The following is a 284,182-nucleotide window of genomic DNA, read 5'->3' as shown; positions in this document are numbered from 1 at the left end:
CTCCCTGAATCTGTGTGGCCCCTTTGACATGGCGGTGTTTCTCTCTACTTTCATCTGTCACAAAGCCTTCCCTTAGAAAGGCTAACTCACATGATGATATTGCATTTGGTAAACCCACTGAAAAAGGAGGCAACTTGCCCATGACCCAACAAAGTATGTAACAAGGTGGAACTGGGACTCTCATTTCCACTATGTTGCCATTGGCCTAACAGCAAACAAAAAAGTATCAGTTTCTTACCACCTTGAGGTGTCACTGCTATTATCTCAGCCTCGCTTTCTTTCTGAAAAGCTAGTTTTTCTCTATCCACAGCTTTGGAGTTGCTGATATGCTGCTGAATGACACTGTGTTGCTGTCATCACCAAAGATCTCTCTGAAGCTCAAAAGCAATAGCTTTGAAATGTATTTTTCTTGATGTAGCCTCACATTCCTGGATACTACACAGCCTGCCATGATCAGAAAAGCTTTGCATCTCTTTCTTACACAGGCAGTGCACATTCCCCTACTACAAATGCTCCCAAAAGGGTGATTTAAGGGAATGACGGAAGTGAAATTATATAAGTACCAAGTGCACCTCATTTGGTGCGAGTGCCCTGACTGCATTTACTTACTGTGTTTACTTGAATAGAAGATGACCCTGATTATAAGATGACCCCAATAATTAGATTTTATATATATATGGAAAATATATAAATTTGTTATAAAATGTTCAGGCATAGGAGCTAATTATTGGAGGTGTGCCTTGAATTTGTCCTCCTCCCACTGCTACAACAGGGAAAATAAATGGGGAGGTTAGGTAGCCCTTTTGCTCTCTGCTTCTCCCCAACTTTTTCCCCTGGCAGCCCCTCCCTCTTCTCCTTACTGTCAGACCCTTTTTTCCCTGAACACATAGAAATGAGGAGCAAATCTGAAAACAGTAACTTTGAAATTAGACATGACATATAACATATAACAATTTGCGTATAGTACCCATACACTTAGTTCATTCTGAATTCTGATGCGTGTTCTTTTTTGGTTTTTAACTGCTGCAAGTTTTAGCACAGGTACTCCATAAGTACACTTTTAAGCACCGCTTGAACTTTTGTGTCCTGAGCCAAATCAGTTCCAAATTCTCTCAACTGAGCAGGGATCAATAGTTCAAGTCAGTGATAGCACCACACAAGCAAGTATTCTTCCTCCCAGATTCTTCAACCTAAACTCATAGCAGACATCTTACATCCAGGCCCCAACCTGGAGACCTTGGAGTTCAGTATTTTATTTATTTTTATTTTTTGGAGGTTTCATGCTAAATTAGCCAAATCAGTTCCAAATTCTATCAACCAAGCAGAGCTCACTCATTGCTTTCAGACTCTCCCTCTAGCTTGCTCCGATGGCCTTTTGGCTAGGGGCAAGTGAGGCTAGGGGATATCTGAACTCCAAGGCAGGCCTCACAGGCTTGCACACAGGATGCCTGCCATGGATTTGGGGGGGGGGGGGGGGGGGGGGCGGGTATATGTATATACTTCTACCAACCTGTCTTATGACCACTGTGGTTCACTTGAGAGCCCAAAACACACTTCTAGTTACACCACTCTTATTCCCATTATAAAATCTGCACCACACTTCTGCACCCACATCAGTCCAAGGCCAAGAGGCTCATGATTTGCTGTATAGTTCATTGGGGGGGAGCCCCACCAGAGTCAGTGTTTCAAGCCATGGTGACCCCACAGCTCAGCACTGCTCAGTATGTGTGTGCACTCCAGATACCCCCAACAAAGGAGCCATGTGCTAATTAGCCCTCGCTCAGGATTGGAGCCGGGTGTTGTCACAAGTCCTGGGATTTTCCAAAAATGTATATAAAGATGAGGCAGGGGACAACCTGGCCCAGGGTCACCTCATAGAGGGCAGGGCCACACTAATCATATGCACCAGGCTGGAGAGAGGGGGTGACAGAAGGATTCTGGGTTAACTGTTTGAGGTCCTGTTTGATGATGTTTGCCAGGCATTTAAGGCTGCTAAAGAAACAGAAATCACTGGAAAAGGGAAAGGAAGGTGGAGCTCAGCTATAGGGGTAAAGAGGAAAAGTATGCAACGTAGTGGCTCACTATGACTTAAAAAAAAGAGTTGGTAGTGAGGAGGACTGTACTTGTATAGTAGTACCTATTGTCTTATTCAGATTTCATAGACATTAGGGCTGGAAGGGACCTTGCAGGATCACTGGGTCCAGCCCCCTGCCCAAAGGACAGGCAGTCAGCAGGGGTCAAATGATCCCAGCAAGATAGGCATCTAAGTGTTTCTTAAAGGAATCTGGAGTAGATGCTTGCACCACCTCTGGGGGGAGTCTCTTCCAGGCCCTGGGGACTTGGACAGTAAAGAAGTTTTTCCTTATGTCCAACCTAAAACGGTCTTCCAAGAATTTGTGACCGTTGGACCTAGTCTTCCCATGGGGTACCCTGGTGAACAGATGTTCTCCCAGTTCCTGGTGCACACCCCTTATATACTTATAGGCTGACACCAAGTCACCCCTCAGTCTACACTTTTCCAGGCTGCAGAGTCCCATATCTCTCAGCCTCTCCTCATAAGGCCTGTTCTCTTGTCCTCTAATAATTCATGTGGTTCTCCTCTGGACTTTCTCAAGCTTCTCCACATCCTTTCACATCTAAAACTATTGTATTATTATGAACCATTATGAACAAAAATTATGACATGGAAAATTTAACTGGGTGAACAAGTTGAAACTAACAACTAAACGAATGGCTCCAGACCTCAGAATCACATACAGGGAAGTTCCTAATGCAGCAGAGGAAAATCTCACAATTGAAGATGATTAAAACTACCAGATTCTCAAAGGCTGGATTTGCTCTTCTTTACAGATGTATACAAATTTACTTGCCTCTTCACATTTTGCTTAGTGACACTTTCTGGCTTTGATACTAAAGTATCTATTCCAGTTAGACTGCATGCTGCCGAATAAGTCAGACTTCATCAAACAATCCATTTGTTTCTGCATTTGAATGCAATGAAACTCAGTGGTGTGAGCAACAGGGAAGAGGTGAGGAAGCTTCCCTGACGTTTTGTTAAGGTGAACTGGCAAACACGATAGCTCCACTGGCCGACTTAGTCCATTATTTTCAACAAAAATAAATCTCTTTAAAAATCATGTCTATGATGCTACCTTAAATTATACCCAGCCAGAGCATGCAGGCAGTAGAAGCAGCTGCAGCATAGCTGTGGTCAGCTTGCAGTTCAAATGAAGTAGATAACTTCTGGCTTCAATACCAAAGTAACTCCCTGCAGTGGGTAGGAGGGGATAACCTGGGGCTGTTAGGGCCAGCCATCTCTCATGTACTTCTTGGACCCAGAACTGTGCAAAGTCCTTTCACATGCTGGTAGCACTAAAACCAAAGTGGTTCTTTTCTTGTCCCCTCAAAAACTGTAGGAGGAGCCAGCCAGAGAGACTCCAGAGAGTAAAAGCAGCTGTAGAAAGAGCCAAAGCAGGGACCCTTGGCCTTCAGAGAAATTTTACCAGTTTAGAATGGACTTTCTTTGCCCTTGGCTGGCTCATACCCATTGTCTCTATTTCAGGCCTTATCTATACTTACTTCACGGTGGTAAAAGCATAAAGCAGCCGCTACCATGGCACAAATCCACATGCTTTGGGCAGCTCTGCATGGCTCCGCTGTAGCAGCTGTGCCACCAGAGCACCAGCTGCTAAAGGGACTGCTACAGCTGGCAGAAAGCGCAGGAATGTCTGCATGTGCCTTATTCTGCTTAGCAGGGAGTTGTGGAGGCTGAGTGCACGGTTGCTGTTAAGGATTTGCTGCAGAACTTCAATTTGGCCAATCTGGGATTCGCTCTGCAAGTGGTACACCACTTGGAGCAGCGAGGATGAGCGCTGCATGTGCCACAGATCCCAGAGCAGCCAGAACAGCACGCTGTGTAGCACAAACCTGGAGCAGCTGGACTATATCACATGTCCAGGATCTCTACCACGTGGCACTCCTAGCAGCTGCTCTGGGACAACACAACACATAGCACCTACTTCAGCTGGTTGAGGACCAATGCTGCATGCACACAGCGTGTGTACAGCCTGGCTGCCTGAATATCACCTAGTTGCGTCCAAATGGGCATGGATGTTTGGTTCCCCAGGAACAACTAGCAGCTGTGTACCTTGTTTTGCCGGTAGCTGTCCCCAAGTAATGCCTGTGCCATATACATGGTGGCACACAGAAAGTTACCCCTCAGTAAGTTACTCTGGCCTTACCTGAGGTCCTCCCGGGGCTGCAGCAGTGGCGATCCTGCCATGCAGAGCGTGTCTGGCAGTAGAGTGTGGCTCTGGCCAGCCAGGCTCCAGCTTTGGGTAATGCATGCTGCCACCACGTGCGCAGCTCTGCTTTTTCTTCTCCATGGCTTTTTTGGCCCCTGGATATCCAGGGGTCAAAATAACTCCTCTGTGCTGCTTCCTTGTACTACAGAGAACAACAGAACATGCAGTATGTGGCACTGCAGATGTGTCTGCGGTACCATGTACTGCATGGCCGTGCTTGTCTGGACACGGTCCCTGTGTCCCAGAGCACCCAGGGTGGGCACCACGTGATGCATTTCCCAGCTGGGACAAGTGCAGTGTACAGTGTGAGTCCCAGGCCTGTGCTTGAGACTGGTCCAGGTCAATTCAGACCAACAGCATGCACCACTGAGGCCAGATCTAGCCCAGAGCCCACATGTTTGACACCCCTGGTCTACATGATAAGTAGTTACTGCCTGAAGAATTTACTACCCTGTTGGAACAGTGCCTAAGACAATGCTCCTTTCTTGGTTGGTCTGTGGGCATTACCCTAGTAAGAGAGTTATTACATAGCACATTCCAGCCATAATAAATTAAAGAATTATATACTGCCATTGTGTGTGGCTTTGCCTGAATGCTACTCGAGGCAGTGCATTGGATCAAATAAGGGAGAAAGAATTTTAGTGAATGTGACTTGCTACTTTGGGAAATTATCTTTACAAGATTAAAAATCTTTAATTTGGGGTTAAAAATAAATGTGCTTAATTTGATTAGTGCACCATCTAGTGGCCTAAAAAGTGTCTGATGTGGAAATTAACTGGATACTATTCTCTCCTACAGTACTGTTATTAGAACATTATGTCCTAATGCTGCTTCTTTTAACAGACACACACACACATACACACGCACGCGCATGCGTGCGCACACACTTATTTGCACATATTACATAAAATTCTGCTCTCGGTTACACTCATGCAATCTGACTGAGGAATTACATGAGTATAACCCAGGGCGCATTTGGCCCAATTATTGTTGTCCTAAAATTAACTTAAATGTAAAATGAAAATGAAAGAGATTGAAATTTGAGTTGGTAAGTGAGGTACGGAAATGTTACAAATTTCACCAGATCATTAAGTGAACGTGGCCACTGGGCATAGATAGGGAAGGAGAGATGGTTATTACTGCTGTTCAGTACCTCTATCCTGTGATCACGGTCTAAGCACAAACAATTAGCTTTGCTGAGGAAGATTCAGACGTTTTACATCTCTGATTAAAGCATGAGGCTATAGAATGTGGAAGCATTGGCTAATACTTAGAAAGGAAAAAAACAAATGGTTTTGCTGCAGTACCTTCAATGTAACCAAATTTTGCTAGCAGTAGAAATCCCTCCAAGAGCTCCTAATTTTCTCCTTGCATCCATTTAGAGATGGTGCTGAAGGGAAGATTGTGTCTTTCCACCCACTAACAAAAAGAATGAATGAAATTGCACAGATGAACTCCTGTTTCATTCTGAAATTTGCTCCTCTCAAACTAAGATGATTCATTTTTCTTTTATTAACATAGGCTGAAACTAAGTCTCAAACATTAATGTACGCTGAGTAATTTTTTCTTTTTTGCTGAACAAGTAGAGTGACTAAAATTGATTTAATTGCAATAGCAGTGAAACTAGGCAACAAACTGAACCAGAGTTGCACATTTGGTATTTAAAGTGGGATTTGTTTTGAATTAATAGCTGGGATTTATTAATTACTGTAATTAATGCTTTTGCAACAGAGTACATTAATATGTAGATACATCTGATTGCTTTACAGTAACATTAATCAAGAGACTCTGAGTATCTAAATACCTTTTACACAAAAGCCTCATCACTTACTGTGGCTCACACAGGCAAAACAAGTAGATTATTTAAAATGCAGTCACTTTTCCATCTTACCAGCTTTGCTTATCTACTCATAACTTGTTCCCTTGCTTCTGGTTCCCATCCGCACCTTCTTCCTTGTTACTTGCCATGCCTGGAAGGAAGGACCTCTGCAGTGTTATGCTGCATCCATTTAAATCCATGCTTAAAAAACAGACTCTTGTTTAACAATCTGCCTTGACTGTAAGGAAGTGGGCATGGCAGGACACTGTTGGTGCCTGCCACTTAAAGGGTCGAGCCAAGCAGCCAGCAGGTACTTAATTGCGGGCACCCATTTTAGATCCATGGCTGCCTATATAAACAGGGCAGTTTGCTGCTGGCAGGGCAGGGAGTAACATTACCTGGCTGCAAGGCTGCTTGGAACATCCTGGAGGTAAGGGAAGGAACTGTAGGGGATCGTTTGGAGGCTCCTGGTCCTGGGCATGACCTAAAACTGCACTCTGCTGGGAGTGGGTGGCCTGGTGGGGCTCTCAGTGGTGCAGGAGCCCCCAGGAAATGCCAGGCCAGTTATCACCCCGATGAAAGGCAAGTAGGGGTGTCTTAACCCCAACCTTAACCTTTGGGTAGGCCATATTATATAAGAGCAGGGTAGGCCAGGTAAGCTTCTGGAGGTGTCTGAGCCTGCTGGGAGAGTGACCCTGCAGGGCCAGGCATGCTTCCAGGAGCACCTGATCTCTAAGTGCAGGCAGGAGGCGAAAACCCGAGGCACTCAACTGGTCCATGCAGGGGCCAGGACCTGAGGGTCAAAAGGACCAGGGGCCCACCGCGAGGGATGGCCATAAAAAGCACAGAAGCTCGTGGTCCTGACTGGCCTGAGACGGGGCCAGGGCTTATGGAAGCCGAAGGTCCCCATGATTGGGGGCCACAGCTAATGGGCAAAGGGGACGGTGAGCCAACTGCCTGAGATGCTATCTGCGAGGCTTGGGCCGTGGTGTAGGGGTGGAACAGCGCTGCGGACAGCCCCCCCCAAAATCGGGGTGTAAAATGGGCACCCTCCCACTTTATTTAACAACCTAATTATATTCCATCAAGGCTTGGCGGGGGAGTCACCCAGCTAGCCAGATTACTAGTGCTGTGCTGCCCAACCTTACAGCAGCACGGGCCAGTAAGTGATACAGGATTAGTCTGCACACTGGCTGGAAACGATGCGCTGGGTTCTCTGGCATGCAGGGCCACATTACTTGGCCTTTGGAGCTCCCCAAATCCAGAGGTTTGGCAGCAGGAGAGTGAGTTAATGCCAACAGCACTCCCCCACTTCCAAATTTCCAGACCTTTGATGAATCCCACAGGGTGGATGACGTGGCTCTGAGGGGCAGATCTAGCCCACAGGCCAGGGGATCAGCATCCCTGTACTAGTGGACATGCTGCTTACTCCTTTATGTAGTCACAACAGTCAAGATTGCAGATGCTACCAAGCACAGTGCTTGCTGTGTATACATGCAACATGTATTGCAATGTGTCACCAAAAAAGAGCTGCCTCCAAGATGGAAAGCAACAAACAGCAAGGGGAGAAAAAGACATTGTGAGCAAAGCTCTAATCTTTGAAACTGCCATTGATTTATTAATGGTCTTCTAGACCATGTCTTCTGATGCTAAATCACAACCACTCTGGACTACTTAAGACATGAGAAAAACCAATTTTCCAAGAGACCCCCCCCTAAAATTCACTAAGACACAGCAAGCCATGTACTAGCATAAATATTTCATAATTATAAATAATGAGATACAGATATGTCCTTTGAGGATCTGTGGTTGATAGTAGTAAATTGCTTCTAATTTATTCAGCTAAAGCAACTTACATTTACCAATGATGAAGGGTCCATAAAAGGTTTAACTTGTCACTAAGCTGGTGCAAGAGGACTATGAATGAGCTGCTTGTAGAAAAGTATTTTCAGAATGACATTAATGTAAGTTTTATGGAAGATAACCAAAATGAACATACGCTTGTTTATATCCCTCCCAACTAAACAGTTGGTCCAATAAAAGCTAACGTCCACAACAATCCTTGCCTTGCCTTTTTCCTGGACCATCACAGCTACCAACATCACTCCAACACTACCACAATCACAAAATAACAAACCTTTGAGCTATAGCTTCTAGAGAAAACTTCTTTGCAATTCTAATGTATGTAAGTACAGACTGGAATGTTGGATTTAAGTCGTCTTATCACATGAGCTTAATCTAGAAATGCCCAAATACTCTTAGGAAACATAGAAGTATTTGAAGAAGGAATCAGCAGAAAACGCAGACAACCCTGTGCCTACAAGAGGAGGTAACTTGTTCTTTTGTTACACAAGATGACACTTGTTAAGTACATCTTCTGGCTAATAATTCTATACAAATCATGGTATTCCATTTCTCTATCTTAAATTCGAAGACCCTGATCCTGAAACATGACCCACCTGAACAGCCTAGTGTGCTCATGCAAATCCCACTGTAAGCAACTTACTTTATATCCAATCCTGCAAACAGACTGACTTAAAATGTGCTTCACTTTGTTTTGTTTTTAAATATTGGGCATGAGTAACCATCAGTAGTTATTTATGATACTTTCCATATTCAGGTTCCAGCTATGATTAGTGCTGATGGCAAGAGAGAGCCTTTAGATTTTCATATTAAAATTTCAAATGGTTACAGAGCATGAGTTAATGCTGAAATGCATCGCATTTAGAAATATAGGCTACTGATTCTGTGACAAATGCAATGTCACATCATAATTCTGAGTCTGCTTTTAATGCCGTAATCGCAAAGGATATGAAATCCAGATGTTATACTTGACCAATACAATTACTAGCTTATTTCCATGTAGGAGTCCTTCTGAAATAGCTTGTTGAAGTACCAACTGTGGCAATTCTGAGAGCGGTTCCCTTCAAAGATAAAACCATGATTTATGCTTCAGTATCACCATCTGAAGATTTCAAAGAACTTTGGTGGTGTTTTAAGTATTAGCATTCTTAACAGTCAAGTGTTGTATTACTACTGATATTTCAAAGATGGGGGAGGAACTAAGGTATGAACAAGTTATTCAACCTCTTCTGCAACAAATCTTTGGTAAACAGGGGTGGGGACACAAAGAATTTCTTGGCCGATACTGATGGCAGTTTACTAACCAGCCACATAGGCCGATACCGATCTGATAGCTGATTTACAGGAATGCAGCCTGGCAGCATGGAGAGTAGGCTCAGTCCAGTAAGGCTGTGGGGAGTGAGGGGAGTGTGGGGGGCAGATTGAGGCCCCCACAGTAAGAGAGGGAGTGGGGCAGGGGCAAGCATTACCTAGCCAGGGCAGTGAATGCAACCCTAGGAGTGGGATGGAGCCACAGGCTTTTTGTCGGGGGGTGTTGCTGTTGAGAGCAGGGAGCAGCTCCCCACACACCCAGGGGAGGCATGGGGGACACATCCCCAAGAATTTATGCACAGGGTGAGGGCAGACTGCTCACTGAGGGCTTGGGGCCTCGAGCTGTGCCAACCTTCTCCCTGCAGGGGGGTAGTGTGGCTACAGGGAACTTTGGGGTGGCTATAGCCCACCCTGTAGCCACCCCTCCTAGTGCTGCCTGTCCCAGCCTAGCTCCTGCCCCACAGGGAAGAGGCTGGTGCAGCCCCTGGCCCTGAGTCTGCAGTCTGCCCTCGCCCCATGCTTTAATCCATGCCCCCCATGCTTCCCCTGGGGGCGTACGCTCCCAGCAGGTAGCCACCCCCTGGAGAAGCTACCCATGGCTCCATCCCACTCCCGGGGTCACATTCATCGCCCTGGCTAAGTACCACCTGCCCTGCCCCACTCCCTCTTTCCCTCCCAGTAGGGACTTCGATCTACCCGCCCCCCATGCCCCTTCCCTCCCTCATACCCCTTCTCCCCCATAGGCTGCTCTCCAAGCTGCCGGGCTGCATTCCTGGCTGCATGCATGCACACAGCATTTATTGGTGACATTATCAGCTACACTAGCCACAAAAAGCTAATTGCTGATAATGTTCATTTTCCTTTGATCAGTGCTGATCTGATATGCCATGGATGTGTCAGTGCACCTCTAGTGGTAAACTGGGAATTGAATCGCAACCTCCTGATGCTTAGCTGTCAGACCTACCTTTCAAGGAAGCGCTCATTGGCAAAACTTTGCTATTTCATGCATTTTTTGCCAATACAGAAGTCTACATTGGTGCTTTTGAAAGTTTGACTTTATGGAGAAAAAAAAAAAAAGAAAAAGCTAAGTCTAGTCATCTTTGTACTTCAGGGAGATGTACCAATATAAATAGGTCGGATACAAACACTGAAATTAAGGGATCAGACTGAATGCAAAATAGAAGATTCCGTGTTCAGGTTCCAGCTGTCTCTTGCTAATGGCAGGAGATATAACTTAGATTTTCATGCTAAAATTTTAAATGGTTATGCAGCATAAATTACTGCTAAAATATATTGTTTATTTAGAGAGATGTTATAAGTAACAAGTAGACAGACTACAGTCAGATGATACAGTCAGGTGTTTTGTTGGAGGTGTATGTGCATGTATGGGGAGATGTTGGGAGGGGGGGGAGCAGCAGTCCTCTATCTGTAATCATTCTCTTATGGACAGCACCTCTGTTTTCAGCTTGTGTGTATTATCGTGACACAGCATTTAATACCACTCCAAAGCAACATCAAAGGCCATATTTTCAAACAAAAGTACATCAAGTGTACCCACATTTGTGCACCTAGATGCTTGTATTTTTGCATATAGGGGTTTGGGGTTTTCTTTTTGTTTTTTTTGACAGGTAGAACCAGCTACATTTATGGGGTCTTTTTTTTTTCTTTTTCAAATTCACTCCGCCGAACTGCTTTCAAATGTCTAAAAATGGCTCCCATTTCCTACTATAGGCATATCAAACTGCACAATTACAGAGTTAAAAGGTTAGGACTATGTAAAAGCTGCTCTTTGGCTTGCGTGAAGTGATTTTTGTCAATCACAATCCAGTTCCTATCAAACAAAAATGTGTATCACCAAATCCAATCCACAAATTCAATCTCACAACTGTCAGTAAGAGGAGTTGAAGGGTTGAAGATTTTACTCTCTCATTGCTGAAATGATCAACTCCAGATAAGGTCTGGAACTTCTTGTCATTATGTACAGTGTATGTTCCATGCATACATCACTTTATTCAAGTATCAAATTCTTATAAATGAATTTTATGACATTCCCCACTCGCATATTACTAAGACCTGGCATGTAGCCATTCTTGGTTTCAGCATCTCATGTTTGATCGTTATTTCCTTGCTGCCTTAATCCTTTCATATGTTTTAAAATTTATCCATAGGCTTTTGTGGGGGCACTGCCAACTGCTCTCAAGCTCTTGCAACTCCAAAGTAATTATAACTTTAATTCAATACCTTTCTAGTACTTATTTCCTGTCAATGCTTCAACCATATGCACTCTAAATGCAATGAAAAGATTTTATTTTCCCCAAGGAAGCACTGTAAGTTACGTATTTCATGTTTACAAAGCAGCTTTTGTTCAATGAGAGGCACTCTTTTAATATGGATGAACCTCTACTACAAATCCACTTAAGCAAAGTGGTACTTTGAGAATCCTGGCTGAGAACCTTTGTTTGCACCACTGCATATAAAACAAGGGATACTGAATGAATTGAAACCCATTAATAGCCATCTATAATGGTACCACTGGGGTGCAACTTGAACCAAATCCTAACTGGCAAAAAGGCTCCTACATATAGACAATATGTAAGTCTAAATCAACATCTTCCATTTGACTTAGTGGAAGCACTTCCAAACTCTCAAATCTCAGTAAGCTCAATATACTAGAAAAGCTCACAGTAATAAAACCTAACTGAAATACAGGAAACCCTCACTATGCGCAGGTTTGGCCTTCACCGTTTCAAATTTTCATGAATGCCAAACCCACCTCTTAAGTACACTTATAGGAGTTCCTTGGGAGCTCCATGCTTGTCACCACCAGAGCAGCCGTGCCCCACCCCCAGCCGCCAGGGGCACTGAGTTCATTAACACAGATGGTGTTCATGAACACAGTGCTTTATTCATGGAATTCACCATTCATGGGGGATATGAGAATGTATCCCCCACGAATGGCGAGGGTCACCTGTACTGGCAGCATAAGCTGCAGTAAATCTATCCAGTTTAAATTAAACAAGAAATGGAAGTGTAAGCAAGCTTGAAAGTCAGGCAATGTTTTCTCAATTGTTTCTGTCTATACACACCTGCTTAAAGTGTTACTACTAATAGCATTTATTGTTTTTTTGATGAGATTCTTTTGAAGTCCAATGCTATAGCCTGATTCATCTTTTTAAAAGTGCTCTCACTAACTTTCCATCCATGCATCATCTGAGAAAAGTTTATTGGGATAATATACATTTAAGATTTACAAGCTACTAAAATTAGGCAAAAAATGTATTTAGGGTACTTGAATTCAATTTCAAAAGACAGCTGAGCAAAATGTGGTTCTATTGAAGAAGGTAATTAAAAAACAAACAAAAAGTAGCATTTTAGTCCATGCTTCATACTGCTCAAGTCTGCATTCAAAGAATCTAATTAGCACTAAACTTACTGCATGCTCATTGAACAAGTTGAAAGCTTATTGTGTTATATGGTACATTTTATGATGCACTTTAAAAACGTTTTAAATAACTTGAGTATTGCCAAGCAGTTCTGTAATTGCAAGAATCTGTATCCATTTCATTGTTTATTGTAGGATGCAAAATTGTTTTTCAAAAATAACCCACCTTTCAAAATATTTGTACACATGGATTCCTATGTGTATGAAACTAATCCACGTTTTATAAATCACAGTTCATCCTACAGTCTTGTTGGCTTATTACTGTATTTAGAAAACTAGATTCCAATAGAGATTTTGGTGCATGCAGGTGACTAGTTCCACTGGCCCTTTTTTTTTTTCCCTAAACCAGCAGGCATTTATTTACTTTGCTAAGGTACAGTGAAGAATAGTTTTACTTGCATTTTTGAATGACTGTTTAAAATAAATTGACGTGTGCTATTTTAGGGACACCAAAAATGTATTGTTAAAACAGGTAAATATTAATCGCATTAATGTCAGTATGTAATATACACTAGAAAATAATTATTCAAGTAAAAATCCTGTTTAAATAGAAAGTAGTATCATATGCACAGAAATAAAGGGCTTTTCCATCAGTATACAAATACTGGTTAGTTCATATAAATTAGAACCTACCTCTAAGCTAGCACTGTAGTTTCAGTTAGCCTGCATATTCTATTTCCTTCTGACTGACAGTCATTGAAATCAAGCCTGCAGATCCACTTTCCTTGCTAAACCCACAAAACAAAAAATGGAAGTGATCAGACACATCCCTCTATTGCAAAGCACTTTACTAGACTACATAGTTTCGAAGGAAAAGGGGTTTTTCTTGGTTTGCATTTCTTTTCCCTTCCCACCTTTGCAGTCTATTGGTACTCCTATATTAAAGAACACCCCTAAACATAACCCCAGTTCACTTTCAAGCACTGTCATTGCACAGCCCAGGAGCACCACTACTTCTGCTATCTAGTAACTTTATTCCAACTGTGCAGTTTGTCCAAAATATCGCTGCAGAGAACCCTTACCTGAGAGAAAGGGCCAACATATACAGTGCACTTTTTTCAGAAATGCTCCTTATACGTGTTACTTTGCCTAGATTATAATAGATCTTTATTTTTTGTGTTTCTAGTTGAAATTTACATATTCAAGAGGAAGTATTTTCCTGCAAACAAAGCATCCTCACTTTTCTGTTGGTGGGTAGGGTTGGGTGGAAGTCAGCAGTACTTGAGAGGTAAATACAACCAAACTCTCTCATAGTGACACCATGTGGGCAAACTGTTCAGTAATTTTTAAGTGGTATTAAGCATGTTCCCTGAGACTTTAGAAATATAGACCTAAGTTTCTTAGCTTGGAAGTTAGGTGTGCCTTTTCATAGAATGGTAGGGATAGAAGAAGGGAGCTTGGGAAGTTGTCTAGTTCAACTCAATACAGGATCATTCCCAAATAAAACCATCCCAACCAAGTAAGCATCTAGCCTGCTCTTAAGACTTCCAAGAATGATCTCTGTCCATAGACTGTTCCAATGTTTACCCACACTTTGTGAGAGTTTCCTTGCAGCAGTTTAAAGGCCATTGCTCCTTCTCCTGTCCCCCTTCAGCACTGGGAATATTCTACTGTTTCCTGATAACAACCCTTCAGGAATTTTAAGACAGCCTTTTCTTACATTTATGTGTTTCAATTGCAATGAACAGCTACTGGTTTCCCTTTATTTCCCCCTTAGTGTGGGTCATCCAGGGCAAGGGATGGCTCTCATTTGCAGAATGCTCCCACCAACACGAACTTTTACTAAAAATAAAGAATAGTAATAAGATGGAGTAGAGCTTCAATTATGTTCCTTTCTGATTAAAAATAAATTTTATTCTGTTTCAATAGCTTGGCATTTCTCTCCGAGCCAAGACCAGTGGCCTGATGTAGCTATCTATCATTCAGTCTAGCAGCAGGAACCAAATCTTGCAGAAACCAATGTTTTGGTTAGATTGCTTTATATACATCAATATTTTTAATATAAAAAGGAACACTTTTATTATAATACAAGTTTAAGTATGCAAATAAGGCCAAGAGTAGAGCACAATGAGAATTTTAATAGGTAAGTATTTGTGAAGCCAAAATAGTATGCTTCAGGCTGATACAATGCATTTTAATGCTTTTTACAAAAAGGTATTTTAGAGTGATCAGAAACATTCAGAAGTACTTATTGTCAAACAAACAAACAAAAAAACCAAGATCAATCCACAGGCTCACTTGGATTGATACTCGGGGAATTCTTCTGTCTCGGATGAAGAGGCTTGCACTGAACACCTAAAACACAATAGGATAAAATGAGTTACAGTGCAATGCAAGTTTTTCATTATTTAGTACTGCACAAGATATCGTCAGAAAACCTTTGCTCACCACTACTCAATCTGCCGGTAATTCCAGCAATTTTTGGTAAGTTTCATCATTTGATATCTTGTTCATAAGTTGCATCTCTCTCTCTCTCTTACCCCTCCCCCCGAACAGAAGATATATTAAATTATATGCTATATTATTATGCTATAAATATACTACAGTATTCACTTATTTCTCTGTATAAGCTCTAAGGTGCAGCCAACACAGGTCCCATGTGCATTGAGTACTTCTAAAGTTTGCATCTTTTTAAGTCAATAAAAACAACTCTGCCACTGCTTAGAAAAAGGCAACATCATCTTTAGTATATATATTTACAAGTTTTGTTGCCAACCCCCTACAGAAACAACCCCCCCAAACAAAAACCAAACATTCTGATCTAGTTTAGTCTTTGAAGTTGTACTTCAAGATAAACAAACAAACAAACAAACAAACATCACACACAGGATTTCCACAATTTTAGCACTCACCTCTGAGGATTTCCACTGCCAGAGAGCTGCTCTCTCTTGGAGGTATCACCTCAAATCCATTGGAAAAAGCTGTAAAAAAACCAAAAAACAGACAAAATCAGAAGACTGGCTACAGAAAGCTGCTGAATGTGTCTAGGTTCACTACTGGTTCTAGGAATTCATGATCATTAGAACACATGCAATTAACCAGAGAAAGAGAACTGACTTATGTCCTAATAACCACATGCAATGTAATGGAATCATCTTAACTTTGAAGCTTCCTAAATGCCATTTAATTTACAGAACCAAGTCTGCACCTTGCTTACAAAGTTTTGGTGATCCATAATCCACAGACATGTTCTCAATTCAGTATAGCAAATGTGGTCTAAAGTATGTGGCTCAATGAGGTAGGCGGACCTTACCTTCAGGAGCTCCGTCTCATGAGCTGGTTATCCATGCTGTGTAGAAGTCTTACTCCTCTGATATACTCAAGTGCCCAGGCTAAAATAAACAGAAGTGACAGAGCACGTGTGTTACAAGAAGTGAATGCTTCAAGACATAAGTAACATGAACACGCAGGGAGAAGACTCAATTTCCAGACAAAGCTACCAGTCCTCTCTAGGATGCTTTAGCCAAATTAAAACAGCTCCCAGTGCCATTGTCGCTTTACTGTAACAAAGGCAACCAAGGTCTGCATACAACATGCAAGCCTCCACACCACGTGCGTTCAACGTACAAATAGCTGTAGTTCAGACAAGTGAGAAGCTTATCGTCAGTTATCGCATCTGACGGCACTTCCTATTTACAGGTATCATCATTTCAACAGCAGATAACTTCCTACATTTCAGTCATTTGAACGCACAGGTCATCAACTGCAAAAAACCCCAGTACTTCCCTATTTTCCATACCTAAAAAAACCCCCATAAATGGGACTGGCCCTCTTTAACCAACCCAGAAACTGTCTTGCATTGTATTGCTTAATAAAATAAAAACGTAAAAAGCCTACCTTGCAGCTCAAGTCACCATTCTGCCCTAAAAAAAGAGTGAAAAGAAACATTCATTAGTTTGCTCGCACTCTTGTGGGGCAGTAAGACGGGCAGAAGACATTTCTAAAGGCAGATTCAGGAAAAAAACCTCTCACCACCACCAATCTGCCAGTAATTCCAGCTAATTTAGGTTTTGTTCCATCATTACCCAGCCCAGAGCCAGACGAACCATCGCCCCTTTTCAGGACACGTGTTTGCTGCCGATTCCCGCGCTCCTCCCCCTCCCGGAGCCCGCGCTGCTCACCGGAGACGCAGCCGGGCCGCGCATGCGCACACCCGTTGCGGCCTGCACGCCGGGCGCTGCTCCGGCAGCAGTTGGGCTCCGCTCCGCTCCGCTCGGCGGCGGCCATCGACCTGCAAGGCAGCGGCACAGCAGCGAGGTCCTCGCTACCCGCCCCAGCTAGGTAGGATCCGCCTGGCCGCCCATGCAAGCTCTGATGAATATCGCACACTCCACACGCCGCCGACGGAAAAGAAGGAGCGGGTCTTGGTCGGTGGCTTTTAAAGGCTTGGAAGGTACCACCCTGACGGGGGGGAGGAGCGACTCACTGCGCTGGCGCGGTAGGACGCGACGTCTAACTGATGGTGTGGGGAATGGACTCTTCCGCTCGCCACGAGGGAGCTCGCTTGGGGTCCGCTTTGCGGCGGAGCGTCTACACGTGCGCTGCACTGCCAAGTGGACTCGTTAGCTCCTCAGTAAAGCCTGGCAGTACTATTAGGTCGAAGTAAATGAATTAATTCTGCAGTAGGGGCACACAAAGACTATCCCATGGTAGAGTCCTTGTGTGCACTTGCACATGCCTAGATGGGGGCTGGGGCTTGAGGGTGCCTGCTGCAGCACCCTGGTGCCCCAGCCACCGGCACTCACTTTGGGTCTTTGTCAGCGGGTGCTTGCAGATGTCAAAAAAAGCCCTGTGTTTTGCTTTAAACTCTGCACCGAGCCCCGTGCATGCCCAGAAAAGGCAGCGCGTGACCTCAACCTGGCTCTGCAGCATCTGTAGAGATTGGGTGCTTCCTTTCATAGGGCTTTTTTGGCCCTTTTAGCTAAGAGCAGGCTGAATCAACTTTAGCTAAAAGCATTAAAAAGCCCTGCTGAAGTGCCCGATCTTTACAGACCGAGCAGAGCCCAGTGGAAGGAAGGCACTGCTGCTGGTGAAGCACGTTTTTGGGTGTTTTTTTTTTACCAGCTGCCAAAACTGCCATGGCTTAATGGGTGCTGAGCACCTGCTAATTATTTTTGGTGGGTGCTTGAGCCCTGGAGCACCCATGCAATCAACTAGCCAGCCCCTCCGCATGTTGAGCCAGGGCAGAGCAACTCCACGCTGCCAGACTGACCCCCCTGACTCAATGTCCTACCATCTCAAGCGCATGTCTAAATGCTGCACCCAGGAGCAATTAGCTCCAGCACAAACAGTGCCAGAGTTTATTCAGGTGTATTAGTTGCATGTGTAGATGCATCTGCGGTTGAACAAAACAGGCAGTGGGCCTAGGAGCTGTTGAGCATTTTATGCCCTTCACTGGCATGCAGGTAACCACTGTTTAAGACGAGCAGCAGGGAAAAGAATGGGACCTGTGCTGTGTTGGGCAATACAGCAAATTATATTTGTATTTATTATGCACAGAAGTGGGGTATGCTCCATCTGCCTCTCTGAAAAACACCTGAAAGGATAACTTTGGGTGATCAAGGCTTCCAGTGGAGGTGAAAGGTTTTCCCTTTTCCTATCCAGGGAATGCCAATCTATTCTTGAATCACAAATAGCTCTGAAAGGGGCCTTATGAAGTCCTGTAGCCCAGCCCTCTGCTTAAGGGGAAGTAAAAGTGTCGTGCGATACCTTAAGGCCAGTTTAAGTTTAGATCACAAGACCATACTGTAAAGCAAGGGAGGCCAACATACATGAAGAGTGCCACAGTTACCAGAGAGAAGACAGGGAGGAGAAAGAAGAGCAGCAGATCAGGGAAGGGAAGGGAAGATTGGACTGGCGCTCCGAAAGATGCAGAGGCAATTTGTGGCATGCCTGCCAGAAAAGTTGGGCCTCACTCATTTTCCATCCCCACTGCAATCCCAAACGAAGCATGGTAACTGCATCCCTTTTTCTTTTTTAAACGTACCTGCTTGCTAGGGTCCTGAATATATAGGAGCCAGCCCTTTCTAAATACCCCCACCTGTGAACATCAGTAAATTAGGAGAGCAGCATAATTTTAAGTAGCTTTTGTTTGGAACACTTCCTGCTTATATAAATAGGAAAATACTTGCACTTTTATTTGTCTTGTCCTTGCATTACAATAACACATATCTTTGCTTTCCTTTTATTTTTGATCTTGGTTTTAAAGCCCAAAGGCCTCAGTTCTTGCAAATGGTTTTGGGCGGGGAGACTGCTGTGTAAGGCACAGGTTGTTGTGCCACAAACTCAAACATTACATATCTATTGCTTTTGTTCAGTCGAATGCAGTCACCTATACCACTCACTAAAAGTTATAATCTTTGAAAAACAGCATTTGTAGGGGCAGGGTGGTCCTACAAGAATTCAAACACTCCTTCCCTTTCCTTAGTGCAACTTCTGTAAACAAAAGCATCAAATTGGTTTCCAAATCTGACAGACTTTCAACCACCTGCATTCATTTTAATAGAATACACAAGTCACATTACACTTACTAACAAACTATTTCTCTCACATCAAATCACTATAAGATGTCCTTTTAGGTCTTTTTGGTCCTTTATTGTAGGGAAGCTACATTTTTTTTTCCTTTTTGCCTTTTGTGTCAGAGCTAGGACTGTCTAGCCTAAACGACTAAATAGAACTTTAAAAGGCTAGTGAATGGCCAACACTGCAGGAACCAAGAGAGTGAAAAAGCTGAACAAACAGAGAGGGAATTTTAGCAATGCTGCTTAAAACATGACCTTTGGTTAACTATTTAATATCACTGATGAATTAACATTGAGGAAAGGATATCTTTTAGACCCAAGACGTTTAGTTAAACTGCAAGGATTAAAAATATACACTGCATCACAAGCAAAAGGAGTCCCAGCAAAATCAGGGAAAACCACAGACAACACACCTCACTACCCCCCACCCAACCAAACACCCTTCCAACCCTCTTTACTTACCATAAAGAAGCAAAGATGGGCACACATCTATTTTCAAAAGTCTAATTTTTAACAGTACACTTTGATTTCACTTGCAATTAGGGCCGTGAAGGTCTTTGATAAGAGATTTAAGCAATAAATAGAAACCAGAGATGCCTCAATAGAGGGCCTAGACGTGAGCCATCTTTGCTTTGGTATAATGTACATCAGTTTTGAAGACCAGTGTAAATTAATTGGGAGCCAAAATAACTAGCAATACCAAGGCAGATGCATAGAGGAGGAGCTGTTACAGTGCTTTACCGGTAGGTGGTGCGAACAGCAAATAGTTGTTTGCTCAAGGCAAAAATGCTCTCTCAGGGAAGCTGCAATATGCAATGCTAACCCCCTATATCAAGGCTATTTTACTTGGGGGGGGTTCTAGGGTAATTCTGCACAGGACTTGAGCAAGCTGCACTGTTGCAGGGCTGTGCATTGTGTGCCATCCTTTTTCACAGTGCCATAAAGGTATCCCGTACCTGGGCCAGCAAGGACACAGCAGCATGATGATAATGGCTCCGGTTCCTCTAAGAGAGAGGGGTCATTGTCTGTGTTGGCTTCAAGTCTGGCAGAAGGCAGGGCAGGGTGGCACCTTGAAGACTAACTGGCTTAGAGAATAATAAGGCTTTTATAGACGAGAGAGGCTTTGCTTATGCCAGAAGATGCCCACGTTTAACTACTAATGCTGACTGAACTCTTCCGCTTCTAAACAGTTGCTGTATTGGTATTTTCCTTTTCCAACTGTTTTGAATTCCTTCTTCACCAGCCCTCTGTATGAATGATGTTCCAGAGAAGCTCACTGGCCAGGGACCTCATAAACAATATGCTACAGCTCACATTGCTCTGCATTGGCTCATCTGTAGTTCAAGGATCTGTCTCAGTACAACCCAAATAACCTAGCAAAAAGACACCATTTAAAGACACTTATCAGGCTGTTAGGGATGAGGTCTCAGCTGTATTATTATATATTGTTCTATTTGAAAAGCTTTCTGTGGGGAAACATGAATGGAAGCGCACATCAAAGCGACCCATTACAGTGATCAGATATTGCAATCATTTACTCTTGTTTTGAGCAGGATTTTTATGAGCCATGTTTACCAGACTGTACTCAATATTAAATACAAAACCAAGGGTAAGTGTCACAAAAGCAAGGGAACAGTTAAGGCTCAACGCCCAGTAAGTCACCAGACCAGCTAACCCTTTCGTATTCAGTTCTCGTAAGCCCATTTCATATATTGCTGTTTGTATGTGCAACAGTGTGACAGAGGAAGCTAACTGCAGGCTCCTTGCTTTTGGAAAGCCCCAAACCTATTTTAACATAGTATAAAAATAGAAAACAGAATAAAACAGTTGTTAAAAAAGAAAGGTGGGGAAGGAATGCCACTGACATTTTAGCTTAACAGGACCAACCAAGGAAATCGGGAACAATGCATCGCCAAATTTTGGCAGGCAGTATTTTTACCAACGTGTTCTGTTTACCAGAAGCTGATGTACTCAAAATACTCTTTTCCCAAAATTGTGGGCAGTCAAAATAAATGCCACAAACAAAAATCAGCTACACATTGATCAAAATTTACCTATTTAGAAAGGGGACAAGAGTTAAACAAGGTGAAAGTAACAAGTCAACCATGTGCACATCCACATGTACTATACAATAAGAACATTCAAAAATATTGACGAGACACTGATCCTCTATTTTTTTTCCTTTTCTCTTTCAATCATATATATATCTCTATATATATTTATATATTTAAACAGCACATATGAAAACACCACTATAGCTTTCACTGTAGCCAACAGGAGAATTTTCACAAATATAAAAATTAAATTTTTAAGTTTTTAAATTGTTAAATTTCTTCAAACATAATACAGCTATACTGAAAGAAAATCTTTAAAATTGTTTCAACATTTAAACTCCAAAATAACCCTCAGGAATTTGCACACGTCGGTCAAAGATCCAATTCTGCGGTCTTGAACTTGTCAATCTTCACTTAAAGTAAAAATGAATTATCACCAAATGAATGAAGCAGAATCCTTTTTGACATTAGTCTGGTGGTGCTGCTTTGACAGTATTTTCAAAAGTTATTTTTCTAGGATGTCTGGTTTAGATTTGCATTTAGCATTTTGGAGGGGTGGAAGTCAGCAATCCCTCTAAGCTTTACCCTTGCTGGCCATCTGCCCAGGAAGCATCATTGTTATTAGTTTATAAGAAAAAGGCAGGTGCTGGCACCAGCTCTAAGGGCCAGGCAATGGTGATTATTATGAAGTTCCCTGTTCTTTGGATGAACTGTGTAAAACATTTTCTTAAAAGATCCTGTGTTAAAAAAATTAAGAACAAAAAGGTTGTCTACAAAATCCAGAATTGTTTTGCCTCTTCTTTAAAGTCTGAAGCAAGGGGGAAAAATGTTTTAAAAGAATGTCTAAGGGCCTGCTAAAATAAATGTACTGAACAATGCCCTACACAACACAGGGCCACGACACACTGAAGACAAATGTGATTGCTTTAAGTGTCAAGTGTTATACAGGTTTTTACTTCTGTATAAAAAGAGAGAGGCTCCTGGAACCTTAATTACGGTGTCCCTGCCACAATGTTCAGCTTTTGGGCAATGGAAATCTTGCCATGTTGCAGAGTCAAAATCCTGAGTATCAGGATCTAAAAGAGCATCACGATTCAGTGTCTGACCCAGAACTACTCTCCCGGCTAATTTCAATCTGTAGGGATGGTAAATTATCCAATCGACTTTTCTTTTGGCGTGACTGTTCTTTTTCTTTGATCAGAGCACCCCACACCCGCTGGAGCTCTGAATCATCCTCCTCTGGAGATGCTGCTGAGTTTTCTGATTTATCTGGAGTCTTTTCTTGCGTCTTAGGTGCAGATCCTAAGCGGGTCCATAAGTTACCTAAAGGGGGGGGGGGGGGGAGATAAAAAATAATATAAACATGAGAAAAACATGAGAAGCACAGTCAAATGCCTTAAACATTAACTACTGTATAGCTGAAATACTCAAAATGTAGGGAATGTAACCTTAAAAGTTGGTTAAACACAGTTTTGGTGTGTTACTTCATACATTTTAAAGCAGGGACGGGCAATTATTTTGAGCGGAGGGCTGCTTACCCAGTTCTGGCAGGCTGTCAAGGGCTGCGTGGGGAGCCCCGCCCCTTGACAGGAGCCCCGCCCCCTGGTCACCATATTGGGACCAATGTCCCAGGGCCAGCACTGGTGGGGCCCAAAGCGGGGCGCAGGCTGGCAGGGGTCCATGGAGCCTGGCTGGGCTGCACCAGCAGGGAGGGGGGAGCTGGCCCAGCTCTACAGAGCCACTGCCAGCTGGGACCCCTGTACTTCTACTGCCCTGCTCTGGGCCCCACTGGCACTGGCCCTGGGACACCAGTGGGGGCCCTGTGCTCCCACTGGCTCCCTGCCCACTCACACCCAGTGCCCCCCAGCCCTGCGGTACAGGCAGGGGGCAGCACACAGCCCCGACCCCCTGCTTGCCAGCAGGGAAGAAGCTGGTGCTGAACATGGGGAAAAGTGGCCCTGCCCCTCACCTGGTGCCCCATGCTGCAGGCGCTTGCAGCCCGCACAGGGCTGTCCGGAGCAGGCACAGGCAGCCCCGCATGGGCTGCAAGCCGCTGTAGCGTGGGGCACCAGGCACAGGTGGGCCGCTTCCCCCCCGCTGCGCTCCTTCCCTGCCTGGGGTGTGTCGTGTCCGTGTTGTCCGCCCCCCACCCCTTACCTAAGCTTCCCCTGCCGGGGCAGCCACATGCTCCCAGCCCAGAAACCCCAGCTACGGCTTCCAGCTCAGGGGACAGGGCCAGGTGAGCCCTGCTGTTGTTGAAGCCCGCCTAGCTTCCCTTGGGTCCTACTGCCTTTGGTTCCTGTCATTTTTGACAGGAACCAAGGGCAGAGAAACATTAATTTTCCAAAATTTTTTAGGGGCTCCACAGGCTGGATAGAATGGCTTCACAGACTGGATCCGACCCGCGGGCCTTATTTTGCCTACCTCTGCTTTAAAGTATGGTTTTACTTTAAAAAACAAACAAACCTGCCTTCCTACTCCCACCTGTATGTGTTTTGAGAAACCTGTGCTTATTCTAATGACAGGCCAAAATCAGATACAAAGCTGCAAACAGTTGCTGACATAGCTGAGTTAAGTACAGCGGTTATGGGGTATCATCTGTCACTGAGCTGTGCTTGAAGAAGCCCTAATGTTGATGCACTTTACCTGCATAGTCTGTGTGCACATCAGAATGCTTTGCTGGTGTAATATTGCCAAAATCAGTATAGTGGTAGAGCCACTCCTAGTGCAGACCTCCTCTTACTGTAAGCACTGAGGTATCTGTGTAAAAGTACTTCCCATACACAAAAGAGAATAAACTATATCAAGTTAAAATCAGAAAGCCACATACCCTTAGCTACCACTGCACTGCCAAAAGAGGTTACAATTTTTTCCCTAATTCTTTGCTAAGTTGTCTAAACAGTCACTAATGAATTTCTAACTCCAGACAACAGAACATTCTTTAGGACTGTCATTTGAAGTTCTTTCTTGTCATACAGCATCTTAAACAGCTCTCATTTTTAGAGAGTCAGAAGTTGACATTTTTAGCCTTTACTACAGAACAGTCTTAACTTACAAATGGTGTGAATTAAGGTTTTTTAAAATGAAGCTTATGGACACACAAGATTATGAAGTATAGAATTTTATCCACAAAAAAATATAAAACCCCCAGAAAATTATTTTTGGTATCATTTGGTTATTAAACAATAGAGGCACATCACCTCCACATACAAACCCCTAAGGCAAAAAAAAAAAGGGGGGCGGGGGGGATATTTTCTCTGTGTGTAACTAACCTGATTTCTTCTCCCGGGTGTCCGAGTAGAGGCCTTTCACATCTTGCTTGGGGATCCCTAGCCGGCTATGCACATCTGATATTGGTTCTCGACGAGGCGTGCTGGTGCTGCTTGGGGGTTTGACTTCTGGAGAGTGTGGTCTCTTTCCCAGCCTCTGCCGGACATCTGGAAATTTATTTTACAATGATTAGAGTGAATAGTCCTGTTTTGCATTCATTTTCCCCTGCCAGGCTAATCCTCAGCTTCTTTATCTACTTGCAAAACTTGGAATTAAAAAAGCCCCTTTTGTTTCTCTTTTTTTTTAATCTCTTCATTCAATCCTGCACAACTCATTATCCTTTCAATTTTCTGAATTCTTGTATTAGATTTTCTCCAGGCTTCATTTTCTCCTATGACAGGTCTGCCACTTGGCACCTTTGCAAAGTATTTCCCTTTGGGATATTTACTGCTACGTGGCTGGAGTTGTCCCAAAACCAAAAGGAGTAACAGTAAGTCTATACAGGTTCCTGAGAGTTATCTTTGGTTTTGTTACAGTTCTTTTTTAAGAGCATAAAATAGCAAAGGAAGTAAAAAAAAAAAAAAAGAAGCTTTCCATCCAGCATAACACTAGGAATAGTTTGCCTTCTTCATTGTTTTGTACCTAAAAAGTAACCAGCATGCTTCCGAACTAAAATATTACTTCCTCTTCACTTTGGAAACCAAAATGGAAAATCAGAGTCCCAGTAAAACAGAAATTTAACCCGTAACGCAATACATTCATCTTATGTAAATTTAGAGGTCTGTGTGGTGTAGCTCCTTGGTTCTGCACTTTTTTTTTTGACAAAACTGAAAAAAAATACATGAACACAAATAAAACGGGAACACATGCAAGCAAATCTGGTGTTCTAAAGAATGTAGAAAAACAGAACAGAAAAAACAACTGGACTCTTTCTATAAATAGTCTGTCTGACTAAGAGAAGCTTCTGAGTGCCTTTAAGATTAGTAATTTTTGAGTTTTAGTGAGGAGGTACCATAATATTCTGCATTTTATTTAGCATTAAGTAGCCCAAAAGCATTTTAGTTTTTTGTATCATGCTGACCTCCATGAAGTACAAGACATTTTCACCTAGACAGACAGAAGCCCTGAATCAAGCAATGACACGTCCAAAAAAAAAAAAGAGAGATGCCCCTTCCCTAGTTCCCAAAATACCGGATCATCTTTTCATCATCATCATCATACACTGCTATCTTTCCTGTCTCCCTTTTTGTATAAATGAGCAATTTGTTCAAACAAGTGAAGAAATTAGCATAATACACTTACCTGAACAAGTTCTGAACAACTGAAACCAAATGAACTGCAATTTCATTACTGCAAACTGCCAAAGTCTGGGGGACTTAACTTTCTTTATAATAACGTGTGAAAAATACCAGAGAATAGCAAATCAACCTGCAGCTGTACTGAACGTCCACAAGTTTTAAAGTTATAAGCTTAAAGTGACTCAAAATATACAAACACATGTGAAATACTAAGTCATCCAGTGTATGCAATACAAGTCCCAAATTACCTGATTTTATAGTGCTGGCTGGCTGACGCTGCCCTGTGTTATTCTGACGTTTTTCCTCTAATAATAGTCTTACATCTGCAACTTTCTCCGAAGATCCTTTGCTACCAATCCGGTTTTTGACGTTACTGGATGCTATACTATCTGCTCTCATAGAGTTCCTAAATAAAAAAAGACAATGTATTTCTAAACAGAGCAAAGTCTTTTGACTGAAGCCCGATGCAATTGTGAGAGATTCCTCCTGTGTATAAATCACACTTTGAAAGTTAATAGCCAGATTTCTTTTACTCAGAAGCATGGGAAAAAAAACCAGGTTATTTAAAACTCCTGGCATCCAGAGTCAGTCTTAATTCTTCTTCAAGCAAATCAATCAGTTCGGAGCACTATACGTTGCATGCCCTGCCTTCATGGTTGATACTTGTAACAAACAGTTTGCAAAATGTTTCTGATTTTATTACAAAATATAAACATCCTTTTTCAGAACCACAATAGACATTGGGCCAGTGCTTTTCCTAAGGTTTACATTATCACAGATTGTTAATGGAGACTATAAGCAACGTGTGCAAGGGGCTGCCTGTAACATCTCCCAGAGGTATGATATTGTCAAAGAGAGACCTGCTACCATCTGTGGTAAAAGGTGGTACCAGTGCCATTTTGGCAGCTTTCTAATCGCTACAAAGTACACTGAAAGCTAAAAATGAGGTGAATGAGCTCAGTTAGTACTCACTTTGAAGAGTGACACAGCAAAGTTAACTAGTTATAGCAGTGTCTTGGGGGGTTAAATGCAGAGTAAATGAATAATCTCAAAACTATTAACCTGATTTAATTCGTAATATAATGGTTCCATGAGGATCAAAAGTATACTTCAATTTTTAAAAACTTTTTCCTTACTTACATTATAAATACTTTGCATTATAAATAGAAAAAAATGGATACCTAGTTTAGTCTTTACTAGCCAACTCCATTTGTTTTAGAAGCTTTCATTTTCAAGTTCCTATGCATTAACAAAATCCTGCGATGTGGCGTTAACAAAACTGCAAGTTTGAACAGCTTTCTGTTTTTCTTTTTTTAAGTTTTCATTAAATCACATCAGAGCTAAAGATGCTCTGTTGATGTTCCTTTTTCATTTAAGTCATGCCAGTTCTGTCGCTGAGATCATAAATGATCAGTCTTAAGTAGGGTGACCATAAGGCCCACAAACGGGGACAGTCCTGGCTTCTGTAGTCTGGTCACAGCCAGTTGGTCAAAAGTCCTGGGTCAGAGTCCAACACAGAGGTAGAGAAGTGTGGTATACTAGGCAGGTGGCTGGCAGGCACTGCTCGGTGTGGGAGCAAGGATGTGCCACATGAGGGAGGAGTGGAGCCTGCTCCAGTCCACCCACCTTGGTCCTGCCTGTTGCACCATGCCTCCCCACCTTCCTGCCAGACTCCAGCCCAGGACTTTTGTACCAAACAGCCTGGACCGGACTGGAAGCCAGGGACTCTTCTGAGACGCTCATTTGCCCAGGACATATGGTCACCCTAGTCTTAAGGGAAGTGTCAATTGCAAGATTTCCAGTAGTCATTACCCAGGGCTCAGGATTTCCAACATGTTGTATACTGCACATTGAAATGTCAAGTCACAAAGAATACTGTAAAAGGATCATGTCCTATGTAAAGTCAAAACAGAACACTGTAAATTGTGTTCTGGCAATGATCACATGTTACACTATGGATGCCCCCTCTGGAAATATAAAGTACAATTGGAATGACAAATACACAGGATGTTAATACTGTCATCCCAGTCCTGCAGACACTTGCACGCCCAAGTTTATTTTTATGCAGTCCCACTGAATGCACTGGTACAACCTACTTAGTGAATTAAATCATATGCATATATGTGCACAGGATCAGGATGAAATCCTTGTACATAATATAGGCTTTAAAAGTTAAAGTGTGACTTTCATACTTTGAAATAATGACTTGAGATCTCAGTTATTGTACACTAATTAGTTACAAGAATTTCAGTTGATCTCTGTGAACTTACTGAAGCTGTGATTAAGTCGCTGTAACCTACTGTAACTACTACTAATCCTAGTGTATAGACCCTAGAGGTCTTTGGCCAGGCTCATAATCTGCTCCATCTCCTTCTCTAAAACTTATAAAAAAAAAAGTAATGGTATTTGGGAAGGGAAAGTGCGTGCCTATAAAATGTGTTATGTCAAGAATCTTTAAAATAAGCATTATGACGTAAGGCACCCTTCTAAGTAATAAAGCATAAGAAATTATATTTTTACCTAATATTTTTCAATTGAGATTCCACCTCATCTGCGTACATCGTCATTTTCATGCTCTTTTTGGGAGAGGGAGTTGATATCATTTTCAGTTCAAGATCATAGTCCATTTCATCAGAATCAGAAGCACTCGCACTCGATCGCCTGGCTGCACTGCGATCTCGGGCTTGCTTGAATGCTTGTAGCTCATCCCGGTACTCTACTACAACTCTGTCATCTTCATCCATATCTTGATCCTCCTCCTCCTCCTCCTCTTCCTCCTCAATAGGTTCCTCAGGAACATTCACTAGGCCTGAAGTACAATATATTAATTTTGACATGCTTAAGTTTATTTTTTCCATCAAGTTATGAAAAAGTATGATCCAAAAAAAATAAATAAATCAGAAAATATAAAGGCAGAATGACAGAATGAGTGAGTACTTATGTAACGACAAGTCAATATAGAAAAATGAAAGAAATGAGAGCCATGATGTGAGTCAGCCTATAACGATCAGTGTCCCAGAAGGTCAATTAAGTAATGCATCTGGATTTTTAAAAAAAATCTAAATTGCGCAATCATCAATATAATATATTGTGATACTTGCTGGAGAAATAATCAATTTTCAGTTTCTTTGAGGGGTTATGGTGGTCACTGCTGGTGCCAGAGAACAAATGAAATGCCTTTCAGGTCTCTCAATATAATAGGTGCTGGTATTATCAGTATTCTAATTTTATGTCACAGATCCATTTTTCCTCTTAAGCTTAGTGAAAGACATCTGCTTTTCAAATAATCTATTTGTCTGACACTATCTCATTTATAGAATTAATCTATACAAATTAACTACTAATTCAAAATGTCAACTTGCCAAAACAGAAGACAAAAAAAAGACTGTTAATGGAATAGCTGCCAGAAGATAAGTACAATGATAATTATTTTACTTGAAAGCTATACTTTCATTGAAAGAAAATTATTTTAATGGTTAAATTATGTATGCTAATGCTTTCTTAACATGGTTTTGCATTTACATACAGTTTTTCACCTTAAAATGTCTCTGTTGCTTCTAGTTCTTACAATACTCTTGTAAAACAACCATCAGGTGAAGACTGAACAAAAAAACATTTAAGGCACTGAATTAAGATATGGGTCTGGGCCCTAGGTTAATCCCACACCTCTATGGTAACCTTTTGTGAACTGCTGAATTTCTGTACCTCAGTTCCTCATAAGTAAAATGGAAGTAATACTGACTGTCTCCTAGCATTATAAGATACTACAAAGCAGCACAAGAGCTAGATAACCCCACCTTTACAAACAGGAAAACAGAAGCACGGGGAGGTCACATATCAAACAAATCGTAGCAAAGTACAGGATTCAAATATTCTGACTCGTCTTTCTTTTCTAGCCACCTCCATCCACATAGCACATGGTAACTACAGCTCTCTCTTGAACTAATCTTCAGTCTGGTTGAGGTGAAGCAAATCACAAAAGTAAGGCCTATGTCATATATGCAAACCACCATGATTTACAACAAAAAAGGTTGATTAATATAAACCTTAGCATTTCCTTCCCCTCTCTGTTTATGGAGTTTCACAACAGCAGAAATCCTCAAAATCTATTTGAAGATATAATGTGCTATGTGTTCCATTAGTAACTAATAGATTACCTGAATGCCGGTGCTTGTAAGGAGGTGTCAAGCCAACATCATCCCCAATAAGTGTCCTTTTCTTTATTACATCACGGTGGATTCGACGCGAATGATACCTTCGTTTCCTAAAATTCATCAAAAGAAAGATGTTGCTGTCATGTAAAAGGCCAAAATGAGAGTGGGCCAAACTCAGCCAAGCCATAAAGCAACTGCATTTTCACTGTCTTCAATGGCAGTCAAAAACGTGTATTGAGGGGCTCCATTTTGTCCACAGCATGCACATTAGAATGCAAGTACAGACTAATTTTAAATTTTTTTAAGTCTTAAAAATGTAAAGTCACCTTTGCTTAAATACTACGCAATACTTTTTTCTCCCCAGTTTTCAGATCTTTAAGGGACAAATCCATAGCTGAAAAATCTTACTGGCATGATTAAATAGGTGTACGGTCCTAGTCCCTTTGCCCTGTACTCACCAAGAGTTGCTAAGAATTCCTTTCATGCCCCCATAATTGGGATTGCCATATTTCATGTAATATTGGCTTCTCCTTGCAGCTCCGAGTTCTTTTTTGTCATCTGAAAAAATGTACTGAAGTCAAAGGAATATTTTTCTTTTTGCAGACACATTGGTATTAAAATTAAGAAAGTCTAAGTCAAGGCAAGACAAATGCACAGAAAACGGATGTCTAAAATATTAATGACCTTCTAAAATGGCCAGTCTCCTTCCTTCAAATAAAATAACACTTAATCAACACAAAAAAGGCATACAGTCTTGCTGACGACTCCTTTGAAATAAAACTAGAGCAGTAAAAGACGCATTATTCAGCTGATTTCATTCCACACAGCCTTTGACTATCTATTAGCCGTCTGTTTGATTACGTATCAGTAAGAGTAGGAATATGGACACTATCTTAGAGATGACACTCACAGGGCTTTGTGAAAAAAAGACATATCCATATCAGGAAAAAAAGCAAGCAATTGAGTCTACTTTACTTGTAAACAATCTAACGCTTAACATAAAAAATAATAATAAATCTTTGTGAAGCTCATCATTTAGGCATGAAATAAATTGTAGAGGGTCTCTGAAGTGGGCCACTTACCTCTAGTAGCAAATCTCATGAACAGTTTATTTCCTTTAGCTAGTTTGTTGGCTGGACGAAGATCATTACGTAAGAGAGAATCTTCTTCTACCTGAGAGAGCGCATCCAGCTTTGGGGGGGCAGAAAAATGAAGACAGTTTTGGATACAAAGAATGAAGTCTTTACATACACATTTATTTCATTCAATAGTCAAAACTAACAAGCAATTACTATAAAAATGTATCGTCATCTTAAGAACCTCCCAGCATGCGTGAGCTTTGTTGTTTTACAATTCTTTTGCTGTTCTGAAGTCTCCATTTCACAATTTCTTTCATACTATACTCACAAGGTTGGATTTTCTGACTTCTTGTATGCCAGAGACATTCCTTCTCCTCAAAATCCACCTTTGCAAAGCCCTCCAGTGTTGATATCCTGACTGACAAGCTCTTCGGATTGTCACTTGCCTTCGTTGTTTTCCCCACAAAATTTTATTTAATTACAAAGATAATTGAATTACTAATTTATATTTACATATATGTTTACTCTCAACTGACACCAGAACATTTGAAGTACTTTGAATATTTGGCCAAAAATGCATCTCTTATGCTAATATTTTTTCTTCTTTTGTACTGACCTCAACATCACTTGGATTATCATCTTCAACCTCTCCCTCCTCAGTCTCATCATCTGAGCTTTCCTCTTGTTTGTCTAAGAAGAACAAATCAAAAAAATATATATTCTTCATTTTAGAACAGCAGATTTTGGCTTCCAGTTTGATTTCAGAAAACAAGAGGTTATTAGTCATTCCGTGAACCCTGGTGAGAAACATCTGCATACATTTTAAACAGATTATATGAATGCAAAACAACACTAAATAATCAGATAATTTTCTTTACGCTTGCACGTTAAATCCAGGCAAGTGGTTGAAACAGGATTACAAGTCTAATAGAAAATGAAAGAAGTCGTACTGCACTTCAGTTATGGACAGAGGTCACCGAGATCAGGATTTTTAAGAGCTTTTTGGGTGCTTAAACCACAAACATTAAAAAAAGAGAGTCCTGAATGCATTTATTTAGCTACTATATAAAATCAAAACAAAAACCCATAATCTAGAATTAATTACTTTAAAAATATCAAGAAAATCTTTTAAGCTAAGAAATTAAAGGTATTTAATTTCAAGAATCGGCCACTGTTTTGGGAATTTTATCTACATGATCACAGTCACTAGACAACAGCATCATCAGTTTTCCAGTTTAATGATTTGCAATGATAAAAAGGTTGTTTAGACTGTTATAAACTTTTCCAATTATTCCTCAAATAGGGCTTACTAGTTAGTGATATATCATTTAGCAATACCTCTCTCACATTCCCCAAAGTACTTTACAAATGTAGGTTAAACCTTCCAATAGCCATGTTGTTTCCGTACGGGCCTTTAGGGGCGCTTTGCCAAACAATGAACACTAACAACTTGCAGGGTGGAATACAGCAGCTTTTCAACAGCTCACAGGAACTACACAAAAGTTAATGGCAGAAAGTGGAGAATGCTGAATCAGAGAGAATTCAGATAGGCAACAAAACCCAATTATTCAAGTTGGAACATGGCCAGGTTAGCAGGGATGGCATCTGATCTCCTACAAAAAAGGGTTGTGGGATCATTACTCATTGCAAGAGGTTTTATAACAAAATGTATAACTGATTCTCATATTATCAATTTGAAAAAGGGATCTCTAAGCCAAAGCCTTTTTGCTTTTTATTTTTTATTTATCTTCACTCCTTACCTTGCATAAGTCCTTTTTTGGGCTAAAGTTTGAACCTCACCCAGTATTCTTGCTTTTCCAGATGAACAGGTACGTACAAAAGTGTAATAGTAACATAAAGTCCTCCTACATAATGATATGTGGAGACCTGATGTAATACCTACTTAGTAGCCATTATGATGAATGTGCAAGTATGGCTCTTCAATTTCAATTAATACGATCCCTTAATCTCTAAAAAGCTCCTAAAGCAGGTACTTTATGTTTTATAGCATCTAGGTATTTATTTTAAATTATCTGATGGTTATATGTTTAGGTTATGGTGGTTAACTACTTAAATTGCAGTTTCATGGTTTTTGGGAAACCATGAAATCCAGGTTTGTCCACAAAAATCAACAAAAATAAATAAAACAGATAAACGCAATTCTGGGTCCCCAGTGGGAGCTCACAGTCCTCCCTGGCAGGAGGGGAAAGTGTTAGCTGGCAGGATGGCATGAAGGGCAGCAGACAAGATGGAGGTAGCTGCCCTCCTGTCCATCCCCCCCGCCCCTGGGGCCTCTCCACCAATAAGCCCTGAGATGCCGGGCCACTGCAAAATGACTGTAGAAAAGAACTTTATGCCATGATCAATCCGTGAAAATTGGTAAGTCCCCCCATGATTTAGGTAGATCCCTAGTTATGGTATGTGCTACAACTACACCAAAAAGCTTTCAGTTCAATGAAATGAGACATTGTCCAGTTAGATGATCCAAAATGTAGCCAGAAGTCTTCAATACCTTGTACAAATTAGCTTTCTTAAAGAAAGGAAGATGCTAGGGATGCTACGAGGTTGCAGAGAAAACCTGCAGGTAATAATATATTTGGGAAGGCAACTGGAAGTTTAACAAAGTTCTGAAAACAGACTTTAACTGACGGGGCCTGCTCAGGCTTAAAACAGAGAAAAGGGAATTTGTTTGTACAACTCACTTAAGTGACACTGATAATAACCTTAACAGCAGAAGCGTTTCTCACTTTCATTAGTACTGTGTAATGCCACATCAAAATAAGTTATCACGTCAACCTAACAGTAAAGCAGTTGGGTGCAGTCATCAGGTAACTGAAGCCAGAGATTTCTGAACTGTCTGTGAGACTATAATGGCGTTATGATTAGATGGTAAAGCAGTGGTCGCATCTACACAAGATGCTACTGTGTATTTATTTAGTAAATAATAAATGTTCAGTAATCCGAGTTACTGTGCAGTAGCGCTGGCGAACGCTTTTTTTGTGACGCTGCTATACAGTAGCATCATGCTGCCATTTCTGCCAAGCAGCGTTACTGGAGTCAGCATCTTGTGTAGACACACCCAGAGTTTCCAGATTCAAAGTCAAGGTGTAGTTCTGCTTTGATTTATTACAACTAACCTTGCAGCATGCTGTTTCAGAAAAGAGAATATTGGCTAAATTCAGAGCTGGTATAAACAGCAGTGGAAGTTACACAATGATAAAGCAGCACCGTGGCCCAGAGATTGTAGAGGATGGTGGTGTTTCAAGGAAAAGAAACCAGCAGAAGAATTTAGGTCATAAAGCACCTTCTTACACCCATTTACTTTTCACTGCTATAATGCTCAACTTCTACTCCCTTTCTTGTAAATCACAAGAATTATTGTTCTGTAACTTGCACCACTATTTACCGCACCTCTGAGTCTGGACCCATCTTTAGAACGTTCTATTGATCAAATCATTGTTTTTGGTACATCTCCAACCCACCTTTTGGGAAGCAGCTCCTTCAAAAGGTTTCCAAGATGAAAGCCTTTTTTAAACTGGAAGAATACATTTACCTGAAACCATATGACAGAACCTTCTTCAGTAACTCAGATCACGCAACACCCACACAACAAAAATTTTAGTGTGGGTATTTAACAGCATGACCCCTATATTCTGTGCATCTACCTTTCTTGGGTTTTTCAGTTGTCTTCTCTTCACTGTTTTCTCGGTTTTTGATTTTTTCCTGATCAGGCATAGAGCTCATATTTATAAGAGCACGTGTTGCTGTTACTTCATCAAGCCAGACCACATTACCTACACAAAACAAACCAAAAAAAAAAAATCAAGTTAGCCGAAATGTTCCCCTCAGACTCTTATGATGACAACCTTTATCTTAAATGCGTGCATCTTCCCCACATAAAGAAAATTATTATTATAAAACTTTCATCACATTATAGGTAGTAGTGAAAAAAAACCAATCATAGACCTGAAGAATGCACTGCATTTGGAAGCTGGTCTAAGTGTATCTTAACTGTGCAGCTGCTCCAGTAAAAGGTATCACCCACAGCACACTTGCCTCTCATATACCTCTAAGACCATTATGGCTACAACACCACTCAATGCTACCAAATTTTTTCTTATTTGTTTCCATAAAGGTAAAACAAATGGCTTAGAACAACTAGTTAGCAGAGCACATACATTTAGTGTTACAAAGACTACGCTTTTTGACTGAACTAAAAGCATGCTAAAACGAATATCCACATGCATAATGTGTAGATGCACTGATAAATGGAGGAATCATTCGAGTGTTATGCATTTTGTAAACCTGTCAAGAAGCAAATAGGATCGAATCAAGAATACTGGCTCATAAAACTGTTTGTTAATTTGTTTTGAAGAGTGTTACTTTGCATCTGTATTTATAACTCTTTACATTATTGTAGGAAGTGATCCTGAGGCATAGTCTATAAAGTAAGTCTGAGTAATTCAAGATTTCATTATAGAATACTGATGTTTATTTTTTTTTTAAAAGAGAAGATATGTTGCTGGATTAATGATTTGAGTACGAGCAAAGGTCTGTTAAAGAAAATGCAATGCAAGATCAGTACCTATCAAGAAAATATCTGAAGGGAGAGAGAGAATTAAAATCTCAAGCAGTAAAACTGATTAAGCATTAAGCTGATGATAGAGCTGTATAAAAGATAAAGGAAAAAAGTGGGCAGGAGAAAGGCTATGTCAGAGATGCTTCTTAAAAAAATATGCAGAACAAAGACCAATCTCTTGAGATGGCTTCAGTCCAGATACAGCCACAAATATATTTTGTTATGCTTGCCATAAAGTGTCACACTACAGAACATGTTCATACTTGTTTAATATTAAGATGTTTGAATAGATGAGACTCAAACAGAAAGCATGCCGTCTTCTAAATGCGAAGATTAATCAACAAGAAAAGCCATGCGTGAATCAAATACCCAAATGTCTTGTCATCTTCAGTTAGTTAAAATCTACACTTCTATGTTTCTCACTTGGAAACACAGCACCTTACCTCCATACATTTCCAGTCTTTCCAGGTTTTGTTCCACTGTTGTGCTAACATATTTTGAAGACAGTGCTGCACTTTGTCATTTCCGCTAAGGTCAGCATTTTTATGTCATTTTTATATCGTAAATAGACACAAAAATATTTTATGCTGCTAGGCTAACTGTATGAGTCTCTTAAACGCAGCATCAGAACCAACAACCACTTAACTAAAATGAGTCTACATACTAAAAATGCAATTAATAGCAAACCCTCATCTTGGCACAAACACTCTGCAGCTTTAGCCTTCATTACTTATCTGATGATGTGCAAACCAGAACAAAATCCAGATCTCTAAACAGCTTTAATCTAAGCGAGTATGACTGTAAATACACACCACATGAAGCTCTATGGCGCAAATGGACATATTTCAACTTTGTAACTTTTAATTAAGACTTCAAACGTATTAATTTAAAAACAGCCATGCTCCACTAGTGTTTGATAAAGGTGAGTAAGTTTCCTTTCAAGCTAATTACTAAACTATACAGTGTTTTGATATTCACAGCATTTTATTAACTCTTTCATTTGAATGCTCCTTGAAACTAAGGCAGAAAGCCAGGGAAAGTCAGTGGCAGAGGAAGGATAAGAAATCTCTGAGCTCTGCAGCACCAAAAAGATTAAGATTTACTTTACTTACATGACGTGTCATCTAGCCATTCAATATGAGCAGGAGGATACTCTTTGAAATAAGCAAAGATGTCCTGGGTACTCATCTCATCTACCCCACAAATGTAGATTGTATCCAGTCTCACTTTAGGGATTGCTGAGACAGAAAAATCTTTACTCACTTCTGTTGAACAGGTATGATTAAAACATTTTAAACTAGCAAAGGTGATTTTATTAAAATCATGTTCAAGTCATGCTATTCTAAACGTATGAGCTTCCAACTTGGTTACAACTCCACAATATTTTTAACTTTTCTAGCTGAAAATAAAATTCAGATATGGAAAAATACAATGCCATTAAGAATACAAGAATGTATTGTTAAAGAAGTTCTACTGCTAAAAATAGTTTAAGATCTTAAACTTGAATGACAACCTCTATGATTTTTTTCCCCACCTGGTGTTAAAAGCAAGAGTAATTGTACTGGTGTTAATTTTACCTTAACTGAAAATTAAATAAAATATTTTTCTCGTGTTTTCAATTAGGAATATGAACAGTTAACTGATTAATCATTTAATTGATAACCCCAGTGATAACCAGTTATAGCTTACTGGTTATTGGTTAGCACAGGGCAGGGAACCATCTGGCAGGGAACTGAAGTGGCATGGTGCCCCAGCCAAAACCAGAAAGTGCTTAGGGAGGGAGAGGGAGCGGGGACTAGTACCTATAGCTAGGCTCCACAGACCCTGGGGCAGCTGCTTGCAGTCTCCCTGCCACCTGCTACTAGCAGTCTGGGCTCCAGGCAGGCTCCTCCTGCCCACTGCAGAGCCCAGGCTACTCACAGCAGGGAGGCTGCAAGTAATTGCACCAGGGTCCATGGAGCCCAGCTATTAGGCCTGTGTGAAGCAAAAGGTATTTGCTTCAGATTTGGACTTGGTGATTCAGAGGGACAGCGATTCGATTTGGTGATTTGAATCACTGTCCCGATTCAATTCAGCCGAATCCAGATTCAAAGATATTCAGCGCTGAATCTTATCCGGCCATAGACTATATAGGCAGGAAGTGCCAGTGGGAGCAGCTGGGGGAGCAGCTAGACGAGCCAAGGCTTGAGCTGGCAGCCCCAGGAGAAGTCGCGGCTTGTCCGGCTGCCCCCCTGGCTTTTCCCCCATAGGGGCGAGGCAGGCAGGGCTGGCAGACCCAGGAGAAGCTGCGGGGGCTGTGGTGAATGACTGGGGAGCTGGGGAATTGAACTGGAAACTGGGGGTATGATTGGGGGTTAGGGGTATGAACATGGGCTTCCCCCCAGTTCCCAGTTCAATTCCCCCAGCTTCCCCAATCATTCCCCCACCTCCCCAATCATTCTCCTCAGCCCCAGCAGCTTCTCCCAGGGCTGCCAGCACTGCCTGCCCCGCTCCAGTGTGGGGGAAGTCAGGGGGGCAGCCGGGGAAGAAATGGCTTGCCGGCAGCCCTGGGAAAAGCCATGGGGGCTGGGGGAATGATCAGGGAGCGGGGGAATCGAACCGGGGGGGGAACCCTGTTCAATCCCCCAGCCCCTGGTTTAATTCCCCAGCTCCCCAATCATTCTCCGCAGCTCCTGCAGCTTCTCCCGAGACTGCCAGCACTGCCTGCCTCACCCCAGTGGGGGCAGCTGTAAGAGCAGCCAGCTCAAGCCGGGGCTCATCCAGTTGCTCCCCCAGCTGCTCCCACCAGCACTGCGTAGTGCCTGCCTGTACAGTCTATGGCCGAATCTCTCCGAATCGATTCAGAGACTTCCGATTCAATTCAGAGAGATTAATGGGTCTCCCAATTTGATTCGGAGATTTGGGCGCCGAAGCAAGCCAAATCTCCTTTGAATTGAATCGGCTACTGAAGCTTTGCACAACCCTACTAGTTATTAGTTACTAGTCTCCCCTCTTCCTTCCCCCTTCTCCCTACTGATTAATCATGTAACTGCTGTAATTACAATGGGTTAAATGGATTTTTTTAAATTGGTATTTACATCTATATTTTCAATTTGCCTTCTATGTGTATTTGACAGTACTTTCTCTAGACCCTTTCTTTCCCTGTTACCTCTGGAGGGTCAGTGAGTTAGGCCCTGATCCTGCAAAGAGATATGCAAGGAAGGTGGCCTAAATCCTAACAACACGGAGCCCCAGGGATTTTATGCAACTACATGCAGACATTTGGATCCACTTGCACTAATGCCCTTGCATAACTGGGGACTTAGTTTATTTTTGCTTCCATGGGTACTTCACCGCAGCAACGAAGAAAAGAAACATTTCAAATAAAAACAGGAAAACATAGTTGTAACACCATGACAGATGATGTTCAACAGAGTTCAAAGAACTCTTCACCCATGTTTTGAAAACGACTGATTTGTTTAAGGTTTGGCATTTTTTTCATCAGTTATCCAAGAGCCAGACCTTTATGGAGCCTGTCATATAAATGGGTGTTGATGACTTCCTTGGACAGCTAATCTACATGCAATACTAGGCATACCTGCCAGAGCAGTAAATTAAAGCATCTGCTCAAAGTAATTCCATTTCTTCCAAAAATCGTCTATTCCATCACTTTATGATCATTTAAAAAATTATTTCAAATTAAAACTATATGAAAACTAAAGAAGTGTAAAATACAAGTTACTGTTCTTAGCAAAGCCCTTCTTTGTGCAGCATCTCTTATGGAGTGAGGTAGTATAGCTATTAAAACTAGAGAGTCCACTTTTCAACTCTTTGCTAAAGTCATGGCACTTTCTGTACCTTTCTTCATCATGTCTCGGTCCAATGCCACATTCCTTTGGGCAAGATTCACCTCAGCTCGAAAATGAAAACGCTTTGCTCTTTGCTCTTTTTTCTCAATTGCTTCCTGAAAAATACAAGAGAAATACGCAGTCAGAAAGGAAATGTGTGCATTGTTCTAAACAAGTTCAACAGCAAGATGAGATGCTTATAACACAAATCAAGGAAGTGATACTTGAAGATTTTATTAGTTATCAACAGGCCTTCTTGACTCAAAATACAACACAAAACAGATGCAGAAACAAAAGAATTTAAAGAACAACTGTGGTTCAATTATGGGTGCACAAAGTGATTTATTTTCTTGTGGGTCGAGCAATATAATAAGAATCATGATGCTTTGTCTGCCACTCACTCTGCAACTCTGCAAGTTTTTAAGCTCTATGATAACCATGTTTATCTATCAGCAAAATAGGTACACAAAGCCAAAGTTCATGAAGCCCTCTCTTAAAGCAAAGGTTTCTTCCATCTGGCTACGCTAAACTTCTATTTTAAGATTACTGGTTTGCTTTCATGGAAAAACAGAAACAAGTGAGATGATACAGATCACACAGAGCTCTCAGGCAATTGAAAAAAAATTGGCAACATATGGCTTTTGGGAATATTTTTTATGTTAGCACTTCTCCAATACTAACTGGAGAGCCAACAATAGAAATCTTGTTCTGGCTGGTAATCCAAGCTATTTCTGGGGAGCTCATTAGCATAGTATCTAAGCAGCAGGGATACAAAAGATCTTATACAATCTCTTAAGAGAAACATTAGTTTTCTTTCTTGGGACCGATTCAAATTAATAGGATATTAACAGGACATTTTAAGCAGCTTTCAATGGCATGAACTAAAATACAACTCAGTACGTTAGCAAATGCTTAAGCAAGAATTGCCCTGATTGATATAATTTCAGGATAGATTTGCCTTGAAAATCTCTGAAAACTGATTAAAAAGTCAAACTTTTCTCATTATACAGAATCACCTCTCTTTCCCCACAGTTATTAATGTTGCATATCATTAAGGAATATAACAAAGTAGGAAGATTTTTTTCCTTGATAATTTAACATTAAATGTCTAAATGAACTGCAAGCATCCAACGCAAAGAAGGTAGTGACTAGGAACTAGAAAAGTTTTTCAATCCTAAACACGAACTTCTGGGTTTTCCCACTGCAACACGAGACTATAACTCACGCATCAGCACTGCTGTTGCAGGGGTTCAAATTTTGCAGTGCTCTGAAGATATAAAGGCTTAAATGGTACTGGAGCACTACACAGATAAAAGGTGAAATGATGCATCATATGGAAGTGCCAGTGCTTTAAAATTATGTCACATAGCCAGGAGACCAGCTGCAAGTTTAAGCTGTAAATGGTCCACAAAATAATGCCCTTAGACAGCGCCAGCCAATGGAGCCCAGTATTCCTGCCAAACATTTGCTTTCCCTTGTCACTTGCACAATAAGAAAAATTCAGCTGACTTGATTCAAAGGGCATTGCGATGTGGAGTGGCACCACCGCAATTCCAATAAGAGTCTCCTTGTTTTTTGGCAAATGCAGAGAGCTTTTAGAAACAGTATTAGACATTCTTGGTGGAGTACAAAAGCTTTGCCCACAGCTAAATCTTTCACTATACAACCATAAAAAAAAGATGCCTGACTCAGGGTTTCCACAAAAAGCTTGTCTACTTTCTAGATTCTGTAAATTACAAATGCTGGAGTATAAAAGAGTCATTACAGCATGTGAAAAAGCTCTAGAATCTTATTGTCTTATCTCTGGCTGTTAAAAAGGGACTACGGGCCCCTGAAAGCCACCACCTTAGGAAGCATAGGAAAATGCTTCCTATTCAATTAAGTAATACAAAATTTTAAAAAGGGATCACACTTGACAATATTACCTTGGAGGTGACGTCTATTCCTGTAATGAAACTTCCAGCTTTGTTTTCGTATCTTCTGCTAGTGTCCTACAATAAAGCAAAATTACAACAAATGCTGGATGACGGCTAAACGCAGCAAGCTTGCTAAACTAATAAGATCTGACCTAGTAGTCAGCTCTGAAAGAAAAAACACATCCCTTTTTATTCTCCTGACTCCAAGCTAGTGCGGCATCAACCCACACAGGCACAATTCTCACCAGGGTCAATGGAGTTACAAGCAAACAGAACGGATCAAAAATCATTACACTTTTTTGCAAAGATTCACTCTATTTTAGCATCTTAGATATTTACTTTTAAAATATCTGCATTCACAAGGGTGGAATTCACTCTGCTACAGCAAGGAAGTGGAAGTGATTATGAAACATCTTTTCCGTCTCTAATTTCCATGATTTTTTTCCGCGGCATCTCAAGTACGGTTTCCACCCAATTCCAACCGCTCAAACGGGCTTCATGTAATCCGATTACATTAAAAAGGATACGTTTTCAGTACTTAGTTATCAAAGGGGAAAAAAAGTCATCACAAAGTCAACTTTTGCACTAAAACTAGCATTCATTCTCTTGCCACCGCTGCTTGAACCATGTTCCCCAAAACCTCAGCGTCAGTCACCGCCCCGCTTCTCTTCTGAACAAGCCTATTATGACCAAAGAAACCCATAAATGACACGGTGACCTGGAGGGGAAAAATAAAAAGGACTTTCATTCCTATCGGTTAGTAAAGCAGCATTCACAAAGCGCTGCGCTAACCCAGGGGTGGCAAGCCCTAGGGCATGCGGGCCACGAGGGACAAGGGCCGACCAGGGAGGGAGCAGGGAAGCCAGTGACAGGCAGGGCAGGGAGCAGAGCGCAGAGCCACAGATCAGGCAGCAAGCCCAGGGCAGGGAGCAGAGTGCAGATCAACAGGTAGGGCAGGAAGCAGAGTGCAGAGCAGCGGATCGGGCAGAGAACCCAGGGCAGGGAGCAGAGCAGCTGATTGGGCAGGAAGCCCAGGACAGGAAGCAGACAGCAGAGCAGCGGATCGGGCAGAGAGCAGAGCAGCTGATTGGGCGGGAAGCCCAGGGCAGGGAGCAGAGCGCAGAGCAGCTGATTGGGCAGGGGAAGGGGGTCAGTGACGCAGTGCCTCCCCCCGAGCACCGGCGACCCCGCCCCCCGGTCTCGAGGCGCGGACGAGTCCGCGGTGCCCCGGGAGGGGAGCGCAGCGCAGGCCGGAGCCCCCCGCCCCCCCCGCGGCCCGTACCGGGAGCAGCTCCCGCAGCGAGCGCCGCACGGGGATGGCCTCCAGCTCCCCCTCCTCCACCTCCATGGGCTCGGGCTCCGCGCCGCGCGCCTCCGCCTCCGCCTCCGCCGCCTTCACCGAGATCCGCAGGCCCCGCACGGCCGCCATCGCCCCGCCAGGCCCGCCCTCCGCTCACGGCCAGCGAGGCGCGCCGGCTAGAGCGTCGTCGCCGCCGGCCTCCAGGCACGCCGAGACGGGATTGGCGGACAGAGCGTCCCCCCGCCCCGCCACGAGCATAGAGGCGCGCGCTGTGGGGACAGAGCGTCCCCAGCGTCATAGAGGTCGGGGGATAGAGCGCCTCTGTAGGTCCTCCCGCCTGTGGTGCTCCCTGCGGCGGAGTGCAGGCGGCGCCTCGTTCCCGCCGCTCGGGCCCGTGTCTGCCCCCTCGCACTGACACGACTCAGGGCAGCGAGTCCAGGCTGCGCTCTAGTGTGGGGCGCCAACGCCTCGTTTCTTGGTGCTGCCCATTCCTCGCCGGCACCGAAGGCCGGAGCGGTTGAACCGAAGCACCTGCCGTTTCGAAGCCGAGTCCCGATTCTCGAACGACGATAAATCTCCGAATGTGCTCATCCCTTCCCCCCCCCGTGCGGTTGCGTGCGATGTGTCTTGCTGCATAGCTGGACTTTCCCCAACCTGCGCTAAAACTTCGGGAACTGAACCGAAGCCACGTGAAATCGATAAAACGACTCTCCTTGACTTCGACGGGCGTTCGATCGGGCCCCCGTCCAGACCCAAACCTGCTGAGCTCCCGCGTAGGAGACGCAGGTGCTTGAACACGCTCGAGGCCCCCCCAGTTTGTGCCTTGCACTCACGACCGTGCCGGGGAGCTCGACCTCGCACTCGCGACCATGCTGGGGAGCTCAACCTCGCACTCGCGACCATGCTGGGGGGCTCAACCTCGCACTCATGACCGTTCCGGGGAGCTCGATCTCGCACACACAACCATGCCAGGGAGTTCGACCTCGCACTCGCAACCGTGCTGGGGAGCTCAACTTCGCACTCGCGACCGTGCTGGGGGGCTCAACCTCGCACTCATGACCGTGCCGGGGAGCTCGATCTCTCACACACGACCATGCCAGGGAGTTCGACCTCGCACTCGCAGCCGTGCTGGGGAGCTCAACTTCGCACTCGCGACCATGCTGGGGGGCTCAACCTCGCACTCACGACCGTGCCGGGGAGCTCAATCTCAAACTCACGACCATGCCAGGGAGTTCGACCTTGCACTCACAACCGTGCTGGGGAGCTCAACCTCTCACTCGCAACCATGCTGGGGAGCTCGACCTTGCGTTCACAACCGTGCCGGGGAGCTCGATCTCGCACACACAACCATGCCAGGGAGTTCGACCTTGCACTCACAACCATGCTGGGGAGCTCAACCTCGCACTTGCAACTGTACTGGGGAGCTCGACCTCGCACTCACGACCATGCTGGGGAGCTCGACCTTGCACTCACGACCGTGCTGGGAAGCTCAACCTCACACTTGCAACCGTGCTGGGGAGATTGACCTCATACTCACGACCATGCTGGGGAGCTCGACCTCACACTCATGACCGTGCTGGGAAGCTCAACCTCGCACTTGCAACTGTGCTGGGGAGCTCGACCTCGCACTCACGACTGTGCTGGGGAGCTTGACCTCGCACTCATGACCATGCTGGGAAGCTCAGCCTCTCACTCACGACCGTGCTGGGGAGCTCAACCTTGCACTCGCAACCGTGCTGGGGAGCTCAGCGCTACGTGCTGCTGATTCAATGGTTCGGTCGTGCAGCTGCCGCCGAGATCGAATCGTGTTTTGCTCATGGCCTCAAGACCAGAAGGGTAGGAAAGCTGAGATCTTATTTTCCCTCCTCCTCCGTGAACTTTCACGCGCGTAACATTTCTGTTTCTTCTGACGCCCTGGAGATTTGTTTCTTCGGAAGCCCTTGCTCTTGCTCGTGTTGTGCGTTTTCATGCTTTCCGTGAGAGAGACCCACCGTGTCGGCCGACTGGCATGCGTGGAGTCTTTACAATTTATCCTGTGTGCATCGGGTTTGCAAACACGGCGTTCGTGCTTGCGTGTGGACTCCAGGCAGATTCTGCGTATGTGGTATCAGTACTGAATAAGTGACTGTAGGCCTTTGGAAAGGGAGGCTGCAATTTGTTTTTGTGTAAAGACTCCTGAGAAAGAACAGTTAAAAATATGAAGTCCAGAGCCGCTGGTAGCAAGATAGTTTATTTGACCACAGGAGAGCAGGAAGAAGTTTCTCATGGAGCTCATCAGCTCCATGATCTTCTGGCCTGAAAAGTGGCAGGGGTTCTTTATACCAGGGGCCTGTCTCTCCCTTTTCTGACTGTATTCCTGCTCTGTACATGGTCCGTTATCTCCCTCCGGGGAATTGTTACGCTCACTTCTGTTGTGTACTTGTTGGATGAGAGTCGCTGCTGAGCTCTGAATCACTGCTGTTTTGAGTTTTGATTCAGTTGTTCTTTGGCTTTTGCTTTAAATGAAAGGACCCCTATTTACATAATGGAAAGCTGCTGCATTCCCTGAGCTGGTTACAAGGCAGCGGCGTGACGGCATGCTGCTCCAGCCTGCAGAGTGAATAGAAATAAGCCACATGTTTCTGAACCGTGCCGAAACCTTGGGATCTTTTGCAAACCTCCTACCAGCCCGGGTCTAAACTGTTCCAAATTCACCAGGGTTTTGCAGCCGGGGTTTGGTTTGGATTTAGGGCACCTTTACCAGGAGTAGGCTAAGTCACACCTCTCTCCAACAACTGCCAGATACTTACTAGTATGTCACGTGTGTGTTCATTTGCTGGGGCGTGTTTAAGTGAATTGTTAGTGCATGAAACCTTGCTAAATGGCACTGAGTGGCTTCCCAGAATCTGGGATGTATTTGGTAGCCGTATTGGTGTGAGACAACCGAGTTGATCTAATAAAACTTATCCTTTCTGAACCAAGAGTTTTGCATTCCCAGACTCTGAACATTTTAACGAGGACTAAATTGAAAAAAAATTCTCCCATCTCTGTGTTTGTTACCTTTAAGGGTTTTGTTAAAGGGGAAACTAATAAAAACAACAACTGCTGCAAACCCAAAACTTGTCCTAAGAGGCTTTGACTTGTCTCCCTGCTTTTCTGTGTGCTCATGTGAGGAAGTGCTGGTGCTATAGTTTTTCACCAGAGGGAGCTCTTGCAATAAAATGTCTTTGCTACAGAATGAAAAGTAAAGTGTAATCTAAATGCCCAAAGCCTCAGGTATAGTGTCTGGATTAAGCTAAAAGCAGGGGGCAAAGGGAGCCATGGGGTAACAAAAGGAGTTTGAATGCACTTGATGGAAGGAGTCTTTTGGTAATGATCTGAATTGAGTTTCAGAGGTGAACAGTTTGGCTCTTGTGGCACAGAACATAAAGCTCCCGTGACTCCGTGACCAGAACAGGGACGTGTTAGTCACTGCAAGGCTGCTTTGTCGTCCTGCCTGGTCCTGATGACTCAGTGCAGGACCCTGGCATGGCTGCCCTTCAAATGCAGTGAATTGCACCAAGAATGAGCGCGGCTGCCGCTCAGACAGGCGTTTCTGCACTGGGAGGACAAACCAAAATGAAGTGGGCTGAAGGGTTTGGGAGCAGATATGGATCAGCTGCTACCTGGGCTGTACTCGTCCCACCCAAAGTAAGGCAACCTCTCTCAAAACTGAAAGAATGGCCGGCTCTCAGGAGGAAGGATGGTCTAGTGGGTAGGGACTTAGGCCACAAGAGAAGGCCCCGCTCTGTGACAGACTACTCATACCCACGCTACTCGGTACACCTGAGACAGTGAGCCTCAGCAGTGCAAGCTCATGGGTGGCTCTGTTTCCTCTTGGGAGTCGGTGCTGCGGCATGGGAGTGAGGACATGTGGCGTGGGTCACAGCAGTGCTCCTGGGTATGGCATTGGAGTAATATCCAAATGCCCTTGACCTCTCCACGTCTCATTTTCCACTGTGAAATGGGGATAAGAGCACTCCCCTACCTTCCATGGACGTTGTGATGGCGAGTATATTAAAGATTCAGCAATAGGGCAGCAGAAGTGCCTACAAGAGGTAGATGGATTTTTGGTTGTAGCCATGTTGGTCTAAGGACATAGGCAGGCAAGGTCCTTTGGGTAGATGTGATATCTTTTATTAGACCAGCTGAACAGCTGGGAAAAAAAGTTAGATTTACCTGTGACATGGCAAGAATTTGCATGTCAGCCTGTCCACGCAAACTTAACTTTCCAAGTTCGAGAGATGGAGACAGAAAGAGAGAGCTGAGGGAGAAATTAGATTAGACTGGCTACTCACTACTGCAGCTGTCTGTCACATTCAGGGGCGTCTGTGTCTAGGAAGATTTGTTGACCGCTGGTATGCAAAGGCAGCACATTTTTTATATATGCATTCCCTTATGGAAACTCCTCATAGAATTTATCAGAGCTAGAACAGAATCCTTTAGAAATGTAACACAGGTATCTAGAAATGCTTCTGGAAACCTCAGGAAATATCATAGGGCTCAACACGGTTTTTGACCCATGCCACAGAATTTTAAGGAAGGGCTAGGAGTCTTCCTTAAATTCGAGAAAGCTGAGAACTGTCTATTCAGCTCTATGGGACACTTCCCAAGGGTTTGTGGGGCTGCCCTGTCCATATTAGTTATAAATGCTTTAATTTTATGCCCTGGTCACTGAAGAGATGTCAGTTAGTGAAATGAATTGGAGAGGGAGAGGCCTGTTCACCACTGCCTCTTCTTTAGTCTTGGACATGGGAGAGGCAATGCTGAGAACCAGTGAAAAGCAAAAGCAAACACCCCACACTTCATACAACCAGGAGAGGAGGCCCCATACAGCAACTTGGCTTCCACACTGTGCTTCTGGACCTTGCCTGGGATCAAGGCCATGTCAACAGTTTTAAATCATGGCCTCTAGGCTTGACTCTCCCCAGGTTGGGGACAGGCTTTACTCTGGGGCTGGTCCTGGTGCTGCATGGGCTGGGTGCACAGCACCTTGTGAAATCTGCTGCTGGGTGTGATTCCCTGCAAAGTTCTTGGCCTCTGATCTGCTTCCCTTGAAGTCACCAGCCAAACTCCTCCAGGCTTCAAAGCAGATCAGCTCCTCTGCAGCGAGGATGGAACTTGCCTCAGGTCTCTGGGACCTGGCGACAGGGGAGTTCAGGCATACTTTGAAGCCTCAATCTCCACAGCGGTCACTGCAAGGAAAATGAAACTCCTTCTACTTGGAGGAACGTGTGATTTTTAATTTGAAAAGCAGGGTGCTTACTGTAACCAGTCGTGCTTACAGCTGCCATCCTCACACACACACACACACACACACACACACACAGGCGCATGCTTATAGAAAGGCACAGCCCCGATTTATGCGGGGTCCCACTCTTAGTTACCCACCAATATGTCCACACTGGAGTCACTGGCAACATTGCAGCTTATGTAATGTAATGACACTCAAGCTAACTTCAAATGAACTAGGTCAGGGATTGGGAGCAGTATAACTGTGGCAGCCCAGGGCTCAGCCCAGGCTCCAAAACCTATGGCAGAAGCTGAGGTTGATAGCCCTTGCTGGGGCGTTTATACACATGCAGCAGAGAGGCACTTCAATTAGCGCAGCTCCCAAGAGCTGTACTAATTACAAGTGCCTGAAGCGTCACATGTATCAGCGTCCTCACACTGAAAAATGGTGGCAGGGGGTGCTTGGAACTAAAACTGGTTGTTCAACATTTTCATTAATGATGTGGACATTGGAGTCAGAAGCGGACTGGCCAAGTTTGCCGATGATACCAAACTTTGGGGGAGTCACACCTGAGGACAGGCGGGTGATCCAGGCTGACCTTGACAGGCTCAGGAAATGGGCAGATGAGAACCTGATGGTGTTTAACACTGAAAAATGCAAGGTTCTCCACCTTGGGAAGAAAAACCTGCAACATCCTTATAAGCTCGGCAGTGCTACGCTGGCTAGCACTACGGATGAAAGGGACTTGGGGGTCATGATTGACCACAAGATGAACATGAGCCTGCAATGTGATGCTGCGGCTAGTAAAGCAAGCAAAACGCTGGCTTGCATCCGTAGATGCTTCTCAAGCAAATCCCAGGATGTCATTCTCCCATTGTACTCAGCCTTGGTGAGGCTGCAGCTGGAGTACTGCATCCAGTTTTGGGCTCCACATTTCAAAATGTGGAGAAGCTTGAGAGAGTCCAGAGAAGAGCCACGCGCATGATCAGAGGTCCGGAAAACGGACCTTATGATAACAGGCTGAGAGCTATGGGACTTCAGCCTGGAAAAGCGCAGGCTCAGGGGTGATCCGATGGCCACCTATAAATTTATCAGGGGTGTTCACCAGGATCTGGGGGAACGATTGTTCACCAGAGCGCCCCAAGGGATGCCAAGGTCGAACAGTTATAAACTCCTGCAAGACTGTTTCAGGCTGGACATAAGGGGCGCTCTGGTGAACAATCATTCCCCCAAATCCTGGTGAATACCCCTGATATACTTATAGGTGGCCATCGGATCACCCCTGGGCCTGTGCTTTTCCAGGCTTGGAGAGGGCTTGAGAGTGAGCGAGTGGCTCCATGTTTGGAGCTGTAAGTACCATGTGTGCACACAATGCCAGCAAGCATCAGTGCGGGTTGGACTGCCTGACACTGGCTGGCTTCTGAAGGAAGGTTTTATGAGCGCGCAGCTGTTCCATGCTGTATGCTGGAACACGGCACTTTCTTTTCTGGTTGTGAAACACACGGTTCAGCCTCCTGCTTTATGTCAAAGCTACACTCACATTCTCCCTGCAAAATATGGCCCAAGCACTCCAGTAAATGAGGACAAACTGACTGGTGCTGAGTGCGCCTACCCAAGGAACGCTGGCTGGGGCGCAGGGAACTCACAACACAATACCTGGTTTCTGTTTCTGGTTTGTGTCCCTGATCTCCAGTAATGCCAACTCTCATGAAATTATCATGAGAGTTGTGATTTCCAAGTAAAATTAAGTCTGACTCATGATCTCATGATAAAATTCTCAAATCTTGGGATGTTTTTTCTTTTGGCAAATCCAGGGGGCACATGCCTCCCCTGGGGGTGCACACAGCAGCGGGGACCCATGCCCCCCCACCTTTGGACAAGCTGCCCATGGCTCTGGTGTATGAACCGCCCTGGCCCTAGTGTCCCTTTCACCTTAGCCCCTGCCCCTACCCCACACCCTCCCTCACTGTGGGGGCTTCGATTTGCTCCCCCTGCCCCTTCCCCTCCACAGATTTACTTGCCAGGCACTGTCTGTGTATCTGTGTGTATGTGTGTCCGGAAAGTGCTAAATGCACAACAGTCCAGCAGATGTCATCCCAATCGTAACAACAGGTAGGATTTTTTAATATTTTTTTCAAAAGCATTATCAGTTGTAGTAATATAGTTTCTATATAAATCTCTGACCTATTAAAGGTTCAGTAAATGACTAATGGGATTTATAAACCAACAGTCAATATATCTATATTGGTTTATACTTCGAAAATAGCATCTCATGATTTACATACCAAATCTATTGATTTTTAAGAGTTTGTGTCTTGATTTTTGACACAGCGGGGTTGGCAATACTGGATGTCCACACAGGGGAGCTCCTCTGTGTTGTGCCTTCCCTCTCCTGCATAGAATAGGCAGGGTTGCCAGCCTTCAAGGCACTTCCCTCCCTTCCCAGGAGCAAACAGGGAGTTGTCCTAGGGAATGTCCACTTATAGGATGGAAAGAGCCAGCTTGGCAGACTGGTAAGGAGGGAGCAGACCACCAGAGGGTGGTGGTGGTGTCTGCAGACACTCTTGTTCTACCTCTGGCCCTGGCAAATCTCCAAGAAAGATAACTCAGCCTAGGTCTGTCTAATGTATTCTGCTAGCCATCAGCGAAGCCGTGAAGTTAGGGGGTGGTGCTCGCAACACAAAACTTATACAGCACAAAGCTTGGGGAGGAATGGAGTCAGCAGAGAAATCTGTGTGAGGGTCACATACCTCCTCTGCCTCCGCGGTGTATGGAACCAGAGTAGGGGGAGAGCCGGCCCTCCTGGGACTGTGGACAAGTTATTGAAGTTCTCTGCCTCGGTTTCCCATGTGCAACAACTGTGCTAACACTTTCCTACCTTGCAGAGCCAGTGTTAGGCTTCATGCATTGATGTTTGCTGCAGTTACCTTTGAATTTCTTGCTGTATTGGTTCTGTCTAAACTGATTATTAAAGTCTCTACACACATTTGCATGCTTATCAATTGAGAATCAAAGATTCTATCCCTAAAGAGATTTAAGCAAATGGAGAATAAGCTCTTGCTTTTGCCTCCATAAGGAATCTCTAGCACCTTTAAAGTTCAATTTAAGACAACCCTGCTGTGGTGTCTGATCTCTTCCAGTGGAATCAGTTTTTACAGGTGGAAAATCTTACCCTGGCAGGATAACTCTGAAGGGGTATGATTAGGAAATCATGTTTAAATTAATCTAAATCTCTGTCTTGCTGCAAGTCACTTGGATTAGAGCCTGGAGCCTGCCAAGGGATTAGCTCTGTTTCTAGCTGATGGCTCTAGAAATTACAGTTTAAGCAGCCCCCTTTGTTTTGCAAATTCAACCCTAGTCCAAATCTACTCAAACCAATAATGTTATATCAAAAGAAAAACAGACTGAATCCTGCTTCCATTGAAGTCAAGGGAGCTTTGCCCCTTTGCTTCAATAGGGAAAGGGTGGGTCTCAGTGATTGCATTGTACAGCCCTTTCAGAGCAGTTCAGGAGCTGATGTTCAGAGTGGTTTCATCTGGGGTTTTGCATGTATAGCTTCAGGGGCGATGCGTAGGGAGTGCACGCGGGTGCGGGTGCAAGTGCACCCCCTGCAAAAAGGCGCCGCCAAGGCGGCACCTGCAGGCAGTTGCCACTGCTGGTGCAGCTGTGCCCCCCCCAGCTGCCGGGGGCACACACCGTTCATGTATAGCTTTTATTTAAACCCAACTGCTAGACAGAAGTTGCTGTCTCTGAGCAGGTATGAACCCACAAGAAGTCATTCTGTAAAATGCATACATTCCCTCTCCCACTGGATGCCCCTGATTGGAGCAATTAACTTTCCTGGATTTAAGTTCATTATATTCTGATTGTTACCCCCTTTCACTGGGCTAGCTTCCATCCACCATGGGACAAGACCAATTACACACAGACAGTCACCGCAGAAGAGCTGATGTGTGATTGTTTCACCTCCCCCCTACCCTTCACCTTGTGATAAATTGGCCCTATGTCTATACCCTCACAAAAGAGTAAAACTGGGCCTTACATTAACAGTTATGTTCCTTGCAGTTATTCTCCCTGGCAAACACCAATAAACCTTGCTTTGTGTAGTGAAATAATTGTTCTTTCCCAGCGAAAGATCATTTCAGGTGATAGGATTTGTGGATTAGCCAAGGAAACAGTCTCTGAGGTCATTTGGTTCAGCAGCTGCCTGGCCCAACAGAATTGTTCACATAGGCCTCTTTATTGCCCTCTGTTCATCTCATTGGGCAGGTCACCAGTCCCCCCGGCCTTTGAGACATGTTCAGGCCTCTCCTTTCTGTAGCATTTGCACATTTATCACTTGCAGAGAAATGCCAGGGCCAAACAAAGCCATTTGTTGGACATAGAGGGATAGCGAGAATGATGGGCATCTTCCTGGGACAATGTGGCTCTTCAAGGACTTGCTTTCTTACCAAATAACTGTGATAGAAGAAAAGCAGCAACACAGTGACCTCCAGCTCAGCTAAAGGACCCTATGGAACAACAAGCCCTGAACCTAATCTCTTTGCAAACTACCTTCTGGTAACTGTGGGAGGGACACCAACCCATTGTGACCTCCTCCTTTGTTCACAAAGGATGGAATTCGCCCCTACTCAAAGAGACAACACAAGCCCCAGGCATCAGTAAATCCTGAGCTGGACCAAAATGGTGAATGGGCCTTGGAGCAGCCCCCTCTCTGACTGTGAATTTTAACCCCCAAACTGACTGTCCTGAAAGCTGAATGGATCCGTATGAAAAGCCAGAGCTGAGCCAGATGCCTCTGAATTCTGATTTGAATTTGGCCTGTAGACTTTAGGGGCAGAAAGATCTGGATGAGTCTAGGTGGAATAGAAGCATATTGCACTGTAGCTGCGGCTGTAGCTGATAGTCCCTGCCCTAAAGAGGTTAGTCTAAGGGCTCCAGGGTATCAGGGAAGGGGTCCATCTTTTCTTGAGAGAGTGGTGGATTGGACATAAGATAAAAGCTGGCAGCAGAGGAGATCTAGGTTCCTCCTGGTTGGTCAACCCAGGGTGAGCACGCTTAATCTGGGCTTGAGTCAGCAGCCAGCCTGTCATCCCTCTGAATGGGTGTTCTTCCACCCTTGGAGACTTCAGGTGGTTTTAGGCTGTGGAGAAATGTACCTTTTAACCTCTTTAAAAGGTGAGGGGAGCAGCTGTGGGCATCAGCTTATGCGAGGTGTAACTGTTATGTGCTCCTGTAGTGCTACTGGAGCATGAATGAATGAAACTAGGTTAAAGTTGCTGTGGTTTTGCTACTTGCATGCCTAAAGACCCATTCAGACATAGTCTTTACATTGCAACAGCTTAAACTGGTATAATTTGATATTATAGATCCATAGCTTGTAAGGCCGGAAGGGACCTCAGAAGATCATCGGGTCCAGCCCCCTGCACTAAGCAGGAAAGGTAACGGGGTCAGGTGACCCCAGCACGTTGACTGTCCAGTCTCCTCTTGAAGATTTCCAGGGTAAGTGATTGCACCACCACTGGAGGGAGCTTATTCCACAGTCTGGACATCCTGACTGTGAAGAAGTCTTTCCTTCCTAATGTTGAGCCTGAAACTGTCTTTCGGGAGTTTGTGGCCATTACTCCTGGGTTTTCTCCAAGCGTTCCCTGGTGAACAGTTGTTCACCAGAGCCCTTGATGTACTCCCCTAGTGTAGTGGTAAGATGCTACCAAGTCCCCTCTCAGCCTTTCATTTTCCAGGCTGAGGAGTCCCAGATCGCTCAGCCTTTCCTCGTATGGCTTGCCACGCAAGTCTCTGATCATACGGGTGGCCCTTCTCTGGACTCTCCTGAGCTTTTCCATATCCTTGTTGAAGTGCAGCACCCAGTACCAGGCACAGTACTCCAGCTGCGGTCTCACCAATGCCGAGTAGAGCGGAAGAATCACTTCCCTAGTTTTGCTGGAGATGCATCGATTCATGCACACCAGAGTATTATTTGCCCTGCTGGCTACAGCATTGCACTGCCAGCTTGTATTCATGCTGTGGTCCATTATTACCCCCAAGTCCTTCATTCATGGTGCTAGTCAGTTTGGTGCCACCAAGCCTGTAGGTGCGTAGGGGTATGTTCATCCCGAGGTGGAGCACTTTACATTTCTCAATGCTGAACTTCATCTGGTTCTGGTCCGCCCAACTTTCCAGCCTGTCTGTGTTCGCCTGTATCTGTAGCCTATCTTCAAGTATGACCACACTCCCCCATAACTTGGTGTCATCCGTGAACTTGGCAACTGAGTTCTTCACCCCCACATCCAAATCATTTATAAAGATGTTGAAAAGTACTGGACCAAGCACCGACCCCTGTAGGACACTGCTGCCCACTTCTTGCCAGGACAACACAGGACTCTCATTCATTAGGACGCTCTGGGTCCTACCCCGCAGCCAGCTTCCTACCCAACTAACTGTCTCGCAATTAAGCTCACAGTCTTCCAATTTTCTCATGAGATATCAGTGTGGTTGTCACCTCTGTCGGTACACGCAGAGACAAGACACCTTGAGGAGAACCACTGCGGATGGAGCTGGCTGAACTGAACCAGCTCCCGCACAGACAGGAGATGAGTAGATCTGCAGGCAACCAAACATAGAAAAGGCCCTGCCTGGTATGGAGACAAGCTGAGAAGAGCTTGTATAGAGCATCAGGCTGTGTCTGCTGTCGAGTGTGGCTTGGACGTGACGTGGAGGCAGCAGGGAGTGCTGCGTGTGAGCACGGCTGTTCTGAGAATCGAAACAAAAGGCTCTGGGGATCCTGTGTCTCCTCCAAGCTCAGAGGAAGTCTGAGATGAGAAGTATCATATGCCTGAATGGACAGTACATACCGCAGCACGAAGCCAAGGCATTCAGAGACGAGGGAGGTAATTAATCATGTGCTGATATTGTATCCCAGAAAGAAGGTGGATGGAGAGATCGGGGAATTATGGTTGGTTAAAAGGTTTGCGAATGATATGGGAAGTGCTGAGCGTGACGTACGGGGCTGCTGCCCCTGTGGCAGCCTGGCTTGCCGAATCTTCCTTTTCAAACACTCTATTCAGTGTTAAGGACCAAAGTCCTTTCCCACCCAGCCCAAGTTCAGAGCCTAGTGCCCAGCCTGGGTACTGAGGGTGAAAGAGAGGTGTGAGAGCTGCCCCAAGGGCAGCACCGGGACCCACAGACATAATGCCCCCTGTGCTGGGCCTGTACTGCTGCAGCTTTCCACCCATTAGCCCCCCTTAGTGCAGCAGCGTGCAAAACATTTAAGGCTCAGATATCCCATCAAAACCACCAGCACTAGTCAAAGCCCCTTGAAGAGGCACCGGTACTCCAGATGACTGGGACAGCTGTCAGACCCTCCAAAGAAGAAAAATAACTTTACACTAGGGCTAAATAGAAGGGAAAACTGAAATTTGGGGTCACCTGGATGCACAGAGGCAGTTGTAAATCTAGTGTGTCTGCAGTCATGACGTGGCTAGAAACACAACTTTGCAAATTAGCTCATGATTCAGCTGAATCTTCCTTACAAGAAAGAAAGAAAGAAAGGCGAAGGCGTGAAGCACTTGTTCACATTCTTTGTTCTGATATTGGTAGTAAGGCTTTTTACATTAATTTCAATGGGCCAAATCCTTACCTGATGTGAATCAACACAATTCCCCTGAAGTCGAGGTGCTAGCACATCAGCTGAGGGCAGGGCCAGGCATGGGCATGGGCGAAACCGAGGGGCCAAAAATGGTAATTTTTTCAATTATTATCATTATCTCCAGCAAAGGGAGGCCTGATACTAAAAGTTTGCCCGGGGCCACCAGGAGTCTAGGCACAGTGCTGGCCAAGGGCCTGGTCTGATGTCCTGCCTGCTCCATTGCCTCTATGCCTCTGTATTTTTTTTCTTTTTGTTAAATTAATAAAGGAAAAATAACAAGTGAAATGATTGCAACTGTGTAACAGAGCAGAGAGACAAAGTGCTCTCTGAGGTCATTGAAAAGTTACATCAAGGCAGAAATATTTGCCTATGTTCTTCAGGGATAATCTCATCAAGGTTTTGTTAGGCAGACTTAAAGTTTCTGTCTCAAGCCATATCCTGTATTGTTTCCAAATCTGCAGTGCTGCATACCTGCTCCAAACAGTAGGGAGATTTATAATGTCCAGGGCTTTTTGCAAACACTGGGCTGAAGCAAACAGCTTGATTTGATTTGAGAAATGTCTCAATCATAAAGACTGAAGTAGCGAATAGCCCTCAAAAGAGGGCTTAAGTGGATTTCAGTGCCCCCCCCCAACCTAATGCTGCATTTTGCTGGGGCAAACTTTACATGGAGCCTCTTAGTTTTAGGTTGAACATGTGGAAATTTCAAGCTTCTCATCTTCTCCGCACACTAGACTCAAGGGAGCGCTTGCTTGATGTCTGTTTTTTCCCAAGGGTGGGGGAAGATCCTACTCTCCCAGAACTGGGTCGAGCATGACACCCTGCCCCTCCAAAAGGGAACAGCCCCTATCCGCACTCTCAGCAGCCTGGTAGACTCTGAAAGTGCAAGGGACCATGCAACGGGGGCGGTTGTTTTGCTTTTTTTATAATTTTATTTATTTTTATTTTTTATTGCAATGGGGGCGGTTGTTTCTCCGGCATTCACAGTGTTGTGGGTGCAGATGCTATAACAGCGCTGAGCCGGCCTTACTGTTCTGTTTGCCTGGGTGAGTGCCACGGCTTCCTCACACCCTTGTGTTCCCACGGTATCTTTGAAGTCTCCCTGTCTTGTTTCCAGCCTGCCACAGCTCACCACTCTGCTATCTGGGAACTTCTCACAGTAGTAAGTTCACAAAGTCGCCGAGATAAAGAAAAAAAAAATCCAGAGTCTGTTTGTGACTTCCTGCTGCCTCCCCTGCTCCTCTCTGCGACTGCTGGGAGGAGTGGCTGCAGGGACTCCCTGGGGCGGGAGCTAGAAACAGGACCAGCTGGAGAGTTCACATTTAGGTCCCAACTTTACTAGAGCTTATGGTTCCTCCGAATGAGAATGGTGTCCAGGTTGTAGCTGTATTGGTCTAGAGGCAAAACAATCAGGACTCATGGTAGAGGTGATCTATTGCAACTAGATTTTTGCAAAAATCTAGATTTTTGCAAAAATCTAGTTGGTCTAATAAGAGATATTACCTCTACCATGAGTCCTGATTGCATTTTCAGAATGCAGGATGTCATTTGGCTTATTGACCTCAGCAAGAGTTGCAAGGACTCTGGCTTTGACCCTGAAGACCAGTTGTCCATGAGTCAGCAGCAAGTAGGGAATTTGAGGAGCTGATGCACTAATATTGTGTGGTCTATGGTCAGAGCTAGGGACTGGAATCCTTAAATCTTATGTTCTACTCCCCGTTGGTGTCACCGACTTACTGGGGTAATTCATTAAACCCATGAGGAACCAAAACAATATTTATCTATTTTAATGGGGTATAAGTACAATGAAGTGTACTGATCTGAAAATAGGCCTGATTTTCCTCCAGAGATCCCTGTATTTTTGGGGTCATGGAAGCAGCAAGACTTTTTTGTTACTGTTTTAGCTGTCTTTGCTGTGGCTGTGCACAGGGTAAAATTTAGCACAGGGTAAAACTTAGTATAGCCAGAAATACTTAAGAGTATGAAAAGGGAAAAGGTCTTCTTAAACATGTATGGTTTCAATTACCTATCAGTTGTGGCTGACTTGGCGGATTGTTAGTTGGCAGAAACATAGGACTTCCCAGATTTTCAGTCACAACTAGTATCTGTTTCTTTATTCCTTTTTTATTTTTTTTTTTACTATTTATTATTGGGCTGTGTTTTCTTCTGAGGGGGATTACTGGGTACCTCTTTGTCAGGGCAGGTGTGTGGGTGCTGTATAGCATGCTCAGGGTGCCGCTGATACACTTTGGTGAGCTGCTTTAGATCCCACTTCAGATCCTTTGCTCAAAAAGCCACTTTAGGTTCAGGGCTCAAATCTTTGCAGTGCTGTTTTCCGGGAATTAAACTTCACAGGATCAGGAAAAAGAAATCCTCAGGAAAAACAAATCCAGAAAGGTTTAGATCTTTCAAGCCCTGGCCAACAAGGTTAGTGCAAGCAGCTGGGGAGATGATGTGCAAGTACGACTCGGGACTGCTCCGATTCCTGGATCTACTGAAGCTCAATAGAAAGCAGAACATAGCTGGCTGCCTTCTGACCTGCCACCGGTCTGTCCTTTCCGCTCTTTCTCTCACCGCTGACATGCCCAGTACACCATGTCACCATAAGGGCTGGTGTGACGAGCCATCATACCAACACTGTGCTTGCTGGGGCAGCTCCATGTCTGGGGGATGTTTTCCGGGGGCTCAGAGCAGCATGGCAGAGCCTTGATGTGATGGAGCTGAGCCTTTGTTCTGTGGAGACCTGAACTTTGGATCCAATCCAGCACTGTGAAAAGGAGGGGGGGAATGGAGCTGCTTCCTATATCACTGCCTCACAGTGAAAGGCAAATACCCTTTTACTGCACAGAGTGATACAAAGAGAAGGCCATTGCTGAACTCAGCTTGCCATCCTTGGGCTTCTTATATCACAGTGGTAGCTTAGGTACAAGTCAGTGTAGTTCCTAGTAGCGCTGCCTGGTTCCAGCGTCACTGCTGATAAGTCACTAGCAGGACGTTTGATCCCAGAGCCGCTCCCTAGAGAATAAGGAGTGATTGCCAAAATCTGTGTCTGAGTGATAAGTTCCAGTCGCCTTGTGTTCTGGAGCTGTTTGGTCCAGCGCTGAGTTTTCCCACTGACTGCTGAATAAGACCGGTGTTTGGCTCCTGCTCTTGCACTGGCAGCAGCCTCAGCCCCTTTGCTGCTCCGAGCAGCTTTGATGGCACCCTGCAGACATTGTGAATGATGGCTGCTGATCACAGTCTAAAAGCCCTTATGTGGGGAAGTGGTTTCTGATCATTAACAGCTCTCCAATGGAGCTGACAACAGCATAGAGAGATCTGAGAGCTGGAAGCCAAAGCTGGTTGGTTTAACAGTGTGTGCAGTTAACCCCTGGACATCCTGCCAGAACAAGAACCCCTATTTTCTCATGAGTTAATGGCTTGGTTTATTCCTACTGACTTATTCAACTCACCTTGCCTTTCTCTGCAGTGCCCCCTCCCACTATCCTTTATATTTAAATTCCCTTCCATTTACAATCCTGCCTTTCTGCAAGTCCATTCAGAGCATCGTAAGTTGTCACCTAAGAAAGCTCATGCCTCTCTGAACCAGTTAGCCTTAAAGGTGCCACCCTGCCCTGGCTTCTTCATGACTTCAGACTAACACAGCTAACTCACTCAGCCTCTGAACTGCCAGCCTGCCCTTGCCTTCAGCCCTTGAAGTGTTTAAGTCAAGGGTAGATCTCTTGAAAAATGTACTGTAGCCTCAGTGCAGAAGTTATTTGGTGATGTGCTATGCTGTGCAGGAAGTCAACCTAGATGCTCTCCCTTCTGGCCTGAAAACCTATGGCCAACGTGGGCAACTTTGCTCAGTGCTATTAAATACCTGTGTAATGGACCAGCAATTCATGTAAATTTTGGGGCCTCAGGAGCTGAGCAAGTGAAAGTACTGAGTGTAGCCTCACAACACCGATATGACGTAGGAAAGCATCATTATCCCTATAGCTCATATGAGGCAAGGGAGGTAGAAAGGGGCTAGGTGACTCACCCGTACACACAGTAAGTCAGTGTCAAAGCCAAGATGAGCCCTCTGGCAGCTGTCCTTCCCTCGTCCTCTGTACAGAAAACCACAGCTCTGGATGGGTTTATGAGTATTTCCAAAATATGACAAAAAATACTCTGCTCTGCTCTCAAATCCAAATTAGAAGGAAGATAATATGAGAACTGAGCCAGAGAGCTTGCCAGACTTACAGGCCTAGAGGGAGTTGTATCAGATCAATGGAGCAAACATCAGGTATTCAAAGAGTTTTTGGGGGGTTCGTAAAACACGATGAAGTCATAACAACTGTGTGCGCTTAAGGGTAGAGTTATGTTGTATCTACACTCCTCAGCCTCCTTCCATGTGCAGCCTGCCCTCGCAGGGCCTCCATATCTGATGTGTCCAGCAAACAGAGCTCTGACAAGTACAGTTTTCAGGTCTTAATTGCCATGTCTTTCTTCCTCAGGGTCCCTCTGACTTATTCATGCACAGTAAATGTGTGCATGATTCTCTGCAAGCTGCGTTGGAGTTAAGGGCAGCGAAGAGGGCAATGGTGAGGTGAGGGAATAGAAGCCCCTGCCCTGCCCTGGAGAACACAGGAAAAGTTGCCTCTACATATCCCTTCACTTACGTCCCGTTAGAAGCCAGTCGTTGCCTTTCTGGTGGTGTTTCAGAAAGCCACATCTAGGCACAATGACCGTCCCCTGTGCTTTGAACCTGCTTTGGTGCAGCTTGCGAGGTGCTCCTTTTGGAGCACATGGTCACAGGACATTATTCTGCAATGGCTGCTTGTGCTTGAGACAATTTCATCCAGTTCAAGGCAGGCTTACTCTCACCTCCCAACTACCAAGGTTTTTACTCCCTTCTTGGGTCCTTTTCCATCTAAATCAGTGTGGCTGCTCTGTGGATTAGATAAAGGGTGAATTCACTCATCTGTTATATCAGCCCCTTATATATCCAAATCCCATTAATGGCACTATCGGGCTGGGATGGAGGAGCTGGGATGTTGCCCAGCATTTTTGTGACTTGAGGGATTAGCGTAATTCTGGAGATTACTTTTCACCCCTGCTTAAACTATAATGTTCAGCTCAGAGATGGCTGCAGATGATAGTCACAGTGTGTTTGGCTCACAGGATTAATTTCCCATACGTCTCTTCCCATGCCAGCCAGGAGAGAGCAAATTGACCCTCTTAGGAACTCCGCTAATATTTCTCGACTTCAAAAGCATTGAATTTTGTTGCTTTATAGAGATCTCTCACTAGGCCAGTTACATTGTGGTCAAGTATGTGCAAAATGTGACTAGTTGTAGGTGATAAAGAAGATGGTTTTATGTTAAAGCAGTGGACTAGGATGGGAATTCAGTCCCTGTACTTTCATAGCTCCACTGGGCAAACCATTTGCCTTCACTGTCTCAGGTCTCTGTGCGTCAGAAAGGGATAATATTCCCTTTCTTGGTTGTCATGCCTGTCTGTTGGGGTTTTTAAATCTTTAGGAGATGTTTGCTCTCTTGCTATATCCATATGCGTGGCCTGGCACAGATTTTGGATGTCATTACTGCAATACAAATGAAAAATGGCCTAAGCTGTCACTGCCCTGCTGAGAGACTCTGTGTGCGTCTGTGTGTGTGTGTGTTCACGCGCACGCGCGTATCAGTGCCTCATGTAAGTGCATTCACTTACATAATTTGCAGCTGGCTGATAATGGAACTGGGGGCGCTGTTGCTAGCAGGTCGGCTGTCATTCATGTCCCCTGTTACCTTGCAGCCTGAGATGACATAGCTCATGGTCATGCTAGGTAACACATTCTGTCTCCTGGTCTATAAGCTTCCCAGCATTTTCTTGATAAGGCATCTCAGTTTCACTGACCCCTTTATCTTAGCCCACTTAACCTCTTACTGCTCTTTTGATGAGCTGCAGATCTCAGCCTATGGTTCCCATCATATTGCCAGCACTGACACCACTGTCACCTTACTTTCACTCTGTTCCTTTTTCCTCCTCCCCACATGTCCTCTCTTATTGGGGAAGGCCCTATTATTTTATTCTAGCTATACAACACCTAACACAATGGAGGCCTGCTCCTTTATTGAGCTGGAGGCAGAAGTAAGTGGATTATGTTCCATGGCCTGTGATATGCAGGAGGTCAGACAAGAAGATATAATGGTCTCATCTGGCCTTAAAATTTATGACTCAATTAAATGGTCCCTGTCATCGTTGCTATAATACTCATAATTAATATGTCCAAGGAGCACATAAGACCTACAGGGCATGCATCTCTCTTAACAATCTCTCCCTCCTGTCTTGAGGAGGATCAGGAGTCACTTTACATAATGGAGATGAAAACACCCTCAGCAAAGGCTGTGAGGTGCAGATCTACCCTACCTTCTGCATGTTCCTATAGTGATTGTTACCTTGCACTTGCCTCACCCTGAGATATTTTTTTTTTACCTGGTGATCTGGCTTTGATTCATGCATCAGTGAGTTTCATAGTTTCATAGTAGTTAGGGGTCTGAATAGATCATCTAGTCTAACCTCCTGCCACTGGTTGGAGCACACGCTGGGATCACATGACCCCAGACAGGTATTCATCCAACCTCTTTTTGACTTCACCCAAGGTAGGAGCAAGGACCACTTCCCTAGGAAGTTGGTTCCAGATCCTAGCTACCCTGACAGTGAAATAGTGCCTCCTAATCTCCAACCTGAACCTGTTCTCTAGCAGCTTCTGGCCATTGTTCCTCGTCACCCAGGTGCTGCTGGGGAGAATAGGGCTCTTCCTATTTGCTGCTGATCTCCCCTAATGAGTTTGTAGGCAGCCACCAAATCCCCCCTCAGCCTCCGCTTGCTGAGGCTGAACAGGTTCAGGTCCATCAGCCTCTCCTCATAGGGCCTGCCTTTTTGCCCTCCAACCAAGTGGGTGGCCCTCCTCTGAACCCTCTCAAGGCAGGCCACATCGTTTTTAAAGTGCGGTGCCCAGAACTGGATGCAGTACTCCGGTTGAGGCCACACCAAGTCACATAGAGGGGGAGGATCACCTCTCTGGACCGGCTTGAGATACATCTTTGGATGCACAACAAGGTGTGGTTGGCTTTGCTGGCTGCGGTCTGGCATTGGTGGCTCATGTTCATCTTGGAGTCAATAATGACTCCAAGATCCCTTTCCGCCTCTGTGCTCACAAGGGGAGAGCTCCCCAGCTTGTATGCATGCTGTGGATTCCTTCTCCCCAGGTGCAGCACCCTGCATTTATCTACATTGAACCCCATCCTATTCTCATCTGCCCACTTTTGTAGTCTGTCTAAATCTAGTTGCAGCCTCTCTATTCCTTCGAGCGTGCCTACCTCTCCCCACATCTTGGTGTCATCGGCAAACTTGGACAACATGCTTTCCACCCCCTCGTCCAAGTCGCTGATGAAGATGTTGAACAGTGTAGGCCCCAGGACTGAGCCCTGGGGGACCCCACTGCTCACATCCCGCCAGGTCGAGTACGACCCCTCCACCATCACTCTCTGGGTGCGCCCCATCAGCCAATTTTTGACCCATCTAACTGTGTAGGCATCAATGCATCACAGTTGCTCAGTTTATTAATGAGAATGGGGTGAGAGACAGTGTCAAAGGCCTTCTTAAAGACCAGAAAGACTACGTCCATGGCGACAGTATCATCCAGGGATTCAGTTACCTGGAGTTAGAAACAGTTGACTGCTGAGTGAGTTACTTCCATCGGCCTTACCAGGAGCGTCAGAGGATTCTGCTCATTCAGTTTTTACTCTCAAAATCAGCTACCGTCTCTTGTGCAATTGAATTCTGTTCTGTTCTACACAGGTTCTTACACATCATGTGTTGTCAGTGTACCTGAGAGCCGGACAGCAGCACAATAAGTGATGTGGCCAACACCTGTGCCCCCCGGTGCTTGTTATCTCAGTCCCTGCCTAGGGCAAAGTATGTACAGCGGAGATTCTTGTTTTGGCAGGGTGCCTTCATCATCTTTGTGACACTTATCATTGTTTTAAATAAGCACCTATTTCTGTTGAAGAAGACAAAGATAGGGAAAAGGGCCTTGTATTTGGAGGGGAAGGCAGCAAAGCTTGGGATGCTGTTTCATTCCTGGGGGAGGTCATTTGCCATTCTCAGACCATCCCCAAACCCAGTTCAGTTCCAAGTAGGTCAAGTTTCCACAAGTTACTTCAATCAAATGATTCACCAGCCTTTGAAAATGCAAGACACCATATCCCGTGAATCCTAAGTACTATGTAGCCCCTCTGAGAGCTCGAGATTTTATTGAAAGCTTAAGATTTCCAGCTTTCAAACACTGGGCTAGGGGAGTGGTGGCTTGGTCCATTAGATCGGGGCTACCTTCAAAGTATGGAGCTGGATCTATATTTGGGTTTGAAAGTTTAGGGGCATCAAATATAGAACATGGACTCAAATCCACTGGTGAGTTCTGTCCAGCAGACAACAAAAACCTAAAGCCTCACTGCAGTTGATCTGCAAAACATCTCATACTCCCCATGTTGCTAAACTGGAAAAACTGATCCTTTCCTTTGCCCGTGCATTTGTACAGTTTTCCCCAACTGGCCTCTTAGAGCTTGGGGCATTTTTTGTAACTCCATCCTTATCCTGACTCAGCACATTGTGCGGCTTTGAGTCCCCCTTCACTGCTGCAGGCAGGCAGTGTTATTCTAACCCAGAGCAACTGCCGTGCTTTCTATAAAAACTTCTGCAAATTGATTTTTATATCAAATAAGCAATCTGCATTCAAATGAGAGATGGGGCTCAAGCCAGCACACTCAGACCACAGCCCCCTGAAGTTCGGAGCAGCACATTTCAGGGGTTGGTTCACCTTGGAAGGAGGAACTGTTTGAATTCTTACAGATTGGAGTCCCTCTCTTCTTTCCTCTGTGAAAAATCAGGGGGTGTTTGGACTCAGGGTTTTCGTTCAAGCAAATCTCAGTGAAAGATGAAGAGGACAATAATGACTTATCTTGAGCCTTTAACACAGTCAAGTTCATGTGAACTGTGGTGTCTCAGGGGAAAAGCAATGGAGACAACTTTATTGATTCCCTTGGGCTTTAGACTAGGCACATATATTTGTTGTAAGCATCTCCCCTCATTTCACTGCAGTGTAGGTATGGTCTATATATGGTAATCTAAGGCTCAGTCCTCACACAATATTCTTACTGCTGTGTGAGTTATTTACAGAATATTTCATCCCTGCTCCAAGCAACTCACAATGTGCCGACAGACAAGGAGGCAGATGTCTAAGGGATAGGGAGCAACAGTAGACAACTTACATGCTAGTTGCCTTTATCGGTCGAATTACAGTGATTTAAAAACATTGTGCCAAAGCGTTTGCAGAGAGTCCCAAATCTTGTGTGTTCCTTCCAGCAGCTCAAGCCTGGATTGAAATTCTTGGCCTCTTACCAGGTTTCTAAGCTCAAGTCTAGGAAATATGTGTCTCTGGTTCCCCTGCCTGCCTGTCCTTTTTTTCAGCTTGACCTTTAATAAGAGTGATAGGAAAGCCAAGCGGTCACCCGAAATGTCACTGACTCCATTAACTCTAATGCTGGGCCACGTCACACTGCGCACCCAATTCATTTTGATGTGATGAATGAGTTTGGTTCTCTCTGGGAGTGCCTGATCATTTGACATTTGAGAGTATGAAATGTCTTGTCTTACCAGTATATCTATAGCAGTCCAAAATCTACCGAACTCCAATGATGTCAGACTCCAGTGATGTCAGAGCCAACATCTGGTCTAGGACATTGCAGTTGACATAGAAATGCTATCTCAGAATAGCTTCCAGGCGGGGTTGGGGGAGAGGAGAATTGTAAAGGAAAACTTGTCTATCAGAAAGGCTATAAACTAATAATTAGATATGCTTGAGACACCATTAAGATTTAACAGAATGAAATAGATTCATATACTGATATAGACTTATACACTGTCATGACTTAAAGGTGGTTTGGTGGAGAAGTCTGCACATCTTCTGCGGCTCATGACTGGGTTGGGTGAGCACTTTGCAGGATTAGGAGATGTCGAGTTGCTTGCATCAGCACAAGTCCAGTGTTATGGGTCACTGGCTTGCTGGAGGTGCCGGGGTTTTGGCAGAGGAGTAAAAGCCAGGTATTGACCACTTATGGCTGTTCAAGGTTTTTTGGCACATTCAGTGAAAGTGAGGAGGTTGCCCTCTGTACCTTGGCCAAATGCCAAAGCAGCTAATTAAATCAGGCTTGCCTGAGTTCCCTTCACAGCTTCTATTGGGGATGGTATATTTAACTTCTTAAACAGTTTAATAATGTTGCTGCGCCTTGTTTAACAGCTATCATGTGCCACATATTAATGGTCTGATGATTAAAGTGAGACAGAGACAGACAGAAGTAAGCCCAAACAAAGAATAATTATGAGATAATGTGGCATGTCTTAGGAGATATTTTAAATGGTTCCCCAGAGCCAAAAGGCAACATTGTGGATGGGAAATGAATCTTGAAAGATATTTACCATGCAAAGAAAATAGCAATGGTCTGATGTTAGCTGTCTGAAGTGCTATGATGCCATGGTGATGAATGCAGGGTGAAAACCAGCATGGATTATTGATACATGGGTTGTGAGGGGATAGGGTGATGGGGTCAAGACAGAGCTGCTTCACGGATCGTATACACAATTAGTAACAAAGAGAACAGAAGAAACATTAAAACACACCCAAAGACAGAATCAGCCCAAGCTGTAATGTTCAAATTACAATTTCTCCAGTCTCCCTGAGGCATCTGGCTTGGAGTGATGGTTTGAGCCCATCACTACATAAAAGAAAGCATTATGAAACCCTCCCAGAATTGGCTGATAACCCAATCCTTTCTCCAGCCCCAAGCCAGGAAGTACCATCTGAACAACTTTGTAGACCGTATTGTGTAACACAAACAGTGTCTCATGAAAAATGGTCCTGAATCAATTGCTACCTTTCTAACCTTAGGTTTTCTATAGTTCCTTTCACACTAGTGCTTTGCTGATCACTCTTCTTTATACTGTATTATAGACATTATCTCTGTATGTTTTCACTTTTAGGAAGAGCCTCATTTGTTCTATCTGTCAGAGACACAAGAAAACCCGCCTTTCCTTGTTGGTATTAGTGGATTTTTTCCATTGGCAGCACCAGTGGGGATACACCCATTCCCCTCCCAAAGAAAGCAGACAGAGTGCAGGCACAGTGTACTTTGCTTTATAAGTGTCTATACTGTATTTCATTTGTGGGTAAGGTTATCCTCTGGCTTCCTCTCAGAGGGGTAGGCTATGATGATGATAATAATCAGTTATGTTATCCCAGAGGCCCCCACCTGAGATTTGGGTTTCATTCCCAGCTTGGAAGGACTTAAAATCTAAACAGATGAGCCAAAATAAGTATCGTTGCCCCTGCATTTGTTGTTGTTCTTTTTAAACAGACAGTGATCTGAGACTGAGATGAAGTGATTTGCCTGAGGTCGCACAGCAAGGTAGTGGCAGAGTCAACACAAGACAACACGAGGCCAGCCTCAGGCCAGTGTGTTAATTAAAAAGCTTCTCAGCTACAGAGCAGGGGCTTGTATGAGTTGCCCCTGGAGTATTTGTGTGAGATGGAACTGAGGAAATTTGGCCAAAATTAACACTTTGCTTGCTAGGTCTTCACCATATACATCCAAAATAAACCCTGATTATCACTAGGCTGAACACATGTCTCTGTGCTGAGGATCCAAGTCACGGTGGGAATCTTGGTACAGGGTCTGCTGCTGCAGAGACGCACAGAATCATCAAGCCATTAATAGCCCTCTCCTTTTCATACTACTCGTGTCTGTATTATGTGTAAATAATCTCTCTCCATCGTAAAGAGCACAATGTCCGACCTCCGCCTCATGTTACCGCATTTTATTTCCTCCTGTTGACACAACTGCTGTGGGTCATAATTCACTGGGGGTGTCATCACCCAACAACCTTGCTGGTTTGCTTTGTAGCCCTATTCCTGTTAGCTGCCCGGACAGATGGATCGCTGACCTTTCCAGAGCTCCAGGAAACTCTCCCCATGCTTTGCTTGCAGCTTCCTACTCCTAGAGTAGTTGCTCCGTGACAGATGTTAACTGGGTTGCATTGTGGCTGCCCATTAGCATCCATTTGCTAGCAGATTTTTGGAGTGGCAGAAAGGCTCTGCAACCAGGGTCGTCTGTTCTCCAGGCTGCCTCCCATGTAATACTCGCAGCAAAGCACATTTAGCTAGATCCCTTTCCCTTAAATGCCCACTTGCCAGAAACCCTGCAGCGCACTATATAAGAACGACTATTTCTATGGCTCCTACAAAACTTGAGAACAATGTTTTATATTTTTGAGCAGTCTCTCACTTTCAGCTATTAGTTAACTCTTTGAATATATACAAGCACAGAGCACTTCAAGGCTGCCAGGGCCGACCCCCTCCCCACTGAAGTATAGGATTGGTTTAGCCAACTTCATGCCAAACACAACCCCCATCCTACCCTGTGGACAGCATGCCAGAGTCACTAACAGAAAGTGATATGGAGGTATTATTATTATTGGTTCTATATCAAAGGTATTATAGGATTAGCATAAATTAGGGAAAATGAGAATAAACTAAGAGAATAAAAAATATATGTAACAAAATGATGTGTGAAGTTCCAGTTGGTTTCCCTGTTGTGCTGTTTAACTGTCCTCCTCTCCTTTCTTCTTCACCGGTACAGGACTTCGTCCTCTGAGATATTCCCACCAGCATTTGGGAAATGCTTAGCCAAAGGTCAGCAAACTGCTTAAACCAAAATTATTTATTGAAGCAGAGTATACACGTATAGAAAATGCTAACTCTGGACCAACTTTTCTTGCTCCTATAAGCTACATTGGGAGGGTTGTCTTTGTCCTGGTCTGGCAGGTGGTCTATGTAGGGCAGAGGTAGGCAACTCCCAGCATGGGGGCCAGAGTGTGGCACTTGGAGGCATTTTGCTTGGCACGCGTGCCTCAGGGCAGTTGGCAAAGAAAGGCCAAGGCTACGCTGCCTTGACAAGGATTGGGCACCTTGTGGCTTCCCCACCATCTGCCCCAGGCATGCCAGCATCTCACAAGTTGAGGTCACAGGTGTTGTCACCACTCTACCCAAAAAGGTTTCTGACCCTTGATGTAGGAGGATAAAAGGAAAAAAGTCTACTATTGTTGCAATTTAGTGGAACTGGTCCTTTAACTGAGGTGGTAGCACCACATGAGTCTACTGTTGAAGATCACAGATTTGAAAATTCCCTGGGCATGTCTGCATGTTCATTAATGCACCATAATTACAGCACATTAGGATAGTACCTGTAATTACAGATACAAACTTCATGCGCTGTGATTGGCGCTACTGCGCATTAGCACAGACAAATGGCTTTTATGTTGAGCTAGTGCGCAGTAGATTAATTCCACTGTACGTTAGCGCATTAGCTTGGTTTTTACCAGCCATGCTAATGCGCAGTAGAATTAGTCTACTGTGATGTTAGCATCTCGTGTAGACATGCCATCGATGACCCAAGTGCAAGACTGACCTACTTGGACAAAACATAAATGCTTGCTAGAGTGAAAGTTTCTGAGACGTAGCTCAAGTGCTTGGGAATAGCTCGTGGAAACCATATGTAAGTACTTTACTCTGACAAAGGGCTCTCCTGTTGTCTGCTCTTGGGCTTGAGTTCCACCTTCTGAAAGGCTGAGCACTCTTGACTGCCACTGAAAGCAGTGCTCAGCACCCTGCAAGTCAACCCCTCCCTCACCATGTCTCCACATCATCACTCGTGAACTTTGAAGGCTGGCTGATTTACTACTCCTGGGTCCAAAGCGTTTGTGCAAACCCATCTAATTGTGTTTGGTGGACCAGCTGTGTCTTGGAGCACAGGTGTCACGTGGGGACAGTTCTGCAGTGCAGATGCAGTCATGTGGGCCCAGCTCTGCAGTGAGCATAAGTAGCCAGACCTCTACTGGGTTTGGTAGATTTGTGCCAGGCTGCTCAGCTGTCTGTTAATGCACCAGCTAAGGCACTGCTTCTGCGTCTGCATGGACAATAAAATGAATAGAATCAGGGACCTGATGACAACAGGTCCAAAGGCCACTGTGCAAAAGGGAACTAGTGCCTTGTGTAGTCTAAATTCAGATGAGGCAACCAAGGGGATTCTCACCATGGACAGAGAAACAGACCTCACTGCTGGCTAAATGTAATTGCGTGTTGGCTTTGAAACTACCTCTAGGGTTTGATTGCTCTCCTAGTATCATAAGCAAGAAATAAATAACTTACGTTGATATATCTGTACTTTGATTTGCATTAATAATTATGTTCATCTCCAAAAATAGGGCTCTGAGTCTGAATTGATTTTCTTAATTGGAGACCCAAAGACTGAAGAAAAAACAATCACAAAGAGATTTTCTCTCTCTCTTTCCCTTTCTTCCCTCCTTATTTAAACAGCTGGTTCCTGGAAAGATAGTACTGTCCTTTAAACTCAATATTTGCCATAGAGTTGTATGGGTTTCCAGTGCCAAAGATTACACATAGGAATAACCCATTGGTTGTATAGTTATAACTATAGATTGCTATAACCAAAATACAATCCCAGTGCCCAGAATGCAGTAGTTGTATAATGTGAGACAGGTTAAGAGGCTTCTTTAGTAAAAAATGCTAAGCTTCAAGAAAAGAAGGGTAGTGCTATGTAGGAAGATCATAAAGGTTCTTTATGAAGTCTTAGTTGGAGATAATTAAACCAATGCATCCTGAGTATAACTTCAGGGAGGTCAAGTGAGCTACCCCATGGATTAATCTGGACCATCCATTTCTTTTTAATTTCCCCTCTAACATTCCTCTCTGGGTATTTCCACCATGCCCCTCCCAGTGCTCTTGCTCTGCTTCCCCATCCCTTCCCATTGTGAAGTGTCTATGTTCTGATTTAACTTATGGCCAGGTCTTTAAAGGTACTGAGGCTCCTATTTCCCTTGAGAATCAGTGGAAGCTACATGCCCAACTACCTCTCATGAACTGACTCCTAGCATAAGATCCTCAGGGCAGGGGCGATGCGATCCAGGCACAAACCTAGAGGAACTCCACAGGTAGGTCAGTAGTGCAGCTCCAGATTGACAGTGTTACAGCTGAGGTCAGAGGTTGCCCAGGTGTCTCTTAACTGTAATGCATCAGCAAAGCACCAGGCCTACAAGCTTATAGTGAGTGTTAGAGCTTAATTCATTCCACTAAGTTTAATTGAAAGTGCATGAGCAAATCCTGGCTGTGTTTCAGGAGAAGCTCTCCCTAACCATCAAGGAGTTAGGTTACAAACCTTGCATGTCTGATGCCAGCAGAAGACTTGATTGTGTTGCTAACTGCTAGTGGAGTCAGAGGCCTTATGTAAATGGACCATTTCAGGGGTGTAACATAAACCAGAGCTCTGAAAATGCTGAGAATTAAAATTCTCCAGTGAGAGCTGGAGACTCCATTTCCTGGACTGCACCGCACCAATCTGTGCCGGTGGGCAGCAAACCAAGAGGGAGTCTGTGTGTCTTTTCACACCCTGGGTTTAGATCCAAATCACCTTGGAAATGGTTTTGCGTGCTGCAGGAGAGGGAACGCGATGAAAAATCACAAGCTGTAGAAGTTGAGTGCTCAGAGCAAAGTGAACTGCACCTAAGGAAAGAAACAGGCAGATAGGACACAGGTCAGGATCCAAATGGCAGGAATTTTATATCCTGCCACAGGAATGCGTTGGAGGGTTTGTGAAGGATACTTGAGGAGCACAGCGAGCTGAGCATTATCAGACAGGAAAGTTACTATCATGTGTAGCCTTGATAAAGACCAGAAGAGCCCCTAAGAATGCCATAATGGAAGCTGGAGTGGTTTATGAAGTGCCTGGGGAATGCAGGGTGAGATAGCGGGGAGCCTAGCGGTGGTTAGGCAAAAGGCATAAGGAACAACACACTTAGGCTTAGCCACTTGGCATTTTCTGGTGCTCTAGATGCTCAGGAAAGGTGTTTCTTGGAGCTATGATAAAAACCTGGAAGCAGCATAAACACAGGAGGCAAAACTCTGGCCTCTTCTGTTTGAAGGTACTTGTGTCTTTAGGCACTTCTCTGAAAAGCCACGGCTTCACATGGCTTTATCCCTAGCAACTCTCATTGTTTCCAAGATCTGAGGCTCAAAGGGATTTCAGGATCTCATCCAAGGACCTAGAGGAAGCTCATGGGCAGTCAGGACTGAGTCCCTCTCCAGTACTGTTTTCTGTTTTCTGTGTTGTGGTAGCATCTGGAAGGAGTCGCTGTGCTAGGGGCTGTACATCCACAATGCAAAAAGCCCCTGCCCAAGAAATCCCACTGCCTTAACCACAAGACTGCTCTCTTCCACCAGGCCTTTCACAACTCATGCTGGTAGCAGCCAAGAGTCATTAGTAGTGTAGTTAGTGCCCGGAGACATCCCCATAGTTGGTTACCCAGTATCCCCTCAGGCCCATGGATCAAAAGCCTTCACAACACACCTGAGCGCTACCAGACTTTCAGTCACTTCTCAGTCTGGATCTCTTCCACTCCAGTCTCTGGATATCCAGCCATGTCATTCCTGGCCACTGGCCTGATTAAGCAGAGCCCCATGGAAAATAACAGCTAATAATAAACCACATTGCAAGATGAAGCAGGTGTTAAGTAGGAGACTGTGGTTAAGGAAGTGGTGCTGGTGAAGCAGCCATGCATTTTTCCACCTCTCTGGTAACAGAGCGCTTTGGGACAGGTGCTGACACCAAGTGTCCCTTCTCCAAGAGCACCAGCCCCGCAGCAGCCTCACGCCAGCTGGAGCTGTGCCAGGGTGTCAAGTTGCCTTATGCCGTGAACAGCTAGAACTTTGATCTGGAAAGAATTGGAGCCACCCGGGGAATGCTGTCAAACACGCGATCGGGTAGCATTTTGCTGAAAAGAGGGTGACTGGGCCCTGGCGTTATCTGAAATCAATATTGGCAAAACAACGTTTGCAGCCATGGTAGCGTTTGCTCCCTCTTAAATGTTACAGTACATGCCTTGGCATCCTAAAAGGGGCATGTAGGCCGCTATCTTCACTCGGTTCTTTTTAAGGCAAATACAGCAGGAGAGATATTGAAAAGCAGCGTGAGCTGGGAAGTGGAGAGAGGCACAGTGCTTAACTTTGACACACGTGTGCATACACACATGCACAGAATATGTGTGCTCTGTTCCTTTTCTGCCATGAGGATCTCAGCATCTTGATAATCCCCAGTGCCAAACATAGATGACACAGAAAAGTTGTCTGTCAGTTATTTTAAACAGCTGAAGCCCCTTGGCCAGGAGCCCGTATGAACTGAATATTATCTTCAGCTGTTTTCAAATAAGCTTTGCAGATTAGTACTAATGGCTTGTTTTTGGTATCCTTCAGGCAGGCTGTAAGAAGATAAGTGATACTTTAAAATTAACATTAATTACACTCTTTAAGTCTCTAAAATGTTGTAGCCTTACATGCCACCCCTTTGTGAAGTGTTATGCTGACAGTTATTGTTCATGTGCATTGAGGACATGTGCATTGAGGAGTCCCATAACCTGCCTGCTTCTAATGCTTCTGTAATATTAAGATCATGCAAAAGTCTTTCTGCACCTTAGGCAAACCTTTAAAGTCCCTGGTAAATAAATATTTGTGGATTAATTTATTCATAGTGTACTCTTGTTGACTCTCACATTTTTTCAAGGTCTGTGATCAAGAGGACTGCAAAGGATACATGATGAAAAGTTGGATTCTCCAACACATTTATGCTTGGTTACACACAAACATGTATGCTGCACACACATATTGTACACACACAATGCACACATAATACACAAGCACCCATAACACACACTGTGCATGCATCGCATACACATATAATGCATACACTGTTTACACATACCCATGTTGCACACAAAGGCATATTGTGTGCACACAAAGATGCAGCACATACTAAGGCATGAACACCTGGTACATAGACACATGCACACTGCTCTCCGATCCTCTCTGATCTTGTTATATGCATTGACAATTGATCAGCTTTGCTATTCCATTCTTTTTATTTTGCTATTTTGTTGTGATGTTACCAAGGTCCTTCCTTCCCCTCCAGGCTCCTCTGTGAGGAACCTGATGTTGAAATATGGCTTAATATTAAGATTAAAATCTTCCTTGCATTTTGAGTGGCAGATCTGCCAGGAGGGAAAGCAAACCGAAGGCAGGCAAATTGTGGGGGGGGGAGTCCAATATGGGAAAGGGGCAGGGGCAAGGAAGGATGAGAAATGAAGGAACGAGAAAGAAAAGGAGAGGAGGAGAGGACACTTAAAGAAGGACAGAGATGAAGGGAGAAGGGTCAGGCTGTGAGAACAAGAACAGACCTTTAATGCTGGTTTGACTTCACATGGCCACAGCATCACAGAACCCCCCTGCCTACACAGACAATGCAGAATGACTCCATCCAGTGTAGGCCAGATTTGCTGTCCCCCTTTTCACTAGTTTTACAAGAGTGCAACTCTATAGGCTTTGACGGGGTCACTCTTTAGGTGTGAGACAGGCTGCTCAGGCTGGTATCAGGTGGGGATATAAATCTACGACTCCCTGCAGAGAGGGAATTGCTGATTGAGGATGTGAGCACCAGGCTGGTATTTCTGAAGGGTGGGATGTGGAAACTCCGCTGAACAACACCAGTCTATTTTCCACAGTCCCCGATTATGACTCCACATTTACAAGTCACTCAGCAACACTGTCAGGGTAGATCAGATTGTGGACTTCGAGAGTACCCTCCCTGCTACCACAAAGGAAGAAACTGGCCTCATGAGCTTCCTCATGCACAAGACTCTGCATTGCCTTGGCAGTGGAGAGGGCCTTCAAGAGTAAGTGCAGGCAATCAAAAAGCCTGAGGCTGAACTGATTCAATTTTCATAAGTTAATCTAAGCTGCGCAGATTGAACTGATAAGTAAGTGAACAGGCATTCACTTTTGATTCAAAGTACAGCCCCATGCCTGCAGACCCTGGCAGGGAGGAGGGGAGGGCGCTAGAGCACACTTCCCTGTGCTGGAGCAGGCAGCTTGGGCCAAGGCTACCCCACCTACCCTGCAAGAGGAGTTAGCAGGGGAGGTACAAGGCATGCTGGGGGACTGTGATGTAACTTGAAGCTGGAGGGGATTTAGGACAGAAGTTCAATAACCTGATTTAATCTAAGTCAGGTTATTTCTGATACTGTATCCATCCAGGTTTATCTTAAATGGGTTTTGGCCATTTTGAAAGCAGTTTATGTGCACTGAACTTCTGTGGTGTTACAGATTTGAACTGGTTTCTGATCACTTATACCAGTTTATATGTAGTTTCTGCCCCTAGCCCAAGTGACCACAAACATACATTACATCTGCCTGTAGGCCCCTTTCCATTGCCAGAGAAGTGTCAAAGGGTCTAATGGAAGTGGAAATCAGGCCTAGGGAGTTCAGTGCCTTACCCCAGGGTGAATGAAAAGTCAATAGCAGAGGCAAGATGAAAATCCAGGAGTCCTGGCTGCTGCTAGCTGCTATAAACAAACACTTATCAGAATGAAAAGGAGTGACTCAACTAATAAAACAGCAGATAAACTGAAACAGGCATGATAATGGTACCCAGGGGAGGATAAATCTGCAGCCAAGAAAACTGAAGAGGAAACATACAGAGTTCAGGTATGTGCCTCAAGTCCAAGGTCAGTTTTAAATTAGGATCCCCAGCCCAATACTGATCAATTTACATGCAGTGACAAACTCAAAGGAGGGCACAGATGAGCAGACAGACTCAAAGAAGGGCACAGATGACCATAGATCTGCTAGCTTGCTGAAAATCTGGGTTTTTCACACCACACATGCAAGATCTCTGGGTTCTTGTTTGTCTTTGCCCATATAGATGAGTATCTTGCTGGTACTAGACTATTAGGACCACATAGGTTTGGAGTTGCTGCCTATTGAGAGCCCAGTGAAGGAAAGGACTGAAGAACAGACCGGGCTTTATGTGAATAGTCCCATTTGAGCCAAAAGAAGCATCATGTTGTTAATCTTGAGCCAACATTGCCACCAAAGTTAGGCATAGTTTTGCTATTCAGCTTTCCCTCCAGTGCCATGAACCTGCCAGCTTAACAGAGTGTTCTTACAAGCAGGGCTTTTCTGTCCCATACTTTGACATCCCCCGTCATTTTAGTGGCTTTCATATCTGTCAGCTGTAATACAACCTGCCTTGTTGGCAGCCTGAGGGGACTTCAGAGTCCTTTCGTTCCCTTCTCTTGCATGGAAGGATTATCTTTCTGGTATGCAAGTGACAAGGTGGGGATACCAATATGCCAGTGCTCCCGGCCCAGCAGAAGGAATGGCACTTGTGCTGCTCTGCAAGCTGCCCCTTTCTACCACAGGCTGCATTGAGCCTCTTGCAGGACATGGAGGTGGGCATAATGCCATGCTGGGCACAAATGCTTGGCAGGCAACTAAAATTGTCAAGATTCCTAGCCGATAATGTCCCGAGGATGAATATGCCCAGAGCTGATGTGGCAGGAGACCAGGCCAACTTTTAAGCAAATCTTCAGTGGGGCTGCTATTTGGATTGTGACAGCACTTCCATAGCTGAGTTGAAATCCCTCTCCAACCATGCTGGGTCACTGCTTGTACACACTGTTAGTAAGAAACAGTTCCCGCCCCAAAGACTTACCAGTTTAATTAGGTAAGACCGGGAGGGAAAGCACATGGTTATCTCCATTTTACTGAGAGAGAAGTGGAGGTTGAGGGAAGTGAAGGTGACTTGTCTGAAGATGGATGGAGAGTTGGTGTCAGGGCTGGCAATCTATTTCAGGTCTCTAATGGCCCAGACCAGTTTAACAGCTACCTCTGTTTCATTTTAGACTCAACTTGGCTTCCATTAAAAATAATAAGCGTGGCTTCAACTGCTATAGAAAATGGTATAAATGGGTCAGCCTACCCTGCATGTTATGGACTGCACAGTAACCAAGATCTGGTGTTGGTCGCTGTCAGTGTAAAAGAGTCCTTATACTACAAATGTGAGCCTTCTCCCTAAAGAAATGCCCTGATGCTGCTTCCGTTATAGCCCTTGGCAAGTCACCAGCTGATTTTAAAGAGGGGCAGAATCAGCCCCCAGCTGTCTTCCCAAAGCACATCACCTGGCAGCCAGCCAAAGCTGGTTAATTGTTTTCTTTTTTTAATCTGTTTCCCAGCACTGTACAGTGGAAAATAGCCAGCACCCTGGGGATGATCAGGGGCAAGAGAACATATGCACTGGATTCAGCAGAGCACAAAGAGAATCAAGTGTGTGGGGGGGGAGTGCCTGCGAGAGCTGCTTTTTTGAAGGAAAATCTGATTCACAGAGTTCCCCGGAGACACTCACATCTGGGACGACAAGGAGAGGAACAGCGATGTGTTTTGGAAAAGAAGGCACAAGGGTATTTTTAGCCTGGCCTATGCAGCACTGAAAGAGAGACATCAGCCTTGGGACATCGAAGCAACTGAAAAGCCTCTGTTACTGGGTAAGAGGAGCCGAGGCAGAAATGTCATGAGCACTGATGCACTCTGAAGGCTGGTAGTTTGTGAATTTATTGTCCTTGTGCCATAGTAACCACTTGCTGTTTATCATGTGATAGTCATGCCAGCACAGAGGGCTGCTTCAAGTCTGGTGCCTGCAAGGCACCTTTTGCACAGGGGTGGGCATCTCAAAGGAGAGAGGTCTTTCGTACCTGTCCTTGGAGGGACACAGTTAAACACATGCCCCAAAGAACCTATTCTTCTCCTCCTGCCTTCGATGGACTGCTTGGTCTTCCACGCTCAGTCCTGCACTGCTGTCTGAGTACTAAGGGTTTTGACCTGCTGCTGTCTCATCTGTGGGAGTCAGATCCCCTGTCCGTTATCGAGCAAAACGCTGGCTGACCCCAGTAAGCAAGAACATATGAGTGTGACAGCGGTGAAACAGAGGATCCCAGCCTTCCACACTGCCAATCCAGCACCTGTCACTAGGGCTAAATTCCCAACCACTTGCACAGCCCGGCTTGCACATCTCTGTGCCTCATGTAATACAGCCAGCAGGTGAAACCTGAGTTTCCTTGGCCCCACAGCTACATAGGAATTACCAGAGCACATTGAACCCAAGCTCCATCTTACGCAATGGCCTGCCTCAGACAGCAGCCAGAATCTGATGTTTCAGAGGAGAATGTAAAAACCCTGTAGTGAGCAAATATAGCAAAAAGGATCTCTGCCATAAGAGAGGAAGGATGGTGGTTAGTGCACTGACCTGGGGAGGAACTCAGATATTATGGTAATAGATGCCAAAGTAGTAGCTTATTGATATTTGGTCTCAAGCTAGCCTAAAGTTAGAGATTACTTTAAGCATGATGTGCCTTTGAAAATATTTGTTATCCCTAACAATGATAACTCTGATTATTCTTGTGCCTGGCTCTTTGCTAAGTCCTTATCTTCAGCAGCGTCTTATGATAGTGTCATAACTTGGTCCTCAAAATGCAGCATTGTGGCCTGTTGTGAGCAGCCTGTTGGGAGGGAGGAAGTAGTTCCTGGCAGTTACCACTCAGGGATTGGGAGGTGTCTTTTTTTTTTAATGTTATCTCAGGGACCCTTATTGCTGAAAGCAAAATGGAAAATGTTAGTCAGAGGGCAGGCCTTTTGATCTCTGGCACAAGGCACTTGTTACTGGGAAGATTCGACTGGAAATACAGAATATTTGCTGTGTTGCTAGGTATTTATTTCACTTCAGCACATTTACTCCAGGGACAATGCTGGTGTCCCTTCTGTCCCTCTTACCAGCTCCCAGGGCAGGCCTTATGAATTTGGGTTCTAAAAACACAGAAAAGACATTCTGGGACCAGTGTCTGGCCATTGTAGTGGGCTGTACTGGTTAGGGTTGATTCAGCACATTTCCACAATGAAAATATTTTTCATTAGTGTGTTTTATTTACGTGGACCAGGATGAGAAGGGAAAAACAAGCAAACAGGAAGGGGGTTTGGAGTAAGAGGGCTAACAAGCACCCACTCACATGGGCTTCTCATAATATTTTCTTGCTTACTGACACCCTAAATAGTCAATGCATCGTAGCGACCTGCTGAAACACAACCACCTCAATCTGTGACTCCGAGAAGAATAAGCTATCAAGGGGTATAAGGTGGAGGATGACATAGGAGTCGACCCTGTTGGCTTTGTCTTGGTTGACAATTCCCTTCTATGGAGCACATTGTGGGGGCTATTGGCTGACTGTGATGTCCCCTTCATGCGATCTGGAGGGAGAAAGTGGTGCATTTCCTGATGATACTTCATGGTGTGGGGGCTCTTCCCAGCTGAGTGGGAAAGGTCACCATGCTCATCATGGTGTCAGGTAATACGGACTCGCCATTATTTTAAAGAATGGAGAGCATTTATTTTAATGTGGTTAGAAAACTTTGCATTGCAGTGTTACCATGGGAGGTAAGTCATTCCAGCCGGACAAACTAGGCAAATGACTCCATGAGAAGAAAAGAGAGAAAAATGTGGAAAACAAGAGTTCAGTCAAGGTGAGGCCAGTTAGAGCATTTTCCTTTGATACCTTGCTGGAAGCAATCTGCCCACACACCAAAAAACCTCTGCCCTACAGAGAGATTCCAGGGAACACAGCGAGTGCCTCTCACTGCCGTATCGGTCAGAAAGTATAGTTTTGTGTATTATTTTTTAAATGAAAGGACGGCTCCTTTGCTGGGGTAAATCTCTGTGTCAGTGCTGGCTGAAGCAGCACGCTATCCATTTGTACCAGCTTCAGGACTGGCCTGAAATATTCATGCACATCTCAGGTTGGCAGGTTGAAGCCTCTGTTTCCTTGCTCAGTGATAGAGTTTTGCCTGTGGTTGAAACCCCCAAATTCCATTTCATGTGAAATTTTGGCATTTGAAAATGTGTTTCTGTTCCAGTTCGGAATGAAAGCAAACATTTTCTGGTGAAACGAAACTTCTGTTTCAGCTTCAGACTTTTTTTTCCTCTTGAAATTCTGAAATTTCATTTTGGAATTCCAAAATGTTGTTTCCTTTTTTATTTGGGGGGGGTGGTGGTGTTTTTTTCCATTTTTATATCATGTCATTATGCTTACATTATTTCATGCCAAATCAGTATCAGTAGTGCATATTAATACAATAGCTGAAATATTATATTGTCTTATTTTATTTGAAAAATTAAAGGCAGCGTCTACTTAGGAGTGATTGGGAACAAAAAAATCTCTTGTTTTCCAGCTCAAATTAGGTCTGGTTGTTTTGTAAAAGAGCAACCGTGATACATTTTACACCACAGATGGCATCACAAAATAATGCATACAATTAATAAAAATATTATAAAACATGGCAATCCACAAAACAAAATTTGAAACAACATTGAAGAATGATTTTAAATGCAAAGCATGGGTTGGTTTTTTTTTTCATTTCAAGATATATCCTGCAGGAGTTTTCATTGACACCATTTTTTTTTTTTAAATAATCCAAATATATTGGGATGGAAAAAAACAATCCCCCCTCCCAAAAAAAACAGCTCTACTTAGAACACACAACTGGGGCTGGATTCTAAAAATAACTTTGCTATTATTCCAGCATCTAAATAAGGCCTAGATTTGCAAATCGGCTCAGCTGCCAGCAGCTCCTGCAGTGACCCTTCAGGCTAGATTTTCAAAGGAGCTTATCACCCAGTGTGCATGCAAGGAACTGAGCTCTTTTGAAAATCTGGATCTGCTGGTGGGTGCTGAGCCTTTCTGAAAATCTTGGATTAGGTAGTAGCTTAATTGGAAAGCCTGAGCTACTTTTGACATGTGAAGCCTTTGAGCTTTTGGTTGATATATGGCATATCTTGCTGGCATTGGCACGGCAAAAATGGCTGTGGGTTATCTGTGGTTTTCCTGGGTCATCCTGAACTTATCTCTGCTTTCACCGTTACGTCAAACTTTCATAAATCAGTGTAGTTCTACTGTCTCCATTTGAGTTACTCCTTGTTTGCCCCAGTATGTGTGAGCGAAGGTGCATTCACCTAGGCCAAGGTATTGCAAACAATGCATGGTAAACAATATATGGCAAACAATATATGGAAGCCTAGGTCCAATAAAGGAGGATGTCTGGGGAGACCAAGACGTAAAAAAGCTTAGCACTTCTCTGCAGAGGGAAGAAGTAGATGAGTGTGTGTACTTACAGTGTGCTACTTGGCACTAATTCCCTATATGGACAGTCTTAGTGTGGTAAGACGGGGCAGGACAGCTTACTCCACTTTGGAAGTGTGCATTTACACACACCTCATCCTTGCTTCTTGCTTCCGGTGTAGACTAGGTTTGCACAGAGTCTGGGCAGCATCGCATTTGGTTAGATGGGTCTGTAGAGAAAGATTGCTTTTTAACCCTCGTGATTTGGTTGGAGGAGCTCCTCCACAGGAAGCTTCCGGCCTTTGTTCATTATTCCATTGCCTTGCCCTGTGTGTCAAAGGGGTAGACGAGAGGGGCTGCTGTGTTGTGTCTGTTTTTCAGACAAATAAGATCTCCGCCCTTCCTCCCCTGCTCCTGGCTTTCTCTCAAAGACCCGGTTGTCTCCTGGAGGCCAGGAGACTTTCAAAAGTGCCGTGTGAATTTTCATGTCCTGTCTATGTAAATGTAACTTGTTAGCAGTTGCGTGGACCCAACCCTTGAGCAGAGCAACTTGACTTGTTGGAGAGGAAACTAGTAGGGGGCTTGATGTCAATTAAAGAAGTAAAGAAGCCACGCTAGGAGAGTCTTCCAGTTGCTATTGACTTTACCATTAAAGGCAACATATGACTTGACCTGTGATGTATATTACTAGCCTGAGCACTGCAAAAAATGGCCAATTATGTACAATTTGCCGGGGAGGGAATTGGAGAAGAGTCAAATTCTGTTGCCTTGTGCTGGACAAAAATATACCACTAAAGCAAATGACCTATGCAGGAACTGCCCCAGGAAATTCTCAACGTATACCTTTCAGCTGACAGAAGGAAATTGGGCTTCACGGCCTTGAAGTTATAGCTTTCCAAATGGCAGCGCCTTGCAGCCACTCTTTCCGCTGTTTGGATAGGATCTTCCTCATGCCTGAGAAGTTTATTTGCTATTCCTCCTTACTTCCAAAGCACCTTAGCTTTTCAAAAAGGATATACAGTAGATGCCGCATTCATGCTGGGAGCATATTGAGTGTTTGCATCCTGCCTCATTGTTTTCATAACCGTCTCACTCATACTTCCACAATTGGGTTGGTTGCCAAGATGCGAAGCTAAAAATAGAAAATGTGATGGAAAGGGGCATACGTTACCCTATAGATTAATTATCAAGCCCAGTTTAGCCTGATTCTTGTTTGTCACATGGGCAGCAGGCCAGAGGCTCTGCTGATGTGTCCTGACAGAACTCCATTGATATCGGTGGAATTACACTCATTTATGGCATGTGAAGATCTAGCCCTTTGATATAACATTGTTCATTAACCGCATTATTTTCCTTTGGCAACATGGATAACATGATAATCTTGGTCACTGCTCCAGTCAAGCTATCATAGCTCCAGCCCTGACATTCATCAGAACAGCCTGGAATAGCCAAGCTATTTTAAATAACCTTTGCATTTCTTGACCCATCCTAAATTATGTGCCAAAATGAATTTAACCCAACTGAGATCTGTATACACTGAAAATGAGAGTGCTATTGAGTGTATAGCTGGAATGCTGCTCCTGGTGACAAGCCTAGGGGAAATTTTAATAGTTTAACAGTAATGATCAGCATTTATAAGACATCATAGTTTTGCACAGAGGTTTTTAGAAAACACAGTCAATGACCTTAATGTATATTCAAAGCCCCATCCTGCAGAGCCTTAAGCACCTGTATAATTTCTTGTCTGGTAAGTATTTTCATTGACTTCAATGGGCCAATTCAGTATGTACAGATATCACCTGTGTATGTCTTTTTAGAATCAGACATAGCAAGATAATAAAGGAGACAAAATGGTAGAAAATATCAGGATGGGATCCATACTGTGAAAATATTTGGGGAGCCCAAGGCTTGGAAGAATTTCAAGCATGTATTCAGAAGCCCCATGTTCTGAAATTTTAAGATGAAATAGAACGAGGAAGATATGGATAGCACAGCCAAAGACTAGGATAACCTTATACAATGGAAGTTGGTGTGTTTAACATAATGTTGCTTCACAGCATAACTCCCTTCCCATCTTCATCACTCCTCCTTCTTTCTTTTTCTTTAATACTTAGCGCAGTAATTTAGTGGTCAGGTTCAGAGTATATTCACCTTCTGTCCCCTCTCTATACCATCTACACAGTTGCCTGTTACTTTGAGGGTGTGACTGGAGCAGGGGTAGTCAACTTTTGGCATGTGGCTTGGGTAGCCGCTATGTGTGGCACATGGCAAACTGGGGGGGAGACGGACAGGACAGTAGTATATAAGACAGGGAACAGAAAGCAGAACAGCAGTGTGGGCAGGGAATGCAGGGCAGGGAGCAGAAAGCAGAGCAGCAGATTGGACAGAGGAAGGGGATCAAAGTGGCCCTCAGGGAAGGTGCAGGGGTAATTTGTTGCATACCTGCCAAAAAGATTGGGCCACACTGGACTAGAGAGCAGGAGGCAGGGCCATGCTGAGACATGCAGTGACCGCTAGCTCTTGAACTAGCCTGCTAGTGTGTTACTGGTTTCTGATCTGTGCCTGCCAGTGGATTTGGGAGTATCTGAAGTCCCAGGGTGAGAGCCTGGGATGGAGGATGCTCTCTGGGTGTAGCACCATACACGGTGTTTAGAATTACTGAGTCCTGCCTGCTCAATTGCTATGGTTTTTGGAACAATTGAGTTATTCTCAATCGATATGATTTGGAACTGATTTGGCTGATTTGACCTGGAACACGAACTATATTAATACAATTTTTTAAAAATCTGTGCTAGCTGAGAAAGACAGTAAATTCTTTGTGAAAGGAAGTATATATTTTTTTATCTTTGTTTCCTGCTGAAGACACTGTTAATGTTCCACAAATAATTAACAATATTAAGCTCTGATATATTGGACTTGCCACTTTCCTTTCCATTCTGTTCTGATCAACTGCAACCTTTTGCCCATCATTTGTTGTCTTGTTTTCCTTTCTGCTCCCTGTCTCCTACCTAAGACTTAATTAAAAATTACATCAGGACTCTCCCTTCTCTCAAGGCCATGTGTATGAACACTCCCACTGCATCTGTATTTGAGGATTACTCATGTAGAACCTTTTCTTTAACTGGAGTCCTTCCCAAGGCAGAGGCAACTCAAGTCCTGCAGGGCATTGGCTAGTCATATGATTTCAGAACCATTAGCCCTAAATTAAGCACATCCTGCATGGTTCACTTAGGATAATCTGGACTAAATTGGTTAATTCCACTCTAAATTACCTTGATTTAGAGCTAACAACAGGCTGCATGCCCACTTCCAAACACAATTTACTGTACACTCATGATCATATTTTACAGTACAGTGAATTTGAGACTGATTCATTTCAAATAAAGGAGCAGGAGATGTGGCACTTCATGGTATAGACTACAATGAAAGAAATATATTAATAGATTTTAAAGCCAGAGAGGCCATTAGATAATCTATATAGCACAGGGTCTAAAACTAAGAGCCACAGAATTTAATCCCTGCACTGGGCCCACAGGGGAGTTGAATGCAAGGCCTTTAGTTTGCAAGGTCAGGGTCATAACCCCGACCACTCAGTCACAAGCTGATGTCAACAGCTGGGCAATCTAGTGTGCTTGCGGTATTGTGTTTGGGATTGCAACAGGTAGGGCAAAGGCATGTACATCTCCTCTGACCTGGAGAGGAAGGTCAATTTACAGGTCATCCTCAAAACAAGCCATGTTCCTGGCAGTGGGGAATAGCTGGAAATGGAGTTGTCAGGAAAGCTGGCTTTGGGTGGAGGAAGTCCCTCCTCCAGGCCTCTTAGGGATAGCTGTGCTCAGGTAAAAAGATCTCACCTCCACACAAGTGCTTTCCCCTACTGTTGATCCTGCACATTCCTATGATCTGCCTAAGCCTCTCTCCCTGGGATAAGCAGAGCTGTAATGGGTTTCTGCCAAGACAGAATTTGGTCCATAATCTCTTTGTCCTGCTTGGCCCTCTTTCTCTGGTCACTGTTGGCAAGTAAGAGCCCTGCACCATCTCTTCCACTTTGAAAATGACCTGCTCAGTGAAATCCATGAGCAGCAGCAACTTTGTGATGCCTCTAGGGTGGCTTCTCCTCTGGACTCCCCCGGCTTTACAACGGCAGACGTTAGGGATGCTAAGCCTTGTTTACACCCGTCTATAAGAGAGGAATCAGGCCAGTTGGCTTTTTACCTACACCCGTTCCTTCCATGGGTTAAATTATCTTGCCTCCTCCTGCGTGCAGGTATAAATCAGGAATAACCCCATCTGTGATAAGCCCCTTTGTGTTTCAGTGGAAAACTTATCTGGGCAGGGGTTTAGTTTCTTCGCAATAGGAGCCCTGTTTGCTACGGATGCTAGAGTAAGAGCAGCTGCTGGACTCATGTAACTTCCCTTGAACTCTGACCACAGACTAATACTGCTATGAATCATACCCTTTAGCTGCCCAAAGCAGGTCTCAACTAATTACATGCAGGGAAAGCCTCTGGCATATTTTTGGGCTGTTAATAAACAACACAAATATATCGATAATCCCAATGAACGGCAAGATTTTGGAGCAACTTCTTTCCACTATTGTGCTGCATCAGTCTCGTGGCCTATTAGGACAGCATCAGTTCTGTTGTTAGCACTGCCTGACAATGCGACGTGTCCTCAATGAAGGGTTTTCCATTTTCTGTGCCACTTTCACTTTGGCTCTCCTGTCCAAGCCCCAGGAAAAGCCTGGACACTGCCATTGATGAAGGAAGGCTTCAATCACTAACTTAAGCTGCAGTAGACAGCCAGAGACCCTGGATATGACATACAAGCATTTGATGTTATGGCCAGTTAGTAAGGAGTGAATGAGCGGTGCTCCACGGCCTGTGGAATGGCAGTACTCCCTTCTGTATTGTATTACAACCAGGATAAATTGCAGTCTGGCTGTGCCTCCCTCTGCCCCCATGGGGTAGGGGGGAGGGGAGGTTGGTCTTTACATTGGTAGCAAAGGACGTGGTCTCTTGGCTGTTATGTTAAGATGAAATGAGTGGCACGTCTTTTATCAAACGGGCTGTGGGTTTGCACCCGAATCCTCCTTCTTGCATACAGATACCGTGTGCTGTCTGTAACTGAACTGATTATGGAAACTGAAACACTTGGCTGGGATGCAGGAGATCTGGGGCTAGTTTCTGACTCTTACAAACTTTGTATGGGTGCGTCTACATGAGATGCATTAATGTGCATTAGCCTAATTTAATGCACATTATGGCCGTGTCTACATGTGCACGCCCTTAATGCACATTAAAAATGGCAAAATTAGGCTAATTACGCCTAAATTTTATACCTGCAAATGCAGGTATCAGATTTAGGTGTGATTAGTTAAAGTGAATTAACACACGTGTAAACATGATCCAGCACTAGCTTTAGTGCCAGGTCTGCCCAGCCACTGGAGGCACATGGCAGGGCTGCAATGACTTAGCACTAACTTTAGTGCCAAGTACCTGCACGTGTAGACACCTGCCAAAAAACACTTAATGTACATTAGCTTAATGCGCATTAAATTTAGTTACACTTAAATGCATGTGTATGCATGAAAATCACATTGGGGAGGGGCGGAAATACTCAAAGGGCAATAATCCCCTTTGTCATGTCTGGAAATCTCATCCAGATTCTCTGTGCCTCAGTTTCTCACCTGCAAAAAGGGCAAAATAAGACTTCCCTTCTCCCACCTGTTGTCCATCTTATCTAGTTATACTTTGAGGGCACTTACACACATACAGGGAGCCTGCTCCAACACGTTGGAAATCCAGCGCATCAGAGCAAACTCGATTAATTGAGTCTGCTGGAGCACATAAATGGACGTGCTCTGGCAGCCTTGCGTGTCATGTGTATCAGCAGCGCAGCACGCCTCGGCACTGAGAAAATGGTGATGGTGCACTTTGACCTAAAACACGTTCACTGTGCTTTAGTTCAAAGCGCACTGCCACCATTTTGTCAGCACGAAGGTGCACTGTGCTACTGATACACGTGACGCACGGGTGCTTTAGCACAGCTTGCTAATTAAAAGTGCCCGGCACTGCGTTGGGAGCTCGTGTAAAAATGCCCTGAGCTGTTTGGTCTTCTACCATGTGTGTGGACAGGACCAAACACATCTGCCTATAGTTCTTTTTGGAGCTCCTCCAGCCAATAAATACTGAAAATAAGCTAGATTTTGTAAGTATAACCTAGGAACTGTCTATGTACCTCAACCATTATCTGGAAATTCTAGCCATCATACTTCTCATAATTCTTGGCTAGAGTACGTAATGTTCTGGCAGGAAAAGATAAGGGCAAGCCCCAGGAGGATGAAGCGATATCACTGAAAAGTACATATTTACAGAAGCCTCAGAGTTAGTCTCCTATTAATTATAATGATACCATTTGTAGAGCTTTCAAGTCTCACAAAGATGGTGACCTCATTGTTTTCATAATCTCTACCTGTTGTAAAATGCAGAGCCTCATGGTACTGTAAGTAGTTGCCTGTCATCATCTTCTCTGCCGTTGTGATAATTTGATCCTTATTTTAAAGCTAGGAAGGACTCAGCAGAAAAATCATGGAAGCCAGAATATCTGACTAGTTCTTGTATGCCTGGATACATTCCTAATAATTGCTTGGTATTGCAATATATGATTGCAGTCCACTCTACAAAAGAGGCTTTATGCTATTACTCAGTCTAGGTCTTTCTGGGGTTAGAATATCAAACTGAGTCTTGGAGATATTATTCTTTTGCGCCAAAACACAACAGATAAATCCAAATCCAGAAACTGGATACCTCCAAGTTTGGAGATGTTTGGAAATGGGGTCTTGGTTCAAGCCCCTCTCTGGCTCTGTAGTTAGATGAGACTGTGACACTGAGGTATATAAAACCCTTCATGCCACATGAATCTCCCCTAGGTAAAACGATTCTGACAACTACTTTTTGCAAAGTACATCATTCCATTTTGGAGACTTCTATTTTGTTTTGTAGTGAATTTAACGCATGTGAAAAGTGCCTGAGTGACAGCCTTGGAGACATGAGTCTGAGTACTCTATCTGCTATTGCTGGAGTAGCATGTTCCCCTGGTGATATTTTATACAAGGCTTTATGCCATGCCTAAGCTAGAAAGCAGTACTTTTTAACTATGCACTATAGCATAGCTGCCAAGTATGTGGGGGCACAGGTGCCCTGGCTCCCCTCGGGAAGAGGGTAGGGTAACCACCAGTCCCTAATTGGGCGGGACAGTCCCAAAATGGGAACATCAAGTCCCGGTTCCGGACTGCTTGACTCTGGGACAGCATTTGTCCCTGATTCCCAGTATTGTGTAGGGATCTGGGTTTTCTATTTGCTGCAGAAAAACACAGAAAACAGCAGGTTTCCCCTTGCAGACTGCAAGGGGCTGCAGGGAGCAGGATGCAGGAGGCACCACGTACCTGTGTGCAAGCACACACATGCATGTGGCCAGGAATACAGCCCCAGACAGTGGTGAAGACCAGCTCCCCCAGCTGCCTGCTGGTAAGTCCATGGGGGGAGGGGTGCAAACTGAGGCCCCCATGGTGAAGGAGGGAGTGGGGCAGGGGCTGGAGCTGGGGGCGCTGCCCAGCCAGGATGGTATATGGGGCCCAAGGATGCGGTGGGGAGCAAGACAGAGCCACAGCCCCCAGAGCCCAGGGGGTGGGGTGGGGGGTGCAGCTCCCTGCCACTGTACACACTCCTGGGGAGAGGGAAATGGGGGAGCATGTGCCCCCCAGATTTATGTGCAGGGTCGGGGTGGCATCCACTTCTGCCACCCTTGGGCACTGCTTGGTTCTGCTCCGGCCAGGACACTGTGGGTTGGCATCGTCTTAGCCCTCCCAGCAAAGATAAAAGTCAGTGCCTATGCAGTATAGAGAGCATGCTAGGACTTTGACCCACATAACTAGTTCAGTAAAATGTCTCTTCCTTTACGGGGATTGTTTTACCTACCTTTGAACTGCAGAACAGTCCTGAGAGCTGGAGGCAGTTGGAAGGAAGAAGAAAAAATTTTAAAAGCCAGCTGGCACTCAGGTCCTCTTCCATTTCAATCCCTTTCTGCTTCAGGGCTTTGGAAAAGGTCACATCCCAGTTTGACATGCTATTGAAGAAGCCTAGAGTAGGTACAACATTTTCTGGGGGGTCAGATGTTTTTCCTTAATGACCCGCACAGTTTTGAGTTTTTAGTGCTGCCCGTTTCTCAAGAAGAAAGTTAGTGTAGAGTTATCCACAAGTGCTTCCAAGCTGTACACAGGTAGGATGAAGGCTGCTTTATCTTAGAGCACGGCGTCCCATGGCCTTGTCTGCCTGATGAGGTTTATCTACATCACACATTATTTAGGTCTCTCCTACCTTTGCTAATACTCCTACCTTTGTTTGTGCTCCACTAGTGTTATATTTCTTGATGTCTCTTACCCTTACCTCAGAGTCAAGCCATTCACTTCACTTTACCACTTTGAAAGGTGTGTGGGAGATTTACTTAGTTAAATATGCCCTGATATTAGTCAATGATTATAAAATGCTTTGAGATCATTGGGTTACTTGCTCAAGTGATGAGGACAGAAAGGTAGGAAGGGAGCTAAACTGCAAAGGGTTTGGATCAGCTGTAGGATCATGGATATTAGAGAAGAAAAGAACTAGTCCCGTATCTCCACAAAAGCACAATTGTTTCCATCACTCTATTGTCTAGTGCTTCATCCATTCTAGTTTCAAATATCTGATGTGACAGCATTAGCCTTTTAAAGTTTAGTGCATCCCAACAGGATCAAATTATAGTGTGTCAGGATGACTGTGCGGGCACTGTTTTCTGAATAGGAACATCTTGGCCTCCTGTGTTATGTGTGGCAGTGATACTTGTGAAATAGTCTGTGCCCTTCTCTGGCTGAAGACTCTTCAGAAATGTGGAGGATACTGTGCATGCTGATAATGATCTGCCCAGCACTCAAAAATAAAGGACTTTCCACCAATCAGATTCAACAGGAAATGGCTCTGTCTGCACTGGAAATAACTGGAAGTGCTGGGCACAGAAACCTTAACCATCTATGGGAAATCACATCTCAAAGTAGAGCCAAAACTGGGGAATGTACATGTGTGCCCCGGTATTTCTTATCAGCAGTTCTGATGTGCAAATCATAGAAATCATAGAAAATTAGGGTTGGAAGGGACCTCAGGAGGTCATCTAGTCCAGGCCCCTGGTCAAAGCAGAACCAGCCCCAAATACATCATCCCAGCCAAAACTTTCTCTAGCTGGGTCTTGGAAACCTCCAAGGATGGAGCTTCCACCATCTCTCTGGGTAACCTATTCCAGTGTTTTACTACCCTCCTAGTGAGAAAATCCTTCCTAATATCCAACCTAAACTTCCCTTGCTGCAACTTGAGACCATTGCTCCTTGTTTTATCATCTGCCACCACTGAGAACAGTCCAGCTCCATCCTCTTTAACCCAGCTTCAGGTAGTTGAAGGCTGCTATTAAATCCCCCCTCAGTCTTCTCTTCTTTAGACTAAATAAGCCCAGTTCCCTCAGCCTCTCCTCAGAAGTCATGTGTCCCAGTCCCTGAACCATTTTTGTTGCCCTCCACTGGACTGGCTCCAATTTGTCCATATCTTTTCTGTAGTGGGGGGCAAAAAACTGAACACAGTACTCCAGTGCTGAATAGATGGAAATAATCACTTCCCTTGACCTACTGGCAACACTCTTACCAGTGCAGCCCAGTATGCCATTAGCCTTCTTGGCAACAAGGGCACACTGTTGGCTCATATTCAGGCTATTGTCCACTGTAACCCCCAGGTCCTTTTCTGCAGAGCTGCTGCCCAGCCAGTCAGCCCCCAGCCTGCACCAGTGCACGGGATTGTTCCGTCTTCACACTTGTCCTTGTTAAACCTCATTAGAGTCCTTTTGGTCCAATCCTCCAACTTGTCTAGGTCACTCTGAATCCTAGCTCTACCCTCCAGTGTATCTAGTGCTCCCCCCTGCTTGATCTCATCTGCAAAGTTGCTGAGGGTGCACTCTATGCCATCTTCCAGGTTATTAATGAAGACATTGAACAAAACCAGTCACAGGACCGACCCCTGGGGCACCCCACTTGATAGCGGCTGCCAACTAGACATGAAGCCATTGTTTGCTAGTCTTTGAGCCCAATGCTCCAGCCAGTTTTTTATCCACCTTACAGTCCATTCATCCAACCCATACTTCCTTAGCTTGCCTGGGAGAATGCTGCCGTATCAAAAACCTTGCTCAAATCAAGGTACACGACATCCACCCGTCTCCCTGCATCCACAGATGCTTAGGGTCTCCTAGCAGGTGCTGCTGCAAACGGTCATTGGGCCCAATTCTAACCCAATTAAAACCAATGGGAATTTTGCCACTGTGATACATTATGTTCAAACACTGTTATGAAGAATCCAGTGAGGCGGCATGAGGTTAAACATAATTTGCCCTAGTCTACACAGACTACGATCACATCAGCTCACTTGACTCCTCACAGTCATTCATGCGTGATGTACCAGTAATTGTCTTGTTAAAATCTGACAATGGTTATGCAGTTGGTGTTGCTTAGATCACTGACCCATGCTCCCTTGTTGCTCTTGTGTGCTGTCCTACCAGCCTGGATCACGAGCTTGTCATTGGAAGTTTCCAGGGCAGGGTATGTCTTTTGTCCTATGTTTGTACAGTACCTAGCACAACAGGATTCTGGTCCATGAGCTGCAGCAATACAAACACATATGGCAATCATAATAGAAGTGAAGGGAAACCTAAAGATATGGATGGAGTGGGATCTGCCCCTCTAACTACCAGTAGATCCCAATGGATCCGGGAGCAGGGTCAGAGGCGTACTCCCTGTTCCCCTTTGGCTGTGTCTTGCATGCACAGTGAGCTCTAAGCTCACTGCCTGGTTGGTCATCATGGGCTCCTTGTATGCCATGCCAGTTCCATGTATGCCATGAGCTTTGAGCTTACCAGATGATGGGTGTAGGGAGCTGGCTGGACTGGAGCCCTTGCTTTCATGTCGCTCTGGAGCTGAAGGGGTGAACGATACTGCTGTTCATCGTCCCCACCCTCCTCCTCCCCGCTGAATTTAGAATCAGGAGAAAGTAGGAGATGAGCAACAGTGGCAGCCCCACAGAAACAAGGGCTCCAGCCAGGCCCCATGCCAACAACTCACGTGTGGCACAGCCAAAGAGGGGTCCAACTGTGCCCTCCTATCCTCCAGATCCACCCCTGCTGACTACAGTGGGATTTGAGGGTCACTCAGCATTTCTGGGGCAGTGCACAGCACTTTGCAAGATGGGGTCTTGGTTTCTGACTTGTTTTAGTAAGAAAAAGGAGAAATAGAAAGGAGCCTGTGCATCGTCCTCCCCGTGTGGGGCTCCATGGCATAAATCATATATTTTTATATTTTACGAGGCTAGAGATTTCTCCAGGCTGCCGAGCATTTCTGGATTAAGGCAAGTGCAATGTGGCCTCCTGTAAATATTCTATTTCGAGGACAGTTTGCTGTGGGGGCACCATGGAATGCGTCTGCCTGCGGGACAAACTAACTTTAAACTTTCTATGTACATGGCAACCTGCTGTAAATAATGTATCCTGTGTGCACAGCCACTCCGCAGCCTGGGACAAATCCTGGCATGATTTCTGTCCTCAGGGCAGCGCTGACATGGGAGTCACCGTTTCTCTTCCACGGGCCCGATCTAAAGCTGCTGTAGTCAAGAAGGAGTCTTTTGACTAACTCCGATGGTTTTCAGTGTAGACGTGGCAATTCCCCTGCAAAGATGCTCATACCAGTGTAGCTTATTCCTGTGTGAGAGGGTACATACACCAAAATAAGGAACCTTAATACTGGCATAGCTGATCCTGATCCTGTTCCAGCTATTTGGTGCCTGAGTGCACTTTACAATCCAATTCATACCTTTCTCAAGTCCCTGACAGACCATTAGCTTATCTGCCTTTGTAAGGAGGGGTCATTAACCTTAAGATAAAACTCTCAAGAATGTACCAAGGAGGGAGAGGACCCACCTACTTTTTGCATTGTTTTTCAGCAAGATGGAATAGGATCACATTTAGATAGCTAAATCCACCTAGTACCTAATAAGTGAACTAGAATCCCTTCCACACTATGTTGCACTATGTTGTCATATGACAACACCAGTAAAATTGCACCACTCCTCACCCCCTGCTGCCTCAAGCCCTCATAGCGATATCACTAACACAATTTTTGTGTAGATATTCAACTTGCATTTTGGGATTTGCTAGAGATTGGTGGCTGGAAGTTATCCAAGCCTCTTCCCTTCTTCAAAGCATTGTGCGCCTATAAATCTCATTTTCTGGAATTTTGGAGGGGAAAGGAATCATGGTGTGCCACAGGTTGCTTGGGGCTGATACATTTAATTAGGTTCAAAAAAGAATTGGACAGAATCATGGAGGATAGATCCATCATTGGGCATTAAATGTGATCGGTAGAGGTGCAGCCTCAAAATTAGGATGTGCTAGTCCTTGGAATACTTGAAGCTGTAGGGAGAAGGGCAGGAGACAGGTGGGTCTGGACAGATTCTGCATAAATAGTCTTTCCCTTACCATCCCCGCTCTGCCACGCTGAGAGGCAGGACACTGGGATAGATGTACCCGGAGTCAGATCCAGCATGGCACTTTTTTTGTTCTTCAGGTTAAAAAAAAAAAATGCAGCACAGATTCATGCTGCATAAGAATACTCTGCACACCTGGTAATGTGATTACCATGACAGCCACCTCTTTCCTTCCTTCCTCTAAAACTATTTTAAAAAGGCAGTCTATATTTGGTTTAGAAGAATTACACAAATAGCTGCATTGTGTTACCATTTATCATGTTAAGTTTTGCACGATAGTGGCAACAACAAACTGTAAACTAATTACAAAATCACTTGTCCCAGAGTCCTGGGCTAACTCCAAGAACCTATCAAAGGCAATTCAACCCCATGGGGACCAGGTGATCCCCTTTCTGATAGAATTCACAGTGAAAGGTCTCAAACAACCAAAGCATTCATGAGCCAAATCCTCAATTGATGTAAATCAGTGGCAGGAAGGGATGCTTTAGAGCAGTGGTTCTCAACCTTTTTGGACTCACTGTAGCTCTCAGCTACACTGTACTCACTGTACAGCTCTCACTGTACTCGAGGCACCCCTCCTTACCTTTTGTGATTTGAGTAGCACCTGATTTCAAATTTTAATGTATGTATTGCAGTGCTTCCCTCTTTACACAGGGGCTGGACAGTAAGGGGGAGGGGATCTTCCAGGCAGGGACAAGCCTGAGCCTGGTTTACCTGCTCAGTTTATCTGTTTATCTCCTCATACCTCCTGACACCCATTTAAAGGATCTGGCAGCACCCCAGGGTGCCTTGGCATCTGGTTGAGAATCAGTACCTTAGAGGGAGATCTTCATCAGCTTTGATAGAGCTTTGATTAATTTAAAATGTATGGCAGTGGGAGGATCAGCCCCACCTCAGAGCCCTGGGATCCCACCTTCAGATTACACCCTTTCTAGATTCTGGGGATGCATTTCTCTTCTTTCATTAGTTTCCACTGCTGTAATTTCATGGATTGCACAGACTTATTCCAGATGTACAGATGGGTAAATGTTAGGCATGTTAAGCTAAATTGACTAGCAATTTAAAGTGGTATAACACCAAATGATTTTGTGTAGTCCCTGTTTGGTGCTTTAAACCCTGTTAGCCCATGGTTAAAATTAGAGGTGCACCAATAAAGATTTTTTGGGTCAATACCGATGGCCGATTATTAACCAGCTATATCCACCAATATTGATCCGACTGCCAATATGCAGCCTGGCAGCTTGGAGAGCAGCGTCTGGCTGGTAAGTTTGTTGAGGGGAGACGGAAGGAGCATGGAGATGGCAGATCGAGGCCCCTGCAGTGGGGGAGGGATTGGGACAGGGACAGGGGCAGGCACTGCCCAGCTGGGGCTGGGTAGAGCCACGAGAGGCTCATCTGTAGGTGCCTGCCACTTTAAGGGCCTGAGTCAGGCTGCCAGCAGGTGCCTGATTGGGCAGCCATTTTAAATCCCTGGCTGCCTTTATAACTGGATCAGTTCCTTCCTGGCAGGAGAGGCAGCAACAATATCACCTGGTTGCAAGGCTGCTGGTATCATCCTGGAGGTAAGGGAGGCACTGTAGGGGATGGCTTGGAGGCTCCTGGTCCTGGGCATGACTTAAAACTGCACCCTGCTGTGAGTGGGTGGCCTGGTGGGGCTCTCAGTGGCACAGGAGCCCCCAGGAAATGCCAAGCTAGTGATCACCCTGGTGAAAGGCGAGTAGGGGAGCCTTAACCCCAGCTCTGACCTTTGGGTGGTTGAAAATAACAGCAATTGCTAAGCACAATGACCTGCTGCTTCAGGTGGGGAGTGAGAGTCCCTGTGAGACCCTGGAGCACCAGTTGTGGTGTGCGCAAGGGAAATATCATCGAAGGAGGAGTAGAGGTCAGGTAAGCTTCTGGAAACGCCTGAGCCAGTTGGGGAGAGACCCTGCAGGGCCAGGCATGGCCCCAGGAGCACCTGAGCTGGGAATGGGAAACCCCACTCCAGAAACTGCAGGCAGGAGGTGAAGATCCTGCTGAGGGACTCGACTGGTCAGTGCTGGGGCCAGGACCTGAGGGTCAAAAGGGTCAGGGGTGCCCATGATGAGCGCAGAAGCTTGGGGTCCCAACTGGGCCTGAGATGGGCCAGGGCTTATGGAAGCCGAAGGTCCCCATGGTTGGGGGCCACAGCTAATGGGTGAAGGCGAGGGTTCAGCTGACTGTCTGAGATGCCATCTGTGAAGCTTGGGCTGTGGTGTAGGGATGAAACGGAGCTGCGGATAACCTCCCCCAATATTGGGGTACAACAATGATCAGCCTCCCACCTTAACAACTTTATTAATTGGCAATGAGGCATGACGGGCAAGACAAGTGGGCGGCATGCCCAGAAGCAGGTGGGGAGCTAGCTGCGGCCAGCCAGGGAACCCCACTTTGCCACACCCACCCATGCCCCTTCCCTCCCCTTCCCCTCCAACAGACTTACCATCCAGACGCTGCTCTTCAAGGTGCCGTGCTGGCTGCATGCATGCTGTAGCTGTGCGTATGCACACGGCATTTATCAGCGACATTACTGACCGCATCGGCCAAAAAAATCCGATTGCTGATAATGTCAATTTTCATTTTTATCGGTGCGGATGTGATATGGACCGGTGTATCGGTGCACCTCTAGTTAAAACAGTGGTGGGTGCAAGCAGTTTTTGCAGATATTTGTCTCAAAAATACACTAGTAATATGAGATAAGGGATGGATTTTTTTCACAGTATTAATCTAGAGCCTCTCATGGAAGTCAGCAAAGTTACTCCCAGGCTAGGGACAGAAATCACACACAAACCAGTTTAAGTGATCAGAAACTGGTTTAAACCTGTAACAGAACATAAGTTCAGTGCACATAAACCAGTTTCACAATGGCCGAAACTGGTTTAAGATAAACCTGGTTAAATATAGTATCAGACTTAACTGATTTGGGTCAAACCGGTTTATGCAACTTCTGTCCCAGACCCCTGTCATTGCACAGGGACCCCAGTATAATGGTTCTGGCCCTTTCTGTAATGGATAACTGGAGCAAAAATCTGGTCTACATTCAACCCATGAAGTCCACAGAGTGTCATTGCAGACTGGAAACAAAGGGAAATCAAAGTCCTTTGCCAACATAGCTTTGGCCCCAATCTTGCAAGCAACTGCCTGCAGGGATTCTGGAGCCAGTCTGCACTGTGGACCTGGTAGAATGAAGGCTTTGGATGTCTGACATCTGCTTTGGTTGCTCAGAAGCCATCCAGACTGTAACGCAGCAAAGACCGACTCAGGAGGTTGAAAGGAAGGAGCAGAGGAAGGCCCTATGTGGAACTTTGCCTGGTTCCAAAGAAGATAAAGGAGCATGATGTCACCGCACCGACGTAAATCTTATGAGAGAAAACAGATCTCAGTCGAAAGAGTGCTGTGACAAAGGCTGGAAGCCTCTTGTTTAACCCTTCCTTGTGCTGCCCCCTTCACAATATAAACACACCAGCAGATTTTTCCATTCCCAATTCTGTGCCTCTGAGGGAGAGCTGGAAGGAAATGCCACCCCAGCCCCCGAGCTTCCCTGGAGTGGAATTAAACTGTACAGGGGGCTTCAGAGTAAATTACCTTTAAAGCAAAGAGCCCAATTCCCCTCCCACTTGCAGCAAAATAAATTAGAAGTATCCTTAATGACATTCATGAAGTTAGGCTTGCATAAATCAAACTGCTATGTCCACGGCATTTTTAAACAATGCTCAGAGTGCTTTGCAAACGCTTACGGCCAGATCTGCAGCTGATGTACATCAGCATAATTCCACTGGATTTGACGGGTCTATCCCTATTTACACATTAAGGGCAAGACTAAACCAGTGTCTGAAATCTCCTCACAAATCACTGTTGTGCTTGGGTCTTGCACTCTACTTGATCTTTTGCCATCCTCGTTTGCCCCTGAAGTGGCTGTTTCAGCATACACTGCGATTGCACGATACCGTCATTAGCTATGTATCCGTAATATAAAACACAGCGTACAAATATTATGAAAGCCAATTGCTCTGCATGAAGTGGAACTAAAACGTGAACACACAGACCTCATAATAATCAACCCTCCACCCCAACAAATTCCAAAGTCAAGCTTAAATGTTAAAGGGAACATATGAATCACTTTCTTCTGGCCAGCTAGCACTGACTTAATATTTGTTTTAGCTCCATGTTACACTGTTGATTGAATAACAGCCTATTTTATCATACTTTACATGTGCTAGCAAATGACCCAAGAACATGTATGTCAATTGATAGCCTTTGGATTTAATATTTACTGACTGCCTTTACAGGGGTAGGAGTTAATTGATTGGATTAAGTTTAATTTGAATGATCTCATGGTCAGTGGGATGTGCCAAATTTTCACTCTCAGACCTCAAGGAGAATTTTTAAAGATTTATAGCAGCAAATAAAGCTATTTTTGTCTAACATTGTTTTACTCCAGCACAATGCTGATATCAGAGATTCCAAACACTCAAAAAAATATGGCAATGGATCAGTGCAGACCTGCCAAAATAGCTACATAGAGTTTTACAAAAACACACACACACGCGTTTACACACACACATGCACACAATCTGGCATCAAACTTTAATGTGAAATAACTCTTGGAACATTTAATAGATTAGGTAATAGAGTGTTCCTTTCCTGTCCCCCAATCAAGTGAGACAGATTTTTTTTTTTAAAAAGGATCTTTGCAGGACTCATGAGAGATTTGTGGTAGTGTTTATAGTGTGCGCTTAAAAATGATAGTCCAGTTGTTGAAGGTACTATAATAGCTGAAATAGAATATGTATCTATTTATGCAATATATTATCGGGGGGGAAATATATTTAAATCTGATGAACTCCTCTGTCAAACATTAGGAAAATGATTGTGCAACTGTTGCTTATACAAATTGTCCAGTTCTGGTTTCAAAAGGATTATCTCCTTGAGTGTTACTGGTTTGAGTAAAGATGATTCACAGACCTTAAGAAAACTTCATAATGCCTAAAGGTGAGCCATGGTTATAAAACACAGAGCTGAATTAAAAATTTCATATGCAGTGAAGTAAACACCTTCAGTGCTGATGTTCTGATTCTTGGAGTTGGCCGAATCTTAGTTCTGCTTGCAGACAGTCTTAGCATATTATTAGTACTTCCATCTGCAGTGATGGAAAGAAACTGAGGTCCTGACTCTATGAAGGGTTGAGCTGCGGGCTCTGAGCCATTTTAAATAACTTTTTCAGAAGGTGGATATAGGATTTGTGTTGGTCTAACTTACATATCATGGAGACTACTAGCAATAAACAACAAATAATAATAGTATCACCCCTCCAGGCATCAGTAATGAAGTGGTTTGTCTAGTTCCAGTCAGTAATGTTGGAGCAAGGCCACTGAAGCAGTGGGCTTGTACCAGTGTACCAGGGCTTGTACCAGTGTTAAAACCTTTGGCCGTTAAACCATTACTGGCTTGTAAACCTTTATTGCTGCTGCTGATGTGTACAAGACTGAAAAACCCCAGGCTTGATCCTCAGAGCCCAGGCTGAGTTTGCCGGGCTGGCATCTATTAAAAAAATATGTTTTATGAGTACACTGAACTCATTTGTTCTGGAAATCATTGAGAAAAAATAAGTTGGAGCACCCGCCCCTCACTTTTTTTGGAGTCACCCTTCAGAGCAAGGCCTCGCTTTAAGACAGACCATTTCCAAGGCTCCAGCTACACCGGGTATTTAAAACATATTTTGGAATGTAATATGATGTTATATCAGCACTTAGAAACTATATGGCAACATATTGCTTTAGAAATACAACGAGACCCTTATATAAAATATGAGAACCTTCTACAGCAATAATCTCACAGCCATTGTGGTCACTCTGAGCTGTAGTGCCTGGGGTTTTTTTATTGTAGAATAGTACATACATTTTCATGAGGGTGGATGAATGGATCAGAACAAAGTTCAGGGTAAATCGCTTCTTTCATGGCTCGCGGACCTGAGGCAAGATAGTTTTAAGGCTGTGATTAGAAGCCCAATTCTTAAACAGAGATCACTCCTTTCCAACAGTTTGATCCCCAACAGCGGCCTACAAAGCCATGTTTGAAACTGTTTTTAGCACACGATTCCAAAATGTGGTTAAACCCCTGATATAGATGGGGGGGGGGCTTTTTTATGTTTATGTTTTTATGAAGAAAAAGGTTGATTTCATTGCCCTGGACAGATTTCAAGAAGCTTCTCATTTGGACAGAAAAAAGGGTAGAGTGGGTTTTGTTTTAATGAGATAGATGGGTGCTACATGTCTTGGGAAGTTGTTATTCGTCTACAGGATTCTGTTTGGCTTCTTTTGTGCGGAAAAAAATAAGGAACTGACCCCAAATCTATGACTGGAAAGGTAGCATTTGGATCAGGCAAGAAGTGTGCTGGGCAGTTCTGTGCCATGGACTCTGAACGTGATATCTGGTGGTTGAGAGAGTAGCAGTGGGTACCTAAGTTGGCAGCCAGAGCGGGTGCCCTGGTTGCCCCTTTTGTGTTACGCTACTAGATCAGGCCCTAAGATTGTCCCTAAATTATTCTAGTTGAAAAAGTCTTTATTGCCAAACTTAAAAAGGAATCATAGCTACAACAAAACTCAAATTGGAGAGAGAGGAGTTTAATCTTCTAGGACTTAGAAGCTTTGGACAGCAATTCCTAGCGGGGGGCTGGACATCTAAATCCCTTAGGCAGCTTTGAAATGGCGTGTCTAAGCACTCTCCCCCTGGCCCTTAATTATGTCACTTGGTTTGCTTTTCTCATCTGTTAGTTGGTTTTAGATTACGTGTTTCATGATGGTTTTGTCATTGTTTGTGGAGGCTGCACTATTCCCAAGGCTGTGTCCAGCTGTGACAACTTGGGAAAGGGAGCTTTCAAACAAAACCAGAAAGATGATGGGCATAATTTTAAATGTCTAAACATGGAGAAAAGAACCCCTTGTCCTAAAAACAAGAGACAGCGAGACTGAAAAAATGGACTGTAATTCGCTGTGAGATCTTTCTCCCCACATCGGATGCATTTGAACGTGTGTTGTGCAATATCCCAAATGCATTGGCAAAGGGGCAGATTCATAAATATTATGCCTTTATAGTTATTATTTGCCTATGTCAGAAAGCACCAAACAAAGCTTATTTTCTTGGATCTGGCGTGTGCTGCTTAGGGTTGGTCCAAAATGTTGTGACAGAAAAATGAACTTTTGATTTAATTAATATTTTCTTGCGAGGAGTTTGCTTTCCTTTAATTTCCTTTTTCTTTTTGTTAGAAAAAGTGATACCTGCCTGAATTCGTTTGTTTTCAGTTGAAAATGTTTTTTGGGTTGTTTTTTTTTTTTTAAACAAATGTCTAAATATCTCATGGAAAACCATTTCTAACAAACCTCTGGTCTTGCTGCTATCCTCCAGTGGCATTTTGGTCCTATCCATATTAGAATTTGATCCATATATATGTCAGATTTTACCACATCTTTAACTCTCCCATGAAATATGAACCTTCATTTCTACCCAGGAGAACTTTTACAATCTTTGTAGGGTGAAGGGTGTTTGTGCCCGAAAGCTTGCAATTAGTGATTTTTTTATTGTCGTTGCAAAAATCCAGTTGGTCTAATAGCACCTCTACTGTGAGTCCTGATTGCTCTATCCATACATATGCACACTTTACACAATGCATAATTAACGTGTTGAATTCACTGTCGTAGGAGGAGGCAAATAGCATAGCCAGATTCAAAAAGGGAATAGATAAATTAATGGATGTTAGATCTGTATTATTGGCTATTGAACAAAATGGTTGGAGATGGTTCCTCTGGCATCTCTAAACCTATAATGGTGCATGCTAGAGAGGGTATTAAGTAGGACAGATCACTCTAGGGGTACCTGGGTCAGTGCTCTCCATCTATAACATCCACTTTTGCGTTTGCCCCTCTCGGATACAGGATACTAAGCTAGATGGAGCACCGCTCTGACCCAGTGTGGCACTTGTTATATTTTTCTGTTCTCAGGGCCAACCTCAGTGCTCAAACATCACATGTCAACCACCCCCACCAATATAAGAGTTTGGCTTTAAAAAAAATCACAACATTTTAAAATATGTTTTTGGATATTTGGGAGTAATGTGCATTTCCACTAATCATGAGGAATAAACAAAAGAGAGACCTGGGAGTACCACTTAATAACTCAATTCTAGTAGCTGGGAGCTTTAAGTAAAAGAGAAAATACCTTGCTTGCCCTTGTAGGAGCTGGCAACCCTGTCCTATGAGTCTAGTCTGTTTTTAAAGTGATCGATTGAGGGCTCTTTCACCTCAAATGTGCCCCAATGTATGTCTAATGCAACATTACACTGTGGTGTAAATCAGGGCAGAATTGGGCCTCATTTGCCCGCTCTTTCCAGGCACAGAAGCTTAGATCCACTGTTGCTGCTGCCTGTCAGGGAACAACTGTTGAGGGCCGACCGCTTTCCTACAGCAAGAAAGCAACTATTGTTTTGCATTTGTCTGTAGGGGCAGTTCAGAGCTATGAACTAGGCCCCGAGCCCTCCTCCTACCCCCAAGATCACCACCACCAGGAAACATTGAAAGAATTTTTTACTTTGCTTCCCACCAGCAAAGCAAGAAATCAAGTGATCCACCAGTGGTTAAATATTATCTCCAGTTTAAGTGAATGAGTAAACACCACATATTCCTAGCAACGGGCATGTGGGGCCTCAACCTCAACCACCAAGCAGAGCCCTCTTCTGGGAACCCCAGGTCAACTTAAGTACCCCCAGCCTAGAAGTACATAAGGGGGTGCACCAGGATCGGGGAGAACAGCTGTTCGCCAGGGCTGCCCAAGGGAGAGCAAGGTCTAGCGACCACAAACTTCTGAAAGGCTGCCTATAGGGTGGCCATTGAGGTACCTCCAGAATAGATGTCCCCACCATCATGAACGTCACGTGGCTGGGGGGCACCGCGAGCTCGGCGGTGGCAAGCAGGGAGCTCCGGCAGGCAGCCACAGCAGTGTCGGCAGCGGGGAGCTCCCGCATGGGCGATGGGTGCTTCCTGAGTCTGGAGGGGCACCCGATCGCCGACAGAGTGAAGGTCCCCCAGCAGTCGATCGCCGAGTGTGAAACCACCAGCGGGGAAAACGGATGTGCGCTTTCCGTTTCATAGCTGGCGCTCCCAGGGGGTGCACGGCCCATCTCAGTGGGTGTGTGTGCATGTGAACCTCCACGAACCTATAAATACAACTTCTGGCAGAGGCTAGGGGGGGCCTGGGAGGCTCTTGTCAGCTGAAACAAAGGCCGTTTTAGGGTCCAGCCCAGGGGTGCACCCAGGTGCTGTCCCCTTGCCTGTGGCTGCCCCGGGCAGCAATGAGCCACATTGCCTTGGGCAGCAGAGGGTGCGCCCAGCCCAGGGGCGCACCCGGGTGCTGTCCCCTTGCCCGCAGCTCCCTGGGCAGCAATGAGGCACATTGCCTTGTGCAGCAGAGGGTTTGTGCAGCCCAGGGGTGCACCCAGGTGCTGTCCCCTCGCCCGCAGCTCCCCGGGCAGCAATGATCCACGTTGCCTTGGGCAGCAGAGGGTGCGCCCAGCCCAGGGGTGCACCTGGGTGCTGTCCCCTCGCCCGCAGCTCCCCGGGCAGCAATGAGCCACATTGCCTTGGGCAGCAGAGGGTGCGCCCAGCCCAGGGGTGCACCCGGGTGCTGTCCCCTTGCCCGCAGCTCCCCGGGCAGCAATGATCTGCATTGCCTTTGGCAGCAGAGGGTTTGTGCAGCCCAGGGGTGCACCCTGGTGCTGTCCCCTCGCCCGCAGCTCCCCGGGCAGCAATGATCTGCGTTGCCTTGGGCAGCAGAGGGTGTGCCCAGCCCAGGGGTGCACCCGGGTGCTGTCCCCTTGCCCGCAGCTCCCTGGGCAGCAATGAGCCGCATTGCCTTGGGCAGCAGAGGGTTTGTGCAGCCCAGGGGTGCACCCTGGTGCTGTCCCCTCGCCCGCAGCTCCCCGGGCAGCAATGATCTGCATTGCCTTGGGCAGCAGAGGGTTTGTGCAGCCCAGGGGTGCACCCCGGTGCTGTCCCCTCGCCCGCAGCTTCTCAGGCAGCGGTGAGCCACGTTGCCTTGGGCAGAGAGGGTGCGCCCAGCCCAGGGGTGGGGGCCGGCTGGGCGCCGTCGCCTGGGCCGGCGTCTCCGCGCCTCCCCCGGCGCCCCGCGCCCACCCCCCGCCGCTGAAGCTGCCTCCCCGCCTCGGGGGCGCGGCCGCGCGGGGCTCGCTGGCTCGGGGGCCGCGGCCATGGAGGCGGCGGCGGCGGCGGCGGGCGCGGAGCTGGCGGAGCTGAGCGGCGCGGAGGCGCAGACCGTGTGCGAGGCGCTGGGGCGCTACGAGGACACGCTGCGCGGGGCGGTGCGGGACATCCACGCCGACATCCAGGCGTTCAAGCAGGGCGTGGAGCGGCAGGTGGCCGACGTGCTGCGCCTGGCCGGGCCGCTCGGGCGCTCCGTGGCCGAGCTGCAGCACGAGAACCGGCGGCTGCGGGCGCACGTGGAGCGCCTGGCGCGGCAGGTGGAGGCGCTCGGCCGCGGCGCGGGGCTGCCCGCGGACTGCGCGGCCCAGGGCGCGGGCGGCGGAGCCCCGCGCTTCTCCAGCCGCGCAGAGCTGGCCCTGGGCGGCCGCAGCCAGGTGAGCCGGCTCCCCCCGCTTCCCTCCTCCTCTTCCCTCCTTTCTTCCCCCTTCCTTTCTCCTCCTCCTCCTTCCTTCCTTCCCCGGGGAGATGTTTGGGACCCCCCCCCGGTGCCATCCTGCGGGGACACCGAGCTCCCGCTGGTTTCGGAGGGACAAAGCCGTCCGCTGCTTGGACACGCCACGGCGCGCCAGAGTTTGAGGCTCGGTCCAGGGCCAACATTACAACCCTGGCCGGGCTACGGCTCCGCCGTGGTCAAAGGGGTCAGCGATGTTTTTGGGCAGAGCGCTGATAAACGTCCCCACAACCTGGGTTTGGTGTGCCCGGGGCGGGCGGTGGGGGATCCTTGTTGAGGCAGCGCAGCCCTGGCCCCTTCCCTGGCATCCGCCCTGAGGTGCGCGTGCCAAGCAAAATGCCTTCGAGAGACCTTGCAGATCATCGGGTCCGGCCCCCCCCGCGCTAGGCAGGGAGACGACTGGGGTCAAGTGACCCCAGCGATGTGACTGTCCAGTCTCCTCTTGAAGATGTCCAGGGTAGGTGATTACACCACTTCTGGAGGGAGTTTATTGCACGGTCTGGACACCCTGACTGTGAAGGAGTTTTTCCTGGTATTAAGCCAGGAGTTTGTATCCATTGGTCTTCTGTTGGCAGCGAGTGTGAGCATTAGTGAGTAATACAGATAGCTGAAACCAACACCTGCGCCATCTGAAAGTACATCAAGTGAGTTTGCTTTGCTCCTTCCTGCAGCGAATGAATTAGAGCGTGTTCAGTAGTAGTTGTTACAAATGCAGCCCTTTTATGCTCGCAAGCCGTTTGCTGTAACAGGTTCGGCACACGTTAGCATTCATAAAACGGCCCTGACAAATCACCTTTAACCGGTAGGTTGTTCGTGTGTTTACTTTGACTCATCACCTTTCATGCCGTTGGGCTGGACACCCGGCACTGCGTTTGTGGTCTTAGCCCCTACTCCTGCGCACGTTTTTGTCTGCGTTCCCCTCCCTCATACACAAACCTTTCAAGCACCTGCCTACGCGCTCTGAACCCAGGCTTGCTTGTCCAGCTGGGTGTACGGGATAAATCCCAAATTGCACTTTTATCTCAGGCTGGAACCTGCCCACTTTGCAACAAGGATGCAGACAAGTTCATTCAAGAGCTGACAGTCCTCCAGTGCCCTGCCAGTGACTCCCTCACCCCGAGGGACAGACTTACAGTATTGATTTAGAGGACATCCTAGCGCGGGGGGATATACCTCCAGACACACATGGGAGAGTGCAGAGGATGGACTGAAGAGCTAGGTGAGCCCTGGGGATACTTGCACCTTTTCCCTGATTGTGCCCCCTGCATCCAACACAGGGTGTCAGCGTTGTTGCATCCGTGGTGTAGACACCACAGGTTGTATAAAAGCTTTTAAAGCTGCCTTGGGCTGCCTGAGGGTCTTTCTAGGCAGAGCAGATTCTTGAGCTGAGCTGACTAAGGTAGTGTTAAAGCAGCAGAGTAGTACAAAGTTGTCTAAAGTAGCAGTTCTTAAACTTTTTTGTACCAGGACCCATTTGTAAACATCAGTGGCCAGTCCTGACTCAGTGCCCCTCACTCCCGACCGACTGCCCCTCCACCCCCAGCCCCACAGTGTGTGGGGCAGGGGGTGGGTGTGTGGGGTAAGGGGGACCTCAAGCAGCCCCTCACAGGCTTGAACTCTGCCAGCCTGCAAGGGAGAAGCCATAGTTTCCCACATTTTCCTTCTTTAAAGGAGAAGCCATTTTTTAAAGTTTGTTCGCAACCCTTTCGTATATTCTTGCAACCCACTTTTGGGTCACGACCCACAGGTTGAGAAATGCTGGTCTAAAGGCAACTCCGAATCTGGTTCCAAGTGCAGATCAGCAGACAGTGCAGCCTAAGATCCTATAAATATGAAGAGGACCAGTGTTGAGAGCTTTTTAAATAGCATGTTTATAGGCAAGGGTCCGTATCGTTTCCTCTTGCAGAGAGAGCAGCGTGATCCGTAAAGCAATCTGGATTTATTAATCGTGGTATCAGATAATTTCACTTGAGTAACTCAAGCCAAGACTATTGTATGTGGCAGTTTTATTTGTTACATTCTTCTGAAGGCTCACCCAGGAAAGACTTGTTCATCCTTCCCTCTCCATACTGGAAAATTGGTGGAAGTTGAGCATTCAGACTGAAGTGGCACATTTGATGCCTTCACAAAATTGCAGGAAACCCTTATTTATCTGCTGCGGCTAGGTCCTGAAGTGTTTGATCTGTTTTTACTCAGTTGTAGCTCAGTAAGGATCTGTTGTTGAAGACAATGGGAATCTTTTTATTGGCTAAATAAGGCTTCAGCATTTCACCTACTCGTGTCTATACATAAGAATTGCACAGGGCACACTCCAGAGCCCACTGACATCAATGGGAACGTCTGCACTGAGTTCAGAGGTCTTTGGATTGGGATTATAGAGCAGAAGGAGGCCACCCAAATTCAGTCTTGCACTGTAGTGTCTAAAATTTGGAAGTCAAACCTGAAACATCACCAGTTTAAAATATTGAGGTTTACTTTGTTTTGGTTCTGGTTTTTGCACCCTTGCAGTACAGTCAGGTTATGTTTTCAAGTTTTTATCTGCAACCATGGGGGCTGGACATTTGTTTTATGAAACAGTGGCAACTGGTGTACTTTTAATCACGTGACTCCAGGACCTGGGGTTGCATGGAAAACTCCCAAGTATCACAAGACTTGCAGTAAAGTACAAGGGCTGGTAACATTGTGAATAAGAGGTGAATTCAGCTTCAAAAATCCCCAAAATTACACGTGGTAGGTAGGTAATAATTACAACACCCCATCCATTAGTAGGAGGGTGGGCGTGATATAAAAGTTTTCAGTAGAATAGATCCTGGATATGTTCAGGTATGCGGTTCCTAGGAGGCATTAAAATTCTGCATAGCATTGATGATTCAGTGGCGATAACTCCAACTCATTAATAGTGAAACTGATACCTGGTCAGCAATGCTGCTTGTCTCCGATTTACCCTTTATGTTAATGCATGATGGACAGATGAACAGAAAATAATTAACAGTATTTCCATGCATTTCTTTAACTGAAAACTCACTACTGTTATTCTGGGACATAAGTCCCAAAGGTGAAACACAGATCTCACTGAAGTCTATAGGAGTTGAAGGAGCCAGACAAAGTCATTGCGGAGCCTCTGACAAAACTCTTGCACAACTCATGGTGCTCTGGAGAAGTCCGTGAGGACTGGAAGAGGGCCAGTGTTGTGCTCACCCACAAGAAGGGCAGGACAAAGGACCCGGGTAACTATAGGCCAATCAGCCTAACTTCCATCCTAGGGAAAATCCTAGAAAAGTTCATAAGGAGTCTATCTGCGATAAGCTTGCAGAAGGTAAGATTCTGAATGACAGCCAGCATGGCTTTGTCGTGGTCAGGTCTTGCCTTACCAACCTCATCTCCTTCTGTGACCAGGTAACTCGCCACCTGGACACGAGAGCAGGTTGACATTGTATACCTAGACTTCCAAAAGGCCTTTGATCTAGTATCCCACGATGTCCTTGTGAGAAAATTGGAGGATTGGGGGCTTAACTCTGGGGCAGTCAGGATGGTGAGAAACTGGCTGCCAGGTAGGACCCAGAGAGTCGTAGTGAATGGATCTGTGTCATCCTGGCAAAAAGTGGGCAGCGGTGTCCCGTAGGGGTCAGTGCTCGGTCCAGTACTTTTCAACATCTTTATTAACGATTTGGATGTGGGGGTGAAGAGCTCGCTGGCCAAGTTCGTGGACAACACCAAGTTATGAGGAAGCGTGGTCACTCTTGAAGATAGGCTAGTTACAGGCGGACCTAGGCAGGCTAGCAAGTTGGGCAGATGGGAACCTGATGAAGTTCAATGTTGAGAAATGTAAAATGCTCCACCTCGGGACGAACAGACCCCAACACCTACAGGCTTGGTAGCACCAAACTGGCCGGCACCATGAATGAAAGGGACCCGGGGGTAATGATACAGCACAGTATGAATATGAGCCGGCAGTGCGATGCTGTGTCAGTAGGGCAATAATACTCTGGTGTGCATCAATCAATGCATGTCCAGCAAAGCCAAGGAGGTGATTCTTCCACTCTACTCAGCACTGGTGAGACCACAGCTGGAGTACTGGATCCAGTTCTGGGCACCCCACTTTAACAAGGACGTGGACAAGCTTGAGAGAGTCCAAAGAAGAGCCACCCGTATGATCAGAGTCTTAAAAAGCAAGCCATATGAGGAAAGGCTGAGGGATCTGGGACTCTTCAGCCTAGGGAAAAGAAAGCTGAGAGGGGACCTGGTAGTAGCTTACCGTTACAGAGTACATTGAGGGCTCAGTGAGCAAGTGCTCACCAGGGCACCCGAGGGGAAACCAGGAGTAATGGCCACAAACTCCTAGACGATTGATTCAGACTCAACATTAGGAAAAACTTCACAGTTAGGGTGTCCAGCCTGTGGAATAAGCACCTTCCAGAGGTGGTGCAGTCACCTACCCTGGACATCTTCAAGAGGAGACTGGACGGTCACCTCACTGGGGTCACCTGGCCCCAGTTATCTTCCCTGCTTGGTGCAGGGGGCTGGATCCGATGATCTTCCGAGGTCCTTTCCGGCCTTACAACCTATGGATCAATGAATCTATGAGTTTTAACATTGACATGGAGGGAGAAGCATCAGTGCTAAATATTAGTAAATACTAAGTTATTAGTAGTATTTTGTGTTGTTGTTTGTATTGGTTAAAAATGTGCTTTTGGTTCTGTCCTTGTTTACAATAAAGCCAAAAATAGTTTTAACTACAGATTTCAGCAGAAGCAAGAACCAAAGCATCTTTGTTGATAAAAGCAAAAGCGCTGATGACAGTTTGTACTATATCAGTTGCATAAATAAATGTGCCCAAATTGCTAAGACTTGCCTTTGTGAAGTGTCCCAGAGCAGAAAGTGGGGAGTTAGGAATTCTTGCATGTTAGCCCCAGCTTTAGATTTGCTACAGTAAGGAAGATAAGCAAGTATTTGGAGAAGGAGGAGTCCATAGTTAGGAAGCTAGTTCAGGACTTACAAGACTTGGTTTCAGTTTTCATAATGAATCAAAAAGCAGTGATTTATTTAAATAAAAAAATTGACTCTTTTTCAAGTGCAGATGCCTGCCTTTACACCCACTGATGAAAAATGTGGTCTTTTAAAATCTATTTTTGATATATTGATAAATATTTGCATGATGTAAAAGTTAGGCAGATGAAGGAAATTCAACAATTATGGGGAACCAGGAACATTTTAAAGCAAAATTCTGCAAAATAGAATACTGTATGTTATTGTTGTTTTTCATGACTGCTATTAAAAAGGGTCTTAAAGACTCAGCTGAGATCAGGTCCCCACTGTGAAGGGGTGCCCAAATGCAGTCTGCAGAGCCATGGCATCTGGCCCTGGGGATCCTGACAGGTTGGGAAGTTTGGCAGCAGGGAAGTGGTGGCAAATAATACAGCCACCCTCCCCTGCTACCAAATTCCCAAACCCCAAGCCCCATGGCAGGTTGGAGCCAAGCCATATCCTTCTCTTTGCACAATTCCTCCTCTCCCCTCATGGGGCTGGGTCAAACCCCTTCCCTCCCACCATGGGGCTGGTTTGGGGCTGCATCAAGCCCCCTTTCCCCCATGGGGCTGGGTTGGGGCCAGGCTGTCCCCTACCCCCCCTCTTTGCACCTGGATGGTGCCCTGTCATGCTTGTCCCCAGTGCCGGATCAGGACCACCAGCTGGATTTGGCCCACAGACAGACTGGGCCCTGTCCATCAGACCCACCATGCAAAAAGGTTGAGCACCCCTTAAAAAAACCAAGAAAGGCAAACAAATTTGCAAGCCCAGGACTTGAACCCAGGTCTCTTGAATCCCAGCCCAGCTCCCTGCCTGATGAATCTATTGCTTTATAGTAAGCAAAGTAGTAGGTTGATGACAGATCATATAGGTACACAGCTCCCTTCTGATTCAAGCTTGACTTCATAGTGCTAGTGTTCTAATTCTCTCATAATTTGCCAAAAAATGGAAGAAACCTTGTTTATTTCTCTGTTAGAAGTTTTCTTTCAAGGAGTCATTTAGTCCTCCATTTCTTTGGCTCTTTATTTTGCCACAAGCATCTGATTTTAGCTGATGCGCACTGCTAAATTCAAGGTCAGACCCAATATTTTGCATCTGCCAAAGAAAATAGCTTAAACTTACACCTGAAGAGTTTTGTGCTTCCATTATTTATAGAAGCACTAGGGGTTTTTTTTACCTTCACAGCTGCATGTTAATCTGTAGTGCATGTTATTAGTGCTATGAAAATGGGGTTGGATTCTTAACTCCAGCTTTGGCAAGTCATTGGTCCTGTGCTGTGTTTCTGACAGCTCTTGGTCCGAGCTGTCATTACCAGTTACCAGTGAAGTCATTCTCAGCAGCTGGGTTTGCAGATCCCCCAGGGAGAAGCAAGAAAGCACTTACAGCTGGAGCCACCTCAAGCAGCTATAAAAGACAACAAAAGTATTGAATTTATACAAATATGATTAATGACTTCTACTTGCCTAGGGATGAGAGGGGCTGGGATGTTTCTGTCATGCATGGTGGGTTGAAGCCTTAGGGTAACAACTGCATGAGACACATTCTTGTAAGTGGCTTTTATTTTTAAGCCTAACCACCCTGTGGTGCCAACACAAATGCTGTGCGGAGTCCAGCAGTGCAGCGGACATGACTCTGAACCTGAGTTCCTCTCCTACATTGACTCAAAAGGTGAAATTCTGACCTCATTGAAGTCAGTAGAGGTTTTGCCATTGAAAAAATCCCATGCATTTTTGTCCATTTCAGGTATCCAATGCCAGTTTGATCATCTAAACGAAGGATTTGCATGACTATTATCACCTCTAGAGCAGTAACTAATTGTGTGTCACTGTCACAGTGATTGACAATCACGTACAAGATTTTAGCTGCTAGTATGCAGAGTTGCTTGCTGCAGAAGGGAACCGCTTTTGTGTTTAGATAAACCAGAGAGGAGTCTGCTCAGCACACCCTCCCTGTTCTAACACAGCACGTGTACATGCATTAATGTGCACATGTACACATGGATTAGTGGCCAAATGCATCCCTTGCCTATGGTTCCTCTTGACTAGCAGTTGAAACAACCATGAAACATAAAGTTCACTCTGACTTTGAATTCCCTGAAACTGGGCTATACTTAGGTTTTTTTCTCTGAGACTTTTTTTTGACCCAGACCTTAGTTTCCTCTGCCCAGAGAGTTGTTCCCACCTTCCAGAATGGAGTTAATGAGCTGCACCTGCCACTGTGAGTCAGCAGGAATGAGCTAGTGTGTCCAGGCTGGGATTTTACAAAACAGGCCAGCAGAAGAGCCAGTTCCCCTGATCAGTGTGGCTGTGGGCTCTGGGGAGGCTGAAATCTAGATCCAGTATGATGGGGGATGTGAAGGCTGGCATTGTATCTCTTGGACCCATGCATGATTGTGTCTGTGGCCTCCAGGTTTGGTTCTTCTGTTCCTGTGACAGGCCCTTGGGGATCGCAGTAGAATCCAGGCAAAAACGTGGAATTTCATCACAACTGAACAGTAAAATGTTGTTGATTTTTGCCAGGAGAAGATCATAGGATCATAGGAAAGGAGGGCTGGAAGGGACCTCAGAAGGTCATCTAGTCTAGCCCCCAGATCAAGCCAGGATTATCTCTGACTAAACCATCCCAGTCTTTCTAACCTGCTCTTGAAAATGTCCAGGGATGAAGATTGCACAGCTTTGCTAGATAGTTTGTTCCAGTGCTTGACCACCCTCATAGTCAGAAAGTTGTGAGATGAAATTTGTTTTGTGTTTCACATTTCACATTTTTTTGAAATACTGAATTGATCTTTTTCTCCTTTTTTTAAGATAATGGGATTAGGGGCCATAGATGCCAGAACTGCAACCCATCTCTTTATGCACATCTGTTCGAGCATCTTGGCTTAAAAGATCCCTGATCTCTGCCGAGGGCCCCCCAGCTCCACCACAATCCAAATAATAGAGAACAGAGTTCAGATACAGTGCAATAGCTCTGTGCAAAGATGGGGGTGATGGTCAGAATCAGTATTTGAAACATTTTTGAAATACCACTGAGCTCCCAAAACCTGGATTAGCCATTACTAGGGATCTTTTTAAATTGTGCTGGAAGTGTGCTGTGCAGTGGCTCCTTTAATCTTGCTCTTTTTGCCATCATTTGCTGCTGGTTGGCTGAGGGATCCCAGCAGTCCCGCTGCTCACTGCTTGCTCCTGATTGGCCAGGGAGCAAAAACCACAGTTTTAAATATGCCATGGTTTTTGCCTCCTGGCCAATCAGCAGCAAGTAGTGGAGCCACCGGGGCCCTTTGTCTAATCAATGGTGGGAGGCAAAGTTTGTGGCATATTTAAAACCATGGTTTTTGCCTCCCGGTCGATAAGGAACAAATGGTGAGTGGAGGGGCTGCCAGGCTCCCTTGGCCAGTCAGCAGCGGGAGGGAGGGCACTCAGTGAAAAGAGCAAGATTAAAGGCACCACTGTGCAGTTTATTTCTGGTGTGACTTAGGTAGATCGCTTGTCATCCCTGCCCCACTTAGCCCACTAGGAAGGGATTTGAGTGACACAGGGTCATGAATTTCATTACGTCCCTTTGGTCCCTAAGCTCTTTGCACCATCCTCTTGGGGGGCAATGCAGAACCTGCCGTTGTAGTACAACCAGGACTTCAGTTTGTGGGTCCCTGTGCAGGCGTTACCTTCCATGGGGTTTAAGTGATGCAAAGAGCCATGTACCAGCTTCTGGCATCAGGGTGAATTTCCCTTATGAGACTGTGGAGTTAAGAAGAAAGATAGACCCGACTCCATCCATGCATTTTAATAGCATCTTATGCTGATTGCTGAATGCCATTTTAGGTCTGCTGGATAAAGTAAGATTTATTGCTGTGATTAATAGGGGAGGGCTGAATGAGCTAATGCAGGTTTGCTGATAAGCCTATTTCTGTATTATTCCCAAAGACCACGCACGCGTGATACAAGCTTTGGATTCAGCTGTGGCGTTAAACCACAGCGTGCAAGAAGAACAGTGGCCTGGTGGATGCTGGGAAGTAACATGGACAAGCACAAGATCTCAGTCTCTGTCCTATCTTTGAATGAAATGCAGGGGACACTCCTCTTCGGGGCAAGCTCTGGTAGCCAGAGTGATGGGAAATGGGACCGTAATGTGTAGGTTGAAGGAGAAGAGCATCTCCTGTTCTTCCCAGTGCCTTCTTCCAGCTTCCTGTCAGGCTGGCAGTAAGCTAATGAAATGCTGTTAGTGACTGCCTTTCTACTCTTGTTTCATAGGTCAGGTGTCAAGGTTTTGTCCTGGCACCCATTATTGCAGTACTTCACTGACCCATGTGCTTTCCCCTGCCTTGTGTACTCTCTTGGACAGCTGTGCAGCACTGGGTGCAGTTGATCTTTTAGGAATAGGCTCTGCAAGGTACTAAGGCCTTCTAACGTGACAAAGTGATAAGTAAAGCCAACAGCACTCTTTCATTCATTGGAAGGTGCATCATGAGCAGGTCTAAAGGGGTAATACTTCCCCGCTTTGCGGCATTGGTTTGGTCGCAGCTGGAGTATTGTGTCCAGTTCTGGGCACTGCACTTCAAGAGAGATGTGGATGGCCTGGAGAGGGTTCAGAGGAGGGCTACTCATATGGTTATGGGCCTACAGATAAGATCCTACAAGGAGAGATTGAAGGACCTGAATCTCTTCAGGCTCTGCAAAAGACGGCTGAGAGGGGATCTTGTAGCCATCTACAAATTTATCAGGGAGGAGGCAGCAAGAAATAGGGGATACTGTGTTTGCCAGGGCGCCCCTTGGGGTTACTAGAAATAATAGCCATAAATTGATGGAGAGCAGATTTAGATTAGGCATTAGGAAAAATGTCTTTATGGTGAGGGTTGCCAAAATCCGTAACAGGCTGGCAAGGGAGACGGTGCTCTCTCCTACCTTGGGGGTCTTTAGGAAGAGACTTGACAAGCACCTGGCTGGGGTCATCTGACCCCAGTGCTCTTTCCTGCCCAGGGCAGGGATTCAGACTCTTTGATCTACTGAGGTCCCTTCTGACCCTAACATCTATGAAATCTGAAGTGCTAAGCACTTTCAACTCATGGCAGTCAGTCGGGCCAGAGCATATTGACTGCGGGTCCCAAGTAACATGAAGGCTAGGGCCCTTACTGAGTTAGCCTAAAGTGTTCTGTTAGAATGGACGTTGTTAGAGGAGTGGTGCATGAAACGAATGTACGGTTAATGTAAAAGAGGCTAATTAATGGAACTGAAGAAGCGCCATTTCTTCTGGGTATTGCAGGATCCATGTAACCTTTTATTGTTATGTGTTGGAAACGGCTTCTTTACTCGCGACTCTTACCAAGTATCACCCAGATCTGGTTTCCGTTTAGTTCAGATCTCATGACTTGCTTAAATAAATTGATGACCTAAAAGATCCATATTAAAGGGCAGATGCCATCCCAGCAGTGAGTGTTGACACAGCGCTTTCCTTCCCAACAGACCTGCTTTGTTCCAGGCCATATCTGTTTACTTTAATGACTAAATTAAGTTTTATTGTGTTTACTCCTGCTTGCCTTGCAGAGCTAGGACTGTTCTGAGAGAGGAAGGTAGGTTATATTTTGGCTTGTGCCTTCGTATTAGAATAGCTACCCACATTATAACTACAACGTCTCTACTGCTAAGTGTAATGCACCATGTAAAACCGGCCTTACTTCAGTCTTCAGAGGGCTGGACATATACACATTAACCCCGGTGTAATTTCCAGTGGTTTTGTAACATTCCTAGTCGAGATAACAAAAAAGGCAGTTTCCCTCTCTTAAATAATAAGACTGATCTCACACCTGTTTTACCGTCAGATTAGCTCTGATGACTAAAAGGAGTGCAGAGCAGTTATGGCTTATAATATTACTTGCACCTTTCTTGTCTTTCCTTACACCACTCTTCTATCCCAGTGAAATAAGTGGAATCACTCCAGATTTACACTGGTGCACGAAACAGCAGTATTTGACCCTATTTATTTTAGTTGCATTTGAGATGGTGTTGGCGAATAATAACGGACTGTCTCCATGAATCCTCAGATTCTGCCTGCCAAGGCGGGGACGTGCGAGTCCCACTGGTAGCACTTGAAACAACCCGGGCCCAACTTCATTTTTCTTTTTTTACAGCCACAGTGTTTCTTAAGATTGTGAAACATGAACTGGGGGAAAAAATGTCTTCAATGTTGGAGATAAAGTGTTCCATGCTGAAACCCAGCCTGTGCCTGAGTAATCATTCAGGGCCCAGTTTGCATGTGAAGATGGCCTGATCCTGCATCTGTTTTATCTTCACCCCCTGAGTGAAGCAGAGGAGAGGCAGGTTGGTCTGCTTTGGCAGCACTTGCGTGCACTCATCTGAGGGGTATTTTTCATCCTGCACCAGCCAATAATGTAACCGTAGCAAGGAGTTCCCAGAATTTTTTTCCTTGGCCTGATGGTTCTTAGAAACCTACTTTTCATAATAGGAAACAAATTACTGCTTCGTGATGGCATGTTTGTCCAAAGTGAAAGCCAGGTCATTTAGATAACCTTCCAAGTGTGGCCCATCACATACATGAGTTAATCTGGGTGCATCAAATTATTTTGCTTTTAAGCAGAAAACTATGGTTTGGGTCATATTACATTACCCCCAAAACTACACCCATATGCCTTCGGTCCAGCTTGTGTTCCCCATGTCTTTGCTGCCTCCTCTCCAAAGTGATGTTTTTTATCCAAATCTACCACTTCTCATTCAGCACTGTTTACCTTTGCTTCAGCCCTTTATCCAAGTCACATCTTTTTTTCGTTTCTCTGACACCCTCAGTCCAACCCCTTTCACCAACATCATTCACCAGTGGCTGAGTGTGCAAACTAAATTCTCAAGGGCTTGATTTTCAGAAGGTATCCACTAAAGTTCATTAGGAGCCGCCAGTCCTTCTCACCTTTGAAAACTGGGCCTTTATTGGATGTTATTGGAAAATTTATGTCCGTCTGAAGAATAAGCTTGTGAGGCACTGTACACATGAAATCCCAGTTGGGACACTTCAGCATGGCATCTATTGCAACAATGCTGCCTGATACCCTTTGCAATAGCAACTCAATAGATATAAGTTGATTATTGTATTATACTACTAGTATTAGTTTTACTGGGCCAACATTTCCAGAATCATTTTGGGTGCCCCTATTTTAGATGTTCCTCTTGAAACAACTTTAAAGCCCCGTTTTCAGCAAATCCTCTATACTCAAGATCAATTTAAAAAATACTTGAAATTGGCAACCAAAAACACTTTTTAAAATTAGGGAAATGAATAGTTAATTATCAACCCAATCCCGGATTCCTCATTCAGGCATGAATCTTAGAAGTCTATCAGTGTTTTTCCTACAAATGCATACGTTTAAGAAATTGAAACCTCCTGTCTTCCAGAAATGCCCCCAGTCCATCAATCAGCCTGTCCATCACTCAGCAGCCATGGCCAGATCTGTTTTCATATAGCATGTTCTCTTATGGATAAATTAAAGCCGTATTCAGAAAGAAAGGCATGAGGTTATATAGTGTGACTTCTTTTGAAAGAGAGAGGGCACATTTTGCAATAAAGGCTTGGCCGAGGTTGAGTGTTAGGTCCACATAGTGTAACTCAGAAAGATTGTATTTCACACAGTGCACAGATAATCCAGCGTGGTTCAGTCAATAAAAACAGCAGCTGTGTTTTTATCTCTGCAGGAAACAAATCCAAGTATTGCTTACCCAAATCCAGCAGTCCATGGGGCCTTGACTATATTGTTTTAGCGTTGTATTTGCCATGATGCCACCTTGGCAACAAAGGCCATTTGGGTTCTGTTTTCAAGCAGGAGGAGGTTTCTGCGGGTTGTTTCTGAGAAATCAGCATACCAAACATGAGGGGGGAAAACCCCCGTGTCTGAGCCAAGCAGGATCTGATCTGTGGCTTTCATTGGTGTTGAACCTCAGCATCCCAGACCCTTCGAGGTGACTCATTCCTCCAAACATACCTGTAAAGCAGTGATGTCCTGGTCTTGCCATTTCACAGAAAAGGACAGAATGACTCACTTGAGGTCACATAGTACAGAGCAGAGCAGATTATACATGTGATCCACCAGCCCCTTTCCCTCCAGATAAGATGTTATTTTCAATCCCTGCATTTGACCTGCATATTTCTGGTGCACACTCCCCTTACTCCCTCTTTCTCAGCTCTTGGGCTACATTGATTTCACTGACAGTCAATAGACTAAGGAAACTTTTCCTTAGATTTTAAATCTGCTTTGTCGCAGGTTGAACCCACTGCTTTGTATCTTGCCCCCTGTGGCAAGGAAGAACAACGTTTCTTCATCTCTTTTATGGCAAGCTTTCAGATATTGGAAAACGGCTGCCGTGTCCCTGAATCTCTTCCCCCACCCCAGTCTAACCAACCTTTTTTCAGTCTTTCTTCCTGTGGCTTGCTTTCCAATCCCTTTACCATCTTTACTTCTTGTCTCTAGACCCTAAGGAGGTTGCACATGCCCACAGACCTATATGCCACGGGTGTCTTGTAGTCTGCTGAAGTTTGTGCTCTTCTGCATTAGTAGCTAGGTAGGGAAAAGATGTTAACCATCTTCCTGAAAAGACTTGCCCCTAGTCATGAAGGTGCTAATGCAGTTGGGGTGGTGCCTCATGGGATTTCCTCTCAGTTGTACAGACTTGCTTTTTGTTTAATTCTTACTGTTTTTAGGTTGATCTTATCAGAACCCAGACAGAGCATTTGAAAGGAGAGAAGCTCCAATCCTTCCTTCTGACTGACTGATTCTGCACATAGTTTCCCTGTCATTAGGTCTGGTATAAATTAATTCACCTCTTTTCTTCGTATCTCCTGCTCTGCCTGGCTCTGCTTTCCTATGCCCTGAAGGACAGTCTGATCCTACTCAGTCTGTTTTATTTTGAATTAATCCAGTAGACAGTATCCCCCGCAGCAGTGGTTTTCCACTTTCTCACATAGCTTGTTTTAAGGGCTTGTCTCTTGCTGTCAGCAACAGGCTCATCACTTTCCGGAGAATCAGCATTTTCCTTCTCCCTTCTTGCCTCCCGGATGGATTGGAAGTCCAGGTTTCCATCAGGTCGGCCCATTCTAACTCATCCCATTCAAGTGCACTCCAGGTAAAAGCAGCACAGCATAGTGGAGGGCAGGCAGCAGGGGTGCACAAGGGCTCAGCCAGGCAGGCTAAATTGGGCCATTGATTCAAAGACCTGGGATTTGACTCCCCTGGGATTTTGACTCCCCAGCCACTGTCTTGGGCACACACTGCATTCGCACTCTGGTCTGTGCTGCAAAGAGGGCTGGGAAATGGGACAGGTAGGAATGTGGAGGGGTCCATGCAGGAAGACTCAAAACCCCGTGAACACAAAGGATCTCAGTGTAGGAGTGGCTCCAGTGCAGTCTATTGGTCTGTGCAAAGCCTGGCTCCATTGGCATAAAATCCCAGTTGCTTCTTCCCACAAACCACTCAGTTACTCTTCTCCTGCTTTACAGTCAGGAGAAAGTTAGTATCCAAAGGGATATTAACTCTCTTACTTTACTTGCAGGGTAAGGATTTGGCCCTAAATTATGGTGAGAAATTGATTCTGGGAATGCCAGTTTTGCAGGTCTTGTACTAGTGATTGTAGTTCCAGGCTTCTTTATTCTTTGTCTCCTGGAGTGAGGGAGGGGATGCTTCTGACAACCTTTCATTTTTCACACCCTTGTAACAAGGTACTTAGCAGAATTTGCAGACTCCTTGAATCGGACAGGCTGTGCCATGAGCACTTCTTCCATGGTTTCTAACTTGCAATCTCTGGGCAGTCTACCATGTGCCTTAGTGCCCATGCTATCCCAGCTAGACATTTGACATGTAGAGAAGAAGGAGCCTTGGGGTGCGTCCAGACGAGTGTGGTTGTGCAGTATGTAGCACCACATACCGGTCATTTGCAATGCCACATCCTGCACAGTCCAGTGTTCAGGCACTGCAAGGGTACACTGCCTGAGTGTGTGCTGCACTGTGGGGGTTTTTTTCTTTGACTCCTGGATATCCAAGGGTCAGAAAAAAACACTTAAAAAAATGCTTGGTCAGTGCGCATTGCTGAAAAGTGGAGCTGGGCCGCCCAGAGCCACACTCTGCTTCCAGCCAGGCTCCGCATGGCAAAATCACTGCAGCCCCAGGAGGCCCCCAGGACCCCCGGTAAGGTTGCTGGCCCCAGCCTCCCCTACCAAACCCAGGGCAACTTGCTGCACACCGAAGCACACGTGTCATTCCCTGGGGACAGGTAGCAGTGGTGCAAAATGCACTGCCACTACTTGTCCCAAGGAACCAAATGTCCATGCACATCTGGACGCGGCCCTTGGAGGTTTGGTGTGAGTTGTGAATAGTGCACTAAGGGAGGTAGGTGTGTGAGTGAGTCATTTGGCAACCAGGAAGCAAATGCCTGAAACATAAGAACACCAGATGGAACCATTTCAGTCCTTCAGCGCCTTTATGAGTAAGTTGGGCATAAGCTGGGAAGATTGTGTGGCCTAATGGACAAAACACTGGCTTTGCAGTCAGGTAAACTAGAATTTATTCCTAGCAGTGACGTAGCATGAGTCACAGCATCTTTCTTTGCTTTCTATTTCCTACTTAGATTGTGATCTCTTGTGGGCAGAGACAATCTCTCATTGTTTATGGACAGCACCCTGCACAATGAGGCCTTTGTGTTGTTTGGGACTGCAGGTGGTGCTGTAACAGAAATATTAGAGGTTAATTTGTTATAAACACATTTCTCACCACTCACTTTACCATTATCCTTTTACTAGATGTTTCTGAAACCATCTGGGCTGAGTCAACCTTAGCAAGTTGGATGGGCTGATACTAAACTGACAGCTGAGGGAAAAAACTAATGCATAACCTTTCCCTCGCTGTGTTTAAATACAGAATTCAACATGTAGGAAATGCATTACCCTGTCACATTATTACTAGACAATTTGGTAGTGACAGAGCTGGTTGCTGGTGCTGTGGTCAAGGATTTTAAAGAATTTGGAGCAGATTTGGTATAGTACTACATTTCCTTTACTTACGCTGGAGCCAATAAGAGGTAAGAGGATGCTGTATCTCATAGACAGTGCTCAGCAACAGTCTTCCTGCATAGGAAAACCAGTGGCTAATACAGCACAGTGTCCACATCACAGATATTTCCCCAGCTCCCATAGGATCTTTCTTTAGTACCCTTCACAGAAAGACAATGACTGAATAGGCCATGAAGGCTGATTTCTCCTTTCACTTGTCGAGGGCAGCAGCATCTGTCCAGAGTGGTTCCTGTTGAATAAAACCGAGTATCACAGGGCTGTCAAACTGCCTCCTTGTGCAAGTAGTGAATGCACATAATGTTTGTAAAAGAGTAAAAGCAATAGTCCCACTTTTCAGTTTAGCTTACTAATCAGCCTTCATTGTAATTTGCTTTTCTTGTTTTCAAAACCATCACCATCCACCAAGCTCTCCACTCACTTCTGAGCCCTGAAATCTGAAGGTTGCCCTGCAGTCGTTTTCTTCTTTAAATCGAACTTAGTCATTTTGATCTGGATTCCATTTCATTTGGGACTTGGAGCTGAGTCTGAATTAAGGCTAGGACTTAGCATTGCAGGGAAGGATTTAAAACATGACCAGCTTTTCAGCCATAAGTGATGTATCACTTTCTGCTAGATCTATACATATTAAGGTGACATCTCACAAGGACGATCATTCTTCACTACTGTAATGGTAGAATAGGCTTCTTCTTATCTGACAGGGAACCCAAAGTGCAAGAGCTGACTCTGATCCAAAGATTAAAATCCAACCCACATCCCCAAATTCTAAGTGGTTCAGTTTGAGAGTCTAGTTCTTGCCCATCTCTAACACTACAGAGAAGATACCAAGAGGAGAAACTTGTCCTTACTTGCCATAATTTACACTGCTAACATCCCAGCCTGAAATCCTTGTTGCTAACATAAATAATGATCAGAGACCTAATAAAGGAAGTTAATAAATGCTTCGAATGTCTGCCCCTCACAGCAGATTTAAAGCTGCCAGGGATATGCATTTCACAAGATAATCAGTAGTGTCAATTTATGATTGTTCAGCATAAGGCTACGTACAGGAGTTGTAGGACCACGAAGTGAAAATGCTGTGGGGGCTGTGCGATGATTATGGCTACTCTGTATGCTACTCTGAGTATAGCTTATAAATTATTACTTGTTTAGCTCTGAGTCTGAAATCACTGCTTTGTTCAAAGGTTACATTTCCAAATGTCCAATGGAGAAATAAATCACATCCTAACTGTTTTCATAACCTGGTCTGAGTACTAGCTCCATTACTTTTTAAACTTATTTCATGTGTAAATGTAACAAGACCAGATGTGAAGTCTGGCATTCTCTGCATCCAGCTGAAGGAAATGTCTGAAGGAGTGCTCAAAGGTACAACGGTAGAGAGAGAAAGAAGCAGCTTACATGCCCGGAGTGTTATTTCCTGTAGATCTCTGTCCTTATATCAGGTCATGAAAGAAGCGGCATGCAGCGTGTAGGCAGACAGAGCACTTGAAACAAAATAAAACTGCTACCTAGAGCCTAGTACTCAACACTTCTCTGTACCAGGCATTTGCGCTGCTAAGCAGAAGTGTGCATTTCATCTAACTCTGCTTCTGCCACTCAGCCACTGTGATTTGAAATAAAGGTTTATCTGGCTTGTTGGCACCAAATGCTTTATTTGGCACCAGAAGAGACTGGAATCTGGGATTTAGTATTACAAAAGCGGGCTCGGGGGTAGAGAATATGATGTGTCTGAAGGGCGGTTTTTAAAAACAGGGTACCCGAGCCGTAGCAGCTCTGCTCAGATCAACACCATGTGGTTCAAGCTGTTGCTCTTTGTCAGCATTTTAAACCCCTGCATTCCCTCTCCTACCTGCTTGTGATTGTTAGAGGAGGAAGAGGTCTTCTGTCCTGTCCTTTCTCACTAATCACCTCTGTCTGACATGCCTCCCGTAACCTTATCACCAGTGATCTTTCTGCAGCATGTGTAGTTGGGCATAGTGCCTGCATGAATAGGGTGGTCTAAAAATGTAGCAAGGGTGTTCTATTTTGATTTTGTCACAAGAGAGTCCCCTTTCATCGTGCTTAACATGTCGTCCGTGAAAATGATGACGGTAACTTCATAACTCCCTCCAAAGTGCCCCCCTGCATGTGCCAGAAGCTTGCTGTGCCTCATCAAGAAACAAGGCATGGGGGGGAAGTGGAGATTTGGCTGGGAAAAGGAGCACTGTGACTCCTTGCTTGTTTGTCCCTTCTCAGAAAGGCCTCGGGATAGCAGCAAGGTCTTTTTGCATTGAATACCAGCTGGCGGCCTCCTGTGTGGACCACCTCCTGCCATTCATTTTGGAGCGCTGCAAGGGAGATCCACTTGGAGAGCACATTGCAGAAGGTCACAGGAGATTATGCAAAGTGGAGTTCCCCCTGTCAGTCTATCCTGGATCAGATGTCCTATTTGTTCTTTGCAATTTTGTCAGTCCGGTGTCAGGATTATCATTTTTGCTAGCATGAGATCAGGTTGTCTTGCAAATGTAGCTGTTGGACAATGCGATGAACTGTATGAAGGGTGGCTAAAGACAATCTGTATGATATGCTCAAAGCAGCACAGAGCATGGATCATCTACTAGGATCTCTTTTGGACACCCCCCCATCTATTCTGTGCCATTGCAGGGACGTTGGTCATTGGTGACACCTTGATCTCTCATTTTGCTGCCTCTGGTACACAAGCATCCAGTCAAGACAGGATGAAATGTAACGGCCTGCGATATACAGGAGGTCAGGTTAGATGATATAACAGTCCCTTCTGGATTTAAACTTCCTGAAATCATCCTTCCTGTGTTTTCTGAAGAAAACCTGGATAATCCGGTTTTCTTCCCAGTTGGCAAAAGAACCAGTCAATCCACTTTTGGGCCTGGAATGCATTACATTTTATATAATCAGATGGGGAAAGGCTCACAATGTAGCAGCAGGGAACACGCTTCCTGCTATATTGTCTTGAACTGTAGCCCTCAGCTGCAGGGCTGGAATTACCCCACTGATTTAGGTGCAGTTTCTCTGGATTCATGCTGGGGTAGTGCAGAATAGCATTTGGCCCAGGCCAGAAAAGGCCCATTAGATCGTTACATCCATCTCCCTGCCAGAGAAGAATTGCTCCCTATTGCACATCTATTTTTTCCAGCTTTAGAAGCACGCCAAGAAAAGGGGCTTCTACCACACCCCTAAGGGGGTTATCCAATGTGTATGGTAGCTTTCCTAATATAGTTACTGTGCCAAGGGTCTTTTCAAAGTGGCGGGATCACTTCCTGATAGCGAATGCTAATGTCATCTACTAGATTATGCTCTTTCATGCTGTCTTGCTCTGACCCAAGACCTAAGAGGGAAAGATCATGTCATGCTGCTTTCTGCTGTGTTCTGATCTAGTTTGTGGTCCTGCCCACTTCTTGTGCTTCCCCCTTCTTTGATGTATCTGGGATCTATTTATGTGCCAAGCACAGTGTGTGTCATCTTGGCTTTTTGAAAATCAGAGGGAGTTTTACCCTTGGTTTATGTGGGGCTAGGTTTCCACCCGGAGCACATAATAATTCTTCACACTCACATTGTGATTTGAACCTGGCCAGCTCAAGTGATTTTTATCACATGTTTCATGGTATTTGGTGTTTTTATGAAACCCCTGGCTCCTGGGGACATGCAGTTAGGTGAGAATCTCAGTTTGGAGGGTTCCCCCCCCCCAATCAAGTTTCTAGATCTCAAGATTGCAGAGAAGGCCTCAGAGATACGACCTGAGTGCATTCTCAGAAAACAGATGGCAAATATAAAGGACCCAGTGTTTGTGCTGGTTTTTAAACACCCAAGAGTTGGAAATACTCAAAGCTAATAGTTGGTGCTTCTATGGCAGGTTTTACTTGAGGATCTGAAGGGACTTCAGAAACTCAAGTGAAAAAAGTGGCCAAGCAGCCCTGTGCAGTAGGGAGTTACAGCAGCCCCATCTTTCGGAGAGGGACCAGGGACACACAGAATGTAGGCTTGATCTGTCCAAATTGTATCTGGTTCATCTCATTCACTGAAATAGTCTTGTTCTTCATCAGATGGACTGGAATCAACGCATATCACCATCTGGATTCTCTTTCTTTCTACGTACGTGTTCATTTAAAAAAAATAATCTGTTTAACTGGAGTCCGGAGTCTTAGTAAATACAGAACTTGAGAGTGATTGACAACTCCAGGCTGAAAATGAACATTTCTGAGCGTATTATTAAATGTCTCTCAAAGTGTCTTAGGCAGATGTTTGTTCTCTCAGATTTTCCAAGCGTTATAGGAACCCCAGGCAGCACATTCCTCAGAAAGGGATGTCATCATCACCTGTGTTCATACCCAGGCTCATCCAAGAAACACTTTCATTCCAGAGTAACTGGTTTTGCATTTCTGATGGAGCTCTTAAAATCAAAAACCCCTTTCAGCTGTGGGCAGGAGGCCTGGTGGTGGGCACAGGGACTCCGTGACACAGCACAGGGACCACCGCTTTGCCAGGCATTAGGCATTCGTTATGATTGCAGCTTATAGACCGCTGCATTACACTTCACCGTGCAGTGGGAGATGGGAGAAGGACGTTGTCATCCTCCATTTCGCACAGGGGGAGAGCATGGCACAGAGAAGTAAAGGCCTGTTTTCAGTAGTGGCATCTATATTTACATTAATTTTGAGGTGTCCAAATTTTGACTCTTCAGGCTTAAATTTCAGAGGTTCTGATCACCCCCAGCCCCAGCTGAAATCGGTAGGAGCTGATTGTGGGTAATGTCTCCAAAATCCAAACCCAGGAGGCTAAATGTGAGCATCCACGCACTCAGGCATCCAAAATCAGATGCTGCTTTGGCAAATTGCAGTGCAAGGGACTTAGCTGGGGTCTCAGAGGAAAGTCCTGGGAGATTTGGGAAGAGAGGCTCGCCTTGCAGGTCACCACTTCACTGCTATACACAATTCCAGACGCTCGGCAGCCTGAGCTCACAAACGTGCCGGCAGAAGACCGAGCCGTTATTACCATGCAGAATCTATTACCTATTTTCAAAATCACTGCCAGTTTTTTGCTGGCAGCAATAGCAAGATAGGCAATATTTTTTAAATTTCTGTCCTGTTGCTGTCCACACAGTGGGTGAAACCAGCACCACTGAAGTCAACAGGAGTTTTGGCCTCGACTTCAGCGGGGTCAGGATTTCACTTGCTCCCTTAATTAAGTGTTTGTTACACATAGAGAAAGTCACTGTGCCTACTGCAGGAGGCATCTGTTTCTGTGCGTGCCAAAGCAACGCATGTCCTCTAGGGAATAATGGAGTTAGCTGTGCTTTCTGTTTCGATTTAAGTTGGACATCTTTCATCCTACACATACAGCATCTTGGCAGTGTTTTGATAACTCTTGTTCTGCTTGACTCATTTAGAGCAAACAAGTCATGTCAATATTTTGCCAGATGAGAAAATAATTCCCTATAGTTTATAAGGTGACACTGTCAAGGGTGGAAGGATCCAGACATGACCTACCTTTGCAGCTTACAAAACCCCTGGAATTATTTTGCAGACTTGCCTGTAGAAAAGGGATTTCAGAGGATGGGATTTTCAAAAGGCACTCAGCACTGCGCCAATTTTGCTCCTGTTGAAGCTGACCTGAACTTTACTACTGACGCCTACTGGAACAGATTTAAGCTAATGCTTTGCATCCTCAAAAATCCTACCCCACGACAATAGCAGCAGTTTGGTCAGGAAGATCTTGGCAGTATGTTGCTCTGCTGAGCATTGAAGGAAAGTGGACTACAGAGGCCTGATCACCTACTGTCTTGCACAGTGCAGAGTTCAGACAAACTGGCCAAAGTGTAGGAGTAGTGATTGATAAAACCTGGTCATATCCTGAAAGTCGTGTTACAATCTTGCCCAGAGGCTTGACTAAGAAACACATCACTTTTGACATGTGACCAGGAAAGCACCAATTTTAATTCTATCTGGCCCATGGTGGGTCCCCATCTGGCCCAGGGGTGGGGAGCAGCCCAGGCCTTGGGGTGTGCGGCCACTCCTGCTGTCCCCAGGTGCATGGGGACAGCAGCCCTACTGTCTAGACACCCCGGCCCATCTGCCCTGCACCCAAAGCTGGGGGAACTGTGTGTGCCCTGCACTCAAAGCTGGGGGCACTGGATGGAGCAAGAGGCCAGATAGGATCAGCGCCCCCTTCCCTCTGCCCCCGCGTCGGGCCCGGTCATCACCCTAGAGTCCACCGTTTTGATAGCATCACTTTAAGAAATGACCTGTGGGAATCCTTGAGTCTGGGGCTGACCTTGCTCACAGTGAAGGGCAATCCAGAGGTATAACAGTGCAGCTCTCTACCTGGGGAGCACCTGCTCCTGTTATGCTGATTAAAGCAGTGTGATCAGCTCTTGCTGTGGCAGTGACTGCTTTTGCACCCCCCAAATCCCCACACAAAGGCAGCACCCAGGGCTGCTGTCCTGGTTGCCCCCTCTCAGTTATGTCATGGGGGCAGTAGGTGGAATTTGCTCCTGTTCTTAAATGGTAGGGAGAGCTTGGGCTAGCTGCCCGCACTGGGTGAATAGTCCCTGAAGAGAAGCACAACTGGGAAACTCAGGACTTATATGGCAAAATATTTATTATAAGCCAAATTCCCATTGAAGTCAGTGGAGCTAATCCAGTGCACTTCAGTGAGGGATTGAGACCTCCTTGTTTTGCATGGCTTATATCTAGAATAAAAATACAGCTGCTGAAGGGTGATGTTTGCTGTACTTTTCTCAGATGAATCCTGGCTGGTAACTATATTTATTCCTGCAACATAATTGCTGCTAATCTTGGGGTAGAAAGAGAAGTTTCAAAGCAGCTTTTATTTTTAAAAATTACGATATCTGTACACAATGTTACAGACTTAGTTTAGCAGCGTTGAGTCAGAGTTTCATTCTGTTTTACCATGTATGCACAAGGAAACTTTCACAGAGGGGACAGGTGGTGCAGTAATACAAGCAAAGGATTATTTTTAGGTATTATTGGTAATACGGCGGGACAAGTTCATATTTATAAGAGATGTGGTTCGTTGCTTTGGTAATCGATGTGCTGGAGAACAAGCCTAAATGCCAGATTTTCAGAAGACCTCAGCACCCATACAGGCACTCAAGTAAGTGGCGACATAAGGAGCCCAGCGTGTTGGGCATCACTTCTGAATTATGTGCCTAAATGGAAAAGAGCTATTTAGAAAATCTGACCCCGGTGACATAAGTGATGTGTTGATGTCTCTAAATAGCTCTCAGTAGGTGGAAATGCTGGGAAACGGGGAGAACTTCTGATCATTCCACCTTGGACAGGGTTTTTTTTTTTCCTTTTCTATGTCTATTTAAAAAAGAAATGGGCAAAAGCTTCTTTTGTTTCTCTAGGCCTGGGTCACAGCATCTTAGTATGGGTGTGTGTGATCTCTGATGTTTCTCAGAGGAGGATAAAGCTACTTTTGAGGGACCATCCTCAAACCAAGCCACCTTCCTGAGCAATAAGCCTAATTGACGTGACAACAAAGGAACCATGAGGGTTACTCTTGTTAATGAAGCTCCAAATAATATACTAATAAAACACAGTGGTGCCTTTTCACTAGGCTAGTGCATTAAACCAAGACATGTGGCTTCTGTTGTTCGATGGTAAGCAGACTGAAGAATACATTGGCGTATCCTTCTAAACTGTAGGCCTTGATCCAGCAAAGCATTTAATCAGATGTATAACTTTAGGAATGTGAATCGCCTTGTAACATTAAGCATGTGAAATCAATGCGATTACCCATGTGCTTTAAAACTGCACAAGCATGAAGCTTTGGTTGGACTGGACCTTAGTCTTGGTCACAGTTCCACCTCCTGGTGAACAGGGGGCAAGACTTTATGAAGTGGCTAGTGGTTTGGGATGCCTCAGTTTTTGGGCACCTCAGTGGACTTACCTAACGGGGCCCCTTTTCCAGGAGTAGCTGCTCAAATGTTTGGGAAGTCAAATTGCTTTAAAGCTGGGCCCCTGAAAGCTAATGCATCTGAAAACTCTTGTTATAAGTCCTGTTATATTTGGAAATCTTATCCCAATGCTTTGCTTCTGTTCATACTTGTTCCAGAATGAACTGAGATCAGAAGCCGACCCATGTATGAGACTGGAAAGACATAACTATCTTATCTGGTCAAGCTGATTTTAAAATGGTCTCAGTGTCTTGCTGCTCGTCTCTTCTGTATTCTATTACCAGGGTAAGAGGCTGATTTAGAGCCAGTAGATCAGGAGCGGGCAACTATTTTGGGCAGAAGGCCGCTTACTGAGTTTTGGCAAGCCATCGAGGGCCACATGACAGGCAACCCAAGGGAGATAAATATTAATTTTCTAAATTTTTGAGGGGCCCCGTGGGCCGGATAGAATGGCCTGGCGGGCCGCATCTGGCCCCCGGGCCGCATTTTGCCCACCCCTGCAGTAGATCCTCAGCATAGGTCAATCCTTGTTCAGATCAATAGGATCCTACCCTCTTTTTACAGTTCCCCGCCCTCCCAAATTGTGCTGTAGCCTTGCACAGCAGAGAGTCCACTCCTGGTTTGCAAACATAGGTTCCCACCTCCTCTCGTGGAGGTCAAGGTAAAGCCTTCCATTGACTTCAGTGATGTAGGTTTATGCTGCACTGTATGATTCTGCCCTGCACGACCAAATCACATTTATGCTGCCATGTTGTAATCGAGCCATCTGAAACGAATGGAATGCATAGACCCAGACCACAGACCATCTCCCCGCAACAAAACAGTATTGTGAGCCTTGGCTATGAAATGGTAAGAATTTAATAATCTCAAAAAGTGGATAATGTGATAGTAATTTGCTGTGAATTCTGAGACAAAGAAGAGATTATTATGCATGATTTAAAAGCTAACTGTGAGGCATGAAAAATCTGCGTCCAGGATTCATTTCTTTAAATTTGAGAGAGTATAAACAGATGTAGGTTATGCATCACATAGGAGCCAGGAAACTACATTTTCTGATGATTTATCTTGGGTTGATCTTATGGTTTCTGTATTTTACATGAAATTAATTCACTTCCAGTAACAATGATTTTAATAGTTTATTATGAAGCCACAGAATAAATATGTGAAGTGAAACCACCAGCTTTTCTGTACAATATCGCCACATGAAAACCAAATGGGGAGACCAGGGAAAATCATTACTTAAAGGCATACTGCCCCTTTCTTCTGTTTTCTATTTTATTTTATATATAAGTTCTTATACCACCTTCACAGCTACAGCAACTAAGTGCCTTCTTGTGGTACAATAAGCAACATGGCTAATATCTTTCCAAAATATTTTTCTGGATAGCAAAAACCAAACAGGGAAGCTTAGTAAATGAACAGACACAACTTAGAAGTATCCCCTATTTCTGTTGTAAGCCTATTTTATTTTACAGTTGTCTTTTGTTGGAACCTGGCGAGCTTTTAAAATGTAAGCGTGAGTTTAACATTAACTAGACAAGTCATCTTCTAACTTCCGAATGGGTGTGATTCTTTAAAAATCTTGCATAAATCCAAATGAGTGGGTATATAGTGGCAAATGGTTGTGTTTTTAAAATGATCTGGTTTCTCATTGCGTGATATTCTGATAGTAACATGGGTAAAGAAATGCATTTAGTTTGCAGCATAGGGGGCCAGATCTTCAACAGGTCTCCGCATAACTCTGCCAGCCTTGACCAAGCTGTGCTGATTTAAGCTAATTGAGGATATGGGCAATTAGAAGTTTATTGGACAATGTTTTACACGGGGGCTGAACTTTCAGTAATGCTGTGATAAACCCATAAGCGTTGCAGCCGGTCTGCCTTTCCAGAGCTTTCCCCCTCCAATTAGAAACTGATACACATTTTTGTAACCAAAAACTGGAATTCTCTGACAAAATCATATGCCTTCAGCAGCAGCTGGGGTTTTAGGGCAAGTAGCAAATATTTGCAAAAGACTTGCAAAAAACTGAGAACTTGCACCTTTTTAAAATCTGTGTAGCCTAAATAGAGTCAGAAATGGACACGTCGCTTTTGGTTCAAACATAAGAAACTAGTTCCAGCGTCCGCTGTTTTCTTTTGTGGCTTGTTTGGATTTAGTGAACACAGAGACTGGTGCAGATGGATTGATATATTTATTAACTTGTTGGGCCAGCCCTAATGCTGGGCTATTTACAGTCAAATGAAAACTTTCTCATGCACTTTAAGCTGGAGGAACTTTCAGTTTCCCAGAAACAGGTACCAGCACCATAGGCATTTTTAATCAAAGCGAGCACGCAACTGCAAAACGTTTTCTTTTTCTTTTCTTTTTTTTGCTGTTTTTTTCTAGAAGCCAAAAGGTGCATCCTTTCTTTTTAATGATCATAAAAAATAAATCTTCTTGGCTGGTTTGCCCAGAAATAAATTAGAAAACATCGAAAAAGTTGTGGTCTTCCCAAAAATAACATCCTTTTGAAAGTTACAAGTTGTAGCTGTTGTAAGCTTCCAAGATGTTATTTGTTTTCCCCGTAACATCCTTTCCATATGTTGTCTAATTATGTCGACTGTCATTAGACAGTCAAATAGGCAGAAATTGTATAGGACATTAAGAACTTTTATGTGATGTTCCATAAATGTTGTATAAAGAAGATTCATGTATAAACATAAGGGTGTCTTCAAGCTAATGTTGAGAGGAGTTTATGGGCTTACTTCCATGTTTTGCCCCGGTGGGAATGCTTTTATTGTCTCATAAATTATATTTCTGCTTCACATACAGTCCACTAAATCATTCTTGAAGTAAAAAAATGCTAGGGAAGGGCTTGGAAGGGTTGGTGAAAGGGTAGCAACTTCATTGTGTATACAGAGAAAAAGTTGCACCTTGCATTATCCAAACATCATGGGGAGAGGAGTACATGGGTTTGCCTTAACCTGCAAACAAAGTCATGCCGTAGCTGCCTTGCTCATGGGATCATCCCATTGAAGTGAATCAGATCATCAAAGATTTGCACAGGGATCATTTCTTACAGAGCTGTGCAATCCCTGCCTCCTTGCGTGAAGTGCTGGGGACCCCTAAATACTCAGCACCTCCTTGATGAAGCCTCTTTGCATATGTAAGTCAGTCTCTGGCTTAAATGGACCCAGTGAGTGTATGTAAATGTATGCATGTGCCGAAGCTTTTGCAGAATCAGGTCCACAGCATGAAAGATGGCATCAAACTTTTGAAAGCCTATGGTTAAGAAAAGTCCTTCTGTGGCCAATACATATGGCGCTTACTCTGAGTGCTAGAGGAAAGCAAAGCCAGCCTGCCTGTGCTATGCCCTGTTACCACCGGGTATATACTTGAGGGTAGTCCTTGGGCACTCTTGTAAGTCACTAGTTCCATTTGTTTTAGGTAACACATATACTGCTCAAGTAATCAGTCTGGTACTAAAAAATTGGCCCTGCTGTATAGCAGATACCTACCCTTGACTGGAGCCTCTAGGTGTTGCTACAGCTTCTGCCATTAATCGTTTGCAAGGCATAGCATCATTGAGCTATTGTGTATTTATGTTTTGCAGAGCTTGGACCTGGATGACCATAGTGAACCAGAGCCGAGAAAAATTTCTAATTCCACCGTCATCGAAAATGGACATCAGTCTTCAGTGGGTAAGAAAGAAATGCAGGAAAGACAAATAAGTTGCAAGACCAGCCTCCCCGGCAAACTACAGCTGCGTGTAAAGTCGGGTTCTGTCAGTACGAGCAACTTCCTGGTGTTGCAAGCGTTAGCTTCATACTTTTTCAACATGATTATTGTACCGTGCTGATGATCTTGCAGACCTTTAGGCGTGTGCTTCATTTTTCTACTTACCAAGTCCCACTGACTTGGTAAGCTTGTTCCTAAGTGTAGGATCTGGGCCTAAATCGTAGCATCATCAGTGCAATTTCCAGTTATTCTGAATAAGATTTAGTAATCTGGGTGCCTTTCTGTCCATACCTTTTAAAGAATTCTGCATGCTACTAATTAACTCTCCCTTCCCTTCTGGGGAACCGGTCTGATTATCTCCATGTTACACAAGAGGAAAGCAAAGCAGAGAGCTTTTAAGTGAACAAAAAAAAAAAAAAGAACAAAGGAGTCCTGAGACTTGGTCCCCAGCAGCAGATGTAGTGGCAGCAGGCACAGCAGCTCCAAAATGAAACATAGTACACTGTCATATAGGACAAGGCATCATCATGACTTTTACAGAGCTTGATTTCAGCATGCTCAGTCTCCTGAGAATGACATGGTACAGTTAAAGGGGAAATTAATCTAGTTAATCGAGTGTTTCAGAAACCAAAATGAAATGCAGCCACTGTGCAGGGAATTGTTTTGCATTTTAAAAATAGCTGAAAATAAAATAATTTTCCTCCCGTTTCTTTTTATTCCCTAGGTCAGGCAAAGGTTTCACATGAAGTGATCTCTTCTCTTCCCATGTCAAACTCTTCCCCTGAAGCGCATGCCCCTGCTGTGTCCTTACAAATGCCACACCTTCCTGTGACTGCAGTGACAAGAGTGTCAGAAAAGTTTTCTGGGGAAACCTCCTCCTCATCAGGGACAGCCAATGCATCCAGTGGCCTGATAGGACAGAGCAGGAGCAAAAATGAGACTGTGATGAAAACGTCCAACCAATCGGGTAAGAGAGAAATTTCTAGCTATGAAAGAAATTTGTTCACTGAAGCTAGGTCTGATATTTTTATAAAGTAAAAATCATCATTTGATTCATCTTCTAGCTGTTTGGTGTTGAATGCTTTTGTGAAATGCAATTCATGCAAGCTTAGTAGCTGCAGGATTTATAACCTAACTTATTTAAACATAAATTTCACACTTCAGGGGATATTGCTCCCAGTAGTGTTAGAGCCTGATCCAAAACCTATTAAAGTCCATGGGAATCCTCTCATTGAGTCCAGTGGTTCTGGGATCAGACTCATGGAGTTTTATTCACAGTGTCCCCATGAGGAACCCATTACAGATGAGGAAATGGAGGTGAAGAAATTTCAGGTGACCTAACCAGCATAACAAAGGGGACCAGGCAAGGAAATAGGGACAGAAATTGGACAAAGGAGTTCTGACGAGCTGGTAAAAATAAAAACCAAACTTTTTTTTTTGCTGGCAAGTATTTGAACCAAAATTATTTTGGTGCTCAGCTGAAATTCTTCAGTTTCTAACCAGTATTTTTGCATTTTTAATTTACTTGGATCTCTGAGATCAAAATCTCATGTTCATTTTAGAACATCACTAGCTCGGTTCTCCTATTGCACGGGTTTCATGCTGATGGAACTGCCCTGAGTTCAGCAGAGCCTTTCTTGTTTGTGAAAGGGGAGTTCTGCCCCATTACCAACATGAAAGTGAAGCTGTTTGCATGTGAATCAGCCATTGTTTCTTGGGGTTTCCCTTGTGTTAAAACAAAGAAATTAGCCCACATCGTCTCTTTTTTCCTTTTCAGTGAGTGCTGTGAAGACCTGGAATTCCAGTTCGGTGAGAACAGTGGGCACATCTGTAACTGCAGGTGGGTGCTATTTCCCTACCTTCCTTGTAGCCCTATCCAAAATGGGTCACTATGCAAGGATGCTGTTTGTGAGTTTGGCTCTGGGGTTTTGATCTGGGCTCCTCTCTCCACAAACCAGCTTACATTGAACAGTTGGTTTGGGTCATGAGTACATAGCAATGCTGAGAATGTAACAAGGCATCATGATGCAGCTCCATTGAAGTCAAAGGAAGGCTTTCCAGTGACTCCACTGGGATTTGGATCACACTTTAGATGAGTTCATAGCAGAGGCTGTAGACAGATGTAGGTTTCAGCCATTTTAAAAGGGGACGAAGGGTTGGCCCTCTGGAGTGCTCATCAGCTGTGGCAAAGTAACTGTTAGGTCTGTATGTCCCTAAAGCAGTGTAAGAGAATTAAAATGCTGTAACTATAACCCAAAAAGGAACAGATTTAAAGTTACATCAGTTTTGTTCCACTTATGCCATACCAATATAACTGTTATGTCTGTCCATGCCCTTGCCCATTCAGCTTCTTTGCAAACTTCTGGGATGTTCCATTCAAGCAAAGGAAAGAAAAGAAAACAGGTTATTTTGAATTACTCACAGTGCTGTCTTTCATTACGATCAACACACCCTGTAATCAGCCTTCCACAAGGGAATTTCTTTTTGGACCCTAAAGCTAGCACTGAGGTCCTGGTGTTACTGGATCTGATGCATCTTGTGCAATATGGTGAAAGGGGGGCAAACATGACTTTCTGTTGGGCAGCACAGGCAGACCACAGCGGTGGGGCACGTGGGACAGAGAAGGGCTGTGTGGTGCTCCAGTCCCCTCAGTTGGTGACTTTGCAACCATTGGAGTCTGGGCTGCTTTTGTGGGGCTGAAATGGTTCCTGGCAGAAACTAAATAGCCCACAAAGCAGCTCTGAATCTCACCATATGACTAGGGCTGCATATGACTTGCCAGGAAGAGTGTAGCAAGCTGCGCTCTAGCTTTATTTCTTCTTGCACTGCCATGCCCCTGGCTCCATCTCTAGCATACTGTACTTCTTCGTTTGCGCCTTGTAGAGGGGCCAGGATGAGTCTGCCTGGAGACACAGTGTCTGCACCAAGGGGCTTGTCCCAAGGCTTTCTGGGGAATGTTTGAGCTCTTCAACACCACTGCAGTGGGACAGATCCCTCCCCAAGAGCCTGCTAGCTCATGCTGGCAGAATAACCTACAACTTGTCCCTGTGGTGAGGAAGAATAAGTGTGTGGCCATGTGTCAGGAAGCTGATTAAAAACATATGGTGGGGAAAACACTCAACACTGATGCATCTTGTTTTTATTGCTGTTTACAGCAGAGAAAAGCACTTCTGTCACAAAGTCTGTGTCAGCTATGAGCTACGGAATGACTAGTGGAACCAAAGCTACTGAAAGGTAGGCCTTTCCTTGATTTTTATTACACTAACAAGTGTGTTCACTATACCTTAAATACAGAGACCAGGTGAGTCCTAATGCGTCCAGTCCAGGTGTGTAGAAGGGGCTTGAGATGCCCCATTTGAGGTGCAGGGAAGTGGGGAACGGTTAGGGTTTGTAGGTCGGTGGCTAAGGAACAGTCAAGCTGAAGATGGTGGTTAAACTGAGGTTTACGTCTGTTGTCATGAAAGCCAACATGACAGTATTTGGAGCTGGTTGGGAATACTGTCTGGTTACCGAGCTGTCATCACAGGGTGAAGGGGAGGGTGGCTGTGTGGTTCAGGTCCTAAGTGGAAACATAAGTGATGTAGGTTTAACTTCTGGCCCTGCTACTACCTGCTTACATGACCCAGAAAAAGTCCTCCATTTGCTTTGCACATCCATTTTCCTCCTGTAAAAGAAGAACCACTACCTCCCTGCCTTGTAGGAGTCTTGGGAGCATGGGCGACTGGTGCCTCCTGAGTCTGGGTGGGCACCAGATCGCCAACGGGGGGGACACCCCAGCAGCCAATCGTCAAGCCAGCGACAAGACCAGAAGGGCACTTCCGGTTTTGCGGCTGGTGCTTCCAGGGGTGCATGACCAATGTCAGGGGGTGCACATGCACCCGCATGCACCCCCTACGCATTGCCAGTACTCAGGAAGATAAATCCATTAATAGTTGAGGTGCTTTCTTACTGACTGGATGGGAGCTACATGAGCTAGGCAGATAACTTTAATAACCCCTGATCTAGCTGAATACTCCATCCAGTATGGGACTGTTGATTGCAGTGTACTCGGTTGTGCTTTGACAAGTGACATATGACTCCAGGAACAGGGTATTCTGCAGCCCCATGCTACCAGAACATGGAAGTGCCTGCATACAGCAAGCTGAGAACCATGCTATCACCTAGCTCAGCCCTAATCTCTGTGAATGAGCATGTTTGGGATGCACAATGCCTGTTTTTTCAAATTGTCCTTTAATGGACATGCTGGGCCCTTTGTCAGCTCCTTTTAAAGTACTCAGCTGTGTTGAAGTTTTTATTTTGGGTCTGTTTTTGGAAACTGCACACATGACCCATCAAACATTCTTATTTTGACTGGCTTGGAGCTTAGCTCCCAGCGTTAGGTTTCCAAGCGCCTTGCAGGACACAGGCTGACTTTCTGCCCTCCTTGGGAAGGCTGACTACCACACATTTTTGATTAATTCAAAGGCACAGTTGTTTAGTGTAGGATTACGTGGTATCACCATTGCTGTTGGGGATATCAAGGCATCCTCAGCATGCAGAATATTTAGCAATACAAATGGAAGGGCAGGCAACTTCAGTTTCCTTAACTGGGCTTGCATCTGCCTCCCAAATTAGCCTAACCTGGGTGTTAAACTTCTGATGGGCTGCTAGGTAAAGGTGCTGCACCAGCTGTTTGTCATTTGAGTGACAGAAGGATGTTCATTCTGGGAGACGGGATTCTTTTCCCAGCTGTTTGTAAATGATGATGTGACCATGAGTCATCCACTTCATCCCACTGTCCCTCAGCTTTCCTAAGGCTCCTAATGCCCAGATTTGTCAAGGTATTAGGTATTCCTTTGCTCTGTGCTGCAAGGTCTTAGTGATTTAGACAGCTAGCCCAATTATCAAACGTGCCTTGGGTTCCTTAGTCCTATTGACTCAGTGAAACTTAAGCTCCTAAATGCTTAGGTCAGTTGTGAAAATGGGATTGGGGTTCCTTTGAAAATATCCCCCTGTATGCATAAATACCTGGAGTTCTGCTGGAGCTGATGTCAGTGCTGCATCAGGATACCCTGCGCCCCAGAAAATTTCTCTTTTAAGAGATTAATTTTGCATTCTTGTGATTTTTTTCTGCAGTGTCACCGACAGTTACAGCGATGTAACCCCCAAATCCCACTCCCCTCCACCTACTGTGCACCGCCAAGTGGAAAGGAGGAGAGAGCTCGTGAGGTCGCAGACACTGCCACGGACTTTGGGGACGCAGTCCAGGAAAGCTCTCTTTGAGAAATTTGAACAGGACAGTGGCAAGTAAGTCATTCCTTAGGCAGTATTGCATCCAGAGTGGGCTCAGTAATGGGGAAAAAAATCTGTTCGCTGATTATAGTGGAGGTTGCCTAGCTGACGATATCTCTCAAGGTTTGAATGGCTGGAAATCTTGGGCTTGATCCAGCGCTCGCGAAGTCACTGGTGGAATTTGCATTTATTCTAGTGAGTGTTAGATCAAGCCCTTGGTAAGCAATTCATAATGAGCTTGAAGATCCAATAATATTGCATAGTCAACCTGGAAAAGGAAGAAGCCAGGAAATAAAGAGCTGTAGCTACAGGCTGCCTTTGCTGTTGTCTAGTCACTCTACTGGCCCAGCAGGTGTCCATTCTTTAGACAGGGATATTATAAAAATTTTCCTCTGCATGGCTGCTTACTAAGGCTTACGAGAGGAAGCTGAAAATACCATGGCTTTTGTGTTGTTACTTATGGCAGTATGTGCTGTGCTTTACAGATGTGGTCCTGGCTTTAAAATGTTTATAATCCAATAGAAGATGCAGGTGAAATCCTGGTCTTACAGAAAAACCAAGATTTCCTGCTGACGTCAATAAAATGGGGGTTTCATTTTTTACATTTCTCCAGTGGCATACAGGTTTCCCTCGCCAGCCGCTGGGGTTAGGTTCCTGAAAGTTCCTGTGGTTGAAAAAACTGCGGTTGGCAAGACAAAAGACTTATGGGGAAAACGGCACGTGGTGGGCTGATGTGCGGCCACAGAAAACCGTGGTTACTCAAAACTATACTGTGGTAGCCAAAATGGTACATAGAATATTAAGCATGGATTCTCAAAACCGTGGTTAGCGAGGAAAAACTGCACTGGCAGGGTGGTGGGCTTGGAAAAGTGTATTGGTGTCCCCTATGATGTATTTTGCTGCAAGGATGTAGCTGACGGGAGGCTTTTAACCTTTTCTAGACTTCAATCTGTTGTCCCTTTTCTTTTTCCAGGGGGAAAGGAGAGTCCAAAGCAAAGCTGAAGAGGTCCCAGAGTTTTGGGGTCGCCAGTGCAAGCAGCATTAAGCAAATTCTTTTGGATTGGTGTCGCTCAAAAACCATAGGATACAAGGTGAGAAGACCCTGTCCCTTTCTGAGCTTTTCCTTCCAATTCCTCACAAATATTTTTTAGAGGAGCTGTACTGAAAAAATTGCATTCTGCTGTTATCGAGAAGCAATCTAAAACACTCCAAGCAATTGCTTATATTAATTACAAGACTTTAAGGCTCTAAGAAAATGCAGTTTGATGTGTGTAGCTACATGTATACTGCATGTGCAAAAGTAAGTGCACATGAGCAATTCCACTGAAGTTAATGAGACTTTTCACATAAGAGTAAAAGTGAATGCTTAAGTGCCCTGCTAGATGGAGCACTTTATAGTCTTCACGTTGCATTAGTGCATTTTCTCTTAATTACAGGGTTTGAGTGCATGTACCTTATGTATGGATGACATCTGAATAGGGATAGAGATTGCTCTGTGTTAATGTTACATGGAGATTAAGATAATTTTGTTATGTGGTAGAATGGGTTGCTCTATTTTGGAATTAAAAATGTTAGGATACAGCAAATGGTGGAGATTAAATTCCCCCAATTTCAACATGTTCATGTCCTATGAGGCTGTATGAGTGTAACTGAGAAGAGTTAAGCTTATGGGTTTTCATTGAAATTGCCTGGCATCAGCCTGCATTGCTCAGTGTAATTCCCAGGGGAAAGAACAGCTTTCCCAGATGTGTGAGCGCAAAATGGTGCACATTCAACAGTTTTATTAGGCAATAAAACAAAAGACAGCATGTTATTCCTGAGCTCTAAACATTAAGTTGTTGGGGCAGTCTAAGAAATATTATTAAAATCTATTTTAGCTCTAAGCAGAAAGACCAGGGACTGGATTTTCTATATTGGAAAAAAGATGAGTGTTATGAAGCAAAAGAGCCCTATTCTGCCTTGTTTTACTGGTTCAAATCCAGAGAAACTCTGGACTCTTCACTGTAATTGCAAAGGGCTGGCTATTGCTAATGGGCTGACTTTCATGTTGTGCCATCCAGTGGGGTCCAGCCCTTCCCTTGCTTGCATCTATGCACTGCCATTGAAATCAGTTGTTCTAGTCAGGGGGTTAGAGCTGATTTGAGCTGGGAGTAAAGTATTGAGTCTTTGCACACTCCTGTGTTGCAGCCACTATCTGGTTAGCAACTACTTCATGGTTGCTAGAGATGCAAGATAAGTCATTCACTCATGTTACCTGAATGCAGGTTCAGGACTGAGGGCCAAAGCAAAGCCTGTTGAAGTTGATGGAAATCTTTCCATCGTCTTCTGTAAACTTTGCATCAGGCCCCTAGGCCACCCAGCTGTTTTGCACCTACATCAGACTTGAATTGCTGGGGAGGTCAATGTTTCTCATCCAGATACTGTCCTGGTATTGGATGAGGTACTGTCCAGCAAGAGTGGGCAGCTGCTGTTCCAAGTCTCTGCCTTGTCCTAAAACTCTCTATTTGCATTATGACAGCACATTGATCTGCAAAACTTCTCCTCGAGCTGGAGTGATGGAATGGCATTTTGTGCCCTTGTGCATTCTTTCTTTTCTGAAGCCTTCGATTACAATGAGCTTGACCCAGCTAATCGCAAGCAAAACTTTGAGCTAGCTTTCACCATGGCTGAGTGAGTACCATATTACATGTCTGTGAAGTGCATCCAGCGTTAAGTCTCACCGGGTTGTGCAGTGAGAGTGTTTAATAATTTCTCCCTCGTGCCATACATTACAAGGTGAAATTTATGATGCCAGGAAGTGGTAATAAAGCTGTGCATGTGAGCAATAGAACAGGAGGCTCAGAAATAAAAAGTAAGATGCATTTTTAGCAGATGTCTGGTAAGATATAAGTGGGTGTGTCTACACGTGCTTTAATACTAATTCACTTATTTTAATGCGCATTAAAGCATCACTAAAAGGGTGCTATTTAGTTAATGCCTATTAAAATAGGCTAATGTGCATTAAGACAGGTTAATGTGCATTTTCCTAGTACCTTGCAATGGAGGTACTAGTTTTAATGTGCATTAACTAAAGTATGTTAATGCATGTATAGACGTGCCCAAGTAGTGGTTGCAAACAAACTCTAGTGCTCTGTGCCCTAGTTTGCTCCCAGGTTCATGCATTCAGATCCACCCATTACTCATATCCATACATTCAAATTCTCCCCTAAACCTATGTACTCAATTTGCCTCGCTACCCAGAGGATTTTTACTCGCAGTATTTTTACCCCGTCTCATAGCAATTTTACAAGGGGAATTTTCAAACGGTATTAGTTCTCCTAAACCCTTTTGAAAATCCTCCCCCCATAATGCTTAGCCCTAGAGTACTTGTGAAAGACTTTGCATTGGAATGTATTATCGCTGGGTTCGGTTTCCATAGAAATCAAAGGCAGTCCTCCCACTGACATCAGTGGGAGACAGGATAAGGTCATTAGACTGTCACAAGAGCGTATGTGCGTTCAGTTAAACTTCTGGTGCACCTGACTTAAATGTGGTGATTCATCACATTCACTGGAATGTTTTCAGGTGACTTAATTTGCCGACTTCTAGCTTGTCGTAGCTTTCCAGGGTTCCTTCCAGTAGCCTGAGTCAACAAAACCCATTTTCTAATGGGATGTTATTTCCCCCGAGTGTTTTTTTTAAAGCGAAAATAAAATAAATAGCTCCTGCAAATAAATTATATTATTACTATGTGTTGCTGACAGGTTGGGCATTTACACAGATTTAGAACTAACATCTGGAAAGCTCTTAAATCTTACACATTTTATTTATTGAGATTTGGGGAAAAAACAGAAACATACTTAGCACGGATCATTAGTAACTGTGACAAAGTAAACAGAGTGGGCCGTAGGACACAAGTAATTGTTAACCAGTTGGATTTCAGCATAGGTGAGAACTAAATGGATGCACTTTGTACAACCCAACATCCAGCTGCCTGAAGGACTTAGGCAAAGTAGAAGAGCCAAGCAAACTGAATTTTAAAGAAAAAAGGTTTGACTCCATTGTTAAGAGCACTACTTACCTGAAAATAATCTTGACTAGTTCCTGTAAATTGTAAACTGGCAAAACTTCAGTGCGTTGGGAGTACATTGGCCTGCATCCATTGATTTGAATGATGTGAGGTTGATTGATGGCAGCTCAGAATCTGATCCTATGTCTTTAACTTACACGGTCAAAGATTCTTTACCCTGGTGTTGAAGAGTTCAGGATGTGGAACCAAGAACTAAAATAAAACCACATAGTCATGATGTCATAGTCCCTAATCAACCCAGCTCACAGAATGTGTCTACTTTACTGCACTGTACCTTGGCAGGTAGGAGAATTGCCTTTTTGGTACTACCCACAATAGAACAAGCATGCCTATTACAGGGAGAGTTGAGTACTCAGATCATTTTCCTCCACTTAGGGACAGTTTGTCATGGCAAGCAACATTTCAGTCACGGGAATATACAGACAATAGTGGTAAGTTTAATGCTGTTTATTGGGGAAGTAAACACAGAAATAAGTGGAGAAACAAGAACTTAAAACCTGCATCAGTCAAATGGCTGTGCTTGAGCGGTCCTTTAAGATGGCATTTATTTCTGGTTTGCATGTAGTGTATAGTAAGCCCTTTCACCAATGTCATTAGAGGCATTTAGTGCCGATGTGTTGCTTGTATGTATGTCACATGAATTCTGTGTCCTGCCTTTTCTGTAACTTTCTGTTTTCCTGCTCTGGATTTTCCTCCTGACTCTTTGGCACCCAAGGAGTGCAGGACCAGATCCTTAAGGGTCGTGTTGTTTTCATTATTGCTGTTTGTAGTGTAATACCATTGTTTTCCAGAGCAACACTCACCTTGCTTTGAAAGGAATTATTAAGAGGGAGGCAAGTTGTTATTCCTGTAAACTGTTGTTGTGACAAGTGAATACGAGCAATTAAAACAGCCCATGGCACTGTAATTAAAAGCCGTACTTGTCCTCAGGATCTCTGCACCAGTCTTCTCTAGATGTAAATCACAGCACAGATATGTTGTACTGAAGCGGCTCACCGAGGTCTGACACTGAGCTACGCTGCTGAAGACCAAACCCAGCAGTGCAGCACATCTGCACAAGTGATTTTGTATTGGACTAGCTCCACTCGTGCAGATACCCGCAGCGTAGGCAGACCCTATGTCTGGAAAACAGGAGTTGGAGAATTAGCAGCTTCAGTCTTATTCAATTCTCCAAATAGCATCAAGGAAAAAACACTGCCTCTAGTGACTACAGAGCACAGAACTCATGCTTGTTCAAATGGGATGCTGACAGACATGGGGGGAAAATAAAAGCGCTTTACCAGAGGAAGCAGGACATTAATTTGACCCCGCTCCACTGCATCTATATAGATCAGACGCTTAGTGGGGCTTTTTGGCACTTTTATTTAATAGCTGATTCAATCAAATAGAACCAAAATCATCTTTATAAATATTCAATCAGCTATTAGATAAAAGCACCATAAAAGCCCCACTGAAGCGCCAGCTCTGTACACATGCCAGGTGAGCTGGGTCCAACTAATGCGATGCCTCTTCTGGGCTAAGTACGGGGGCACGCGGAGTTTAAAGTAAAGCTTTAAACGAAAACTTTTTCGTTTTGGTTTGGTTTGTTTTTTTTATGTCTGTAAGCAGCCACAGAGGACAGATCCACTGTCTATTAAAGGCAGAATTGTCTTAACCAGCTGCACAGGTCAGCCGACAGGCCCCTCCAGTCTCCAGCAGATGTTTCTTCTGTCCAGACCAATGGGAATGTCAAGTGATGTTTCCCTTCTTCCTTCCTGAGAGTAAACATCAAGAACAAAGCTTTGGCTTAATCAGCATTATCAAGACCAAATCCAGGCTTAGGAAGGCGCAGGTGGCTTAATAGAGATGGAGTGATAGTAATATTCTCATTAAAATCCTATTCTGCTGTATCTCATTGTTGCTTCATAATAGACCTAGTGTTGGAAACTTGGTGCTGTGCTATAAAAACGAATCTTGCTATTCATTTATAGATCAGATTATATGGCAACTGGACAGCAGTCAAGCCAACCCTCCAGGGACCCTCTAAAATGCTACAGTTTATGGAGAGTAGTTCATTTTAGCTGTTTAGAACAGTTAATTAACTCCTGTTTTGCAGATTGCCACACATTTACTGGTGTTTAGAGCGTCAGTGTTATATTTAGGTTTCTGCAGCATGCATCATCCAAGTTGGAGGACTTGACAGGCATTTTCATGTAAAGCAGTCTGAGAGTTTGTTCACTGATCTTGTAGTCAGGGCTCATGGACAGAGGTAATATCTTTTATTAGACCAACAAGATTTGTGCAAAAAAATGTCTTTAATTGCAAGCTTTTGGGCACAAACACCCTTCATCAGGCATCAGAGAAAAGATTGTAAAAGTTCCACTGATCTTGGGATTTCATCTATTTGATTATTTTGTTTAAATGCAGAAGAAAAGATACTTTAAGGTTCTTGATCCAGCAGAAACATGACTCATACTTTGTTGTTGCGCTGTGTAGCTTGGGTAACAATAAGAACACTGCATGGGGGATTTAGTCAGGTTCAGCATGCTCTTTTCATATAATCACAGGATGCAGGAGTGCATGGCTACAGGCTTCTACAACTTCTGATGTGGTTTCAGACACCATTGCACATTGAAGTAGGGCCCAGTTAGACCCAAGTTCTTCAGTGCAAAATGTCAATAGTACTGGCATCAATCATCAGTTGCAATCTGCCATGAAGCAAAATGCTTTGGACCGCTCACCAGTCAGGCAAACCCACTGTTCTTGGTAAGGAAGTGCAGTTGAAGAACATTAAAAATGAAAGGGGGAAGATATCTTTCATACTTCTGCTGCTAATTATCAATCAGCCGAGGAAGACTCCTGGTTCTTAGCTGATTCATTGATTTAAGCCTGCCTTTGGCTCTCCAAGGACAATTCTGATGTTCTCATATCAAAGATGAAGTATGGAGATAAATGTAAGCTAAAGCAGAAGACATCCTGACAACCAGTAATAATCTGGAATGAGATGAGAACTGCTGGTAGAAATGTCAGTATCTCTATGGCTGTCGGTGGCTCTGACCAAGCTACTGCCTTCCAACGTGCGGGGGAAATTCCTCTCTTTCTTTCTTCTGGTTTTTACCTGGGTCCTCTTGGTTATGCCTTTGCCTACCCAGCCTGCGTTGTTCCACAGATCTTCATCTTGCCTCAGCAAACGCCTCCCTTATACTTGACTTTGGATGTGAGCCTGATTTCAGCACTTGATCCTGATAACTGTCCAGGAAGGGTGCCTGTACCACTCACACCTAAAAGAAACATCCAGTCCTCCTGGATGCCTGGCAAGATCCTATCTCATTTGCCAGCATCCAAAGCAGTTGCCAGAACAACCCCAGGCTTGCTTTCTCCTGAGAGTAGGAAGGGATTTGCAAATCTGCACAAGCCTGTTTGCTGAGGCATGTAGCTTGCTGAGAGGTGGGGGCATGTCCAGCAGAGACCAGGGGCTTGATCCCGAAACCTAAGAACCCAGTGGAAAAAATCCCACTGAGCTTTGAGTCTGATCCCTTAGTGTGGAGAGAGGTGATAAGAGGAACAGGAGGCTCTTCCAGTCACAGAAAATGGCAGCCTACAAACATGACATGAACTTGGCCTTTTCAGTGTTACCTACGGTGCTGTTATAGATATTTCTTTGAGAGGAGATCCTGTTGTGTTGGAACAAGCCAAGATGATGCTGAATCAAGGCAGCAATTGGACCTTGGAAATATATGTACAGACAGCGGCCATAATCTTTTATATGACGGATCTGTTTTGCTCTTACTACAGGAAACTGGCTCACTGTGACCGCCTGATAGAAGTGGACGACATGATGGTGATGGGTCGGAAGCCGGATCCCATGTGTGTTTTCACCTATGTGCAGTCACTGTACAACCACCTGCGTCGCTTTGAATAAAACCACAGCCACCTCTCCAGCGGGGAGGATTGAGTCCAACCCTCTCCTGAGAGGACTCTGGCCTTTTGCAAATACAACACTGCCATTATTTCTTGTCCTTAAGCTTGTTACCATCCCTCCACTTGCATTCAGCTGTGTCACTGATTGAATTGCTGCCAAGTAGGGCCCCAAAGTGTTGATCACAGCAGTGGGCCAATGCTGTAGAAGAAAAAGCAGAAATTGTCATTTTGGTGCTAATTAGAAGTTGTTTTAAGTGCCCCGGTGATAAAAGATGGAAGGAAGCTATGTTGTAACTCTCGTCACAGTCAAGCTGGGAGATACGGCTTCACAGGGTGAGGGTGCTTGTGCTACACAGTTGCTCTCTCCTAACACAAGAGTGCAATACCCACAGGACAGCATTTGCATTCTCTACCTCTCTCCAGCACAACATACAGCAAGCAGAAGGCAGACTAAGCCCTAATGTTATAAAGGAAGGGAAACGCTGCTCTAGTAAATGTGAAGTTGTAGGATTAAACCATTGGCGCCACGTCACCTCCCGTAAAACGAACACGTTGGTTTGATGCTATTATACGTGTGCAACATGCCATCCCCTGGGAGGGGTCATTACACAACAGTGGCCCTTATGGGGATCTGAACTGCGTTACCAATACGCACACCTGCCATGTAAGCTAAAGGAATTGCTCGCTGTACTTGTCACATTAGTTGGCTCTAACCCCTTGTGTAAGGGGGGCATCGCCACTTAGCCGTTATTGGCATTCAGATCCCCATCGAGGCCATCACAGTGTAACAAGCTGCACCACTGTGGGTTAATGAGGGTCAGACTTAAAACCATTTGCCCATGCGGTGGGTTGAACCATGTGCAGAAGAGCCCAGTTTCACTCGTGGTCAAGGGGGCGCTTGGAGGTGGGGTTGGTCGTTGTATGCATATGTCTGGGTGTTTACGTAAAGGGGAGGTTAACAACTGCAATTCAATGCAGGCAGCAAGGGAAGAAAGCTGCCCAGCAGTGTGCCTCAATCCTGCCGTAGGAGAGAGTAGCGCTAAGATGTGAGAGAGGAACTCAGTCTCCATGATGCCATCGGTGCTTGGCCGCTCTGCTGCAGTAGCCAGCCAAGGCACCGCTCAGTGGGAAGGGGGCAGAGGTTTTGAAATCAGCATTAATGCCATTAACCTAAATGGGGAGACTCCAGATTTACACTCGTGAAAGAGAGATCTGATTTCACGCTCTGGTTCCTGCCCACTAGAGCAGCAGGTAACACATTGACCATAAAAGAACTTTTTTTTTCATTTTAGTCCCCATGTTTCCCTCCTCTTCCCTAAGACCAGGCTCATAGAATATAAAATTGCCAGGCAAGCCAATTGCTCGTGCTAAAGAATGGTTTTTACCTGCTCTGTTTACGTGCGCCTTGCAGATATTTATAAAGATGATTTTGGTTCTGTATCAATGACCATTTATAATAAAACATATGCCAAATAGCCTCTGGGCTCAGTGCTTCTTTTTGAGTGAAAGGTAAAGCTGAAAGGGGCTTCCCAAGAAGCTTTTCTAAACCTGAAATATATTTAGACTTTAAAGGAAAAATAATCTCACTTGGCTTGACGGTGATCTCACTGAGGGCTGTAAATCTAGGCTACCTGCTGGCTTCAGCAATCAGTACGACAGGGCTTGATTCTCTGGCAATACAAGTAACAGGATTAATATTTATTAGGCTGCAATAGTTAGGATTGATAAACAGCTGCTCTCAATAACAGCATCATGCTCCTTACCCAGTCCGTTGCATCTACAGTAGGCTGCTCAAGTGCTTAGGGTATTCCCAAGCCACTGAGACTTCAGCTCAAACCCTAGTTCTTGCTGCAGTCTTGAGCTGGATCCTCAAAGCACTATTGGCACCTAATGAAATCCTAGCCCCCAAGATTGGCACAGGTCTCCTCAGAAAGCAGTTGTGTCCGAATCCCACCTCTGCCCATTGCCCCAAGAGACTTTTAATGTCCTATAATAATGCTGGGAATACAAGGCTACAGACACTGGTACAGAGGGAAGAGTAGGTGTGGGTACGCAGACACTGCCATGTGTACCCACATCTTTGAGACAGAAGATGGGAGAGTGGCATACAAGGGCCTTAATCAGGGAACTACAGGGATGCAAGGAGCCCCTGAGCTCACTTGGTAAAAGCAATGATTCATATGACCCCAGCTTCTAGCAACTTAGGCCATAGTCCTACACCTGCTGAAGCCAATTATAAAACTTTGACTTCAAGGGGAGCAGGATCAGTCTTCGTGCAAATGTCAGAGCAGCCAGCGCATAACCCGGGTGAGTGAACACACGCAGAGCTGTCGAAAGCTACTAAACAAGCTGAGATGGGTGAGGCGGTTCCAAATCTGTCAGCGTGATGGATGGGGCTTGGAAAACTCATTGACTTGTTTAGGTCAGTGTCTATTGTATTACAGAGATTCGCAGTCCTGCAGAACAGCAGACTCTCCTGTCTGCCCTGTTCTGTTCCAGCACTCAGTACTGGACTTGCAGATGTATTAGAGATGTTCAATCCTATCCCCAGGGCTGAGGCCATCTGGTGCCAACCACATTGCAATAATCAGGCACTTGCCCTGATTTTCTCACTGCAGAATAATGCTGAAGTCCAATCGGGGTGGGCTGGCTTGCATGCTGGTGTAAATGCGTGATTCCACGACTATTCATTTGCAAAGATCTGCTCTTACTTACCTGGTCTCAATTTTTCTTTGACGCGGAGAGCAAAACAGCTTATCAGGGTGGAAACAAAAGAAAACAGATGGAAGAAAAGGCATCAAAACTGTGGCCAACCTCTGCTTCGCTTGCCATTTCACAGGGAATTCTGTAAGTGGAAAACATACACAGAGGTTTCCTAGTTAGAGAGCTGTTGTGAAATGCTTTGCTGCCTTTCATCTCTGTAAGTACTGTACCCGTTTCAGCAGACAAAAGAACCCAAGGGCATGAGGATTGGGAAGGGTTGGTTTCAGCCAGGACGGTACATTGTGGATCAGGTTCCAAACTTGGCCAAGTTCAATGGTGTTTGGAGTGCGAGTGTGGCACAGGCCTTGGCTCTACTGACATCTGTTTATTGCACACATGAATACAAGGCTGGAGCTGTTGCCTTTCTAACAGTGAAAAGGAATAAGGAAACACCATTAGTGAGTCTGTATGCTTACAGCTCCAGGGGAGGCGGAGGGGGCATCCTATTCTCTAGACAGCTAGTTGCTAACGTCACAATGGAAAGAGTTTGAAAGCACATTTTAAAGCCTTTATGCACGTCTGAGCAATATCAGATCCAACTGGACCAGGATCCCAGCTACTGCTAAGCTCATAGCTTTATCAGAAGGTGGAGGTCTGGCAGGCTTTCACATAGTTATCCCATAACGTTTTGTTGTCTTCAGTTCTTAACATTTTGTCTTGAATGGCCAAAGTCTTGCTGAAAAATAACTCTGCAGCTGTTGCTTGCCCCACTAGGTTCTACGTGGTGAAGTCTCAGTTTCTGTGATGGTCAAAGGCCTTCTTCTTGATGAAACGCTCTGAAAGGAAACCCATCTGTCTAGCACCAGAACAATGTGATTATGGTTCGACTCTCACAGTTCTGTAACTATTATTTCCTTGAGTAACACTGAGCCAACTTCCATCGCAGTCACTACAGTAGGAACATTATTCATATACTTTGCATCACTCCAAAATCATTCTCATCTCAGGAAAATGTCCCCCCCCCCCCCCCGCTGATTTCAGTGGACTGCTAAGGAAGTAGACTTATAAGTCTGTTGCCAAATCAGGGCTGTAAGTGAGGGTCAATGTAAAAGTGACTGCGGGCAGCAAAGTTGTTGGCGGCTTATTGGAATGACTTCAGGTTACTGCCATTGCACCTTTTTCTCAAGCTTGGTTGAGAAGAAGCTAAATTTTGGAGCTTTTTCATAATGATGAAGATGTGAGCTTTACAGGCTCCAGCTGTCTTCCATCATTCACAAAGATGTTAAAAGAGCCCTTCTGCTTCAGGAAGTAGACTACTAACCTAAGTGCAAGATGTTAAAACCCACACTGGTGGTGTACACTCAGGAATGTTGAAAAGGGGCTGGCTTATGGTTTCCAGCACGCTGTCATTCCAGCTGCCAGGGGTTTGAATGTAAAACAGATTAGAAAGACAGATGACCTGCTTCAAGGAAGGAATCAATTGATTACTGGCCAGTTAACCAGTTGACACCCTGCTGTGTTCACTCCTTTGTCAAATGGTGCATTAAATGCCTGGGAGACCGGTGAAACAACCCAAATGGACTGTATCAGTGCAGAACTAATAATTTAGCATTTCAACCGAAGAAAAGGAGTGTAAGGATACAGGACGTAAGCTTTCTTCCTCCTCTCTCTCTGCAGTCAGAGTACAGTAAGGACAGCTTTATTTATTTTTTGAGTGCTCATCTGAGACTCTAGCATGTATGAAGATTGTATTTAGCCTAGAAAAATTTGGGAAACTCCTTCATTTCAAGGAGTTGCTGAAAACCAGTCCAACCAGGTGTCTTAGTCTGTGTTAATTAGAGAAGATTTAACACTCTGGGAACATATAAGAAAGGAGTGGTCTTTTCTTTGCTCTTACTAGTAACTGGAGCATCCTAACCTGGAAGGTGTGCAGTAGTCAATAAATTAGCTTCCTTCCCTGAAAATGCAAAACTCTAGAAGTCTTGGTTCAGAGAGGATACCTTTTATCAGCCCAGCTAAGAAATAGCAAAAAAATTATCCTTTTTTTGTGATTTCTTAGTTGGGCTAATAAAACGTATCCTCTCTGAACCAAGCCTTCTAGAGTTTTGCATTTCTTTTTGTCTCAGACGAACGAACACAGCTACCAAATCCATCCTTCCTTGGGTAATTTACTGGAGGTGTTTCCCACTAACAAAGTTCAGAAGTTTATTAGTTATTTAGTTATTAGTTATTTGCTCCTGCCTCAATGGCTGTTGAGAAGTTTGGTCAAGGCCTTAACATAACCATACATCTACATCCTTTCAATACATAAACTATGTAAGGGCACATAATTTACCAAATATAATTAAGAGGCCTAACACAAAACCCAGGGCTGCGAATCCCAGTCCCCCATGCAACAACATGCCCCCCTTGCTGAAGAACGTGTGCATCCAGAATCGGGCTCCTCAGTCACCTGGGGACCCATCGAGCCTGCTGGACATCATCCTTTACTTCGAAGGACCGCTGCCGCCGCCAGGAATTCAGGCATGTACTTTATATACAGCGGTGTTTGTAAAGGATGGCAACTGTTATGTCAACATTTGTTTTCATTTAGAAAAAGAAGGATAGGGAGACGCGTTAAATGTGAAGGGAAACAGTGTGCCACACACAAGGCAAAAATCAGTCATCTGTCATTTTTGTGGCCTCACTGATCAACAGCCAAAGGGAAACTCCCCGTATGATTCAATACACTGAGGAAGTGGAACTTGGTTCTATAGTAGCTCTGGATGTGCTGTTGGGTTTTATCCCCATGCTTTTGTTATCAACTGTAAAAAGGATCTAAGGAGCACAGGGAAAATGATTTATTGCCCATTTGATTACATGACATCCCTTAGATTGCTACTTGTAAATAGGCATACAGACTCAGGAGACCTCGATTCTTTTCCTGCCTCCGTATGCCATTTGGTGACCAGAAGTAAACTGCTTCATGTCTGCATCTGTTTCCCCATCCGTAAAACTGGCTTAACGCTACTGACCTTCTGTGTACAGTGCTTTGAGAGACTCCTTTTCACGTAATGTTCCTTTTCGCAAAATTTCCACAAGGATCAAAAAAAAATTGGAAAATTTCAAACCAGCTTTAAAAGGAAATGTTACTGGCAGCTTTAACTCCTTTTGATTAGGGAGCCAAAAATTGCTAAGCAGATCTGATTTAAAACAAGACATGTACTACTTGAATATGTTTTTGTACTGAATCTGAAGCAGTTAAGTTGCTCTGTCCAATAGATTTCTTTGGTTCCAGCTCCAGAAACACCTACTTTGAAGGTATGGGGTGGTAGAGAAGGACATTTAATAATAGAGGTCATTAATATTACATTATTATTAAGCCTGCTATTTAAATCAGGCTTAATAATAATGTAAGCTTGATTAAATAGCAGGCTGTCATTCTGAAATAAAGCATTCAAGTGTCCTTTTAAAAGGTCCAGGATACTCTATGTTGAATCAACCATCTGAGACATTACATCATTTTTGCAAAGAACAAGCAGGTTGTTTAGGGGCAATTTGATTCTCCTTTTATAGGATGGGGCAGTTCATTCTGCATTTCTTTTTGAAACACTCAAAACTATTAGCTTTTCCATTTTGGATTGTACTGCAACCAGTTCAGTACCCAACCTCACAGACCTTGGCTTTTGGGAGTAAGGTGTGAAGGCTGAGTCTTTTTCTGGCTATATTGTGATCACTCCTCAGGGTTGAGATAGATAAGTTTTGTTTGCTTATAGTGTGTAAGTTAAAGCTCTTCCTTCCCAAGATTCAGCGTACCCACAATGGATAGTTCGCGACCATACCTTTTTCTAAGCTGTGACAGTAGAACAGTGACCTCTAACGGCTGGAAACTACTCAACAGGATGGATGACTGTGAAGCGTGCTCAGCTCCCGATTCAGCTCCGCAAATTCATTTGCATACATTCGCCTATAGCATTGTGCAGGTGTATGGGAAGATTTGGTCCAATTTACTCTTCTGAAGCAGTTATCCCTTTCCAAAAGGACTCATGGTTTTGTTTTCTTGGTCTTCCTTCACTACATTCATGAATACAGAGCCGTAGGCAGCTTTGTTTCATCTTAAATTTATTTAATTTTTTTTGAGCTAAAAAAAAAAAAAGTGTGAACTTGTAAACAAATTATTTAGCAGTGAAAAAAAAATGAATTTGAAGTATTAACTAGATTATTAACTGAAATATTAGCTAGCAGTAACTTTGAGATATTAGCCAGAAAAAAAGGCACAAGCAGTAGAACAGCAACTTTCCTTAAAACATAAATACAGTATGCAAGCAGTGATCAGCATAGCATTCACTAGTAACGGCACCGTGTAATGGGCAAGCTTAATGCACGCTTAACTGGTAAGTTCATGTATTAAATCAATGCTGGGTATTTTACAATTGAAGTCCCACATACAGTATTTCTTCTTGCTAACTTTGTAAAGAGGCCCTCTGTGAGTTGCCATAACCGAAAAAATTGATTTTTTTTTAGTATTATTATTTTGGTACAGTGGAGATTCAAAATGATAAAAAAAAGATATAATAAATGAGCTGTTAGCTAGTATGGCTAAAGAATAAAATTAAACATTAGGTCCTCCAACCTACATACAACTTTACACTGCTGCCAGCATTTCTAAACTACTTTTTCTCCAAACAGCATTTAATCTCCCAATCAGGCTCGGTTTCCCTTTCCAGATCTTCATTTTGTTAAGCGTGAGGTCTGAAAATATAAAACACGCCGTTATTCCTGCTGGTTGGGCCAGAGGCTGCTACCCATAGCCACAGCAACTTGGTGCCTCGTGCATTGCTTCTAAATTCCCTTTCCCCTCGGAAACGCTCTTTAAAAAACCCCATGTCTCAGCGAGTCACATCCAGGCTTTAGCAAAGAGGACTTCTGATCTCCACAAAAGCCTGACGCTGGTTATTTGTATCAGCATTGCAGAGGTTAGCAGAGCTATCACTGGCAGCCTGAAGTTGAAGGAAGAGTTGGCAGACTGCTCTTGGGTTTCAACAAGAGCGTTGACCTGGTGGCCCTTTGGAGTTGTTAATTAAGACAGCTGGATCGCTGTGGCTTAAGGAACTTTGGCAGCTACGCAAGTGGTTTTGATGGAAGCAGTTTTGTTCGGTGCAGAAACTTCACAGACTACGATGCCTGGTGTGGATTCATTTACCAAGGTAGCAAATGCAGGCATAATGAATAGGGCAACTATTCAACTGGCTATAGCAACCCTGCCCAGTCAAGATAACAGTGGCTATGGAAAGGAGCCATGTGACTGCAGCTATGAACCAGTACCTGTTACATTAGGTTGCAGTAATGCTGTAGATGAGCCAAGTACAATATTCACCGATAGCCAGTTAAAAACGACATTTAAAAAAAAAAGTCAAAGTTGGCTCTCAACTCGAGAGGAGACTTATGGTCTTAGGCTAGAAACAAGTCAAGGTCAAGAGGAAATAAGGCTTTGAACCAAGATTGACTCATCTTCCCCATGGTTGAACATGAGCCAAATGCTGCTTTTAGTCCCACCACGTGCTCCAGTAAAGTGATGAGACAGGCAAGAAGCTATTGTCAATATAAACATTATCTACTTTCCTCAACTTCAGGGCATGTATTAAATACTCCTTACACTTTTATAGCTGGTAGAAAGCTTTCCATCAAGTTCAATGTGACTTTCTTGCTGTAGTTAAATCAGTCAAGTCCACGATCCTTTCACTTCTGCCCCTCCCAAACTCCTCTCTCAAGTGCAGCACAGTGAACGCTGGCCTGAGTTCTCTTTGACTGCATTCATACTAATCTCCAGTGCATTTATTTTGTATTTACACCCATTAGAGAAGCACTTCTTTCTCTCTTATCCATCCATGACATGCACAAAAAAGTTAATATTGTCCCCAAAATCCCCAACTGCCTTCATGATTAACATCATGCCGAAAAGATCATCTGGGACCACGTGTGAAGATCAAGTGTATGGTCCGAGACATATGCCCTCTTAAAGGGGACGACCAGCATCCCATCCTTCATTCTCTTTGTCAGGATTACTGAAAAGGCATGACCTTAAGTCATGCTGATCTGCTCCTGAAGAGTATGAACTACATCAGGGGGAAGAAACTGCCCTTGGAGGTCTCCACTTCATAAAACGGGAGAGCAGGAGTCGGCGATATATCTTTGAGGAGCTGGAAGCAGTTGCTTTCAGATGAAGGGGTTAGTTCTCTGTTAAGTGCAGCCTTGCTCACTGGAATGCACATGAAGGGGCAAGCACTGTAGCAGCTTTGGACACCTTTACCTTCCCAATTCAGGACAGAGCCGGATACATAGTTCTTACTCAAGTAAAACCATACTAATTCCACACAAGCTTTCCTAAGTAAATGCCATGGCACTGTATCCTTACTTACTAATGATCCGGTCCCTAGCACTCCCAGAAAAACTTCCTTTTCAAGTATTGCTACTGGTGTCATAGCTCTGATCCAGTCTTCTCTCCACAGCAGGGACTCAGTAGGCACCTTCCTCCTAGCCTAGAGAGTGAGCTCACACGTATTAACAAGTAAGAAATTACACTATTTACATATAGTTGTATTTATGCTGCATACCACCATCAACTAGCATGGAAAAAAAAAAGTGTGCTCCCTTGTCCCACTTTGACACTGTGTACATAATCTTGAAAATAATCCACGTGGCAATTTCTCAGTAACACTCTTGTAAATCCACGGAGTCATCTAATGAAGTCATGTAGGCCTTACCCCTCCCCTCAGCTGGTTTATTTAAATCTTCCCTGACACCACTGAAAACCCCTGGACAGCCTTAATTAAATTTAAAGCAGACTTAAATGGTTTAGCTTGTGAAATGATTTATAACACCAGGTTTAAAAGTTACTTTAGGGTCTAAACAGGGGGTTCACACTATTTGAACTAGAAGCCACACAAGACATCTGTACTTGAAGTTAAAATAGCTCCAGCCTACACAGAGCCTCATTGGAGTGGAAAAGTCAAAGTTACTCCAGCGATGCATTGGTGCAAACAGCAGCATCCAGCCCAGTGCTTTCACTTGAAGAGGAGTTTTTCCGTGTCATCTCAGCTTCATTAGGAGCAGGCATACATGTCATTAGTCATAATGCACTAGGAGCCTTCTCTAGATGAGCTCAAGCTTATCAGCTCCGAAGCACAGTACCAGCAGAGCAGCCATGTTAGATGCTCCTGCTTATTTGCTTTAAAAGAATGAGTTCAAAGTGATAGTTTCTGCATTTTCACAAACCTTTTGACAATAAACAGTTGGCAATAAATTCCTTTCAGATCTCTGGACCTGGCTAACCAGCCAGTCCAAGTGTCCCCTTCAGACAAAGCCAGAAAAAGCATCAGGCAGTTTTCCAGACTCTGTTAAGAACTTTGACAACTTCTTCATAAATCACGAACACGATCGCCACATCCAAACACACTCTGCCAAGACGAGGAACCGTCCCTTTGTAAAACCTGTCAGCAGAAGAGTTACAAATAAGTAGAAGCCGTTCCTCCCCTCGCAATTTTTGGAATGAAAGCAGTTTAGAAAGTTTTAACAGCTTGTATTCAGTTATAAATCAGCTCCTAGTATATTTGAAAAGCAAGTTGAGCTTAAGTATGCTAGTGGGTTAAGGGTTGCTAAATGAGTAAATAAAAACCATGAAAGTATAGCAGGGTTTAAGCTATTAGAAGTAAAAGACTTAAATTCCCCTGTCCAATTTGCCTACAGATGCAGGACAATTAGTTCTCATCATGTGGATGGAATTGCTTCAGAAGTATGCCGGGGGGGGGGGGGGGGGGAAAATCCCCCAACTTGAAAAAAAAAAAGCAAAAAAACAAAAGCCACCACAACCACCCAGAAGACCTTTAATTATGCAATATACTTCTCTTTTCCTCTCTGGTAACTGTGCAAATTAAACAGACATGTTTGCAAGTGAGGTTGGGCAAGGAGAGGCAGTTCTCAACTGCTCTTTTCAGGGCAAAGGCTGTGTCTATGCTGAGGAGATGCCAGCACGACGAATTGGGGAAAATGTCAATAAATGCCAGCCTAGTAAACAAGCAGATGCTGAACCAAACTAAGTATTAACCATCAAAAGTGTGGAACATTGCAGGATCTCATGTTTATAGAGCAGGGGTCGGCAAAATGCAGCCCGCGGGCCAGATGCAACCCGCCAAGCCTTCTATCTGGCCTGTGGGGCCCCTAAAAAATTTAGAAAATTAATATTTATCTGTCCCCGGCTGCCTGTCATGCAGCCCTCGATGGCTTGCCAAAACTCAGTAAGCGGCCCTCCGCCCAAAATAATTGCCCGCCCCAATATAGAGACTAGAGTTGAATTCCACTTACGCCAATGGGCCCTCATTTTTGAGGATCTGGTAGGCACAGTCCAAGGTACTTTTATACTTGTGGGCTTCCAGACCCTGAAAGAGAGGACAGGGCATGGTGGGGAAGAAAACCAAAAAACAGTTGAGCATTTATGGCATTGTACTAAAATCATAAGGCAAAAATGTAAGCTCTTTGTTCAGTTTTTGTACTGCACCGAGCACAGGGGACGTGGTCTACAACTAGAGCTTACAGCACTATACGGTAATGGAAATAAAACTACTGAATCATAATTCACAGCAGTACAGATGAAGTGTCAGGGTTGCATGGGAACAGGCCATCCCATGAGATTCCTGCTTCATTAAAGAAGACAGCATGAGAGCTGCTGGAGGAAGCATCCTGATTTCTGAGAAGCAAGGCATCGCAGTACTGGCTCTTAAGCAATCTCTACCTGCATCCTGGTTTTGATGACATCTAATGGAGTGTTACCGAAAACACTGGCTGCACCTGCCACGGCACCAAATGCAGCCGTAATGAATGGGTTCATCTCTCGGTGAGTATTATCACCTGTCAAAGCAAGAGAAAGAAATAATTAGACAGGGTGTTCCTATATATGCTAGTACTTTTAGAAACAAGCTCTAAATTTTAAGTATGTATGCCCACAGTTAGTTAAGTGATCAACAAAAACACTAGGAAGTATTGATCTAGCCTGCATAGCTCTGCCTGTAAGGAAATTTAAAAAGTGATACTGCTAAGCAATCACCCGTTTCTCAGAAGAGAAGTGAATTGCTATCCTGATCCCAGTTAGGTCTTACCTAGATACCAGTTGCGGAAGGAAGTCATCACAAAAAACCGGATTGCCTGGTTTGAGCCTTGCTTGAGGACAGTAGCTGTCAGCCCCTGGTATGTTCCACGCAAGCCTACAACAGATTAGATATTTATTTTTGCACATCAGTGAAGGCCGATTAAAACAATCAAATGGCCAGAAGGCACCAGCCAATCTCCTAATAAAAATTGGTATTTCACAGCTGACCGTTTGTTCAAAACTGACACGTTTAACTGATGTCATTAGGTTCAAAATAGAATAAAACTAGTTTTTCATTTTTTAATTGTATGCTTAGAGTCATACCTTGTTCCCGTACAATCTCACGGACACCATGGAAAAACCCTCTGTACTTTGGGTTGAGAGAGGATTGGTCATGAATGAACTTCACCTGTGAGAATTAAAAAAAACAAAAACCAAAAACCAAAACGAACTTTAAAAAGTTATGCTATGATTATTATCCTTTAGCTCATCATTTAAAATAAAATCTCTTCCCTATTAAAAGCATTTCAGAACTCTGCACCATTCCACACTTATGTTAAGGCGTAAGTGTAGCTTACATTGAGTTGGCCGATGCAGCTTCAAATAGCACAAGGTAAAAATGAAACATTTCAAAATATGCTAAAGAACCAAGGCAATCTTATTTAGTTAACAGAGGCTATCAGCACAGAGCAATATGCTCCGGTGTATATGGCGCTGGAGTTTATTGCTCCTAGGTGTGCCTTTTGCACATGTGCCTGGGCCTGCAGCATGTTGAGCTGGGTTGGAGCAGCCCTGGCTTGTAGATGGTCCAGGGGGCCAGCCTGCCACTTAGAGCTGCTCCAACCCAGCTCAACATGCTGCAGAGGGGCTAACTGGGGCACGAGGGCGCTCCCGTGCAGGGCTAGCCAGCAGACAGGCAGCCCCTGCACTGAAACACCCTCATGCCCCAGCCAGCTGGGTCAGGGTCTACATGTGTGTTGCTGCGCACAAAACTCTGCAGCAGGATAGTACTTCCATTTAAAAGTACTAACCTACTGTGGGTTTATTAGTTTCCTGCAACCTAACAGGGTTCCCGCATAGATGCCAAGACATTTACTACACAGCTAGCTAGACAGCTTTGCAGTAAATATCTCCCATAGACGCGCGCACCGAGTAGTAGATTCCAAACCTTAAGAATAGTGTAGATGATCTTCTAGCACCTGTGGATTAACAGTTTGCCTACCTTTATTGTTTCCATTGGACAGACAATTGCAACAGCTTCTGCTACACCAGCTCCCAAGCCACAAATTAAGCTCCGTTTACTGTCCAGTTTCCCACTTGAATCCTTTGCATAATTGCTGAGTACCTCGAACACCCCAAACCTGCAGAGAACAGACAAGTTTCATTTTCTCCACCACAGATTTCCTCAAATAAAGATGAGGCAGACTGACAAGGTCAGAAGTATTCAGGCTGTATTTTCCCCCCCTAGTTAGGGAGATTTAAAATCAGTAACCCAGCTTCTCGTCCCATTTACGAGGTGCAGCAAGCAGTCAGTAACACCAGGCAAAAATGGATATTCGCCTCTTCTCTTAAGCATAAGTAGCATCTTATTCTTATGAGCAACAGCTATTACAATCAGGGAGCTGCTATATTTCTTTTAACTCTTGGGTTTCAGGTCTAGTGCATTTAAGTGATATTGAAGAAGGGTTTTTTTGGACATCCATCCAAACTACACATCTACCAGTTCCAGCATTAATCATCATCTTTCAGAACGCAAGGCACCAAAGTCATTATCTCAAAGCCAGTACAAATCCAGTGGGACTTGAGAGAGAATTGCACTGAGTGCTTCACAGCACTTAAGGAAATGAAAATCCCTCTCTACAAAACTAGTCTCATTCAGCACTTTGAGACTGGTAGATAAATTCTATATAAAATAGGTTTCATCCTCTTATCATAGGAGGTCCTTCCACAAATCTGATATCTTTACAATACTTACGAATAATAAAGTATCCATCACTTTACCTGACAGCAGATTTTGGAATAGAGCCATATAGCAGAGAGCTGAGGCCCCTGTACAGACCCCTGACACCATGATCTTGCACAGTTAGCTTCACACAGTGACCTGGAAGACAATTTCCAGGCCTTAGTAAGAATAAGCAGCTTTTACCTTTTAAATGAATGATCAAGGTGCTGAGCATGCTGCTTAAATAGTTTACTAGAAGCTTTGTTTGAGATTTTACATGCAAAACCAGTGGAAGTTTGCATCTTACCAATACTTCTGTACCGAGGGGGGTTTGCTTTTTCATCCAGTTGTAGCTGAGTTTTTACATATTCGGTGGGGAAAGTGATGCAGATTTCAATCCCTCCAGCAATGCCACCTGCACAAAAAACAGAGGGAGAAGCACTATGTTCTTAGCTTAAGGAAACAAAAACTGAACTCAAACAAGCCTCGTACCCTATCCTGCTGTCTCCTGCTCTGCCAAGACTGCGTTGCAAAGACTCTTGCTAACAAGCTTGGGAATGACGCAGTAAGCCCAGCGACACTAAAAGCACTTCCAGGTTAGAAGGAAAGCACAAAAGCCATTAGCTTTGCCCAATAACTCACAAAACAAGCAGCCAAGACAAAAAGATCAGATCCAGGCTGACACTGGGGAATTACTGCTGAACTAAACTCTTGCCCACTGATCAGCGCTTGCCACCCCCGGCCGCCAACACCGCCGTGGCCGCCTGCAAGGGCACACCACCATCACTCCCCTGCCGTTGCCACCGCCTGCGGGCAATCACTATGCTGCCCCAGCCGCTGGGGCCACGCTTTGTTCACGAGCCAGGTTATATGTTGTGTCAGGCTTCTGGCTAACCTGACAGTCCTCACTGGCAGGCAAAAATCCTTCTCAAGACCTCCATGCCGCTTGATTTTTTTCTTGCAGCAGTTCAAGGCAGGATTGCCATGGACCTCAGCTTTTGCAGGACCAGGCCCCAGCCCTTATTGCTGAGCACACGCCCGTTTGAGAAAATCTTTTTAAGCCAAGTTTCCATTTTAACTTGAACCTCCTGTTGTGGTTCAGTGGTAGGAGCCCTGTTTGCCGTGCGGGAGACCTGGGTTCGATTCCCAGAGGTGCCTATTACTACAACCATGGAGGGTCTGGACCAAGGGTGGGCAAAATACAGCCCATGGGCCACATGTGGCCTGCCAGCCCATTCTATCTGGCCCGTGGGGCCTCTAAAAATTTTAGAAAATTAATATTTATCTGCCCCTAGCTGCCTGTCACGCGGCCCTCGATGGCTTGCCAAAACTCAGTATGCGGCCCTCCGCCTGAAATAATTGCCCACCCTTGCTCTGGACTCAGCCTGGCCTTTGAACGCTGTCTCAATAAAGGGGGTGGGAGATCTAGGCAGCCTCCACAGTCCTGCCGGCATGTGTTGCAGGTCCTGGTGACCTCCCACGTATACACCCTGGTCCAGAAGGCCTGACGATTGCCTAAGCCATTTCAACTCTGCTCTGCCCCTTCCCGAGTCCATTATAGTTTGGTGGGGAAAGGACGTCGGATTCTGGCGCCCCTTCCCCTCCAAAAATTAAAAGCCCTCGTGCAGTAGGCATGGCCACGCAGGAGTTTGGGAGAGCTCGCTTTGCTGCTGTCCATGAAATTGTCTACAAAACAGGGGTGCCCGCTCCCGAATCCCGACGGGAACGTGGCACGTGGCACCAGCAAGCGCTTGTACACGGGGCGAATCCGTGGAGAGCGGCGCCCTTCTTCGGATCCTCGCGTGGGACTCGAGCAGCCCCGAGAGGAGAGCCGGGGCTTTTGCTTCGGGGGGCTCGCGTGGGGTGGGGCAGAGGAGGGGAGGACAACGCCCTCCCTCGCTCACACCCCCTCCAGCCCTGGTGCACACGTGTGTGCACCTGCCACACCCAGGAGCCCGTGCACCAACACCCCACATGTGCAATGCACCCCACTCGGCAGGGATGGGAGATGACAGCCCTCCCTCCCCAGCGCTGTGCGCATTGCGGGCGGGAGGGGGAACGCAAAGCCAAACCCCACCCTCCCTCCCGCACTCCCCGCGCGCCCGCCCGCACCGCTCCTCACCCGCCAGGATCGCCTTGCCCGGGTGCGTGAGCTTGGCCCGCCCGCCTCCCCCGGGCGCCGCGGCGGCCGCCAGGGTCCGCGGGGCTGACATCGCAGCGGCTCCGTCCGCGCCCTCCCGCACCGCAATTCTCCCCACCTTCGCCGACACACCCCCGCCGCTCATTCAACCGGCCCACCAATCACCCGCCTCCTCATTAGCATATTCATGAGGTCGGAGAATATTAACGAGTGGCGCGGTGGTGGGGGTTGTTCGTCGCGGATTGGCTGCACGGGTGGAGCGGCCTGGTGATTGGCTGCGGGCGAGTGAGGCGAGCGGCAAGGGATGCCGCGGCTCAGTGGCCCCTGGGCGGCGCTCGGGGGCGGTGGGGAGGGGGAGTTGTGCGCGCGCCTGCCTTTCCCAGCACCCTTGGGTGCTAAACCCGGTCCCTAGTAGCATGCCACCCACTTGAGCACTTGGGCATCTCACTTGTTCTCCAATGCCTGATGAAGGGAGTTTGTGCCCAAAAGCTTGCAATTCAAGACTTTTTTTTTGCAAAAGTCTTGTTGCAAAAAAAAAAGATCTCATATCTTTTTTTGAGATCAAGTATCTAATAAAAGAGATCATCTCTACTAGGAGTCCTGATTGCTTTTTCCACTCCCCGGGTATTGCGGGGGCAGTAGGTGTACTTCACAATCCAAGTTTTTAAAAAAAAAAGTAAAAAGATGCTGCTTTTATTGCCTTGCATAAGTTGGCAGCCCCTCAAGTCTTTGCGGCATGCACGGGGAATGCAGTCTGGGGGGCTGTGTGTCTGCTAACTGTATGAAGTCCAGGGTTAAATGTCTCCGATTCCTAGCAGACAAGACCCCTGTTTCGAGGGGGTCTGAACTCAAACCCGTTGCAATCAAAGGGAGTTTTTCAGTTGACCGGCCAGCTGTTCACATGCCAGGTTTTATTCTCCCTGATTTTGCTATCGGGATCGTAGGCCTGGAAAAGAGATGGTTTTTAAGTACAGGCAGTCCTCGGACTTACGACACAATTGGTTCCTGAAAACCACGTCTTAAGTCGAAATGTAACTTGGAACCGATTTTCCCACAGGAAACGATGTTATATATGGGGGGTTGATTCCCATAGCCCGATGCCCTATTCTCACCAAAAATAACCCAGAATTTTGTACTCAATCAATTATAGATGAGTAATATAGCTATATTAATGTATTTATATTGTAGATAGCAATCATATTGATTTAGAAGGACTTCTTTGAGGTGACTTTGCTGGACTTTTTGAAGGGCTCTTGGCTGGAGTCTTTTCAGGAGTCGTGGCTGCAGGTTTATCTGGAGTCTTGTCTGCCTTCTTAGTGCCCAAGGAAGTCTGGACAGATGTTTTCCAGGGAGATGAGCGACGCAGCGAACTTGTTTGCCAGCGTTGCGTCGCATCAAGCATTGGAAAGTCGAAACTGAGGTCAGAAAGTTGAAATACGCTATCAATTTATAAAGGTTGTTAGTACAAAACATTGTAACTCGAAACGTTGTAAGCTGAGGACTGCCTGTACCTTTGATTCCTTATGTTAAACCTCTGTTAAAAGGATGCTGCAGCCTGCAGGCAAGAAAGAGCTTTTTTCCCCCCGTAGATTGTAAGGCTGGAAGGGACCTTGGAAGATCATTGGGTCCAGCCCCTTGCACCATTTTTTTTGTTTTTAAGGAAAAATTTTTGTGTCCCAAGTCACAGCGGCCAAACCAATTCCAAATCCATGAGTCATTCAAGGACTATATGTTGCCCTACTACCAGCAAACATCCTCCACCGCTGCCTGGGGCTTCAGATGCTTCCAAATCCTTTGGCGGACATCCTACTTGCAGGCCGGAGCTTGGAGGCTCGGGGTTTGGATGCCCCTGCGTTTCCTTTGCCCTCAGCTGTACGCCTACAAGAGTTAGGGAAGAGCTCTTCAGAGCCAGCATTATGGGTCAGTGCACAGGCTAAAGGGCTTGATCTTACTGCAGCTGCTCTCACAAATGCTCCTGGGAATAGTCTCATTTTAAATGGGATTGCTCAATTGTGTAAAGCACACGTGCATCAGTGTCTGTGGGGTCGAGGCATAAGAAACAATAAGTGTAATTAATCTTTATACAGGGGTGTAGGTTGTAGCCGTGTTGGTCTAAGGACATAGGCAGACAAAGTTCTTTGGATGAATCTGATATCTTTTATTAGACCAACTTAAATAGTTGGGGAAAAAAATTTTCTTTGCAAGCTTTCAGGTTGAGAAACCCTTCATCAGGCTGAGGAAGCATCTGCAATTGGTGTGTGCTCTTCCTAGATGGAATAAATAGTGAATTCTTCCTTAACAATATTCCCTGGCCCCTTTCTTTTTCTCTTCTCTAGCCCCCTTCTCTATTCCTCTTCTCAGTCTCTGTGTCCTTACTTTCCCAGGCTCTGGTTTCAGTCCCACTCCTTCCAGCTCCAAGCTCTACCTCTCCTATGACCTGTGTTTTAGCTCCTTCCTTCTCTTAAAATACCAGATCCTTCTCCCCTGAGCTCAGCTGTAGCCATCTTTGATGGTTATAGAAAACCCATCAACAATATAGTATGTAGGCTGATCCCTTGTTCAATTTAGCTCCATCTTCTTTTTTCTCCAGCTCTTGATCAGTTTTTGTCCCAGTGAAAGAAAAAAAAAAAAAACCTGCCTGGAAAAAATACAATGTTCATCAAATACCGTTGAGACCATTTCGCTGCTAAGAAAAAAAATACGGGTCCTTAAAAGCTCTTGCCTGTAGTTTTCAATGTGAGAGTGATGCTTGATTAATTTTGTCTCTTTTTAGATTAGCAGGAATGAAGACACCTATCCAAAGCTGCAAATGTGACGGTATAATGAATCTTAAAAAAACAAACAAACCCAGCACATGGTTGTGTTAAATCTTAGCATCGCAGATAGCTTATTTCCTACTGGAGGGGACGGTGACACCCATGTACGGACCATGACTGACCGTGTGCCTGTCCTAGAGCCCGCCTCTGTTGCCGGGAGGAAGTTGTTGGTTCCCATAGGAACGGTTTTGTTTACATTCCACGTTGCCCTGAGTCTGCTCCTCTGGGCCAAGGGAAAACATGCTTTGCTGCTGCAGGAATCAAGCCTGAAGGCACAACCTGGGGCTAATCTGGTAAAGGAAGCTGAGGGCACAGCATTTGGCTGGACAGGTCAGCAACAGTCAGGCCGGCAACTGGTCCAGCAAAGAAGGAGGGGGGTTGGGGGCTGGGTGTGTGTGTGTGTGTGTGTGTGAGGCTTGGCTTATTTGTACGTGGGGGAGATGGATGTGCATGCATGCACATCTACGTGTTGAACAATAGCTGTGGTTGTGCGTGTGATGGGAGAGACTGAGACAGTGCTAGGGTGAGGAACTGTTGGGGAAGCGCTAGAACAAAAGCCCCATCTCCAGCAATTGGGGGCGGTTCTGGGATTTGCTTTCTCCGTTTGATACATTTTGTTGGGATGGTGTAATGGGAACATTTCCCTAAGTAACAGATATACCTGATGATGATTTCCCTTTTTGTTCTCTTCCCTTTGCTCCTTTGTTCTGCTCTTTCCTCTCCTTGTCCTTTGGGTATTTTTTCTCTTCCACCTTTTTCAGGGTCCTCTGAGTCTCATGTTTCTGTTTAATGGGTTTCCCCATATTCACTTCCTCCTGCCTTGAACCTTGTTTTGACCTCTTGTGCCCATATATTGACACATTCAGGTAGGGTTGGAGAGAACGGTGCAAGCCCAGCTGTTGCTGTTGGTCAAGAGCAGGGGTGGGCAAAAAGGCCCGGGGCTGGATGTGGCCCGCCAGGCCATTCTATCCGGCCCGCAGAGCCCCTAAAAAATTTAGAAAATTAATATTTATCTGCTCCATCTGCCTGTCACGCGGCCCTCAAAGGCTTACCAAAACTCAGTCAGTGGACCTCCGCCCGAAATAATTGCCCACCCCTAGTCGAGAGAGTGGGAATGTACCTTTTTGTCCCTTGCATTATTCAGGGATGTTGAGAAGATCTTTCATCTGCCTTTACGGTAGAGGGGGCCAACCTTTTTGGCAGGTGTGTCCCAAAATTAATTCCACATTCTCCCAGAGTGTGCCACTCTGATTCCCTTCTCCTGCCTGCTCTGCTGCTCTGCTTTCCGCTCCCAGCCCTGTGCTCCCTTCTTGATCTGCTGCTATGCTTTCTGCTTCTTTCCCCTCTGCTCTCTGCCCAACCTGCTATGTCACGTCCTGCTCCCTGCCCTGCTCCCCCTGTGCTTTCTGCTCCCTCCCCGACCTGCCACGTGCCACACACAGACGCTGCCTGTGGCACCTTTGTGCCAGGTTGGCTACACTTGCTATACAGCACTGGCAATGGTGAACAGCAATGCTTCTGCCAGAGGTAGAGTGTGATCTGTGCAAAGGGGGGCAATGCAGTGAACAAGCAGCAGAGCTAAATTGATGGCCTGGCCCACTCATGTCTGCTTCCTCTGCAGCGTTAAATTGGTAGCCTTGTGCATATGCCTGTATTCCCTGCGATGCTTTGAAAAACCCGAGCAATACATACAGGGAGGCAGAATCGGTCCCAGTCACACCTACACGGTCTAACTGTTTATTACGCTACATGCAATCAAGTAATCAGTGATTCCCTCAGCAGGGATTTGTATGTGATTTGACTGCTTTTGGTCCCTATCACAACGAGCACCTAAAGGCCAGTCATTGCAAAGTCTTCACCTGGTTCGTTCAGGCACTCCAGTTCCCCACACCCATCCCGTCTTCTCCTTGCTTCACTTTCTTTGCCTCCAAGACCCAATATAATGTTATTCTGGTTTTCAGGTTCTCCGTCCTAGTAGCTAAGTGGTAGTTTTGTTCCTGCTTTTCCACCCGGGGATTTCAAAAGGACAATGGCAAAGCTCTTGCAAGTTCCTCCCAGGTTCTTTCCCTCAGAGTGGCACATCGCTAACAAGACCCAGTATGCCAGTGCAGAGTCTCAGAGATCCAGGTCGGAGCGAGTTGTAGAGGAGAGTCAGAGGCTGGTGGACGAAATCGAAAAAACAACTCAGAAAACCCAAAGCGACGTCAACAAGAAAATAGGTGACGATGCCTGCTCTGTGTGTGACTGGGATCGTTGGGGTTTGCACCATTTAAGGTACACCCACAAACACAGGGGATACCACTTGGTATTGAGCACTAAGTAGTAGCAAATGTTGATGGCGTGTTGCTTGATGCCAGAGAAAAACAGGGATGCATTTGCTTTCAAACACTACTTTGTGATGAATTCTGTATTATAACCATGCAGGAGCTAGTCAGCCTTGGCTTGATATTTAAGTGTTATTGAGTTAAGCAAGGCAAGGAAGCTATCTTTGCAACCAGGTTGTGTGTCTTTTGGAAGCATCATAGCAAGAGTTTTTGAAGAAACCAGTGAGATCGTGGCTTCTTTGTATAACGAAGCATAGTCAGACTTGCGGGCTAGTGAGATGGGAGAGACCAGGAAAGTATTACTACCACCTCTGTTCCCATATGAGGAATGTAGCCATAGATGACTTCATTGATGTGTCCAAGGACACACAGGAGGCATGTGGCCAAGCAGTCAGTTGAACCCAGGTTTCCTGACCCACGGTATATAAGAACTCGGAGATAAACTCACCGCAGTTATCGTAACCTGAGTCCATTTTGTCTATAACTATGGGCCACGAGTTAACGTTTGGCTGCATATAATTAATTTTCTGTCTCCTTATTACAGAGCAGAGACTCGAAGAAATAAAATTCTGGAAGCAAGAATTAGATGACAAACTCAAGGAGCTTGTTAATGAGACAGAGGTGCTGCTGACTTTTAAGACAAGGGTAGAGAAAGCTTTGGAGAGCTGCAGAGAACCCCTTTTCATTGCTCAAGAGTGTCTCCTGAACAGGTGAGAATAAGACATTATCGAGCCATTCGAAATAATTACCATTGTGAGTGTGACTGATGAACACTGTAGCTGAGTTTGGAAATAGTGGAAATTTGAAAGCCTAAGCCTATAAGCCTTTCAGTCCCTGCTACCCTTGTTAATGATTTGGAGTTTGGAAGGCACCTATGGAAAAGATGCACAAGTGGTGTTGACATGAGGTGGGATCTGGGCACCAGGCTGTATTAGGTCTCGCTGAAGTTCCCAGCTAGAACCCAAAGGAGTTGCAAGTCAGGCCCTTGGATGGGTGCACTGCCTTGCTAATGCTGAAGCATCCATCCTAGGGCCTGACTCTCTCCTCAGTTACCCCATGACACAACAGCGTGCAACAGAAAATCAGGCGCTGTTGCCAGTCAGATCTAGCAAGTGCATGCCTTGGGTACAGAGTGCTCTAGCATAGGGGTTGTCAGAGCTGGGATGCTCAAATGAATCACCCAAACTGATGATGTTTTCCCCTTTTCTCTTAGGGAGAGGCGAGTTGGGATTGACTTGGTCCATGACGAAGTGGAACGGGAACTGATAAAGGAAGTGGAAGTACTCCAAGGGGTTATGGCCTTGCTTGAACGCACGCTGGAACAAAGCAATGAGCAAATTAGGTATAGAGGGGCCAGCCAAGGAGCAGAGCACTGAGTGGGCCCCATGATGGAGAGGGCCTTGATGGAGCAGTTGTAGGACGAGATGCATAATATGCTAAATTCAAACCCTGAGAGAGCCTAAGCACCTGCTGAAATCAGAGTTCAGGACTTCTGAGAGACTGGATCACACCTTTTTGATTTCAGCAGAGAGTTTATTAAGAGATTGCTGCTCCAATGAGGTCCAGGGTTCCCAGGTCTCCCACCATGTAAACCCGTGTGTGTTTTGCTTTTGACCTCGGTGGGAGCAGCTTCATGCCCTACGCTTGCCAGTGTGACAGCTCACGAGTCACATTTGCAGATTAAAATAAGATTGGCTTTATGTAATTTGCCTGCTCCTGGGTGGACGCTGGGGGGGTTTCTGAGTGTCCCCTGGCGGCAAAAATGGACTCGTTAGTAGTACCGTGCCTCAATTCAGGAATGAAGGAGGCCATTATTTCATTCGATTTCAGATTGATGGAGTTCAATTGTTTTCCTTCCAGGCTAAACCGTTCAGCTAAATACAACCTGGAAATGGATCTGAAAGACAAGTTCACCGCCTTGACAATCGATAACTACTGCGCCGACTTGACAAACAACACCCCTGATATCAGATACGCCAAAAATGTAGTGAAGGTGGAAGGGAAGTAAGTGGTTGTTGCCACAGATAAAGAGCAGCTTGTTATGTAGGCAGGCATCTTAAACTATCCATCCCTGCTATATCAGGATGAGCCTAGCCCCTGTGTATAATAAGGCTTTCCATCTGTTTTCTTAGCTTCTTTTTAATTCTGCCCATCTATCGCTGTACTACCCGAGTCTCTCTTACCTGAGCAATAGCAATGTTCCTCATGGACAGCAGTTCCAGTAAATGGTTTGGATGCTAGCAATTAGTGAAAGGAAAACATTATGTCATTGGCTAATGCGGCTGGATTTACTAATCTAGCTTCCTGTTCCACTTCTTTAATGCTACTCAGATTGCCCTAGCAGATGGGACGCTAGTCTGGGGACTCGGTGGGGGTGGTTTAGGATCAATTCCTGACTTGGTCACCAGCGTGCTGTATGACATTGGCAAATTGGTTCCCCTCCCTCTCTTCTTTATCTCTGTGATGCAGCCAACACTGGCCTCTGACACTATAATGCTTCCTTCGTGTTATTCTGCTTTCCTTCCTGCAGAGTTAGCACGTGCCCATGAATACCTGCATGGGCTGTGCATCGCCCTGAGTGACCTTTTTTGTTTGATGCCATTGTAGTTCTGTGAGCCCTCAGGACTGGATTGACTTCTCAAACATAAATGTCGAAAAGGCCGACAAACAGAGGAACAACTCCTTGGCTCTGAGGGCTTTGATCGACAGCATCCTGTCCCAGACGGCCGGGGACTTGCGCAAGCAGCGCGACACAGTGAACGTTGCTTTCCGAAATAGGGTGAAGGAGACCAAAGATGCAAAGAGCAAACTGGAGACACACCTGGCAAAGGTAAATGCCAGAGGGGAGCGTGCAGGGACTGTGTGCAAGCAGGATGGGGCTGCCCAGTTGGGAGGATCTGGAGGCTCAAGCTATGCTGCTTTAGAAGTTCAAGGAGTCCAGGGCTTTCTGCACTTTTATGGCTAAGGTGCCATTTGTTTTCCAATTTGAAGCGGCACAAGTCCTCTTGATTGCACTTCCTAGAAGACAGGCGAGCTTGGGAATCCCTTTCAATCGCAATGCTAAATATTATGCGGCAGGAGCGGAGAAGCAGCTGTAGACTAATAACTGTGCATGCTTCTGGGCACGGAGGTGATCTGAGATCTGTTTTCTTTGCAGCCCCTGGTGCCAGAAGGCCTTGGGCAGGTCACTCGGACCTACATTTTCAGAAACTGTCTCTGTTTGTTTTTCTCAGGGTTTGGGTGCCCTGCCCAAGTCTCCTGAGGTGAAATACTGGTCGCATTAAAGTCCAAGGAAACGGTGCCATTCAGTGCAATGGAGCCATGATTCATCCCTTGGTTTCAGAGGTGTCCTGCTCCTTGGGTCCTCAACTCAGATGGGTTGCAGTTGGGAGTGCTCAGTGTCTCTTGAAATTAGGCCTAGATCTTTTAAATAGGATACTCAGAAATTGAGGTTCAAAGTTAACAACTGCTGTTAAAAATGTTGGCCTCTGCAAACTGTGCCACAGTGCCTCTGTCTGCAAGACGGTGGTGGTAATCTTCACCCACCATTGAGAATTACTTTTGAGATCTGCAGGTGAAATGACACTGAGTTGTGAGAGATGTAGGTTGTAGCCGTGTTGGTCCAAGCGCATGGGCAGACAAGGTTCTTTGAGTAAATCCGATATCTTTTATTAGACTAATTCAAATAGTTGGAAAAATTCTTCGTAGCAAGCTTTTGGGTATAAACACCCTCTCACCCTCAGCTTGACGAAGGGTGTTTGTGCCCAAAAGCTTGCTAAGAAGAATTTTTCCAACTATTTGAGTTGGTCTAATAAAAGATATCAGATTTACCCAAAGAACCTTGTCTGACTCTGAGTTGAGGCATTTATGGTGGCAGTTATAAAAGAGGATATCAAGTTGAAGTCACTGGAAGAGGCAACGTGTAGCTCTTCCCTCTGTTGGATTCATTAAGGTGATGGATGAGATAACATCCCAGGAGAAGAACATTGCAGCCTTAAAGAAAGCTATTGCCGATAAAGAAGGACCTGCTAAGGTGGCTCAGACCCGCTTGGAGGCCCGGACCCATCGTCCGAACGTGGAGCTATGTCGTGACATGGTGCAATACCGGCTGATGAGCGAAGTTCAGGAGATCACAAGCAATATTCAGAGGCAAGTGGAGTGGTGGAACAGCTGGGTGTCAGTGACTGGGCAGATCCAAACAGTTGAAGTAAATCTCCCCCACACTGACATACAGATGTGCGTGCACACATTTTCAATATCTGGCTTTCGAAATAAGCAGAGGCCCATCATCCTGGTAAGTCTCAAGTTGTTTTATTAGAGAGAGCTAGACATTGCAGTGGTGCTTTGGTTTCACTCATTAGATCTTGAAATGATTATTCGAGCTAACTAAAAGAACAGGTCAGATAAATGCCTGCAAGTCTCTTGGCTCCAGCTCTGGAAAAAAACCCCAAAGGTATTTTTAGAGTACAACATAACTATGTAGAAAGTCTCCCATCCACTTCTACTTGAAAACAGTACTAGAAAGCGACTCAATTTGTTCAACCTTATGGTTTATCAACCTTTTTGGGATAATGTTAATAGGTGTGAACCTAATGGGGCAGGGGAGGTATTATGCCTCTCTGAGATCTCTGCTTAAAAGAGACTCTCTGGCAATGGATCTTTTACCCCCTCTCTCTGACTCTCTCTTGGGGCTCTGCCACTTCTGTGGCCTTGTCCTTGGGTGCCAAGGGAAAGGGTGTAGAGGAACTATTTTGCTTGGGAAGAGTTGGCAGACCATGGGCAGGGGTGTTATAACACTGCTATTTCGGAATCTCGCCCTGCTTGTGCACGTCCCTGACCATCTGGGATACGATGCAGTTGAAATGGGGTCAAAGGGATTTACAGTATCTTCCTTTACCCAGCACAGATAAGGTAGAGGTAGTAGAGCCTGGAGCCATATCCTGTCCAGTGCAGCCCCATTTGAAGGGTGGGTCAGGCAAGCTGTGGCCAGGAGGAGTCCCTGAGAGTATAAGAGCCCCTTCTCCTGCAGGAATGGGCCACCTCCCAGTGGAACATTATAGGGAAGTACCCTGATGGGACCTTCACAGAGATTTCCTCCCCAGGGATTTCATTTGAAGAGTGTGCAGTGATCCTCTGTCACATAAGATGCACATAGTTACACCAGTATCTGCCTGGGTTTTTCCCTTCTAGATTAAAGGACACATGGGCACAGGCTGAGGCAGAGCTGAAGGGCCTGAGCCGCCGGCAGCTGTCCCTAGAGGAGGAGATCCAGGTCAAGGAGAACACACTATACATCGATGAAGTGCTCTGCATGCAGATGAGGGAGTCCATTTCCATCAACAACTTCTGAGACCCTGCCGTCAGCGATAGCACACTGCACAGCGGGCCAGCGTCTGCTCAGAGATGCTCCGGAGCAAGGCTGGAGCAACTCTGAGCTGTCCCCTACCAACTCTGGATTTACCCCGGGGTAACTTTGACCAGATCCCAGCCCTGTGTGCTCACAAATGAATTAAAATGGACCTAAACTGGCCCCAGCTGCCCTTGTTCCAAAGAATACCCAAGTTCCAGAGGCTCCCCGTTAAACAATACAGTTATGGAACAAAAGGAAAGCCCTGTTTTTACAGTCACCTGATCTGTTTTGGATGCTGCCAGCATCACTTTTCAGCACTTACTGCTTTTTAAATGCTGTGGCTAAAACAGAAGTTCCTACATAAAGTCATTAGTTTTGGCAGGGATGCCAGCGAGCCTTAGATGTGATGGTTTTTCCGGTGGCTTGTGCAGTAGCCCAATACCTGCTGGCCGAGTCAGCGTGACCTAATGGATGGCATGCTGGGACCCAGGACACCCAGATTCAATTCCAGGCTCTGCCACTGGCCTGCCGGATGACCTTGGGCAAGCTGCTTCCCATCTCTGTGCCTCGGTTTCCCTTTTTGTAAAATTGTGGTAATGATAGTGCTGTCCTTAGAGATCTGTGAATGAAGCATGCTAAAATGAGTTTGGCAATGAGTTCTGCTTTGCTCAGTGTCGTTGTGAGAATAAATGCAAAAATGAGACAGAGCAGCAAAGATATGGGATGGGAAGGCCCAGTTGCAAAAAGCCTGAGGTTTTCTAATCTAGAGGATTCAGGCTTTGCTCCCTACCTATTCCAGTTCTAGCAGCCTTCCCTTTCAGGGCCACTGCTAAGCCCGCTAAGCTCCCCACTGCTTCCTCCAAAGGATGGGTTCAGACATTTGCGGGTGTCAGTGATCTTTATTTGCGTCTATTCGGAAATCACCAGTGGCTCACACCATGGGGTAGGCGATGACAAAATAATTCAGCTCTGAGTCAATTAGGTCTCTGAACTTCCTGTAAATGTCTCGCAGCATTCGGTCCTCTTCGTGGGTCTCACGCCGGGCAGTGTAAATCCTGACCTGTGTGGACAGAGAGCAGTTGCGTCTACAAGGGCTGCATGCAGCAGGCTCTGCCATTCAGCTAGTTACAGGGACAAGCCCTTGCGACTGCTGCAGCTTCTTAGATAAGCCATCCCTCTACTGGAAAATGGGGGTCAGGTCTGAAGTCCCGATTCAGTTTTGGCTTGGGGCTGTCTCAGACAGCTGTGCCTCAGGGAGTGAAAAATGAGGCTCTCCTGTTTGGGACATCAACCTCACAATGTCTGATGTGGGGTCGGGGAGTGGGGAAGGCTCCTTTCCCTATGAGATAAACAGGTGGCTCTGTCCCCAGAGCCCATGGATCCCCTGGGATCTACATGGATCTTGGAGGATCTGCTGGAGTGACAACCCAGCTGTGATGACGGGGTTCTGCTAAGCTCCCAAGCAGCAGAGGCTGTGCCCTCCCTCCATATTCAACAAACATCCCTGTGCAGAACATAAGTCTTATTGGGCTTTAAGGATGGGATTAAGGTTTAATGTGTACTTTTAGGTACATCCGTCATGTTGGGGCTGGTTAGTACCTTTCCTGACTATGCTCTGCGGGGACTCATCAGGACAGAGACCCACGTTTCAGTGGATCTTGGGAGTATGCTCCTGATCCTTGTACTTCATGTTGAAATAGTATCTAAAGAAGCCTGCGCCAGTAGTTTCAGAGGCTGCCCTTCTGTGGAGGGTTTCGATGAAGAGGAGCAGGGGAAAGAGATTTTGCAACACAGGCTTGTACCTTTATGGTGCACAGGGTGCATTTCCTTTCGGCCCGGTTTTGGAGCAGCCGCTCCATAAACGTGACGCTGAGGAAGGCCCAGACTTTCAGGAAGAAGAGCCTTTCACATGCTAGCACGAGCTGCAGCAGCTCCTCATCCAATGCTTCATGGTCATGGTTGAACTCGAGGGTCAATTTCTTGAAAATTAATAACACAGTTAATTTCTGTGCAGAAGCAGAGGCCTCTCCGCTGTGGCAGTTTCATGGGGATCCTGTCAGCCAGCCTTTTCTCCTTTTACTCTCTTACCAGCACATCCATTTTGTACCTTGGGACAGTGGCACTTAACTGGTATGTATGTACCTAACAGTAACACCCAGAGCATCCCATAGGGACGGACGCTACTGAAGCTCAACCGAGAGCAGTACCCGCATATTTAAGTCAGCAGAGCCCTCTTGCGGACACACGGCATACGCCAGCAGAAGGAGTTTTTCTGCCAGCCCAGCTATACTTGGCAAACATCGATACTCTGCATCATGGTGTACGTGCAAGAGGTCTACACAACCATCACACCAAGACCTTCAGCACATGCGCCTAGGCAGGAGTATGGAGGAGTGGAGGCTGCCCTAGACCTACCACCCCCACTTTAAACCACCGAGACAGTTCAAAGGCCAGACTGGCAGTGCCTCGGTGGTTGTAGCTGTAGATTAGAGCTGCTGCTGACTGTCTAATGCCTCAGCAAGGGTGTGATTCTGTCGGGATGATGTCCTTTAGCCTTCCTTCAACTAAGGACTACCCACAAGGTGGTGGGGGCTAGGGTTTTGACATGCCCTATTCCCACCTTATAAAAATACACACTTAGCCCTCCAGTTAGATGCAGTTTATGGTCATACCCAGGACCAGCACAGCTATATAACCTTCCCTAATGAAATAGTAAGCTATGCCAACAAGTGTGCTCTTTTCCTGGGATCACCTGGTCTGTACCAGGGTTTTGCCCATATAGTGTTGACTGGGGGCTGGGGTTTTTTTCCTCATCCCTGTCAATATAGCCACGCCAGCAGAGCTTTGTAGTATAGGCCAACATGTAATGTAGGTGAGATTCAGGCCCATATCTGTTTTCTCCCCTTTTTCATACATGCTGATTGAGAGCAAAGAAAATCTAGGGTTGAAAGGGAGTAATGCTTTTGGCACCTGTGAAGTTCCCAAAGCCTTTTTACAGACTTATCCTCACTCAATATGAAAGGGTGTTATTGCTCACCAGAGAAATGCAACCACTTCTGGGCTGGAGAAGAGCAGCTGTTCAGAAGGGCGAAGTTGAGCCGCCCAATGGAAATGAAAAACTACACAGCCAGCTGAAGCTACTGGAGGAATTTAGATAGGCAGAAATATTAGGTACACTAGACTTTAGCTGGCATGCTGGACTTGGCATCTGTGGGGAAAATGGCCTTGTGAGCTTTGACCTCAGGTCAGGACTTCACTTCCACACCAGCAGTTGGGTACAAGGCCAACGTGGGCACGGCCACCCATTCAGCTTAGTAACAGGAGAGTACAGTCTCTGTCCCCACCGTACCTGTAGGATGTGCTTGTAAGCTGGCAAGATATTGGTGAGGGTGGGTCTCATTGTCCAGTCTGAGTCACTGAAGTACCCGCTGCGTAGACTGATGCTCCTGGCAGGGATCTCTGCTAACAGGATCCTGGCTAAACTGTCATGCTTCATGATGCTTTCAAAGAATAAGTTCACTCCGAGTTTTGGGGCTCTCTTGGCTAGGTTTGCCCAGGACATCCCCCAAACCACTTGCCCATGAGGGTCATGGATATGGCACTTGATATTTAGGGTCCAGAGAGAATTGGCATTGTGTTCACACAGCGTGTCCAGCAGATCATCGGAAATGCAGTTGTAATTGAGGCTCAGGATGACCAGGTTACAGAACTTGGACATTGTCTGGTGAAACAGGGAGCAGTTGTAGATAGGGAGGTGGTGACCAAATAAATCTTCTATGTTGATTTCAGAGATAAAACTTTTATTTTTCAAGTAGCTCAAAGAGCTCAAAAGCTCACAGCCTTCTTCCAGCGTCACCCTGGCTCCTTTCAAACTGAGATAATCAAGGTGCTTGCCCATTCTCTTTAAGAAAGTACTTAAGTTCTTGATGAACTGAATCCGGATGCCATTTTTCCAGACCACTCTGTCCAACTCCAGGTGCTGAATACTTAGGGACACCAGGCGGCTGTTACATTTGCCCAAGCGTGAAAGGAGCCCTCTTATAGTCACTTGAAATTTTCGGGTGAAGACAGCATGGTAAGGATTCAGGAACCTGATCTCGAGGTGTTCCAAGTACTTGCCAAATTTCTTGACATACCACAGAGAAGATTCAAGCTCTGATGTGTGCAACCTAGAGGGCATCCCACGAAAGGTGATGGTTCTGGTTCTCCAGAGAGACCCCGAGTACATGGCCTGACTCCATCTCTTACAGACTAAGGCAGCCCGGGATCTGTCCCTGTCGTCTAACCACCGGAACACGTGGTTCATGCAGATGTCAGGTAGGAAAGCCCAGCAACTCTGCTCAGGTTCGCCGTCATCCTCCATCAAAGCAGAATCTAGCCTAGTGGTCTGCAGATCAGTAATGCTTTGGCTACTTATCTGCTGTCCTGCAATGGATCAGTATATTCCAAGTGACTAGAAAACTCCAGTCTCTACAGTCAAAAGCAACAATCCATTTTTTACCTCTTTACATCCAAACTCTGGTGACCAAATGGGCCTGTGGGTGTAAACTGTGATCTAACCTAAATTGAAACGGAGAAAACTGATGAGCAGAATACCCTTATGCTAAAAGGTGCTGACAGTCACAGACCTGATAAAAGCAGCAGGGTGAGCTTTTACCCTTGCTACCGGGATTGAAGGAACAATTGAAGCCCTATATGTTGTGAGAAAATTGAAAACAATGGAGGTTTACTTCTGGAGTCACTAGGCCAGGTGAGCCAGATACAGCTAAAACAATGTGGGTTAATAGTTTTACTTTATAGCAGACCCTGGAGTGAAGGTATTATTTTGCAAGGCTTGGGGGTGGGAAAGTGCGTGAGAGGCAGAGAGCTTCTTGCAAGACATCAGAAAGCCAAACATGTGTTTCCACTTAGAAAAAGGGCTTGTTTTTAACCCAAATTGTCTAAGTCAGGCAAAGCCCTGACAAACACCAGGCAGCGTCCATGAGAGTTAGCAAGTGCAGTTAAAATGTACCAGCTAACACAGGACTACAAGGGAGTCAGGACCACATGAGTCCAGTCTCTTGACATTGCAGAAACCATATAATAGCTATTAGGTCCAAAAGAGCCCATCGCTGCAAACCCGTATAGCACAGGCCAATTCCCCTTCCAGATAGTTCACGTGAACTGGCTAATTTAAGACCCTATTTAACTGGCAACTACAGTCAGCAGCAGAGGAGAAGGGTGGGTAAGCAGTGGCAGTGTTACTCCTGTGGGCTTTAGAGCTGCTTTCCTGCCATGAGAGGTAGGTCAGCAAGGAACCTGCTCTTTCTTTCAATTTGGCTTGGGGGGACTTTGGGTACATCTTTGGCAGATGAATGTGACTATACCGGAAAAATTCCTGATTTCTTCCTCTAATGGAAACAATTTGGGGAAACCCTGGCAATTTAACTACTTGAGCTAAAGGACCAAATATTGGAGCAACACCAAAAGATACAGGTTCAGGTCTTGGCCTCCAATGGAACGGCAACATCAGTTGAGCGTGGACTTCAGGAATCAATTGATTAAATTTTATATCCACCCAAACACTACAAGCTCCTGGAAATTACCAGCAAGACTGGAGATGGCTCTTAATCATGATCAAGGCCTCTCTTGAGCAGCCTGTCTGCATGGTTGGTGCTCAACTGTGGAAGAGTTGCTTTTTTTTTTTTTTTTTTGGACAGCAAAGATTTACTGGGATGCCTGACACAAATCTGCTGGGGTTTTTTTTGGGGGGGGGGGTTATTTTATTTTTTTTAAGCTCTCCTACGTGAGTACCACAGTCCATCATGGAGGGTGCTCTAAGGGCCTGCTGGAATCAAAGGTAATTTCTCTACTTGAAATATCACATTCCCTCTGCCAGGGAAATGCATGCTAAGCCATTCAGCGAGCCAGTCCGTCTTGGGGATTCTGGCAGCACGATCCAGGGGATGGGGAATGCATCTGAAAGTTATATGACTTGATGGAAAGGGATTGAAACAAAAACGTGATGCAAGAGATCAGTTAGTTACCGGTCATGCTGCTTTGTTTGGAAGGCATTCAGACCCTAGCACCATTCCTCGTCCGATCTTGTCCTGACAGGGCTCACTGGGCACTGAGAGATGGCGTGTGCCCAGATTCAGCCATTATGAAGGAACAGCAGGGCTCTGTTGTGATGTCATGCCTACAGCCTGCCTTATCCCAGTGTAAATGGGGACGTAGGCAGGTGGCCAGCCCTATAAGGAATGGCTGTAAAGGCTAAGTAGAGAGAGAGATTTTTCTTTTTTTGTAAAAATATTTCTCTCTCTATCAGGTTATATATATCTAACCTCTTACATACTTGGGAACTCGGTGCCAACAGCACACAAGGAACTCAGGGCTGGTTTCAACCCATCCTTCCCTCAATGCACATCCTTCAGCAAAGGGATGCGATGCAGGCTGGTTTCTACTAGAAGACAGTCCTTTGCATCAAAATTTCTATAGACCGCTGAAGGCTATGGAAAAGGCTGCAGATGCTTGCAGTTTTTGCATGTTGGGTTTTAATCTGTAATGGTCTGGGGAGTCTATATCAAGTGTATGGATTCTCTTTGGTATTTTTGACCCTCTGCATATCTGTCAGATTCCAAGCTCTGGTTATAATGCTGAGCTGGTTTGCTCTCCCTGCTGTCCTTAGCCTCCTTGAAGTCAAACACAGGAGAAATGTTTGCACTTTATGACAAAGGAGGGTGGTTAAACTTGGCAAATGCCCAGGCCAAACTAGCTTTTCAAAGGTGAATTCCACAGGGGAAGTGACTAAGCAGCAGTTCCTTGGTATTGGCTTTGATCACCTGATGAGGCTCATTAGGAGGCTACCTGAGAAAGGGATGTGGAGAGTATAAAAGGAAGGTCTGGCCTGGGCTATTGGAGAAACTATTTTAGGCTTTGGAGCAAGTTACTTGGAGGAGGGTGGAGCCCTGGACTCCTGAAAGGACTCTGATCTAAGTCCAAAGAGCAGCTGAGTGTGGTGCAGGAATTGAGCCAGACATGTATAGTTATTATTTTGTCTGCATTTATCTATGTATCTGTGCTTGTTAGAGTCATTAGTTTTTGGAACCTGCATTGAATAGATGTTTTTGAAGGCTTCAGCTGTCTTCTTCCCTGAGGAGGTCAAGTATATATCCAGAAGGTTGGAGCTGTAGGAGAAAGTGCTTGGACCATGGGAGAATCTGGAAGGCAGCACTAGTCCTGGGTGTCTAAATTAGTTGGGTGGTGGGTCCTGCTGCTTGGAAAATGTAACAGGCAGGGGTGGGGCCCAGAGGGTGAGTTAACACCTAACTCGCTCACTGGGCAATGAGTTAACACCTAACTGAGATGAACGGGACTAGTTCCCAGCAACTTGGGCTAAAACTGCAAGCTGCCCACAGCTGTACTGGTGTCACTCCAGGTGATGATCACCACAGCTTTAAAGTGTTTGGGGTTTTTTTCTTTTGTAACCAGCAGTTTCAAGATTTTGTGATTTATTTATTTTTTAATGTAGACTTAGATTCTAGGCATCAGCTTGGCTGCTCCACTCAAAGCCAGGCCTATTTATCCTTGATTTCTGGCAAAAATAAGAACGTGCCCCAAAGACTCCACTCTAGATCTAGACTCCATGATCCTGGGTGCTTTGCAAATGCTTGTAGATGGACATTATTTTAGCACGTGCCATTCAATAGCCTTTTAATTAACAATTACAGTAATGCCTCGAAATCCTAACTCTGGCCCAGAACCCAATTGTACTAAGATCTGCAGAGACACAGAAGACAATCCTCACCCCAGAAAGCTGACCTTCCAGTGCTGTTAGCCCAGGTTGATGATGGACATCCCAGGATGCTAAATGCATTATTGGCCCATGCACATGTTGAACACAAACCCAGGACACGAAGTAACCAAAGATGAAGTTGCATGCAAAATGAGTTGGCTTTAATCTTCAGAGTCACTGTATTTTTTTTTTTTTCTTCACAAAAGCAGTTGCATGGTAGTTTGTATTACATAATGTACAACCGTTTGCTAGTTTGAGTAGGATGTTCAGAAAGAGGTGACCTCTTAAAAGCCTGCTGGTCTCTTGGGTGGAAACAGTGAGTTTTAGCTGTTTCTGCAAATACAATTTTGCAGAACGTTCTCTAGGTTATCTTTCAGGCTTCATTTCAGCAGTAAGATTTGATTTACTTGTGCTCTCCTCATCTAGGTATGGGTGGCCTGAAGGAAGGGATATCCAGCAGGTACTCTTGGCTTAGCAGCCTGGCTTTCTTGGATGCTGTAAATCAGCATCCATCCCTTTCCAAATTTGATTCGGATTACCCAGGCCAGAAGGCACTTACTCTCGCATACTTGCCCTGTATTGGTTCCAGTAGCCAATGTGCAGGATTGCTCATAGCTAGAAGTGCTCCCAAAACACATGGAGATGGATTAGAAAGAGTGCAATCCACACATGTTCACACTTAAGAAAGTGCACTCAGGAGTCACTGGTGCTACTCCCCCACTCATGTTGCAGCTTGAACTCGAGCATTGTTGCCCTCTCTCTGTTCCTGTCTGGGCGCTGAACATAGCTGTGATGGAGCGTGTCCAGGCACAATAGCTAAACTCCCCCGAACCCTTTGAGGGGTCTGACAGCAAACACTTTGGAGCACTGGGGCCTAACCCATGGCTTGTAGGTAGTATGTGGCCTGCAAGGCTCTCTGATGTTGCTCACAGCTATAGAAAATGAAAAAGGATGATGGCACCCACTGTGCATCGCAGCTCGACGGCTACAAATCACTGGACATTGGCAGCGGCCTCAGCAGAAGCGCTGTGGACTGAGCTCTCTTTACAGGTACTTTGGTACAACTTCAGCTACAAAGTCTGCATGGAGCTGAGAGGAGAATTTGGCCTTTAACTTCTTCAGGAATAGGTGGAGCTGGTTGTTACCCCTGTTATTGTGGCACAGCCTGCTTTTGTTCACTGCCATGAAACTCAGAAGGTGGAGAGACTAGGTGAGGCCCACCCACTAATGATAAGGTTGTTAGGTCACAGTTGTCCCAAATTGGGTGGTAAAGTAACAGCAATCCCATTTAGTACAAAATACACTTCAGAGAGTGGCTCGTTGTTCTGTCTCATTTAGGAAACGTCACTTTTATTCTCTAGGGATAAAGCAGGTTAATGTCTGTGCACTTGCAATGCCTTTACTGAAGGGGAGCTGAAGCTTGGAACTTGTGGACGATATTCATTTCCAGTTCTTCCCAGAAGTGCCTTAGAAAGACTCCTCTGTAAAACAAAGAGATAAAACATAATTGTGTTTCTTTGCTAGGACTGGGTAGCTTACAATTTCACATCCCCCTTTTTTTTTTTTTGGCTGAGTTCACTAGAACAGTCTCAAGTAGTACAAGAAAAGGCGGTATGAACCATGTCATTCGACAGAGTTATTTCAAGGTGAAGTCTTGTAATTCATAAGCCGGTGAAACTTATTCCCTTCATATGGAAGTAAATCCTGCCTTTGTTTTAGTTGCACTGCATCTTTTAAATTCCCTGTGGACAGGGAAAGGCAGCCCTTTGGGGTTTAGTCTGGCGCAGACTCTCTGAGCAGTCTCTGCACCCTCTTTTCTTTTTGTTTGTTCTTAATGTAAAATGCAGGTAATTGTGGCTGAAATGACATAGCTCCTCTTTGTCTATGCAAACTAATATTCTTCCATGGGAGGTTTGCCTGAGTAAGAAATGCAGGAGTAGGCCCAATGTCCTTACAGTTAGCACCCAATTGTGCCTGTTTTTGTACCTGTATAACTGTGTTCGCTCGGGGTAGAACCAGCAAAAAATATTCTATCTCTAATGTGTTTGCTGTTACACAGTATAAAAGTGCCTTGGCTCCTTTTGTCAGGAATAAACTATCCTGACATAACCAACATTGCGTTGGTATAACTGTTCTAGGTAGGGGCAAGGGTACTGTACTGCTTTAACCAAGCTGGTATAATTAAAGTGTGTGTGTGTGTGTGTGTGTGGCACAAGCATTGGCAAGCATTAAGTAAGATGCAGTTACTTAAAACCTGTCACCGAGAAACAATTTTATATCATACATTTATGAGTGCTAAAAATGCATTCTGCTGGACAGCTGAGACCTCATGCTTTACAAAAGAGAGAAAATAAGAGTTTATATATAAATTCGTACATGCAGTTGAATTGGGATTATAGTGCAGATGCATTTTTAAGCAGCCTGATGGGACAGAGATTCTGAAATGCTGCGGTAATTTGTGGTAGTTCAGTAGAAAGAGCGTAAAATCAATGTTAGAAGCTACCAAATTCTAATTCTTCCCTGCCACGGGCTTTCTGTGCGGCCTCAGGCAAATCCAATACAGCAACAGGTAAATCCAGCTGGTCCCACTAAGTTAGTTGGGTTTAGGGCAACAACTCTTTACCTTAGACTCAAGGCACCCCTTGCTAGACTGGAGGCACCCCTTATGTAAGCGCTTAGTTTTCATTCATTTTTTTGACTACAGAAAAACAATAAAGCAATTCTGCGCAAACAACTCAGAAAGACCCTACGGGCCTGATGCTTTAGACACTATGGATTCCTATTTGAAATTTCTGGATTTATCTTGTGAATTGTGTTTGCATGCCTAACAGTGCCTTAGAGCCCCAGTTGTGCAAATCAGTGGTTTAGAGTATGAGGATCTTAAATATCAGACTATAATCCCCAAATAGAAGTGAGAAAACCTTAATTTATTTTGGTGACCTTCATTCACTGGCAAATGCCATTTGGGGAGATCCAAACCAATGTGTAAATCTGAAAAATAGTTTATGCTGGAATTTTTTTTCCCAATTGAAGAAGTCAAATGATTTTGTTTCAAAACCAGCACCTTCTTTCAGAATTTAGCAAAATTCATTTTCCAAAGGACCACTGAGCTCCAAACTTAATCTATTTTCTGCCTTCCTCTTGGTCTTCTGAGAAAACTAACCTCAAATGGAATTTTTTTAACTTGTAACAATTTTTTTTTCCTCTGATTTTTCTGTTTGCCCCCTATACTGACAAATGGGTTGTGTGGCACTGTTTCTATCATAGTGGATTGTGTGGCTCCATCAAAGACTTTCTTGACATTTTTACTTCAGTGCCATGCAATTCTTTGACCTTTTGCACTTCCAGAGACACTTGCTATGTGAGATCCTCTATTAATCCAGTATATAGTAGCTATAAATGTTTCTATTAACTGAATTCTACCCCATTTTATTGGAACAACCCAGTACCTTGTTTCTCAGGGCTTGACTTTGATTTCCTCCTGACGTTTTGCAACGAAGCTGAACGAAGGCACTTGATCTAAACAAATAAAAATAATGCTGTTAGAAAGGACTAGTACCCATTGTTTATTCATACTTGTTAAAACACAGTAATCCCTGCTCCGTGGTAGCTTTGTTCTTGCTACAGCTTAAATATAATCATCCTCCTTGTCTGGAAATGTCCGAGCCATTGGAAGGTAAGGGAGGTGAAGAGCACTTCTTAGGATCTGACCCTTGAGTCTGATCCTGGTTTTTAGTTGCTCTGTTCCTGCATTAGAGACAGAGCTCAGGGCAAAGATAGTTTTAAGCTGCAATTGCCACCTCTGTATCCAGAAGCTATATAAGAGCATACCTATGACCTCCTGTAAACTATGGCCATCCCCAAATGCCATTGCAGAGTCACAGGTGGTGTGTGACCCTACTCACAATGCGAACCTGTATGTGGTCTTTGTAAGTGGCTTTGTAAGATGGCGAGTGGCTTCACCCCAGATATTTGCTCTCTGAAGAAATAACTAAAAGGTAAGGACTTTGTGCCAGATTCTCATTCAATTAATTTCCATTCCACGTTACTGAAGAAGGAGTCGTCACTCTCTTGACATTTGTATAAAGAGAATGGTCCTTTGTCTGCTCCGTGTTTTTTATAGCTGGGCATATTGCCAGCTCTCAATACAAATATGATGGGAGAGACAAGTGGTGAATGGGATCTAAGGTATCACTGGTATAGCCTAAGGTCAGTCCAAAATCCCAGCGTATCCCAACCGCCTCTGTTTTTCTCAAACACCAAGAAAGCCCAGTACGGTTTCTCCTTTTTCTGTAAGGAGAGCCCTTCTCACCTCATGCTTCTTGAGTGTTGGCAGTGGGAGGAGGATATTGCAACGGGCACAGGTCACCAATATATCATAATTCCCTGTGTCTTCAAGGGCCTGAGGCAGTACCGGATCCAGAGTGGTCGAGAAAGCCAGATGGCCAGGTGACTTCTTGTTCTTGAGTGGTTTGAGTGAGGTCCGGGAGGCAGAGGACAAGTCCTTGTCCTTCCCTTTTGGACGGACATCCCTCCACGCGGCCGCATTCACGGGGGATGAAGTGGTAGCTGGAAAAGCAGCAGTGGGTGGCAGAAGCGGGCTGGGATTTGTAGCTGACCGGCTGGCGAGACTCCCCACCAGTTTAGCGAGTGGACTGCACTGGCTCTATGGAAGAAAATCCAAAAGAATAAGGGAATTTAGCAAAGGAAATGACCAAGCAGCACAGTGAGGATGGGTGCCTCTGCTGGGTAGTAGGATGTGTCTGGACATAACCTAGGAAAGAATTAAAAAAGATGGAAAATAAGTTGAAACTAAAAAAAAAAAAAGTGGGGAAGGGAAAGAGTTTGACAGAAGGGCTTGCAGATCAAAGCCAAAACTGTTTGGGAAGGGGTGAGCCTCAGGTTGTTTTACAGAAGGAGGAGGTTAGATGGGTGCTCCACAGAGGAGTGGAGGAACTGTCTTGGGAACCACCGCAGCCAGGGCAACATCTCTTGTTAACTCAAGAGTTAACTTGTTAACTCTCTTGTTAACTCAAGAATGGCAGTCTTCTGAAGAGGCAACTGCCCAGCAGGAACCGGGGCTTTTCTCTGCTACAGTGGTTAAGCAATAGGAACAGCTGCAGCTGCTATTATCTAGGCAGACAGTGGGAAAGGCAAAGGGGTGTACTGGTGCTTCCCACATGCCCTGTTGCATGATGCTTCAGCTGTAAGAGAAGAGCCTTGCAGGTACTAATTGGTGCTGGCACTAACAGCGAGGCCTTCGGGACACAAGGGCCAGCGTTGCTTTTGCAACGCATTCACAGGGCAGTAACCTGCAAGCTGCGGAGAGCAAGCAGCCAAAAGACCTTGTCCTACTCTACCCAACACGTCGCTTCCCACAAAAAGAGCCCAGTCAGAAATGAGGGCCAGCCCGATTTGGCTTTCCAGTCACTTACCAGATGCTGGAAGAACTGGTCATCTGGGAATGACTTATTGCACTGCTGACAAAGTTTGTCGCTGAGACCTTCAGGGAAGAAAGGAGGGAGAGGTTGATTGGTAATGTGGGACTGACTGGTTATGGAAATAATGTGCAAGTACATATCGCCTCTATTGTGTGCCTCGTTTTTAGTATTTCAGTAGGAAGACGGGCTTCCTCAGCTGTGCTGTTCTTCGGTGCCTCTGTAACCAGACAACCCGGAAAACACTCCTTCGTGTTAATGGAAAGGTCATCTCCAAGCCGCTGGGAAAGGGTTAGGGTTAGGCAGGAGGGGTGATCTAATGGAGAGGGCTGTTGGCTGAGATTTGAGAGAGGGGTTCAATTCTTTGTTTGCCCCTAAATTAGTTTAGGAACAACGCATCCCACATCTGTGGCAGGGGAAGGTTGTACTAGACGGCCTCTGATGTCTTGTCTAACCCTTTGATTATACTGACTTTTGGAAGAAGGTGGCTCTCTGTTACAAAGGGCTGATAGCAGGAGAGAAGTGAACCCGATTACATGAGCAGCCAAGGTTGGTAAATATGCCCAACCCAAATGACAGTGTGAGCTGGGCTTCCAGCTTGTATGTAGTGCGTTTCCAAAGCAGGTTGGGAAAGGTGCTTGTTCAGTCGCTTGCACTAGTTTGCATTAGGAACTAGATTGTTATACTCAAGATGGGATCAGTTGAATAGGATTGGAGTGAGCCCTGATGTACCAAGGGCCCTGTCTTCCCAGTGTGTGCACACCCAAGACTCTCCTTAAAATCCATGTGAGCTGGGGGCGAACAAGGAAGGGGATGCTAGCCCCTGAAACTAAAAAGCAGGTGGGTGTGATACTCATACTAAGATCCTGTTATGTGTCGGAGCCAAGCTATGTAAGTAAGGCTCAGCGCTTCTCAATTATGCTTATAAATATCCAGAGCAAATCAAAATTACTCTGGATTTATACTCGCTGATGTAATACAGAATAAAATGTGGTCCTTCAACTGGTCAAGATGAGCAATAATCCTTTGTGATACTAATTGCAGGGCGCTTTCACATGTTCAAATGAAAGCTGGATAGATGCCAGCTATAAACTTGTTACACATTTTCAAGCACTAGCTTTGTAGCTGGTTGGCTCTTTTTTACAGCTGGATGGAGATTTTTATGGCATAATTACCCTGCACCTGTGGCTGCTCTTACTTTGCACAAGTGACCAGTCTAAATGTATTGTGCGATTAACCACAGTTAATTGTATAATATATGTAATGTGTGGCAGGGGCCACATTACACAAGGCAACCTGCATTACTGGGACTCGGAGAGTGTAGGTGGGGAATTTTCCATGTGATTAACGGATACTGTAGTAACGTGATGCTGTGGGTGATGACAAGGAATTTGGGCTACCTGCGCTTAGAAGAACCAAGGTTTCTAGAGGAGTCACATTATTAATTTGAGAGTGAATCTCACCATGATTTGAGAGCCCATCACCACTACGACAGATGTCTTTGTGCTGGTCCAGGTCCTTGTACATGATGTATTTGTTACAGCCGAAACACTTCTCAGTTCGACTACCGCAGGAATCGAGGTGCTCCTGCAGCTTAGCAGAGGGCATTTCTAGCTCGCAGAACTTGCATTTCATAACTCGTTCGCTGCATTCCATGGTCTGCAAGTGAACAGTCGCAAGTGTTACACCAGGAGTGGAAACCCCCCCCCACACAACAGGCCTAACTTGGTTTTAAGAATGTCCTCCACTAAGACCGTGTCTACATACCAAAACGCAGGTGTGTGGTGCAGGTAGGCATAGTGTATTAGGTTTATATTTAGTGAACGCAGGTAAAACTAGAAGTGAAGAAGCAGTGGCCTTGGCCTGGGCTAGCAACCAAGAGTACAAGCCCACCAGAAACCTAGAGGATGCACTTTGGCTACTACACAACCTGAAGCCAGTGATGCCATATGGTCGTTGGTGGTGTTACAGTAGCTAGATAAAAGCTGCCACAGGTATGCCTACAGTCGCACTTCATGTGAAGGTGAACTCCACAGAAGCGATGAAGTGAAAGGTCCTCTCTAAGAAACTCCCTGCAGAAATGGGGTGGGAAGAGGTGTGGAGGGACAGTCTGATGACCAGGGCATACATTTGTTTTAATATAAAAAGATGGATTACATTAAACCCTGGGTCAAATGGCACTATATTAAGATTGCTGACTCTGGGTTGTTCCATGTTGGGGAAGGCACTAATTTGCAGACATCTCTTTGTGGTGTCTCTAAGAGAGATCAGCCAGGTTGGATTCTGGTCTCGCGCACAGAGCAATGGACTCACCTCATGGTTCTCCAGCTGGTATTGCTGCAGGCTTTGGTGACAAAGCTTACACCTGACCTGAATGAAAAGGGTGACAGAATAGTAGCATACTTAAAGGAAAATACCTGACAGCTTATAGAGAATATTTCAAGTTATCTAATGAACCTGCTACCTCTGTAGGTGAAATCGTCCAAGATGGACTCCCTGCTATTTCCATCTTTGGAAAGCAAATAGGGAACCTTGTTCCTATAGGAACTGAGCAATGTGTAGGATTTTCCTGTTCGGGCAGGAGTTAATCATGCTACCAGCTGATTATTCCCTGTGTTTATTGGAGATTAACTTAAATACAAAAGAGCAGGTTCTCTGACGGAGTCCCTTGACTTGAGCGCACAGTTGCCCTTTGGGGAGAAGGGGGCTGTGGACAGAGCTATAGTGTTGCATCGGGCCCTGACCCATCTTCTCCTCAACAAATACAGATGCTCGTGGCTGTTCGCCATGCAGCAGCACAGCCCGGCATGATTTCCGTGCATCTCCTAACTGCAGGAACTGACAGTCCGAGTCCTTGTTGGAAGGTGAAGAGCTCTCACTTGCTTGTGTGCATTTGCCTGATGCTCTCGCATTTCCTTTTGAACAACAGCCTCTTTGCAGTCTGGGCAGACAGTGAGGAACCGTCGGCAGTGGATCTCGTGCAGAGAGAAATTGGCAGCAGACACATCTTGTTTACTGTGTGACACGGAAAGGGAAAGAATATTATGGGATTGGATACGATTCACCTGGCCGATCCCAGAAAACTGACATCAGGTATTTTATACTTGTGTCTTGTTCAAATGAAGCCTTCCAAGACTCAGCTCTGTTATGGAGGCTTTACTCTTTTGCTGAGGACATCTTTAAGGGAACAGGGGCCCCGTCAGGTGATGTGGGTCCAAAATGAGAGAGTGCTTTTACATCAGTGCAAATCAGGAATAACTCCAACAGAGTTACACTGGTGGGAAAGCAGGATTGTGCCCTATGATCAGAGGGGACCAGCAACATCTGGATTCGCAGCGTTCCAGAGATAACGCAGACAGTATTCAGTGGCTCCAGGGCTGGAGGTCTATAGTAGAGGCTGGGTGCTAGTTTCTTTAAGCTATTGCTTTGTGAAGGGACCCCAGATATTAAAGGGAGAACAGAGGGACGGACAATTTGCTCCCCACAATAGTGACCTTTTTGGCTTATAGCTGGAGAGCTAAGTTGCCTTGACACCAGAAAGAACCATTGGACATAAGGGGAAACTGAGCCAGGGACCGAGTTCGTACTGGGTTGTGTTCCAGACTGCAGGAAAACACCCACAGCTTCATCACTGATGGGAATAACAGACTGCATGTAGCCCAGGGGTGGGCAATTATTTCGGGCGGAGGGCTGCTTACTGAGTTTTGGCAAGCCATCGAGGGCCGCATGACAGGCAGCCAGGGCAGATAAATATAAATTTTTTAAACTTTTTAGAGGCCCTGCAGGCTGGATAGAGTGGCCTGGCGGGCCGCATCTGGCCCGCGTTTTGCTGACCCCGATGCAGCCCCCGCCTTTTTAGGGCACACCTCCCCGGTGGGCAGGTTAGTCCATAATTATGGAGCTCTCTTTCCCCTCTTTGAAGCCGCTTGTCCTGGGTGCTGGACACGCAGCACTGCTGACCCAAGCTGCCCCTCTCTGCCGAATCTTTTAGGTCCTAAGCAGCAGGGCAAGGGACACAGCAGGCAGCAGAGAAGCACTGCTTGATCTTGCCTGGGGGATCTAGCCGTCAGTCAGGGAAAAGAAATTGTCTTCAAAATCCTTAGATGTTAAAGGGCAACACAAAGCAATCAGCTGTTCCGATTTGTTTCCTTGGCCTCCCCTTGGCTTTCTCTGTTCAGGGAGAGAAGCGTGCAATACCCACCCCGAAAAGGAGATCAGCAAAGCCCCTGTGCCCCTCGGGTATCACTGGCACTTGGCAAAAAGTAGGGATTTCTTACCAGTTTGGGCAGAACTTGCTCTCGTCTTCCATGGCTGCTCTCGGGCTCTGCCCCTCTTTCTTTTTCACTTCTTTAATCTGACAAGAGAAAAATGAAACTGAAACTGCCAGTCCCAATAACCAACCCCAGACAAGGGCTCGGCCAATTTTTTTTTCTCCATGCAAAGCAGGAGAGTGGGAACCAACAGGGAGCGGCATTGTCCAGTTACTGTCTCGGCTCCTTCCCACAACAGCTTCAATCAAGAAACGTAGCGTCCAGATGACCCGGGGAGGTGGAAGATAGTTTTGCCCTACTCTTTCCTCTGGCTCAAATGAGTTTGAATATGCTTTGTCTAGCAGGCAGGACTCTTTTCTGTAGCTGCTTGAGGCTGTTAGGGGACGAGGGATATTTCACCTGCTTGGTTTTAATAACAAAGCTGCCTCTAGGCAATTTATGAACTGTCAAATGTTGGATCTGGCCCTTTCCTCTCCTTCCTTTCTATTGCCATAGATTTTCTTCCCTCCTTAGCTGATCATGATTGCTTCCTGAAGACACAAATGAGCAGGTAAAGCCTTAAACAGACGCCTCCATGCGAGGCAGAGTGCCTTCCTGGGAGACCACAAGAGGGAGTTCGAAATCCCTCCATCTCCCTTTCATTTCTGTCTCCCTGAGCTCTGCTAGGCAAACTTTGTAGGATCCCTGTTGCAGGACGTGGAATAAATCTTTCGGCTCGTTCGGTCTGTGCCCCAGGCAGACGCAGCATCTAGTCCCCTAGGACATAGTTTCTCAACCTGTGGTACGTGTACCACTGGGAGTATGTGAGACACAGGCAGGGGGTATGTGGGTACCCCGACACAATCTCTCTTGCCCTCTTTTCCTCTCTCTCTCACCCTTAAATCTATGGCAAAAAAATTGGTGCAATTAAAAAAAAATAAATTCCCCAGTAATAATTTTGTGTTCAGCCCTCCTAGCTTTGGCCAACATCACCTCTAGCCCAAGTCCATACTTGAGTTGTGCAACCCTGGTGTAAAAGTTGGCAACCCTACCCACACCAGATCAGACTTCTGTCATATCATGGCCTTATATACACAGCCCTTCTTCCCACATATGGCACACATTAGTTGGAAGAAGTCCAACTAATGTCCATTATAAAATCCCCATGTTGGGGTACTTATTGAAATTTTCAGAAGTTAGGGGGTACTTGCTACTTAAAAGGTTGAGAAACACTGCCCTAGGAGAGGCAGCATCTAGATTTGATATGATGTGAACGTCTACGGTATTACTTCGGCTCTGGGTAAAGAAATAAGAAAGAAAGTAAGATGACCAAAAAGAAAAAGCTCTGCGTCTAGGGTGTTTTAGAGGGAGCTTAGCCCTCATAGTAAACCTTAATGACCTTTTCCTTACAAAAGCTCAGCCAGTTTCTTTCCATTCATAAGGTTTTGACCTCACGAATAGGACCTAGGGTGGGAGTCCAGAACAGAAGGGGAGATGAGGCTGAATTGGAAACAGATTTGCTGAAGAAAGAGAGAGAGAAAGAGAAAGCATCATTCAAAACTAAAAAAAAAAAAATGGATCGGTTAACCTGCCCCGAGTTACTTTGGCCCTGAATCGCGCAGAGCAGGCCTTGGTCTTCTGACTCGCAGGGAAGGTTACCTATAGCTCCTGGGCCTGGGAAAAACTACCTCCTCCTTAGACATCTCCCATGGCGTCTGCCTCCCCAAGCAAGAGCCTCAGTTGTTTTTACAGCTGACTTGTCTGTGACCATGTGACAGAGGCCATTGTTCACTCAGCCAATCAGAAAAAGGCATACAGCCTAATTTCCAAGACAAGTTTCCCATTGACATTTGGGCACTGTATCACCCCACTGGAAACGGAGGCACGACGAGCGCGCTGCCGGGGGTCCCCCATCGAGGCTGAAGTCGAGCGTGGGATAGGATAGATCGGAGCTGCAGATCGGTGCCGTGCCCTAACAGCAACGCTGCCTTGCCATAGAGCCAGACCCTGAATCTCACTTCCAGCTCACCAAAATCACACTGGGGTTTGGGTTCTCTAGTAACCCTCAGCCCCTTTCAAGTGATCTGAGTTGTGAACAAGACCCAACGTTTAACGTGGAGGCATCGAAACGCCTCTTTGCCCTACCCTAGGACCGGTGATGGCCAGGGCGAGAGGGGGCCGCTTCTGCTTGCAGATGTCCCTAGTTTGAAAGGAGGAGGGGATGGCAAGGTAAATTGTTGACAGTGGAAATCATCGCTTAGCCTTGGCCCAGCACAGTTTGTGCCTTGACATTTCTGGCAAACGACATATTCCCTTTTTTTCCTGGAGGAGCAGGCTGACTGGGCTGTGGCTCTGTTCTGGGAGCAGGAATACACGCGTGGGGTAGGATGTGCCTTTTTGACCATGGATCCAATAAAATTTGGATGAATAATAAAGGACTTTTAAGCTGTAAGTTTTCTGGGGGTAGGGACAAGGGGTAAGTGATGGGATAGTAATGGCATTCCTGCCTATTGCATTCCTCTCCCATTTCTCTCCTGCTATGGTTATCTTCAGGACACTGTAGGGAATCAAAGGCTTGAAAAGCCCATATTGGTGAATGAGAAAGCAAGATCCCCTCAGCGCTGATAATGGAAACAAATTAGTACTTATATTAAGGTACCATTTATACACGGTGTATAAAGAGCACATTGACACGGGTTATAAGCTTGTGACGGACAGGATGCGTCATCGATGGCTATAACCACAGCACAAGACGGCAACACAGATGATTTTAAACGACTTATTGATTTGTTGAATTCTACAACTGTTGATTTAATAACTGAATACTTCTTTGTAAGCTCTGTATGAATAGACCGAACTCTAATGTGAAATATGTATGAAAGCATTCTGTCCACTGAAAGGACCGTATTTAGTATTTAGTGTTTGGTTTAGCAACCATGATCTGCTAGTTGTTTTCTAGACATAAAAGATGTGATGGCCTCTGCTCTGAGGGACTCCCGTCCTAAGGATGGACAGGCAGACTGCTAGACAAGCCAGGGGAATGGCTTGTCTATGCAATAATTGCAATAATCTGGAGTTCTGCTCTTGTCTTTGTGCAGCCTTGTGGTTATTGTTTCATTGCAAATGACTCTTTTGACATGAATATATCAGACATCCCTTTTCTAATTAATGGCAACAGTCTCTTTCCTGCAGAGACTTTCACTTCTCCCTTGCTTGACTAGCTGAATCGAAGCCAGGGGGCCGGTATGTGCTTAGTGCTTCTGAAAACTAGGTTCACTTTTCACTGGTATAAAAAGCCCCACTTTCTCAGTGATGAGGAATGGAGAAAGACCCAGAAGAAGGTGCAGGGTAATGAGGAATCGGGTCCCTAGTGTCTCAGGTTGGATGCCCCAAACTAGTGGGCATTTTGGAAATGTAAGCCTTGACCTTTCCCTCTGTAAAATGGGGATGATACTATTCGTTCCCTCGGGTGCTAGAAGACATCGTGTATTTTAATGTTTGTGGGATCCCTCCTCATGCTACACAGGACACAAGTACAAAACACTCTCCTTACCAAATCAGACTTCAAATCTCTCTGGTTAATTTTCTGCCCGTCCAAATGCCTTCTTCTCTTTGTCCTTCCTATCCCCTTCCAAATAACAAGAAGAAACGAGTAACCGATTGTCCAGACTTGGAAATAATTAGTGTTTGTTTGCATTTTGCAACACAAATTATGTAACAAGGCAGAGAAAAGGCTTTTGAAAAAATATGTAAATGAGATGGCAGTCATCAAGAAGGAATGGGTCGCAGGCAGGCAGACAGTCTATTGCCAATTACCAATCAAATACTTCTTTTCCCCCCGGTCTTTCTGCTGTACAGTATTTGAAATTCCCTGGGGCTTCAATTAAACTGTACTGGAAGTACCACCCTGGGGCTCAAAAGTCTGATCAGCATGGCACCGTGACAGAGGAAACCCCCATTGACTTGAGGTTCATAATGAGAGCTTTTGTATAGCCAGTTGTTGGGCACAGGGATTGTACCAAAAGAACTTGAAGTTAAGAGGCTCAAAAGCTCTACTTGGAAAAATATCAGATGCTGCATTGGGGACCTTGCTGAAGGATACTCCTAAAGGAACACAGTGGACTGGCAGAGGCTGTAAAATGTTCTCAGTAAGGAGAAACAACAAGGTAAGGAACAAGTGATGTCCCGTGAACTCTAGTAATCATTCTTTTACTTTTAAGCCTTGTGTAAACCTCCTAGTGCATAACATAATGGTTTCAGATCTGTTTTAGGTGACCGATCAAGTCAAGCATCACAAAGGTAAGTTCTGAACGGGTTGTTTTTTAAATGTAAATCTCACGCGACGGGATAGTATGTTCCTTTTCTGCCAAAACCTAGGAAGTTTCAGGGACGGCCTTTTTTTTTCTTTTTCATTGTCAAGTATCAGAGATTTTGCAGTCCTTTGTTATTTCCATTGTTTCTGTACCTCCAAATGCTGCACTAGTGCTGCTGCAACATTTTAATTGCTTTAAAACAAATTGAAGCACAAGTACGTTTGGAGTGGAGCTAGCAGCTGCATAGGTTAATCTGGCTGTGTTGGCACAATGACATCCTGTTTGCAGAGTTTGTTCTTGTGTGGTCGCTCGCTGTTTGGACTGAAAGTAGGGGCTGGGTGGAAATCATTTCTGCCTCTAAATGCTACTTGCTACCTCCCTGCCAAAGCCCACTCTTGTCTAGAGATAACATTAGCCGGTGGAAGCAGTGGTTCAGCAAGATATACCTAAAAAGTAGTTTCTTGGAAATGAGCTAGGTTACACTAAATAGCCTTTATTCCCTAATTATTCTCTGGCGTTAGGGTGGTTTTGAAACTCTTCCCTTTCAAAGAGACTTTTCTTCTGATGATGCACGGGTTACTTAATTCAGACACTACAAACATATCAGCTGCTGCTAATTATTTCGCTGCAACATCCAACACGATTGTTGACACATCTACAATGACTGCTCAAGTCGAACTGACTTTCATTTTTATGCCCATAAAATAAGGGGATGGGATCTCGGGAGTCAGGAGATCTGAGTCCTTGCCCAAGTTCTCTCAAGGGGAAGATCTTTATAGATGTTCTTGGTTTTGGTTTACCCATCTCTGAAATGGCAATAACAATCCTAGGACTACCATGAAGCTTGACTCATAAGTGTGCTTTGAAACCCCATCGCATCCCCTCCCTGTACTTCAGTGTCTCCATCTGTAAAATGGGGATAATGGTACTGACCAACTTCAAGCAACGTACTGATTGAGAAGTATCCTACGAAAGCTGCTGTCCAGCAGAAGGGACGAGGACGGTCACTGGCTGCAGCTCCTAAATGGTACCTGCAGCCCCAAGCCAATTCTACCTGCCACTTCAAACCAGTTAAAGGCTGCAGCCTCGGGGTTTTTTGGAAACACTGCTCTGCTCCCGCTGTTGTCCGTGGTGCTGCCTGAAGGCAATGATATTTTTTTTGTAAAGGCTCAATTAGCCTGCAGTGAAATTCAGCAGGTGGGAGGTTTTTGTTTGAAGGCCTGTTTTGAAACCTCCCAAATTCCTGGTGCCGGGTCTTTGTAAGCAGGAGCGTTTCTCAGCAGCTCCTTATGATTCCTGTAGTCTGCCTGTCAGCTGGGTAGCAAGCAAGCAGGCAGCCAGGGCTCCCCACTCCCTTGGCAGGCTGCTCGGGAAGATTTCCGGGCCAGTTACGTGAATGAGCTGACAACCTCACAGCGCACCAATGCATCTCCGGGCTATACACAGCCCGTGGGGGATGGGGAGCAGAGGGGCCTTGCCAAATCAAACATGTTCCTCTGGCCTCCTTTCTGCCGGATCAAGTTCAAGCTTCCCAGCACAGTTCTCTGGCATGGGCTGCATTGTAAACCCCTCTCCTCCCCTGCAGTTCATTCACTTATGCTCCCCGCTCCCTTTACACCCGGCTCAGCACAGCAAGCCTGTTTGAAGGTCTCGTTCTCACCTCCCCATCGGGCTCTCTTATTTTCATTGCCAAAGTGCTGCACATCAGCAAATCGTCAGGTTGTCCGTCACTCTGGTGCATCTGAGGGCATGGTTCAGGTAGCACGCTAATGCCTTTGCCCTGCATCTGTGCTGGGATAAACTTCTCCTGCTGCCTCTTAAATTGATGTGCACCGTGGAACCCTGCTGGTGTCCTTTTATTTTATTTTATTGGTTTTTGGCTCCCTGCCTTTGCCTCCTTTTTCCTCCCAAAGGGTGTCTTCCCCCAAAAGATCCCGCTGTTAATTTTTTTTTCAGTATTTTCCGTGCAACTGCCCAAGCCCAACTGCTGCTGGAAACCCCGGGAACCTCCCAGCCCCAGGATTCCTTCCCTTCGCCTGTTAAAGGCGCATTGCCCGTGTCGCCCCGTTCAGGTAAATCACTTCCCGTTCAGATAGCCAGAGGATGGTTGCTCCCTTTGTCCTTTTTTTCATATCTCACACCTTTTTTGCTCTGATTTTCCATGACTCAGTTACTCAAGAAACCCCAATCTCCAATGCTTGGGGTTTTGAGTTACTTTCCATGGAATTGGGGTGGTTGTATTTTGTAGGGCACATGGAGGAGGGGTTAAGAATAACCCCCCACACTCTCCTGTTGAAATACTACCCCTTTCTCACTTTGCAAACTGGGAAGCTTGAGGCCCAGGCTGGTTTAATGACTTGTTTAAAGCCATTTGGCGTCAGAACGGGGAGTTCCTGGATGCCAGTCCTACAATCGGGCTTCTCGAGCGAGAGCCTCCCTGTGTCTGCTTAGTTCAGCTGTTCCCCCGCAGCTTTGCTTTTGCTTTTTATTTCCTTTTATTCATAATTGCTCCTTTGCCACTGAAGCACCAAGACAATGAACTGTGTTAGTGTTGGTAACTAAAAGAGGCAGCAAACCTCAGAACAGCTTTGCTAAGGAGCTACCACGGGGCAGTTTCTTAAACAAGAGTTTTGCACGTTTTCTGCTGCTGACAGGTAGCACTTCTTTGCTGGAGACAGGATGTGGCAATGCAGGCTATAGCTGGTTTAGCGTCTCAACCTGGGTGGTATCTATCTGGCCTAAGTTACCCAGAAGGATTGCTGCTCGGATTTGGAGCCTGTACAGCTCTAGCCTGCTATTCCCTTTATTTTTTTTCCCCCTTTTCTCAGTGGGCATTCACTGCTTTTACAAGCAGAACGGTCAAATCGGAACAGCTTGTTTGGGGACTCTTTTACTGCAGTGCCTAGTCCTTGGAGGCCAAAGCCTGCAAACCGTAGGCAAAAAAACTCCTATCCAGGGGACGCAAACCTTCACTTGTGTGAGGAGCCGCACGGATGCCATAAGACTTTTCAGGGTCAAATCCTCAAGCCCCGGTTCCCCACTGCTTGGCGCTAGCGTTTGCAAGACAAGCCTGGAGCATAAAAGTGCCACCAAGCCAGACTTCCCCATATCCCCATGCCATTTCGCCCCTGCTTGGCACAGGTGTTCAGTCCTAGGTGAGGTACAAAGCAGCACAGGATCAGACCTTTGGTCTTTTCTCAAGTGAAACTCCCCCATGCAAGTAAGGCTCTGCCCCTAAATCAGTGATTCTTCACTGAGGTGGCATGGTACCCTGGGGTGCCTTGAGATCGTTTCAAGGGTGCTGTGGGATGCCACACAATTTTAGCACGGTGCAGCGCACAGACATGATTCACAGGACAAACCCCAAGCTTTTCAAACGGGAACCCATAGTGCCAAAAGCACGCAGACCTGTTGGGGTCTTTCTGAGCTCTTTGCAACAGCAGAATTGCTTTAGTGTGTTGTTTTGGTTTTTTGCTGCAGTCAAAAAAACCCTGAGTAAAAACTAAGCACTGGCATTTTCCAAGGGGCGCCTGGAGCCTAATAAGGTTGAGAACCACCGCCTGACATCCGCGTTACCCCTTTCAGATCAAATCAAAGCAGTTAGCCAAACAAATTCAGGATTTGGGTGGGTTGTTTCAGCGAGGAGAAGAAAGGGACAAGGAAGTCGGGTGGTTTTCAGTCCTGTTGATTTAACCTGTGTACACAGTCCCTTGACGTAGCAACGCTCAGACAACACAATGCTGCGTCTTGCACCCAGGCCCTTCCAAGCCGCCCTTGGCTTGCGTCCCTCACCCAGGGGGGCTCTCTGCTCTGATGTCCACCTCTCTCTTGCAGCTGCACGAGGCTTCTCGAAACGTCGAGGCGGACGTTCACCCGCAGCAACAGGTGCGTGGCTTGGGAGTGGGCACCACTGGAGTTTGCCGCCTGGAGGTGCTCCTTGACGCCCGGCTAGAGGCTTAGGCTGGGGCAAGCCAGGGGGGCTGTTATCAGTGGGGTGTGGACTAGGGTTGCACTGAGTTTTAGGCCAGGGGGGTGAGCATCACTGGGGCATGCACCGGGGGGGGGTGAGCATCACTGGGGCATGCACAGGGGGGTGAGCATCACTGGGGCATGCACCGGGGGGGGGTGAGCATCACTGGGGCATGCACCGGGGGGGGGGGGGTGAGCATCACTGGGGCATGGACCGGGGGGGGGGGTGAGCATCACTGGGGCATGCACAGGGGGGTGAGCATCACTGGGGCATGCACCGGGGGGGGGTGGTGAGCATCACTGGGGCATGCACGGGGGGGGGGTGAGCATCACTGGGGCATGCACGGGGGGGGGGGTGAGCATCACTGGGGCATGCACGGGGGGGGGTGAGCATCACTGGGGCATGCACAGGGGGGTGAGCATCACTGGGGCATGCACCGGGGGAGGGGGTGAGCATCACTGGGGCATGCACTGGGGGAGGGGGTGAGCATCACTGGGGCATGCACCGGGGGGGGGTGGTGAGCATCACTGGGGCATGCACTGGGGGGGGGGTGAGCATCACTGGGGCATGCACTGGGGGAGGGGGTGAGCATCACTGGGGCATGCACCGGGGGGGGGTGGTGAGCATCACTGGGGCATGCACGGGGGGGGGGGGGTGAGCATCACTGGGGCATGCACAGGGGGGTGAGCATCACTGGGGCATGCACCGGGGGAGGGGGTGAGCATCACTGGGGCATGCACGGGGGGGGGGGTGAGCATCACTGGGGCATGCACCGGGGGGGGGGGGTGAGCATCACTGGGGCATGCACCGGGGGGGGTGAGCATCACTGGGGCATGCACAGGGGGGGTGAGCATCACTGGGGTTTAGGCCGGGGGCATGCACCATCCAGGGGGTGCACGGAGGGGTTGCAGGCGGGACCGGCCGCCAGGGGGCGCTGCGCTGCGGTGCGCTGCGCTGCGCTGCGGGGCTGTCCCGGCCGGGCTCGTATAAAGCGGCTGTCCCGTCCCGTCCCGTCCCGTCCTGCCCCGCCGCCCGCTCGCTCCGCTCCGCTCCCGCAGACGATGGTCCGGCGCTGGGCGAGGTCGCTGCTGCCCTGCAAGTCCTTCGCCCTCCTGCTGCTGCCGCCGCTGCTGCTCCTGCCGCTGCCGCTCGCCCTCCGCAGCCTGGTAAGAGCCGGCTCCTGCCCCCCTCCCTCCACCTGTCCAGACCCAAAAGCATCCTCCAGCTGTCCAGTCCCCTTTTTCTGGGGAGGTGCTTCATACCCAACCCCTTGCCTTGCCCTGCCCTTGCCCCGCACACAGACGCAGCGGGAGGGTTTTTGCACGTTGCTTGGAAAAGTTTGGACCCCGAGCTGTCGGCCCAGGCTTGGGGACGTTGACACCAACCGCTGTCACGTTTTGGGAGGGTGGCGACACACAAGCCGCGGAGGTGTTGTATCTACCCATCGTTTCATAGGTGTTCGGGGCCGGACAGAGCATCTCCCCGCGCTGGGGGCAGGAAAGGCTGCTGGGGTCGGGTGATAGAAAGGGTTATATCACGTCACCTCCGTGTCCTTCTCTGCATTTCTGCCCATGGCAAGGGGTCAGACTTGATGATGTGCTCCGGTCCCTTCCCACCCTACATCTATGAACAAGCCACGGACACGCTGTGGGGCTTCGTATTTACCCATCGTTTCATAGTCGTTCTGCACGGGGGCACGAAAGGGGCAGTTGTTCCGCATGGGGTCGGATGATAGGATTATGTCACGCGCTAAAGAGACGGCTCGGGAAGCAGTAGGGCCGTGTCGGCAAAGAATTGCAAACTTTGCGCCGGGTGCTTCTCCCCTTGCACCTTCCTCCGGGTGCAGCTTTGTTCCCGGTGGAGATGCACCCTGTCAAGCTGGTGTAATGCACGGTAAAGCAGGCTCCCTGTAATGTGTAGTTTCCTTGGCAAACCATGCTTCTAGCAAATACTGCACCTTTTAGAGTCAGTTCTATTAATAATGTTAAAGCTAGTCATTTTTTTTTTTCACTGACCTAAATAGCTCAGTATATGTTAAATTACAGAAAAAAACCCCCAACCTCACGCATGTTTCTAAACAAAAATAATAGCCTTTTTGGGTTTACCTGACTAAATAATCTCAGCCCTGCCTTTCAGTTGGCCACAGAGACTTCATTGCGAGACAAATTCCTATGGGCTTGGGAGCAAATCATAGTTAATGTGGCTTGAAAGAGTAGAAGTCTGGAGGGTAAGTGCTTCGGAGTGCACCCATTGCAACGTAAAGGGTGAACAAATGTCTTTGAAGTTCGGGAAGAAGGAATATCATGTCATCATTGTGGGAGATTACAGGATTGCACAACAGGGAAGTAAAATTCCTGTCAATGATCATTTTCTCACCTGTACCAGAAGTGCTCATTATGTTTTCTGCAAACTGTTCAAAGACTTAAAAAAAACCCCAAACCATTCTACAATTGTTCCTGTTAATTACAGCTTGCCTTCCTTATGTTTTAACTCCTATTAATTACAGCTTACATACATTTTAACCCTTGTTCTTGTTCACCTTTGAATTGCCTGTATTTAATGGAGTTAATTTATAAGCACTCTTGCATTTTTTGAACTTTCTGTAAATTATTTACTGTGTTCTGCATAACTGGTGCTTCTGTCATGTTGCAAGGTTGCTCTTCTTCAGGTTCATAGAGCCGTTTTAGTGTTTCTCTTATTGGTAAAATGCTCAAAAAATTATACAAGAAGTTTCAACATTCATTCAGCTACTGATGTACAACCTACAATTGCATCATCAAGTTGCAACAATCAAGGACAGAGACCCAAGGAGCGCCGGCTTGCTCTTATTGTCCAATTCGTGCAGAATTGTTCCTTTTACTGAAAGTTTTCTGTAGCTACTCTCCTCTAAAACTGACAATCAGTAAAATAATGATTGGTAACACTTTCTACTTGTATAAAAAACTTATCAACCCAATTAAGCAGAAACACCTTGCTATTTGTAAAGACCCCCATGCAGTATGTCAGTCAACATCACTTCTTTGCCACCACCTGTGCTCTTGGCAGACAGATCCCATTTGTTATATTAGAATAAAACCCTTTAATCAGTTATTTTAAACAAGCAAATTGTGAACTAAGAAGCATTTATGCTTAAAGACGTTAAACTCTGTTTACAGTCAGTTAATGAGTACTTGCTTCCCACAGGAAGATTGAATTTACAAAACCAAAGATTGCTAGGTGATTAAAATGTCTAATCAACAGTTTAAGTAGACGTGTTTCAACATTTCGAATCTAGGAAATCCCACAGTTCAGCAAACACAATATAATTTCAAGTAAGTAGTTTAATACCTATAATAAAGCAATGCACAGACACTTAGAAGATTAGACCAGTAATTTCAAAACGAACTGGAGACCTTTAAAATCACAGTTTCAGGTATTGAACTTCAGGCACTTTATAGAGGCCTGATTTTCAGAAGCACTGACCGTCCACGTTCTGAAAACTGAACGTCTTTAAAATGGGCACCTGCAAACCAGGTACACCCAAATCATGATTCATCCTTAAAAATCTTGCCTATTAGGAAACAAATGTGTTGCCTTTATTGAACATCCAAACGCTAGCTGAGTGAACATGTGTGGGCCGGCTGTTATCTTCCTATGGAAATTCTGGGTTTCCCATATGCTAAGCTTTGTCCCATGGTCTTTGTGTATATATAATACAAACACCAATGTCAAAAAGAGCTTTGCATATATGCTGGTTTCAGGAGAAGGCTTTGCAATGCAACACTTAAATTGGCACGTCCTCACCAGACCTATGTGCAAGTAACTGATAAGCTGGAAACATCAAGTGTCTTTCGTTCAGTGTTTAGCTTCTTTTAGAAGTGGGCTTCTATCCAAAGGACTCTGATGGGAAGTAGAAGGCAGTTGCACCATTGCAATCAGGCCAAAAGTTCAGCTGTGGGGTGAAACCTTGGTCACATTAACCTTGGTGGTAAGGCTGCCCTTGCCTTTCAGGGACCCAACATTTCTCTGTAGAGTACAGGTTTGCCATTGAAATCTGCCGGGTTGTAGTAGCCGTGTCTCCAAGAACATTTTCCATGGGAAAGAGATCATTGCATCAAGCACTTTCCCCTCCTCTAATTGGTTGTGTAGTTTGGATGCTGCCACTTATATCCTGGGATCTACTTTTGGGGTGTCTGCTATGTATTCAGCAACGTACTTGGTTTAGTGTGCGTAAGAACTTGCTCACTTTTGTTCCCACAGGAGGCCAGATGTGGCTATGTCATCATCCTCATGGCTGTGTACTGGTGCACAGAGGTTATCCCCTTGGCTATTACTTCTCTGCTCCCGGTTGTATTATTTCCTCTGTTTGGCATCCTGGAGTCTAAAGAGGTAGGTATTGATCCCTGGGCAGTGCAGACTTGAACCATAAATTTCAGGGCCTGACACAGGCTTCCCTTTGTGCATTTGAGAAAATGTTGCCATACATCTCAACTTTGAGCTGCTTACCTTCTGGTTAACATCCATCCGCCCTAAGCAGCTTCCAAAGATGCCGATGTCAACACTCATCCAACATGTTTAACATCTTTAGTGTAAACCAGGACCAGAAAGATACAGGAACAAATGCATGATGTTGACACAGATGTGACTATGTATGTGATACACAGTGTGGATTGTGTCCTTCGTGGGTAGATGGTCCAGGTAGAGGAGAATAGCCTCCTATTGTAGCCAGTGAGTGGAAGGGATCTGTGCTTTGGCAAGGAAGAGTCCTAGTTTAGACCCTTCGGTCTGGTACAGACATTACACTTTTACTGGTGGAAGTGATTGGCAACTGGTTTATACCCAGAACAGAACAAAAGTTCAGCTCACAAAACCAGTCTATACCATCAACAGAACAGACATTTGGCACGCATAGACTGGTTTAAAAATGGTGGAACCCAGTCTAAGGTGTCGTCCCACCCCAAAACAAAGGCGAACGTGTGTTCTGTGAACTACCTATCTAAACTACACCACTTACAGAAAACCATGTAACTTAGATCAGTTCCTCCTTGGGTGTTTTGAATGTCTGTGCCAAGCCTTCTCAGCTGAGGGATCATTATTAAAGTGATTCACAAGCCAGCACTCATACTTTGGGAGCTTCAGATGTGTGAGACAAATCTATATTCATGTCCAATGGGTGGTACTTGTAAAGGATAACAGTCTTCTTGCCAATTCTTCAGCCTACTGTATTGGCTCAGGTGGTAGATGTCTGTGCTTAAGTACAGAAAGTCCAGGATTCAATCCCTTGTGACTGACTGGGAAGGATTATGTCTGATTTTTCAGAAGGGCTGAGTTACCACTTGTGGCTCGGCCTTTTGGCAAACCAGTTGTGCATGCAAAGCAGTGAGCAACTAACCTCCCATTTATCACAGGTCGTATACTTTATAGCTCATTAGCACTGAGTTCGTAAGAAGGATGCAGTTTCCCTAGACATTGGACAAACAGAGGAGAAGAGGTCTCTGGTCTCATCAGCTCAACATCCACATAAGCAAGCACAGGCTTGGGTATGGGAGCACAGGAAAATGCCTATGCTGGAAAGGAGGAGAGGTTTACAGATGGCTTCAGTGAGAGTAGGAGGAGGACTGGAGTGCTCTGGCTGTCGACTGGATGAGACTTTGGCAGCTAACGGAGACTCCTTTGTTGCAGGTGTGCATGCAGTACCTGAAGGACACCAACATGCTCTTTGTCGGGGGCCTGATTGTAGCCGTGGCCGTGGAGCACTGGAACCTGCACAAACGCATTGCACTGAGGGTCTTGCTCATCGTCGGAGTCAAGCCTGCACTGTAAGAGGCCCCATTACACCCGCTTTCTGTCAGGGCAGCCCAGCTCAGCACCAGCCGACACTTGGAGGCTGGGGAGAGAAAGTTCAGTGGAGTAACACAATGAAAGCTGTGGAAGCTGCAGTTGTTTCATGCAATTGCCAAGGGTTTCCACAGGCTGCCTCCACCCTAGCAGGGATGAGCTCGTGCCCTAAAACCCAGGACAGACATATGACTCGGCTCTCGCCAAGTCAGGGGGAGTTTTGCTATTGACTTAGTTGGGTCCTTTGTGCCTCCATCAGGTCTTGAGTGCTGAGTGTGGCTTTGAAGTGTTTCGATCTTCATTCCTAGCCCTTAACACTGGGCTCTTGAGTTTCTCAGTTGGGTCCTTCGTGTTGCCTCATGATCAGACACTCGGTTCCTGTTTGAGCCTTTGAGGAGCTCAGAGCAAAGGCACAGCAGAGAATTACCCTTGTTGATCTATAAAACTGACCCTCCAAATTTCCCCTTGAGTTTGAGATCCTGCCCATTCACCACTTCCCATGGCCCTGAAGTGCATCAAAATTGTTGTGTAATGCAGACGGGCATCACTCGAGGAACTGGTCCCTGCCTATGTGCTGTAGAGCAGCAGTGCAGGGCAGTGTCTTGTGCATCCATAGAGAAGGGCCGTGACAGCTGATGCTTAGACCCTGGTATAGCCCAGACGCGACCAGTGGGAACAGGGCAAAATGGATTTGCTGGTTTAAATTGCCAGAGCAGTAGGAGAGACTAGAGAGGGACTAGGTGGGTGTTGTTTGTCTTGGGGAGACCATTTTATTTCCCTGAACCCAGCAATGATCTGTACAAATACACTGGGATTTGGCCCTGATAATGAGGATCTGAGTGCTCCTGAGGTCTCGGCTGTCACTCATTTGCAGGAGCCCACACTCTGCACTGGTCACTTATTAGCAGAGCGGACAAGGCTGACGGGAGACGGCCACAGTGCCCGCGCTGGCCGAGGAAGCCTGGTACAGCTGGTAGTTGGGGAGAGCAGCTGGTTTGTGTTAGCCGAGATCCAGAGCCCAGGCTGTGTTAGAAAGCATCGTTCTCCAGGCTGGATGGAAACCAGGGAAAGCAGCGGTGGTTTGTGGTTTGCTGTTCAATAACAGGTTCTTTTCTGTGCTGGCTAAATTATAGGCACTTCCAGCTGGGACCGAGCAGTGGTTGGATTACTTTTATGGAGATGCACAGGGCTAAATAGTCTCTGTGTGTATTTCCAGCGAAAGCAGTGGAGCTGCATCAGCAGAGAATTTGGCCCAGGCTTGGCTTTGCTAGAGCATAGATGCACTCCAACCTGAGCCCGGCTTTCACGGGAAGCCCTGCAATAGGTCCCATGGCCGAAGCCCAGCAAGGCTTTTGGGTTGATCCTTCCTCCCTCTCTTCTGTCTCTCTCTCTCTGCAGCTTAATGCTGGGGTTTATGGGAGTCACTGCCTTCCTCTCCATGTGGATAAGCAACACTGCCACTACTGCCATGATGGTTCCTATCGTCCAGGCTATCTTGGAGCAAATGTACAGCACTGAGCAGGAGCTGGCAGAGCAACCTGTTGGGCAAACCAATGTCACGATCGAGCTGGAAGAAAAAAATGGAGCGAACATGGTGGGGGTGCAAGGTAAGGGGCCAGCTACAGTCCATTGGTATTCCTGCAGAGCGTGGTGATCCACAGCGCACTGACCATGTCAGAAAAAAAATCATGCCTCCCATACCACCTTGGCTCAGTCCATGGAAAAACAAGCCTGCTGGTTTGTGCTGCAAAGCCACTTAACACCTGAAGGTTTTTTATGTATGCTGAGCCCCTCTGATCCTCATGAAATCCAGGGGCTCTCAGAGTCACTGAGTATCAGGCTCAGGTGAGCGGTAATGATTCAAAAGCACCCATGTGACTTCAAGTCCCAGTTTTAAAAGTGCCCTGGATAACCAGGAACCTCCTTGAGCATCAGTGGGCTCTTAAGTCACTGAGGCAGTTTTGAAAATGTTACTTGATAGCATCTTGTGCCGCCTTGAATTAGCAGGTGCACTTTTATCAAGCAAGTTGCAGGGAAAATGACCCGATAATACATGATCCAGCAACACCCACATGGAAGCTAAGATGAGTTGGCATTTGCCCTACCCTGGAATACGTTCTGATGGCGTTCCTTGCCTCTCCACACTTGAAAATATTTTTCTCTCTATCTTGGGTATCCCCCAGGCTCCACCCCTGCAACTACGTTGTATGTGGGTAGAATCGTGCACTTGTATTGAGTCTCATTAACTTCAGGGGGTCTCTAAGCAGGCGGGGATGTGTCCTTGCAGAGCTTGTACGATTGGAGACTCCAGTACCTTTTACTGTGAGGTAACTTTAATGGCTGCACCAGGGAAGAATTTGATCCTCTGCTTTTTTGCATGTATTGGCAGTCTCCAATGCTGCTCTTCTGTGATGGAGGCAAAAGCGGATATCCTCCTTGTACAGAAAAGGAAACTGAGGCACAGAGAGGCAAAATGATCTACCCAAGTTTATACGGAAAGTCCTTGGCAGAACCAAAACTTGAACCCAGATCTCCAGACTCCCTAACTAGCGCCATCATTATTATAAGGTCACCCTCTTTTCAATTCCCCATGAATGTTACTAGAAAGTGATTGGGCCACATAACCTACATAATGTTGCATTATTCAAGATAAGAGGCACAGACAGATTGCAGCACTGTCCATGCTGTCCTCCCAGAGCTTTTCCAAAGGCAAATAACACTCTTTTCTTCTTTCTAGTCATAAGTAATGGGCACATCTCTGACGACCCCACAGCATATAAGGAAAGCCAATTAAAGAAGCGCACCTGCAAGGGGCTGATACTGTGCGTGTGCTACGCTGCCAGCATCGGAGGAACTGCAACGCTTACAGGAACAGGGCCAAACCTGGTGTTGAAAGGCCAGATGAATGAGTAAGTACTCTTCACCATTTCTTTTTAGGCCTCACTGTTTTCTGACCAGCCAAATTGGTGGCTTCTAAGCAACACCTGGGTGATTTACATCATAATGAATAACCTATTTTATCCTCTTCATTTTCTTCTCCAACACAACTGGGCAGCTAGATAGCCAAATGAAAGCTGCCTGTGCAATTGGTATAGAGCTACGGGAGGGTTTGAGGCGCTTGCTGATGACATGCCGAGAACTGTTTGATCGCATGCTGTTGGCTCCTGCTTTTTTCCAGCTAACACGCAGCAAATGAGAGGGAGAAAAGCAATGAGAAGCAGAAGGAGACTGTGTGATGACCTCTTTTCATCTAGAAATACAGTAGACTCTTTAAAGTGACTCTTCCATATAAGCAGTTGCTGTAGAAGCCACAGGGATGTTATTGGAGAGGAGAGGAGGAGTCCACAAGACTGTCTGTCTCTGCTATAATACAGTCTTGACTGTGGAGTTGTTTGGGAGTCGTTGATTCAGATCTGTGATCTCGGTACTGGTTATTCCAGTCGACTCCACGTCAGCTCTTCACTAATTTCTACCAGAGGATGGTTAGTCCCTCAGCCCGTACGCTAACAGGGTTTAAAATTTAGCTGGCTAGAACAGAACCAGTAGAAACCAGCTGAAGAATTGGAAGTGACATTTCTACTCGAGTTACGGCTAGACCTGACCTTGAATGCAAAAATACAGGGACAAAGTTAGAGACGTTTCAGATTCCGGGAACCGAATCCTGATCCTACTGAAGTGAACAGATTTGTGGTTAGTTTCCATAGAAACAGACTCCGACCCTAAATTCCTGTCTATATGCAGATCCCCTTAGTTATAAAGAGCAAAGGAAAAGCAGTGCTAAAAACACCATGATGGATGAGCAGACGTGGTAAAAGCAAAACTACTGCTAAGGAGAAGGTAGGGGTGGGTCTTTACATTGCCTCGTGCAACGTACATTGGGTCTTTACAATGGCTTGACCCAAACTAGGAACAGGGTGAATGAGTTTACTGTAAAATATTCTGTAACGAACAGCAAGAGATTATACAAAAGGCAGTTTGGGGTCAATTTGAACCCAGGAGCTTTTTGGAGCTAGGGTGATGCACTTTATTAATCACGGGTAAGCCTTGAGGTTCATGGATAATTCCCATCAGCAGATAGTAAAGGGAGAGTAGACACCTCAGTGGTTTGACATTGGTTTTTTTTCTTCAGATTGTTCCCCAGAAATGGTGATACTGTGAATTTTGCTTCCTGGTTTGGATTTGCCTTCCCTAACATGATTCTGATGTTGATATTAGCTTGGCTTTGGCTCCAGTTTTCATTCATGGGACTCAAGTAAGTATTAAATTGCACTACTGGCCAAACACCCAGCAGCTATAAACCATTCAATTTAAGCCAGCTAAGAGTCTGGTCCGATACCTTTCTTTCTTATTATCAGGGATAGGGTCCTCAAATGGCTGCTGTTTAGCTCTCCAGTCCGGAAGAGAAGCATTGAGAAGAGGAATGACAGCACCTTTATCAGGAACTTGGTATACATACAGTGTCGTGTTGGGGTTGAAGTGAACTAGTTATAACTACATTTGCAGTTAGCACTGATATTTCTTTTCCAGAAGTACCTAGAAGCTCCAGCTGCAATTTTCTGCTCTGCTGTAGCTGGTGTTGTACACCGGCCTAGTGAGAGCCCCCAGGAGCTTGCTATTTCAAGAGAGAAAAGGTGGTAGAAATAGGCATAGTAGATCAGTGGCAGAGATGGGACTACAATGCTGTCAGATATGATAACTGGTGACCTTTATGTGCAGAGGGAAGACTCTGCAAGATAAGTGATTTACCTTGTAGTGTGACTTAGCTATAGACAGCCTAGTACAGAAGATGGCAAGTGTGTTTCCGTGCAACTTGGGAGTTTCCAAACTTGTTACGGAAATAAAAACACAATGTTTTTGCAAAACCAGAATAGTGCCAAGACACCGGGTTTCAGGTCTGCCTGATTGGAGGGACATGTAGCTAGGACAGCTGCTTGGCATGTGGGAGTCCTGGGTACAAAGCACTGATACAAAGCAGGATGTTTCCTTTTGGACCACTGAATCTGGCAGAGCAGGGAGTTGGTACCTGGATCTCCCCCGTTCAGGCCAGTTCTTTAAGCAAGCTCAAGTATGACAGCTCACTCCCTGAGGACGCTTGGCAGAAATGAGGATGACCCCGTGGAACATTTTAGCTTTCACCCCACAGCATGTTTAGCTGGGATCTTCTCTTGTCAAAACCCCCCTTATCAGCACCAAGCTATAGCTAGCAACATGGTCCTGCCCCCAGGAGGGACAGGTCCAGTGTAGATTAGGGATTTTCTCTTGCAAGCACATATGTATAACATCACCTCTTTTTTTTTTTTCTTTTTTTATATGAAGTTTGAAACGGACCTGGGGCTGTGGGATGGAGAGGACCGACAAAGAGAGAGCTGCATTCAATGTGCTTAAGTTAGAGCTCCAGAAACTGGGCTCCATCTCCTTCGCAGAATTCAACGTCCTCATGATATTTGTTCTTTTGATTCTCCTGTGGTTTACACGTGACCCCGGTTTCGTTCCTGGCTGGGCCACCTACCTCTTCAACAGGAAATCAGAGTACGTCTGCATCCTTCAGGGTCTTGACTCGCTGACCACTGTATTTCTTAGCTGTATTCCCCTTTGACTACCGCCCTGATTTCAACTCCTGTTTCAAGTGACAGGTAGAAGTAGTTGCACAGATTTGATCTTGCCTCTTACTTGGGACCGGATAATTGATCACATTTGCTCTAGTGAGGGGTAGTCATTGGAAGACAATGCAAGGGGTACTGCAGGATGAGCCTAAGGGAGCCGATATGAGAGGAAATCATTTACATGCATCTCAGTCTAGTTTCTTTTCTCTTGGTGCTTCAGTTCTGTGGCTTAGTTATCTTAATATATGGCTTTGCTGTCGAGAAGTAACTGTACTCAGCTCACATGGGCCAGTATCATCTGAATTTTTGGATTGTTACTTGCCATCCACCGCTGCTTAATTTTATTGTGGTAGCAATTAGTAACCCCAGTCGTGGACCAGTACCCCACTGTGCTAGGTGCTGTACAAACACAGAACTTGTCAGTCTGTGCCCCAAAGACCTCAAAGTCTAAGCTAATCTTTCTTGTCTCCAAACATTGATGTATCCCTAGAGGATAGAGCGAGCTGTAATGCTTTTATACGTAGAAACTTTCCATGCAAGAGAAAATGCGCTAGGTAAACTAACCGCCATAAACGATGTGCCTTCTTAGCAAAGATCGTTAAACATCCACGCTCCATTTTGAGGGCTTGAATTGCTACAGAGTAAACTTAGCAAAACTGGGTAACTGGCTGAGAGTCCTCAGTTCCAGTTTCAAAAGTGGCTTAGGCTCTTATAGGTATCAGTCCCAATAACCATGAATGATAATTAGATGCCACAGTGTCTTGCTCCTATTTGCAGTTAATGCATCTCAATCAGTCGGTGTTCTGTTTGCTTTTTAATTAATTCGCCCCTGACGTTTGACAAGGTACTCTCCGCGCCTCAGTTTTCCCAATACAAAGTAGGGTAATTATATGTCTCTAACTGAGAGAAGTGTAGGAGGGAAAACCCTTGTGAGATCCTCTGATGGAAGGCATGTTACAAATCGCTGAATAACAAGCGAGATGATACGAGTACAGATACATGGTGCTTTGCTAGCCTGGCTACTAGGAACTAGTACTAAATGTTGCTAAATGTTATAGGCTACTTTTGAGAGATCAGGCAAGTAGAAGTCAATAAGACATTTGGCTTGTCACTTGCTGGGGCGGGGGGCCACGTGCTGGGGGAATGCCATGTTACGGGACAAAGGGATCCTATCCTCTGAGCTGCCTTTTTCTTTTTCCTCCAGGTTTGTCACTGATGCCACGGTCGCTATCTTCATTGCACTGTTACTGTTCATCGTTCCGGCAACTAAACCCAAGCTCTTCTGCTGTAATCGAGATAGCTTTGATCCTGAACAGAGGGAGCGAGGTAATTGAAAGCGGGGCTGACAGTATTTATTTGACTTGGAGGACCCTCGCCCCCCGAGTCCAGTTCACGTTCTCGTAGTGACGTCACCACTGCCAGTACTGAGGTCGAGGAACTGTTCCTCGGGTCCTGTTGGCTGTGCTGGAAGAAACGCACTATTGCAATTTGCTTTGCAATGCATGCAGTCCCTCGGAGCTAACTACCACATTGCTTTTGCGTCTCTGAACTGCGCAGTTTTCTCACGATCCTGCCCCAGCCTGACCTGGCCTGTCACTTAGACCATGTGTCATTGGGTGCTATCATTTTGTTTGCACGGCAGTAGCAGCTACGATAACGGCATGTACCAACATAGAGCACTGAACAAAGTGTTCCTCTCCTAACCGTATAGTGCTTTTGTTTGTTTCCACTTCAGCTATGAAAGAGCCGTTCTGGCCAGCCCCCTTGCTAGAGTGGAAGGTGGTTCAGAGAAGGCTGCCCTGGAGTATTGTGCTGCTGCTCGGAGGGGGCTTCGCCTTGGCCCGTGGAAGTGAAGTACGTCCTTGTTGTCACTGGGTCTAAGGATGACCCTTGGTCCCTTGTTACTAGGAATGGGCCCTATACTGAACCCTGGGATTGTAACAACACCTGAATGGTAGAGATGTGTAGATCCAGATCTAGGTACTGACATAGCAGGGACTCTTCTCTCTTCATTAATAGAATTGCTCTCTAGTTGTGGTCAGGGAGCTTCAGTGAATGGCCACCAAGAGCCTGGGTGCTTTTACCAAGTGTCTCTAACTCCCCAGAGCCCCTAGAGGGGACCTGTCGGCCTGGAAATCTTCCTTGTTCTTTCCCTGGTTTGATATTCCAAGAGAGGAGTCTTTCTTTGTGTATGTAATCCTCCCCCTGCCCCATCCCACACCTGGCCCGAAAAGAGAAGCTCAGATAATGCATCTCTGACTTTCAGAACTGCTTGATTTGGTTTAAAAGGGATATCAACCTTCATATCGTAGGGCATGAAGTGGTCAGAAGGGAAACGCTGTCTTTGCGGGCAGGTTTTTCCGTAATCTTCCCCTGAGCTGTTTCTTGACCCTTCCTTTGAGGGAAGTAAGTGGACCGGCAGGCTGATCCTGTGCTCCTGAATTCAGAGTTGAATTCAGCTCCAGAAATAAATGAAGGCTTTCCTCTAAACTGACTCTCTGTCCCCCCCCACCGAGATGGGTCTGAACCAAAACCCTCAATCCCAAGCTGCCAAACTTTGCGGACTTTCCAATCCCAATCCAAACTTTGTGGCTGGGTCATTTTGAAATAGTAGGCCAAACCAAAATCCTGGGGTTGCAGTGTTCCCCAACCTCTGGCCCTGGCTCCATACAGTAGGCTTTATGAGCCAATCTAGTCAATCCGTGACAATATTCCTGTAACAAGATTGAGGCAATATCTTGGAAGTCTTATTCAATGAGTCCTGCAAGTGATTCATTAACTCTCTGCGATTGCGTGGCTCCCTGGCTCTTGGGTGTAACTCTGCAACGTGCTTCAACTTGGCAAAGACGTTGGTACTTCTGACCAAAATGTGAGCAAATATTTGGATTCTGGGGACACTGGGGTAGTGAGTCCCTGATGTAATTTCTGGCTGGCAGAGAATTTCCTTTGTTTGGGAAATGTCACCGTGCTTTCTCTACCCATGGCTTAGTATTCTTTGGATGGGTGAATGATCTAATTTTGACAACCCACACCCCTGCTAATTTTGACGATGCATTTACATGCATAGTTTGGGCTTGACCATATGTTACAGACAATCGGAGGTACTGTGCATGACCAAGACATTCGGTCTCTTATTAAAAGACGCCCCATGTTGTTACAGGCTTCCGGTCTTTCAAGATGGTTGGGTCAACAGATGTCACCACTAAGCAGTGTTCCTGCCTGGGCCATTGCAGTGATACTTTCATTTGTTACCGCTGTCTTCACCGAATGCACCAGTAATGTAGCAACGGCCACCCTCTTCATGCCTATCTTTGCATCCTTGGTAAGAATGTCATTTTTAGCCATTTCTCTCTGGGAGTCTGGAGAATTGAAATGGGAAAACTAATAAAATCTCTAACCATAGGGCAATCCTGTATTTACTGTCATCTACAAGATACATGTGGTAAGCCAAAGACCTCTGTGTGAAAATAGGAATAGTCCACAAAGCAAATGGCCAGTAACCCACCAGGTAGGAAAGCTGAGTAGATAGCGATATGCTGAAATCTTTTTGGGTCTAGTGCAGGTAAAAAGGATCAGATTGATAGGTCAGGGTGCTTAAATGTTTTCCTGAATAGGGATAGACTTAAGCATATGCTTACGCGCCTCTGCTTCTGAAAGGGCAAGGTTAATACTGAAGGGTGGATTCTCCATTGCCCTGTACCTTTAATAGTCATTTGCAGCAGTACAAAGTGAGAACAAAATGAGCATGAAACACCAAGGTCCCGAGCTGGGAACATTTTACACACTTTGCAGTAGCACAAATGATGGCAGAAGATGCAGAACAGCAAATAGTCCAGCCCTGTAGATGAACCGCTTGGAGATATTTGGGTTTATGAGTGCTCTATATGTTAAATATATATTTTTTTTCTGCTGAGATAACTTAGACTCAAATTTTTCTTACTAAAACACAAAATCTCTCTTGCTCCATTTATTTCCTTGGGGTATTTCCTCTGTTGTAGTTTAACTAAAACACTGAAAGTAATGGGGTCTTAATAGGCCTGTATGTGAACAATGTTCTCTTTTACAGAGTAAAACACAACAAATTTATACCATAGTGAAATTCATAAATAATGAAATACAGTCCCTGCATTTTTTGCAGAGGAGCAGAGTTGATACCAGAGTCTAGATGAGAGTAGATCAGATCTTTTTTTTTTCATTTGGAAAGCATGAACAATTTATTTGAGTTCATTTCTTCCAAGTAAAATTACCCTGATCCAGGCTGCTTAGCTAGCAGTGACTTCAGCTGGCACTGACATTCGAAGAGGAGAATCCCACAAAATGTGCACAGTGTTTAAAATCCTACTCCAGGAGCCTAGTAATTACAATCACATTCCTGTGTCACTCTGACAAACCCTCCCAAAGTGTGGTCCGAGATCAAAAAAAGATCTCTGGATAAATTTGACCAGAATGCCAAATTATACCATGCAGCAAAAGCCAAAACTAACAAAAAGGGATCAAGTATCATTTCTAAGTATTACTGTACAGAGAAAAGAGAATAGCAAAGTGGAAGGGACCAGCTGAGTAACAAGCAGTGTTTAGGAGAAAAACCTTCCTGCATGTGAATGAAGAAGGCAATGGAAGTTTTTCAGTACTGGCAGCTCCAGACGTAGAAGAAATCCTTAGAAGAGCAAAGAGGACAGAGCTGTTAGAGGAGTTTAATTTAGAAGACCAGAACAATAATACACGAAGAATGGAAAAGAGGCATGGAAAATAATGATTTATCAAGTACATAAAGCAGTTTTTATAGGTATGATAGATGCTAAATGATGACATTGGTCACTTTTTTTTTTTTCAGGAGAAGGCTGTACAGATAGGGTTACCATACATCCAGGTTTTCCTGGACATGTCCTTTTTTTTTTAGTCCTCTGATATCCATCCAGGCAGTTTTTTGAAATAGGAACCAATGTCCGGGTTTTGCTTTGCTCCGCTGGAGTGAGTGGGGGGAGGGCAATTGGGGGGGAAGCTGTCCAGGTGCCAGGGCTGCAGCAGCATGAGGGAGGTGCCACTGCCTGCCCCACCAGGGGCAAGGGGGCCCTTTGAGGGCAGCAGGGAGCTCCGTGGCACTGCCAGGGGGGCAGGGGGAAGGGACGTGGCCAGGCAGCCTGCTGCAGAGCTGAAGCCCCAGCCCAGGCGGGGGGTGCCACAAGCATCTTCCTTTGAGCTTGCACTGGGGCCGGACTCGCTCTGCCATTGCCCGCACAAATTGGAGCTGCTGTGCTCCAGCCCAGTTGGGACGGGGTAGTTGTGGGAGCCCCGTATGGCAGGGCTGGGGGGAGCAGGGGGCTGCAGGTTGGGAGCGAGGGGCACTGGCAGAGCTGGGGGTGGAAGCTGTGTGTCAGCAGTGCAGGGGGCTGCAACTCGGGAGCGAGTGAGCATGGCCAGAAGTGGGGTGCGAGGGACTGTGGGTCGGGAATGAGGGCCACTTGCAGGGCCAGGAGTCTGCAGGTCGGGAGTGAGGGGCAATAGCAGGGATGGGAGGGCTCAGGTTGGAACTGAGGGGCACCGGCATAGCCTGGGGGCCGGCGAAGGGCTGCGAGTAGGGCGTTAGGGGCAGCAGCAGGGCCGGGGGGCTGCAGGTTGGGAGTGAGGGCACGGGCAGGGCCAGGGGGCTGTGAGTTGGGAGTGAGGGGTCCTCCAGACAGGTGTCCTCTTTTTTGAAACTGGAAATATGGTAACCTTAGTACAGAGCTAGGCCATGGTTAAGCCCATTTGAAAACCTCACTCTAAATAACTTGTCCCGAGGCACAGAATGAGTGCTAGGACCATGTTAGGAGTATAAAATTCCTAATTTCTAGCCTTCGTTCAGACCATGAAACAATGCCTTGCCCTTAGGAAGGGTGATGGAAGCTTTGATTTATTTTGGGATCTTGTAGCATGTGGCTCGCAGTTCTGGTTCAAATGACCTTTTCATCTCATTCAAGTTGTCCTTGGCTATGAGAGGATTCCAGTGTAAAGTGAATTTGCTTTTCAAAAACTCTACTTTGCTGATGTTTTGCTGGGGAATGAGTTGACCCTCTGTACTTGTGGGATCTTCGATACTTTCTGCCTGCTTCTATTTTGGATCTCTTCCAGTGTTTTGATTCCATTCTTTTTTTCCCGCAGGCACAGTCCATCAAGGTCAATCCTTTGTACATCATGATCCCTGGCACTCTCAGCGCCTCTTTTGCCTTCATGCTACCTGTGGCAACTCCACCGAATGCGATAGTGTTTTCATACGGTCACCTCCGTGTTGCAGACATGGTAAGCTGATGATGCTAATGGATGTCGAGTGTGTCACCCAGACCTTCCATTACCATCTGTCTTCATTATTTCAGATTCATCTTGGTTTGATCATCTGTGTTTCCTTGGTTCTGTCGTGAGATGCATGAAAACAACATCAGTGCCTAATGCTGCTTAGTCTGTTTGGGGGGTGACATTTTAATAGGTGCTCTTACATAAAAGGCAGTGAAGTTTTGCTTACAGAAGCTGGTGCACACAGAATCAAACTGATATTCAAACTAGGCTTGATCCTGCCTCGAGCAGGGGTGTGGACTAGATGACCTCCTGAGGGCTCCTCCAGCCCTACTTTTCTAGATCCTTTGGATGATTCATGAATCTCCTTAATTGACAAAGCCAGGCTTTCTGCTCCTTTCAATCCCATTGTTTTCAAGGGAAGTTGGATCGGTGTATCTACAGGCCTGATCTTGCTCCCACTGTGCCCATGAGTCAAAGGTAATGCTCGGCATTAAGTTGATAATACTTTCAACCTGCCGCACCGTGTGCAGCCGTCTTTGGAGTCAGTAGTGAGGTTCTGAGCAGGATGCACAGGCTCTTTCAGCTACATGGTCTGGGTCTGTGGGTGGTTAAGTCTGGCCCTTAATCAACAAGCGTCTTGCTTTACAATCGTTAAGGAGCACAAGTGAATGGAGTCCTGAGCACACCATGTTCCACGGCAATAGCATTGAAGCAAGAGCAGGGAACATCCAGCACCGTGATTACCCGGCTTTAATTTGCTCAGGTGTTGAAATTACCCCTCCAAGTTTCTGCATTGTATTTGTGCTAATGGGCACAATTATCATGGGCACAAAATCTGGCAGGTCTCTGGACGCTCATTGTGCTTGTGTTTCTTTTGCCGCAGGCTAAAACAGGATTCATCATGAACATTCTTGGAGTCCTTTGTGTCACTTTGGCCATCAATACTTGGGGACGCCCCCTGTTTGACTTGGACACCTTTCCATCTTGGGCCAACATCACGTCTGGAAAGTGAGCATTGAAGAACGTCTTGGAAAGATGAACTTGAATACTGTTTTCTCATTGCCCCGAGACCTGTGCAGCGCCTTATCGGCAGTGCAGATGCTGCATTAGATGAATATAACATCGTGGGGCCCAAATTTCTGGTCAGGCACCAACCAACTTGAAATCATTCCACTGAGCCGTGAGGACAGCTTCTGCAGAGATCTCTGAGGAGCTGTGATGGTAACACGCTTGTTGTGATGGACTGATTCATGTGTGTTTCCAAGCAAGTGGGACGGTAGCGCCCGATTTTATTTAACGATAATAAAGAGTTGAAAGGCTGCTCTGTAAAAATGGATCAAACCATCAAGTTAGTAGCATTCACGTGTAAATCATTAGCATAGGACACTGCATACAGTCAAGGGCTTGCAATTCATTAACTTCCTCTTGTGTCCATAAATCACCAATTGTACCAAGTGTCCCTGCTGTCACTGGCAGCGTAATGTAAGAAGGATTTACTTAGAGTCGGGCTTAACAACGTGAAGAGAAACTCTTTCCAAGTACACATCCAGCAATGTTCACCCAGGCCTTGGCTTCACTCCCAAATCACATTAGAGCCACCACGATGATGAACGAACACCGCGCTGGCCATGGCTTTGCAATGCAGATAGGCGAGGAGGTGTTGTGATTAGCTTTTACTTGCTATGTTGTGGTGCAGGCAGAAGCAAGGAGGATACCGAGCTAAGTACTGCTTCACCAATGTACGTGCCTTATTGTAGACAACCTGGAAGCGATACAGATAGACTGCACTTAGACTTCCAGGTATAATGAAACTTCTTCGCTTAACCTCTTACATGCCTTCCAGTTAGTTAACTCCTTAACGTGGGAGTGGAGACAAGGCCTAAAGGATGGGTTTTTGAAGGGGAACGTATTTATATCTCTATTTATGGACCAGGTCCTAAAATTAGTTCTCATTGTTCCCTTTGGGATTGGGCCAGCTGACTCCAGTAAGGGTTTTGTCAAAGTATTTTGCAATGTAAGGTCCTACGTGTCAAGTGTTTCACAGCACCTGGTTTATAACTGGAATAGCACCATGATTTCTCTCGATGTGTCTGAAGCAATAACGTCTTCAGAAGAGCTGGTGACAGGTGTTTAGAGGCATAGCTGGTCATGCTGTGGCTTCTTGGACAGCGAGGCAAAAAAAAGGATTTTATTTATTCTTTGGAGACTAAATTAATGGAAGCCAATGTGGCATTGTCTAGTGGGATGGCACCTCCTGAGTGCTTTCACAGTCTCGCTGCGTGCAGCCGTAGGCAAGTCATCTAGGCTACAAACAGATGTTGCATTTGTCCCGTGATATACCATCCTATCCTGGGACCAAATGCAGTCATTCAGATGTTCGTGTCCATTATCCTGGGATAAGCCCTAAAAAGGTTCAGGGGATAAGACGTATTAATGGTTTATCCTGGTATATCGCAAAGTGTGTCTGAATGGTTAATCTGGGATTACGTCGCTGCTTCAGAAAAGCAGCAGTGTATTTAGCTGCTCGATAAACTCTTTCAAAAGGGCGACGTGTGTACATGCCAGTCCTGGAATATTTCTGTTCTGGGACAAACACAGGCAGAACTGGTCCAGGGACAAATGCAGCAGCTGTTCCTCGCCTGAACTTTATAGTGCCTCATTTTTCCTGTGTGCCTAATGAGGAAAATGGTGCTGACCTACCTCACAAGGGTGTTGTGAGGACTGAGGCCCTAAATCCTGCCACCCTGGTTCCAAAGCCTGAATAAGGGCTGCAGGATCTGGCCTCTAATGAATCAATGGATGTAAGATGTTTAATATTATTGTTGTTGTTAACGTGACTTTTTTTCTTTATAGAACTGGAAAAAATAATTATTACTTTGCCTTTAAAAGCAAGGACATATCTATAAAACACCTGGTGTTGGAGAAAGAAATGTTTCCTGTGCGGAAAACCTTTTAGCTATTGTTTGAATTCACTGTGTAAGGGTTTGATTCTTCACGGTGCTGGACACTCTCAGGTCCACTGACACTTGCTGTTAGCATCTCCTAAGGAGGTGTGCAGTGGCTCAGACCTGCTGTAGGGGTATCTATCTACACCACTACAAAGGGCCAAGGCAGCCTGGGCGGCTGGCTTACACCTACAGGGGGAAGACAGGAAATCAAATAGAAAAAGGTGATAGTGGCTGGTGACCATCACCCAACAAGCAAAACCTCTTAATCTATTAAGCAAGATGTCAGTTCCAATAAGAAATGCTATGGTTGTGGGGATCTAGCTTTGCTGAAATACCTCTAGGAAAACTCAGTGAAATCAGTGGAAGTTAGATGCTTAAGCTGCTTATGTGCGTTAAGGGATCTCAACTTTGGGTGTGCAAGTACTGCCTAAACTGGAGCACAAGCTGCCTGGCTTTGAGACGCTGTGATTGCCCTCTACTCTCACTGATTTCACGGGGTTGGGTCCACCGATGGTTTTTGCTATAGGAGGGCCCTTAGCAAACCATCTCCGACTATTGGCTGTGATTTGCTAGCGCATAAATTCAGTGCTTGGTTCTCAGTTTTCCTTCCTGTCTAAACTGATTCTCCTGTGGAAAAGTATCACTCTTATGAAACGGAGGTTCCTGTTAAATGCCGTAACTCAGTCGTTCCTCAGCTCCCCACGCAGAAGCGAGTGGAGGGGAGTTTTCTTAAATAGGATGCATTTAAATTATTTGAATACTTTCCTTTTGGCCAAGGATATTTTTTTGCTTCCTGTGCTGCTGCAGGAGTGGAGATTTAAACTTTCTGTTCCTATATGAGCATGTAAACGGTGTTGTTTAAATTTCAGGGGGGAACACAGAGAAGTAGAAAGAACAAAACATGGCTTCAAATGTCTCGATCCCTTTTTATTGAGATAATTGAGTCCGCTTTGTACGCGGTATGGCGCAGTCTTGTAAATAATGACACTTTCTTCCTTGCTGAGGCAACTTTGGTGATTTTTTTTTTTTTTTTTTCTACAATTGATTTGTTTTAATTTAAGTGGGCAAGCCACAGGACATGAACCTGCCAGACTCAATCTTTTCTTCAGCACAGATTGCTTTTCTGGTTACTCAGAGGAAGGCTGGATTCTCCATCCCAGTTCACCCTGAATTTACTGGTGCTGCTGTCACTCCATTGAAACTGCTTGAGGGACCAGTGGTAGAGAACCAGCCCCAGGGTATCCTTTGCACCTAAGGGAAGGTCGTCGGAAAAGGAGTTTAGGGTTTCAAGGTGTGTTGTAAAGATGTGTGAGTTAACACCTAGGCCAGCGGTTCTCAACCTTTTTAGACTCAAGGCATTCCCTGACAGCCCTTTGGAATTTGCCACCTTGCAGTTTTCACTTATTTTTTGACTACTGAACAATAATAAAGCAGTTTTTCTGTTGCAAAGAGCTCAGAAAGAACATGTTGGGTCAGAAATGTTTTTTTTTTAACACTATGGTTTTCTGCTTGAAATCTCTGGGTTTATCTTGTGAATCATGTTTGCACACCTAATGGTGCCAACTTTGTACACAGCGCGCTTGAAAGGATCTCAGGGCGCTCCTGGCTGCTGCAGCTCCCTGGTTGAGAAGCACTGTTCTAGGTGCTGGTGTAGACTGTAATATGGGATGAATTGGTCAAGTTTGAGCCTAGGTTTGTAAAATGAAAGGGAGGAGTTGCCTCGTGTCAGTGAAGAACATTTATTGCTGAATGCAAACCTTAAGCGGATGTCCCGATTGTAAAGCATACATGTCAAGGCTTCCCACTTCCCAGCAGTGGGGTAGCTGATAATCCAAGCTCGCCTCGATCTCCGACTAACCAAAGCAGTTTTTACATAGACCAGGACCCTGGCACCATTGCTCATGTTGAGTAGAGCCCCACTCCCCAAGAAGCCCTGTTCATTTTAACGGGGTTTTCCATGGGGCTGGGTACTATATATTAATAATAATGCAAGAGCTGGTATCGAAGACAGGCCCTCCAAGAAGACCAAGGCAAACACAATGTCCCCAGTGTAACGGACACAAACGGCTTTTCTTCGGCGTCAAGCATGCATGTCGTCTTGTTCCAATGCCTTGAACAAACATATTTCTTAAAAAATTGGCAGTGCAAAGACAACTCTACTCTGTTTCCAACAGTGCCGAGCCACATCGCCTTCTTGCACTGCAGGGTAGAAATCAGGATGGTAACTTGGGGAAGATAGCCTTTCAGCCTTCCTCAGTAAGTGACTGCTGTAGATCAAGAGATGCTGTAAGCTTTGATGGCCTTATTCCTCACTGCCATGTTCCTGGGGGTGCCAAAACCAGGCTTCCCCTCATGCAGTGTGTTCCTGGCCACAAAATATGATGCCAACAGAGGATGTGGAAGGACAGCATTCACAAGTGGCAGCTTCAGGGCCAACAGGCCAGGCCCGTTCCCTCAATCATGCTGTGGCAACCACCAGTTCCTCTTTGCTGCATGATAGAGCCTGACTCTCTGAGGCTGAAGGCATGTTGAGTATCCAGCTGGCATTGCAATTGGCAGTAGTGTTTCTGAGGAGCTAACCTACTTCTCTTTTAAATCCACTTCATAATTGAATCCTTGGTTCAACCCTGTCTTTATGCTCAAGAAGCAGTGGTTCAGGATTTTGTCTGCGGAGCAGCAAATACAGCTTCTTTCTGCCTAGATCTCCAGGGTTTCAGTGTGGGAGCTCTTATTAAGGGTAGAAGTGCTAATGAGATCTCCCAAATGGAGGACCAGAGCAAATAGCTTTGCATTAGACAGCGTCTGCTATGTTAGCGCGTGTGCATCGTGATTCCCAACAATCCCACTAACTTCAATGAGACTACCAGTGAGAATGAAGATATTTGTGTGAGTAACTGCAGGATGGAGCCTGTAGTTGGCAAATGATCATTCAGACCACAGCAAAGTCCAGGGGAAATGTATTTTCTGGTTGGGCCGTGTTGAATAGGGAGTAGGACCATTTTTTCTGTCTTTCCTCTTGCAATTAGATCTTGTTAGATGTGCAAGTGGAAAAAATTGCACTTCAGTAGAAAGAGACTTTGAGTGTAATATGGATTCAGGTCTGGGTCTGATTTTCCTCAAAGTAATGAAGCATTCTGCTTTGGTCCACAAAAAAATTAAGGCTTAGCCCAGAGGGTCAGCTAAAATGTGGTGGCTTGTGTTACAAAGGGTGTCACACTAAATGTTTATAGCAGTCCCTTTTGGCTTATACCTGCTCTGCTGCTGTGAATTTGCATGGCTTTGTTAAATTCAGGGTTATTCTGATTCGCACCAAAAGAAACTATGAATCCAAGAATTGGAGAATCCAGCCCTCTTTTCGAGTGACAAGAGCGTTGGCATATTCAGATCTTGCTTTCCGCCTCAGGCCTGTCTCTGCCCTGGAGAGGGAAATGCCAGAATATAGCTGAAATCATTCACCAGCAATATTTTGGAGCTGGGACAGGGTGGCAACCAGTGGAGGAAAATAGCCTACTGAATTTGTTCTGATGTAAAAAATGAGACAACATTTTAAACCAAACAGCCCAGAGGTGTCCCTTACCCTTGTTTGGGAATTCTGCAGACAGATTGCATTTTTAACGCGGTCCCTCTTGCTTTCTAAACCTTCATGTTGCACACGGAAGGAAGTGTTCAATCACAAATCCTTAATGTTTGGCCTGTTCTGTCGGTTCCCTGAAGGTGATGGATTGTTTTGTATTCTAGCGTGTCTGTGCGAATAAACGTGTGACTCCCCAACCTCGTCCAGTCTGCTCTGTGCCTTTGTGAAGTCAGCGACGGCTCTGTGTGCTAAAACGATGCAATCTCACGCACTGGTAATTGGACCGTCACCTGTTTTGTATCCGCTCTTGTAACGTGACAGACTAGGACCAGGCACTGACCTGCTTGTGATTTGCTTTCAGCAATGACAGCTCCCTTAGGGTGTCAGTAGCAGATCACATTGCATTGGCCTGCTTGGCTGCTTTCCCTGCTCGCAGCAATGTATTGTATGAAGTTTCCTTCACAATGCAGTACGTGCTGTCACCTGCTTGTACAAAAAGGACTCGCTTGTCATGAGCATGACTGAACAGAATAAACCGATTTTCTATTATTCCTTTAAAAGTATACAAAAATTAAAGCAGGGAGCTTTATCCAAGGCCCCTGCCATACAGGTGCAAAGCAAAGTAAGTGTGCTGCTGAATATGCACCCTTCCCCCATAAACCCCATTCGTTTCAAAAGCCACCTCCAGTGCATGCCGAGCATAAAAACAACTGTGTTGAAACACAGTCTGATTCACTGACATCAAGATACTCCCGAGCATAGGGAGACTGTCCAACAGCTGAGGGCCCCTGATGGAGAATGCTTTACCGCTGGGGTTCAGTCCTGGCATGATCATCACTATACTATGCAAAAGTAAGGATCTGAAACTAGGAAGGAGCGGAGGGACAAATGTAACCCTCTTTCACAGCACTCCCAAAGCAGGTGGGAAGTGCCTGCTCATAGCAGAGCTGAATCTGTTCCCATAGGCCCCGTCAAAACCCAAAGTCGCTTAGGTTTGACTCCCTTTTAAATCAATTCAGTTGAACAGGTGAGGTGCACGCTCTTCAGCTGGTGATTTACAGGTGCTAGGTAAAAACCCTGTGAGCCAAATCTAAAGCGAGCGCAAACGCATGCGACCAGTGTCTCAAGCTGATGAAGCTGGCGAAACTTCGCAGGGTGGATGAGGTCTTCTGGGGTTGAAAGCATTCAGACTTGCTCATGACCCACGTGAGAGGACAGGAGAGGAAATCACTACAGGGAGCAGGCTGGACAGATTGATTGCACAGCATGATGCCCCCTCCTACCTCTAGTGCTCGGTGAGATGTTCTGCAGTGCAGAGATTTGGCAGGCAGGTTTCCTGGGTAGTGTCCCAGGCTTTGCAGTGACCATCTGTGTGTCCTTGGGTAGGTCACTCTAACCTCTCTGTGCCCATTTCCCCTACTATAGAAGAAAGATGGAATATTTAATTATTTTCCTCCTTGGGGTGTCTTGAGAATGAACTAGTCGGCCTGTACAGCACCTTGGTGACGTGAAATGCCATGTAGGATTACCAATAACAACCGAACCAACAGCAATGACTAATTAATCACAATGTTGTTGTTCACACTCTAAAAATAGTGCCCTAGGAGAAGGATTCATAGTGTATTTTGATCTAAACAAGCATGACAAATGTCTAGAAACAGGAAGAGAGGCTACCCAAAATTAGTATTTACAGGGTGGCCTCTACCTTAGTTGTATCATACCAGTGTAGCCTACAGTTTTCATTCTGTACTAAGGCAGATTTTAGGTTACATCCATCTCTGGTGTGGCTCTGTTGAGATCCGTTAAAATTACACCGGGGGTGGGTATTATGCTTGCCTGTGTCTTTATATTGTGGGATGTTCAGTAGTAACAATGCAAACAGGATTTTCATACATATTCATCTGAATGTGAGAATCAACATATGCTAGCAATGAAATGCCCACCCTACAGCTCTGGGACTAGGTAAGGAATAGAAAAAGGAAGGTGACGGGATGCAACAGTGATAGGAACTATAGAAATGCTGAGAGCCAGACGGAGATCAGCTAAACTGAAATGACAGCTTTTCTGGACTCAGTATTTTACAGCAGTGAGTTGTAACTAATAACTAGAAATGAGAAAAAGAAATGACCCATTGCTGAACTCCAGTGAAAGAGTATGCATTTCACTGGCAAAGAGATGTTTAAAGGATGCTTTTCCCCCTGTGTATATGCTCATTTTAATTAGCAACCATCCCCTTTTAATTTTAAACATAATTAAGATAACAAAAGGAATACAATAATCCAAAGCCCCTACTCATCTGAGTATGTGACAACAAGATAGTGATGCACATAGTATGGCAATGGGACCATCTGAGACTGGGAAAACTAGAGGTTTTATTATATTCCCTGGGCTATAGGCATACCCTGCATATAAAAAGTAGAAGTTGATCTCAGGTGCATAGCAAAAATGGGTTCGGATGTGGGTCCAGCTCCCTGAGGCTGGGGGGTAGAAGGGAGGGGTTGGATCTGGGGTTTTGACTCGGAGCCATTGGCAATATTCAGATTCTGGGCACCCTTGTATTTGGGGATGTTGGATCAGCACCTGGGGTTTTGGCTCATTTTTGTTTCCTGGCTTGGGGTTTTTGTCTGACTTAATAACAGAGCACAAGAAGAGTCTTCTCTTGAAGCTGTGCAATGATGAGCATTCTCCAGGCTGAGTCAATTTTAAGGGAAAGCAAGTAAGACGATGCTCTTGGCTAGAGGCCACAGTGGCTAGATAGGCTGAGTTAATGCAAGCTATCCAGGGTGCAAGTAGGAGGGGAAGAGCCCATGCCTTCATTTCTGCCAAGCTCCCCTGAGTCTAAAGCTGGCTTTGCTAGCAGGATTTGCCTCATTTGGAGAGAAACTTGCTAGGCATGCAAAGAAAGATTGTGTTTGTCCCAAAGGATGAGAGACAGCAGGAAATAAGGGCTGGGATAGTGGGGAATCTGTTTGAAACCTTCTTTTTAGAAAAAAGGTATGTTAAATTATAAGTGCTCCCCTAGATGACAAACACTGGTTCAACTGTCAGGCAGAAGTGACCATGACCTTGGCAGCATTCTCCTTATGGCCCTGGATTTCTGCAGGCCAAACAGGGGAGGGGAGTCAGCAAATCAAAGGGTGATTGTAGCCCTACAGACCACAGCTCTGTGGAATCACAAAGTGGGAGAGAAAAGCATCTCAGCTAAATGGTCTGCATCCATAACTCCTATAGACTGCATTGCAGGAAAGACCTGGAAAGTCTAACGCAGGAGCGGGCAATTATTTTGGGCGGAGGGCCGCTTACTGAGTTTTGGCAAGCCATCAAGGGTTGCATGACAGGCAGCCCAGGCAGACTAATATTAATTTTCTAATTTTTTTAGGGGCCCTGTGGGCTGGATAGAATGGCTTGGCAGGCCGCATCCGGCCCGCGGGCCACATTTTGCCCACCCCTGCGGCTGTTGCAAGTGAGCATGGCATTTGCATCAAGTATATGGAGACCCAAATAGGACCCAGTCAGATAGTTGGTGGTATCCATTGCCTGCCATCCTTAGAAACTATCTTGAGTGCCCAGAATCCAGAGTATGACAATAACAGAGCTAAATATTGTATTGGAAACACTTCACGTTTGTTTAAAAGGACTCCACATCCAGGTCTCCTGTTAGTAAAACGTCAGGATGCTTCTGTGCTAGGTAAGTATTAGGGTCATACTTCCTATGAGGGACTAGTATTTCTCTGCTAACTGTGTTCATGTTGATGTACTGTTGCGTGCCTCAGTTTACCCAACTAGCTTTTACTCAGGAACATAAGAGCTAATAGCTTTAACAGAGTGCTAGGTAAGACAGCAACAAAGGAACTGAATAGCTTTCTTGACACATTAACAAAGGTGGGAGGTTGCAGAGGAGAATGAGATGAAACAAAGTAAGTGGCTGGGAACCTCTTTCCTTGGGAGAGCAGAGGGAGGAGTTGGGAGACGGAGACCAGCCGAGGAGCTTTGGGGCTCAGGAGCTGGGTGGTCTGGAACAGGAACAGCTCAACTGAGTAATTTTGGGGTGCTCTGGGCTGTGTGGGCTGGATTGGAAATAGGAGTAACCCTTTGGACAGCGCAGAGAACATCTGGCTGGGTGGCCTTGGCCCCAGTCAATGCCCTTATTCAAGAGGACTTCTCTGTTTTGCTTCTTGGATCTCAGGGTTGTCCTTGTTCTCCCCAACGAGAGGTGAAGGAAGTCCCTTTTTCTGGAGTGAAACTGGAAGCTCATTCCTTGAGTCAGGGCCACGAGACCCAGAAGCGGTGAGGGACTGGGAAGTCAGGGCCTTAGAGTGGTTCACGGCCATGCCTGTGCTAGCTTTAAGGAACGCGCCGAGTGAGCCAACACGGCCTCAGTGGTCCCTAGCAAGCACCACCCTGAGGAGTCTCCAGGATGCATCCATGTCACATAAGCAAGAGAAAAAGGGCACAATTAAGTGACTTGCCTAATGTTACTGAGTAAGACAGTGGCAGGGGCAGGAGCAGAAGCCATGTGTCCTGGCTTCCAGTCCACTGCTCTAGCCATGTACCGGTAATAGCACTGCCTTATCCTTACATTGTGGGAAAATGCTATAATTCATGAAAACTTACTTACTGAGCAAGATTTTGATTTATCTGGAAATGCAAGCATTACAACTCCTTCCGTGACTCAGCTATTCTGCTTATATTCCAGCATCCTGAATTCCAAACTCGCTCCAGCGACCTTGCTCAAAATGTCAAACAGTCTTTAAAGCGGACGTAAAAATGCAGTCCTCCCCGCAAGTCATTACGTCAAAAAGGGAGCACACGAGAGGAGGCAAGGGGAGAGCAGGCAGCTCCAGTGGACTTTAAAACAGCATGCCTCACCGCATCTACTGACTTCCTTTCAAACAGAGTTGATTATGCTGCTATTCCAATACTAAATCTAGTTTTTTGGATATTGGCTGCAAAAGCTGAATAGTGACCATTCATTACTGAATAACTGTGGACTGTAAATCCTTGTCATGAGATGGCGACCATGACTTTTACATAAAAAGGTGTTATCCTTCCCATGTTTACTTATGCACTGTATTTAACCATGCAGAATTACTGCCCAGCCTCTGGAAAGCAGCTCTTCGGCGAGTCAGACAGCAATATGTTTTCAAGCCAGACGTGTAAATTGTTCTGCTACCACAGAGCAGCGATTCCTGTTGGCAACTATAGATCTCAAAAGGTGAGGAGAGACTTCATGTTCCTTGTAACAAAACACACCTCCTGCAAAGACTGTTTACCGAACAATCACACGGGCTTTGGTGAGGCCAGACTGAATATTTAATAGGGAGGGTTGCAAAATTTCCACTAGAACTTAATTCTGAGAGAAAATTGGTTTGGGGATGAAATGTTGTCTTCTTTTTTTGTGTGGAAAAGGTCTGTTTTTCTGGAATATTTTTGATGTCTGTTGGAAAGCCAGAAACCAGAAGGTTTGGGCCCAAATCCAGAACATTTTAGAAATGCCAGAAGACTGTTTGGTTTTTCTGCTGTGCTAGCTTGCAACCCTGTTACTGCAGAAGGCAAAGTATCGGGAAAGGGTCCCAATGTGGTATTGGGGTGCAGGACTCAACTTTTCATCCACTCAGGTATGCATTATATGGTTAAGGATCTCCTGGGGGCCCTTCTAAACTATTCAGAAAACATATTTAATTGGGTCATTCTGTAACTAGTAGAGGGCACAAAAAGCAGATTGTTGGAGGTGTTGCAATAAAGTCCAGAGCCTCATACAGCTGAGACAATGGATTGGAGCAGACTGTGAACTCGTTAGGATGTTAACTAAGGATTTGTACAGTGGCCGGACCACTTTGTGGCAGTCCCTGCTACACCATGTTTGCTGGAGACTCTAAAGTCGCAGTGAGAAAGCAGGAGCCTCTCAAGTCAGTGTGCAGCTTTGGCCCGAGGACAGTGCTGCCCTCCAAGAGCTCAGAATACGACCCAGGAGTCCTGAGGTCTCGCCTGGCTGGTCTACCCATTTCTTCCTCCCCATTTCTCCTTGCATCTGCTAAAACAAGCAGGCATGCTTCCAAAATGAAAACTGGCCTTGTTCTGTTTAGCAGCCTATATATCCTATATATCCTAATATCAGTCTATACAGGGGCAGATCCAGGTGGGATGCACTGCTGCACTTGCACTCTTCTTCCATTTCTGGTCCATTCAAAGTTTAAAGCCATCTGCCTAGCAGTGGCAGCAGCACTTCTATTCAGACAGCGGTGAGGGAGTCAGTTGACTTAATGGCTCGTTATAATTTGCATCATTTCATCTAAACTCATTCCACCGGTGTTAACGACCCTCTTTCCTTTGAAACAGGTTTTTGTGGTCCCATAACTCCAGCTAGCCTTACTTCTGCAATGCTGCTGTCTCTTAGCTGCTCCTAGTACTGCAGTGTAGCTCCCGTTTCACAGCCCTGCAAACTGTTTTTAACTCTAGCTAAAAATTTTAACTCGGGTATTAAAGTATGAACTCAAGTAAACATCAGCTTTGGTGCGGAAATCGCTTTCAGTGAAGCATTGGAGGCACTATCCAGATGTTTAAGAAGGTTTTTGTTTTATGAATCTGAAAAAGAGACATACATTTAGCTATAATGACTTCAGGACTAATGAAACATCTTTGGATTATTTTGCCTAGTTTTTTGTTTTATATATAATGTTTGATATAGCAAATGAATGCACTTTCCAATATAGGGGGTTTTTTTTCACTTCAATCTTAAATTGAGTAATATAGTTTTAGGCCTCTACTTATTAGGGAAGGTTCTGCTTTCTTTTTAACTGAAGAAAAATATGTTTTGCTTTATATGAGGATGCACCGCACGATCTGAACCCCCCTTTTCAAAATCCTAGATCTGCCCACGACTGCATATGAATGCAAGAGGCCACTGCTGTGGAGGCCCACGTGCCTCCAGTAGAGGCAGTGAGCAAGCCTGCCTGGGAATGCCAATGGCCTGTTCGGTGTCGGTTCGGGCATTCACCAATTTCCTTTGCAGCCATGTCAGGAATGACCTGCCTGATTGCACAGAAAGCTTGTTATATGATCCCATCTTTTGTAGAGGGATCATATAACACTGATTATGAAACCCAGCAATACTCAGGCAAGACGGGAAAATACTGTTATCCCCATTTTACCAAAAAATAAAGCAACTCTCCTGACGACACACACCGAGTTAAACACAGATGTCCCATTTGTCCTGAGATGAAACCATTTTACCCTGGGACAAAATGCAGTCATTCAGACATCTCTGACTAGAGTCCTGGGATAAATCCTAAAAAGATTCATGGGCTAAAAAGTACTAACAGTTTGTCCTGGGCTGTTGCAGAGAGCATCTGGCATCTGAACAGGTATCCTGGGATTGCATCATTGAATCAATGATGGAAAAGCAACGGTGCATTCAGCTGCTTACAAAACCCTGATTAAAGTGCAATGTGTGTACATACCAATCCCAGGATATTTCTGTTCCAGCACAAACACAGGCATACCTTGTCCAGGGACGAATGCAACGTCTGTTCCTAGCATGAGTCGGTAGCAAAGCTGCCAGAGTACCCAAGAGCACCCTGGTCTGTGCATTCCTGAATTGCAGGAGGTAAATGGGGGATAAGGAGCCTAAGGATAAGGAGCAGGGGTGGAGAGGAAACCGATACCTTCCTGACCTCGTACACGTGGGCTTAACCAGTGACCTCACCATGTGTACCTGCCCCTCAACCCTCCAGTGTCTTCTGTAGGATGGTGAATCTGGCAGGAGTAAGAGACTTCATCCTTGACAGCACCAAGGCAGGGAGGCCTGCAAATGAACTACCAGAGGAGCTGTGGCCACCTTCACTCTGAGATCTCTGCCCCGCTGGGATGGGAAGGTAAGAGAAGATGGTATTACACTGAATAAGGGGAGATGGGGCTGGGGGGATGATGTGTATTACACCATGCCTATTAAACGTTTGCTTTTTAAAGTTAAGTCTCTGGTAAGCAACCGGGAGGGTAGAATTTAGCCCATGTTACTTCAAAATCACAGGGCACCGCAGCTGCAGAATCCCTGCCTGCAGCACAGGGCCCAGGACACATGGCTGAGCAGTTTTTTATATCACAGTAGGGTACAGTTGTACCAATTTTCTCATTATAGTAGTTTGCTCTTCTATAGGGCCTCTCATCCAAAGTACTTTTTTTCCTGTGAGCTTCCAGGGAAGTAGTTATTATCTTCTTCATTTAACAGAGAAGGAAACCCAGGGAGGGAGGCCAAGTGACAGGAAGTTACAAAACCAGTGAGAAAAATCCGAAATAGCAACTAGATCCTATGACACCTACTTTCTTGTTCTGGCTGCTACATCCCTGGCCCAAGATGCAGAACTAGAGGGATCTGGAAACTCAGAAGGAGCAGGGGGGTAGGGCTGGGGGCTAGTGGGGGAGGACATCTCCCATAACTGGGACAGGAGACGGATGGGGAATGTCAAGCAAGTTGGATGGTCAGGGAGAGCTTTTACAACCATGTGCGTGACAGGCTCATGGGGAGTTAGTTAATCTTTGTCTACTATGACAACTAGTCTAGACATCCAGTTAGTCTCTAATCTGCCCTGCCTCCCACCCTACCCAGACAAGAAGAGTGTGGAGGTGGTAGTGTGAGGGCATCTGACTAGAGCAGTGGTTTTCAACCTGTGGTCCGTGGACCCCTGGGAGTCTGCAGACTATGTCTAAGGGGTCTGGAAAAGATGACTATGGTCGATCAAAAGTATGTGAATACCTGCACTTACAATTCAAAGGGGTCTACACCGCCATTTGAAATTTCCAAAAGGGTCCGCACCTCTGTTCAAAATTTTTTAGGGGTCTGTGAATGGAACAAGGTTGACAACCATTGGGCTAAAGGAAATGGAGCCAAGCGCTGGCATTGCAAGAAGATGGAGAACAAAGGGGAAGGTGGTGGTTTTGATCTTAGCAGTTGGCACTGAAGAAGAAATGACCTCCTTTCACTTGCTATAATTCTCCAGTTTCATGTTTTTCTTGTTCTTCCTTTTATAATAAATCTGCAGGGTGAGGGATGGGGGGCATTAACTCTTCCCTTACTGAAATGGATTTGAATCACTTTCCATTCTTCTTTCTACCCCGGTTTGCTGGTAGTAGAGATACCTCCACACCTGACCCCAGACCTGACAGCAGCCTTACGTCAAAGCAGCAGATAAATAGATTCCTTAATAGGTATTTTTATTAAGCTCCCCTGCAGCTTTCCAAGTCCCCAGCCCTGGGGTAGGTACAAAAGGGAATACAGGCAAGCTTCTGTCCAAGCTGGGGTGTTTTCAGGTTCAACGAACCATTATTTTCCAAGGAAACAAACTATCGGACCAACTCTAGAGACAATATACAGCCATCACATGACTTCCAGGGGACAGCCATGTCCATGATGCTCCCATCAAGATCATGCCAATCGCCCTGCATCATAGTGTGAAGGAGAACAGCCAAGCCAAGCCTGCACCTCCTCCAGCCCCTGCTCAGCAGAGAACTGATCTTTCTTGTTGGAGTGGGCGCTTTGAGGTCAGGGTAAAGGATTGCTGAGGACTATCTATCGCAGCACCAGAGGAAGGAGCTGCTCTCTCCCAACCCTGTCTGTCCTGGGGTGGAGATGCGGACTGCAGAGAACCAAGGAGCCCCCTTTTGCCCCACCTGACAATGGATGTTGGAGTCTGTGGGGTCACTGGCTTTCTGCTTCCTTCTCACACTCGGGAGTTAGAGGGACAGAGCACATTTCCTTCCCCCATCCTGAGCACCGCCACCTAATCTGGACCAAGGAGAAGCAATTCTCTGAGCCACTACAGGGCATTCACCATCATCAACAAATCCCAGGGCAGCCAGGCAGCACCCACTATCAACAAGGACACTGGGAAGCACAGCCTGTAGTGGGGGAAGGACATTATTTACCTGCCAGGGGAAATGCCATAACCACGAAGGTGGCAGGGGGCAGTACCCTGACCAAATAGGTGCTTTACAAATGGCTTTGTGTAGTGAAGGGTGCGCCCTTGTCTACTTGCAGACAGGACTCCCTACGAGAGCCTCATAGTTAGCTGTCCACTGGAAAGCTAACTATGACTTCATGCAAGTGATTAGAGCGCATAAGTTTGGTTCCAACTCTCTAGACAAAGTGCTTCTGCCCTTGAGTAGAGTCTACCCTCTTGTGCTGTCCCAGCTGGTAAGCCTGCCACCAGGTAATGACTGAGGGGCAGTGAGGATAGCGTATTTATATAGGAAGAGAGGCCAGGAGTTATATTTTAACAAGATAATCACTAAGTACAATCACCAGTACATAGTGCCGGCTCCTGGAGCAGGCACGTGGGCAAAGGCCTGTAAGTGCTTTGAGGAAAACATTGCGAGCTTACTAAATAGGAGGGAGGCCACCACTTGCCAGGCCAGGTGTTGAAGTCATTGGTCAGTGAGACCGTCACATGGAAGAGGCACTGCACTAGCAGTGGGAGACGAGATGGGTTGCACCCTTGGGCTGCTCATAAAGATGTGAGGATAAGGAGATGGAGAAGCAAGTTGGACACTGCTAGATCTCCAAGACAGGCATCGATGGGCATCTCTGGTGACTAGACAGATGCTCGTCTTCAACCCAATGAGGGCTGTTTCATGGGGATCGGGCAATTTACTCAAGGCTGCTCTGTGAGAGCCTGCATGGGCATCGTTAATCCAACTTGAGCTGTTTGAGGATGGGAATGTAGTGCCTTAAGCTAGGTCTGCTGCAAAGATCATCTCTTGTTTTTTGGGGGGGTTTTTTTGGAGGGTTTAGTGCTGCCCTTGTCACGTACCAATTTTTAGTAATAATGGGATATTTAAGAATGAATTGGGCATGAGCCTGGAGTATGATAACAGTGGCATCCACTGAGCTAAACATGAACTAAATTAAAATAATTCCTCTGAGCTCCAACTTCTAACACTCAGAAGCACCAGACACAGGGAGTAACAGACATAGATGTGCAGGGAGTAACAGGCACTGCTCCTTACACATCCCTTCTGTGATGATCTCTTGGTCTCTCTCTGCTTCAGTCTTCAAATACCAGTCAAGATTGTTTCAGAGGATGGAGCTATTTGCCTTTGGTTTACTTATTTTGGCTTACTGATCACTTCAAACACTGCCTGGATTGCATTTGGTCCTTAAGTCAAACAAGCGATGTTTAATCAAACTACTGATTTAATCTATAATCCCAAATCTCCTTGTCCACCACTTGGGTTCCCTTATCTGTGGGCTCAGTATGAATCCTGCAGCAGGTTGCTGACTGACATATTCCTGCTCCAAAGCCTATTGAAGTACATAGAGAGGCGCTGATTAATAACCATTGCCATAGGTCTGCATGTTAAGAGAAATTGAAAAAAAACCCTCAATGCACTCATAAAACTGCAGCATTTATTCTTCTTTCAAGAGTAAAGCAGTAAGACTGCAGAATCAGGAGCCTCAGAAATTATAATTACGGTTTCAAATTTCTCTTAGTTGTAGTATTCTATAAAAGCATACAGAGATGTATATATAACAATCAAATGCTTTTTAAAGGAAAAGTGGTCTAAGAAAAGACAGAGGTTCAAACAACGATGCACTATTTTCGCTCAGCTAAAAAAGTCCAGTGATCCCGCTGAGAGGTGAGTATATTTAGAAATATCTGCTCAGAACTTCAGAGGTTCAGCAAGATTATATGGCATTCGAGCAAACAATAAGCACAGACAGGTTGGCTAGAGTGCATTTAAAGAGAGGGTTTCTACTTTTCCCAAATATTTATTTAGGCATCCGTGAAACTGTAACTATTTGTACCTCACCTTTGCAAGCACCCAGAATTAAAGTTATTTTCATCCTATGTGGGTAAATCTTTGGGCGCTGTTTAGAACTACTCATTAGCAGAAAGTACTCTCACTTAATCCTCCCATTTTCTTTACCTTTCCCCACCTCTCTCTTTACCGGGATAATTGGCTACAACAATATTCCCTGAAAGGCAAAGTTTGCCTTTACTGTATTGCACTAGCAAATTTAAATAGCAGCAGAGAAGCTAGAAAGTCACTGCTTTGCCATCCCTATCCATCATGCTTTGATCTACTAATATTAATTTTCACATTTTGCATCTGCTTACAGGGAGCAGAGTTACAGACATGAAGAAGGAAGGGAAAGATTTATAAATCTGAAGTCCCCTTTTCTTTTTTGGAAAGAGGACGAATATGCCTATGTTGCACTTTGTCTGCTATTCAGCAGTAACAATGCATTTCAGACTTAATTTCCATATTCTCAGCTTGTGGCAGGCAGGTCAGTCATTCAGCATTGTTATGTGTTCTTTACTTGCTAATCTAGATTTCAATGATATTCAACCGATGTAAACTGGTAAAACTGCCCTGGCTTCAGTTATTGCCGCAGTTTACAGAGGCTGAAGATCTGGTCTGGTGTATATATAAGTAGATCTTCACGTCAATAAAGGCAGCTAAAATCTATGTTCATCTCCTATATCACCTGTACTAGTGCTGTAACAGTGTGGGAACTGCTATGAGCACCAGTTAAATTCTGTTGTTATGTGTACTGCAAGATCGCCTAAAGACCCCAATTGAGTTCAAGCTACAGATTGTACAAAGTCATTTAGATCTGGGCCTGCAGCTCTGGTTCCAGTAGTTTTGCCCATTCTGCACTATAGGGGTGAACCAGGGAAGTGGGACCCCCCTGCTTATCTATCATCTGCTTTCTTTCAGTTGCCCACTTCGCAAGCCCACCTTCAGCATTATAAATCTTTGGGGCAGGCTTTGGGGTTATGCTGTCTTCACTTGACAAGGCCTTAGTCAGGTTCTGGGCAGTCATGGAGGCCCGGTATCCCACAGTGCAGTAGCAGATAATGCGTTTATGTTGATTATGCTCTGAAAGAGAGAAGAGAAACAAGAAACAAACAAAAATTGAATGAAAAGTTATGTCTAAACTGCAAGGATTTGCTCATTATCCTGGTATAGGCAACTCCAAATGAGGAAAACTCAAGCCTTCCAAAATCATGAGGTTGGCTTCAAAGGTATCAAGGATGCTTAAACCTGAATTGACTTGCTGGTTTTGAACCTTTAGGGGGTCAGCCAGGATGGCTAGAAACTAAAAAAAAATAACTAAAAGTTCAGATTCTTTTGTATTCACTTGACTCCAGGAACTGGGGTTTTATGGAAAGCATTTGTTCCCATGGGTTGGCAAAACTGCTGTTACTATGAATATCTTGTGAACAATCACGACATATGCACAGACATAGACCAGGGCCTCTATTCAACAGTTTAAACTGAAAACATAGATGGGTCACTCGGACACAGTAGCGTAACCAGGGGTGGCAAGCAGAGCACTGGCTTAGAGGGCCCCGTGAGTCCGTGCAACAGGCAGATGTCCCTACCGTTTTGCACACTACAGCTGATCCTTCTCTTGCTGCTGAATTCTCTGCTGCCCTCTCGCTGCCAGCAACAGCAATGTGCAGCACTTGGTAGTGCCAGAAGTGATGGCAGCGGCAGAAGTAGCCGGGTTTGACAGTGCCCTCCAGGTTTGGGAAATGCTTTTGTGCTCCCCCATTCTGGGCTGGCTAAGCTTTGACAAGCTTGTCTGGTATTTCCACCATCCAACAAGCTAAGCACTTCTGAAAATCTGTCCTGTGTTACTGTTGCTCATTTGAATATTCTGCCCTTAAAGTAGCCTAAAACCTGCGTGCGACAACATTGAGAAATTTCTGCTGAGACGGCGCATATACCTTGAGAGAGCTGCTTCTGCAGGAGTTCTTGTGGAGCATTGGTCTGAGGGTCAATTAGGATTGCCCCTGGCAGGTGGCTGACTTCATATTCAGCTGGACTCCGGGTGTCCTAAGAACAGAACACTGATCAATCTTTAATCAGCTATTACTCATTAAAAGAAAACCTAAGATAGCTGATAAGTAATATTTGCTTTGTCATCAATCCCATTTTAGAGAAGGGATGTGCTTACGGAGTAGTGGTCTATATGATGGGCTGAATCAGGCTACTTTAATGTAGTGCCACCAAATGCAGCCACCTTTTGAGGATGAAGGCAGCACCCCACCATCTACCGTCCACTGAGCAGAATGGAAAATTTGACTAAGTGTAGTAAATCATTACTTTTATGCAGAGTGCCATTAGATCTGCAACAGCTACCATCCTAGAGAAAACAGGATGTTGCTTAAGATCTCATCTGCAAGATCTTAATACAGTTCATCTACCTCAGAAGCTGCTAAAGAAGACTGCTGTCATTCAAACCAGCGATCCCAGGGACTCTATGTATTTATTACACAGTTCTTGGATCCCAGCTCATCCTGTTAATTGAAGCATCGTCACTGTCTCTCCACATGATCGCCTAAAAACTCCGACTTGTCATTATCTATGTTAATCGGTCCTGAAACGCTTTATCCATACAATGTAAGACAGAATTTGTGCAGACTGTAGAACATCCTGCTTCAAATATGGTTAAATAATAGAGAACAGGGTATATATTATGGTATATTTATAACAAACCAGCACAAAGTCTGCAATTTTTTACTCCAGCTCTGTAATTGTAACTCAATAGAAGCAAGATCATAGTTATCACTGACTGACACGATTGTTAGAGCATATTTAATTAAAGGCTTAACTGTTCACTTGAGTTCTATTTTTGAGGTCAAGGAACTGGCAGGTAACATGCATTTCAAAAGCCCATCCTGTGATAGCTTTTGCTAAAACAATCTTCATCTGGAGCTTATCAGACCCAGCTCTGAGGAAGCTTCAAGTCTTGTTGTCGAAAAGACAGGGATTTTGTGCCTTTTTTTTTCAAACACAGGATCATGCGCTCATATAACTGGGACTTTCCAATTTCAGAAAACTAAGGGGAATGAGAAGTGATTCTGAGATTAAATATCATGCTTCATATTTCAAAGTAGGGGCATCATGGACAAAGCTGGTAGAGTCTGATCTATTCTTTGTAACACTCTCTGTGAACTTGGTGAATATAAGGGCAGGCTGGAAAACACAAAACACCCAGAACAAGTTTTATAGAATTCTCACTAGAAAATGAAACTTGTCAGTAAGTATTCACTATGAAAGACAGCAGAGTGGTCTTACAGTCTGCTTTTATTAAGCTGGAAGGCAGTGATTTCTGTCCCTATTTCATAAAAAAACATGCTGAGAAATGACTTTGGGATGAATAAGCATTAGGGAATGCTGTTTCTGTTGTTTTCAACAAGATGGAGGGAACAATCAATTTATAACTCATTAAAAGAAAACCTAAGATATCTTAGGACCCTACTTTAAAAAATGCAGCATCTTTAATCTCAGAATCACTTCTCATTCCCCTTTGTTTTCTGAAATTGGAAAGTATCAGTTATATGAGCGCATGTCCCTGTGTTTGAAAAAAAAGCCACAAAATCCCTGTCTTTTGGACAACCAGATGTGATGAAGCTTCCTCAGAACTGGGTCTAACAAGCTCCAGATGAAGATGGTTTTAGCAAAAGATATCACAGGATAGGCTTTTAAAATGTATGTTACCTGTCAGTCCCTTGACCTCAAAAATAGAATGTATTTATTCATATAATAACTTATATCACGTATAAGAACTTAACTAAATATGTTCTGCATGGATTAGCCTGAGCTCATACATGGTAACTGAAACAGGCCCTGCTCCAGTCTATAGCAAAGCTTCCGTGGACTTCAGTCAGGGTTGGATTTCACCTGTGGGATTCAGCAAGATCTCTTGCTATGTCTTTGCATATCACTAAACAGAAGAGTTATATTGACCTGGGAGGAACTCAAGTTTTGTTGCCACTTGGTGCTGTGGCAATTACATACGAGAGCTATGTGTCCTTGCTATAATGCAATTTAGACTTCTACAGGTTTTAATTTCTATAGAGCACTGAACTTAGCTTTCTACCTGCTTGTTAAATACGTGGCACAGAGAAGGCACTCTAGGACCAAAAATTCACAGCAAACAGTATTTAGCACCTTCGAAGGGTTTGAAGCACCCAGGTCTGCAGCCTCTACTTACACATATACTTCCATTGATCTGGCATGAGCAACAACTGAGGCACTGGATTTCAAATGATAAGACTGATATAGGGTATGTATGTAGATGGAAAAACTGAGTTTAATTTATCTTTTAAAGTCACATGGAGTTTCCATGTCAGCACTTAAAATTCCTGGTTCACAGTCGCACGTTCAGGCCTCTCATACCTATATAGTTACACTGATTTTTATTTCAAAATCTTTTCCCAGAACATGTAACCTTTGTTCTTTTCCTGTGACTTTTTGATTTGTTCCCAGCTTTGATAGCCCAAAATTGAGATGCATGACTCAATCTGGGCAAAACTACATGGTAATTTCATTCCTCTGACCAACCCATCTGAAGGGTCTTCTTCTCTGAAGTCATTCCTGGGAGAGGAATCACATTTCAGAATAGAAAAGCTGACACGTGGGATCTGTCTGATCTCTGCTTTTAGCCCGGAGTCTGTGTTTACCGGGGAGTGACTTCGTACTTTTCTATGTGATAATGGTAGTATTCCACGACCACTGAAACCTCATCTGAAAAAAGCAACTCTATTATATTAAAAAAAGCTAAGAACAAGTCATTTTTGGACACTTTCATAATCCAATTCCCAGGAGGAAGAAAAAAATCCATGTTAGATAGAAATAGATGAGATTATAGAAAATTGCTAGCTAAGACACTTAACATATTTTAACATACAAAATTAGCAATGTGATATCAGTTACAGGTTCTAGGTGAGTCTGTATATAGCTTTGTTGCTGTGGAGGCATCCAATATGATGACAGTGGGACTCATGAAATCAAAGTAGCGTGACAGCATTATACCATGGAGGTAGATTTTTTGCCCAGACATGAAGAACATGCATGGCAATAGTAGGCAGAACTGTAACTTTTGGAATAAGTGTGCAACCTCAGAAGCTGGGCTCCTGTGCAGGATGCTGGTGCAACTGTGCAGCTTCATTCTGCTCTTTCAGAGAATTTCATGTATTAATGGTCTGGCTATGACAAAGCTCTGAGGAATACAGCATTCGCTGCAGAGACTGGTTGACCTTCACCGTTCACGTTCATTTAGGAACAGGCTGGAGGACCTGGCTGCTTTTAAACAGGGATTTACAGCTACTTGAGATCCCACCCTTTCTCTCCTCTTACGTCCAAACTGGACGCTGTCAACCATGGTTGGTGCAGCATCAGCTTGTAATAAATTGATGTCTTGCAAATACTAGATAAATCTTTCATCTATCTACAAACACATCTGTCTGGGAAACTGGGCCTAGAACCCTGATCCCATAAATCCAAAGATATAGGTCACCTTATCTGGCCTCAGTTTCCATCCAGGGACTGAATATATACCCTTTGTAACTCTACTTTTTTCCTGGAAAACAATCTGCTGATACTATGCATCATTAAATCTCAGATACTAAGTTTGGGCTGGGTGGGATCTGGGCTGTGAGATCTCCAAGAAAAATCCAGATGTTACAAAAAGTGGTGTTTTGCCAGTGCCCACAATGCTAGAAGTATTAGTGGCAATTTAAATGCAGAAATGATCACACCCAGGCTATCCCACCACTTAATCTAGCACTGATGCTGCTTCTGTGGTAAAACAATGTGAAAAATCTAAGTGTAGTCTCACACATAGCGGCCACTGACATATACCAGAAATGAGGTTAAGTAGGTGCTGCTTTTCTATGGTAGTAAACACCCTAAAATACCTTTATGTAAGAGACTTGTTTTCTCAAAGAATCCCAATGCAAAATGCTGACGTAAAGTACACGGGTGTATGTTGTAGCCGTGTTGGTCTAAGGACATAGGCAGACAAGGTTCCTTGGGTGAATCTGATATCTTTTATTAGACCAACCTAAATAGTTGGAGAATAGTTGTAAAGTACAAAAATTCTACATGGACAATGAGGTTATGCAAAATTTGTTAAACACACGTTTTGGGGGTGTTGGTTGTAGCGGTGTTGGTCTAAGGACACAGATGAGGTTCTTTGGGTAAATATGATATCTTTTATTCGACCAACTCAATAACTGGAAAAATTATTCCTTGCAAGCTTTTGGGCGCACATGCCCTTTTTCAGGCACCGGGAGAGTTTGCTGAGTATTTGTGTTTTTGACACCATTCCCCCCCCCTCCCCCACCCCCCGTCGGATACTCACTGCCATGAATTTGCATTGCACAGACCTGCGTTTTGCATGTTGGCTTCTGTTCTACCCAGGAGAGCGCACACAACACCAGCAGATCCGCCCTATGCCTGAAGAAGGCTGTTTGTACCTGAAAACTTGCAAATTTTCCCAAGTATTTAGTTGGTCTAATAAAAGATGTTGCATCTACCCAAAGAACTTTGTCTTAAACACACACACACATGCACACGCACACACGCTGACATCTTAAAATGAAGAAGAGTGACCAGGACACCAATGCATGTTGTTTTTAATTGCAGACAAGTTGCTTTTAGGCAATGCAATGGATCACTTACCAGAATGAGCAATTCCTCTGGGTTGTTTTCTATCCAACTTTGTAACGTCTCTGTGGAAACGGTTTCGACTTCTGGAAATGATTCATGGACCCACTCGGTGGCTAAGCTCCTCATTTCTTTGGGATCGCTTACACGACCCACCTTTTGCAGAAATGTTTCTGCCATCGTCCTTGCAGCTTTAAACAGCTGGAAAGAAAAAGCTAACTAAAATCTCTTGGTTTATTCAGCAGATACTGGGTCACCTGGTACGTTTTGATACGAGTAAACACGGGGCAGAACCTTAACCCTTCTCATCGGTCACGAGGGATAGACGTGATCACACGGTATTTGTTATGTTTCTTCAGAAAATATATAATATCAAAATCTGCCCCTGTAAGTTGTAACGGTGAAACAAATGTTTTGCCTGGCTATGGGGTTGTTTTTTTGGGGTTTTTTTGACAGAAAATGTCTCAAATGTTTGGCAAGCCCATTGGAAAGCATGCAAGTCAAGTCCACGGTGTGCACAGAGAGGCTGTTGAAATAAAGCTGAACTTTGATCGCTGAAACTGTGCTGCCGGCGTGTTTCTCACCCCCCGGATCGCAACCCCAAAGTCCAGCTTTCTGCCGTCTGCTTTACTGCGGCGCGTCTGACTCATTTCGTGGCCTCACGCTTGATCTTTCCCTGGGGTAAGGGGGAAAGGACGCTATAAGGGGGAAAGGACATTGCCTCCCGCATACCACGGGTTTCTCTCGGGACGGGAAACCCTTCAACAACGACAAACAGTTTTTACAAAGGATGGTTGTTTTGGAAGTTTTAAAAACCGCGTTGGCTTGCAAAGCACGCGCCGCTCCCACCGCGGTGAAACACACTAGTAACCCCCTCATCGCTGCCATTGGGAAGGATTCAGCTAGGGATAAGAGGGACGTCATAACAGAGCGCGAGTGACGTCACGGGCCGGGCGAGCCCCGCGGCGCGCTCCTAGGGGCGGAGCGGGGCCCTGTTACCCGGGAAACCGTGCGAGGCCACGTCTGCGCCGGCGCGGCGGCTCCCGCCATGCATCGCGGGCGGGCCGGCGAGCGACTTCCGGGTGGGGCGGGGCGCCGCCATCTTGTATCCGCGGGGCCCGATCCGCTGGGGTCGTCATGGAGACAGGTGAGGGTCGGGCTCTGTCGCTCCCGCCCCAACCACAACCACAACCACAACCCCTATTCCGATGCCGCCGGTGGCTGCTGCTGCTGCACGGCCCTACCTGGCTGCGGGAGCGGGGTCCCGGCCTTGCTTTTACGCTGCTGTGGCGGGAGCCCTGGAGGGTCCCGGGGAGCGGGCGGGCGGGGTTTGGCCCTCGCGGGCAGAAGTGGATCCAGGGCGGCCGGCCCGCCCGGGGGGGCCTCGGCCTGCAACGGCTTGTGCTGGGGGGGCGGTGTGTGAGTGTGCGCACAGGCGTGCATCCCTATATGGATGCACACGGCCCGTGCACCCCTATTTATAGCTACACGCAGGCGTGCGCATCCCCAAATATAGGTGTATGCTTCGTACACACACACACACACACACAGATACACCCCCCGACTTCCAGCCCCACACCCCCCTACATACAGATAGATACACCCCCCCTCCCCTACATACAGATACCCCTACTATATACAGACCCCCCCCATGTACAGATCGATACACACATACAGATAGACACACACACGTGCCAGGTGCTGTGAAATGAGCCTCAGCTTCCAAAAGCCAGTGCTGTGTCTGCTTTGCTCTGTGTGTATAGATGCTTTGGTTAGTCTGTGATGTTCAAGGCTACCCTTGGTTTTCTGACTCAAGATGGGGCTGCGGGGTGGGCATCAGCAGTGCTGGGGAGGGGGTGGCTATGTGGATTTTGGGGTGGCTGTAGCCCACCCCTCCCTGTATTGCTGCTTCTCACCCCACCCCCACCCACCCCAAGTGCAGTGCCCCTCCGAAGAGGCTGGTGCAGCCCCTGGCCTCCAGAGCCTGCCCTCACCGTGCACACAAATCCAGGGGGCCACATCCCCCCCCCCCCCCCCCGATGAGGCGTCTGTGGCTCCACCCCACTCCCAAGGTTGCATTCACTGTCCTGGCTGGTCAGCCCCTGCCCCTGCCCCACTCCTTCCCTCACTGTGGAGACCTTAATCTGCCCCCCTGACCCCCCTCCCCGACTTCCTGACAGTATCAGGTTGGTATCGGCCGATATGGCTGGTTAATAATCAGCCGTTGGTATCAGCCAAAAAAATCTTTATCAGTGCAGCCCTACTCAATTTGTTTAGCTTATCTTGGAGAAGGTTAAGAGCTAATTTGATGGTGGTCTGTGTCAGTCCGGCAGAAAGAGACCTAGTGTTTTGTCAGGCAAAGCTAGGTAAATTAAACTCGTAGTAAAGTGTACCCTTTATTAATTAATTGTTGCTATAGTTAACATAAAGGTTCCCTATTGGCTGAGGTCTTTAAATCGGTGATTTTCAACCTTTCTAGACTCAAGGTACCCTTTCATAACTTCTGTGAATTGCACTGCACCCCACTTCAAAAACTAATTTATTTCAGGTCTTATCTCCCTGCAGAGGGACATGGCATTGGGGGTGGGGGAGTGGCTGAGTCTTTAGTCTGAGTTTATCTACTCATCTCCTCACATCTCATTGTCACCCTTCAAAGAGTCATCCCCCCTTGAGATGAGAATCACTGCTTTAAATCAAAACTGGTCTCTTTCCAGAGTAACCCATGTCTCAAGCTCTTGTTAAAGTCTTGGTGCAAAATTAGAGAGTGAGGTTTTCATGTCATGCAGGTAAGAGGTAAAAAATTGCTAACATTCAAAGGGAAAACTAAATGCAGCTTTCATTAGCCCCTGGTTCTGCATTGTGGTCAGTCAGTAGTCATTTTTCCCTTTCAATTTCAAGGCCACACACGATTCTTTTGACACAACTTTTAAAAACTGGCAAGAGCCATTTTTCAAAACGAATCTGAATCTTTTTGGGGAATACATTGCTTGTTTCTTACTGTCTCAGATAGTTGAGCAACATAATCTGACATCAGATCCTTAATAGCTTTTTCCTAGTTATGGTCTTTGTAGATTGAGCTTCCTTTTTCTGATCTACTTCCTCTGTTTCAGATGATACTGGAAATCGACTTCGCTTCCAGCTAGAGTTAGAATTTGTCCAGTGTCTGGCAAACCCAAATTACCTCAACTGTAAGTAGTTGAAATTTCAACTGTGGGTATGTGAAAAATTAATATTACAGTAGAAGTCCTGTTATCCATCATTTTACTAACCAGAATACTCTGTTAACCGGAATTTCGGCCAGCCAGCCAGACACGGTGCTGGGGTGGGGAGGGAAGCTCGCACGTGGTGGCCGCCACTGCTACTGCCACCACCCAGTGCTGCCAGCACTTTGTGTTTGGTCGAAACATCCACCCTGTGCTGCCACCACCACCTCCTCCCTGCATTGCGTCTGGCCAAAATGTCCACCCTGTGCTGCTGCCACCCTTACCCCACCCCCCTGGCCAAAAACTGTTGGCCTCAGGTAACCAGAATTTTTAGATACCCAGCACCTCCCCATTCCCCACTTGTGCTGGATAACAGGGCTTTTACTGTTGTTAACTGTATTTCCTATTCTTGGAATGCATAATAGAGGGAAGGGGAGCAATACAAAAAAAGGGGGCTGAATTATTTAACCTAGTGATAATATGAAGTTTGCTTAATTCATAAAATTCCTTTGGCCAAGTAGGAATGGGTTTTTTATTAATAGGCAATGTTCTATTTTGTGTAACAATTACTTTAATTTATGAACTGCATGCAGGTGCCTTGGTAATAGATGCCAATATGAATATCTAAGTAAATTGCTAAAAGCCATGGGAATATATCAAGGAGACATTTTAAATGTATCCATGGGGATAGTGTCAACTTGAAATTTTTATTTAAAAATAGTTTCAGGTGCAGGTACTGTACCCACCCTGAAGCTCTCTACCAGTGTTCTATTATTTTACAATCAATATTTCCTAGTTTTAAAACATTGCATATGCTTTTATTACTGGGTAAATGACACACACCAAAAGGGGAAAGTATCAAATTCCCTGTGCCCGGAGTGCTAGCCATATGCAGAATAAACTTACCAGAAACAAGGAATACCTGTTCAGCTTTTCATTACAATTCTGATTTTTGTAACAAGAGTTGATTTAAAAAAAAAAAATAGAAGTACTCTTTTAACAACAGATGCTTCTTCTGGGTGGCGTGTAAATTTGTTTGTGAAATTTTAGCAGTCATTTCCTTTTTTACATTTTTATTTGTTTCTTGTTTTAGTTCTTGCACAGAGAGGATACTTCAAAGACAAAGCTTTTGTAAATTATCTTAAATATTTACTTTACTGGAAGGAGCCTGAATATGCCAAATACCTAAAGTAAGTATTTATATTATTTTGCATTATGCCATATAATAATGTGATAAATACCTTACAATGTGCGCTATATAACAGTACACCGATATTTGATTTTCATGTGTAGTTTTAATTCATGTTTTGATTCACTTGTAATCTAGGCATCAGAACAGCTTGTATATATAATTTTCTGGACAAATGGGTAGGACTTTTCTCACTAGTCCTGCCCTTACTTTGGTATGCTGTATGAACTGCCTTGGCATCTGCTGATAGCTAATATTATTCTTGAACATTTTGGTGCTTTAAAGCATGAGACAGTCTCAAAAAACACATTTGCAGAGTTGTTAAGCAACACCAAAAAAAGTATGAGATTTTTTGCATACTTCTTAATAGCCTTCTCTAAGATTAACAGCTTTAACAACTTTCTGTAAGATTTTGTGAAAGCTGATCTTTCTAGTTCTGTTTTTACACGCACAGTTCAGAAACTGAATACTGTTATTGGCTGGATCCAGATGTGCAGGCATGTGTGGTTTGTGGCACTGCAAGCCTCTTTACAGCGCCACAAACAGCACAAGTTGCACATTAATTTCCAGTGCTGGGGCAAAATTTGCTACCAGGATTTCCCAGTAGCAAAAAAAAAAAAAAAAAAAAAAAAAAAAAAAATCCTGGAAAAAAGCAGTGCAACCTGTGCCAAAGTGGCAAGCACTTTAAGCTGCCTGCTCCCCTGTCTCTGCGCACTGTGGAGCCCCTGTGCTGAGGTACCCTGTGTCTCAGCCAGCCACTCCCCGGGGAAGCAGGCAGGCCTGGGATGGCTTCTCTCCTGTCTCCGCGTGCTTCAGTGTGGGGGCTCCACTGCGCTGAGGCCTATGGAGCCCCTGCGCTGAGGTACACTGTGCCCCAGCCAGCTGCAGAGTGCCTTGATGGGAAGCAGGCAGCCTTCAGCTTGCTGGTTCTGTCTCCACATTCCTCATCATGGGCGGCACCTCTGCACTGAGGCACATGGATCCCCCATGCTTAAGCACACTGTGTCCCAGCCAGCTGCTGCCTGCTCCCCCGCCTTGAGGTACACTGTGCCCCAGCCAGGTGGGGAGTGGCTGGCTGGGGTGTAGGGTGTCTGAATGCGGGGACTCCACAGTGCACACAGATTGGGGAACCTTGGGCTGCCTGCTCCCCCATCCCTGCTCCCTGGCTGGTCGGGGCACAGGATGCCTCAGCACAGGGGGAGGCTAGCCCCTGCTGAGACACTCTGTATCCCAGCCAGCCCTCCCATGCAGCATATGGAGTAGTGAAACAATGTGTCCTGCTGCAAAGCACACGGGCAGGGACATGCACTTTGGCACAAACTACTTGTGGGCACACCCCTGTTTGTGTGTGCCGGGCCATAGAGTTGATGCATAGTAGCTAATACGAACACTGACTGCCCATACAAGTGTAATGCCCAAAGTGAAAATTGTATTGGTATAATGGTTTGATTGGACTCCCTGTTTCTCACTCTGGAGGCTGAAAGTATTGGCAGCATAACTGATATCTTTAGTGTGGTGTGGTTTATAAGAAAGTAAATAAACAGATAAACCTAGAAGCCCTCTATTTGATGGTGGTGCTACTTTTCTTCTGTAAAATAATTCATGTTATCTTAATTCATATTATCATTATGAATGGCTTGAATTCTAATGAGCAGAAGTGCCTCAGATTTTGTAAATATCTGTTTTGGTGGTTTACAACCTTTTCATTTGCGGATCCCTAAAAAATGTAATTGTAAGTTTGGGTATTTGCAAACTTGATCAGTCATCTTTTGCAGACCCCTTACACATAGTCTTTGGACCTCCAGGGGTCCACTGACCACAGGCCAAAAAACATTGATCTACATATTAAAATTGTAAAATAATACATTGGAAATATGTTAGTAAAATGACATATTAGATCTAGCAATGGTCTGCCATGTAAAAGTTTGAATTAAAATACACCTGTTTGTTTTTAATCTAGGTATCCTCAGTGTTTACACATGTTAGAGCTGCTTCAGTATGAACACTTCCGTAAAGAACTGGTAAATGCCCAGTGTGCTAAATTTATTGATGAACAACAGATTCTTCACTGGCAACATTATTCGCGGAAAAGAATGCGTCTTCAGCAGGCACTAGCAGAGCAGCAACAACAGAACAACACTTCAGTCAAATGAAAATTCTGGATAACCTGTGGCAGCATGAACTTCACATTGGTTTATAGTTTGAAGAAAAATAGACTGAATTTTGTAGGTTTGGTCTTAGTGATGTACATAATGTGTGTATGTGAATAGAAAACTTTTTTTTTGGTTATTGAGTGACCTTTTTCTAGGAGCAACTTGTATCCATTTCAGTGCGGTGTAGCTGATATGTATTTTGTAGTAAGGACAAAGTCTTAAGATTAACTGCAGACTTACATCTCTGTTGATGGATCTGCTTTGAAAATTTAATAGAGTTATTTAAGCGCCTATCACGTGGGTATCAAAGCCATGTAATCGCATGTGTTACAGAAAACCTTAATTGTGAACATGCCCATCTTGAAGCAAGGCTGTGGCTATGACTGCTGCTGTACTTTTGTTAATGATTCCTTGTCTAGTGCTGCTGTTTTTACCAACATTTTAACAGAGGAAACCAAATTTACAACAGCTAAAATATTTGTTCGGGGAAGGGAGGTTTCTAGCACTGTTAAGTGTAAAGTTTATCAGTGGAAAAGAGGTGGTGCAGCTACAAAAGAACCGTAATATCTATTCCAGGAAAATTAACGTATTAATTTAGACCGCTAATAGTTGGCAGAATTTATAAAGGCTGCTCTCAGGTAGTTGCTTCTCTGAAGTATGTTGCTGGTATTTCAGAAGGTAGAGAAGCATTTATCTTTAATGCAGCTGGTTTGGGAACCTTTCAGCTTCTTGTAGGTTCAAAGGAGGCAGGCATCTAATAATTGTACATAATAACCCAACTACTGAAGGCAGTTGTCAAGGATTTTATCCTTTTTACCCTGATGGAAGGGTATAACAAGAATTGGAGGAAACTGGTCTTAATCTTAAAAGAGATTTCTCTGTGATGTGATAGAAGCTAGGATGATTCATGGCAAAAGGTGTGAGAGTATTTTGTCTTGCCTAAACTTCTAATGTGTTTGTGCTGTGCAGAACTGGATGGAGCTTTGTTTTGAAGGAAAGGTTAAATGCAGGCTGGATACTTTCCAATGTCTGACTGGCTGTCCTCAGTAACACTCTTACAAAGCCAGAGTAAAATACTGACAACCCATTCTTACATTAGCAATTAACTGAACAAATTTTCAGATTCATTGTGCTATAATGCATATTCCTGTTCCTACCACTGTGGCTCTGTGAAGTGATCTTTGCTCCAAAGAGCATCTCCATATTCAATTTTCTATTCTTTGTTATTCTGCATCATGGAATAACTTATTTTTAATCTTTCAAAATTTTAGTGACCGCAGTATGTAGAACGAGATTGTTGGTCTTGTGTAAGCAGCTTTCTGTGCGTTAGTAAAACAGGCATCCAGTTGCTTCTAGAATAGTGGTGCTCAACCACCAGTCCACAGATCTGCATCATTTTGTCCACTCTTCCTCACAGGTTCAGCAATTTGGGGGCAGAGGAGTAGTGGCAGCATTACTTGCTGCTGCTCTGCTGCCAAATTGCTGGACCTGTGAGGAGCCCTACAGGCTGACTAATGTCACCCTGCACATGGGTTTGGACTGGTCACACCTACAGATCAATCCCATGTGGGATCTGGTTTGTGGGCCAACCTCATGTCACTTGTCTGGACTGCACAGCTATTAAGTTGAGTACCACTGTTCTAGAAAACTCATGCTAGAGCACTAGAGAAAAAAAGTCTGATGGGATAAAAAAATCATCAGTTGACTTTGAGTGAGCTGTCACTTCCTTTATCTATCATGATTTGGGGCATAAGCTTATTAACAGTCAAGGTTCACAGTCTTGCTGATTATTCATTTTTTAATTTCAAATAGCTATATTGTGCTCTCCAGCTGTATCTAGGCACCCTGACTATTTCAATAAATTAATCTTGAGTGTACAACTATAGTATGTTTTCATGATGCGGGGTAGTATCATACTTAGTACCATGGAATGAATTCTAGAGGAGCTATGCAGTGTTTCTGCAGAGTAGGCTGCTCTCCCCTTGCATTTTGACTTAATTGTATTCCTTTCCTTTAATAACTGTAACTCAGTTTTTTAAGTAGAGAATCTATAAGCAAATTTCTTGGGGAAACTCTTTTGAGAAGATCATCAAGGAGCACACCTGTGATGGGCCAGCAGCAGAGATGATGCTCAAGGGCAACCAGCACAGTTTCATTAGGGGCAGGTCCTGTCAGATCAACCCGATTGCCTTCTACGATCAGGTCACAAAAGCATTGGATGCAGGTATCGCGGTGGATATAGTCTTTCTGGACTTCAGCAAGGCCTTTGACACTGTCTTCCACCCCATTTCATAAAAAAACTAGGTGACTGTGGCATTGATGCCTACAGTCAGATGGATTGCAAATTGGCTGAAGGGTCGTATTCAGAGGGTAGTGGTGGACGGGTCTTTTTTGACCAGAAGGGCTCGGGCCTTGGGCCCGCACTGTTCAATTTCTTTATTAGTGACTTGGATGACGGGATAAAAAGCTGCCTGTTTAAATTTGCTGATGATACCAAGATTTGGGGTAAGGTGGGCACGCTAGTAGGGAAGGACAGATTACAGCAGGACCTGGACAGGTTACAGGGGTGGGCTAACAAAAATAGAATGGGTCTCAATACTGACAAGTGCCGGGTGCTGCAGTTGGGCAGTGGGAACCAGCAGCACACTTATAAGCTGGGAAACTCCCTTCTTGAGAGCATGGTGGCAGAAAGAGATCTTGGAGTCATTATTGACTCCAAGATGAACATGGGCCGAAAATGCGAGGTCACAGTCAGTAGGGCTAACCGTACCTTGTCATGCATCCACAGATGCATTTCAAGCAGGGCCGAGGTGATCCTCCCCCTCTATGTGGCACTGGTGAGGCTGCAGTTGGAGTACTGCGTCCAGTTCTGGACGCTGCCCTTCAGGAGGGATGTGGACAGTACTGAGAGGGTCCAGAGGAGGGCTACCCGCATGATCCGGGGACAGCAGGGCAGACCCTATGAAGAGGCTACGGGACCTGAACCTGTTCAGCCTTCACAAGAGAAGGCTGAGGGGGGACCTGGCAGCCATCTATAAACTCACCAGGGGGGACCAGCAGGGCTTGGGAGAGGCTCTGTTCTCCCTAGCGCCCCATGGGGTAACAAGGGATAATGGCCATAAATTGTTAGAGAGCAGGTTTAGACTAGACATTCGAAGGCACTACTTCACAGTCAGGGCGGCTAGGATCTGGAACCAACTTCCAAGGGAAGTGGTGCTGGCTCCTACCCTGGGGGTCTTTAAGAGGAGGCTTGATGTCTACCTGGCTGAGGTCATTTGAGCCCAGTTTTCTCTCCTGCCCAGGGCAGGGGGTCGGACTTGATGATCTACAAGGTCCCTTCTGACCCTACTTCTGTGAATCTATAAAGTTGGTAAAGTTACTGTATTTGTGTGTATTACTGCTTAATGTAACTGTTCTTGTAAAAGAATGAGCTACAGTTTGACTTTTACTCCAAAACAGCTAGTATCTGACTATGGTCACAAGTCTTATTAACCAGGTTGATTAACTCCTTGGTTAAAAGCTATTTGCATGTCATTACACTGAACAGGGGAAAAATAGTTAATTTTGTACATTCACCATTTGGGAAGTGAAACCATATAGGGTTAAGTGTTTTCTGCCTATTTCTCAGACATCTCTTATATATAGCAAGCCATATAATTAACATTACTTTTTCCAAAGAGACTGATACATGGGTTGTTGCAAATGAATTTAATTCAGCAAAAGCATAGATTACAGTTCCTTAGTGTTTCACATTCCCCTCACATGATCTGCACCCAGAATTTCATGATGTGTGTTTTGGCCAGCAGATGAAATTGACTCTGTAAAATCTACTACAGTCAGAAGATACAAACATCCAGTTTCTAGATAAATGATTGACTACTGAAGAGTCCAGACTTAATCTTCAGTAAACAACATGCGAACAAGGTCTGCCTTAAAACATTCCTCTTCTACCAGCTTCTGAGGCTGCAAAAGAGAATTCAAATTTATCTTTCCAGAAAAGGTAAATTAAAGACATTTTGAACAAGTTCCTTGCACAACAGAGGTATTTACTAGCTACGCATGAAGACTACTGTAGTGTTCCATAAGCTGGGTTTCCTTCCGCTTTGTCTAAACTATATAGGGCATGCAGAGATCCTTTCCTTACAAAGTTAAAATACCTTCATGTTTGCTATTCACCAGCTTCCCTGCTAGTCTGTTTTTAAATATGCTGGTTTACAAAGTACAAATGTTCAAGATGCCATTCCTTCAGATTCACACAATTTAGAGTTAAACCTTAACTTGCCAGAGAATGATCTTGTTTGTTGGTTTACTGTGCCGGCATTTTAGCTCTGGAGATCACTTTTAATCAGCTTCGGTCAGAAGTAGTAATTTTGTTATCACTTGTTCTACTTCAAGAGCATCTAGTGGCTTATCTTGTCTAGAGAGGAGGAACTGAACTGCATATTATAGATTGGAAAGCTACCTTAATTCTTCAGCTGGTTCAAAACCCTTCTGAAAATCTGGCCACAATTGTGGATGCTCCGCTACACTGAGTATGAATGAGCTTTAGTAGTTTCTCCATGATCACTAGTACAAGCAGAACTGCAGAAAGAGGAACAGTCTCTACTGACAGATATTGAAACAGTGAATTAGCTGCAGGGGAGGAGATTAAAGTGTTCTTAACTGTTTGCTCTGCTTTAGACAATTCCACAGAACACCGGAAGTGTTGTGTGCAGAACACGTAGTTCAAACTGACAAGATCTAACAGGTTTTCACTTAAATGTGGCATAAATTCAACCATGTCAGAGAAAGTACTTACAGTCCCATATTTAAGTAGTGTAGGCACTCCAGTTAATTTCAGATTCTTTCTGAACTCGTTGTTAGGATCTTTCCAGCTGTTTAGAAAAAGAACGATTAGCTAAAGTTTTCTAACATTCCATCTGCTATTGAAACAAAAGGAGTTTCTGTTTTCTTGGCGCGCTGCCTGATTTGCATATCGCTAGTATACAGAACGAGCCCAAAAGACCGCAGTGGAGCACCCTCTGCAGGTTTAAGCCATCATAAAGTGCAAAGCTCATACAGGCAGTCCTCGACTTATACGTTTATAAATTGACACCCTGTTTCAACTTCATGACGCTTGATCCGATGTGACGCCACGCCAGTGAATAAGTTTGCTGTGTCACTCATCTCCCTGGAGACCATCTGAACAAACTTCCTTGGATGCTTTCTTTAAGAAAACAGATGAGACTCCAGAAAAACCTGCAGCCAAGACTCCTGAGAAGGCTCCACCCAAGAGCCCTTCAAAGCGTCCAGCAAAGTCGCTTCAAAGAAGTCCTTCCAAATCAATATGACTGCTATTTACAATATAAATACATTAACGTAGCTACATTACTCATCAATAATTTATTGAGTACAAAATTCTGGGGTGTTTTTGGTGACAATAGGGTATCAGGCCTTGGTTCAGGAACCAATCCCCCATTTATAATATTGCTGCTTATGAGAAAATCGGTTCCGAGTTACATTTTGACTTAAGACGCGGTTTTCAGGAACCGATTGTGTCGTAAGTCCGAGGACTGCCTGCGCTCCTATTAGGATAAAAAGCCAAGAAGGCGTAACTTTTCAAGTTCAATTGCGTTGCATTACTTTAGAGGTACGGTCCTACATTATAAAAGGAACTGATTTTTGGCAGTTTGTCGTGACGAAGATACAGATCGTTAACTCGAGGCCTACACCAGCCCAGGGCTTGAGAGAAGAAAGACACCTCTGGGACCGAGTGGGTGTGTTTCGCCTAACGCCCTGGCTATCCGGGCACAAAGCAGCAGGGGCGGTTAGCAGGAAGCACCGGTACTCACTAGGCTCTGTCTCCCACTTGACAGTAGATGAATATGGATCCCTCCGGCATGTTGTGCAGTTCGCCCCGTATCACCGGTTCAGCTAAACGGTATTATTGAGAGCGTTAATGTCCCACCTCTGAGATAAAACCGCTCCTATCGCCAGCGAGCCCGCCTGTCCGCCTCCCGCTCCAGACAAACCGGTCCCCCGGGAAACAACCCTCTAGACCCTCGGGTGCGCATCACCCGTCCACGCTGCGTGTGCAGGGACCCGGCATCCCCTCCCCTCCCGCCGTACTGCTGGCGCAGGGGGCGAGAGCCGGGCGGGCCTCACCCGTGACGCAGTCCGGGCACCAGCTGTGGCCCGCGGCGTCCTTGTCGCCGCTGAAGAGCACGAAGATAGGCCGGCCGTGGTGCTGCTGCGCCGTCCGCGCGAACTCCGCGTAGCCACGCACCGGCTTCTCCTCCCAGCCCATGGCGCCCGATTTGGTCGCCCGCGGCACCCGTAGCCGCCGCTCCCGACAGCCCCCGCGGCGGCGGTTGCCCTGCCTACGCGCCGCGTTCCGGCGCGCTGCGTCACCTACGGGAGCGCGGAGGGGTCAGAAGCCCTCGGCTCTTCCCCCCCCCCCCACCTCCTTGCTCGTCGGGGGTGAGTGGAACCCGGGGTGTCTCCATGGCAACCCCACTTCCTGTCCGAAGCCCTGCTGGCCCCGCCCCGCACGCCCGTGGGGGCTGAGGGCAGGGGTCAGCGCGAGCCCCCCACGCTTACAGCTGGTAGGGAAAGGGCTGAGTCTCTTCTCAGTGAGAAACCGCATCCTTTTCCATGTCTCAACCAAAGGGGGAGTCCCCGCCACCCAGGTGAAAGGGACCCCTTCTCAAAGCCGCTTCCTTTCCTGTCCGTTACAGAGATGACGCGTGTTTAAAGACGAGAACTGGCGTCCGCTCGGGCAAATGACCGCGGGCGTCTGGGACCCGAGCGTCGGATGGGACCAAGCCAACCGGCCGCGTCGTGCGCGCGACCCGACAAGGACGGAGCGAAGACGCAGGTATTCCCGAGGCTGGCACGACGCGGCCATCGTCGCCCTCGTCCTGAGGGGCCCGGCAGCAGCGGCTAATAATGTCGTATCAGCTAATGATGTCATATCGTCTAATGATGTCATATTCACTCCTTCCGTACGGGCCCCGCTCTTCAGATCAAAAGGGCGTGCGTACGTATGTTTGCGCCGCAGCTCTGGGCGCTTTTAAAAGAGCCCGGCACCGCGGCGCAAACGGTTGTATAAGTGGCAACGTGAGCAAAAGGCGGCGTGCTTTTGAACGAAAACACGTCGGAGGTGTTTGAGTTCAACAGCATGGCGCTGCCACCGCTGCCGTTTTGTGCCTGGCGACGGGCGTTTCGCCACGTGCATGACGGCGTGCGAAGCAGCGCAGCGTGCGTCGGGTCACGTGCGGAGCAGACTCGATTCATCGAGTGTGCTCCGACCTGCCGGATCTCCGGTGTGTTGTGGGATGAAAGTCGTGTGTGTAATGCCCAATAACGCTAGTCCTTCCCATTTTGACGCGCCACCTAAATGCTTGGTCCTGGCCCCACTTCTGAATCCTCCATTTCTGCTTATTTTCATACAGCCTTCCCCTTATCTCCGTAGTTTAATCATTATTATTTTGTTTTTATAACATTCTAAGTAGAGACATTATCCGCTTCCCAGCCTCTTTGCGCCAGTTTTTTAAAAACATTTACACACCAAAAGGTGCAGGTTGGTCCCTCCTGAGATTTTTTTGAAAGTATCTAGGTGCTAAAACACGCGTTTGATTTCAAATAAATTTAAAATCTTGCTGCTGTTCTGAGCAGGGGGGATGCTTTTGAACAAAAGTGACATGGGAGAAGTACCGTGATGATATAATAAATTCTAACATGAAAGGAGTTGTACTTGCCCTTGTTACTTCATATCGGATATGCATCATCTGCGCGATAAACTGCATCACGTTGCCTCGTGTTTTTGTTTCGTCTTCGGAACAGCTCCAGTTCAACAGGAATGTTCCTGCGGCTCCGGAGAACTTGGCTGTCAGATTCTCTAGCCCTCGTCCAATTATAATAGAAAAGCTGAAGGAGCCTGATAATCGGAGCGATCTAGGTGGTGGTGATGGCCCCAGCCTTACAAGCTCTAGCATATTTTCGGTTGTATCAGAAGAGAAACTCAAATTGGCCATCCAGCTAGCCAAAAGGGATGTAAAACGAAGGCACCTAGAAGAACAAGTGAAACAGCATGTGCTCGGAGATGCTGAGGGTAAATCAGTGCTGCCCCAGAAGCCTGAACAGCGTCCGTTTGGTATATCTGAAAGGGTCGAGGGGAGGAATGCTCTGAAGCCTTGGACACGCTTAAGACAGCAGCAGCAACTTGGTCAGCCGTCGAAAATGGAGATCACAAATTCTGGGGCAAAAGTGTACGTCTACACACCAAATTGGAACAAGTTAATGCCGGCTGTTCCAGATTCTCCGCCCACCCATGATCCAGGACCAGGACCAAAGTCAAACCACAAAAATAATGAAGATAAGAGTACACAGGAAGTCAGAAGGCTGCAAAGAGAACTGAAAAGTTGCATCCAGAAAATTGAAGAACTGGCTAAAAAGGGTGAAAGATTTATTATTTTGAGTAGAATTGCAATAGCTTGTTGTTTTGCTTTTCCTCTGTCTTTGGGCTGGGATTTGAATCTGTGGAATGTTTTTAATTTTTTTTTTTAAAACACATTTATTTTTCTAAAAAGACCAAGTGGAAATTGATATGTGGTACTGACAGCAAACAAAAACATTGCTAGCTTGTATGAAAGGCTTTGGGGCTCTTAGACCTGTTTTTATTGGCTAGATGTTGAGATTATAAAAGAAACATCATAATTAAGACTATTGTTAGTAGTTGTAGGAAAGAGGCCAGCAGCTGCCAGAATTCTGTTTGTTTAAAGTGGCCAGTGTACATTAGGGGTGAGTTGGAAGGTGGCAGCTCAATATTTGATGCTATGTTGGCCCTTTTATAATCTTCAGCAAGAAATTTAAATTCTTAAAACTCAATATTTCATCCACAATTTTATGATTCAATTTGGGGATATCTTCATGGTTGTCAGGAAGATGTCTCTAAACAGCATTAGATGAGAGTATCCAAGCAGGTAGAGGGAGCACTGATAAAATGGTTTATCCAGATTAATACAGGACAACAGCTTGTTGGATTAACTGTGTGCTATGCATTGGTTTGGCATTAAGGAAACTTCCTTGCCAGGTAATATTTGTTTTCTTGGCTCAGTCAAGATTTTCACAGGTGTGTTTGTTGTCAAGACTTGTAACTGTGTTTTGCAAAACCAACACTTTTTTCAGGGAGATGTGAAGAAATTCTGGATCCTGAGAAAGAGCAGCGAGTTCGCATTAGGAGGCAGGAGCAAGCTGCTCGGTCTACTCGGATGCTGTATGTGCTCCAGCAACAGGTAATAACAAATAATTAAAAAATGGGTTTGTGTAGAGACTTCAGTGTTCTTTATGGGATATGTTTGGAGTGAAAGAAAAAGACTTCATCAAAACACCTCTGAATTTCATGCCTGATCTCTACCATTGTATCTGGCTATAGAGTTTGTTCTAACCTCTCTCTGAATTGAGAAATGTAGATCTTGATTCAAACTTCACAGTGCAAGTCTGTCTTTAATTTACTAATATGCTGCTAGTTCTGACTAATATCTTTTCCCCTCTCAATAAACAGGTAAAAGAAATTCAGGAAGATTTAGAGAAGTTGAGTCCCCATAAAATCAAACACACTAAGAAGGTAAGATTTATTAGAGTTAAATTAAAAGTTCCTGGAAAAAAAGTTGGCCTCCATCAGAATTGACCAAAAGTAAAATAGTCTTACTGAAGCATTAATCACTGTAGTTTTTCTAATATTTCTTTGAATAACACCAGCTTTCGAAAAGCCCTGAATTGCATGTTTAACCATTCATGTCTTTCCTTTTGTTATTCAGTCTCGAGCAATGTCCAGGCTAGCAGCTGCCCACAGAGGAGCTATCCGTGCCTTGCAGATGTTTGCCACTCAGTTTACTGATCAATCAGAGCAACAGGTCCCTGCCCACTACAAGGAATTAGGCAATCTCATTCGACAGTTGTCTCTCTGCTCTGCCAAATTAGACATGGATTCTTCTATTCCTGACACTATCATCGACATCCTACTACAAATCCAGGTATGGAAAATGTTTCCTTTTATCTTCACAGATCTGATGATGAAAAGGCTGGATGAAATATTTCAATTTTAAGTACAAACCATACCAGAGATGATAGCTTTTATTAAAAAAGTATGGCTTGTCTGCATCTTGCAGTCATCAGCATTTATAGCTAAGGGAAGCATTCAGATATGTCTGTGATAGGTGTGGAATAAGGACCTATATAAAGGATAAAGATAAAGCAACAAAATGTACTTCATCAGTGTGTTCTCACACCTTTCATGTTCGTGATTTTTCTGCCACATGTATGATGGTTACATAATGCTTATTGGGGAGGAAAAGATCGCTCTTAATTTAAAATATATTTATTGCTATATAATACAGGAGGTGTCAGAATAAGACTTTCTGCTGTGGTCACTAATTCTAGTTGATTTTCTGAAAAGGATTAAGAATCCATTGGCTAAGATTGCATCTTTTTTTTGAGCATTTTAGGTGTAAAAGTACTACCATAAGAGGCTTGAGAGACATTTTTGAAAAAAAGGAACTATGCAAACAAGACAGTATAGGCTTTTTGTGTAAGGGTGCCAATGTTTATTATATAAAAAGCTTTTGGATGGGCAAGCCATCATGAATGGTAATATAAAAAATGAATTGCATAGAAACTCCTTAGCTTTGCATCTCCTCACTCTGCTAAAATTAATTAAGTTTGATTAGGAAATAATTTCAATGGACAAAAAAATTGTTTCAGGATTTGGATTCTGTGCTGGAAAAAAAGCAATCGCCCAAGAAAGTGAAGAAATGCCTCTCAGCATCTCAGGACAAATCTCCAATGAACAATGAAATATTTCCAGCTAAAGACCAGATCCCATCTCCAAGGAAAGAGAAAAAACCACCTGTCTCAAAGGAGCGACTTGGACAAGAACAGAGAAAACTTCCAGTAGCCAGGAAACTTTTGACTGGTTTGTGTTCTAAATGTTTGATTAAAGGGATTTTCTTGGTTAGTGTACTAAGACCATAGTGATTTGCAGTGAAACTGTAATTGTGGAAGTCTGAGGTTCAGAAAGGCCCATTTATGATTTGAAAGTGTCTTCTAACTCATCCTTTGGTTGTCAGTCCTATATAGTCCTTTCAGAGCTTCAGATGAGGAGACAGCATTCTACCACAAAAGGAGCTCCAGCTTTGTGTGCCAATTCATAACCACTTACTTATCTTCCTTTTTAAAACCTTTGTCTTAGTGTTTGTAACTCAGTTTTTTTGTTCGGAGTACACTTGACTTGATTTTTTTAAGGCCCTGCACATAAATTGTATGTATAAAAAGTATAATGTTAGGGAGATTCTTTACTATTGCCGTCAACTAGTGTATGCAGTATACCTATACCTATCTACCTGTCTTACATTGATTTTATATATCTAGCCCAAGGGGCTATAAAATTACCAACATGTGAAATTGATACCATATATGTTGCAAATATGTATATAGATTAGGGCCGTGCGAAGCTTTGGGTGCTAATTTGATTTGGAGGAGATTTGGCCTGATTCAGCAGCCGAATCTCTGAATCCGAATTGAATTTGGAGACCAATAAAAAGGTCCAAATTGATTCGAAGCTCTCTGAATTGATTCAGAGAGCTTCGGAGATTTGGGCAGTCTCCACTTACTGTTGCAGAGAGCTGGACCTGGACTTTGTGCTGGTAAGTAGGGGGTGGGGGAGCAGGGAGCTGGGGAGGGGACCATGGGGGGACCCCTGCCAGGCCCCATCCCCTGCCCTCTCGCCCAGCCCCAGCTCCCAGTTCTTTAAAAAAAAAGTCTCGTACTCACCAGCTGTTGCAGCAGCCGTCAGGGCAGAGCAGGTCATGGCAGAGCCCCCCACGCAGCACAGGGCAGTGGGGGGCAGCAGAGATCATCCCCCCCACCTGGCAGCAGCTGCTGAATGTGGGGCTTTTTTTTTTTTTTAAAGAGCTGGGATGCTGGGGCAGGGAGAGCAGGTGGGGGATGGGGGCTCATGACAGAGCCCCCCCATGCAATGGGGGGCAGTGGGGATCGTTCCCCCTGCCTGGCAGCAGCTGGTGTGCACCAGGCTCTTTTTTTTTTTTAAAGAGCCAGGAGGCTGGGGTCAGGTGGGGCAGCCATTGATGGGGCTGGAAGAATGGGCAGGGAGTGGGGCTGATTTGGAGCTTTGGCCAGTTTGGCGCCGGCCAAATCTCCGAATCAGATTCAGCTGAATCAGTTTGGGACAGTGATTCGAATTACCGAATCAAATCACTGTCCCCTGAATCAGCCGAATCTGAATCCAAAGTGAATACTAGCTGCTTCGCACACGCCTGGTGTGTGCGTGTAGATATCACACGTGCACACCCCCCCCCCCCCCCCCCCCCCCGGATTGAAGAATAAGTAGTAATGAATCCTTATCCCAGAATTTCCTTATCCTTGTGTAGGTTTCTAAATTTTTGAGGAAGAAGTTCCAAGCTTTCTTTGTGTGCCTTTTACTTTTAGGCCATTTTCCCCTTGCACGGTAGTTTTTTAACTCCCCCTTCCCTGTTTCAATGCATGGAGAGGGAGCATTGGATTGGGAGTCTTTAGTTTTGGCTTCTGTGCCTGGTTTTGCTGTGTTGCAAGGTTTAGTTAATGGAGCATTTTGATACAACCATGGAAGCTATTATAGAAGTCTGATTTATTACATGAATGCTAATGCTGCTATTAGATGGGGAGTTTTCCTTATACCATTGTCTGCTAAAGCAATGTACTCCAAATTCCTTTCTTTCTGTATTGGGAGAATTATTTGTGCATAAACCCAAACACAGAGTAGGTCCCCAAGTATTTGATGAATTTTGTCTCATACTGCCTAGAAACATGTTTTATCATCATCGTCTAATCCTCAAATGACAGTTTCTTGCTATGGGCCCTTGAAACATAGAGCCTGTTTATTGAAACAGTATAGAGACAGAGTTGTATAATATTTGGCAGGAAGTCTGCTTGGATTGTGGCTTATTTGTGTGATGAATAAGGACTCCACTGGGCTGTGTACTTCATAAATACACAATGAAGGTGTTTTCTGCTTAAAGAGCTTACCATTTAAGGTTTATTTTTGATTATTTGTATAGATGATCATGTGGCAGATATTTCAGTGGCACAGAAATTAAGCAGTGAGGTTGAGGTGTCACATCAAAAATCACAGCAAGATCAGGACCCACCTACACCAGAGAGGAATGCAGTTTTAAAAGCAAGTCTGGATGCATTAGTTAGAGCTGGAGCAATGAAAAAAGGATCTGTACTGGAAACTGGACCTTTGAAGAAGAAAGGAGTATTGCTACCTGCCAAACCACAGGTAGGACATTTCAGATAACTGGTTCCATCTTCTTGTGCTCAGGGAGTTGTAACTTAATGTAAGGTACAGTCGAAGGGATCCCAGCATGAAACCTACTAACCTGAAACGCTGAATTACGAGTAGTTTACAGCTCCTGACTCCCACATGTACCAAGTGTTATCAAACGCCCTAAATAAACGTTTGGAGAAAAATAGATAGTTTTGTATTTATCTAACTGCTTTCATTTCTAACAGTAGTAGGCAGTTTTTGTAATGGTAAACAGTAAAACATTTTCAGGCAGAAGTGTTATTTTTCTTCCAGTTAATGGACTTTTTTAATAGACACAGTTATTAGGAGTAATATACTGTGATATGGCTGTTAGTTTCACCAGTGTAAATCTTCTGTTCATTTAGGTGGGAGTCAAAAGCACTCAGCATCCTGCAGGATGAGACTTGTAAGAGTTTGAGCTAACGGCTACTGAAATTGGGGAAAGCTTTTAATTGATTACAGTGGCCATTGAATCAAATCATGTGTTCTCTACCTACGTTCCAAACCCTGCAAGATTTATCTCCTTACTCCTCTAAGCATAAGTGGGCATTCTTAGTTCAAGTGCCAATGCTGCCTGTGGCCAAATCAAAAATGTGGCTCTATTTTGGTAGGCATTGCACAAACTGAACCCCTGGTTCTGACCCTGAAGATCTTATTATCTAAATGGTCAAGTCAGACACATAGACAGAACATAGGAAAGGAGTATTGCACAAAGCGGAGTGAAAATGTGATGACAAAGAATGTATTCGTTTTTCCAAACTTCTTTTTAGGTTAGGGAAAAGCTACTTAGCAAATTCCTAAGTAGAAAAAGAAGTGAAGGGAGAAGGAACATTTAAAGGAGAAGGGGGAGGGGGAATATGGCAGAAAAGAACAGCATAGGAGAAGGAGATGCATAGCCTCCTGCTATCTTAAATCTCTAGCTAGTTTTTCTGTGCAGTTTTTACCCAAGACTTCATGGTTGTGGGGTGGGGAGGGGAGTCCTGCCTGATTGTTTAGAGTGCAGGGGATGCTGGGAGAAGGAGGAAGCCTGCTCCATTTCCACTTGGTTGATTTGGTGGTATTGCCATCATTTGATAAAGGGTGTCACCAGAAAAGTAACATGACCACCATACAGAAACATGGTCTATAGCTAACAACAATGCACAGTGCTTTTGCAGAATAATTAGTGGGAAGAAAAGTATGTGTTTTGAATCCCATTTGAAATTAGTTCAGTCGTTTTTCAGCCTGGACTTGAAGCTGAAATTTTCTTTTACTAATTTATATTTAATATGCAACCACTTGATAGAGAGCCTTGAAGTTGTGGCAAAGGCCGTTTTCAACCAGCAGAGGGCTTCCTTGGTACAAGCAAATTTCATTCCCTATGTTGTCTCAGATGCTGATGTTTCCACCTTTTAAATGGTCAGACACTGAAAATAGATATTTGTTTGTGTATGGATTTTCTGTCTCCTATTCTCATCTTTAAACCTGAAAAATAAAGCAGTGTTGGTGTATTATTATATATTAGGGGAATAACAAATGTGTACGTGGGGATTGCAGAAAGGAGGTTAAACATTTTAATAATCCATAATGTAGTGCCTCACTCCATGTTTTTCACTCGCACGTCAGAACAGTTCCTATCTGTGAGTGAAAAATGACTTTGAAATTACTCACTGTGGAGCAGCCTGTAGTCTCCCACGTAGTAAATATAAACCTTTATAATCTTCCATTTGCATGACTGTTCTGAAGGGAGTTTTGTGAACTGAATACCTGTGTGTGTACGTGCACGCACGCACGCATGCGTGCACGCACACACACACACACACACACACACACACACACACGTGCACACACACACACTCTTTATTCTCTAAAATTTTATGTAAGGTCCAATCCAACAAACTTTCCTCATCTAAGAATTCCTTATTCCTGTGAATACTGATACTGAAAACAATGGAACCAGTTGCAAAATAAATGGGTGCAAGCTTGGGCCCACACATTATGAGGGCACAGTTCTACTCCCTTTCGAGTCAGGTTCATAAAGCCAAGTGTTAAAGCCTCCCTTGACCTGACACCAAGACAGAAATTCCAATTCAGAGTACAAAACATTTATTTTCATTAAAGTCTAACAATGAATATTTTTTAATGCTAACATGTACCTTAAAGGGAGCCCAGAAGACTCAGAAATCGCGACCTGTGCCACCTCAAGCAAAACATGCCCGATTTCAAGAAACAACGTTAGCTTTCAGGCTAAAAGAGAGCAAGAGACTTGTTAAGCAGAACAGAATACCCTGGGTGCCTCCAAACCCCACATCCCCACCAGCTTCCCTTAAACGGTATGTTCATAGACAGATTTATATTTGAAGCGTACATATTGCCTATTATTAATCTGTAATAATTGTTGGGATAAATGCTTGAATAATTAATTCTACACAGGAAAAGAATGTCTGCTAACACTGAAGTTATGTGTTTCTTTTAAAATCAGTTGTCTTAAGTTTTTTATTGGATACAAGTTAAATTCTTCACTACTTAATTGAGCATTAAGTAACAAACTATAGTGGAGCTAAACTTTTCAAAAGTAGATTCTGGTATGTCAGAGCAAGTATGTTTGCAGTTTGAATCTGATCCTTTATTTTCATTTGTTCTTTCCCTTCCCCCTCTAAAAAGAATTTAGTAGCAAGATTACTGGTAAATAAGCTGGGACACAGTAAAATAGCTAGGGCTTAGGTCTTTCAATAAGCAACACTTGGATGGAGGTTCTGTACCTTCCTGTAGCCCCACTGCAGGATCACATGGGAAGACATTCTGGAGAAGAAGAGATCCAATTAAGTCTCCATTTTGCAGTTAGTCGTAATTTTGCAAACCTTTTCACACACGCTTAATTTTCAGCATGCACTTAGAATGCTTTGTGTCAGTGAGTTTACTTAAGTGAGTAAAGTTAGATATGTCTGGAAGTTTTGCAGGACTGAGGCCTAATTGAATCTTGATTTAGCGTAATCAGCTGGTCTGTTCTGAATAGAAAACTTTTAAGATACAAAAGTGGATAATAGTAATGCTGTTTTCCTCTATTTGTAGTGCTCGCAGAGGACCCACACATGTTAGTCCCAAAGGTCTTGGCAAAGACCAAACAACTTTGCAGAAGGAGAAATCAGAAGACAGAGGACTAGGAGCCATAGAAAAAGAAGCCCTCAGGTTGGTATGCATTTTTGGTCTACAAACACAATTCATGGGGTTTTTTTTAAATATCTTTTAAAACTTAAACTGTCTCTTCATTTTATGGAATTAATCACATTTTGAGGGTAGCTGATCTCTGCTCCTTAGCCAAGCAAAAGCCAAATCAAAGCTACGTCTGTGCAAAGGACTAAATCACTGATTCTCCGCCGGGGTATTGTGCCACCCTGGGGTGCCTGGAGATCCTTTTAAGAACGCTGCGGGGTGCCACATAATGTCAGCGCTCATAGGTGTGCAGACATGATTCACGGGGTGAACTCAGAGATTTGAAATAGGAATTCATAGTCTCTAAACTGTTCTGACCTGTTATGGTCTTTCTGAATTCTTTGCAACAGAAGAATTGCTCTGTTATTTTTCTTCAGTCCAAAAATGAGTGAAAACAAAGAGCTGGCATTTTCAGAGGGGTTCCTTGAGTCTAAAAAGTTTTTGAGAACCACTGGAGTAACCCATGGTCGTATAGCCAGTCTCCTTCCCTTTACCTGGAACCATGGAGGTAACTCCTTGTGAGAGATTGGGAGGAGCATCTCTTCTGTCTTTTGTTTTCTACCCCGTGAAGGAGTAAAACTAGGCTTACAGTTTATTTCTTTCATGACGGAGGACTTATACACTCTTACATTATTTCTCTTTGGAGCCTTTTCTGGTTGTGAGGAGGCACTTTGTTTTCTTCTCCTTTTCTTCCAGTGACTGGAGAGAACCTGGTCATTTCTATACAGACCCTCTAGTAACAGTCCATTTCCCAGGACTGCTTCTGTGAATAGCACTGAGCAAAAGGCATGCGAGTAGAGCCAGAAAACTCGCCGAACAACCAAAAGCATCAGAAATCATTCCTATAAGCCAGGGGAGGTTTGGTGGCAGACGAGGAAAACATAAGTCAAATCTTATTGAACAGAACTAGACAGATCACCATTTATAACAGACTCCTTTTTTTTCTCCCTTCATATTTTTATACTGAATTCCACCTTCTAGTGATGTTTATACAATACCCACCCAAATTCTTCCTCCAAAGAAGATGCTTATTGTTTCTGTTGTGCAACAGAATTACCTTTTCATTACACACCAAGTTCTTTTTTATAAACCCGGACAGGGCTTAGCCTGCCTGGTAACAAATGACATCTATTAATATGCAGATCTTCAAATGAATGTGTGCATCTGTTTAATTTTGCTGAAGCTAATGAGGCCAGAATATTCAGGCAGATGTTAGGAAGCTGTCAAATATCATTGGAGGCACGATAATTCCTGCTTGACGCTGTTCTGAATTGTTGGATAGTGAATGGGTTTCTCTGAGGGTTCTGCCATAAATAAAGGCAGAAAGAATCAAAAGCAGCAGGGTTTTGCTTTAATGTGCAACAAAGTTAAAATAATCTCCAGGACAGGAATGTGGAAATTCAGGCCCAGGTTTTCAAATATGATTGATTTTATGTGCTTGACTTATAACATGTTAAAAAGATTTGGCTCTTCTCTGATGATTGGATGTCTTTATTTTGTCTCTCGTTGGCCATCTGAAAGTTGAGGCAGCTGAAATCATTTGTCCCTTTTGAACATGCGATCTAAAAGTTAAAATGTCTAATCTGTTCTTCCCATACATAGCTATTGTCTCTGCCAGGACAGAATCTTAGGCACAATATTTGCTGTAATAATTATCCAAAGAGTGTTTTAGGAAAATACAGAGCGTATGTGGATGAAAGAAGATCCAGCATTATGCACTGGAAAGCACAGCTTCTCCTCCTCCCTCATTCTCTCATCTCTAGAATTCCTTGGTGCCCATATCTTTTCTGTCAAGGATATATTTTCCCCATTGCTGGTAATTCACATTAAGAGCTTTCAGGTCTGTTCAGTGTTACCGTCCGTCATGCCCTTGATATCCCCTCTAGGCGTACACAAAAGGAATGGCTTACCAAGAGACCTGACTGATCTATCTTTTGTCATCCTAGCTATGTGCCCAGCTCACTGAAGTTATTGGGATCTCATTACATTTGTGGTACCTTGGTCTTCCTAGATTTCCTTATTAGATCGTCTTCATGTGCCTTAATTTCTATCTGCATCACATTGCTATTGGTAATTAGTGCTCTTAGACGTTTAAACTGCTTGATTTGTTGATATACCTGTCACTTAGATTCTGTCTCAAGAACTCATTGTTTTGCAAACATGAGTTGATTAAGTCTCAGAGTTAGATAAATATTATCCTCCTTTTGCACGTTGCCAAAGCAGTACCAAAGGTCATACACTGGCACTGTCATTTTGAGCGTAGACTCCAGCTTTCCTGATTTTCGCTCCATCATACATCAACTAGACAATTCTGTCTCTAAAACAAATGCCACTTTAGGACATTCTGAGACACTGAACAAAGAATTTCCTGGCTTATTATGATTCAGTCCAGGGACTTAATATTATATTTGACTTTTCATAACAAAACACGTTCAGCCTTTATGGAGTTCTTTACATTTTATAGTTCCTGCAAATGCACATTTTCCTTTTCTTTTTCTTTTTTTTTACACATACTTCTTCTGTATTTCATTTTTGAAGGCTAGCTTGGCTTGATGCAGAAACTTCACGGAGAATGGAAGAACTAACTAGTCTCAGTAGAGAAGAAATGGAGAAGATCCAAAAATTGAGGTGATTGCCTGGTTGTGGATTTGGTGACAGGTTTTTGACACACCCTTTTTTTCTTGAGCATGGGTTTATGTCCTTCCCTTTGTCACATCCCATTTTCACTGCAGCCTGTTTCTCACTTGTTTTGTTTTTTTTGTTTGTGCAGGTCAGAAGGTGCATCTCCAACACAGCTGGCAGACCGAGTTGAGAGAGCAGTGCGGGATCGTTTGGAGCCCCTCTTGGAAAAAGCACAGGTAATCCTGTCAAAGCTCATGTCCACAGGGTAAGAGCCACTTTTAGATTTGTGACTCATGTTAAAGGGGAGAGCAGATTGCACGTACCCAATTTATTTACAAGGTAATTAGATTAGCACATTTGAAGAGCTATGTCTAATCTAGAATTGTTTGTCTTGGCTAAGCAAGGCATACAGTTAAGGAATATTCTCCTCTTCCTGCTCTCCTTGACATACCAGGATACGTTTGCCACATCTGTAATAAATAAATGCTTTTTATTTAGTTTCTGGCAAACAGATAAATGGTTGTGGATAGTCATCAGAATTCCATGTTGAATATTGTTGGAGTTGATCAGAGTATGTTAACAATTCAAATATTACCTTCTTTCATAACAAAATGTAATTTGTGCTAATATAAGATAAAAAGTATTCAGTAGTCATTAACATACTCTTCTTCTGTTAGAAGGTCAATCGTTCTCTGGAAACAAACACTCATTTGAGGGATTCTTCATTTATAAGCAAACTGTCATCCCAGGCTGCTGAAAAAGTACGTTCTGTTTATATATAATGGAGTAAAGCTGTTTGAAACGCATGAAGGTGTTTTCTTGTTATCTTGGCAAGAAATTAGATTTGATTTCCTAAATTGTAGCTTATTCCTGTGGAAACTAAAAAGAATGACCTTGTTATTTTTTAATTAGTTTGATCATTATGTAAAACACATTTGTTTGTAGAAGTGTTGTCATGTTTTTAACATATAACGTGTGAATTCATTAAGCATGAAGTAAGTTGATATTTTCAATTAAAACCACGGAAATCATTTTCTGAAATTAGCATGGAAAGCTATGGCAGATGTCCCTTGTGTGTGCTTTGTTTCATGCTTTTAAGTCCAAGGTAAAAAAGCAAGTATGAAAGACACTGGTAGGCAAAGAGTCATGTTAGAGCATAGTTTTCTAGTTAAATGCTCAAATTCAAGAAAATGCCATTGGAAGTTATTCTGGCCATGATCCTATATCTACTCACAGGCTTATCTCTATACATGTTATTCATTATACTCCGATGTAAAATTTCTCACCTACATTAGTTATGTAGGTATGGCTCTATAGCTGTATTTCTGTTGATCCCCAGGGGATCCCTAAATTGAGTGTGGAGACAACATTGTTTTAAGTTTAAGGGCATAATACAGTGATACGCTGAGCTCTTTTTATTCCAGTTACTTCTGTGATACTTCTTAGACAGTGCCTGCACATGCTAATTTTCACTAAATTGGTTCACTGCACGAGTGAAATTAAGATGAGTGTCTGCCTGGATCTATTTTGAAGGAAGAGGTTGAAATGGCAGGGCCATCTATTTCTAAAAATTTCTGCTTTTAATTTTTTTTTTTAATTGACTTCCCCATTTTTTTGGCCTTGTTTTCCTCTTTTTCTAAACAACAGGCTGCAGCCAATGCAGACATCCTGAGTAACAAGTTATTGGATGATCTTTTGGAAGACACAGCCCAGGAATTATGGAAGATAGAGCGACACGAGAAGGTGCAAGCCCAGGCTATAGCCATGCTTGACAGTCCCAGCCTGGAGACTATGCTACAAAGAATGGAAGAAATCGAGGTAAGTAACCTGTTGGTCAGTGTTGACACTGTCAGCTTGTCTATGCCTGAAGATGTGAGTCTAAATTTCCATCTTAAGCGAAGTCTAGGTATGTCAGTATTCAGTGTGGTGGACTTTAAAGGAGCAGAAATTCTGCCTTCTGCAGAAATTGGCCTTCAGCAGGAATTGGCACTAATTCCCTCTGCATCCAAGCTGAAGTAGGGATGTAGGAGTATAGTTATGTGCCCAGTAGACCTGGGTTCGATTTCCTGCTCTATCCGAAACTCCTTGAGCAATTTATTCCCTCGAATCCAAGATTACTTCGAATTTAAGATGATCCCCTAATAATTAGATTCTAGACATGGAAAACTTATACATTTGTTATAATTTTCCATGTCTAGAATTTAATTATTGAAGGGTTGTCTTAAATTCATTCCCCCACTGCCTGCAGGGGGGCAGGCAGTGGAGAAGCAGGCAGCAGGGGAGTCAGGTGGTCTGACCCTTGCTCCTTGCTTTTTATCCCCTGCACCACTTGCCTCCCCTGCCACCTGCCACCTGTGATGCCTGTGTCTTTCCCCTCTCTCCCTCCCCCCCATCTCTGTTCTCTTCTGCCACTTGCCCCACTAAACCTGTGCCCCCTGACACCTGCTCCTGTCTGTGATCCTTGTACCCCCTGGTGCCTGTCCCACCTGCACACTGCTTGTGTCCCCTTGGTGCTTGGTCCCCTCTCATGCCTACACCCCCCTGTTACCTTCCCTGCATCCCACTCTGCCACATCTGCCTACTTTCCCATGGCAGCTCTGACTGGGGCCTCACTTTGGCACAGGGCACAGAACACATGCTCTCTCTGGCCCCCCACCCGGCCACGTAGCCACAGTTGCAATGGTGGCAGCTCCAGTTCTGGAGCTGGGGCCAGAGTTACTGCTGCTGCTGCCAATGTGTGGCAAGGTGGGGTCAGAGACAGCATGTGCTCCATTCCCTAGGTCAGAAGAGGACCTTGCCAGAACTGCAACAGGAAGGTAAGTGGTGGGAGTGGCAGCAGGGAGCAGAGGCAGAGAGGGGCAGGCTGGGGTGGAGAGTGGTGGGGCTGTGGTTCTGACTCTGATCCTGAGCTCTGGCGTCAGGATCCAAGTCAGAGCCACAACCTCTGTGCCCCCTCAACTGCCTGCACGCAAGACAAGGGCAAATACAGCAGTCCCTCATGGATCAATTCTCTGTCTGTGAGAGAGGGATAATAGTACTTCTCGCTGAACAGTATATTGTGAAGGTAATCATGTTCATGCTGCGGGGCATGGAAGATGAATGGTAAAGTCTATAATAGACTGTCTCTGAATGGAGCTAATTGTGCTTTGAGGTGTCACCCTGGATTGAAGCATGCAACAGGCCTGTAGTACTAGTAACGACTAAAAATTTGTCCTATTAAGGGCTTGTTTCTAAGGTTTGTAAAGACTTGGCATCCTGGTCTTATTCTATTCTAGTTGGTTTAATTATGCTTTTACCTACATTACCTGTATAGTTTCACCTGAATGAAAGGTTGTTCACCCTTTACTCTTGCTAGTGACCGGTGCTTCCTAGAAATAGGTCTGCTTGCTTCTGTAGGCCTTCTCCCACAAGTAACAGTTTACCAGCTGAGTTTATGGGACTAACGGTACCCAGCATTTGGACATCTACAGGGTCAGAAAACTTAGACACACTTTTAAATGTATTATCAGTGATGTACATTTCGGATTATTTGTGGTAAGTAAGTTCAGTAAGCTAGGTATGTAATAGTAGCCATAATAGCAACCATAAAAGTCCTCCATAATATTAGGACTTAGTCCCTAGGCTCTCTGGTCTGCAATTGATCTGTTAACTGCTACGGATCACTCCAAGGGAGGTTTGCCAGCCTACTGCCAGGGTGCTGACTGAGACTTACAGTGCTACACTTTGATCAAGATATTTCTCTAACGTTTCTCTATCATGTTAACTGGGGGAAAAATGTATACCTTGATCAAAGTGAATCACTGCCTGTATTCCCCTAAGATCATCACTAGTACAGCTGAACTGATTAAATATTTGTTGATTGATGAATTTTGTATATTTTATTAAAAAAGAAATACCAGGAGGCAGTACGCAGGCGATTCACTCAGATTGTCTATGCTGATTCAGAGTTCTGGGCACAGGAAGAGAAAAAAGGTAAGTGGTTTATATGTTGTTGGTTTTTTTTAATTCATTTTGTTTTTGCAGCAGTCTCGATCTTAAAATTTTAACTTTTGCAAACCAGGTTACACACAGATGTTACATTTGATAACATTGATTCATTTGGACCTTGGTATGAGAGACTATCAAAAGGAGTCTTTAGGAAGTTTTGCTTTAAAATTAATATCTAAAGGTAGGTGAGGCATCACGGAGAAGTTTGCAAGCTAAAGGTCTGGCCCTTATTTACCTCTGTTTGAATAAAGTTAGTGGAGTGGCATGTGGACACGCATCTCTTGCCCATGTGATCCAGTTGGAGGTTCATGGCCTCAGTCTCTTAACAGTTAACATTTGATATTGATTTAAGTCGCATCTGGTTTCTTTATTCCTTTTCCTAATCCTTTGATAAAATCAGATTTTTTTTCCTTAGCAGCTCTGATACAATTTCTCATTCTCCATGTGGGTGACACAGAATAAATGTTGTGCACAAGAAACTAAAAAGATGTTCCTCCATCCCCCAGCTCTGCAGCTGCTACTAGCTTTTCTGTGCTAACACTGGGAGTGTTCCCTTACATACTGTCCCAACATTTGTTTCCATGCCTAATTATTTAGATCAAGACCAGATCCCACTGACTAGTGAGTAAAAAACCCTTTATGGTGACTGCTTTTCTAGGCTAGTTTTCTCCATCTCTCTCATGCGGTGTATTTTAGTTTCTTACTGAAACAAAAAAATGGTGGCCTTCACATGGTGGAGAAGGGAGGAAATCGGCAACTTACCTGGTTAACTCTATTCCCTTGTGAACAATTTTGGAAATCCTACCTTGACTTGGTAGCTGAAGAGCTCAGCACTGCTAACATTTATCTTCTCAAAGGCCTTACCTTTGGGATGGAACCATGCTCAAACTTAGGATTCTCCTGCTTTAAATTAACTTTTCTGATCCAGGTAAACCTTTTAATGCTGTTTTCTTCATTTTAGATGGAGAACGTGCATCAATAGATAAAAGGCCTGTGTCACCTCACCCGATCCAGATAACCAGGTTGATAGGGCACAAAGAGCCAGAAGTGGACATTGTATTGGAAAAACCTTTTGATAGCAAGTGAGTAGAAAAGCCTAAAACATGTCCATATGTTTGCACTATGCGTGCATATATTTTTTCCATGAACAGTCAGTATACTAGTGTTTGTTATTTAAGGAGAATTTTGCTAGCATCTGTAAGGACATTCTGATCTATTGGATATTTGTGTTCCCAGTGCTGTTGATGAAGATATGGAGATGGAGGAGAAATCACGGTCTGGAAATGACCTGCAGCTTTTGATTCCAAATATGTCTTGGCAGAAGGAAGGCTGCATTTTCCTCTCTATTCCAAGACACATGCTCCAGAGCATTCTTGATTATAACAACAGATACGAGCAGCACCTAAAGCTTATTTCTCACGAGGCAGTCGGAAGCTTCAATCCGTGGCATATCGCTGAGAGGTATGTGAGCTACTGATGTGTTTGCTTTTGTGCAGTAAATGTGCCAGGTTATAGACCTGCCTCTTTAGTCTGATTTAGAAACGGAGAGGGGAAAAGTAGGCTGTTTTTACACGCCAACGAGAAAGCCAGAAGGCTTAGGACAGTGGCTGATGGGCTGTTTCTTAATTGATCATTGACATTCATGGATCATTAAAGAGAAAATTAAATGACCTGGTAGCAGAATATCTTGGAAGAGTAATTATATTTCACATCTTTGTACAGCATCCAGCAACACCACAGAGCCAGCTCTGTCAGGTGTGTGAAATATAGATTGTCTCAGTCTATCTCAGGGAGTCTAAATCAAGGGTGTGTAATTCTCAGTTTTCATTTTAACTCATTTTGTGAAAATCTGCTTTTATTGCTGGAGGAAATCGCAAGTTTCCTGGCCCAGTGGAGAACCTGCCTTGAAGCCTTAGCTGGAAACTGTTTGACACCATGGTCATGCTTTGGTTTTTATTTAACAAGTGAAATGGACAGTTGCACTGTCATCTGTAAAATACCAGCCAGGCCAGTGACAGGTGAAATGAAGCAACAAGCTTTAATCTTTTTTTTTTCTGTGTTTAAGAAAAAATAAAGGTATTGAAAGAAACAGAGAATAAGTTTGCAACCTTTATTTTTCACAGTGGAGGGGTTGTGAAGTTGCACTATGGAGCAGAAATACTTTTAAAAGAGTGGCTGGCTTTAGGGCAAGTTTTATTGTAAGAGGAAATTTGGAAAAAACAGTCTTTTTAGTGGAATGTCACCAGGTATATAAGCAGCCTATGGCTTGGTTTAGCCCACAGTCCTTTGCAATGCAAATGCTAGAGGTAAAGTGACACACATCTAACTGCTGCTTATTTCTTAGCAAGAAAAAAATGCCCTATTTTTTCTCATCTTCAACATGCACCTTTTAGTAAACAGCTGCTGGAAACTGGAGTGAGCGTTATATTTGAAAAATACAGTAAGAGCAGTTTCTGCTGCTTGTTGAGCAAAAGCAAAAGTGAAGTCTGCACTGATCCACAGGGGGAGGACAGTGAGTAGGTTTGGCTCCCTAGCTGCTGCTAACCAGCTGCTTTACTATAGGGAAAGATATATATTTTTTTTTCATTCTGCCATTCAGAAGCAAGATGTGTATCTTATTCCAGGGCACATTGTGCAGGAGAAAATACAGTATTGGTTTTCTGTCTTCGACTTTGATAAGCAGTCCGGGAAGTAAAAGTTGAAAAATCCCACTAATAAAAAATTAGCCAGCCTAACAGGATTGAATAAGTTTTTTGGTTCTCACAGCATAAGGAATAGTAAATAAACAAGGTAATCAATCGCTCCAAAGATTTTTTTTCTGGAAGTGTTTCAGTAAATGTCCAAGGCAAAGTTAATTTTCAATTTGTGAACGGTGCATTGAAAAATCAACCTTGCTTAGTTGCTGGTGGTCTGAGTCAGGTCTCAGCCCAGGAAAGCACATGAGCTTGGGATCAATTTTATGCTTGTAAGTGGACCTGTCCTTGCAGAACTTGTTGTCATGATCTTGCAAACGATAGCACAAGATCAAATGGATATAATTTGGCCAGGGATAAATTTAGCAGAGGAAGACTTCTGACTACCAGAGGACTGAGGGGCAAACAGCTACCTAGTTTTAAGTTGGACTCTGCTCAGTTAATGAAAGAGGTGTTACATTTATTGAACCCAGAGGTCTCCTTCAGTCTTGTATTCCAGATGCTTACATGCAGGTGTAATGTTATTGCTGAGTAGTCCCATTGAAGTCAGCCCCTTAGTCACTGGAGTAATATTTAGCTTTTGCACCAGTGTTTGTTGGATCAGGCATATTCAGCTTGTGGAAAAGGTGCCTAAGAGGGGACACGATAGCAGCCTTCAAATACCTGAAGGGCTGCCATAAAGAAGAGGGAAAACACTTTACTTATTTGCTTATACTTTACTTATTTGTTGCAGAAAGCAGGATGCAGACTAATGGCTTGAAGTTTCAGCAAAGTAGGTTTAGATTGGATATCAGGAAAAGTGTCTTCACTGGTAGAAAAGTGAAGTAGTGAAATAGGCTGTCTTCATCACTGGAGGTGTTCAAGAAGAAGTTGAACAGCCACTGGTTGGGGATGATCTAGGTGTAGCTATGCCTGTCTCCTCCTATGGGTATTTCCCATGCTTCTGGGCTTTGCTGGTTGCCAGATGGAGCTGGGAGGGAATTCTGCCCCTCCCTGTCCCCTTGCTCCTACATGTGTCAGGGATTTTTTTAAAGCCTCCCTTGGAGGCATTGGGTGTTGGCTGCAGCCAAGGCCGGAGATCTTGACTGAGGTGTGCCAGTGCCCCTGCTGGGACTTAAAACTGGAGGTTCCTGGCTAGAGGGTCTTGCCCCTCCACTCAGGGGCAGACTGATTGCCAGATTTGGGGTCAGGAAGGAATTTTACCTCATGGTCAGATTGGTCCAGGGACAGGCGTTTGCCACCTTCTGCACCAGGGAGTGTGTCTTTCTACCTGGGATCTCTTGGATGTATAGTAACAACCTTTTACCAAAGCAGGACATTGGCTGCCATAGTCCCCCTGCTTTACCTCTGGCAGGTTAGAGTGTTATGTCTTGTGTTGTGTCAGGGTTGAATGTAGTTTTACAAAGGGGCTCGATTATGGATTTGTATAAGATAGTTTGGATAGGGATGATCCTGCCTTAGGCAGGGGCTGAACTAGATGACCTCTGGAGGTCCCTTCCAGCCCTACCTCTCTCTGATTCTAAGCCCTCTGGTTTTAATGGGATGGATCATGTGCTTAAAGCATGTTTTAGTGGTTTGCTGGATTGGGCCTAAGGGCTCTGGTGACCTTGAATTGCCTGCTCTATCGGAGTCAGGTAAAAATGAACCACTAAAACGTCCTGTTTTATGCCTGTCACGTTCCAGCACTGTCACCATAGACTGTTGGTAATTGGCACTGCGGGGAGCTTGGGTACCTCAAAGACTTCAGCACCCTCCTCTGGATCAGAAAAAGGATTAAATGAAAGTGAGCGTCACTCCTTCTGGCAGCTGAATCCCAGCACTGTTTGCCTCTGTTATGCATAGTGTTATTTGAAATCAGAATCAAAATGTAATGCAGTATGAGAGCCTCCTTGCTGATGTTTTCACCACGAGGTGGTGCTGTGCATCTTGTCTCTCATTGCACGTACCAGTAAATGTTGCAAAGAATCCAGCCTCATCTGCATTCTCGAGCAGGGGTTTTCAGTCTTTTTTCATTTGTGGACCCCCTAAAAACTTTGACTGGAGGTGCAGATCCCTTTGAATTGTAAGTGTGGGGGTATTCACATACTTTTGATTGATCGTAGTCATCTTTCATGGACCCCTTAGACACATAGTCTGTGGACCCCTACGGGTTTGCAGACCACAAGTTGAAAACCAGTGTTCTAGAGATCCTAGCAAAACTCACCTTTGGGTGTTTTTCACAGCCCATGTAAAACTCTGAGAAGGAGAAATTTGAATTAAGCCAGGCAAGAGCTGCATACCCAAATGCAGAAATACTCTGTTCCATTTTGTGAGGTCTTCTGTAGTTCTGAGTTCTCTTCAGACAAATACCCCAACCCCGCTTCTCCCCTGAGAACATCCTTGCTTTCACAAGGGCCTCATTCGATGACCACTGAATTAAGTTGGGAGTCTTTCAGTTTACTTCAGTGAGCTTTGGAACATGCCCACAGGATGTGAACTCTCTCTCCTGGAAGCACTGTGGCTGTATCCATCATTCTGATAAAGAAAACCATCACAGACCTTCCAGTGCTCAACGTATTACTTGTTCAGCTTTGTCCAGTTTCCAAATAAACATTTCAGATGCTTTCCTTCCTTCCCCTCTCTCCCCCACCCTCTGCAAAAGAAACCCTTTGGTATTTGAACAGGATGGTTCTATGGCATGGGGTTTTACAGTGTATATTGCACCGGTGAAGTACAAACCATTATTTTTTAAGCATTGCTATAAATGAAAGGAGTGAATGATGCCTACTTGAATTTGCCTGGGTTACTCCCAGGAATCTGACCTGTGCTTTTAAGCTTTCTTTTCCTTCCTTTAGCCTTGCAGAGGAACTGGCAGAAGAAGCCTTGTGCGACGTGGCAGCAGAGTTGCAGGACCTCTGTGAGGATTACGCAGAAGCCGTGTTCACGTCGGAGTTCTTGCAGCCCACAGAGTAAATGATTTGAAACCTGCCCTGTCGGCCAGTGAAGTGCCCAGTGCGAGCCTCAGAAGCATATGGGCTCCTCATGTGAGATCCCTTTGTCCTGCCTTCATTTTAAGGCACGGAAAATCCTGCTCATTTTATGAATGAAATTTGGAAGGGATTAATTTCAAGGTCTTTAAAAAAATTATGCCTGTACTTTTATTTTCAGATTTCAGTGTGCTCGTTTTATCAGGGGGCTGACGAGCGGCTTTGATTATAATGAAGCAAACTGCTGAGGGCACAATTTACATATAACGGCAGGGCTGTTAATCCTTTCCTATATATGTGATTTATATCCGGGTTTTTTATATGTGCAGTAGGGTGGCTGGAGCAAGGCCCTGGCACTGACTTGGACTTATCCAGTCTGTCCCCATTTCTTCCTTTGTAAAATGGGGATAGTACTACTTACCTACCTCACAAGAACACTGGGGCTTGTTTTTAGTTGACAAATAACTGTTTGTAAAGCACTTTGAGCACCTCCAGGAGGTGTGTAGGAAATCGGGAGTATTATTTATCAGTCTAGGACCCAATGGAAAATGTTAATCGAGGCAGAGCAAAATGCCACTGGGTTTGTCTTTAATTTTTACAGCATCACATAAAAAGAGAATTGGTTGGTCTGACCAGCTGGGTTAACATTCTCCAGTCCTGTTAGCTAGCTTTTGAAGCTAGAGGCAGTAATCCAAAGGGGTGGTTCTCATGGCACATCATGCAGCAGGTGCAAACCTTCTGAACAAAACCTGGAAGGGGCAGGTTCAGTTTGCCTTGCTGTTGCAGTTCAGCCCTCAGCGTAGAGCTCCCTCTAGCTATGTATTAATGCTCCCTCAAAGTGTTTTTAATCCATTATGCCTATTTGGACTAACATTCAGCGGTCCATGCAAACTAGACTGTCTCATGACACATGGGAGAGGATTTGTTTCTTTAATGTTAGCCTGAAAGAATATCATTCTCTTAGCTCCACTTAACGGCCAGTCCTGCATTCCTTTGTTATTTCAAGCACCACCGAAATTGGTGAGCATTAGGGGTGAACAGGGGATGTGGGACTAGCACCTAAGGCATCAGACAAACCATTCAGCATATTCTTTCCAGTGACAGTCACATCTCAGTTCTGTGATTGGGTGGGTATTTACCCTGAATATGTAAACACAGTAGTAACTTCGGGATGGCATGTGAGACTTATCAATGTCCATTTGTGCCAGCACCTTTCTGTGCCACGTGATATCCGTGTGTAGCAAAATACAAAGAAACCGAAAACCCCACATTCCGGGTTCTGGGAAGCCTACGTCAAGAGCACAAAAAATGAACAAGTAAAACGGGATTTATGACAAAACATAATGGCTAAAACTTGGGTCCAAACCTTCAGTTCACCTCTGAAAAGAAACAGAGAACTCCTACTGTGAAGAATTCCTTTTGTGCAGTAAGGCCTCACTCGTTACCGCATACTTCCCAGCTTGAGGTGGTTTTGTATTCCGTAAAATGAACCCTACATTTTTCTAAAGCGTAACCCAACTTGTTTTTATTAAAGCCTGTATTGTAATACTTTGTGCTCTGTTTTGTTGTGGAATATTTATTTGGTGCTAGACACTGGGTGGTTTTATAATTTAAAGCAAAAAAAAAATACCCCACTAGACTGCGTAAGACTGCAGTTTATTTTTCCAAATGTATCGAGGTAAGTTTTTATTTTTTTTAAACATCTAGACTGACTAAAAGACTGCTGTGTGTGTGAAGATATTTTCAAGTACTTGCATTGTTTTTGAATAAACGTTTGTGTTTTTAAGAGGACTTGTTTATTTGTAATGTTAATTAGAATAACATGGCTCTAAATCCCATTTGTAGCATAAACAATGAATAAGAGATTTCTGAATTCCCTCTTAGTAAAGGACTGTTTACTTCTGCTGTCCTCAGCAAAGCTAATAGGGAAGCTAGAACATTACATTTTGATCTAACCAAAAGGGAGGGGCAGTACGCTATTTGTCGCACTGTCCCTGTAGCAGCATGAGTACATGGCACGGGCACCGTCTCTCCTTGCTGGTACCCACACTGTTCCAGGGATGAAATAATCTGTGGTAGGGCTATGTGTGTTGCCTGTTGTATCCGTGATGTGTCAGCTGTCTGCTAGGTACATTGGGAGCATAGAAGCTGCTTCTCCTCTCCTCTCACATTGCTACCTGCACAGTGGGCAATGCCTTTTGCTACTGCATAAATCAGGTCACAATTTGGCTCTTGAGTAATGGGAAATAATCTGGGCAATAAATAAAGAGTAACATTATTTTCTCCCTGCATAAATTCCTACCAGGCTTTCAGTCATGCCAGCTTTGAGATGATGCTAAACTGAACTCTGATCCCAGGGGTGATGGTGGTTTGCGGTGCCTCCGAGTGGGATCAGGGCCATGAGGGGGATTCAGGAGAGGACGCTTCTGCCTTTTTCCTTAGGAACATAAGGACTGACGGGTGCTACAGTCCAGAGCATTGTTTATTCAAGCCATCGTGGATTACAGGCTAGGCACGTCACAGACATGGCGAGGGGCCCTGCCTGGAAGCTCTTGTGATCCCATGACCATGCTGCATAAATAATTCCCATCATATTACTTGGTCTTGCAAAAACCCTGCCTGGAAGCTCATCCTATGACCATGCCGCATAAATAATTCCCATCATATTACTGGGTCTTGCAAAGACCCTGCCTGGAAGCTCATCCTATGACCATGCCGCATAAATAATTCCCATCATATTACTGGGTCTTGCAAAGACTTTAGCTCTTCTGAAGTCAATGGGAAAGCCCATAGCTTTTCAATCTATGTAAGTTTTGCAGAGTCAGAGTCTTAGATGAGATGCATGGGGAAAAAAAAAGCATTGGTCTGAACGGCTCCATTCTAAAAGTAACATCTTGTTTAATTAGCACAGGGTTGAGTGAGAACTGAAGTGTACAGGGCCCTGTTGGTGAAATGGGGGTTTTAAACAGTGACTCTGATGCAAGCAGTGGAGCAGAGCAGCATGGGGGAGAGGCTGCTGGTTGCATGGGCTGGGGTGAAGAGGGTCTGCTCTTCAGGAACTTGGAGAGGACCCCAAAGCCAGGCCTGCTCACTTGGGTTCCAGAAGTGCCTCCTGTAACCCTTGAACATACACTAGGCACTCGGTAAATATTTAACTGTAGAAATTAAAGAGGTGAGCTGCTGGGAGTGAGGTAGTTATGGTAACGGGGCTTGTTCTATCAGGGCTTTGGAGAGCTCCTTTTTCCTTGGAAGCTGGGCCCAATTTTAATAGTCAATGAGGAGGCGTGGGGACACTGCCTGCTGGGGGAGCAAGACTGGGCTCCTTAATTCCTAGTATGCCAGTTACTCTTGAGCAGTGCCTGATCGTTTACCTTGATCCTCTTGTGCCTTTTGACTCTTTTTGATTTAACTAGTTGACAGAAGTGCTTCTTTTTGTTAGATATTTTGGTGGTACCTGGAAGATATGCCCTGCAGCTGTTCCTGAAGCATTATAAATGCCTTAGAAACCGTCAGGTCGATAGAAATCTTCAGTGTGTCCATTGAAGCCATCAAGTCTTAGGTAAGGCTGAACAGTTACATAACATGTTCTTCCACCAAGACCAACCTCACTCCTGGCCACCTGTCGTGGGTGCTAGAGGCCACTTGCATGTGGCAATCTGCTCTGGGAGTGCAGAGCGAAAGGAGCAGGTGTGAGATCAGAGGAGCTCAGTTATTGTCTCATTATTTCCACACATTCTCCTTGTCCTCCATCTCCACCTGGTGTCTCTTGTTTTGAGTAGATTGTTAGTTCGTGGCAGGGAGTACCCTTGAATGAGTGTGTACAGCTCATCCTGTAGATGGTATGCCACCATCAAGTCCTGTCCATCTCGGGCTTCACCACACTACCACTAATACGTAGCAGCAGCCTTTGAGAAGGTGGCCTATAGATCCCTGCCTCGGAGTTATGAACACCAACACAACAGCTAATACTAGAATGGATTTAAAACCTAGATCTAACCAGATTTAGAGAGAGCCATGGGGCAGGGGCTACCTTACTTAGAAATAAATGTAACTTAAACTTGGGTGTTCAGCGTTCAGCACTTTGTCCCATTAATTTCAATGCTGACAGTATCCTCTTTACCTCCCGCATCTGTCTTCCTTGTTGTTCACGGGAAGAAGGCTGCTCCCATGGGACAAACTTGGGTATATGCCCAGCAGCAGGGAATGTGACACTTCTGAGAGGTAGCTCTAAAATGGGTGTTTTAATATATTTTTATGTTTATGATCAGCTCCCTGACACAGCAGGGTGCTTACAGAGATACATGATGCATAAATATGGGCTTGGAAGGATTCATATATTTAAGGCTGCAGAATTGGGGTTAATTTAACTGGTCAACATCTATGCAATTCTGGTATTTACCTTCAAGAAAGTGTTTACTGTAACATACCTTAAGCATTTTTTTTTTTTAACTGTAGTCTTGGCAATGCAGCAGATCCCTATTGTATAGCGTGGACCTACAGCATTTAATTACCTCTAAATTATTTCCCTTCACTGCCTTCATTCTTCATTTATTGGGTATCTGTTTCCACTTGTGCTAAGTGCTATACAGACACAAGAGCCAGGACAGTCTGCGCCAGGAAGAGTTTACAAGCCTCAAGCAAATGTATTCCACCGACTTGTCTGAGGACCATCCTTGACAGGGCATTTGTATTGTGATTTTGTCTATGAGAGAGAGCAGGTACCATGTTCTTTTAGTGCATGGCAGAGAGAGGATTAACTCTGCCTAAGGAGTAGTATGCCCACAGCTGCACTGTATTTGCTGAGGGAAGGCAGGAATCATTCCTTAGGAGCAGGCCAGGCTCAGCCCAGACAAGGTGAATTTGTCATGATTAAAGGCCTTGAGCTCAGTTTGCAATATAGGAGATTTGACTCTGTGGGAGCAGATCAGCTAAGGTGAGCCTGAGCAATCCACTTGTTGACTTGGTACAGCAGCCTCAAACCCTCTTGGAGCTGTCACTTTAAACCCTTGGCTATGAGAAGCTTTTTCTTTCCTGCCTTATGTGATGTAGGAAAGCTGCCTGCTCACCTGACCTGATCTGGAGAGTCTGCTTGGACAGCAGGGTACATGCAGGTGGTTTCAGCTGTTACGTTACCGCTGAGATCTGGCTCCCCACTGGCTTCACTGGAGCAGCACTTGAGCCAGCCAGCAGAGCTGCACAGGTAAGACTTTTGGCAGAAGAAAGGCTAATGGGGAAAAAGGAGATGTCGGAATAAATACGAGGGAGATGGGATACAAGCCAAAGAAGATGCTTTACAGTGGAAGTAGTCTACAAGTATCTAAGGGCTGGGTCTGTAAGGCAGACAGGAGCACCTCTCCTAGTTTTGTGTAATAACATGGGTTAATTTTCTTCTAATAGCTCTTTGCTTTACTCCATTAGTCAGGGAGCAATGACAGTTACTCAGTACTCACTGTGTTAAGGGTTTCATCCTGAGAACTGCTGAGACACCTACTGACTGCCTGGGGTTGTTGTGACCAGGAGCAGAAGGTAAAGCTAAGATTGTCAAACCCTCCAATTCTCTGGCACAGATTCATGTTGACGTCCTTGGGACTGACTGGCTTCCTTGGCAGCTTCAAACATCTCAGCCCTTTCTGCTTTGTTTCAAAGTGGTCTCTTGAAACTCCAGCCTGCTACAGTGATTGTCACACTTCTCTCGTTACCTGGTATCAATAAGTTTTGTGTGGGGAGATGTTAGCCTTGTATAAGGAACCCAGGCTTTCTGCAGAAAACTTTTTCTGGGAAGTGTGACCTGATCAGAAAGGCTTTGTTGCCCCCTCTTTCTGATTGAAAAGGAGGAACAAACTTAGACCATCTTTGCTCAAGCCACAGGTCTCAGAGGGTTAGAAAGCAGTAAGGTTTTGTAGGACTTGGAGACCAAGAAGAGACACATATCCGTTGATGGTGAGTGAAACCAGTCCAACTTTTTAGCAGCTTTTGTTAATCTTGTAAAGCAGGTCTTTGTACCTCTGTGGTAGCCTTGTAATCCTAGGAATCTTTCCAGGGGGGACTACTTGGGATCAGCCCTTTTGTTTATGGCTGCATGTCAACTAGGCATCCTAAGTGTCACTGTTGTCCAGCTGCTCCACAGCCCAAACTACAGCGGGTGCCGGGGTTTGCTCTGGGCCAGGTGGGTGTGTAGGGCAGAGTTGTCTAGAAGGGTAGCTTGTTTGGATCAGTTCGCAGCTGTGGCCAAGGTTGCAAATAGAAGGCTTTCCGTGCTGTGGTCCTCATGCCACAAGTAGCAATGGGTGTTGGGGGCCATCGAGCCAGCACGTCCCGCAGGAATCAAGGGCTGTGTGTAGACGACACGGGAGTTGATGTAGACCACTCGAAAATTTTAATGCGGCTTTTTTTTGGTGCAATGCATTTTAGTTTGCACGACCCCGGCGTTCGTGTTTGCACAAATGGCACTTCTGAGTGAGTTAAGCCCCCGTGTGTTGTTCCCCGCAGATGTCAGTAGAGGGAGGCAAATACCAACTTACCCCCTAGAGCAGGGTGGGGTGGTGAGGGGCAGTTCGCCACCCTTGGTGAAAAGCAGCTCACTGGTTCTCTGCTACAGCATTTCATCCCTGTCAGTCGCTTGACCTAAAACAATCTGGGAAGGTAGCCAAAACCTGTCTTACCCCATGGGGTCTATTGGCAGCGACTTGTGGCTCAAACACCAGCTTGCTGGGCTAGTTTCTTAGCTATTTGCCTAAGATTCCTGCTTCCTCTGCATGGGCCGTGGGGGAACAAAATCAGGTGGAAATGGATAAGGGAACAAGAAAGGAAACCAGCGGGCCTCGAGGATGTAGTCTTCCTCAGCAGCTCCTGGAAAGCTGCCATCACCATGCTGCTGGTTGCCAGAGCAAGGCTCTGAAGTATCTGCTGTCTGTGAAACATGCTCTTGGCAAGTGGAAGCAGCATTTTTGTGCCATTCTCATGGCCTCGCCAGAGACGAGGGGATTAAGCAGATACGGGCAGCGGAGCCAATGGCAGCATGTTCCTCTGGGAACCCTGGGGCCCAGTTACAAGGAGGATTGAGCCGGGGAGAGCAATGCTGCAGAAGAGGCCAGAACCACTCAGTTCCCTGTGACAGCCCAGGTCTGTGAGATTTGGAGGCTGTTTCCTTTGTCCCTGAGGATCCTGGGACTGGAAAAGGATCTTTGGAGGTCACCAAGTCCCGTTTCCTGCTATTGCAGGCAACCCTGCTACGGTCAACCCTTGTGCCTCTCCCACAGATGCTTAAATGGCCCCTAGTATTTTATTAGCAATAGTGATCTGCTGTGTCAGGAACAGCCCTGGTGGGATGTTTCCTCAGTCCTTAATAACCAAGCTGCTGCTGAGTGCCAGGCCCCCTGGAGCAATCTCTCAGTGAGAACATAATCCAGTGTATCTTTAATAAGTGGAGTCAGTTTGCTTTCATAAACCTTGTAGGAGTCAGTGCTTTAGTCATCTGCTTGGGGAGCTTTCAAATGCCAAACTGAATGCATGACTTGAGTAATCTGTACGGGATCTAACGAGGAAATTAAAGCTTGCTGCTTTAAGGAGGGAGGGCCTTGCCAGGCTGAAGTCAAAAGAAAATAGGTAGGTTGGGCCTGATGGTGTTCCTGGGACCTCGAGACCCAAGTAAAGGAGGCTCGTGACAAGGCAGCAAATGCAAGTATAATTTCTATTGGAGTCTTAACCACATCCTCCCCCTCTGCAACTCTGCTTGCAGGCTGCTCTTGGTATGGGAAAACCTCCATTGGATCCTTCGTGTTGTCCATCACTTTCTGCCCATAGAGGTCAGGCTCCCTTCGCATGAACTGACAGCAGCCAGTGGCGGATTTACCTTGAAACAAACCATGCGGTGGCACGGGGCTCCCAATGACAGAGGGCCTCAAAATGCAGGACAAATCTGACAAATGACTGAACTTAATAAGCACTGCAAGTCACAAAGCGATCCAGGCTTTCTGCATTCTGCAAACTGTGCTCGAAACGTGGGGTTTTTTTAAGTAGTCGAGCAAAGAATTTGCTTCACCGTTTTTTCGGTGTCTCGAATGTTCTTTTTCTTGGCTGGGTCCCATGGGGGGCCACCCCGAAAATGAAGCTGTCCACAGGGCCCCACTAACTCTAAATCTGCCACTGACAGCAGCCACTTCCAGTCTTTATATCCACTGAGGAGACCTCCATGTTCTTGACAAACTAATACTAAGCCTCACCTGTGTCAGCATTAGTTGAGTCATTTAACAGATTGGCAAAGTGAGGTGTGAAACTTGTTTGAAGCTACCTTCAGGGAATAAGAGCCTGGAGGCTCTACTCTACACCTGCAGAATTGAAAGTCAACACTTGGCTCCAGGCAGAGGTACAGTGTGCGCATGGGAGGACTCCAGACTTGTCCTGTGTCCATCAGTGTGGAAGCACAAGGAGCTATATGGGGTGCTGTCCTGAGTTAATCTGTTCTCCAGATGACTTGTGCAGCCATTCCTTGCAATATCCTACCCTGTCTTTAAATACAAGACTGCCACGAAAAAAAGAAAAAGCTACAGCACTCCTGTGAAACTTGAAAACAGCGCTATCTGGGAAGGTCATAGAAGGAATAGTAGGGGAAAAAAATAATTCTTGGATCTCAATCATGAATTAGTCACTGATTGCCTCAAGTAATATAGCCCCATAATTCTATTAGGCTGGCTGTCTCATTCCCCCCCCCATGGTCATCCATTAAGTTTAAATACTTTATACACTGGGTTTATGTGGTTAGTAAAGATTTATCTCCAAAGCTGTTCAAAATGCATTTGAGGTCCCGTCCCCAGTGAAATGCAGATAGCACCGATCGCTCCTCCGTTAGCTGTCTAAATGCCTTTTCCACAATGCATAGGTCTGTAGGAGCACATATTGTCACTAATATTATCTTGATTACTCC

The 284,182-nt window shown here is 45.1% G+C and overlaps 11 protein-coding genes, 1 long non-coding RNA gene and 3 other non-coding genes across 21 annotated transcripts; 5 read left to right on the top strand and 10 right to left on the bottom strand.

The window, feature by feature from the left end:
- Positions 1–14,797: 14,797 nt before the first annotated feature.
- On the bottom strand, positions 14,798–17,096 carry LOC106737776 (uncharacterized). The gene is made up of 5 exons (XR_001373504.3): positions 16,861–17,096; positions 16,577–16,602; positions 15,993–16,071; positions 15,592–15,660; positions 14,798–15,034 (listed from the first exon to the last, which is right to left on the bottom strand). It is a non-coding gene; the product is annotated as an uncharacterized LOC106737776 (long non-coding RNA).
- Positions 15,107–15,179, bottom strand: LOC132245281 (small nucleolar RNA SNORD65). The gene has a single exon (XR_009457105.1). It is a non-coding gene; the product is annotated as a small nucleolar RNA SNORD65 (small nucleolar RNA).
- LOC132245272 (small nucleolar RNA SNORD49) lies at positions 16,318–16,392 on the bottom strand. The gene has a single exon (XR_009457096.1). It is a non-coding gene; the product is annotated as a small nucleolar RNA SNORD49 (small nucleolar RNA).
- On the bottom strand, positions 16,690–16,763 carry LOC132245282 (small nucleolar RNA SNORD65). The gene has a single exon (XR_009457106.1). It is a non-coding gene; the product is annotated as a small nucleolar RNA SNORD65 (small nucleolar RNA).
- A 3,565-nt stretch (positions 17,097–20,661) lies between the features above and the next one.
- Positions 20,662–42,893, bottom strand: NCBP3 (nuclear cap binding subunit 3). The gene is made up of 13 exons (XM_006274014.4): positions 42,720–42,893; positions 41,447–41,512; positions 39,532–39,637; positions 36,807–36,932; positions 34,781–34,909; positions 31,732–31,805; positions 31,119–31,227; positions 30,495–30,594; positions 30,040–30,146; positions 28,403–28,691; positions 26,131–26,288; positions 24,587–24,751; positions 20,662–22,637 (listed from the first exon to the last, which is right to left on the bottom strand). Exons 1-13 carry the CDS (start codon positions 42,864–42,866, stop codon positions 22,402–22,404), a joined length of 1,812 nt encoding a protein of 603 aa, XP_006274076.1. The 5' UTR covers positions 42,867–42,893; the 3' UTR covers positions 20,662–22,401.
- A 60,740-nt stretch (positions 42,894–103,633) lies between these two features.
- On the top strand, positions 103,634–146,566 carry SMTNL2 (smoothelin like 2). The gene is made up of 9 exons (XM_014608157.3): positions 103,634–104,044; positions 131,727–131,814; positions 132,576–132,818; positions 133,629–133,691; positions 135,007–135,085; positions 136,967–137,137; positions 138,096–138,213; positions 139,641–139,792; positions 144,966–146,566. Exons 1-9 carry the CDS (start codon positions 103,658–103,660, stop codon positions 145,090–145,092), a joined length of 1,428 nt encoding a protein of 475 aa, XP_014463643.2. The 5' UTR covers positions 103,634–103,657; the 3' UTR covers positions 145,093–146,566.
- A 5,312-nt stretch (positions 146,567–151,878) lies between these two features.
- On the bottom strand, positions 151,879–161,101 carry LOC102566796 (tricarboxylate transport protein, mitochondrial). The gene is made up of 9 exons (XM_006274022.4): positions 160,980–161,101; positions 159,165–159,272; positions 158,917–159,016; positions 158,138–158,276; positions 157,240–157,324; positions 156,926–157,030; positions 156,562–156,677; positions 156,135–156,208; positions 151,879–155,263 (listed from the first exon to the last, which is right to left on the bottom strand). The coding sequence occupies exons 1-9, from the start codon at positions 161,068–161,070 to the stop codon at positions 155,149–155,151; spliced, it is 933 nt and encodes a 310-aa protein (XP_006274084.1). The 5' UTR covers positions 161,071–161,101; the 3' UTR covers positions 151,879–155,148.
- A 2,648-nt stretch (positions 161,102–163,749) lies between these two features.
- On the top strand, positions 163,750–172,131 carry TEKT1 (tektin 1). 3 transcript variants are annotated; one of them, XM_019493487.2, is made up of 8 exons: positions 163,750–164,106; positions 165,775–166,032; positions 166,682–166,847; positions 167,351–167,479; positions 167,998–168,141; positions 168,745–168,967; positions 170,090–170,286; positions 171,328–172,131. In XM_019493487.2, the coding sequence occupies exons 2-8, from the start codon at positions 165,843–165,845 to the stop codon at positions 171,485–171,487; spliced, it is 1,209 nt and encodes a 402-aa protein (XP_019349032.1). In that variant the 5' UTR covers positions 163,750–164,106; positions 165,775–165,842; the 3' UTR covers positions 171,488–172,131. The 3 variants fall into 3 exon arrangements, with proteins under 3 accessions (XP_019349032.1, XP_006274075.1, XP_019349034.1); XM_006274013.3 differs by having other exon boundaries at positions 163,750–164,143; XM_019493489.2 differs by lacking the exon at positions 163,750–164,106 and adding an exon at positions 164,187–164,679.
- A 243-nt stretch (positions 172,132–172,374) lies between these two features.
- On the bottom strand, positions 172,375–177,658 carry LOC106736622 (F-box only protein 39). The gene is made up of 4 exons (XM_019493486.2): positions 177,514–177,658; positions 174,837–176,047; positions 173,290–173,466; positions 172,375–172,547 (listed from the first exon to the last, which is right to left on the bottom strand). Exons 2-4 carry the CDS (start codon positions 175,848–175,850, stop codon positions 172,419–172,421), a joined length of 1,320 nt encoding a protein of 439 aa, XP_019349031.1. The 5' UTR covers positions 175,851–176,047; positions 177,514–177,658; the 3' UTR covers positions 172,375–172,418.
- A 2,920-nt stretch (positions 177,659–180,578) lies between these two features.
- On the bottom strand, positions 180,579–190,679 carry XAF1 (XIAP associated factor 1). 3 transcript variants are annotated; one of them, XM_019493244.2, is made up of 9 exons: positions 190,609–190,679; positions 188,977–189,053; positions 187,579–187,714; positions 187,013–187,069; positions 186,163–186,358; positions 184,697–184,764; positions 183,574–183,927; positions 182,711–182,780; positions 180,579–180,742 (listed from the first exon to the last, which is right to left on the bottom strand). In XM_019493244.2, exons 2-9 carry the CDS (start codon positions 189,006–189,008, stop codon positions 180,729–180,731), a joined length of 927 nt encoding a protein of 308 aa, XP_019348789.1. In that variant the 5' UTR covers positions 189,009–189,053; positions 190,609–190,679; the 3' UTR covers positions 180,579–180,728. The 3 variants fall into 3 exon arrangements, with proteins under 3 accessions (XP_019348789.1, XP_019348790.1, XP_019348787.1); XM_019493245.2 differs by lacking the exon at positions 190,609–190,679 and adding an exon at positions 189,370–189,503; XM_019493242.2 differs by lacking the exon at positions 190,609–190,679 and having other exon boundaries at positions 188,977–189,346.
- A 7,553-nt stretch (positions 190,680–198,232) lies between these two features.
- Positions 198,233–221,648, top strand: SLC13A5 (solute carrier family 13 member 5). Its single transcript, XM_006274010.4, has 12 exons — positions 198,233–198,398; positions 201,472–201,600; positions 202,894–203,030; positions 204,448–204,656; positions 205,787–205,958; positions 207,179–207,301; positions 208,366–208,578; positions 209,857–209,978; positions 210,388–210,506; positions 211,813–211,974; positions 214,794–214,931; positions 215,809–221,648. The coding sequence occupies exons 1-12, from the start codon at positions 198,294–198,296 to the stop codon at positions 215,935–215,937; spliced, it is 1,758 nt and encodes a 585-aa protein (XP_006274072.2). The 5' UTR covers positions 198,233–198,293; the 3' UTR covers positions 215,938–221,648.
- Positions 221,649–232,834: 11,186 nt separating this feature from the next.
- Positions 232,835–241,236, bottom strand: LOC132244834 (uncharacterized). Of its 2 annotated transcripts, none has more exons than XM_059717361.1 (4): positions 241,154–241,236; positions 239,925–240,110; positions 235,181–235,289; positions 232,835–234,326 (listed from the first exon to the last, which is right to left on the bottom strand). In XM_059717361.1, the coding sequence occupies exons 2-4, from the start codon at positions 240,087–240,089 to the stop codon at positions 234,055–234,057; spliced, it is 546 nt and encodes a 181-aa protein (XP_059573344.1). In that variant the 5' UTR covers positions 240,090–240,110; positions 241,154–241,236; the 3' UTR covers positions 232,835–234,054. The 2 variants fall into 2 exon arrangements, with proteins under 2 accessions (XP_059573344.1, XP_059573343.1); XM_059717360.1 differs by lacking the exon at positions 241,154–241,236 and adding an exon at positions 240,642–240,813.
- MED31 (mediator complex subunit 31) lies at positions 240,957–248,334 on the top strand. Its single transcript, XM_006274021.4, has 4 exons — positions 240,957–241,056; positions 243,020–243,097; positions 244,206–244,302; positions 246,262–248,334. Exons 1-4 carry the CDS (start codon positions 241,047–241,049, stop codon positions 246,452–246,454), a joined length of 378 nt encoding a protein of 125 aa, XP_006274083.2. The 5' UTR covers positions 240,957–241,046; the 3' UTR covers positions 246,455–248,334.
- A 1,813-nt stretch (positions 248,335–250,147) lies between these two features.
- TXNDC17 (thioredoxin domain containing 17) lies at positions 250,148–252,780 on the bottom strand. The gene is made up of 4 exons (XM_006274009.4): positions 252,599–252,780; positions 252,286–252,367; positions 251,253–251,328; positions 250,148–250,417 (listed from the first exon to the last, which is right to left on the bottom strand). Exons 1-4 carry the CDS (start codon positions 252,738–252,740, stop codon positions 250,349–250,351), a joined length of 369 nt encoding a protein of 122 aa, XP_006274071.3. The 5' UTR covers positions 252,741–252,780; the 3' UTR covers positions 250,148–250,348.
- Positions 252,781–252,827: 47 nt separating this feature from the next.
- On the top strand, positions 252,828–277,050 carry KIAA0753 (KIAA0753 ortholog). Of its 2 annotated transcripts, none has more exons than XM_014608140.3 (18): positions 252,828–252,913; positions 253,171–253,310; positions 254,279–254,891; positions 255,623–255,729; positions 255,999–256,061; positions 256,255–256,470; positions 257,198–257,408; positions 259,549–259,772; positions 261,942–262,111; positions 262,851–262,967; positions 265,530–265,619; positions 265,762–265,849; positions 266,291–266,374; positions 267,261–267,431; positions 269,504–269,585; positions 270,562–270,682; positions 270,837–271,061; positions 275,128–277,050. In XM_014608140.3, exons 2-18 carry the CDS (start codon positions 253,248–253,250, stop codon positions 275,243–275,245), a joined length of 2,763 nt encoding a protein of 920 aa, XP_014463626.2. In that variant the 5' UTR covers positions 252,828–252,913; positions 253,171–253,247; the 3' UTR covers positions 275,246–277,050. The 2 variants fall into 2 exon arrangements, with proteins under 2 accessions (XP_014463626.2, XP_014463625.2); XM_014608139.3 differs by lacking the exon at positions 252,828–252,913 and adding an exon at positions 252,922–253,038.
- The last annotated feature ends 7,132 nt before the right edge of the window (positions 277,051–284,182 follow it).

The sequence above is a fragment of the Alligator mississippiensis genome, chromosome 14 (genome assembly GCF_030867095.1).
Source record: "Alligator mississippiensis isolate rAllMis1 chromosome 14, rAllMis1, whole genome shotgun sequence".
NCBI lineage: Eukaryota > Metazoa > Chordata > Crocodylia > Alligatoridae > Alligator > Alligator mississippiensis.
This window is presented reverse-complemented; position numbering and strand designations above follow the sequence as displayed.

Bases quoted from the DNA above. Each gene is read 5' to 3' on its own strand.
- SLC13A5 (XM_006274010.4), top strand. From the start codon at position 198,294: ATGGTCCGGCGCTGGGCGAGGTCGCTGCTGCCCTGCAAGTCCTTCGCC. The intron at 198,399-201,471 runs GTAAGAGCCGGC...TTGTTCCCACAG, and splicing joins CGCTCGCCCTCCGCAGCCTG to GAGGCCAGATGTGGCTATGT. The intron at 208,579-209,856 runs GTACGTCTGCAT...TTTTTCCTCCAG, and splicing joins CTCTTCAACAGGAAATCAGA to GTTTGTCACTGATGCCACGG.
- KIAA0753 (XM_014608140.3), top strand. From the start codon at position 253,248: ATGGGACCAAGCCAACCGGCCGCGTCGTGCGCGCGACCCGACAAGGAC. The intron at 253,311-254,278 runs GTATTCCCGAGG...TCTTCGGAACAG, and splicing joins AGGACGGAGCGAAGACGCAG to CTCCAGTTCAACAGGAATGT. The intron at 265,850-266,290 runs GTAATCCTGTCA...TTCTTCTGTTAG, and splicing joins CCCTCTTGGAAAAAGCACAG to AAGGTCAATCGTTCTCTGGA.
- TEKT1 (XM_019493487.2), top strand. From the start codon at position 165,843: ATGGCAAAGCTCTTGCAAGTTCCTCCCAGGTTCTTTCCCTCAGAGTGG. The intron at 167,480-167,997 runs GTATAGAGGGGC...TTTTCCTTCCAG, and splicing joins CAAAGCAATGAGCAAATTAG to GCTAAACCGTTCAGCTAAAT. The intron at 168,142-168,744 runs GTAAGTGGTTGT...ATGCCATTGTAG, and splicing joins GTAGTGAAGGTGGAAGGGAA to TTCTGTGAGCCCTCAGGACT.
- XAF1 (XM_019493242.2), bottom strand. From the start codon at position 189,173: ATGCCGCTCCCTGTTGGTTCCCACTCTCCTGCTTTGCATGGAGAAAAA. The intron at 187,070-187,578 runs GTGAGAGCTCTT...CTTTTCATTCAG, and splicing joins AGGCAAATGCACACAAGCAA to GTCAGGTGTAAGCTTTGTCA. The intron at 183,928-184,696 runs GTAAGTGACTGG...TTTCTTCCATAG, and splicing joins ACCAGTTCTTCCAGCATCTG to AGCCAGTGCAGTCCACTCGC.
- LOC102566796 (XM_006274022.4), bottom strand. From the start codon at position 161,070: ATGTCAGCCCCGCGGACCCTGGCGGCCGCCGCGGCGCCCGGGGGAGGC. The intron at 157,325-158,137 runs GTAGGCAAACTG...TAATTCTCACAG, and splicing joins GTCCAATGGAAACAATAAAG to GTGAAGTTCATTCATGACCA. The intron at 156,678-156,925 runs GTAAGACCTAAC...TTGCTTTGACAG, and splicing joins CTTCCGCAACTGGTATCTAG to GTGATAATACTCACCGAGAG.
- LOC132244834 (XM_059717360.1), bottom strand. From the start codon at position 240,797: ATGGCAGCGATGAGGGGGTTACTAGTGTGTTTCACCGCGGTGGGAGCG. The intron at 240,111-240,641 runs GTATGCGGGAGG...TTTTCTTTCCAG, and splicing joins CGTCCCGAGAGAAACCCGTG to CTGTTTAAAGCTGCAAGGAC. The intron at 234,327-235,180 runs GTATATGCGCCG...TCTCTCTTTCAG, and splicing joins GCAGAAGCAGCTCTCTCAAG to AGCATAATCAACATAAACGC.
- MED31 (XM_006274021.4), top strand. The intron at 243,098-244,205 runs GTAAGTAGTTGA...TTCTTGTTTTAG, and splicing joins AAACCCAAATTACCTCAACT to TTCTTGCACAGAGAGGATAC. The intron at 244,303-246,261 runs GTAAGTATTTAT...TTTTTAATCTAG, and splicing joins GAATATGCCAAATACCTAAA to GTATCCTCAGTGTTTACACA.
- SMTNL2 (XM_014608157.3), top strand. From the start codon at position 103,658: ATGGAGGCGGCGGCGGCGGCGGCGGGCGCGGAGCTGGCGGAGCTGAGC. The intron at 132,819-133,628 runs GTAAGAGAGAAA...TTTCCTTTTCAG, and splicing joins GAAAACGTCCAACCAATCGG to TGAGTGCTGTGAAGACCTGG. The intron at 135,086-136,966 runs GTAGGCCTTTCC...TTTTTTCTGCAG, and splicing joins GGAACCAAAGCTACTGAAAG to TGTCACCGACAGTTACAGCG.
- LOC106736622 (XM_019493486.2), bottom strand. From the start codon at position 175,850: ATGGAGGATGACGGCGAACCTGAGCAGAGTTGCTGGGCTTTCCTACCT. The intron at 173,467-174,836 runs GTACGGTGGGGA...TTAATTTTCAAG, and splicing joins CTTACAAGCACATCCTACAG to AAATTGACCCTCGAGTTCAA. The intron at 172,548-173,289 runs GTACAAGCCTGT...CTGTCCACACAG, and splicing joins GCACCCTGTGCACCATAAAG to GTCAGGATTTACACTGCCCG.
- TXNDC17 (XM_006274009.4), bottom strand. From the start codon at position 252,740: ATGGGCTGGGAGGAGAAGCCGGTGCGTGGCTACGCGGAGTTCGCGCGG. The intron at 252,368-252,598 runs GTGAGGCCCGCC...AATACCGTTTAG, and splicing joins GTGCCCGGACTGCGTCACGG to CTGAACCGGTGATACGGGGC. The intron at 250,418-251,252 runs GTAAGTACTTTC...TCTCTTTTGCAG, and splicing joins CACTACTTAAATATGGGACT to CCTCAGAAGCTGGTAGAAGA.
- NCBP3 (XM_006274014.4), bottom strand. From the start codon at position 42,866: ATGGCGGCCGTGCGGGGCCTGCGGATCTCGGTGAAGGCGGCGGAGGCG. The intron at 31,228-31,731 runs GTCAGTACAAAA...GCCCCCCCAAAG, and splicing joins ATAATCCAAGTGATGTTGAG to CTGGATGCGCTCTCTCAGGT. The intron at 24,752-26,130 runs GTAATTTGGGAC...ATAAATTTCCAG, and splicing joins AGCCAGCACTATAAAATCAG to ATGTCCGGCAGAGGCTGGGA.